This window comes from Coffea arabica, chromosome 7e (genome assembly GCF_036785885.1).
Source record: "Coffea arabica cultivar ET-39 chromosome 7e, Coffea Arabica ET-39 HiFi, whole genome shotgun sequence".
In the NCBI taxonomy this organism is placed as follows: Eukaryota; Viridiplantae; Streptophyta; class Magnoliopsida; order Gentianales; family Rubiaceae; genus Coffea; species Coffea arabica.
In genome coordinates, this window is record NC_092323.1 from 11,789,645 (window position 1) to 12,061,291 (window position 271,647).

General features: G+C 35.3%; 25 protein-coding genes, 2 long non-coding RNA genes and 3 pseudogenes across 41 annotated transcripts in view; 20 read left to right on the plus strand and 10 right to left on the minus strand.

The window, feature by feature from the left end:
* LOC113700511 (uncharacterized) overlaps window positions 1-5,496 on the plus strand; it is a 6,546-nt gene extending 1,050 nt beyond the window's left edge. Inside the window, exons 4-18 of the mRNA XM_072059883.1 lie at window positions 85-206; window positions 350-400; window positions 520-639; window positions 768-887; window positions 1,176-1,311; window positions 1,523-1,693; window positions 1,920-2,075; window positions 2,187-2,293; window positions 2,390-2,480; window positions 2,701-2,774; window positions 4,030-4,097; window positions 4,329-4,482; window positions 4,580-4,696; window positions 4,799-4,925; window positions 5,060-5,496. Coding sequence (XP_071915984.1) covers window positions 85-206; window positions 350-400; window positions 520-639; window positions 768-887; window positions 1,176-1,311; window positions 1,523-1,693; window positions 1,920-2,075; window positions 2,187-2,293; window positions 2,390-2,480; window positions 2,701-2,774; window positions 4,030-4,097; window positions 4,329-4,482; window positions 4,580-4,696; window positions 4,799-4,925; window positions 5,060-5,302 — 1,857 coding nt within the window. The 3' untranslated portion in view covers window positions 5,303-5,496. The remainder of the gene's footprint in view (window positions 1-84; window positions 207-349; window positions 401-519; window positions 640-767; window positions 888-1,175; window positions 1,312-1,522; window positions 1,694-1,919; window positions 2,076-2,186; window positions 2,294-2,389; window positions 2,481-2,700; window positions 2,775-4,029; window positions 4,098-4,328; window positions 4,483-4,579; window positions 4,697-4,798; window positions 4,926-5,059) is intronic.
* Window positions 5,497-9,217: 3,721 nt separating this feature from the next.
* Window positions 9,218-15,110, plus strand: LOC113698408 (uncharacterized). 3 transcript variants are annotated; one of them, XM_072058458.1, is made up of 17 exons: window positions 9,218-9,570; window positions 9,707-9,836; window positions 10,811-10,883; window positions 10,976-11,097; window positions 11,189-11,242; window positions 11,395-11,514; window positions 11,675-11,794; window positions 11,901-12,036; window positions 12,170-12,340; window positions 12,790-12,948; window positions 13,080-13,186; window positions 13,282-13,372; window positions 13,501-13,642; window positions 13,758-13,917; window positions 14,013-14,129; window positions 14,222-14,348; window positions 14,534-15,110. In XM_072058458.1, exons 2-17 carry the CDS (start codon window positions 9,733-9,735, stop codon window positions 14,774-14,776), a joined length of 2,046 nt encoding a protein of 681 aa, XP_071914559.1. In that variant the 5' UTR covers window positions 9,218-9,570; window positions 9,707-9,732; the 3' UTR covers window positions 14,777-15,110. The 3 variants fall into 3 exon arrangements, with proteins under 3 accessions (XP_071914559.1, XP_071914560.1, XP_071914561.1); XM_072058459.1 differs by having other exon boundaries at window positions 9,220-9,570; window positions 12,790-12,861; XM_072058460.1 differs by lacking the exon at window positions 12,790-12,948 and having other exon boundaries at window positions 9,221-9,570.
* Window positions 15,111-23,086: 7,976 nt separating this feature from the next.
* On the plus strand, window positions 23,087-28,724 carry LOC113702436 (uncharacterized). The gene is made up of 17 exons (XM_027223650.2): window positions 23,087-23,245; window positions 23,433-23,536; window positions 23,854-23,926; window positions 24,075-24,196; window positions 24,771-24,821; window positions 24,986-25,111; window positions 25,215-25,334; window positions 25,556-25,691; window positions 25,815-25,985; window positions 26,099-26,257; window positions 26,421-26,527; window positions 26,690-26,780; window positions 26,930-27,071; window positions 27,387-27,540; window positions 27,636-27,752; window positions 27,860-27,986; window positions 28,197-28,724. The coding sequence occupies exons 2-17, from the start codon at window positions 23,454-23,456 to the stop codon at window positions 28,431-28,433; spliced, it is 2,016 nt and encodes a 671-aa protein (XP_027079451.1). The 5' UTR covers window positions 23,087-23,245; window positions 23,433-23,453; the 3' UTR covers window positions 28,434-28,724.
* A 1,689-nt stretch (window positions 28,725-30,413) lies between these two features.
* On the plus strand, window positions 30,414-40,871 carry LOC113700502 (8-hydroxygeraniol dehydrogenase-like; annotated as a pseudogene).
* Window positions 40,872-44,426: 3,555 nt separating this feature from the next.
* On the plus strand, window positions 44,427-46,910 carry LOC113700500 (8-hydroxygeraniol dehydrogenase-like). The gene is made up of 5 exons (XM_027220985.2): window positions 44,427-44,657; window positions 44,763-44,876; window positions 45,470-45,983; window positions 46,116-46,269; window positions 46,371-46,910. Exons 1-5 carry the CDS (start codon window positions 44,569-44,571, stop codon window positions 46,571-46,573), a joined length of 1,074 nt encoding a protein of 357 aa, XP_027076786.1. The 5' UTR covers window positions 44,427-44,568; the 3' UTR covers window positions 46,574-46,910.
* A 2,100-nt stretch (window positions 46,911-49,010) lies between these two features.
* Window positions 49,011-51,620, plus strand: LOC113700499 (8-hydroxygeraniol dehydrogenase-like; annotated as a pseudogene).
* Window positions 51,621-55,635: 4,015 nt separating this feature from the next.
* LOC113700504 (uncharacterized) lies at window positions 55,636-60,978 on the minus strand. 5 transcript variants are annotated; one of them, XR_011818308.1, is made up of 8 exons: window positions 60,437-60,978; window positions 60,090-60,219; window positions 58,978-59,667; window positions 57,580-57,708; window positions 57,359-57,420; window positions 56,918-56,974; window positions 56,680-56,749; window positions 55,636-55,968 (listed from the first exon to the last, which is right to left on the minus strand). XR_011818308.1 is itself a non-coding variant. In XM_027220989.2 (8 exons), the coding sequence occupies exons 4-8, from the start codon at window positions 57,598-57,600 to the stop codon at window positions 55,873-55,875; spliced, it is 306 nt and encodes a 101-aa protein (XP_027076790.1). In that variant the 5' UTR covers window positions 57,601-57,708; window positions 58,978-59,058; window positions 60,090-60,149; window positions 60,437-60,974; the 3' UTR covers window positions 55,636-55,872. The 5 variants fall into 5 exon arrangements, 3 of the variants coding, with proteins under 3 accessions (XP_027076790.1, XP_027076789.1, XP_071915146.1); XR_011818307.1 differs by having other exon boundaries at window positions 57,298-57,420; window positions 60,090-60,149; window positions 60,437-60,977; XM_027220989.2 differs by having other exon boundaries at window positions 58,978-59,058; window positions 60,090-60,149; window positions 60,437-60,974.
* A 4,526-nt stretch (window positions 60,979-65,504) lies between these two features.
* Window positions 65,505-66,874, plus strand: LOC113700513 (8-hydroxygeraniol dehydrogenase-like). Its single transcript, XM_072058412.1, has 3 exons — window positions 65,505-66,131; window positions 66,346-66,471; window positions 66,635-66,874. The coding sequence occupies exons 1-3, from the start codon at window positions 65,819-65,821 to the stop codon at window positions 66,838-66,840; spliced, it is 645 nt and encodes a 214-aa protein (XP_071914513.1). The 5' UTR covers window positions 65,505-65,818; the 3' UTR covers window positions 66,841-66,874.
* A 5,923-nt stretch (window positions 66,875-72,797) lies between these two features.
* Window positions 72,798-75,097, plus strand: LOC113697909 (8-hydroxygeraniol dehydrogenase-like). The gene is made up of 5 exons (XM_072058411.1): window positions 72,798-73,043; window positions 73,151-73,264; window positions 73,673-74,186; window positions 74,323-74,476; window positions 74,563-75,097. Exons 1-5 carry the CDS (start codon window positions 72,955-72,957, stop codon window positions 74,763-74,765), a joined length of 1,074 nt encoding a protein of 357 aa, XP_071914512.1. The 5' UTR covers window positions 72,798-72,954; the 3' UTR covers window positions 74,766-75,097.
* Window positions 75,098-77,625: 2,528 nt separating this feature from the next.
* On the minus strand, window positions 77,626-81,678 carry LOC140011016 (uncharacterized). The gene is made up of 2 exons (XR_011818238.1): window positions 78,074-81,678; window positions 77,626-77,980 (listed from the first exon to the last, which is right to left on the minus strand). It is a non-coding gene; the product is annotated as an uncharacterized lncRNA (long non-coding RNA).
* A 5,186-nt stretch (window positions 81,679-86,864) lies between these two features.
* LOC140011447 (uncharacterized) lies at window positions 86,865-88,108 on the minus strand. The gene is made up of 2 exons (XR_011818618.1): window positions 87,972-88,108; window positions 86,865-87,015 (listed from the first exon to the last, which is right to left on the minus strand). It is a non-coding gene; the product is annotated as an uncharacterized lncRNA (long non-coding RNA).
* Window positions 88,109-88,959: 851 nt separating this feature from the next.
* LOC113700498 (8-hydroxygeraniol dehydrogenase-like) lies at window positions 88,960-91,186 on the plus strand. The gene is made up of 5 exons (XM_027220984.2): window positions 88,960-89,194; window positions 89,296-89,409; window positions 89,884-90,397; window positions 90,514-90,667; window positions 90,765-91,186. Exons 1-5 carry the CDS (start codon window positions 89,097-89,099, stop codon window positions 90,965-90,967), a joined length of 1,083 nt encoding a protein of 360 aa, XP_027076785.1. The 5' UTR covers window positions 88,960-89,096; the 3' UTR covers window positions 90,968-91,186.
* A 1,021-nt stretch (window positions 91,187-92,207) lies between these two features.
* LOC113702428 (8-hydroxygeraniol dehydrogenase-like) lies at window positions 92,208-94,427 on the plus strand. The gene is made up of 5 exons (XM_027223639.2): window positions 92,208-92,476; window positions 92,714-92,827; window positions 93,216-93,729; window positions 93,829-93,982; window positions 94,081-94,427. The coding sequence occupies exons 1-5, from the start codon at window positions 92,379-92,381 to the stop codon at window positions 94,281-94,283; spliced, it is 1,083 nt and encodes a 360-aa protein (XP_027079440.1). The 5' UTR covers window positions 92,208-92,378; the 3' UTR covers window positions 94,284-94,427.
* A 4,451-nt stretch (window positions 94,428-98,878) lies between these two features.
* On the plus strand, window positions 98,879-102,593 carry LOC113700118 (8-hydroxygeraniol dehydrogenase-like). Its single transcript, XM_072060273.1, has 5 exons — window positions 98,879-99,526; window positions 100,955-101,068; window positions 101,285-101,798; window positions 101,932-102,085; window positions 102,200-102,593. Exons 1-5 carry the CDS (start codon window positions 99,423-99,425, stop codon window positions 102,400-102,402), a joined length of 1,089 nt encoding a protein of 362 aa, XP_071916374.1. The 5' UTR covers window positions 98,879-99,422; the 3' UTR covers window positions 102,403-102,593.
* A 5,729-nt stretch (window positions 102,594-108,322) lies between these two features.
* On the plus strand, window positions 108,323-111,696 carry LOC113702429 (alcohol dehydrogenase 9-like). Of its 2 annotated transcripts, none has more exons than XM_027223640.2 (5): window positions 108,323-108,545; window positions 109,710-109,823; window positions 110,048-110,561; window positions 110,801-110,954; window positions 111,083-111,696. In XM_027223640.2, exons 1-5 carry the CDS (start codon window positions 108,445-108,447, stop codon window positions 111,283-111,285), a joined length of 1,086 nt encoding a protein of 361 aa, XP_027079441.1. In that variant the 5' UTR covers window positions 108,323-108,444; the 3' UTR covers window positions 111,286-111,696. The 2 variants fall into 2 exon arrangements, with proteins under 2 accessions (XP_027079441.1, XP_071915130.1); XM_072059029.1 differs by lacking the exon at window positions 108,323-108,545 and adding an exon at window positions 108,795-108,941.
* A 2,284-nt stretch (window positions 111,697-113,980) lies between these two features.
* Window positions 113,981-116,536, plus strand: LOC113702430 (protein REDOX 1-like). The gene is made up of 5 exons (XM_027223641.2): window positions 113,981-114,291; window positions 114,497-114,610; window positions 114,985-115,498; window positions 115,698-115,851; window positions 116,135-116,536. The coding sequence occupies exons 1-5, from the start codon at window positions 114,206-114,208 to the stop codon at window positions 116,344-116,346; spliced, it is 1,080 nt and encodes a 359-aa protein (XP_027079442.1). The 5' UTR covers window positions 113,981-114,205; the 3' UTR covers window positions 116,347-116,536.
* A 1,794-nt stretch (window positions 116,537-118,330) lies between these two features.
* On the plus strand, window positions 118,331-123,352 carry LOC113699508 (mannitol dehydrogenase-like; annotated as a pseudogene).
* Window positions 123,353-123,967: 615 nt separating this feature from the next.
* Window positions 123,968-126,237, plus strand: LOC113699509 (protein REDOX 1-like). The gene is made up of 5 exons (XM_027219876.2): window positions 123,968-124,168; window positions 124,439-124,552; window positions 124,875-125,388; window positions 125,659-125,812; window positions 125,900-126,237. The coding sequence occupies exons 1-5, from the start codon at window positions 124,083-124,085 to the stop codon at window positions 126,109-126,111; spliced, it is 1,080 nt and encodes a 359-aa protein (XP_027075677.2). The 5' UTR covers window positions 123,968-124,082; the 3' UTR covers window positions 126,112-126,237.
* Window positions 126,238-129,392: 3,155 nt separating this feature from the next.
* On the minus strand, window positions 129,393-132,309 carry LOC113699008 (8-hydroxygeraniol dehydrogenase-like). 2 transcript variants are annotated; one of them, XM_072060402.1, is made up of 4 exons: window positions 131,687-132,309; window positions 130,295-130,808; window positions 129,946-130,099; window positions 129,393-129,846 (listed from the first exon to the last, which is right to left on the minus strand). In XM_072060402.1, exons 2-4 carry the CDS (start codon window positions 130,733-130,735, stop codon window positions 129,644-129,646), a joined length of 798 nt encoding a protein of 265 aa, XP_071916503.1. In that variant the 5' UTR covers window positions 130,736-130,808; window positions 131,687-132,309; the 3' UTR covers window positions 129,393-129,643. The 2 variants fall into 2 exon arrangements, with proteins under 2 accessions (XP_071916503.1, XP_027074828.2); XM_027219027.2 differs by having other exon boundaries at window positions 129,682-129,846; window positions 129,942-130,099; window positions 131,687-132,305.
* Window positions 132,310-133,776: 1,467 nt separating this feature from the next.
* LOC113700515 (uncharacterized) lies at window positions 133,777-137,365 on the minus strand. Of its 2 annotated transcripts, XM_072058519.1 has the most exons (4): window positions 136,895-137,365; window positions 135,283-136,363; window positions 134,522-134,700; window positions 133,777-134,432 (listed from the first exon to the last, which is right to left on the minus strand). In XM_072058519.1, the coding sequence occupies exons 2-4, from the start codon at window positions 136,358-136,360 to the stop codon at window positions 133,845-133,847; spliced, it is 1,845 nt and encodes a 614-aa protein (XP_071914620.1). In that variant the 5' UTR covers window positions 136,361-136,363; window positions 136,895-137,365; the 3' UTR covers window positions 133,777-133,844. The 2 variants fall into 2 exon arrangements, with proteins under 2 accessions (XP_071914620.1, XP_027076799.2); XM_027220998.2 differs by having other exon boundaries at window positions 133,780-134,432; window positions 134,522-136,363.
* Window positions 137,366-139,332: 1,967 nt separating this feature from the next.
* Window positions 139,333-141,891, minus strand: LOC113699009 (8-hydroxygeraniol dehydrogenase-like). The gene is made up of 5 exons (XM_027219028.2): window positions 141,743-141,891; window positions 141,167-141,280; window positions 140,263-140,776; window positions 139,674-139,827; window positions 139,333-139,585 (listed from the first exon to the last, which is right to left on the minus strand). Exons 1-5 carry the CDS (start codon window positions 141,838-141,840, stop codon window positions 139,383-139,385), a joined length of 1,083 nt encoding a protein of 360 aa, XP_027074829.1. The 5' UTR covers window positions 141,841-141,891; the 3' UTR covers window positions 139,333-139,382.
* Window positions 141,892-144,747: 2,856 nt separating this feature from the next.
* On the minus strand, window positions 144,748-148,854 carry LOC113699007 (elongator complex protein 4). Of its 2 annotated transcripts, none has more exons than XM_027219023.2 (9): window positions 148,723-148,854; window positions 148,192-148,350; window positions 147,843-148,069; window positions 147,681-147,750; window positions 146,810-146,966; window positions 146,522-146,600; window positions 146,249-146,408; window positions 146,067-146,158; window positions 144,748-145,229 (listed from the first exon to the last, which is right to left on the minus strand). In XM_027219023.2, exons 2-9 carry the CDS (start codon window positions 148,322-148,324, stop codon window positions 145,062-145,064), a joined length of 1,086 nt encoding a protein of 361 aa, XP_027074824.1. In that variant the 5' UTR covers window positions 148,325-148,350; window positions 148,723-148,854; the 3' UTR covers window positions 144,748-145,061. The 2 variants fall into 2 exon arrangements, with proteins under 2 accessions (XP_027074824.1, XP_027074825.1); XM_027219024.2 differs by having other exon boundaries at window positions 144,858-145,229; window positions 148,599-148,736.
* Window positions 148,855-157,620: 8,766 nt separating this feature from the next.
* LOC113698611 (dof zinc finger protein DOF5.7) lies at window positions 157,621-159,531 on the plus strand. Its single transcript, XM_027218488.2, has one exon. The coding sequence runs from the start codon at window positions 158,032-158,034 to the stop codon at window positions 159,112-159,114; it is 1,083 nt and encodes a 360-aa protein (XP_027074289.1). The 5' UTR covers window positions 157,621-158,031; the 3' UTR covers window positions 159,115-159,531.
* Window positions 159,532-167,287: 7,756 nt separating this feature from the next.
* LOC113698134 (kinesin-like protein KIN-14R) lies at window positions 167,288-174,129 on the minus strand. Its single transcript, XM_027217843.2, has 19 exons — window positions 173,763-174,129; window positions 172,363-172,661; window positions 172,082-172,250; window positions 171,927-171,997; window positions 171,654-171,837; window positions 171,370-171,479; window positions 171,159-171,258; window positions 170,995-171,081; window positions 170,707-170,883; window positions 170,346-170,619; window positions 169,975-170,136; window positions 169,659-169,874; window positions 169,546-169,583; window positions 169,263-169,426; window positions 168,882-169,133; window positions 168,654-168,719; window positions 168,420-168,494; window positions 168,257-168,328; window positions 167,288-167,933 (listed from the first exon to the last, which is right to left on the minus strand). Exons 1-19 carry the CDS (start codon window positions 173,983-173,985, stop codon window positions 167,475-167,477), a joined length of 3,198 nt encoding a protein of 1,065 aa, XP_027073644.2. The 5' UTR covers window positions 173,986-174,129; the 3' UTR covers window positions 167,288-167,474.
* A 2,155-nt stretch (window positions 174,130-176,284) lies between these two features.
* Window positions 176,285-189,952, plus strand: LOC113702365 (methylmalonate-semialdehyde dehydrogenase [acylating], mitochondrial). 2 transcript variants are annotated; one of them, XM_072058530.1, is made up of 20 exons: window positions 176,285-176,711; window positions 177,743-178,301; window positions 178,493-178,575; window positions 178,682-178,756; window positions 178,862-179,023; window positions 179,131-179,209; window positions 179,348-179,502; window positions 179,588-179,651; window positions 182,225-182,304; window positions 183,020-183,085; window positions 183,556-183,606; window positions 183,707-183,858; window positions 184,519-184,609; window positions 185,004-185,084; window positions 187,099-187,176; window positions 187,314-187,349; window positions 187,455-187,501; window positions 187,877-187,955; window positions 188,415-188,505; window positions 188,620-189,952. In XM_072058530.1, exons 2-20 carry the CDS (start codon window positions 177,767-177,769, stop codon window positions 189,495-189,497), a joined length of 2,883 nt encoding a protein of 960 aa, XP_071914631.1. In that variant the 5' UTR covers window positions 176,285-176,711; window positions 177,743-177,766; the 3' UTR covers window positions 189,498-189,952. The 2 variants fall into 2 exon arrangements, with proteins under 2 accessions (XP_071914631.1, XP_027079342.2); XM_027223541.2 differs by having other exon boundaries at window positions 176,287-176,711; window positions 187,458-187,501.
* Window positions 189,953-204,055: 14,103 nt separating this feature from the next.
* On the plus strand, window positions 204,056-208,843 carry LOC113701188 (uncharacterized). Of its 2 annotated transcripts, XM_072058702.1 has the most exons (5): window positions 204,056-204,686; window positions 205,384-205,681; window positions 206,393-206,443; window positions 206,906-207,343; window positions 208,588-208,843. In XM_072058702.1, exons 1-4 carry the CDS (start codon window positions 204,370-204,372, stop codon window positions 207,296-207,298), a joined length of 1,059 nt encoding a protein of 352 aa, XP_071914803.1. In that variant the 5' UTR covers window positions 204,056-204,369; the 3' UTR covers window positions 207,299-207,343; window positions 208,588-208,843. The 2 variants fall into 2 exon arrangements, with proteins under 2 accessions (XP_071914803.1, XP_071914802.1); XM_072058701.1 differs by lacking the exon at window positions 208,588-208,843 and having other exon boundaries at window positions 206,906-207,810.
* A 4,310-nt stretch (window positions 208,844-213,153) lies between these two features.
* Window positions 213,154-217,571, plus strand: LOC113702195 (probable glycosyltransferase At5g03795). Of its 2 annotated transcripts, XM_027223260.2 has the most exons (6): window positions 213,157-213,590; window positions 213,686-214,000; window positions 214,937-215,223; window positions 215,745-215,977; window positions 216,756-216,913; window positions 217,156-217,571. In XM_027223260.2, the coding sequence occupies exons 1-6, from the start codon at window positions 213,411-213,413 to the stop codon at window positions 217,255-217,257; spliced, it is 1,275 nt and encodes a 424-aa protein (XP_027079061.2). In that variant the 5' UTR covers window positions 213,157-213,410; the 3' UTR covers window positions 217,258-217,571. The 2 variants fall into 2 exon arrangements, with proteins under 2 accessions (XP_071915425.1, XP_027079061.2); XM_072059324.1 differs by lacking the exon at window positions 217,156-217,571 and having other exon boundaries at window positions 213,154-213,590; window positions 216,109-216,835.
* LOC113702194 (metal transporter Nramp7.2) lies at window positions 217,553-221,935 on the minus strand. Of its 2 annotated transcripts, XM_027223258.2 has the most exons (12): window positions 221,788-221,935; window positions 221,641-221,681; window positions 221,456-221,534; window positions 219,786-219,890; window positions 219,558-219,667; window positions 219,264-219,445; window positions 219,112-219,181; window positions 218,805-218,978; window positions 218,588-218,692; window positions 218,378-218,509; window positions 218,191-218,286; window positions 217,553-218,083 (listed from the first exon to the last, which is right to left on the minus strand). In XM_027223258.2, the coding sequence occupies exons 1-12, from the start codon at window positions 221,894-221,896 to the stop codon at window positions 217,757-217,759; spliced, it is 1,530 nt and encodes a 509-aa protein (XP_027079059.2). In that variant the 5' UTR covers window positions 221,897-221,935; the 3' UTR covers window positions 217,553-217,756. The 2 variants fall into 2 exon arrangements, with proteins under 2 accessions (XP_027079059.2, XP_027079060.2); XM_027223259.2 differs by lacking the exon at window positions 221,456-221,534 and having other exon boundaries at window positions 221,788-221,884.
* A 31,846-nt stretch (window positions 221,936-253,781) lies between these two features.
* LOC113701812 (1-deoxy-D-xylulose-5-phosphate synthase 2, chloroplastic) lies at window positions 253,782-257,571 on the plus strand. The gene is made up of 10 exons (XM_027222632.2): window positions 253,782-253,942; window positions 254,047-254,220; window positions 254,338-254,502; window positions 254,612-254,762; window positions 254,888-255,159; window positions 255,247-255,520; window positions 255,615-255,922; window positions 256,024-256,305; window positions 256,405-256,689; window positions 256,850-257,571. Exons 1-10 carry the CDS (start codon window positions 253,853-253,855, stop codon window positions 256,994-256,996), a joined length of 2,148 nt encoding a protein of 715 aa, XP_027078433.1. The 5' UTR covers window positions 253,782-253,852; the 3' UTR covers window positions 256,997-257,571.
* A 1,343-nt stretch (window positions 257,572-258,914) lies between these two features.
* LOC113701997 (KH domain-containing protein HEN4-like) lies at window positions 258,915-265,502 on the minus strand. Its single transcript, XM_027222925.2, has 7 exons — window positions 264,746-265,502; window positions 263,222-263,635; window positions 262,808-263,083; window positions 261,800-262,000; window positions 261,596-261,672; window positions 259,996-260,104; window positions 258,915-259,385 (listed from the first exon to the last, which is right to left on the minus strand). The coding sequence occupies exons 1-7, from the start codon at window positions 265,355-265,357 to the stop codon at window positions 259,257-259,259; spliced, it is 1,818 nt and encodes a 605-aa protein (XP_027078726.1). The 5' UTR covers window positions 265,358-265,502; the 3' UTR covers window positions 258,915-259,256.
* Window positions 265,503-271,647: the final 6,145 nt, after the last annotated feature.

Sequence of the window (271,647 nt, forward strand, 5' to 3'; positions counted from 1 at the left end):
GAAGTACCTATTGACTATTTGTTCAATTCTATTTCAAAATTTTCCAATTCTTGAGAAATGTATGCCCTCTTCTTTTTTTGGTAGGTTGTGATGGATAATGGCCTGGTCAAGGTTACAGTGTCCGTTCCTGGGGGCACGGTTGCAGGGATAGAGTACAATGGCATTCCAAATTTACTCGAAACAAGAAATAAAGAAACTAATAGAGGGTATACAACAATTTCCTTCTCAACGATGTTATGTTGTTTATTCTCCCCTTTCTCTTCACCACCCCCCACTCAAAAAAAAAAAAAAACATTGGGAATTTCTTTTTTTTTTTTTGGCAAATTTGACTTAAATTGAGTGAATGCAGATATTGGGACGTTGTTTGGAAATTCCCAGGTCATTCTGCTTTCGTTGAGGAGTAAGCCTTAATTCTAGTTTTGATGGTTGATTCGAATTTTTACGGCCTCTCCAACCAATTCATCAACTATTTCTTGCCAACATTAAGATTAATCCTTGGATCTTGGGCAAATTTTGCAGGCTGGAAGGTACCAGCTTTGATGTGATTACGGACGAAGAGAGTGGAGTAGAGCTTTCTTTCACAATAACATATGATGATTCGATCAATAGCCCACAACTGCCACTAAATATTGATAAAAGGTGCAGCCTAGCGAAGTCAATAATAAGTATCAAAATAGTTTCAAGTGCATGGTGAAGCATGTTTAGAAGTTTTTATTCACTACAAAATTCATTCATGGAGCAGTGACAAAATTGAAACTCTTACACAGGTTCATATTGTTACGTGGCCACAATGGATTTTACACATATGCCATATTTGAACGTTTGGAAGGATGGCCTGCTCTTGATGTATCTCAGACCCGGGCAGTATTCAAACTTGAAGAGAAACTGTAAGAATCACAATTGACAAAACTAAAAGGGGAGATTTTTTTTTTTAACAAATAAAAGAAAAAATAAAGATGATGGAAACGAAAGAAAAGAATAACATATCAGCAGTTTTTTTCTTTTTACCCTCCCACTCCTCTTACGCCCTTTTTACTCTCAATTGTTAAATCCAAAATTTAAACTCTGAAGCTGCCAGCGGAAAGAACTCTAAACGCCCTCCCATGGAGATTTTTTTTAAAAAAATTTTTTTGGTGTCCCTAAGTTCAATTTGATAGTTTATGATGTCCTATCAGCTTTCAATATATGGCTATATCCGATAAAAGGCAAAGAATAATGCCAACATTAGAAGATAGGGAAAGAGGTGAGACTCTTGCTTACCCAGAAGCCGTTCTTCTCACAAATCCAGCCAATCATTCTCTCAAAGTAGAGGTTAGTTCTATCAATTAAGCACTAGTAATGTGATTCTATTAATTAAGCCGTAGTAATATGATGTACCCTTTTTTCACTTCCCAATGTGTCAATTGTCATAATTCATGATAATTATGATACGATAATTATCATGAATTATCATTATTCTTGATTTTTTTTTTTTAAAAAAACCATCATAACTGATGGAGTAATTTGATCCCTTAATGGGCAGGTGGATGACAAGTACCAATATTCTAGTGATGTTAAAGATACTCGGGTGCACGGGTGGATATGTACAAATCCACCCACTGGATTTTGGATGATAATCCCAAGTAATGAATTCAGAATTGGTGGTCCTATGAAACAAGAACTTACATCCCAGGCCGGCGCAACTACTATATCGGTGAGCATGGACTTCTATGAATTCCCATCTCTTGAAATATGTTTCATTGAATATAATTGTCTAGACGGTAGTAAGGGCTTAAAATCTCTAACAATCTTGGCATGTAAGATTGATATTTTACATATCATAACTTTGTTTTTTTCATTATGTCAGCTCCTCCTTTTTTAGATAAATTTTGAGATATGTAAACAAAAGCAAATTTTTAATGCTGTTTTTCACTCTTAAGTCGTTCCATACCAATCATTATGCTGGAGAAGACATGCGACAACAATTCAGAGATGGAGAGCCCTGGAAAAAGGTTTACGGCCCTGTTTTTGTCTACCTTAATTCTGTTCCAGAAAGTGGTGACCCCGACTCACTCTGGGAAGATGCCAAGCAACAGGTAATTTTAATTGGTAAAAATACAAAAAAAAAAACTCTAAATAAGATCGCACATAGGTTGAAAAATAACTGTGAGATTCTTTATCATATGGGCATTTTTCAATTATGGCAGATGTTACAAGAGACTGAGAACTGGCCATACGATTTCCCCCGTTCAGAAGACTATCTTTCTGCTGATCAACGTGGCAGTGTTAGTGGCCGGTTACTAGTTCGAGACACGTACATAAACCTAAGCTTTTATGTCCTCGTACTTTCTTGCAAGCAATATTGCAAATATTTGATTAGCACTAAACCTCAATAATTACCATCTTTCAGTGGCAAAAATCAGGATCTAAAGAATGGGAGCTTAGCTTATGTTGGCTTAGCTCTACCGGGTAATGCTGGATCTTGGCAAATGGAAAACAAGGTATGTACTTAAATCTAGTGGAGGTAGCCAAAATTGGATTTAGATGAAGATAATTTTTTTTAAACTTGCAATTAGTCTCCGTGATGACATGCATGATAATTGCTAGAGATAGTTGAATCTGTAAAATTACACCATTTTTGTGATGGGTTCAAGAGAAATTTAGTTTTGATAATCATATTATTTGTAACTTGTATAGTCTACTCACGCTTAATTTTAACAGGGCTATCAATTCTGGACACAAGCGGACAATAATGGTAACTTTTCAATTGAAAATGTCCTACCAGGGAACCAGGGGCGGAGCCAGAAAAAAATCTTAGTGGGGGCACAAATAATACTAAAATTTTTTATCTACTCTTTTTTTAATTTTTTGAGCAAAAAATAAATAAATTCACTAACAAGTATAAATGATATGTATATGCCATGAAAAACATAAAAAGACAAACTCAAAATTATTAATGTAATAATAATTTTATTTCAAAAACAAACTAAACTATTTACAATTGTTCACGATGAGTTTTCATATTTTGATAACGGTTTACAACTTTCTCATTTTCAACTTCACAAAGTATATTTTTCTCAATATAAGTAACTAAACAATCATTCATCCAAGTGTCTCCCATTCTATTTCGCAACCGATTCTTCACTATATTCATAGCTGAAAAAGCTCTTTCTACTGTAGCTGTAGCAACAGGCAAAATCAAAGCCAACTTTAAGAGCATATAAACCAATGGATACACAATATCTCTCTTAGTCTCCACCAACCTTTGAGCTAGATCAGAATATCTATTTAACTAAATTTACCCATATTTGTCCATGAATAGATGGGTATGAGTATCTTAAATTTTTGTATACGGGTATAAATGGGTTACCCAATTAATCCATTTATAATTGTTTCCCCCTAAACCTCCTCTCTTCCTCCACCCATTTTTTTTTCCCAAAATTTTCATTTTATCATAATGTTAACTACTTTGTTTCATTATTATTATTATGTGTTGGTTTTATCTTATCATTTTATTTTCTCTTAGTTTGTTAACTTGCTCTCCCAGCTACACATAATATACAAGTAGGTAGTAATATTTTATTTTCTGGATAAAAATAAAAGAAAAATAAAAAAACTACTTCCTCTCTTTTTTTTTTGTTTTAATAAATAAGAAAAGTAAAACTAATTATTATTGCTCAGGTCATTCTTACATACTATAGCTAGCTAGTGTTACTTGAAGGAAAATAAATGATCCTGTAGGTGAAATGCACAAAGCATCCGGCATGCTCCGGCCAGCCAGTCAGAGTTGTTATAACAGATTTTTGTCCCGGATATCCATGCACTTCCGGACCTGCTCATTTCGACCTCAGCGGAACTGCTTTTGGTGCCATGGCCGTTCCCGGGAAAGAACAAAAGCTTCGCGATGCCGGAGTTTTGGAAATCAGCTATGCACGGAGTTTTGGAAATCAGTTTTGGAATCCCCTATATATAGGGGGTTTTCCGGCGGCTTGGGGGGGGCTTAAGCCCCCACCAGCCCCCCCTTAAATCCGTGGCTGCAGGGAACTACAGTTTGTATGCTTGGGTGCCTGGATATATTGGTGACTACAGATATGATTCCTGCATCATCATCTCTCCAGGTAATTCGTTTTGTTTTGTTTTTTTTTTTTAAGTTTAAGAAATACCTTGCTTAGCTCATTTAAATTTGATGACATTAGAAAAACCAAGAATGGAGGGAAAGCGGTCCAAATTGGAGCAAATTTATCATTTTATCCAACTTTAACAATTTGTGAATTGTAAGATCAGCCAAAAAATTGTTTTTTTCTTATCAAAACTAAACGGGTCTTGATGCTCAATGCCCTGATACGCAGGAACAAGGATCACACTTGATAATGTTATATATGAGCCTCCAAGAAATGGCCCTACATTATGGGAAATTGGGATCCCTGACCGGACTGCAATTGAGTTTTTCGTGCCTGATCCGAGTCCACGGTTCACAAATCCATTATATCTGGCTTACGAGAAGTACGTTTCAGTGGTTATACAACTATTATTACTATTGTTTTTTCAATCGATAGCCACTAAAGCCATAATATTTTTTTTTGGGGGTATAACATGGCAGGTTTAGGCAATATGGATTATGGGATCGTTACTCGGAAATATATCCTGACCATGATTTAGTTTTCACTGTTGGCGATAGCAACTACGAAACAGATTGGTTTTATGCTCAAGTAAATAGGTGATTACACTTGTCACTCTTTTCTTCATTGTAATAATTCTTTATGAGGGAAAGGGAGAGAATTGTGTGGCGCTAATGCTGAATTAGTCACATTTTTTACAGGAATATTGGAAATCATACCTATGTTCCAACAACATGGCAAATAGTGTTTGATCTCCAAAATATTGATGTATCTGCAACCTATACGCTCCAAATTGCACTGGCATCGTCAACTGGAGCTGCATTGCAAGTATGGCTTTCATGTTCATCTATTGCCAATTCTTGAAAATTTTCAATTGTACTTCCTTAGTGTTGGCAATTTATTTAACTCCTATTTAGTTATATTATGTAATACTAATATTTCTCTTTTGACTTCTTGCCAAGGTTCGAATTAACGACCCAAATGCTAGGATCCCCATTTTTAATAAGGGTTTGATTGGCAAGGACAATGCAATTGCCAGACACGGTATTCATGGGCTGTATCGGCTATATAGCATAGAAGTTTGGGGCTCTCAACTTGTGCAGGGAAGAAATTCGATATTTCTCACGCAGTCAAGAAACTCATTCCCTTGGGAAGGGATAATGTATGATTACATTCGTCTTGAAGGTCCGCCTCAAGATAACTGATGTCTAAGTAGCTATAGGAGCGAAAAGTGACAGATGGAAATTATAGATAGGAGAAAATAATGTGTGTTAAAATTGCATGTTATAAACTATGAAATTTATATTTCTGCATGATACGAACTATATATGGCAATGTAGGATAAATTTTGCTTAATGATTGAAACTCGAAAAAAAAAAGACATAAGCATTCCTATCAACGACAAGGAATTGTTGACTCAGTTCCTGAAGCGTGCTTATTATGCCTTGTAGAGTCATAATTCGTGCCATCCTCGGCAGACAATTCCCAAATGCAAGCCCTTTTCGTTTTCTGACTTTTTATTATGTATTGTTCATCTTCATTAAGACCAAAAATGTAAAGCAGGAGGATGTTCTTAGTTTCAACAGACTGAGGGCATGCATCTTAATGTATATTGAACTCATAATTTAAAATTTGCTGAGTTCTCATCATAGTTAACGAGTATTTCATCCAATATAATCACTGTGCTCTTTAGGTTGAAACAGGCATAACTAGTCATACTGGTTGCAACTTGCAAGGGAGTCAATTCTTTGTCAATCCTAGAAAATTTTCTGTAGATATAAATATTCTCTAATATTGGCAACTCATTATTGTAACTTGAAGATTTCTTCCTGTCTTAGCCAGTTTTTTCTTCACCCATCCTACTTTTTCTTTTTAGATTAATTGGTGATAAATTCATCTCACTGTATAATTCAACATTGTGGGAAAGAAGGCATTGAACCTGTGATATTGCAATCATCTGGAAATCTTGCGAAGAGGAATGTGACTACATTCATGCACAATTTGATATAATCATTGAGATTTTACAAGTGTACTTTTTAATATGAGAAAAAAAATCATTTGTTGCTTCTTTTAAAACGTTTCCTATTCCTTTTCATTCTTTACCTTTTATTCTCAACTTTTTTTTTTTTTTTATTGTTTTTGCTCTTTTATTTTCATTTCCTCTCTTGCTCTTACTTATTGATAGAATTCTTGATTTCCCCCATGTCCATGGTTCAACTGCGTGATTTTCTTGTTGTATATATAAATGCAATCTTTCCCCTAAGAACACTAAGCCCAAACTGTACTCATTCAAAATCACTTCGATTTCGTTTTCCAACTTAGATGAGTGCCTTTCTTTTTCTCTTCCTCATTTACTGTCATTTCCTATCATTAATACTAATATTTTCGCTTGATTTTCCATAGTGATCATGGTTGTTATCCAAAAAATTTTGCATGATTTTTTTGTTCCGTAGCCCTGGAGAACTTGGAGCAAATAGAAATAGTTGGAGAGGGGCAAACTTGCGAGTTGCTGTGCATGCTTACCGGTGGGTATGTAGTGGCAGTATTGAAAGTTTAAGGCTTCATCCCGTGTTTTCCATAAACTGCTTTTTCTTTTTAGTATGACACCAGATGTTGGTGTTTGCTATTCAATTAAAATTGATTTCAGGAGAAAGAATAAATTTCTTTTCCCTTCTTTGTAAAAAATGTACATTTTTATTTGGAAGAACAAGAATACCAATAATTTGGTATTTTTAAAAGTACTTTGAACTGCTAAACCATTGTTTCTCCTTTCATTAATCTTCAAAAACATAACTACATAGCACTATTGAATAAAGGAACATTTTTCCCTCTCCCACCCCTCTTCACGCCCTTCCTAACTCCTACAGTTAGGTCTAGGATTCGAACCCTGTATATCAGAGAAGTAACATATTACTACTAGCTTTTAAAAATGTACAATCAAGTTTAATCTCAGACTTATTGCATTGCCGTCAATTATTGAAGACAATTAGGCCCAACTTAAAAACCCCTGAAAACTGCAGGTACAGAAGTTAGAATAGGGAAGGCAAACATCAGGGGCAGTGGTCCCTGTAGCCATTGGAGTCATTGGACACCCTTATAGGCTTATACAATATGGGTAATAATACTAGTGGTAGTCGTTATCACATGATACTAGAAAACAAAATGGCACGTCATAATGGGCTCTCGGCACTTTCACTACCAACGTCGAAAAGTGCATCACAAGTTGTTCCACAATGTTAGTTTGTTTTGCCTATTTTATTTTCTTGAATTAGTAATTTATGAACTTCAAGTTGTTAAATAATCCAAGGATGTAAAGAGGAGATTCAGACAAAGTACACCAATTTGGTTCTCATAGTACTTCTGCTAATTTTGAAAGGCTTGTTGTTTTATCTGAGTCCTCGATTGTTTTGTTGAGATCTTGATCATGTTGGTGTGTCTTTTCTATGCACAATGAAAATTAGATGACCCGGGTCTCTTCATTTGGCATTTTGCAATCCATATATATTGAAAGTGATGAGAGAATCATATGAATACCGAAAGAAATTGTATGCCTTTAAGTGGAAGTGAAGCAAATTCCAATTTCAGTATGCATCATAATTTGCTTTAGAACTAAATATCCCAGAACCGCAAAAAGGAATTGCTTTTCTTGTAAAAAGTTCTATAGGAACTGCAAAGAATCTCTCTAGAGCATTAGTACTATTCTGATAGATCTTTTTTGGCCCCGAAGAACCCAACCGAAGAGCCAAAAGAAATTATTCACTCCCTTGATAACTTTCACCTTATCTCTCTGAGTTAGGTTTTGCTCTCTTGATTAATCCCAGAATATGCTCTACTAGTCTTCACTTCATAGAAGAAAAGAAAAGTGAAATGTTAACATTGAAAAGGCAAAAGTTGTTCAGCGACGTCGTTGGCTATAAAGCCATGCTATGAAACATCATATTATCTGTTAGGTTATTTGGTCTTTGATTAAAACCGTACAGTGAAGGTTTCTTTATTGACCAAAACATTATCCATCTAATAGGTTGTTAGGCCTTTACTTAGATTATTCGATGCCGGGAGGCTGGATTACCTTTCAGGGCCGCTGCAAAATTAAAGTAAGAAGCACCATTTAGTGCTCTTTAAAGTGACTAAAGCTAAAGTGAATTTTACACCCTATTATATTTCCTCAGAGATCTATTACTTAGTACTTTATGCCGTCAGTAAATTAAAAAATGTGAACCCAAAGATGCCACAAATGTTTAATAGCCAAACTAAATGTTTGGTTAGGTGGTGATTGCCGAAATTCAGGATAAGAACCAAAGGCCTATTAAATTAGAGGAAATCTTATATACATTGACGATATATACACTCTCACGATTAGGTGCATGACATTTGAGTAAAATTTGGATGTCAAATTTAAATTTAAATGAGTTATTATGTATACAATAATGACGATGTATACACGGTTAATGTATAGAAAATTGATTCATTAAATTAACCTATATTTCTAATTTCTCTTTGATTGATTACTGTTGAATTCATCGCTTAAGCATAAGTCAGAAGAATGTTTCAATGAAGATTAACATAACGAAACTTCGTACTTCTACCTCCTTGTTCAGCGGTAGACATAAATGTGAGTGGAAAGGTTCTGCTAATTCGTGTAGATCAACTGGTTTTCGATGCATACGAGTTTTCGCAGTTTTGGGTACTTGTGCTTTTGAACAAATTACAACATTTGCCAAACTTGAGAATGAGAATCAAAACCCAAAAGAAAAGGACTTATATATGCTTGATTAGATATTTTTTTTGGGATTTTCTTCAATTCAGAATTTTCTTTTACTTAATTTCATTTCAATAACGCGTCCATGCATTGCATACATGGAAAATAATAAATGATGCGCCAGCACAATGTGTATTCGCTAGTGAACGCATTTAATGGAAAATATATTACATCCTACAAGTCAAGATTTAAAGCAGATGATGTCAACTAAGGTAACAAAAGATAACTGAAAATTTCTTCCAATTTTGAAAATTAAAAGAAAATTGTAATTGGTCCTCCATTATATAATTTCATGTCTCACACTCCTCAACTTTTTGGTCATTGACACGAGAAAACCTTCACAAGTCAGCCCATAAATACCTAACACTGGCTCCAAAAGGGGTACAGATAGATTCAGTCGCTGTAGGTCACCAAAAAATTCAAGGAGAAATGGAGAAGTCATTGAATTAGATTTCACATCCCAGTCATGAAATAATAGTACTACCTTCCTCAAATTGATCAAAGACACATTATATACATAAGACGTTTTCAAAGTATAAAGTGCCTTGGGAATCAATTTCTCCGTTTTACCAGTAACGCTTGGTCATACGGTCTTAGATTCACACCTGAACCACATATTCCTTTTGTTACTTGTAGTTTCTTCTCATCTCCCCATACTTCAACACTTATTACCACCCATTGAAAGCAGCCTCTGCTTCTCTACAGATTGGAGAGGTAAGTTTCATTCAACTTAATTAATGTACATTGTTTCTGTTACTTTATTTCTTCAAGAAAAAGAAAGGGTTGGCAGCCAAGTTTTTGAGAGTTTTCCTGCATGAATCCTTGTACATTGCATCTTCTTGAATTGCAGGCTCATTAAGAGTGCAAGAGACAGAGATGGGGAAGATGAGCCAGAGGAGACAATGGAGCTGTGTGGTGGGGTGGTTCGGAATTTGCCTTCTTCAGTTATTGCTGCTTGCTGAATGTACAGTGAGAAGACAGTTAGGTTCTTACTCCATCACGTTTCCTTCAGTTCCTCATCTTGTGCTTGTCTTCAACTGCCATGTTCTTGTGAACCCCAAATTTAGGATTTTGCAAATTATACTCATCTGCAGAGAAGATGGATGAACCTAGATTTTCTTATATAAACTACTAAAAACTGTTGTAGTGTTTGAAAAAAACATTCTTCTGTTCTTTTTTTTTGTGGGCTTTAATTATTGTTATTTTCATTTTTCTTTCACATTTGTTTATCTATAACTTGTTAAGAAGGTTACCTGGGTATGGTGGGGAGAGTCTTCTTTGTCAGATGAATCCAAGACTGCTGCTTTTTGGAAACAAGGGAATGATACACAGACATAGACATATTCTCTCACTCTCGTGTGCGTTAACTGTGATGAGGCACTTTTGTGCCCTGTGTTCTGTGCCACTTTTGTCTCTTTCACCCTTCCGTGACAAAGATGTGTGGTGTACTACCAATTTTTGTTTAAGAATGGACACTTGGGACTCTTTGGACCTCAAACCATACCTTACAATAAAAACATTAGACAATCTCGTGATCATGTCCTAGCAAAAGTGAAAAAGGCCTTCATACATTATTGTTATTCCTCCTCCTCGAGCCAATTTCATCCATCTGTACTCAATTGTCTATGAGCTTTTTAGCCCTCATCCATCCCAACTCTAGTCCCTCCTTTTGTTTTAGGCTCTGTAATCCACAATTGAGTTGACAAAATAAGAACCCTACAATTTCCAGTCCCCTTGAGGAGGAGAATTTGGTCCACTGCTATGAGTTTTAAGTATCAGAAACCATATGAAAAAACGATGTCATTTACTATGAATGCAGAAACGTGTGGGCAAATGAATGAACTGTTACTACTATGACATTCATTGACAATTTACTAATTTGAAATTTAAATGCAGAGAATTAATCTAATTTTTGTTTGCCCTTTTTTTCTTTTACATTTTGTATCTTATGCAGAAGAATAACAAAGAAAGGCTTCCAAGACCTGGAGTCGTATCCTCCAGTTCGGTTGCATCTGCTAGAAAATCACGTAAAAAAGCATTATCAGTAAAATACTTCGGTTCTACTTCATGAATGATTTTCGAATTCTTCAGACAAATAATTTCTAATATCTTTGGTTAGGTTGTGATGGATAATGGCCTGGTGAATGTTACACTGTCTGTTCCTGAGGGTATGGTGACAGGGATAGAGTACAATGGCATTGCAAATTTATTGGAAGAAAGAAATAAAGAAAATGACAGAGGGTATGTGCTCTGCCAATATTTCATTTTATCAAAATGTAAGTAAAACCTTCCGTCTCTTTTGCTCATTTTGGCTTAAATTAACTGCATGCAGGTATTGGGATATTGTTTGGAATTTACCAGAAGCTCATGGGAATATCTTTGACAAGTAAGCCTTAATTAATACACTTCTGAAGGTATAACTGATGTTTAAAGGGCAAATCAACAATCCAAAATCATATAGTAGTAACTGAAAAAATGTTTCGAGGTATATTGGGTTCTTGAAGATTAATTCTTTGGATCTTGAATACAATTATGCAGGTTGGCAGCTACTAGCTTGAATGTGGTTTTGGAAGATGAGAATGGAATAGAGCTTTCTTTCACCAGAACGTATGATGATTCCATTAATGAGGCACAACTTTCGCTGAATATTGACAAAAGGTGCAGTGTAAGTCGTGAAAATGAACCATTACCAATTTACCATACCATACCTAGGGCAGCAAGAATGCATGATACTTAAATTCAATAGCCCCTAGAAATTAAATTCATTTTTGCTCCTTACAACTAACTAAAAATGTCAAAACTGAAACTCTTGGTGCAGGTTCATTTTGTTGCGTGGCTATCCTGGATTTTACACATATGGGATTTTTGAGCGTTTGGAAGGATGGCCTGATATCAATGTCTATCAGGGCCGTACAGTATTCAAACTTCAGGAGAAGTTGTAAGAATCAATCAGCTCTAAATTTTCTTTATTAAAAACAGATTTTTTTTGGCTTAACAAAAAAAAAAAAAAGAAGGTAATTTGGATATTTATGTACAATAATCAGGTTTGAATACATGGCTGTATCTGATGAAAGGCAAAGAATAATGCCAACAGCAGATGATAGGGCAAGAGGTCAGATTCTTGACTACCCTGAAGCTGTTCTTCTCACAAATCCAGCCAATACATTTCTCAGAGGAGAGGTTGGTTCCATCAATTAGCAGTTCTTGATTAGTTTTTTTTTTTTTTGGAAAAGAGGGGGGGGGGGGGGGGGGGGGGGGGGGGGTGGGGAAATCAGAAATGTAAATGACTTGGGTTGATGCCTTAAATGGGCAGGTGGACGACAAGTATCAATATTCCAGTGATAACAAAGACAATCGGATCCACGGGTGGATTTGTCCAGACTCACCCACTGGATTTTGGATGATTACGCCCAGTAACGAATTCAAAACGGGTGGGCCTGTCAAACAAGACCTGACCTCCCATGTTGGCCCAACAACTTTATCCGTGAGTATATCCACACTAGATATTTTTAACTTATGAAGCCCAAATCTAATTACATGGCATACCAGATCATTGGTTATCAATTACTAATTTAATTCTAAACTCCATTTCCTATTCTAAGTGTATTTGTGATTTTTATGGATCCGAGGTCTCACAAGTTGTGTCTTGCATAATTTTGAACAAGTTTTTCCCTCTGATGTGATGTAAATAAGTAGGATTTCGGCCGAAGTCATTTTAGGTATCCAAAAAATGGAGTTTTGAGTAAATAAATTGAATTTAGGTGTAAACAAGTTAGATTCGGGTGCAAATCAGCTAGAATTGGTTTGTTATTGTAAATCGGGTACAATTTGGTGTAATTCGAGAATGAATTACTACTCATTTATCCACAAATTGCACGAAATAGAACTTGTGAGGCCCTATTCCCGATTTTTGTGTTGGCTTTTGCTGGTCAGATGTACTTCAGCACCCACTACGCTGGAGAGCCCTTGGCGATGACATTTCGTGATGGAGAGCCCTGGAGAAAGGTTTTTGGTCCTGTTTTTGTTTACCTAAATACTCTTCAAGAAAATGATACTGAGCCTCTTTCCCTCTGGGCCGATGCCAAGGAACACGTATTCCATTCATCTGCTAATTTTCTTCTACACAATAAAATCAACTTTTTTTAATATATATATATAAAAGATTATCATGCAATGACTTGAAAAGTTGTCACATTGGTACTAATTAGTGAGTATTTTGGCAGATGTTAATAGAAACTGAAAGCTGGCCATACAGTTTCCCACTCTCGGAAGACTACTCTTTTGATTATCAACGTGGTAGTGCTAGTGGTCGATTACTAATCCAGGACAGGTAAATGTTTTTGGCTCCGTTTTACTACAATTTGTTGCCAACAACGTTGTAAACATTGGAACTGATTCTTGACCAGAATGAATTTTCTTAATTAGTTACATAAGTGAAAGGCTAATCACTGGGAACTCTGCATTTGTGGGATTGGCTGCACCTGGAGATGCTGGATCTTGGCAAACAGAAAACAAGGTTTCCACTACCTTGCTTATGAATGAATTAGACATAATTCAGTTTCTAATGATTACCTTATTTATGATAAAAGTACGAGATTTTTCATGTACACATAATTTTCTAACTTTGTACTATATTTTTTGAAGGCCTACCAATTTTGGGCGGTAGCGGATTCGGAGGGTTACTTTCTGATTAAAAATGTCCGACCGGGGAACTATAGTTTATATGCTTGGGTACCTGGATACATTGGTGATTACAAATATGATTTCTATGTCAATATCCGTCCAGGTAAGTAATTCCTATTTGCTCTGTTTTAATCTCCTTTGCCTCATAAATTTCCTTCTTAAGAATGGCCTTAATTATACTACTGAATTTTCGTTTATTAATGCATGGTAATAATCAGGAAGCAGAATCACACTCGGGGCTTTGACATATAATCCCCCAAGAAATGGTCCAACATTGTGGGAAATCGGCATTCCTGATCGGACTGCTATTGAGTTCTTCATACCTGAACCAAGTCCAAGGCTGATGAATCAACTATATTCAGTTAACCAGGCAGAAAAGTGTGTTATATATCTAATCAACTGTCTCTAATTTGCTCTATTATTTTTTATTAATAGGCAATAAGCATTTTCCATTTTTTTTTTGGGAATTACAGGTTTAGGCAGTATGGATTGTGGGATCGGTATTCAGAATTATATCCTTCCGAGGATTTGGTTTTCACAGTTGGTGTTAATAACTATCAAACAGATTGGTTCTTTGCTCATGTAAATAGGTACTTGTCACTTTGGGGCTCTTTTTTTCTTTTTGGTGGGGGTTTTTTTTAATTTTTGTTTGCTTGATACTGATACTGTCACCTCATTACAGGAATGTTGGAAATAAGACTTATGTTCCAACAACTTGGCAAATAGCTTTTGATTTGGATAATATTGATTTCTTTGGCACCTATATGCTTCAAATAGCTCTGGCATCAGCAAATGAGGCTGAATTACAGGTACGAACTTCATATTTATCTATTGCCACCGCATTTCTTAATTTCTTTCTATTCCAACTACTTTTTCCTATTTTAGCTTGGAAATTCTTTTCAAGGGACCAAAATATTTCGATTGGTCTTTAATTAATGTACTCCAAAATAGCTTTTTGTAAATTTTGACAATGTATTTTATCTTCATGTCTAAGGTTCGAATCAACAATCCAGATGAAGAGACTCCATATTTTACAACGGGCACGATTGGCAAGGACAACGCAATTGCTAGACATGGTATTCATGGATTATATATGCTGTATAGCTTAGAAATCCCGGGCTCTCAGCTACTGTTTGGTAGAAATATAATATATCTCACACAGTCAAGAGGCTCAAGTCCTTGGAGAGGGATCATGTATGATTACCTTCGTCTTGAAGGTCCACCTGAATATACATGATGTACGAGTAGCAGGAGAAAGGGAAATTGGTCATCGTACTTGTTCATTTTTTTTCTTTAAATAGAAAGGCATAAAGCATAATTGGATATTCTAGTTCTCAGGAGCTTTAGATTATTCCTAGAAGATGATGAGAGAAGCTTACAGCCATTGAGACTGGCTGTTGATTTTGTAAGAGCTCTGTTCTTATCTCTAGTTAGCATCTCCTGGCCTTGTATCTTTTTTCTTTTCACGTTATTCTCGAAACTGAAACAAATGTCAAGTCAATACTAAAGAACAGTGGAAGAGAGGTCGGAATTCATACTTAAGCTAATAAATCCAATTGCATTTTGTGTTACCTCTCAATTTTGAAAAATTGAACATCTGCTCCTGCAAAAATATGTGGTTTTTTTTTTTGGCTTAAAAAAATGTGATTCTCTGTAAAGAGAAGTTAGATGCTGTTAAAGTCAAGCCACAGCAGCAACTCTTGACTTCTTGCTGCAGCCGCAATTCTTGATTCTTGACTGTGGCAGAATTTTGTAATCCCACATCGCCAGAAGCTGAGGGAATAGCCTCCATTGTTTCCTATAAATAGAGAAGGCCTTTGAGAAGTTTAAGTGCACCACTTAAGAGAGTTATATGGGCTATTAGCTTCTTAAGTCATTTAGCCCATTCAGTCAAATATTTTAGGCTCTCTTATTTTGAGTTTAGGAATATTTTCTAAACTCTTTTGTAAGTGCCTATTGGCCTAGGAACCACTTTCCTACGGCTTTTGTATTTCTTCTTCATAGTAGAAATATTGCTCCTCCCTCGCCCGTGGACGTAGGTCAATTTACCGAACCACGTAAATCTTCTGTGTCTTTTATTTGCTTTGCTATCTGTCTTTATATGGTCGGTTTTACCGCCTAATTATTATATGGCTGGTATCTACCGCCTATCTATTATATGGTCGGTCATACCGCCTACTTTGTGCTAACTTGAGTTTGTCTATTTTCTGGCCCGGTCCTAACAAACTGGTATCAGAGCTGGTTGTTATATTTTGCAAGACAGGTTCATCTGGTGGGGCCCGTTCATCTGGTGGGGTCCGTCCATCCTGTGGGGCCCACTCATCCTGTGGGGTCCGTTCATCCGTGGGGTCCGCTCACCTTGTGGGGTCCGTTCATCCCGTGGGGCCCGCTTATCTCGTGGGGTCCGCTCACCCTGTGGGGGCCGCTCACGAGACTTGCATATTTGTTTGGCCAGTTTTTTGAGACAAATTTCACGTTACAGATTTTGTGGCAACAATGACGATAACAAAGACGGTTGTCGAGAAATTCGACAGGAATGTCAACTTCGGAATGTGGCAGCTCAAGATGGAGGCCATTCTTGTTCAAGACGGAGTTGATCTAGCGATTCACGGAATCGAGAACAAACCAGAAGATGTAAAGGATGCGGATTTCGCCGATATGGATAAGAAGGCCAGATCCAGCATAATCTTAAATCTCTCCGATGAGGTATTGCGTGAGGTAGCAACGGAGACTTCGGCCAAGGCTATGTGGGATAAATTGAAAGCCTTGTATATGAAGAAGACAGTCGAGAATCGGCTATATTTGAAGCAGAGTTTGTACATGCTTCGGATGTCTGAAGGTACATCTATACTCTCCCATCTTGATAAATTTGATTCCATTATTATGGATTTGGGGAATATAGATTCGAAAATTGATGATGAAGATCAAGCCCTATTACTTTTGTGTTCCCTTCCCCAGTCTTTTAAGCATTTCTGCGATACTATGATTTATGGAAAGGAAACAATTTTGTATCGGGAAATTAAATCTGTATTAAAATCTAAAGAGCAGATAGATAGGGACATTACTGGGGAAACTAGTGGGAGTCAAGCCGATGGCTTGTTTGTTCGGGGTAGATCTGAAAAGAGAAACACAGAAAATAGAAGTAGATCCAAGTCCAGACATAAAAATGTGGTGTGCAATTATTGTAAAAAGAAGGGCCATGTTATTTCTGATTGCTTTAAATTGAAAAATAAAGAAAAGCAAAAAGGGAAATTTGTTGAGAAAAATACTGAATCCGCTGAAGCTAGTATAGCAGCTGATGAGAATGATGGAACTATTTTCTGTGCAACGGAAAATAATTTTAGGTCTAACAATGAGTGGATTTTAGATTCGGGTTGTTCGTATCATATGTGTCCCAACAGGGACTGGTTTTCAACATATGAATCAACTGAAGGTGGAGTTGTCTTAATGGGCAACAACGCTGTTTGTAAAGTTGTTGGCAAAGGCACAATCCGGATTAAAATGTACGATGGTATTGTGAGGACGCTCACAGATGTTAGACATGTTCCAGATTTGAAGAAAAATCTCATCTCTTTGGGCACTCTTGAGTCTATAGGGTGCAGGTATTCAGGTGGAGACGGAGTTCTCAAAATCACTCGAGGTGCTCTTGTTGTTATGAAGGCATACAGATCTGGTACTTTATATATTTTGCAGGGATCTACTGTTACAGGTGCTGCTGCTGTTTCTACATCAACTTTGTCTGATTCTGATTTTACCAAATTATGGCACATGAGATTGGGGCACATGAGCGAGAAGGGCTTATCTATCTTATGCAAACGAGGTCTTCTTGGTAGTCAAAGTATTGGAAAGATGGGACTCTGTGAACATTGCATTTTTGGAAAGCAGAAGAGAGTTAGCTTCCAGTTGCCGGCAGTTCACAGGACCAAAGGAACTTTAGACTACATTCATTCAGACCTCTGGGGGCCTTCTCGTGCTCCTTCTAAAGGTGGTGCCAGGTACATGTTGACTTTCATTGATGATTATTCAAGGAAAGTTTGGGTATATTTTCTTAAGCATAAAAATGATGTTTTCCTAACTTTCAAGCAATGGAAAGTTTTGATTGAGAAGCAAACAGGAAAACACATTAAGCGGTTGAGAACAGATAATGGCATGGAATTTTGTGGAGGTGAATTTAATGAATTCTGCAAGAATGAAGGAATTGTTCGGCATCACACCGTCAGGATGACGCCTCAACAAAATGGTGTGGCTGAACGTATGAACAGAACGCTTTTGGAGAGAGCAAGATGTATGATCTCCAATGCAGGGTTGACAAACGACTTTTGGGCAGAGGCGATCAATATGGCCTGTTATATTGTCAACCGTTCTCCTTCTGCATCTCTTGATTTCAAAACTCCTGAGGAAGTTTGGTCAGGTACTCCTGCTGATTACTCCAATTTAAAAGTTTTTGGTTGTCCAGCATACATGCACGTGAATGATGGAAAATTGGAGCCTAGGGCTAAAAAGTGCATTTTTCTTGGGTATGCTTCTGGGGTGAAAGGATACAGATTATGGTGTCCTGATCCCAAATCTCCAAAATTTGTGATCAGTAGAGATGTTACTTTTGATGAATTGTCTATGTTATCTTCCAAGAAAGAGTCTTCTAGTCTTTGTACTACTGATAGTACACAGAAGCAGGTGGAGCTTGATATTGGCAGTTCTGGTCCTTCTCAGACCAAATCTTCTATTCAACAAATGCCAGTAGATGCACCTGAGTCTACTGTGGAAGATAGTTCAGAAGAAGAGGAATATTCCATAGCCAGAGATAGACAAAGGAGAGACATTCGACCACCACAAAGATATGCAAATTTAGTTGCATATGCTTTGTCTATTGCAGAAGAAACTGATGCAGTTGGTGAGCCTTCCACCTATTCAGAAGCAGTTTCTTGTGATGATTCTGCAAAGTGGTTGATTGCGATGAATGAAGAAATTGAATCTCTTCATCGTAATGAAACTTGGGTTCTTATAAAGCCGCCGTCAGCTAAGAAAATTGTTGGATGCAAATGGGTCTTCAAGAAGAAGGAAGGTATTCCAGGGGTTGAAGATGCAAGATATAAAGCACGATTGGTTGCAAAGGGCTATAGTCAGGTACAAGGTGTTGATTTTAATGATATATTCTCACCTGTTGTTAAACATAGCTCTATTCGTGTTTTGCTTGCTTTAGTAGCCATGTATAATTTGGAGTTAGAACAGCTCGACGTTAAGACAGCTTTCTTACATGGCGAACTTGAAGAACAAATTTATATGAGACAACCCCAGGATTTTGAAATTGAAGGTAAGGAAGACCATGTTTGCTTATTGAAGAAATCCTTATATGGATTGAAGCAGTCTCCAAGACAATGGTATAAAAGGTTTGATTCCTTTATGTTGGGTCATGGTTATTTGAGGAGCATGTATGATAGTTGTGTTTACTTCCGGAAGTTAAATGATGGTTCTTTCATTTATTTGCTGCTTTATGTTGATGACATGCTCATTGCTGCCAAGAATTTGTCAGAAATTCACACTTTGAAACTGCAGTTAAATAGTGAATTTGAAATGAAAGATTTGGGAGCAGCTAAGAAAATTCTTGGCATGGATATCAAAAGAGATCGAGGAGTAGGGAAGTTGTTCTTGACCCAGAAAAATTATCTTGAGAAAGTTTTGGAGCGTTTTGGCATGAAAGGTGCTAAACCAGTATCTACTCCTCTTGCTAGCCATTTTCGGCTATCTGCTGCTCAATCACCAAAATCAGATGAAGAGGAAGATTATATGGCACGGGTTCCTTATTCCAGTGCAGTCGGCAGTATTATGTATGCAATGGTTTGTACTCGTCCAGATATTGCACAAGCAGTCAGTGTTGTTAGCAGATATATGTCTTGCCCTGGTAAAACACATTGGCAGGCTGTGAAGTGGATTCTCAGATACTTGCGAGGTACTTCAAATGCATGTTTGGAGTTTGGAAGAAATAATAACACTTTGGTTGGTTTTGTAGACTCAGACTACGCTGGAGATCTTGACAGGAGAAGATCACTTTCAGGCTATGTATTTTGCATTGGCGGTTGTGCTGTTAGTTGGAAAGCTACTCTACAACCTGTCGTAGCTTTGTCTACTACAGAAGCATAATATATGGCTGTGACCGAGGCAATCAAAGAAGCCTTGTGGTTGAAGAGTTTATTTAGCGAGCTAAGTCTATATCAAGGTGTTACTGATATTCACTGTGATAGTCAAAGTGCCATACACTTGACTAAAGATCAGATGTATCATGAGAGGACGAAACACATTGATGTGAAGTATCACTTCATTCGGGATATCATTGTTGAGGGAAAAGTCCTTATTCAGAAAATCAATACTAAGGACAATCCAGCCGATATGTTTACGAAACCTCTTCCAATTTACAAGTTCAAACAGTGCTTGAACTTGATTGGTATTCATTGTTGGTGATTTATGCCCATTGGGGCTTATGTGGAGAAGGTGGAGCAATTTTACTATTGTCGATAGTGGTACTCAAAATTATGCCAAGGTGGAGATTTGTTAAAGTCAAGCCACAGCAGCAACTCTTGACTTCTTGCTGCAGCCGCAATTCTTGATTCTTGACTGTGGCAGAATTTTGTAATCCCACATCGCCAGAAGCTGAGGGAATAGCCTTCATTGTTTCCTATAAATAGAGAAGGCCTTTGAGAAGTTTAAGTGCACCACTTAAGAGAGTTATATGGGCTATTAGCTTCTTAAGTCATTTAGCCCATTCAGTCAAATATTTTAGGCTCTCTTATTTTGAGTTTAGGAATATTTTCTAAACTCTTTTGTAAGTGTCTATTGGCCTAGGAACCACTTTCCTACGGCTTTTGTATTTCTTCTTCATAGTAGAAATATTGCTCCTCCCTCGCCCGTGGATGTAGGTCAATTTGACCGAACCACGTAAATCTTCTGTGTCTTTTATTTGCTTTGCTATCTGTCTTTATATGGTCGGTTTTATCGCCTAATTATTATATGGCTGGTATCTACCGCCTATCTATTATATGGTCGGTCATACCGCCTACTTTGTGCTAACTTGAGTTTGTCTATTTCCTGGCCCGGTCCTAACAGATGCCACGTTAAAAATTTGTACAAAATCGCAGACACCATTTGTCTATTTTAATCTGAACGAACCCCAAGAAAGAATAAATCCTTGGTGGGCCATTTAAGCTGAATAGGTAACCCCGAAGAAAACAACTATTGAAAAGGCTTAATTTCATTACTTCCGTAGCTTCTTGGAAACATTTTGCGGCATATGGTCATTAGTGCGGTCTGCAGTGACAAGATTGAGAGATTACTTGATGATACAGGGAGTGTAATTCAAAGGAAAAGTCACTTGAACAATTTCTTGAAACCGAATCAAAGATTCGAAAAAGGAGAGAAAACTCTCAATTTTATTGGAAAAATCCAACAAAGTTGATAAAAGTGATAAAAGCTCTTAAAGAAACCTTAAAGTATGTCTATTTATAGGGTTTTTCAAAATAAAAAAGAAAAAATAGAGTAAAAATTTAAAAAAAAAACGTTGATTTTCATTTTAAGCAGAAGACTATTCGATGTAAGGCGTGGGCACAATATATCAAAGGAAATCTTCTGATCAACTGAATGGACTTCTTGATATGAGATTTGGGCACACTTTAACGAAAAAATGTCTTTTGATTAGCTTGTTCCGCATCACTTGTTCTCCTAAGTAAGCAAAAATTTGGTCTATGACCTGAAAATAGATGCTCATAATGAGTAAGTTCGTAGTTTTTGCAAGGAAGAAGAAAAAACAAAAAACACGTCTTATGAACCTAATCAAAATTTCTTCTCCGGGCTTTGAGGCGTAACTGATGCACGTTATACTCATTACTTCGAAAATTCCGTATTCAAAAGGAAACTAAGAATTCCAAGAATTTGGCACGTAATGTTGAATGTTGGAATTGTTAGAAATACAAATGGTAGATGTCTAAGCCGCGGTGCTGTTTCAACTTTCAAGTTTTCAACCAAGTGCCACAAAGGAAATAATTGGTCGCTGCTAGAATTCCAAAGAAAAGAAACAGCAATTTAAGATCATCAGACTTCAAGTACGTCTTGTTGTATTCAATGTCAATTTTTCTGGTTTGGTCAAGAAGAAAAATACGCAAGCACGAGGTGAAGTTGGATTAAGAAACCATCCAATTATGGAAGTTCAGAACTAAATTTGACCAAAAAAAAAAACTTAAATTTCTACATAGAATACACAATCCTGAGCTGTAATCTTGATCTCTACTCTATAGCAGAAGAATCTAACTTCCTAGTTTTCACTTTTCTCACATGCTTACGATGATATGGTGAACAGATTTCTTATTGACTCTATCTTTGTTCTTCCACTCTGAATTGGTATACTTATCTATCATATCTAAATTTAGCATGAGAATCATGCCTCTTACTCGGTAACCTAAGTCTTAAAACTGTTAAATCAACCTCCAAATTTGACTGATGATAATATATATAGTTGAAACCATTTTATCTATTCTTGTTTTAGGAATAATCTATTCTCAAATCTCATAAATGAATTTAATTTTCTAAAAGGCTTAACACTTGATCGCGTGCATAGTCTTATTATCTAAAAAAACCATACCAATTTTGAAGCTTGATGGACTCAAAAAAACATAAAAATGAACAAAAATAAATTTGAGATCCATTTTAGAAGGGCCGGCCCTCAAAAATTGGTGCTTCAAGTTATTTCCTTTGGCCTTCAATTTCTTTCCCAAAGAAAGAAAGAAAGAGGAGTTTCATTTTTGCAGAAAACACGAAGTGGTTTTTCTTTTGCATACTTTCTCTTCGTCTTGCTAACCGTTATAGTAGAGCATTATATTAAATCAGATTCTCCATCACATGTTCAACTGAGTTTGGTACGTGAGCTACCCTCTTCCATTACTTTGTGATATTGTCTTCTCTTTACTTCTGTGAATGTCAACTACATACTACTAAGAAAGAGAACATGACAGAATTTTCACCCCTGATATATCAAGTTTTAGGCTTCATCCTAATTGCCTATCTTGTCTAAACTTGAATCAAACCAAACTAAACGGTCTGGAAGAACTTGAGAAATCTATTAATTAACTCCAAATGTGAGTGTGAACTAGACTACAAAACTTGCAAAACCCTGTGTTACCCCTCATGCTAAGTAAGTAGATTTCGGCTTTCCAGAGGGATCATCTTGTAAATCTGGCTATGTATTTTTGTCTTAATTAGTTTAGAAAATAATAGCCGTATGATTATAGCATGTAGAAAGTCCTAAATACTGTTTGGTAATTAGACCACATCTGTATTAGAATTCTTGCCAAAGTTTGGCCCAACCACCAAAACAGCTTTGAACAATCCACTAACGACTTCCAGAATTTCTTTTGACAAAGTATAGGAATTGGTAACTGACTAAAGTGTTCCCAATTCTTAAAAAATTGCGGTTGCATGACCAATTACCACCCCAATTCTAGCGCAAAGCCATAAAGATCAACCAGTCTTTTTCCATATATGCCATTGTACTCCAACAATAATGTATATGCATTCCAAAAGTCAAATGTAGAAACCTACGATACCTAATTCTTATCCCTCGTACTTATGGGGTCTTTGCACTATATATATATGGGACCTCAGAACATCAAATTTTTGAAGAATCCAAACGTAAGAAGAGCTCATGCATTAAGGCGAAACCAAGGTATATCAACTGAAACACATTCTTATTGTCTTCTCTTACAGGTTAACCAAGATCATTTACACATTTCGTGTTGGTTCTTTTTTTTTTTCCCCCTTTTCTTTGGGTCAAAATTTGCCTTACGAATATAAGGTAGTTATTATTATTATTATTTGCATAATTGTTTTTTCCATTGTTATCTGGCTGGCAGGCTCTGTTATTGTGGTAGGACATGGAGAAGGCAAACTGGAAGAGACACTCCCATTTAGCGTTATTCTTGTGGTTTTTAGTTAGTTCGCGGTCCGTCTATGCTAGGTATATTTACCAAAGAAAATACAGAAATTAAACAACAAAAAGCACACATGCCTATAATACTATGGCCTAGATCAACATTTTGAGTTCTTCTTGATGATCAGTTCATCATACAAAATAAATACTCCGAATATACTTTGTCATCATTGACAAGCGAATTTAAGTTTTGCCCACTTTGTTTTTTTCAACATGGCGTGCATGGACTTTTATCAACCTATTCTTTTCTCTTCTTTCTATCTTTTTTGACTTCGTCTATATGTCTGTCCAATTTCAAAAATCTGACTGAAAATGTCTCTTTCATTACCTTGTTCAAATTGCAGAGCGAGTCGATTGAGAAATGTTAAAGAGCTGAAATCCTCTCCTCCACTCAACCTGGATGTACAGCAGGGCTATGTGAGTCTGGCTAATTCATTACTATTATTTAGTTAATTCAATTAATTTACTTCTGCAAATAAAGAAATATGTTGGGCTCTTTTTATTTAAAGAAATAAGTATACGTGTTTGTTTCTTTATAATAATCCTATACATACTTCTTTTCCAGGTGGTGATGGACAATGGCCTCGTTAGAGTCACTTTATCCAATCCTGCTGGTATTGTCACAGAAATAAAATATGAAGGAGTCGATAATGCTCTGGACTATAGTCAACGAGAGTCACGAAGAGGGTATATATTCACTTTTATTCCACTTTTTTTCTTGGTGTAGAAGGGCATTTGCATTGAGCAATTATGCAAAAAGAATATCTTTTTCTTTGTGTCTATATTGTTATTGAACTTATCCTTTGAAATTCATACTGCATTGTTGTTTACACAGATTGATTTTTTTTTTCAAAAATTTACTGAATTTAAGCATAGTTTCTTTCCCATCTTGATGATTAATCGATAGTTAAATATGGGGGTGCCGAAATTTAAAAATGTAATTCACTAACCAAAACAAGGGTGCTTAGTTAAATATTCACATTAATTACTTAGCCACCTAAGAAATGGCACATCAGTTTTATGATATTGAAGGTAATTTTCCTTCAAAAAAAAAACAAAATATTTGATAAAATCATTCACTCCTTTAAACACTGTCACGGTGTTATTGCTGGCATTTTATTGTTGTTTAAGAAAACTATTACCAGAGGTCGTATTAACTCATCATTACAATACCTAAACATGACTCCTTTATATTTCATGCATATTTTTAGAAACTCGGAATTTATATCTCGTCTTGACTTGAATGGAACAACTATGATAGGTACTGGGATATCGTGTGGCAAAGGCCAGGCCAAGCTGATATTTTCACTATGTAAGTTCTTTGTTAGTTTTAAGATTTGTAATCCATGAATAGACAGCAAAGGCAAACGTACATATAATGCCCACATCTCCTCCATGATCAAAATGAACTAATAAATAACTAAATTATTGATCATAGCAAAAAAATGAGAAATGAAATGTAGAATTTTTTTGCAGTATCGAAGGAACAAGCTTCAAAGTTATGGCCCAAAATGAGAATCAAATTGAGGTTTCCTTCAAGATGATTTATGATGCTGCCCATGATCAAAGTGGTTCAGCTCTACCCCTAAACATTGACAAAAGGTACTCTATCCATTGAAAACATTATGTATAGAGTTCCTAGTTGTACCATTTGTTAATGTTTCTACACGTAAATTCTTGTTTTCATTTTAAACACTATATTTAGGTTTGTAATGCTGCGTGGCCAACCTGGATTCTACTCTTATGCCATATTTGAACGCTCGAATGGATGGCCGGGAGTTGATATCAGTGAATTAAGGATTGCACTCAAGCTTGACCACAGACGGTAAAAACCACAATCCACATACATCTTAGAAGTTCTGATTTGTAAAACGATGTTAAACACATCAAAAAAGAATTATTCAAGTTCTTTGTCGAATGAATATGTTTACCTTTTAGAAATTTAAACTAAAAGGAGACAAGGGTTAGTGCAACTAGTAAAGAGTCAGTTGATCTCATGATTGTGCGTGGTAATAATTAGTTTAATAAGTTTGTATGATGAATTAGGTTCAACTACATGGCCGTAGCGGACAATATACAAAGGGTCATGCCAACGGCCAGTGATAGAACAAATGGTCAACCTCTTGCCTATCCTGAAGCTGTTTTTTTGACAAATCCGACCAATTTAACTTTCAAGGGACAGGTAGGTGTTCACACAATATTTCTCCAGTATGGCACGAAAATTACCTAATTAAGTTTAGCATCAATTTTGTAATTTTTTTATATGGTAAAGAGTTAGTAAAATTCTGATTAATTACTAATGCAGGTAGATGATAAGTATGAATACTCAAAAGACAACAAGGACAATCATGTACATGGCTGGATAACCTCTGATTCCCAAGTGGGATTTTGGATGATAATCCCCAGTTATGAGTTCAAAACTGGTGGCCCTATAAAACGAGAACTAACATCCCATGTTGGACCGACCACCTTAGCGGTACAAATAATTTTCTTCTATATTTTTGTTGGTGCCAAACCCAAAACAAAAAAAAAAATCGTGAGGGCAATATATATAAATTCCAATTAATCTTTGCTTGATTTATGGTGTAGGCATTTCACTCCCGGCATTATGCTGGTGCCACCTTGAAAGGACTAAAGTTTGTCGATGGAGAGCCGTGGAAAAAGGTTTTTGGACCTGTTTTTGTATATCTGAATTCCAATTCAGACAGCCCTACATCATTCTCTCTTTGGGAAGACGCAAAACATCAGGTTAATTTATATTTTTGGCAAATCAGGTTTTTGGAAAAAAAGAAAAAGAAAAAGAAAAGAAAAAAATTGACAAATCATTCGCATATGACTTTTTTTTTATTTTCTACTATAAGGATAACATATAACTCTCATTTGACTTGACCTGTTTATTATATGATTTTAGTCAGTAAAAGAAGCACGGAAATGGCCATACGATTTCCCAGCATCAGACGATTATCCTCATGCCACTCAAAGGGCCACGGTTAGGGGTCATCTAAAGGTCCACGATAGGTACCTTTGATGCTCTTTTTTTTTTTTTTTCCCCAAGTGAAAGAGTTTGATATTATATTTATCATTTTTCAGTTGCTTTCTAGAAATGGAACAAGTTTTTTTTTTTTTTCTCGCAAACATGTGTGAGTAAGAAACTTAGGACAAATTTTGTATATTGATTAGATACTTGGAACGATCGCCTTTTCCTGCCAAATCTGCATATGTGGGATTAGCTCCGCCAGGAGCTCCGGGGTCATGGCAACTAAATGCCAAGGTACATTTTGATATGTAGTACTTTTTTCCGGTTTCATAGTCTTTTTTAAAGAAACTCCTATAATGTTTTTTTTCTTTGGGTATTTAGCAGTACCAAGTATTTTTTAAATAAACTCATATTTGTCTTAACCTTTATGTTCCTCATCTTAGGGTTATCAATTTTGGACTCAAACTGATGATTGTGGTCATTTCACCATAAGAGGCATTCGGCCGGGCAAATACAACTTGTATGCTTGGGTACCCGGAATTATGGGCGATTATAAGTCTGATTTAGATATTAACCTCAGGCCAGGTAAATAAACTAATTAACTTCCATTGTTTTCTTTTCTTCTTTTTGTAACTTTTTTCCTTCTTTCTTGTATTTTTCGTTTTAAACTGACATTTTAGGCCGAAAAACTAGATTTAATTTTCTCAGGAATACAAAATTGAACAAACAAATCAACACTAACCAAATCTCAAGAATTTAATTACCAAATTGCCTAGTATATAGTATCCTAATTCCATTTTAAGTGTACATGAACTTCCACAATATTTATGATTTAAGTATACAAAGAAATGGTTTTTGTAAATAGTAAAATTGTTGAAAATTGAATAATTTGCTTTGCAGGAGAGTACAAACTAGGAGAATTCGTGTTTACGCCTCCTAGAAATGATCCAACAATTTGGGAAATTGGCATTCCTGACCGTACAGCTGCTGAGTTCTATGTGCCTGATGGAAATCCACAACTCGAAAATCCTTTATTCATCAACCATCCTGAAAAGTCAGCTCTCACCCCAAAACTATATCTTTTCCTGTTTCTTTTTTTTTTTCTTTCCTTTATTCATGCTGTTTTTTTTATATATATAAAAAATTCAGGTATCGGCAATATGGTTTGTGGGAACGTTATACAGACTTATACCCTGATCATGACCTAGTTTTCAGAGTTGGAGTTAGCGATTATCGAAAGGACTGGTTCTTTGCTCATGTAACAAGGTGCTTATAGTCTTTCTTCTACTTAATCCCATGACATTTTCATGTTTTTTTGGGGCTTCAAATCACTTTTGGGAGTCCTGAGGTGTAATTTTTGCTTTATGTTGCAGGAGAAGCGAAGATAATTCACGTCTACCTACAACTTGGCAAATTTCATTCGACCTCAGACAGGTCCTTCCAAAGGCAATCTACACCCTCCAATTGGCTCTGGCATCTTCCGCGGGTGCTGAAGTGCAGGTAACAATTGAAATTCTATATGTAGTGAACATACTTCCAAACAATGGATAAAAATTTATGAACCCCACTATTTTATATTTTCTGAACTTTATAAGGTAAAATGCCAAAAAAAAGAAGAAAGCCACCCTTTATATTTTTTTGTGCTATTAAGAACATTTTTTACGATTCATTTGAAGAGATTTGTATATCTAATCGACATTAATCTGATAGGTTAGGGTCAACGATCCAAATGCAAGTTCTCCTCAATTTTCTACAGGGCTAATTGGGAAGGATAATGCAATTGCAAGACATGGAATTCATGGGTTGTATCAGCTCTTTAGTGTTAATATACCAGGCAACAGGCTTGTATCAGGAACGAACACAATCTTCCTGAGGCAGTCAAGGGGTGGATATATATTCAGCGGGGTCATGTATGATTACCTTCGTCTGGAAGGACCAGCAGTGTAAACAATTATGGGTTGAAGTCCTTAAGTTACTTTAGTAGGAAATCAGGATTCATTAGTTTGATAGTTTAGGATTCTTTTATTTCTTGGTTTTTGAGTATAGCTATTTAGGAAATTGTAGCTCAAAATCTCAAGGCTCCCAAAGAGGGAAGGTATGACGCATTCATTTATTTCTTGGCACGACAACAATTCGTGCACTTATACACACAGTGATCAGCAATGTAGTGTGCTCTGCAATCTCAATTGTACGATAGATATTTAGCAATAAAAATTTCGAGCGGATGCATTTTCATCGTGTTCTGGGTTTTACCCAAGAATTTGTCCTTGATGTCGGTTGATTTTCAGATCTATATATCTGTATTATGTTTTAATATACTTGCTGCCATTGGTGCAGATATTGGAATGAAATTATCATTTTTATGTACATTAAAAAAAATTATCATTATCGTATTTACGCCTCCTAGAAATGGTCCAACAATTTGGGAAATTGGCATTCCTGACCGTACTGCTGCTGAGTTCTATGTACCTGATGGAAATCCACGACTCCAAAATCCTTTATTCATGAACCATCCTGAAAAGTCACCTCTCAATCCAAACTAATATTTTTCCTATATATATAGTTAATATTATTCGGGCACACACACATATAGAGTTAATATTATGTACATTAACAATATGTACATTGTAAGGCTAGAAGTTTTTTTTTTTTTTTTTTTGTGTTGAACTCTACAAAGTAACATGCAAAAAATTCCCCACCCTTTATATTGTTTGTCAATGTGCTACCAATTAAGACATCAAGCTAACACGAATTGATGATCTTCTGATTTTTTTTTTTTTCTGATTGCATCATATGTTCCACTAACACAGTTGCTGCATCTATCATTTTCGCACTTCTCTTTTTTGCGCTCTCAAAAGGACTTTCTACGATTCATTTGAAGAAATCTGTCACCTTTGAAGTTGTACCATCATAGCGCATAGTGCATTTTTCTAACCTAATTTACATTGATCTGATTGTAGGTTATGGTGAATGATCAAAGTGCAAGTTCTCCTCAGTTTTCTACGGGGCTAATTGGGAAGGATAATGCAATTGCAAGACATGGAATTCATGGGCTGTATCAGCTCTTCAGTATTAGTTTACCAGGCCACAGGCTTATATCCGGAAGCAATACAATCTACCTAAGGCTGTCAAGGGGTGGATACATATTCAATGGGGTCATGTATGATTACCTTCGTCTTGAAGGACCGCCAGTACAAACAATTAGAGGTTGAAGTCCTGATGTTACTTTAGCAAGGATGGATCATTAGTTTGACAGTTTAGGAATTTTTTTTTTTAATTTTAAGGATAACTATTTAGGAAATTGTAGTTCAAAATCTCTAGGCTCTCAAAGGGGAGCTGCGATGCATTCATTTATTTCTTGGCACGACAACAATTAGTGATCAGCAATGCAGAGTGCTCTGCATTCTCAATTGTAAGATACATATTCAGCTATACAAATTTCGATTGATGCATTTTTATCACGTTCTGTGTTTTACTGAGACTTTGTCCTTCATGCAAATTTTTAAAACAAAAATATTGTTATTTGACATTACAATCATTATTTCTAATCAATTTAACTGTTTCTTTACTTGACAAAAATGCGTTTCTGGTCCTAATTTTTTTCCCCTTGGACAAGCTGTAGGGACTGGTTCTCTTGTATATATGTTCCCCCTTGGGCTTATAGTTAAACTTTGTCCTACATTAAAGTTCTATTCCACTTAATCCCAGCAATTCTGTCATACAACAATGTGTATCATTGTGAGAGGAAAAGGTGTCGCGTTTGAATCTGTCTTCCTCCACAAACGGATTATTGTTACCTTCCCACCGCATGATGATATACTTGTAGTACTAGTACCTACCTCAGTCTTTGCCAATACATTTGTGCAGAAAACCTCTATCTTGGCGTAGTAAAGAATCTAAACAATAAGGAAGTAGATACCAAAGAAAATGGCCAAATCGCCAGAGACCGAGCACCCAATCAAAGCCTTCGGATGGGCCGCAAGGGACCATTCCGGTTCTCTTTCCCCTTTCAAGTTTTCACGAAGGTAATATTACTATTAATGCAGTGCTTGCTGGGATTTCACATGACCTACTAGAACATGTTCATTTGTTGACGTGTATTTGGTGGTAATAGAACTTTAATAGACTGGGATTGTTCGGTGCAGGGCTACTGGAGATAATGATGTACAGTTCAAAGTTATGTACTGCGGATTATGTCATTCGGATGTTCACATAATCAAGAATCAATGGGGCATGAGTAGCTACCCCATGATACCCGGGGGCCGGGTGAAACACCAATTACCATACGTCAAAGTTAACAATGAACTAAGAAGCACATAAAAACTGCATTAATCTCTTCATTTGTGGTTCTTTATCAAACAAATTGATGCAGGCACGAAATTGTGGTCGTTGTAACAGAGGTTGGTAAAAACGTGAAGAATTTCAAGGTCGGGGATAAAGTAGGCGTGGGATGCTTGGTTCAATCATGTCGGAAATGCGATAGCTGCAATAACAATTTGGAGAACTATTGCTCTGGACTAGTACTAACGTAGGTGCCAAAAACACTGATGGAACCATCACCTATGGTGGCTACTCCAATATGATGGTTTGTGACGAGCATTTTGTAGTTCGCTGGCCGGAGAATCTTCCTATGGATGCCGGTGCCCCTCTTCTATGTGCTGGAATCACAACTTACAGCCCCTTGAGATATTACGGACTTGACAAACCTGGAATGCACATCGGTATTGTTGGTTTAGGTGGGCTAGGACATGTTGCTGTGAAAATGGCCAAGGCATTTGGGACTAAAGTCACTGTTATCAGCACCAATATTAACAAAAAGAAGGAAGCTATCGAGAAACTTGGAGCTGATAATTTTTTGGTTAGCAGCGACCAGGACCAGATGCAGGAAGGCAGAATTAAATTAAGAAAATAATACTCTATACGACACACAATCCTATGCGACATATATATATATATATATATATATATAAAGTAAAAGATAGTTCACCTCTTATGTTTTAATCATGCTAATGTCTACCTAACGCCTGGGTGCGGTTGGGGTGGCGCTGTACTCCAGGCGCAGGGGATTAGTCGGGCCGCCTTCGGGTCTTGACCCGGACACCCCTGTGTTGACAAAAAAAAAAAAAAAAAAAAAAATGTCTACGTCTGTTATGTCAGCGTCTCGTGATTTTTCAATTGCCTTTTGTAGCTAAACTGGTAGATTAACAGTTTCGATTCTCGTGTCCTTTGTATAATTAATATGGCTTAGCATCTGGGTTTCATCTGTGGTGAAAAGCTGACTTGCCTATGCTCGGTGGGAAGAGCAAAGGAAATTAGGACTATTAAAAGTAGTGACCGGAACCTGGTAGAAGAAGTTTCACAAGGTCCATTGTACTTTTAAGAGAAATAACATGTGTGCCCCTCCGCAACTTATGGACATTTGTATGCATCCAAAAATTATCATTAATTCCGGAGTAGCTCCCTATGCCTGATTGGCGGGAAACAAGTTGCGGGCATTTGTATGTATTAAAAAATTATCATTAATTCGGGAGTAGCTCCCCATGCCTAATTAGCAGGAAACAAGCTGCAAAGAGCGGGAAGATTTGGAAAAATTGGTCAGATGCAATAATCCTTGGGATACATGAAAATGAAGCCATGTGTATTTCAATCTAAATTTGTAAATGCTTACTTGACAAAAGTGTTATGACGGTTTAAATTTAATTGGTAGTTGACATAGATGAGTAATTATATACATAAATAATTGAAATTTTATATAAAATTTATTTTTATGTAAATACATTTATTATAAATTTATTAAAGAATTTTGGTTTATAAGGTTATTGTAATTTAGTAGCTACGAGTAGTTATATTGGCAAAATTTGATTAAACATTAGCAAAAATTAGTTTTTCTTTAAGGATAAAATTGAAAGTTTAAAAAATGACATAAAAAGTTTACACTAACTACAATCCCTGCAACTCTATATATTCCACAGATAATGGCTTTTAAACTGGAATCAAAATTATAGATGAATTATTAGAAACATAATTAACATAGTGCTTCAAGAAACCAGAATCGTGACATAATTAATCTGGTAGATTTTAATTTAAATTTAGAAACTAGATAAATAATCTTATACGTAACATGGCGACTTTCAAATTGATATCGAATTTGTAGATAAGTAATCATAAATATAATTAACATAGTGCTCCAATAAACTAGAATTGAGATTGTAGATAAAATACTCATAAAGATAAATCACATAATACAAATGTTTCAAGGATTGAACGTTTCAATTATTGAAATAACTATATGTTATCAACTTAAGTTTTAACTTTCCAACTAGTTGTACTGGACATAACAAACTATAAATCACAAATTTGACTAGTAATATAGTGTCAAAATTTGAGACTTTTTAATATATTAACATTATATAATGATAAGGATAACCAAACTATAGTAAAAATCAAAGTTTACTCTTAAAAGTAAGTGCTAAATTTAAAGATTTTGTTGTGATATGGATATTGATATGGATTATCTAATGATAGCAAATACATTGAAATAAGCAAGCAATGATATCTAGATAAATGTTAATTACAATCCCGTGTTCAACTTATCATGCACTAACATTTGTAGCATTTACAATCCCGTGTTCAAATGCACATCTAATGTGCGTGCAATAAAAAAAGTGATAATATTTATGATCATATATTTTAAATAAAATTTTTATTATTGAAACAAACTTTAATCTTTTAAATAATTTTTATAAAACAATTTATATTAGTAGTTATAATATTTAGGGGTAGTTATGTTGAAAACATATACTTAAATAGTTAGAAGTAAAAGTAGTGATGAGTAGTTATAGATAGTTAAAGTAAAAGTAGTTTTTATAAGGATAAAAAAAAGTTAATAAAATGTTAACCCCAAATCCCTTCCTCAAACTTTATATATAGTATGGATAACAATGCACCTACATTCACTAAGTATTCTATTATACTAAAATGTATCTACAATCTTCACATTTGTTGTCCCTTCTTCTTTTTTTTTTCCATTTTGTTTAAAGTAATTTATCCAATTTTTTTTAATCTGTTCATTAGTTCAAAAGCGATTTTTCTTTATTGCATTTACCCTTTTTAATTATTTTTAATATAATTTAACCAACATTTTTCTTTTTCTTTAAGAAAAAATAGTATTCTTATAATTTGTAAATGTGATGGCTATCCCAACTATCTAGGATTACGCAAAAAAGAAAAAGAATAGTTGGTGCATATACACAATCTTCACATTTGATACATGAAGTTTTTCAATTGAGTAATTACATTAATGAATTATTCTGCTACATAAATAATCACAAATAACCAAAAGATAATCCAAAATGCAGAGATGAAATTCACAGTATGGAAGCGTATAATTTTATAACCTTTTAACCTTTGTATGATTTTTAAAGAAAGTAATTGACTTTTGAGATACCATGCATGCATATTGAAATTAATATCGTATATTCAATAGTAACTTGTACAGTGCTTGTAATTAGAATGTAAAAGGGAATTAAGACTATTAATTATCCACAATATATATATAAAAATATGAAAAAATTGTTCAAAATGTTATTCACATTTTGTTAAATGAATTTTTTCGCCATTTGAAACGACTACTTTTTATTTTGAATCAATCATGTGACCACTTACACATGGTCATTTTATTATAGGCAAAAAAGTTAGATCTCATTTATAATTAAATAAATGATCAAATTCATATTTATTTTTGCCATTAAAAAAGTAAAATCTGGCATTTTTGTCCTAAAAATTAATCTGACATTCATATATGAAAATATGAAAAAAATCGTTCAAAATGTTATCACATTTTGTTAAATGAATTTTTTCGTCATTCACTTTTAAAATAGTAACTTTACGTCCCTTACAAAATTAAGTTTTTAAAATTTCTTCTCAACCTAGGTTTTCGACTACATTTTATCCTGAATCAATCATGTGATTTACATATGGCCATTTTTTTATAGGCAAAAAATTTAGATTCCATTTATAATTAAATAAATGATCAAATTCATATTTATTTTTGCCATTAAAAAGTAAAATATGGCATGTTTTTCCTACAAAGTAAAATCTGACATTCATATTTATTTTTACTATTTGCACTAAAAACATTTATTATTCAGTACGCAAGAATTAAATCTTTTCTAATGGTAAGTATTTCTTGTAATAATAATTAACAAGAAACCAATTTCATAACCATAACCCATTTGGTACCAACATGGCATGTTAAGTATTGGAGATAATGTATATCGTTGTAACTGAGTTCGTTATCAGTTTGAATTGGTATATAGATATCCTTAGATATCCTTATCAGTTAGGCTTTATCCTTAGCTGTATTTGTATTCAAATAAGATCAGTAGCTATCAGTAGTGAGATGGGAGGTTTGTGCTATATGTATATATCCCCTGACGGATGCCTAATGAAAAATATCTTCTTCCTCTGAAATCTTTTTCATGGTATCAGAGCAAGAAACCTCTGTCAACTGAAAAAAACATGGAAGGAGATGGAAAGAAAATAGCGTCGCCATACACCTTGTATGCCAATGATAATCCTGAAAATATAATCACCCAGGTACAATTAAAAGAGGATAATTATGATGAATGGGCTAGAGCAATCCGAACTGCTCTCAGAGCCAAGAAGAAATTCAGATTCATTGATGGAACCATAGCACAGCCAGATGAAGATTCTGATGAATTAGAAGACTGGTGGACAGTGAATTCCATGCTCATATCGTGGATGATGAACACGATTGAGCCAATGGTGCGATCTACTTTGACACACAGGGAGATTGCAAAGAATTTGTGGGAAGACATTAAAGAATGTTTCTCAGTGACTGATGGTGCACGAGTGCAGCAACTGAAGACAGAGTTAGCAAATTGTAAACAGCAAGGACTCACCCTTATGAGTTACTATGCTAAATTGAAGCGATTGTGGGAAGAACTGGCGAATTATGATGTCTGCGTGCAAGTGTGGGGGTTGTACGTGTAATGTAGCAACTGAAATAACAAAGAAACGAGAAGAAGAAAAACTTCATCAATTTTTGATGGGGTTAGACGATGCATATAGAACAGTGAGATCAAACATTTTCAGCACCACTCCATTGCCTAGTGTGAGCAAGGCGTATTCCTTGATGTGCCAAGAAGAATGGGTTCGAAATATTTCCAAGGAAAAAGAGATCAACAACGAAGCGGCTAGCTTTGTGGTTCAGGCCAAAATAGGAATCAAGGATAGAAGTGCCGTTTGTAAACACTGCAATCGCGAAGGGCATGATGCTGAGGGATGTTTTCAGCTGATTGGATATCCCGATTGGTGGGGTGATCGACCTAAAATGTCTGGTTCGGGTCGAGGAAGACAGACTAGAGACAGAGGACGTGGCAAGATGTCAGGAAGAGGACGAAATGGGGCACGAGTTAATGCAGCTCTAGTAATTGAAGAATCCACTGCTATAACAAAGGATTTTGCTACTCCTAAAGGACTAACAAATGAATAATGGGCAGCAGTTATGAGTCTGTTGAACGCTTGCAACTCAGAATCAGGGAATAATGAGAAGATGACTGGTAAGGAAAACTTTATCTGGATAATTGATTCCGGCGCTACACAGCATATGACAGGAAATTCGAGCTGTCTATCTAGTTTGAACCAGATATTAGGCTGTCCAATTGGCTTGCCTAATGGAGAACAGATGCTGGCATTGCAAAAAGGATCGATTCGGATGGGACAAAATATTCAATTAGACAATGTTCTTCATGCTTCAGGATTACATTGCAATTTAATCTCAGTATCACAATTGGTTGATGACTCAAAATGTAATGTGTTGTTTACTGATAAGCTTTGTTTGATATAGGACCGCACTTCGAGGATGGTGATTGGAGCGGGTGAACGATGCAAGGGGCTTTATTACTTCAAGAAGGAGACGCCAGTCCAAGCACTTCAAACTCGGATGTTGGATTCATGTGATCTTTGGCATCGGAGAATGGAGCACCCGTCTTCAAAGGTCATAGGTTTAATTTCTGGAATTAAGATTCAATTAGGTTCAAATAAAACTTGTGATGCTTGTTTTAAAGCTAAGCAAACGAGAGAAGTATTTTGTTCCAGTGATATTAGAGCTAGTGAAACATTTGAATTGATTCATTGTGACTTGTGGGGACCATATCGAGTCTCTAGTTCTTGTAATGCATCTTATTTTCTTACGATTGTTGATGATTTTTCGAGATGTGTGTGGATATATTTGAAGATAGATAAAACTGAAGTTGGAAATATTTTGCCAAATTTTGTTGCTATGGTTCAACGACAATTTGATAAGAATGTTAAGATAGTTAGAAGTGATAATGGCAGTGAGTTCATTAGTTTGAAGGAATATTTTTTTGACAAAGGGATAATACATCAAACTTCATGTGTGGGAACGCTCCAACAGAATGGACGAGTGGAAAGAAAGCATCGACATATACTGAATGTGGCTAGAACTTTGCGATTTCAGGCCAACTTACCAATCAGATTTTGGGGAGAATGTGTGTTAACTGTTGGATATCTAATTAATCGTACCCCTTCTCAATTACTGGGAGGAAAAACACCTTATGAAATGCTATATGGTCACTTGCCTGATTATCGGTCAATTCGTACATTTGGTTGCTTGTGTTATGCAAAGAACTTGAATCGTGAGAAGGATAAATTTTCTCCTCGAAGCCGTAAATGTATCTTTGTGGGTTATCCGTTTGGACAGAAAGGTTGGCGGTTGTATGATTTAGAAACAAGAAAGTATTTTGTGTCTCGGGATGTTGTATTTTGTGAAGATGAGTTTCCATTTGCAGCTGACCACGCACCTGATCATGTTCAAACCTGTAAGCATAATTCAATATCATCTCAAATAGATGATTACCTTGAAGAAGAGGTAAGTGGTCAGACAAGAGACAAGGAAAAGGAGCAGCTTGATCATGTTCGTGAAACTCATGAGCATTTAGATTGTGTGCAGAATGACAATGCCGACGTAAGGGAGGGAGGTACAACAATTGAACCTCGAATGGAGAACGTAGAGACAGTAGAAGGTGTGACAGCACTTGGACGTGGACTTCGCTCCAAGAAAGTTTCTACAAGGCTGAAGGATTGTGTGACTTATGCAGTTCAAAGTGAAAGCCCCTCTGCAAGTTCAGCCAAACCATCATCATTCTCAGGTATGTCCTATGACTTAACTCAATATGTTGATTACACGAAATTCTCACCATGTCATCAAGCTTTCTTGGCAGCCATCACAACCAATATTAAGCCAAGATTTTATCATCAAGTAGTTAAAGTTGTCCGATGGAGAGAAGCTATGCAAAAAGAGATTGATGCACTCAAACAAAATGGCACATAGACTCTCGTTGACTTACCACCAGGGAAGAAAGCAATAGGAAGCAAATGGGTGTACAAAATTAAGTATAATTCTGATGGGACCATTGAACGATACAAGGCACGATTGGTAATTCTTGGCAACAACCAAGTTGAAGGGATCGACTACAACGAAACCTTTGCACCAGTAGCAAAAATGGTTACGGTCTGCACATTTCTCTCTGTGGCAGCAGCTAAAGGATGGGGACTTCATCAAATGGATGTTCATAATACTTTTCTCCATGGAGACTTAGCCGAAGAGGTTTACATGAAGCTACCTCCTGGATTTCACACTGACCAGCCGGGGAAGGTGTGTCGCTTGAGAAAGTCACTTTACGGTTTACGACAAGCACCATGTTGTTGGTTTGCAAAATTGGCTGAAGCTCTAAAACGGTATGGTTTTCTTCAGTCACAGTCTGATTATTCCTTGTTTACTTTGATGCGAGATGGGATACAGTTGGCTGTGTTAGTGTATGTGGATGACCTTATTGTAACTGGAAACAAAACGCATTTGATCAATGAATTCAAATCATACTTGCGCCAGTGTTTTCACATGAAAGATTTAGGTGTTTTGAAGTATTTTTTGGGTGTTGAAGTAGCTCGAAATGCTGAAGGGATTTTCTTGTGTCAGCGAAAATATGCTTTAGATATCGTTCATGAAGCAGGATTGTTGGGTGCTAAACCTTCGAAGTTTCCTATGGAGCAAAATCATCATCTCGCTAAGGGTGATTTGCTGTAGGACCCTGAACAATACCGAAGGCTGGTGAGACGATTGATTTACTTGAGCTTAACTCGGCCTGAATTGTCCTATGGTGTGCATATTTTGGCACAATTTATGCAACAGCCACGGAAAGAGCATTGGGAGGCAGCCTTGCGCATAGTCCGATACTTGAAAGGTAGTCTAGGACAAGGCATTTTACTCAAAATTGATTGCAATCTTGAACTGAAAGCTTATTACGATTCGGATTGGGGAGGTTGTCCATTAACTCGGAGATCACTTACAGGTTATTCCATCTTTCTTGGGAACTCTCCGATTTCATGGAAGACCAAGAAACAACATACGGTTTCTCGCTCCTCTGCTGAAGCAGAATATCGCTCTTTGGCTGCAACGGTTTGTGAATTGAAATGGCTAAAAGGTTTGTTATTGTCTTTGGGCGTGCATCATGATCAATCTGCTGGAGTATTTTGTGATAGCCAAGCCGCAATGCATATAGCTGCGAATCCTGTCTTTCATGAACGCACCAAACATATCGAAGTTGATTGCCATTTTGTTCGTGATAAACTACAGAAAGGTATGATCAAAACAGTTTATGTTCGAAACCATGACCAATTAGCAGACATTCTAATCAAAGCTTTGGGTCGAGCTCAGTTTGAGTTTCTTCTTCGCAAATTGGGCGTTCGTGATCCTGACGCTCCAACTTGAGGGAGGGTATTATAGATAATGTATATCGTTGTAACTGAGTTCGTTATCAGTTTGAATTGGTAAATAGATATCCTTAGATATCCTTATCAGTTAGGTTTTATCCTTAGCTGTATTTGTATTCAAATAAGATCAGTAGCTATCAGTAGCGAGATGGGAGGTTTGTGCTGTAAGTATATATCCCTTGATGGATGCCTAATGAAAAATATCTTCTTCCTCTGAAATCTTTTTCATTAAGCTTGGGATCGTAATTCTGAAAACACGACTAGTATGTTAAGCAGCTTGTTAGTAATAACAAAACTCAGGTTTTGACGCAAAAAAAAGTCGTTAATTCACTCAGGATTTTCGGGTTCCATCCATTATCAAGGCAGGTTTATTAAGCCAACCCTACAGCCAGTTGCCTTATTTCAATTGGGCCCCAATTGACACGTGAAAGATGTCCACGCTTAGGCCTGTCAACGGGTCGGGTCTAGACCCGGATCCGGACCGGATCCGTGAAATTATTGCGGGTATGGATAGGGATTTAATTCCGTTTCCCGGATCCGGATCCGGATCCGTTTTGTCAAACAAAAAACGGGTCGGATACGGAATATAGTATTCCGACCCGTATTAGACCCGGATCCGGATATAAATGAATTAATAATTTAAAAAATATATATTTATCAATATAATTTGATTAGGGTGATGTATTTTAATAAAGTTAATTTGATTTCTTTTCTTATTTGATTTTTTCTTTGCATTAGTTAGAAATTAGTTTACAAATATATTTTTTTCTCATTTTTATTAGAAATTATAAATTTTGGTAAATTTGTTCGGGTAGACCCGGATCCGGATCCGGACCCGCCGGATCCGGATTCGGAACATAGAATAAAAGACCCGTCGGGTAAACGGGTCGGATCCGGATCCGGCATAGTAATCCGGATCCGGGTCCGGAATATGAATTCCGGCCCGGACCCGGCCCGTTGACAGCCCTATCCACGCTGAGTTGCCTTGTCAATACTTCTTCGGCCTACGGTGGAGAGGTCGTTCTACTTTCCACAGTAGAAGCAACCGGATGGCATTCTTGATACGGTCTCTGCAGTTCACCCTCTTGTGCCATTGCTCGATATAATCAAGCCTCACGAGAAACTTATCATGGTTGGTGTGCCAGAAAAGCCACTCGGAGTGCGGGCATCTCCCCTGCTTCAAGGCAATTGTCTAATATTACTTCCTTTCGATACCTTTTGTTTTTTTTTTTTCCACATAATTAAGTAGACATCAACCATGAAATCAAAACTGATATAGACACGAGAGTTGAATTACAGTGCATTGTCAGAATTTCTTATGTAAATGTACAACAAAATAATAATTGGGTATTTCTTTTATAAAAATAGGAAGGAAGCTGATAGGAGGCAGTAGCATTGGCGGGCTAAAGGAGACACAAGAGATGATAGATTTTGCAGCAAAGCACGGAGTAATACCAGAGATAGAGATCATCCCGATTGATTATGTGAACACTGCGATTGAGCGTTGAAAAAGCTGATGTTAAGTACAGATTCGTGATTGACGTTGAGAAAACCATGAAAGCTGCTTGAGGACTTCCAGAAACTGGTTTTTAACAGGATTATATTCTTAGTTTCGCTAATAAATGAGACTCCGTATGTATAGCGAGTTTTGGACATTTTGAACGCCTAAAATCCTATAACATTTCCATTTTTTAGATTTCATTTTCTTTAAATTTTAGTATAACAGAATACTGTGCAAACTCCTGCCTAGTTGTGCCTGCATTTGCAATTCAATTGCTACACATCTTAGTCTAAGAATTTATTTATTTATTTATTACAGATAACTAGTTGTGCTTCCAATAGCAAAATGGAATGTGTAAGTTGGAAAAGCCGTGTTTCCATAGTTCATGTAAACCAAGCAAATAATCTTCCTCTACAATTAGAAGAACAGTAGAAGAACTAGTTTTATCATTTATGGTTATCCTAGTATATTTAGCAGTACATCATTTATTCTAACCAACTAACAAGATATCAAGATTGAAGATTAGATATAGAATAGAATAGAAATTATCGTGTCAACAAAAAATAAAAAAAAAGTTCGGTGAGTAGGCTGGCAACCTCCGCCACTTGTTCTTGAATCAGCAGTCCAAATTAAATTTGTGGCCAACTGAAAGTTTGTAACTAGGTCTGTTAATTGAGCCATATGAGTCGGACCTTCATAAATTCATATTCAACTCATTTAATATGGAACACTTTCGGATTTCGGGTCATGAATTTCAGGTTAATAAATGAGAAGATTATACTCAACTCACAAAATATTCGGATTTTGTGCCTTATTTGGACTTAACCCAAACTCACTTATTACTCCTCAATTTTCTCAATATAATTACTATATATTAAGTTATAAAACTAATTTAATATTCTCAGGATTACAATATTAAAACTAAACATGAACAAGTAATAACTCTTAAAAAGTACATAAACCAAAATTTTTTCAACAATATTTATATCTAATTCGTTCAAAACATTTGAAAAATAGTAATAAAACATGCAGTCATAAACCAATACATTTTCAAAGGTTGAAACTTCTTCATAGTTTTGTGACTTGAATTTAAGCATGCTTTGATGATTTGTGTTTCTAGACAAAAAAAAAAAAAAAAGTCAACCAATGTAAGGTCAATACAAAAATTTACTCAACTAATAAGAAAAGTTAGTTTCAGTTATGCATTATTAATATTGACTCTCAAAAAAGATAATAAAAGAGTCTTCATATGTAATTTTATATTTTGTAATTTGTTTATATTTAGTATTTAGTAATATAATATCAAAATCTAAATATTGTATATATAGGTAATTAAATGGTCGGGCTTATATCGAGTTTGAATCTAATGAGACCCAAACTCAATTCATATTTAATTTAAGTCTATTTTTTAGATCTAAATTCAGACAGGCTCAATGAAAGATCGCGTTCATCTGACTTTTTTTTTTGAATCGATCGAACCGAACTCGAGCTAGCAGTGTCGCGTTCACAGTCCTATTTGTAACCAGAACAGAGCATGGCGATGTGTTGTCCTCATCCCCGTTGTTCTTCCTTCTATAGACAGACGACACGACTTTGCACCACATATTCATCGTCAAAAGGTTCTTCAACACACTTCAATCACAAATCGTTGTCACCTGTCACACTCCCAAACCGGACAATTCCTTGTGATCATTTGCCCAATGTTAGTTTGTTTACAAGTTGAAGAATTTTTGCTCGGCATCGAGGAGCCACTTTTGGGATCTTAACAACTCTTCCAATTCCCACCCCAACGCTTTGCCCTTGACAAAGTAGAGCCGTCCGAGAACAGCTGACTCTTTTTCTTGTGGAGGAGAGCCATGTATTAGTTTATCGGTACTTGTTTAATTAACGTTAACACGTAAGAAGAGGGTCATTTACGTTTCGAAGCAATAAACGATTAAGTATTGGTGCGATTTCGCTAGTCTCCCGAAATTTGGTAGAGAGAAATCATCCGTTCTACTACTAATCATAAGTTGATGACCATGATGAAGACAGCAAAAGCAAGAGAAAACAAAAATATCAAGTGCTAATCCATTTTGACGATATATTTTATCTTGCGTGTCCACGTGGTAGGAGATAGGCATGTTTTGCCTAGGATTTCGATATCCTTTATGTTTTCCATACGAGTAGTAGTTTATTCCTAAGGGATTCGATATCGTTTATGTTTTCCAACAATTGTTGCCTAAGAATGAACAACAATAGTAGTTTATTTTTTTTTTGTTATTGATACTACTAATAATTGATTAATCAATTTCTCTATTTTGTTATTATATATTTGAAAAGTTAAATTTCTTAAATGACATTGAATTCAACATTTGGGAAAAAAATCTTTTACTCACATACATTTTTTTTGTATAAAATATTGACCTACGAAATTAAGAAATAAACAAATTTTGACTAATCTAGTCTACTTATTTAAACAATTGTTTAAAGAAAAAAAGGAAGAATTTAAAAAGAAAATTAACAAATAGGATACATTAAAAGGGGTAAATTTTTTCAAGCATATCATTCAAGAGGGCAAAATGCCTATTATTATAGTTTAGGGGATAAACTGTAACTGGGTAAATAGTTTATAGGGATTTTTTGCATTTAACCCTTTATCAAACGATTATTACGAATCGGTTAGGAAATCACTGCTCCTAACATCACAGTGAAAGCAATCCCTTAGGAATCGGTTAAAGAAATATTTTTTTCTTTTTGTATTAAAAAAAGATTAATCTTTGCTATATTGATAATATATACTACATTAATGGGTATCATGTATACACCAGCAGATTTGAATTCATAATAATTCATCTTACATGCGACATGTATATAGTCTTGTAAGTACAAACATTGTGTGATACATTTCTAGTGTAAAAAGCATTAATTCAACTAAAAAATAGATATATAATGTGTCCATTTGGATAGGAGATTATTTGGAAAAGATTATCTAAAATAATATTATAGCACTTTTTGTGATATAATGTATGTGAGATAACAATGTATTCAAAAATTGTGTTTGTAATGCAATCAAAATAAATTTCGAAAAAAAAAAAAAATTTCGGCTGAACTTGACAACCAAACATACCCAACTTCGTTCTTAAAATTAGGCTTGGGAGTAGACGGTGTTATGTTCGATTCATTTGGTTGTCTGTTCGCTTTAATATTTGGTTTATAATTTTATTATATTATTGTATTAACTGAATGTGGAATATTTTAATTATATATATACTAACTTTTTTCATAAAACAACAATATAACGTGATTGTGCATCATATAAGGTAGCAAATGTAATAACGGAACAGAATTTACCGAATTGCTATGGCAAATTAAGCTGTCATTTGAGAATCGGGAAGAAGTTAGAAAACTGGAGATGTGATTCATGTGAAGCCGCCAGTCGCATCTGTGGTTCCGTGTACGCTTTTTGCATCAGCTGATTATCGTTTATATGCCATTTTATACAACAAAATTGGAACAATCACGACTCAAGAGTCAAATCATGAAACCTAAGCTCTGACGTTAGATTCTCTCTCTCCTACCTCACCAGCTACGTCACCCTCTGCCGCAAACTTCCGCCTATATGTATACATGCGGCCATTACCACGTTAAGCGAAGAACCTCGTCACTCCTTTCTCTAGTATTAGTGTATTACTGGCTGCGAGCCTACCGTCTATTGCTGCTTTCCTCGCTTCCTTTTTCGAACCAGTAAAAAAGGCTCAGCCCCGTTAATTCTGAAGTGAAGAAATGGCAAAAACAGAGCATCCAGTGAAGGCTGTTGGATGGGCTACTAGAGACCCATCTGGAGTGCTCTCTCCATTTAAGTTTTCAAGAAGGTATAGTCACGCATTTACATTTTTAACTGGTTTGATGGTTGTTTTTCCTTTTTTTGGGTGGGTTGGTGGGATTATGAAATTGTTGTTGTTTTTGTGATTTTGCAGGGCTACTGGTGAGCATGATATTCAATTCAAAGTGTTGTATTGTGGGATCTGTCATTCGGATCTTCATTTCTGCAAGAATGAATGGGGCTTCTCTCAGTACCCCATGGTACCAGGGTAAGTAAGAATTTATGAATCCCAAGCTTGATCAGCTCGTCGTACTTTTTAATTTTTTTGAAAACTTGGCTAGCAAAATTATGCTAATTTTGTTCAAATGCAAAAGATTACTTTGAAATCGACGCACTTCAGGGTAATTTTACGCCTGGTGTGTAAAGAAGGATGGAAAACTGGAAATGTTAGCAGTAACTGTTTCGTTGGATTGATAGTACTTTTGTATTTTATATGACCAAGTTTGAAGTTCTAGTATGACAAATTAATTATGATTTCTTGATTTAATGGTGTTGTATGGATAGATTTGGATTAAGCGGACATTAAGACAAATAAGATTTCCCTCCTTGTTAAAGACAATAACAATGTTAATCATACTGACAAAATAATGAAAAAAAAGGAGGAGGAATATTTCGCTTGTTCTTATACGACGTAGATTGATGATTCAAAACACCAACTTTTTGGGAGATAAAACAAATATTGAAGAAGTTGGATTGTTATCGCTTTTCTTTCAGCCATGATTCGTGAAGAATAAGTAAGGATCCTTTTAGTTTTGTTTTAACAATTGGCAAGGTGCTGACAACTACAATTCATCAATACAGGCATGAAATTGTGGGTGTAGCAACTGAAGTTGGTAGTAAGGTCGAGAAAGTCAAGGTTGGGGACAAGGTTGGTGTCGGTTGCCTAGTAGGATCATGTCGCGGCTGTGATATGTGTTCCCAAGATCTTGAGAACTACTGCCCGAAACAGATACTAACATACAGCGCCATTGACACGGATGGAACACTCACCCAAGGAGGCTATTCTAATATCATGGTAGCTGATGAGCACTTTGTTGTTCGCTGGCCGGAGAATCTGCCGATGGATATCGGTGCACCCCTCCTATGTGCTGGGATCACTACTTATAGCCCCTTGAGATATTTTGGACTTGACAAACCTGGCGTACATGTCGGTATTGTTGGCTTGGGCGGGCTTGGGCATGTTGGCGTGAAATTCGCGAAGGCTTTTGGTGCAAAGGTGACTGTGATCAGTACCTCCGAGGGTAAAAGGCAGGAAGCCATAGGAAAACTTGGTGCAGATGGTTTCTTAAACAGCCGTGATCCTGAGCAGCTGCAGGTAATTAATGTTTTATTGGAGTTGTCTTGGTTCCGAGATTAGTCACCGATTGATATTGTAGGTTTTGCTAGTTGCAACAAAACAATGTTTACTGATTCAAATTGTAATTGGTCTGTTTAATTGAATGAGCAGGCTGCGGCAGGTACCATGGATGGTATTATAGATACTGTTTCTGCTGTTCACCCCATTGTCCCATTGATCAATTTGTTGAAGCCTCATGGGAAGATTGTCATGGTTGGGGTACCCGAAAAACCACTTGAATTTGGCACATTTCCCCTTATAGCGGGTAAGCATTGCATTTCTCCCTTTGTTTTTCCCCTTTTTGTTGGCCTAGCATTTTCTGGTCGTACTACCTGTGCCTAACTTGCAAACTTGATGAATTTACAGGCAGGAAGACCATGTCTGGGAGTGCCATCGGTGGCTTAAAGGAAACTCAAGAAATGATCGATTTTGCCGCAAAGCACAATGTCTTACCAGATGTGGAGATCGTCCCGGTGGACTATGTCAACACCGCAATGGAGCGCCTGTTGAAAGCTGATGTCAAGTACCGATTCGTGATTGACATTGGAAACACATTGAAATCTGATTAAATCGTGCAGCCCATGCTCTCGAAAATGTAGCTTATACAAGAAAAGACCTAAAAATATCCTTTCCCTATTAGAATTTTTGTCCAGCTGTTATGGGATTGGATTTTTACTATTAATGAAATATATTACCATCTGTAGTGAGTAGTAGTTTTAGTTTGATACTTGATACGAGTCTCAATTGTAACAGCCTTGGAACTTGTTGCCGTCTTTCAATGTAACGGCCGTCCCTGTCACGGAGATGCTATTACTTTGAAGTTAGTCGATTATCATTACTTGTATCGCCCATTAACATTCCTATCCTCCAAATAAATATCGGGAGAGGGCCAGTTAAAATTTGATACGATTTGGTCTGGTTGTACTTTTTATATTATTTAGTATATAATTAAATTATATTATTGTATTTGAAATAAAAGTAAAAATCGTGTACATGAATAAAATATTTGACTTATGTTCAATACAATATTTTGATGTATTTATACATAAAAGAATTTAAACATGTACATCAATAAGAAATAATCGCACAGAACGCAATTATATTCGATCCTAATCCATGTATCCGCTTGTACTTACCCTCATCTCTACTGTCCTTATTTTCCAAATAAATGTTCGCTCGTACTTCCCCTTGTCAATAGAGTCTGTTCTTAAGCCCATAAAATGATTGTGACTTGTCTAAAGATAATTCTTGCTAGTAGATATTATTGATATGATGTACAACCATTTCGTTTTTAATTTTCAAGGAAAACTCTCTTGTCATATATGGTTGTAACTTCTTAAGTGAGTAATTTCGTACGAGAAGAAAAGGTAATAAATTTGTAATTAATGTTGACGAATGCATAACTCTAAAGACCTGTTTGGCGTTGCGGTGATTTTAATAAAATAGCACTTTTAGATGCTAAAAGTACTTTTAAGGTGAACATTATTCTATAAAATTAGGAGTGAAACTTTTTGTATTAAAAGTATTTTTAGCAAAAGTTCAAATTTAGTGTTTTTAGAATAGCTTTTGTGTTTGGAAAAAATAAAATATTAATTTAATCACTTTATGCTATATTATGAACTAAATAAAGAGATAAATATATTTAAAAAATTTTCAAATTATATATTATCTAATACCATAAGTACTTATTGAAATATGTATTTAAATAATATACTTAAGGAATTAAAAGCACTTAAGTACTTAATAAGTGTTTTTATTAAAAACTCTATTACATAAAGTATTTTTTTTTCAATAAGTTAAAACAGGGCTTTCTCTAAACATTGAGACCGTGTTTAAGGGATAATTTCAAAAACCTCTCCTGAGGTTTCTGACAATTTCACTCATCTCCCCTGAAGTTTGTAAAATTATACAAACCTGCTTGAGGTTAAGATTTTCATAACAAAGTTAGTCCAATTATAAAAAGTAACATTAAAAAAGTATTTTAATGAAAGAGATGAAACTTTTATTTCGTAAATACCCTTTATGCATCTATATAAATAGTATTAGTAAATAAAAATAAAAATCATTAATACACATATTTAACCATTCAAAACGTTCATATTTAATAAATTAGACAACATAAATAAATAACAAAACTACACTAATGATTATAAGATTCAGCAAAATAGACTAGTCATCTCTTTTAATATGATGTTTATTATAATTCTTGTGATTTTGAATAGAAAAATTTTCAAAATTTGCCCTTTTTCCCTTATTTCCATGAAATTACTCTACAATTGTCTCTTTTATTTCCATTAAATTACTTTACAATTATCACAGTTTTAAGAGTTTCAAAGAAAATTAAAAGGAAGGAAATAAATAAAAATTCTGAAAATTTTTTTGTTCAAAATCATGAGAGTTATAACAAACATTATGTTAAAAGAGCTGACTAATCTATTTTGCTGAATCTCATAATCATTGGTGTAGTTTTGTTGTTTATTTATATTGTCTAATTTATTAAATGTGAACTTTTTGAGTGATTAAATATATGTATTAATTGTTTCTAACTTTTATTATTTTTATTCTTTTACTAATACGACTTATATAAATGCGTAAGGGATATTTATGAAATAAAAGTTTCATCTTTCTCTTTAAAGTACTTTTTTAATGTTACTTTTTTCTAATTGGACTAACTTTGTTATCAAAACCTTAACCTCAAGGGAGATTTGTGTAATTTTACAAATTTCATGGGAGGCTAGTGAAATTGTCAGAAACCTCAGGAGAGGTTTCCGAAATTATCCCTGGTTTCAATTAAAAAGAGGTTTCTGTTCAGTTGACTGCACAGTACACGCAGCCCCAAGAAAATTTTGAATATCCACGTGGCAAAACATGAAAGGTAAGCTATGACGTGGATTTGCTCTCTTACTTCACCTATCACGTCACCCATATTCACTTGCTCAAAGCATATTTTATATTTTAAGCACAAAATTCAACCATAAATATTCGCCATGCAAGCCACCCTCGCCATCTTCTTGTCCTAAAACCCGAAACCCTCCTCAAATCTGCTGCCGCTCTACCGCTGCTTTCTTAGACCGAAAAGAAATAACAGTCCCCTTAATCTTTTCAGGGTGAAGAAATGGCAAAAACACCAGAAACGGAGCATCCAGTGAAGGCCTTTGGATGGGCTGCTAGGGACACATCTGGAGTGTTCTCTCCATTCAAATTTTCAAGAAGGTATTGTTATATATCTCCTTTTTCCATCATTTTGATGGTCGGTTTTTTGTTTATTATTCTCTTTTCTTGGTGGGATTTTGAAAGCGGTATTTTTGATGTTATCATGTCATTTTGCAGGGCTACTAGTGAGCGGGATGTTCAATTCAAAGTTTTGTATTGTGGGGTCTGTCATTCGGATCTTCATATGTCAAAGAATGAATGGGGCATGACACAGTACCCCGTAGTTCCAGGGTAAGTAAGAATCATTAGACCCTGTAATTTTAAGATCTTGCTTCTAATTTGCAAACATTGGCTGGCAAAAGTGAGTTTTTTTTCCTTGTTTGGAAGAGATTTATTCAGATTGAGGAATTTTAGGTTAATTTTAACTGTCGGGTATGCAAGGGTGGAAATGATAGTAGTAAGTGATTTGTTAGATGAATACTAGTAGTCTTTAATTTGACTAAATTGGAGTTGTACGGATTTGATTAATGCTGAAAACAAATATTTATGAATGTAACTGGCAGTCCTGAAAAGTGAAAACATGAGGATACGATGTTTCGAATAACTGGATTCTTTTTAAGTTTGAGGAAATTGACATTTAGTCAAACGATATGTCTCATGTTCTAAAACAACTTAGATTTTTTTTTTTTTTGTCGCAACGATAGGATTCTTATAACCTAATCTAGCCTAATTTAGGGGAAAATGAGGGGGATTCAATGTGAGTAAACACTCCATCTAACAAGGCCAATTAAGACCGTCACACATAGTGACTTTAGTCTTTGGTGATGACCACCAGGCCAAAGGCCTAGTGGCCTGAAACGACTTAGATTGATGATTGATGAAATTAACTTATAGCAGGATGAACAAAAACAGAACTTGCTGGAATTTTCTCTCTATCTCTCTCTCTCTCTTCTATGAATAACAGTAACTTATTAAATGGTCTATTGTTATATTGATTATTGGAAGGGTGTCGAATTCTGAATGGAATCCATTAATGCAGGCATGAAATTGTGGGTGTGGTAACTGAGGTTGGTAGTAAGGTAGAGAAAGTCAAGGTTGGGGATAAGGTAGGAGTCGGCTGCCTAGTCGGTTCATGTCGCAGCTGTGACATGTGTTCCCAAGATCTCGAAAACTACTGCTCGAAGCAGACACTAACATACAGCGCCACTTACACGGATGGAACAATAACCTATGGAGGCTATTCTGATGTCATGGTTACTGATGAGCACTTCATTGTTCGCTGGCCCGAAAATTTGCCTCTTGATGCCGGTGCTCCACTTTTGTGTGCCGGGATCACTACATTCCGCTGAGGTACTTTGGACTTGATAAACCTGGCGTGCATGTTGGCATTGTTGGCCTTGGTGGCCTTGGCCATGTTGCGGTGAAATTTGCCAAGGCTTTTGGGGCAAAGGTGACTGTGATTAGTACCTCTCATAATAAAAAGAAGGAAGCCATGGAAAAACTCGGTGCAGACGCATTTTTAAACAGTCGTGATCCTCAGCAGATGCAGGTAATTAATGATTGGAATTGTGTTGTTCTGAGGATTTTGTTACCAAATGATGTATAGGTCTTGCAAGTTGCAACATAACCAATTTATTAAGACGAATTGTGTTTCATCTATGACTGATTGTATGAGCAGGCTGCAGCTGGTACCATGGATGGAATTATTGATACCGTTTCTGCTGTCCACCCCGTTGTTCCATTGATCAATTTGGTGAAGCCTCACGGGAAGGTTGTCATGGTTGGTGCGCCTGAAAAACCTCTTGAATTTTCCACATTTCCTCTCATAGTGGGTAAGGATTTGTCTTTTTCTTTTCTTCCTCTCTGCTGGCCTCCCCCAATCACCGATAATTGGACCTGTGTCTAACTTGCAAAAATATGAATGAACAGGCAGGAAGACTCTTTCTGGTAGTTGCATTGGTGGTCTAAAGGAAACCCAAGAAATGATAGATTTTGCAGCAAAGCACAACATCTTAGCAGATGTTGAGGTCATCCCAATAGACTATGTCAACACTGCAATGGCGCGCCTGCTGAAAGCTGATGTCAAGTACCGATTTGTAATCGACATTGGGAGTTCATTGAAATCAGCTTAAAATTGCTGGTCTCGCTCTTTTTAAAATAAAATAAATAAAATTGTGGGAGTGTACTTCCCTGTTACCTCTATTTTTTGCCGGGTTGATAGGAGATTTATGTTTCTGTTAGCCGAAGGCAGTGTATTATTTGTTCTGAGGGGAAGCTTTTGTTTTGATGTACTTGAAAACTGGTATCTTCCGAGTCTCAGTGGTAACAACCTTAGTTGTTCTGGTCTTTTATTGTAATAGGCATCTTACTTCTCTGTTTTGGTGGAACATGTGCATCTTCCCTTCATAATGTTTTTAATGAAGATCACTATGTATTAGCACCAAAAAAATTTTAAAAAAACACGCACAACGGAAGCAATTTTGACATATACGAAAATATATGGGAAGAGAAGAAGAATAAATACACAATAATAACTCAATAATTTTGCTAACTCAAAATCCAATAATAACAATATCAAGTCATAGTTTTTTTTATCATGATAACTCATAAATCTCAATTTAGAAACTTTTTCTTAAACTTACTCATGAAGACTCAATTCAACCCTCCAAAACCCAACTCAATTCTTTGAGGAACAATATATTAGACTAGTAATTATTGAGTACAAAACTTCGTAAACAGGCACAATTGTAAACCAAAACTTATTTGGACTTAAATTTGACTGTCCTTTAAACAACTTAAACATAAGAAAAGGAAACTCCACGGAATTTCACAAAACCTCCACTGAGGTTTCTGACTATTTTACTTAGTTCTCTTAAAATTTTGAAAATTATACTTATCTCTTTTGATTTGACATTTTGGTAACCAAACCTTAAAATAGGGTCAAAAATTTAATAAATACCCTTAAATGCCCTTATCTTATAAAGTTTAATTTGTTCTTCTAAATAATTGTAAAGTAATTTGGCACAATTATATATATATAAAAAAAAGAGTTTCAAATTTTTCATGCCAATATTTGTTATTTGATAATCAACTATAAAAACAAATCTTTTGTAATAATAGGCTATTTTTTATAGTGCTTTGTTGTCTTATTCAGATTCTTTTTAAGATAGACAAAAAAGTAGTGTTATCTTTTTTCTTTAAGTTTATGGACTGTTTTTTTGATAAAAGTTCATGGACTGGTTCGGTAATGGAACTACCACAGTTTGGTAGTGATTTTGGGCCATTTGTTTTTAATTATTCTTGATTGTAAATACCCTTAAATGCCCTTACCCTTAAATGCCCTTATCTTATAAAGTTTAATTTGTTCTTCTAAATAATTGTAAAGTAATTTGGCACAATTATATATATATAAAAAAAAGAGTTTCAAGTTTTTCATGCCAATATTTGTTATTTGATAATCAACTATAAAAACAAATCTTTTGTAATAATAGGCTATTTTTTATAGTGCTTTGTTGGGGATGCAGATTCTTTTTAAGATAGACAAAAAAGTAGTGTTATCTTTTTTCTTTAAGTTTATGGACTATTTTTTTTTTTTTATAAAAGTTCATGGACTGGTTTAGTAATGGAACTACCACAGTTTGGTAGTGATTTTGGGCCATTTGTTTTTAATTATTCTTGATTGTGACACAAAAAATGTCACTAAAAAAATTAGATGATATTAAAAACTATCAAAAAATATTACTAGTTTAACGTTTGATGTAGAAAGATATTGCAGATAACATTGATAGTTCTTCTATACTTCTAATGAAATATTAGAGAAATGAATAAGAAGGAAAAGGGGAAAAATTATAAAATCCATCCTTTGTACAAAACATGACAACAAGGGAGTTTTATTAAAATATTAAGGTTCGTATTACCATTTTAAACGGACAAGAGAGGTAGATATAATTTCTGAAACCTTAAGGGAGTCAAATGAAATTATTAAAAATCTCAAGGAAGGTTTCTGAAATTGTCCCAATCAAATTTGTACTAGGACACATAACCAAATAAACTAATAATGCTTGGTTTAAAATATTCTAACACTATGGATTACCCGTTGTTTTCTAGTTTACTGCTTTTGTCATGAATTCTTCTGTTTTATGGTTAAGTAGAAGTGTTACAAACTATGTTTTGCCTATGTGACCAGCATATTGCTATGATATGGTAGTGGCGTCCCGGGATCTAGTCACAAGCAGTAATTGGTAACTCGTCTGAGATGAATGGAGATTGTCTTCCGATGCTTTGACGCACCTCAAACTATTATATTAGGAAAAATATATAACATCGTCCCAGCAGATTCAGCGAACTCATCTTCATATTGATTCGCGAATGCCACTGGACGAAATTATTAGCACAAAAGCCATCTACGCTCTGTTGTCTGCCAATGAAACAAGATATTAGTAACTTGTCTAACCTTGATGCTCGGCATACGTACACTAGATATTAGTATATTATATACTTCAAATCTTTTAATTTTTTCTGAAATGTACAAGTTTTTACATTCCTTTTGTTGTTGTATATAACTGTTGTTTCAACATGTATTAATTTTTTTTTTTTGGTTTTCTGGGCATTGTATCTCTTAGGTATTGCATTTTTATTGGGAATCTTAATGTTATGTATTATTTACGTATAAAGCAAATAGATAATGGGAGAAGAGGAATAAAATGAATAATAAAAATATTATTAACAAGACTCAACTCTTCGCCTTCATAAACTCAACAAAATAAATAGATATCCTATGCATAGTAAACATGGCTTAATAAATAAGAAACAATTACTACAGCAAATTACATAATATTAGATCCAAATTAGTAAATAAGAAAACTTCAGAAAACTTAACTTGATCCAAAAAACTGCTAAACAATAATATAAAAAACTTCTCAATTATTACTTTTGATTTAATATGTCAACATTTTCAAAACGTGCTTATACTTTCTTTTTTTTTTTCCGAAACATTAGATAATTTCATTGATATGTTGTAAACTATATAATTGTTGAGCAAAGGCCCAAATTGACTTTACAAGTGCATCTTGGCACTGGGAGTGTAGCCACCCTTCATCAAAAGAAATGCTTAATACATGCATGCTAACTAAATCAACCCTTTCGCCCGTTAAGTTAGTGGACAAAATGAATGAGCATTCCATAAACATTGAGCACAAATTTCTGATGTCCTCCAAGTGAGAGTGCATTGCCATGTCTTTGGAATTAATGGTTTGGATCATTTTCAGCAACTGTTTCTGTTTAATCTTGATCCGAATCTTCTTCCATTCCTTCTCTCTTGCCTTACATAATGCTAACTTAACAGCCACTCCTTGGTTCCTGAGTTTGTTACCATCAGTAGCTCCTTTGAATGCCCACTGAGCAAGAATTCATGTCTTTGAATGCCCCTTGAGCAAGAATTTGTTCGTTATACAAGGATTTTGAATTTGTCTGGAGCAAAATGTAACAACCTGAGTAGTTCCCCTCTTTCAATGTGACAGGCGACCTTCACGTACAAGCACTTTTAAAGATTGGGGGCTTAGGATCGTGAACTCAGAGTTCTAAATAAAAATTGTTCATCTGATCAATTAGTGAATATTTCCTATAACCTTTTTAACATTCCCTTTTCGATCGTATGTACTTGGATTGAAAATTTTCCTCGTTTTTCAATTCTTTATATTTCACTGACATTGCGTTTCTTTGGTGTTGCATGGATTCTGGATTTGTCAAGAAACAAAACTTAAGTTTGTTCTGAAAGCTTGCAGGGTTTTGGATTTTCTTTTCAAAACTTATTTATGTTTGAAGGTTTGAAAATAAAGTAACTGATATAATTACCTATGTAAATTTGTAGTATATAAGAAGGACAATGGTAAAACTTGGTACTAGCACTTTCCGAGAGTGCTGTCCTTTATCCATAATTTAATATTCAACATTATTTCTTAAACGTCATCAGATAAGTCATTAATGGCATATTTCGACCAAAAAACAAGTTTATTTTACAAAAGAAAATGAAAAAAAAAGAAGAAAAATAATAAGAGGCGGCTAAATTCATTTTCAGACAAGTCACCAGTCCGCCGTCTGGATCACCCGGAAGACCACAGGCAACAACATCAATCGACATGAAGAGATGTGTCATCATCCATGCAGATGTAAACATCAAACATTATAAAAAGTTGAATCTTAGAAACAAACTAGTCACAATTCAGAAGTCACCATACATTATCAAGCACTTAAATTACAAATGCATAAATTCAAGTAGACACAAACTTCAAAGGTTAATTATTTAAATAAACACACTTAACTAGTATCAAAAAAAAAAAATACCAAAGTAGCTACCAAATTGCTTATAATATACTAGGTGGCGACACCGCGCTGTGCGCGGTGGAATACATGCCCAGTTAATGTTTAGCTAGTAATGTTGGTGAGAATGAAAATTAGTGAAATACTAAACAGAGTAAAATTATTTGAGTAATATAGTTTTGTTATAAATATTGAATAGTCATCCGAAAGAGGTTCTAGTTCTACAGGCATTCTAAATACGAAAATCAAACAAGTTCAATTTTAGTCTTGAATGTTTAGGTTGTTGAAGCTGAGCTGATCAACGCCTAGAAAAGCATCCAAAAAGTATGAATTTATAATGCTGAACATAGTAGCTCGAGATAGCCTGAATGCAGCAGAGCCTAGAATCTAACAGATATCAACGCAAAGTTCCACCAAAATTCATCCGAAATTGAACAAGGCCATCGGGCAGATCAATAGCTTCTCCATCATCAATAAACATAGAATCGTTCACCTGTCCAAAAGACTCCAAATTAATCATAATCCAGACAAAAAATGAGGAAAAGGAAAGAATCTTGCAATACATGTATCTGAAAACAAAATTATTCCCACAAACTATTTTCTCAAAATGGCAATATGACCAAAAACGAACTGACATATGGACTCTTTCTCCACCGCTGGCCTATTTTCTAATCTGTAGGGAAGTGCACAAAGGATGAAAAGGTCACACATGCATTGCAACATAGCAAAGATTCTGTAACAATTACAGCAAAAGCACTAATATTTCAAGTTTTCCCTGTCCTCACTAATACGATAAACCTTCCATCATCTAACAACTTAGCCAAGGATGAACAGGCCTCTAGACTTGCTTTTAAAAGCATACACAGTGACCATGAATCTTGTAAGCAACTACCACCCTTGGAAAAAGATAAACTACTTTTACCCACTAAGATTATTCTCTAGCTCAGGTGTAACAGGTACTAATATATTATTCCAACTTATTCTTCAACTTTGAATGATCTAAGCATGTTTATTCAATGTTCTCTTCAATATATTCCTTCACTGCACATACTTTAAGCATGTTTGCATAAACCAATAGAACTAAGACTTGCACAAAAATGGACAAACCAAATATCTGCATCCAACGAAAGTGGAAACAAATGAAGCAAACTTGTGCCCGCAAGAGAAGAGCATCAAGTAAAGCTAAGTGAGCAGGGAGACATACTTCTTGTATATTCTTTCTATCTCCTCCACCACTCAAATCATGCCCAAGAATACAACCTGCAAGACTTGACCTGACATGTAAAGAGAACAAAAGGCTGAATTTGCATGAGATATAATTAATTCATAAAGTAAACTGTGAACCCAGCTTTAGCAACATCGGAGCCATCAGGAATCAGGGAACTAACACTATGGGAAAAGGCAATGATAAGAAAGATAGGAAAACAAAGAACTATTTCTACCAGAACTGCAAGATTGAGTTAGCAATTTCCCAATCTTCACGTGGAAAAGTAGAACAACTGCACGCATAGATAAGAAATCAGAAAATTACAAGTTAACATCAAACAAGGGACATTTTGCAGTGGAATTACGTAAGTATGCACTTTGCATGCCACAAGGGAGATGTACAGTACCCTAAATCTACTGAAATAGGTTCATATGGTCAAACATCTTCAACATTCATACTCCAATGATGTAATTGTTTGCCAATCTGGTTGTTTCATCCTTAATTACTAAGACAGTTCTGATTTTCAAAAAAAGTTACAATGTTGATGAGCAGGAGAAATGCAGAGAGCTTAAGTTAGCATTTTAAGGCTAATGCATCAAATTATGACCCACACACCTCTGGCTATGATACACATTATCTCCTTAAGCACATCATTGTCAAATGTTCAAGATCTAACCTCAACAGAGCATCCATGAGTATTACTGCCTCAGGACTTGCTTTCAAAATCAAAGATGGTGCCTAGGTACATCATATCAGAAAAAACCAGTTTAGGCCACATCAGACGAGCACTAGTACCACTCTATGATTTTATGAAATCTAAATTGGAATCAAGATTCTATAAGAAGCAAGCCATGAAGAAGGAAAACTCCTATTGAATAGAGAACTTCGAACACTTACTGTCTGACCAATTTCTGACATCAAGCAAGCAATATCAGCAATCACTTTCTCGTCTCCCGTATTAAGAGTTGGAAGAAAAAGCACTCCCTTTAGAAATCCAATTCTGCTTAACAAAGCTTGTGGCAAACCCTATGCAATAAAGGACGAGGAATTAGGATATAATACAGAAGTTCTTATTCAGGAAACTTGATTGTTTATACTCCCTAAATAAGCACGAAGAATAACTGCAGTGGAATCAAAACAGTATAGCTAAAGAATTGCAAGAACAACTCTCCCTTGTTTTGTCAGTAAGGTTGCTATGTTCCCCAATATAATAATCTCCCATGGTAAAATAAACTGATAATATTTCGTACACATGATCTTAGTTTAAACGCTGCATTTTCTAGAATCATGTAACAGCTATTATATTAGTATATATTTTTTACTCTTTTCTTTCAGCTTCACTAAAAAAGGCCTTAACCATCTTCTGACGTCTCCCATAGTGGTGTTGGCAAGAAGGTAGCAAGAAGAAATATGTTAGTCTTCTCGTGAATTTAGACATGATGGATGGATTTGTTTTGCGTACAACATTCATATAGTGCACAATGGCACTTGAAGAATTAAAAAGGAGATTCCGCACAGGAATAAGATTGTTCAACAGTTTTGCTCTCCAATTCTGCATCTTACACTACTTCTGCAATGGAGTTGTTTGATGCATCTGATGCTCAAGGTTAAGCTATTCGAATAGCCCAATGAACTTTATGAAATTAAGAATCTCAAACCTGATAGTACCTTTAAATGGAAGCAATACTATCTACTCAACATCTATGATCTTTTACTGGAAACAATTATCTTGATTTAGTAAAGATTTCTTTATGACGATAGACACTTGGAGCTGTATAACCACGGTTAATTGTTAAGATTGTTCAACAGTTTTGCTCTCCAATTCTACATCTTACACTACTTCTGAAATGGAGTTGTTTGATGCATCTGATGCTCAAGGCTAAGCTATTCGAATAGCCCAATGAACTTTATGAAATTAAGAATCTCAAACCTGATAGTACCTTTAAATGGAAGCAATACTATCTACTCAACATCTATGATCTTTTACTGGAAACAATTATTTTGATTAGTAAAGATTTCTTTATGACAATAGACATTTGGAGCTGTATAACCACAGTTAATTGTTGAAATAATATGCCATCTAGTTCATACAAAAATCTGTTTTTTGCATTACCAGAACTTATTTATCACAAAATAGAAATAATAAGTCAAGACTGCAAAGAACTAATATTTTCAACCAATATAAGAGGAAAGAAAAAATTCATAAAATATACTGAAAAATCATATTGAGAAAATCAAACAGGTAATAGAAGATCAAGAAACAGCAATAAAGAAATGACAAACATAAAAACTTACGTTTTGGACAGAGCATAAAAAATGCTCTGAGCTTCAGCTGTAACAGCAATCCTAAATCTTTCAGCCTCTAACTCAGCTTGCCTGAAAAATGCTACTTATAAAATCAACCACAATAATCACAAAATAGTCCAAATCCACAACTTGGTCAGAAATTAAAATAAAAAATTCGAAATACGTAATAGCAGAGTCTTCTCTGGCTTGAAGATTATTAAGATCAATAAAAACATTTCTTGAGATCAAGAGGGTCTTCACTTTGACCCAAAAAGGTAAACTCCTTGATGTAATTGGCTTTCAATAGCCTAATATTCCTGTTTGGCCTTGACCCAAAATGTATTCCTTCTTGTATTTCTCAAATCCAAAGTTAAAGAATTTCAAAACCCACAAGAAAAATTACCAATTCATAATAAATACTGTAAATGCATGCGAAAATACTGAGAAGAAAAAATGAAACTTTTTAAGGGAAAATCTTGATAAAACAGGAGTAGAAGGATATTAAGAGCAAGTATGTTGGATGAGCGGTCAAAGGTCAAGACTTGGCCTTGAAATTCTTCTCCAATAGGGGTCTTGATGGAGGGTATGCATCCTATTGTGAAATCTTTGTTACTGTTATGAGCTTCCATGGATTTAGGCTTATCTTCTTTTCGGCTTGTATTTCAGCTGATTTGAGGTTTTGTAATGGAGCACCAGTTTCTGAAGAGGAGAGACAGAAGAGAAGGAAAAAAATGAGGGAACTCAAAAGATAAGACTAAACCTATCGCCCAAAAGAAAATTCATGTGGTGTGGAAACTGGAAAGGAAGGGAAAAAAAAAAGGAAAAGAAAATGAATGACAAAGAAGATAGACCACAATGGGTGCTCTACAAAGGTACAACCAATCCCTCTTAGCATCCGAAAGATATAAAAATAGAAATCGCGCAGGCATTTCTCTGCGAGTAGGCAGAACCGCAGAAGGCAATATAAAGTCGCACACAAAGGATCACAAGAATACACATTGCAAAGCATCTAACCCAACAGAACAAAGGAAGAAGGAAATGGAGAAGTAACCGACAACAATAACAACAAGAACAGAAAAAGCACAACAGGCCGATGCGAAAGGAAGCAGAAAGGAAATTACCTGAAGTAATAGGCAAAGGAAAGCAGAAAGGACAAGCCAGAGGATCCAGCTGAAACGGCGCTGCATAAGTAATATGAGACGAAAATAAAAAAGATGTGGAAAAGAAACCGCATGAAAGACTAAGAAGCAGCTGCACAGAGGCACAAGCAACAGTAAGTATATTATGGTAAACTAAAGCAAAAAATAGTGTAAAAGCAACATATAAAAGGCATTTGGGGAAAATTATAGAAAATAAAAGATCAATTAAGAAAGGGAAATGCAAGGCAAAAGCCGGAGATCAGAGGGCGGGTCAAAGGAGGAAAGGGAGGGAAATGAAAAAAGGAGATAAAAGCAGCAGGAGAGGTTACCTGGCGCAGTGAAACGGGCAAGGAGGAGCAGCAGCAGCAATAGCAAAACAGGAACGAAAGAGCAAATGGCCGATTGTGGGGAGAGGCAAGGAGAAGAAACAACATGGTTCATGATGGCAGCCACCTAAACAGTCAACAGGCAAGAGGAGACAGTAGGTAGAGAAGACGCGAAAGGGGGCGAAAGGCACAGTAAGTTCCGAAGGGGAGTAGCTACAGAGTGGGGGGAGAGAGGGGAAAAGATGCGTGGACAAAGCAATATAGTACCAAAAAGAAGGTGAAGAGAAGACAGAGGAAGAAAGGGAAAGAAGAGCAATTTGTGGTGGAGAAAAACACTGACGGGCTCAACCTAACAGATGTAGAAAAGTACAGTGCAGTCAAACAGGACTAACGAAAGACGGGGAGAGTGTAGAAGGAGGCAAAATTTCGAGTGGGTGGAGCCGGTAGAGAGGAGACTGACGAAGTGGCAGAGAGGTGCCTGACGAGCTCAACCAAACGGGCTGCAGAGCAGGGGAAAACAGTGCCAACGAAAGAGACAGAAGCAGGACCACACCGAGATGAAGGATCAGGTGCAACGACTACAGCTGCCAACCAATCAACCAGCGCCACATCACCAGGGAGCCAATCCCCTCTCGCCACGTGGAGGACGACCACGTCCGACGTGGACACCGGGCTTCCGCCCTTAGTCTATATGGTTAATAACAAGGAATAGCATCAATAATTAGAAACAAAATAAAAAATAAAATGATATTATTCATCAAAGTTAATATCATCCATGTCATCATCTTCATCCAGTGTATATACACTAGGTAATTTTCTTCCAAAAGTTGATAATGGTTCCAGAATTTCCATCACATCACAGGCTCCAATCTACTGGTAACAATCTTTTTTTCTTTACCTTTCTTACTTAACCATTTATTTATATTTCAAATAAATTAATATCAAATTCACCCAATATCTCAATATAATAGATAGTAAATTAGTAATAAAGTTGAATATTAAAAAATTAAAAACTTAATTGATTAAGTTAAATCTTTTTTTTTCTTTTTTAAAGACAATTTGTGGGGCGTACGCTTTTAACACTCCACTTCAGAGGCGCGTCCAAACCCCTAGGCGTACGCCCTGGTCTCTTAGACGCATGCTCTAGAATACTATCGTCTTATGCGATCGCCCAAGGGCGGTATTGGAACCCTTCGCTCTGGGACTCGCCCCACGAATGTCTTTTAAAACATTGGGTTGGAGTCAGCAACTGCACTAAAGATTGGTTGTACTTGTAGGCTCTAGTTATGAGGTCTGCTGTACTCATTATGCTAATTACTTAATAGTTTCATTTTCATACCACTAATACCCACATGAGACACTTACGTGGCTCATATGGTAAAGATGGATCTTTTTTTTTTTTTATAAAAGATTGTGTGTTCGAATCCCACAATCGATGTGAAAGATGTGTTAATAAGTGATTGTAATAATGTAAGCGATCTATGATCCCATAAGAATGTAAGTAACTTATGATTTCGAAAACATGTTCTGACCGGTGATAATAATCAAAATCGAATCCACTCAAGACTAAAAAAAGAGACGCTCACAACTTCTGCAATGACAATTTTATTACTTAATCAAAACCTAAGAGAGGACCTAGTGCAGTTGGAGTTTGGTACTGTTCGGTCCAATTATTGTACTTCTTATATTATTTGATGTACAATTACATTACATTATTGTATTGAAAAAATTGCCAAATTGGTTCCTCACATTTTTAAAAAAAATATTTTTGATCTCTCACATTTAAAATTAGCCAAATTAGTCCCTAAAATATAAAAATGTCTGCCCTATTGGTCCTAGAGCTCATTTTCACTCACTTTTCCAGCGAAAAATCACACGCCCCTATCACGTGCCCATATTTTTAAGAGCAAAAACAAAAGCACACTTCGTTCTCTTTGTTAAACAAAAAAGGCAACCAAACCTAAACCACTTTTTCTCCCCCTTTCCTAATATAGGATTCAAAAGTATATGGGATTCCAATACCTCTAGTTTCAAGTGCAATTGTAGCTCCTATCCTCTTCTCAAGTTCTAGAGATGAAAATGAGGAAGGGGGAGAAAGGGTGGTTTGGATTTGGTGGCCATTTTTCATTTTAACAAATGGAACGAAATGTGTTTTCAGTTTTGCCCTAAAAAATATGGGCATATGACAGGGGTGTATAGTTTTTGACCAGAGAAGTGAGTGGAAATGAGTTTTAGGACCAATTGGGCAAACATTTTTATATGTTAGGGACTAATGTAGCTGATTTTAAATATGAGGGATCAATTTAGCAATTTTTCTATTATATTCGAAGTAAAAGTGGCGTACGTGAATAAAATATTTAACATATATTCAGTACAATATTATGATATATTCATACACCAAAACTTTGAACATGTACAATAACCGGACAAAATTGCACAAAATACAATTGTACTGAGTCCATGTTCATCAAAGCCCCTACAATTCCCAGATCGATCCCAACTCTTCATCCCCCATCGAATCTCTCTCTTTCTGTCGGGTAATAAAATTCTTACGGGGGATCATTGGCGGCTTATCTTTATGCTCCTGCAATGCCAGCTCTTTTTTCTTTTTTTTTTTTTTGGAGGGAAGGTACATTAATTTCAGATCCCATGCTGGACCGATCACCTTAGCCGTACAAATGAATTACATACTGCTCTTCTTTTTTTCTTTTTAAATTTGGGCTCTCCAAAAGAAAAAATCAAGAGGGCATTATATAATAAATTCAAATTAATCTTTGCTTGATTTATGGTGTAGACATTTCACACCCGGCATTATGCTGGAGCCACCTTGAAAGGACTCCAGTTTGCAGATGGAGAGCCATGGAAAAAGATCTTTGGACCTGTTTTGTGTATTTGAATTTTAATTCAGACAGCCGTAGGTCAATCACTCACTGGAAAGATGCAAAACAGAAGGTTAGTACATATTCTTGGCAAATCAAGTTTTTGACCCCCAAAACAATTTTGACAAGTCATTCTTAACATTTTTGTTCTGCAAATTAAGGATAACATATAGCCTATTTAATATGATTTTAGTCGGTAAAAGAAACACGGAAATGGCCATACGACTTCCCAGTATCAGATGATTATCCTCATGCTAATTAAAGGGCCACGTTTAGGGGTCATCTTGAAATCAACGACAGGTGCTTAATTTTCATGCCCCATTTTTTTTCTCTCTCTCTAAAAGCGTTTGATATATTTATCATTTTTCAGTTGCTTTCCAGAAGTGGATCAACTTTTTTCCCTTTTCCTCACAGACATAGGTATCAAAATAGAGTATGAAACTCAGGATAACTTTTTCATGTTGATTAGATACTTGGAACAATCACCTTTTCCTGCCGAAGCTGCATATGTGGGATTAGCTCCGCGAGGAGCTCCTCGGTCATGGCAACTGGATGCCAAGGTACATTATACATTTGCTTAAATACTTATAATTTGTTACTCTTTTGGTTTCTTTTTTACTAACTGTCACACTTTCCTTATACAGGCAAATTATTTGTTTGTCATGCATATTTCTCTTAACTTTTCTGTTGCTGATCTTAGGGTTATCAATTTTGGACTTGAACTGATGATGGTGGTCATTTCACCATAAGAGGCATTCGCCCAGGCCATTGCAACTTGTATGCTTGGGTACCTGGGATTATGGGTGATTATAAGTCTGAGTTAGATATTAACCTCAGACCAGGTAAACCACTAAATAAGCTTCCATTGTTTTCTTTTCTTCTTTTAAACTATAAGCGCTTAGTATGATAGTTTTACCAAGAACCAATTACTGACTTTTCAGGCCCACTAAATTAGATTTCATGTTCTTGGGAACTGAAAAATGAAACAAACTACGACTTCTAAAATCTCAAGAAATTAATTACCAAATTGCCTAGTATAGTATGCTAATTCCGTTTAAGTGTACATTTACTTTCATAAAAAGAATTATGTTTTGTGTACGCAAAGAAATGGGTTCTATTAATAATAAAAATGGTGCAGATTGAATTCGTATTTACGCCTCCTAGAAATGGTCCAAAATTTTGGGAAATTGGCATTCCTGACTGAGTTTTATGTACCTGATGGAAATCCACGACTCGAAAATCCTTTATTCATCAACCATCCTGAAAAGTCACCTCTCAATCCAAACTAATATTTGTAGTTGTAGACTTAGTGATCAGCAATGCAGAGTGCTCTGCATTCTCAATTGTAAGACAGATATTCAGCTATACAAATTTCGATTGATGCGTTTTTATCACGTTCTGTGTTTTACTGAGACTTTGTCCTTGATGCAAATTTTTAAAACAAAAATATTGTTACTTATTGTTATGAACAATTATTGTTGCATGACATTACAATCATTATTTCTAATCAATTTAACCGTTTCTTTCCTTGACAAAAATGCGTTTTCTGGTCCTAATTTTTTTTCCCTTGGACAAGCCGTAGGGACTGGTTCTCTTGTATATATGTTCCCCCTTGGGCTTAGAGTTAAACATTCCTACATTAAAGTTCTATCCCAGCAATGTGTGTCATTGTGAGAGGAAAAGGTGTCACGTTTGAATCTGTCTTCCTCCACAAACGGATTCTTGCTACCTTCCACCGCATGATGATACTCGCAGTACTACCTCAGTCTGTGCCAATACATTTGTGCCGAAAACCTCTATCTTGGCGTAGTAAAGAATCTAAACAATAAGGAAGTAGACACCAAAGAAAATGGCCAAATCGCCAGAGACAGAGCACCCAATCAAAGCCTTCGGATGGGCTGCAAGGGACCATTCCGGTTCTCTTCCCCCTTTCAAGTTTTCAAGAAGGTAATACTACTATTAATGCAGTACTTGCTGGGATTTCACATTACCTACTGGAACATGATCATTTGTTGTCGTGTATTTGGTGGTAATAGAACTTTAATAGACTGGGATTGTTTGTGCAGGGCTACTGGAGATAATGATGTACAGTTCAAAGTTATGTACTGCGGAATATCTCATTCGGATATTCACATGATCAAGAATCAATGGGGCATGAGCAGCTACCCCATGATACCCGGGTGAAACACCAATTACACATTTTATAATGCAATTACGTTGTTAACAATGAACTAAGAAGCACAGAAAAACTGCATTAATCTCTTCATTTGTGGTTCTTTATCAAACAAGTTGATGCAGGCACGAAATTCTGGGCGTTATAACAGAGGTTGGTAAAAATGTGAAGAATTTCAAGGTCGGGGATAAAGTGGGCGTGGGATGCTAGGTTCAATCATGTCGGAAATGCGATAGCTGCAACAACAATTTGGAGATCTATTGCTCTGGACTAGTACTAACATACGGTGCCGAAAACACTGATGGAACCATCACCTATGGTGGCTACTCCAATATGATGGTGGTTTGTGACGAGCATTTTGTAGTTCGCTGGCCGGAGAATCTTCCGATGGATGCCGGTGCCCCTCTTCTATGTGCTGGAATCACAACTTACAGCCCCTTGAGATATTATGGACTTGACAAACCTGGAATGCACATTGGTATTGTTGGTTTAGGTGGGGTAGGACATGTTGCTGTGAAAATGGCCAAGGCATTTGGGACTAAAGTCACTGTTATCAGCGCCAATATTAACAAAAAGAAGGAAGCTATCGAGAAACTTGGAGCTGATAATTTTTTGGTATGCAGCGACCAGGACCAGATGCAGGAAGGCAGAATTAAATTAAGAAAATAATACTCTATACTACACACAATCCTATGCCATATATATATAAAGTAAAAGATAGTTCACCTCTTATGTTTTAATTATGCTAATGTCTACGTCTATTATGTTAGCATCTCGTGATTTTTCAATTGCCTTTTGTAGCTAAACTGGTAGATTAATAATGTTTCTCTTTCTGAATATGCACGAGAAAACATAGTCAGCGCGTGCTACTTTGGATGGCATTGTTGATACGGTCTCTGCAGTTCAGCCGCTTGTGCCATTGCTCGATATCATGGTTGGTGCGCCAGAAAAGTCGCTCGTAGTGCCAGCATCTCCCCTGCTTCAAGGCAATTGTCTAATATTACTTCCTTTCGATACCTTTTTTTTTTTTTTTTTTCCCATGAAATCAAAATTGATACAGACACGAGAGTTGAATTACAGTGCATTGTCAGAATTTCTTATATAAATGTACGACAAAATAATAACTGGGTATTTCTTTTATAAAAATAGGGAGGAAGCTCATAGGAGGCAGTAGCATTGGCGGGCTAAAGGAGACACAAGAGATGATAGATTTTGCAGCAAAGCACGGAGTAATACCAGAGGTAGAGATCATCCCAATTGATTATGTGAACACCGCGATTGAGCGCCTTGAAAAAGCTGATGTTAAGTACAGATTCGTGATTGACGTTGAGAAAACCATGAAAGCTAGTTTTTAACAGGATTATATTCATAGTTTCGCGAATAAATGACTCTGTATGTATAGCGAGTTTTGGACATTTTGAACGCCTAAAATCCTATACATTGCCCTTTTTAGATTTCATTTTCTTTAAATTTTAGTATCACGGAATACCGTGCAAACTGTAAAAAGATAGTAAAAAGTGGGTAATTTCATTTTTTACTTTCACGTATTTAATTTATGTTAAATACAAAACCTACTAGTTTCCCTTTCTTAATAATATTAGTGTAACACTTTTTGAATTTCACTTATAAACATTTATGTATTTAATATAAATTAATTGATTTAAAGTAAAATGCTCATAAATAGCTAGTAGTTTATTGATATAATGGAAGAAACTCGTAAAGAATTGATATGTTATGGACAATTTTTTTTTTTACTTTCAAATACTTCATTTATATTAAATGCAAAACATGCTAGTTTTCCTTTCGTAAAAATATTTGTCTAACGGCTTTTGAATTTTATTTACAAATATTTATGTATTTAACATAAATTAAATGATTCAGAATAAAATGTATATAAAAACCTAGTACTTGACTCATGTAATAGAGAAAAGCCATAAAGAGTTGGTACTTTATGAGATATTTCTTTTTTAAAAAATATTTAATTTATGTTGAATAGTTAATATACTAGTTTTTTTTGTAAGAAAATACTATAACACTTTTTTGAATTTTACTTAAAAACAGTCATATATTTATTATTCACAAAAAGCTAGTATTTTGAATAGGTAATGCCCATTTGCCCATATGAAGTTTATTAATCACTAATTGTTCTGTAGTGCTTTGTCATTCCTTTGCTAATACTGCTTTGTTAATACAAAGGGCAAATCTGGTACAAATCTTTCTCCATGCACGTTACCACTGCCACATATTATAAGCAATTCTTTTTATTGCAGAGAATTAATCCATAATTTTATCCCCATTTAACAACTTACTGGACAGACACAATGATTATACGAAATGGAAATCGCACATGGTTCATCAAACTCGATACAAGCTTTCAACTATCTGGATGGAACAAATTCATACAAGACCACAATCTACAATACCACTCTATTCTTCGATTTTTACACATAGGATGTATGGTCTTCAAAGTTGCCATCTATAATCAAAATAACTGCTTAGCTTTTCATGAATGGAACATCCTTCTCAATCATTCAGAATCATCCACTAGATGCAGTAAGCAATACCTTTTCCATAAAACAATCCCACCTCTCTGTTGCAAAATACACTAACACTTCCATTTCTTATAACTACAACACTATTCACAGAACAAGAGAGACTGATGACCCATTTCTCATTTTATATAATGCTAACAGCAAACGATCTCGAATCTTTGGTGGGTTTGATACAAATTACATTCTAATCAATATAATACATACACCGCATTACTCCTCTCATTTCATATTACTTCTCCATTTTTTCCCTATTTTCTATCTCAGGTATTTATTGGTGATATACCATCGTATATACAAACAAATGACATGGGAATAATCAACTACTATCATGCTAAAACCCGATGGATCTTCCAGCATGAAGGAAAAGAAATAACAGAAGGCTGGCCAACGTTCGCGCAAAAACACTTCTTGCATGAAGGAAGTGTCATCCTCTTCACCTTGCTCAATGAAAACAACTATGATATCCAACTCTTCAGCAGAGACTTTATCCAAGAATCATGATTAAACATCTCGCCTGTAGCCTCTTACGCATAGCAATTATATGTCCCCTAAACTATCTCTGTTTTACACCCGCTTATATATAACAATATAAAAATAAAGATATACAAATTATTCCAAATTATTAATTTATCTTAGCTTTTACAAAATAATTTTCATTCCATTAATTCCAATAACATATCCATTCTATTAATTTTGAAAAGTAAAATACAAATCCCATCACTACTACCATATCTATTTATAAATATATCAATCCAATGTACCACTTCTCTATCTATTATTCTCACTATATTATCATACAAACCACTCTAAACATTAAATATTAAATAAATCTTACATTACACATACATATGTACACATACATAAATAAATATATAAAAAATATAACAAACAAACAAAACCACAAAAAGTATACACACTAAAAAAATTAAACCATTCTATCACCTAAAATAAAATACTAAATAAGTAAATATACACACGCATATATACAAATATACATACATACTGCAAAATATACATATTCATTATTTGTCCTTTTATATATATTCATTTTCTGCAAAATATATATATCGATAAAAATACTAATTTTTTGAAAAATATATATCAATGAAAATTTTCTATATATCTAATAAATATAAATCAATTTTGCCGCTTTCTATTAGCTTGCATTAATATGACTAATTGTTTAAAAAAAAAAGATAATTTCCCTCTATTACAAAAATGTTACTTCGATAATATTCCAAAAATTAAAAAATTGAAAAATATACCATTGAAGACCAAAATTAAAAAAAAAAAAAAAGAAACCTTTCTCTAAAACTGTAACAAACCCTTATATATACAAACAAAATTATACATGATGCAACTCAAAAAAAATATATTATATTGACACAAAAATCACAGGACGAATAGCAACACCACAAATTGACAGGTTGTCGAAGCCTGTGCAATAATAAAACCTGCTCAAACTAAAAGTAATTTCTGTAGATAGTGGTAAGCAGGGTCGAATCCACAGGGACTGGGAGTAACTGTTCCTTTTCAAATTCACAGTGACAAGGGGGTGTTTTTATGCAGAAGGTGACAATAAAAGAAGTTCAAATAAAATCTAAGAAACTACTAAAAATTAAATAACAAATTACTAAAATCAAATGAATGATAATTAAGGATCTAGCCAAGGAATAACTTCAGCAATGGTTCACCTAATTGATCATCGATAAGCAAAGGCAATTCCAATTATTTACTAATAAATAGGTTATAACTGCCAAACAAGCGATGGCAGTCAACCCCTCCTTACTGTGTCGGTGATCAAGGTACGCCCGTTAATCACTGCTCTAATTGAGAAATAATCCTAGGTACGCCCGTAGAATTTAATTCCCCAATTGCCTTACGTATTAGAGGAACCCTATTCTAACCAAATAACGCACTACCAGGGTTATTTTAGATTAGCCCGCGTATCCCCCCTGACACGAATCTAATCGTGTCAGTTGTCACTATTTTGAGGTAATTAAACAATTACGGATTCAATACCCCAATTGACAATAGATTACCAAATCAATTAATTATCTGGATCCAAGACAATCAACTAATTAAATAACCATAAGCATAGTAATCAGGGAATACACGAATACCAATAAATAAAAGGGAAAGATTAAATTAAATCGATCTCACAGTTTTCAGGTGACCCAAAGCATCCGTCGTCTCTTGACTAGAACGAGGGGATTAGCTCATATTGGATGAACTAAGCCCGCGGGAAATTTCAGCAGAAGTCACGGCCATTGTATGCATTTCAAGAGCCGCAATTCGTCAAACACTTAGTAAGCAAATGTAAGGCACAGGTAACAAATTGAAGCCCTTTATTGTTCCTAGCATCCGCAGAGCAAAATCATTCACAAGGTGTAAGAAGGAAAAGTCAAAGAAAGCTGACAAAAAGCTTCCTCCTCACATTCGTACATGTCTTAGGCCAAAAAGTAAAGTACAAGGGAAAAGTCAACAATTTTCTTTGCTAAGCTAAAGACGAAAAGCTAAGAATTAAAGCCAGCCCCCTTTTTGATCCTTTATCTTCCTTCTTATTGCGGCGGCTCACCAGGAGGGAGAAGCCCTCCGTCAGTCATTCCTTTGCGAAAATTACCAAAATGGGCGTGACATCTCGTGTTCCAAAAGTGCCCCTGGGACAGCTTTATCATCTGAATTCTTTTCCTGTCAATTTGGTACCTGTTATCATATTTTCGTTTTACTCCCTGAAATATACGTAAACTAAGGAAAATAAGTAGAATCCAGCAATTAATCCACATCAAGTCAGGTAATAGGGGAAAATAATAATAAAATAAATAGATAAATTTTAGCCTATCACAAATATAACGACAAACAAAACTACAAAAGATAATCATGCCAAAAGAATACTAAACAATCATACAAACTCAAATAAATTATTAAATATACATATACATATATATATACACATATATATAAATAAATAATAAAATATAACAAACAAACATTTAATTCTACTGCAAATTACAATGATTAAACTCTATAATTTTCGTGTGCAATTATTTTTATTTCTTATAAAAAAAATTATACACATCGCCTTACATTCAATAATATCCATTTATCAATAAACCATTAATACATAAAATCTGTCAACTCTCAAAATTAATATTATCCTTTACTTATTCAAATTCTACTAATTAAAAAAAATACACCTTCTATCTATCTCAATCACATTCATTCATAAATAAATCAATATTATCTTTACTTATCAACAAAAAAGTACTTAATTAATAAACACATTTTTTACCAAGCTATAACATCAAATTATTCCAAATTATTAATCTATCTCATCACGCATATTATCCATCAAATCTTTAGATCATATTAATTTAAAAAAATACAATACAAATCACGTCAATTTTGTTGGGTGTGGGCCAGCCCATTTGTGGGCCAATCCACTTATGCAAAAAGCTTGAGGCTTCTCAAGCTTAAATACAAGGAGCAGCGGCACGTTGTATTGAAGCTTCGGTCCTTGCTTGCCAGAAAAAAAAATATATATATAAGCCGCCACTTTTGAGTGAGACGAAGAGAGAGAAAGGGCCAGGGAGAGAGACACTTCAAAGTCTTGATCGAAGGGCGATTCGAAACCCGATTGAGATGAAATTTTACCCACCTAATCCTCTCATCAAACTCTACTCATCTACCCGTTCAAATTTCAGATTTCCTTTTCCTTTGGTAACACCTTTCCAAACCCACTTCTTTGACAGTTGTAATTTTTAGAGAGTGATTTTATAGCAATTTGCTTGGTTGATATTTGTGCTATAATTGTCATCCGAATATTTCGGATAGACCTGTGTATTCCCATTATTGTGATAGTGGAGATTTTTTGACTGGATTAGGTTCCGTGATTTTTTCCAATTTGGGTTTTCCACGTAAAAATCTTGGTGTCCTGTGCCTTTATTTTTTTTGCATTTTATTATCACTATTGGTATTATTACTTGGTGATTTGGTTTATTCCTATTTTAACTGGTACTTGAGCAAAGATTAAATTTGTCCTGAGTTAACTCTGATATTGTGTGACTGTACTAGTACCTCTTTCCCAACAAATTTCACTATATTTATTTACAAATAAATAAATCTAATATATCACTCATCTATCCACTATTCCAACTCTATTATTATACAAAATACTCTAAATCTATATTATTAAATAAATCTTTTATTATTCTAAAACAATCAATAATGGATAACCCGCGGAACCTGCGGGCACCAAGCCTAGTTAGTTTGTTTACGAGCTGAAGAATTTTTGCTCGGCATCGAGGAGCCACCTTTGGCATCTTAACCACTCTTCCATTTGCCAACCCAAGGCTTTGCCTTTGACAAAGTAAAGCCGTCCGACAACAGCTGAATCTTTTTCTCGTGGAGGGGAGCCATGTATTAGTTTATAGGTACTTGTTTAATTAACGTTAACACGTTTATTACTGTACTAACTGAATGTGGAATATTCTAACACGTTTATTACTGTATTAACTGAATGTGGAATATTCTAATTATATATACCTTTTTTCAAAAAACAACAACATAACTGGCTGTCATTTGAGAATCGAGAAGAAGACAGAAAACTCGTGATTCATGTGAAGCCGCCAGTCCCATTTATGGTATTATACCACAAAATTGGAAGCCTAAAATCTGACGTTAGATTCTCTCTCTCTCTCCTACCTCACCAGCTACGTCACCGTTAGCTGCAAACTTCCACCTATATGTATAGACTCGGCCATTACCACGTTAAGCGAAGAACCTCGCCATTTCTAGACTCCTTTCTCTAGTATTAGTGCATTACTGGCTGCGAGCCTACTGTCTATTGCTGCTTTCCTCGCTTCCTTTTTTGAACCAGTGAAAAACGCTCAGCCCCGTTAATTTTGAAGTGAAGAAATGGCAAAAACACAGCATCCAGTGAAGGCTGTAGGATGGGCTGCCAGAGACCCATCTGGAGTGCTCTCTCCATTTAAGTTTTCAAGAAGGTATAGTCAGGCATGTACATTTTTAACTGGTTTGATGGTTTTTTTTTTCTTTTTTTTGGTTGGGTTGGTGGGATTATGAAATTGCTGTTGTTTTTGTGATTTTGCAGGGCTACTGGTGAGCATGATATTCAATTCAAAGTGTTGTATTGTGGAATCTGTCATGCGGATCTTCATTTCTGCAAGAATGAATGGGGCTTCTCCCAGTACCCCATGGTGCCAGGGTAAGTAAGAATTTATGAATCCCAAGCATGATCAGCTCGTCGTACTTTTAAAATTTGCAAACTTGGCTAGCAAAATTATGCTAATTTTGTTCGAGTGCAAAAGATTACTTTGAAATCGACGCACTTCAAGGTAATTTTACGCCTGGTGTGTAAAAAAGGATGGAAAACTGGAAATGCTAGCAGAAACTGTTTCGTTGGATCGATAGTACTTTGGAATTTTATATGACCAAGTTTGAAGTTCTAGTATGACAAACTAATTATGATTTCTTGATTTAATGGTGTTGTATGGATAGATTTGGATTAAGCGGACATTAAGACAAATAAGATTTCGTGAAGAATGACTAAGGATCCTGTTAATTTTGTTTTAACAATTGGCAAGGTGCTGACAACTACAATTCATCAATACAGGCATGAAATTGTGGGTGTAGCAATTGAAGTTGGTAGTAAGGTTGAGAAAGTCAAGGTTGGGGACAAGGTTGGTGTCGGTTGCCTAGTAGGATCATGTCGCGGCTGTGATATGTGTTCCCAAGATCTTGAGAACTACTGCCCGAAACACATACTAACATACAGCGCCATTGACACGGATGGAACACTCACGCAAGGAGGCTATTCTAATATCATGGTTGCTGATGAGCACTTTGTTGTTCGCTGGCCGGAGAATCTGCCGATGGATATCGGTGCACCCCTCCTATGTGCTGGGATCACTACTTATAGCCCATTGAGATATTTTGGACTCGATAAACCTGGCGTACATGTCGGCATTGTTGGCTTGGGCGGGCTTGGGCATGTTGGCGTGAAATTCGCGAAGGCTTTTGGGGCAAAGGTGACTGTGATCAGTACCTCCGAGGGTAAAAGGCAGGAAGCCATAGGAAAACTTGGTGCAGATGGTTTCTTAAACAGCCGTGATCCTGAGCAGCTGCAGGTAATTAATTAATGTTTTATTGGAATTGTCTGGGTTCCGAGATTAGTCACCGATTGATATTGTAGGTTTTGCTAGTTGCAACAAAACAATGTTTACTGATTCAAATTGTACTTGGTCTGTTTAATTGAATGAGCAGGCTGCGGCAGGTACCATGGATGGTATTATAGATACTGTTTCTGCTGTTCACCCCATTGTCCCACTGATCAATTTGTTGAAGCCTCATGGGAAGATTGTCATGGTTGGGGTACCCGAAAAACCACTTGAATTTGGCACAATTCCCCTTATAGCGGGTAAGCATTGCATTTCTCCCTTTGTTTGCCTGGCATTTTCTGGTCGTAGTACCTGTGCCTAACTTGTAAACTTGATGAATTTACAGGCAGGAAGACCATTTCTGGGAGTGCCGTCGGTGGCTTAAAGGAAACTCAAGAAATGATCGATTTTGCGGCAAAGCACAATATCTTACCAGATGTGGAGATCGTCCCGGTGGACTATGTCAACACCGCAATGGAGCGCCTGCTGAAAGCTGATGTCAAGTACCGATTCGTGATTGACATTGGAAACACATTGAAATCTGATTAAATTGTGCAGTCCATGCTCTTGAAAATCTAGCTTATACAAGAAAAGACCTAAAAATATTCTTTTTTCCGAAACGATATTAGTAATATATTGATCATCAACTAAACTTTACATTATTCTTTCCTAAAAATATTTTTTCCCTATTAGAATTTTTGCCCAACTGTTATGGGATTGGATATTTACTAGTAATGAAATATACTACCATCTGTAGTGAGTAGTTTCATACTTGTAGTCTCAATTGTAACAACCTTTGTTGTTGCCGTCTTTCACTGTAACGGGCGTCCCTGTCGTGGAGATTACTATATGACTGTGTTTGGATAGAATATTACTTAAAATATTTTTTGTGATGTAATGTATGTAAAATAAAAAAATAAATTAAAAAATATGTTAATGATGCAAGCTAATTATTATGTAAAAAAATTTAGTTATCTAAACACTCTCGTATTTTGCATTTTTGGCTCTAGGTGGGGATTTGCCTGGCCTGGGGGGAACGTAGGTAAACAACAATGGATCTCATTACTTTTGTAGAGAGCACCTTGTAAGACTTGAACGGCTTGGAAAAGAACTCTTTTTGGCTCAATTGATTCACTAATGCAGCTTGATGACATTAATTCGCACAAAAGAAATAAGATTCTAATAATAGCATCAGATGCTGTTACTTTGAAGTTAGTCGATTATCATTACTTGTATCGCCCTTTAACTTTCCTATCTTCCAAATAAATATCGGGAGAGGGCGAGTTGAAATTTGATACAATGTGGCCTGGTTGGACTTTTTATATTATTTAGTATATAATTAAATTACATTATTGTATTTAAAATAAAAGTAAAAGTCGTGTATATGAATAAAAAATTTGACTTATGTTCAATATAATATTTTGATATATTTATATATAAAAGAATTTAAACATGTACAACAATAAGAAAGAATCGCACAAAACGCCATTATATTCGATCCTAATCCATGTATCCGCTCATACTTGCCCTCGTCTCTACCGTCCTTATCTTCCAAATAAATATTCGCTCGTACTTCCCCTTGTCAATAGAGTCTGTTCTTGAGCCCATAAAACATTGATTGTGACTTGTCTAAAGATAATTCTTGCTGGAATACTTATGGTAGATATTGATATGATGTACAACCATTTCGTTTTTAATTTTCAAGAAAAACTCTCTTGTCACATATGGTTGTAACTTCTTAAGTGAGTATTTTCGTACGAGAAGAGAAGGTAATAAATTTGTAATTAATGTTGACGAATACATAACTCTAAGGACCTATTTGGCGTTGTGGCACTTTTAATAAAATAACACTTTTAGATGATAAAAGTACTTTTGAGATGAACATTGTTCTATAAAATTAGGAGTGAAACTTTTTTTGTATTAAAAGTATTTTTAGCAAAAATTCAAATTTAGTGTTTTTAGAATAGCTTTTGTGTTTTGAAAAAATAAAATATTAATTTAATCACTTTATGCTACATTATGAACTAAATAAAGAGATAAATATATTTAAAAAGTTTTTCAAATTATATATTATCTAATACCATAAGTACTTATTGAACTATGTATTTAAATAATATACTTAAGGACTTAAATATTAAAAACTGTATTAAATAAAGTATTTTTTTTTTCAATAAGTTAAAACAGGGCTTTCTCTAAACATTGAGACCGTGATGTAATTCTTAAATTTTTCACTTCATTAAAGTCCTCAACATAAATGTCATTTTTTTCTGTTGGATTTATATATGGTTCTGAAATTTGAAAATGCACATATCTAGTATTTCAATTGTCTTTGTGTAATGCATTAGGAAATCCTTTCCTTGTCGTCTTAGGAAAACGAAAATGTGAGTGGCGTGTGTATAGTGCAAGGTAAATAACAAGTATTATTTAGTTCCGATTAAACTAATTAAAACAGAATACAATTATTTCCGGTGGGTGGTTGTATTTTATTCAGTTGCTTGGAGGAAGCTTGCCACTTTGTCTTTGAGCAGCTGTTTCAAAGGACTCATCTTCTTGGAACTTCTCTCTGCAAAGCCCTCTTCGGTGAACTTTCCTCTTTGTCACGTGATTTTCTGCCGATAACCTTTTCTACATTCATTTTTCCACTGTACATGCCTGGTATGTATTGAAAATTTTATTCGAGATCTCCAGAGGCTCCATAATCCAAGGCAGAAAATAGTGCCCCGAGGGATTTTATTGAAGGAAGATAAGGAAGGGTTGTTGTTAGCACGAACAAAAGTATGCGTACTATGGAAGCAATTTTAACACATATAAAAATATATGGAAAGGGGTGGAGAAACAAATACTTAATAATTTAATTAACTCAAATCTTAACAAAACCCAATAATGATAATACCAAGTCATAACCTTTCGCTCATGATACCTTACAAATCTCAATTCAACTCTTCAAGTAATAATCTATTAGACTGGTAGTATTTATAGACTCCAAAACATTTTAAAATAAATACAATTGTAAGTCAAAATTTACTTGGAAATAGAGCTGTTAAACGAGGCGAGTCGAACTCGAGCACACGGCAATCGAGCTCGACTCGAACATCTAATCGAGCTAGTTCGAGCTCGCTCGACTAGTAATTTGAGCTTCACAAACTGTTCGAGATCGACTCGATATACTCGGTAGAAAACTCGAGTTCGAGCTCGAACTTGAGTTCACAAAAGCGAGCCAAGCTTATCGAGCTCGAAATCGATTTTGAACTCAAGCCGAGCTTCGAGCTCGAGCTCGTTTATGGAAGATAACATATCAACTTCTTGTACACTCATACTCAGTTTGACAAAAAAAGAACAACACATTCCCTGATATATCATCCACTCAATTCGACAATGCAAAACAGAAGCATCATAAGCACGAGTAGCGAAAAAGAAGTTCAAACTGCAGCTCAAACTATCAAATGGAGGAACAAAATGTCCAAACTCGGCATCAGACCAGATCAGATTACAAAATGAAAAATTACATAAAAGAGTCCAAACAATTAAACATCAGCCATCAATACGTTTTAAGCAGTTTCTAAAATGTCCAAACTCTAGACCAAGAGTTAAAAACAACTTTCTTGGGTGAAAACAACTTGTGAATGATGCAGCTTTTGAACGAAATCAGCAGGTGAATGAATCAGCTTGCACCAAGCAACATCAACGGCCACCAAATCAAGTTGTGAATGATTCAGGAAGTTCAACTTCCTCAAATGTGATTGATTCGGCTGCATCAAGTGATTCTTACAAAACAAAAGCATGAAAGTTATAAAATTCTTCAAAATCAGATATAAAGAAACTGTAACAACAACAAAAACATCCAATCAATTACTTACTCGAGACTTATTCTTTAGGCCATGAAGACTGTGGATCCAATCGTTGCCGCAAAGTAACATTGCACCGTCTCAACTGACATAGAAGCTCGTCGATCATCAATTACTCTACCTCCGGCGTTGAAGGTAGATTCTGAAGCCACAGTTGTAACAGGAACGGAGAGTATATCGGCAGCCATCCTCGACAAGATAGGAAATCTCAATCTTTCCCCTTTCCACCAACCCAAAACATCTAGATTTGCATTTGCATCACAATCATACCTACTTTCCTCTAAATAAACATCTAAATCTGATTTTCTCTGGTAGACCCCTGTCAATTTCACTCACATGCATGTGAAACTTTTCTTTACCCGTTAAAACGGTAGGTCCAGTCATTTTCTGTTTCTTATTAGAAGAGCTAGAACCTTCATTTTCTTTCCTTTTTACAACCTGCCTCTGTTATTGTTCAAAATGGAAAACAATATGACAATCAACATATTCATTGTAAAGCTCATAAAAAATGTCTCCAATCTCAGCCACGAATCTAGGAGCTGCATCCTCGCCATAAATCACCAAAAAAACATGATTAATAAGAAATATTTTGTATCTCGGATCCAAAATTGCACCCAAAGATAGCAATACATTACCTTTCCCCCAATACTTATCAAATTTAATAGACATATTTCCAGCCATAACCCGAATATGCTCGAAAGGGTCAAGAGCTTTTTCATTTAAAAGCTCTTTAATCCTATAGAGCTCCACAAGAAAAATGTTAGCTATTGGATACTCGGACTGGAAAATCATATCAGTGATTTCATGAAATATTCCTAGAAATTTGCACACTACTTCCACTTTCATCAACTCAAAATCAGTAGGAATATAATGAAATTTGGGGTCAATGTCTGCATATCTTGGAAAGACATCCTTGAACTCTAAACCCGAAACTAACATCAAATAGGTGCTATTCCACCTTGTTGGACTGTCCAAAATTAGGTTTCTAGAGGGCAACTGTAACTGTTTTTTAATTTTGGCAAATTCAAGAAGCCTAAATTCAGAATTGTTCAAGTACTTTATCCCTTCTCTAACAACATCAATCACACCATCAAGTTGACTAAGACCAAAAATTTCAAGGGAGGTCTCTGAAATTATCCCAATCAAATTTGTACTAGTTGTTTACTAGTTTACTGCTTTTGAAATTAATTCTTCTGTTATATGGTTAAGTAGAAGTGTTACAGACCATGTTTTGCCTACGTGACCAGCATATTGCTATAGTATAGTAGTGGTGTCCTGGATCTAGGCATAAGCAGTAATTGGTGACTCGTCTTCCGATGCTTTGACGGACCTCAAACTATTATATTAGGAAAAATATATTTTGACCAAAAGAAAATGAAAAGAAGTCACCCGTCCGCCGTCTGGATCATTTTTAAGAGGTGGCTAAATCCATTTTTAAGACAAGTCACCTGTCCGCCGTGTGGATGACTCGGAAGGCCACGGGCAACAACATCAATCGACATCAAGATAGGCGTCATCATCCATGCAGATCCATGCGGATGTAAACATCAAAATAATAAATCGGCCAGATACTAACGAGTTTAGACTCACATGTATAAAATTTAATACTTAACCACTAGGCCAATGGCTCAGTGGCCATCAGGGAGGGACTCAGGCTGTAAGTGAGCGTTCATACCTTATTTATGGTAAAAAAAATTTAAGGATTGTGCCATAGCATTAAGCTCCCCCTCCTCCTTAGATTAGGATAGATTAAGTTATATAAATGTATTGTTACCGATAAAAAAAATATATAATTTAATACTTAAATTCAAATTGAGTTGATATGATAAGTATTTACACCCATAAATATACACACTGATGGTGTGAAAAGAATCATTCAAAAAGAATGTACACAAAAAATTTTGTCACTTGTTAGAGCTTTATTGCGTTCCACAATGACTTTCATTCATTAAATCTCAGATATGTTTACCCAAACTTGCCAAGAAAAGTACTTTAGGACCTTCAAATATACTACTTATAATTAACATGAGGAGCGCAACTAGCAACTTTTATGTGTTTTACGTACTTAGACAAATGTTTTGCTGATCATGAGTTTTGACGTTTGACTGTAATTTTGTCAAATATCTGAATAAATTGATAATTTGACCACATTTCAACTTTCAAGTCGTGATTAATTCTTTTTTTTTTGGGATCGTTCTATGCTAGGCACGCTTTGACCGTGCCTACCGTAGGAACGTGCTCAGAAATGTACTCTAATGATTAGTACAGTGGATCTTAAGGGAAAATGAACATTGGAAGCCACGCGCATGAATTAAGTGTAGGAAGGAAATGATTTAGGGAATAGTTAATGTGTTATAATTCTTTGACAATTGAAATTTTTGTAGAATTCTAATTTGGAAAGACAACTTATATGGTCTATACAAAATTTTGAAGAACTAAAAAAATAATTGTAAACTCTATAATATTACTTAGGAAAGCTTCTAGAAGTTTTGAACCAGTGAATGGTAGGTAGCATAGATATGTAAATATTAATGCTTAAAATGTGTAAGTAGTGTTCACACTAATTACTTGGAAGTAATCAATTTGAAAATATACAAATTTTGCATGAAAAGATAAGATATACACAATATATTTGTAAATAATGAAGGTGATTGTTTTTGTACAATTTAAAAGCAGTATATCCTTGCTCAAACCCTTTATAACTAGTATTTTGACTCATGCTATGCACGAGTTTATATTTTAACCCATAATAATAACAAAATTTATTTTTTACATGAAAATTAAAATCAAAAGATTTTTTAAGAAGTACTATTTTTGTCTCCAAATTTATGGAAACGAATTAGATGTAAAAAAAGATATAAAATAAGGTTCAATAAAATGTGTTAATTATTTTCAACATCAAGGTAATTTTTAACTATAGTTGCATGTTCCCATTTCTCAAAATAGAAAAAGTACTATGGATTATAAGAAAATTTATGTAGGTTTACTTATATGGATAATTTCAAGTCAATGTTTATTTATCTAATACAGGTCAATATTTGATTATATTGTGCACAAAACAATTCGATCCGTAAAAAATACATGCAAAAGCAATCCTAGACCAGTGTATTAATAACTTGTAAAAGAAATTTAAGTCAAAACCTAAAATATAAAATTTAGAATATTTAAAATAAATCAAATTTAATTGAATTGCAACAAATAGCGGCTGATTTTGCATAGTTGTACTGCTCGTGTTCCATTATTAAAATTTACATTTTATACAAATGAAAGTTTCATTCAATATGATGGTTAATTAACCTAAGGTCATTTTTGAATGATCAAAACATACATATAGTGACCCTCTATAAAACATTTTTTAAAAAAATCCACCCATTATCCATAAAAAAAGACACACCAAAATACCCGCACATCAATACCCTTTTCTTCATCAACCACACAACACATCCTTTTCAAAATCTCAACTAATATAAGTACTTTTTGACAAATCACTGTAACCCCAAATGAACCTTAAGAAAGACTCAAGTCAACAAAAATAACAAAGTAACACTATGTACTTGTATATAATAATAACGAGATAAATAAGGACAAAATATAAATACAAATGAAAGTAGCTACTTAAAACCGATTTGAATTATTTACTATAAACAAAACCTTATCATTAGCATTGAATTTCAAAACTTTTGAATTTTGAAATTCAACTATACAAAGTTTGAAATTAAAATTCAACTTTTGTACACATGTTATAAATCAAATAATGATAGTGTATATACTATCAGTGTATATAAGATTTACTCTATTTAAAATAGTACATGAAAAGCATAGAAAAAGGGTTTCTTTAATGGGTGCCCAATGGGCACCTATTAATATATCTAGCATTCACCTATTCTACTATATATATACATAAATTAATAATTATTTTTTTCTTATATTTATTTACTTTCCTTATTTAATCTTACCTACTATTCTTTGTATTTATTTACTTTTTCTAATTAATCATACATTTCTAAAAAATATGACGCCTGAAATATATGTTAACGAGTGCCCAAACCCACCAAAATTATATATCCAGCCTTGTGTAGTTGTATTTTTATTTTATTTCAGTACATACTTTTTTCAAAATAGATCACAACAAAATCCAAAGGAAGATTTTAAACGCCAGTATTAACTTTTTTTAGCATTATTGATAGACACTATCCCTAAGGGTGGACACGGGTCAGGTACCTGTCCTATACACCATTTGACTGACCCGATCTGCATCTTATGGATTAACCATTTTTTGACCCTTACCCACCCCACATGTCAACGGGTATTCTACTGAGATAAGATCGAATCAACGAGTACTCATTCTGTCCAACTTATCATTTAATTTTTTTTTAAAAAATAATTTATACTAATTTAATTTTATATTTTACATATTCATATAAGATTTAATAAAGATTTTTTCTCAAAAAAAAGTCCCCCGCCAAAAAAAAAATATGTGAAGAGAACACAAGGAAAAGGAAAAAAATTAAAAGAATTCAAAATCAATAAAAATTTGAAATAAGCAGCACATTTTATAAAATATATATTCCATATTAATTAAACTTTTTTCTAAAAAATATAAGATCATGACATCTACAAATGAATCTTATAGACAAACTATAGTCTTTGATATTTGTAATGCAATTTGTTGAATGAAATTACTCACTTAACTCCAAAAATATTATTTTATAGTATAGTATATAAATAAATAATTAAATTAATATATGCGAGCGGGTCTAGTATCCGTGAGTTTTTAATTATGCGATACTAGCCTGTCCGTATTTAAATTGGTATTCGACCCTCTTTTGATCCGATCAAATAATATGAATCGAGTACTTTCGGATTGAATAAAATTAGAGATGGCAGATTTTTAGGTTAGTGGGTGCTTTTGCAAACCCTTAACTGTCCCAAATAAAGAACATCTAATGTAAAAGCTACTGTCATTTGTTTATTTCCTTTTTGAAATTGATATTATTTTTTAATTTTGATATTTCCTAAGTTATTTTTTATTTTGCTCTTGCCAAATTAATAGTATGATTTTGGGTAGTGCCCTACCAAAAAATTAAAGTGTTATCTTTTCAAGCATAAATTTGTTCTTTTAATTTTTTAACTTTAGACAATATAAATATTGTATGTTTATAAATTGAACATTTTAATTTAATGTTTAAACAGTAGTTACATATTTAAGTTAGAATTACCAAAGGTAATACTACATATTTATGTTGGAATTACCTAAAAGAATGACTAGAGTGAATGTTAGTTCTTTTTTGAATTTGATAGTATGTTTTATCTTTTATATTTGATAAGTTGTTTTCATTTTGTTATTACCAATTTGAAGGGTTTGAAATATTATTTCCTTATTAGCAACAATCATTTATAAGTGTGGTATTGTGTTAGTATGTTAAGCTTTGTTAATGTTTTTAGAAATGTTACTCATTCGTAAATGCCTATATGATAAGTATGTAATTTCAAATTTTGCTAGTATTTTGAATGTTGTTAATATTTCAAAATTGTAACTAACTTATAATCGCATACATGGTATGTATGCAATTCAAAGATTGAAAATTATTTATTTAACTAAAAATAAATAAACAATATAACAAAAAAGATGGGGAGTTGGGAGTTCTCTAATGTGGTCTACACTAAAATTGTAAATAATTTGTGTTATTAGCCAATTATTATAGAGTCATGGGAATTGTAATTAAATTTTGTGTTATCAATCTACAATTTTCCAAATGTGATTTGGATAAGTTTTACATAAATTTGAAACTGTGAGTAAGGGTCAACTAGACATGGAGAGGAATTGGAATCATGGAAATCTGTTTGCATATCGGTAGCAAACAAAAGAATTTGAAATGGTTTGATTGTACCAAATTGTGGAGCCAATGTGTGTGAATTAAAATAAATATAAAATTCTAGGAAAAAGGGATTGGGATTTAGGTGATGCGTGAAGGTTTCTGATAAAAAAAAACCCTCAATCTATTACATATATATAAAGATAAGACAACAAGTAAAATTCTCAATTTGTACAATACGATTAAGGGAAAAATGTATCATTTTTACATTTTTACGATAGTCATGCATTGATATTTATCAATTTGTCAAACCATTTCTTTAAATCTATAATATCTTATATACAAAAAAATGTTACAAATGACAAAACATGCTATTTGTCATTTGAAGCTAAGGAAAACATTAAACTAAAAAATTTTACTTGGAGAGAATTATTAATAAGTTGGTTAAACCAAGCCTTTTTTGCCTAAAAGAAATGTTAAAATAAAGACAGGATTTTTTATAAGGTAATTTAACAAAAATATTTCCGACATAAAATATAGGGATTTAAACATGTAAATTAAACAAACTATAATCATTAGATGATATTAATTGAAATTAATAAAAAATTCAAAATCCTTGAGAAATGACACATGTTAACGTATATGTATACTATTTGTCATTTGCAACTAAGGGAAACGTTAAAAGTAGTAAATATACTAAATTTTACTTAGAAAAGGTTATTGATAAGTTAGTTTAACTAGGATTTTTATGTCTAAAGGAAATGGTAAAATAAAATATTTACTTAGAGAGGCTTTTTGATAAGTTAGTTTAACAAAATATTTTTCTAACTAAAATATAGTAATTTAAACATTTGAACTAAACAAACTAATAACTATTAAATTACATTAATTGAATTGATTAAAGAGTAAAATAATTCCAGAATACATGTCATATTATTAGATCTTTTAGAAAACATGGACTAATAAATTTCTAGTATAATAGATTTCCTCGTATTCGTCCCATTACAATCTACACCCTACTTTCAACTTTTTATTCTTCTTATGCTTGGTCGGATATAGGCCTGTCAACGGATCGGGTCCGAGCCGAAATTAATAAATCCGGACCTGAATCTGTTATACTGCATTAGTTCCGGATTTGGCTCGAATATCCGACAGGTCTTTTAATCTTTCTACCGGACCCGCACCCGATGAGTCCCGAATTCGGGTCAGGCCTACTCAACAAAAGACCCGTCAATAACCCAATAGGAGAAGGGGCCGAAATTGCCAGAATCTCTGCCCCCTTTTTTCCCTTTTCTTTTGTTATGGGCAACGTACAGCGCTGAACACACTATCGTCAACTAGTGAGTGCATCAGAGACTCTAATTTGTTGCCTCCCAAGAGACCCAGACCAACCTATAGTCATTTTTCCTTCACTAATACACTTGTACTAGTGGGAATACCCGTGCTATGCACGGTGCTGACATTATTGAAAAAAAAATAAAATGGTGAACAAATAAAGGTGAAAAAATTTTACCAATCAAATTAAAATATAATATCTATTTAACAATAGTTTGAAATATAATAGAATGTATATATCATTCAAGAACCGTCTTTTTTTCGGTTGTATAAGAATTCTTTTTATCATTGTATGAGAATTGTTAACAAAAAAATACAATAATTAATATAGAATAGCATCAATAGAATTTAATACAATTGTGTTGTAATCAAATGAAAAATACGCACCAATTGAATTGTTATTATCACCCATAGTTAATGAAGTAATCCCTATATAAAAATATTTTGGTACATGTAGTAATTGGTATTCTATAAAATAAAATAAATTGCTAATCTATAAAATTGCTAAGGTGTCTATAAATAGCATCAATAGAATGTAATACAACTGTATTGTAATCGAACAATTGTAATACAATTGTATTGTATTGTATCTATAGTTGATTTAGCAAGATAGTGTAGCCAAAAAATGTGTATGTAATATGAGTATGACGATATAAGAAACTGTATATTTATCATGATCACGCAAAATCATTGGTGATGTGGATGTCTGGCGATCTTGAGGACAGTTAGATTTTTCATTTCTTTGATCTAGAAATAAAATATATATTAAATTAAAAATCAATAGTTTATGTATTTATTTTATGTGTAAATAGTGATACATTGTATGAGAACTGTTAACCAAAAAAATACAATAATTAATATAGAAATAGCATCAATAGAATTTAATATAATTGCATTGTAATCAAATGAAAACAATTACAGAGAAGTGGTTACCTGAACTAAGGAATGCAGTTTTAAATACTCAAAAGTGCTTTGACGATTGCACATATGTCAGGGGCTTGGTGAGTTTTTTGCTCCTCTTGAATCATTTTCTTTTTTCTAATTGTAATATATTACTTGCAGGTGTTAAGTAGGACTTGACTCTAACCTTTCGTTTAAGTACTTTAAGTAATGAACTATTTATTCCATGAGTTGAATTGTGCTGTTGCTAGATAGGTGAATCACGTAGTTGTAATTGTCATTGTTGATAAAGAAAAGAAAGGCTAGAATGCAATTTTGCCAAAAGGATTTCTAACGAAATTAAAAATTAATCCAATTTTAATAATGGGTGTATAGTGCCTTAGTTATTAGTAGTATCTGAATTGTTTTTCTCCAATTATAAACCATTTTTAATTATTTTTTTAATTATCAAAAAATCTATTTTTTTATTTCATGCACGATCATTTTTGGAATAAAATTATGAAAATAACTATCGTAACACCTATTTTATGTGATAAATGTGCAATAAAAAATAATTAAAAAATTTCTGTAATACAAACAAATAAATTTTTATAATATACAATTTATGTTAGAAATAGTAGAACCCTCAATCATGAACCTATACCATCCGCAATTATATAAGCAAACAATACCTTTTTATCTTTGTTTTACAGTGTAACAATAAGCAAACAACCGTTCATAAGATTTTGTAAAAAATTTTCAGAAATAATGGATGATCAGAAAATCAATGCAATATCATTCATGACAAAAAACAAAGCAAAAGCAAAACATACTTAAAAGGCAGAGGGGACTGACCTGTAAAATTAAGCCGGCCGCAAGAAGGTTGATTTCTGTTGGAGTCTCTGCACATAATATCTTTCACTACTGCTCACAAAAGAAACAAAATCAATTTACAAAATCAATAGAGAATCCAAAACAAATAAGAAACTGAGAGAGAAGGTGAGGGAATTAACTCGATAAGTTAATTAAGTCGATCAGTAAAAGAAGAATTTGTAGGAGTAATTGTAGGATGAGTTAAGATAGTGGGATAGTGGGAATATTGATTAGTGATAAGGTGATAGTGGGATAGTGGGAATATTGATTGGTGATAAGGTGGGTTATAACCCACTACTTTTTTATGTATTAAAATAAATAGAAAAATATGAGTTAAGATAGTGGGATAGTGGGAGTGAGATAGTGAGAATATTGATTGGTGATAAGGTGATAGTGGGATAGTGAAAATATTGATTGGTGATAAGGTGGGTTATAACCCACTACTTTTTTATGTATTAAAATAAATACAAAAATCTAGAAAAAAGTATGACAAGTTTAGAAGGCATTGAGAGGGTTTCTGCTAAAAATCCCTTCCTGAATACATATAGATATAGATTAGAATTCAAACGAGGCAACTTCCGTTTCTGTTTGGTGAGGTCGAAGAATGGCACTCTAATCTAATCGACCCCCATTAGTCCAAAGAGAGCAACAATAATGATAAAAAGAAGAAAGAAAAAAAGTAAAATCTACTGCTGCTTAAGAATTGCATAATTGCATCAAAAAAAAAAAGAATTGCATAATAGTAGTGGTAGTATTTCCTAATTTTGCTTAGGATCGATCAGAAGGTGTGGGGATGTGAGGGAGGAGGCTCAGAACATTTGATTGGTAACATCATCAACAAAGCCTTCTGAAGAAGCTTTTCAGAGTTTGATGGTATTTTCGGCATCACTACCCCTCTTCTTCAAAAACCCCCCGTACGCCTATCCCCCTCAACAAAAAAAAAAAGAAAAAAAGAAAATCTCTCCCAAGAGAGCGCAATTTTGGGAGACTCACTGGAGACAAAATACCTGACTATAAGAAAGAAAGCTGGGCTGCTAGAACTAGAAGCCTGGAAGAGCTGGAGCCTGGAAGAGTTGGGCTTGCTACAACCGTCAGGCGTCACGGCGAACTGGCAGAGCCGCGGAGGTGGAGCAAAAGAGAAGAGAAGTCTCACGGAAGAGCTGGGCTTGCTTCTTTAGAGTTGGCCAGACCCGGCGATTTCTTTGGAGCTGGGGATGGAGAGCAAAATAAAAGCGTCGCTGGTCCAAGTGTCTGGTGACTAGCGGAGGCGGGACTCGGGAGTCAGAGCAAAAGAGAAGAGCGTGCGGCGGCGGTGGGTATTAGGGTTGAACAAAATTGGGAATGGAAGTAAGTATTTGTATGAATAATTATGACAAATATATATATATATTTTTAATTATTAATTAATTAAAACGGTCCGGATTGAAATGGTATATTCCATATTCGATCTGTAATTTTATTAGATAATATGGGTCCGGTTCCGAGTTCTGATCACGGATCTATATACCTACTTGTACCCGGTAAATATTGATCGGATTCGGGTCCGTTGAGAGCCCTACTCGGATATCCAAACCGTTTCCTCCTGCCCAATGCCCATTCATTCATGCGCGTCCAACTTCCACAGCCAGTATTCTATGCGGGTGGCCATAACTATTGTTTCTCACACGTGTCTTGCCCACATTGTGCTCCTACAGTAGACAAGGTCAAAGTGTGCCTGCCGGACAAGGGGCAGGAACAGTTGCACCGTGCCTACATAGACGGATCCCCTTTTCTCTCTTCATTTGACTTAATACTTCACCGCGCTTGATTTGAAATTTGATTGGAGACTTTTGTTCAGTTGTGTGAACAGTACATATAGCATGCACTAGGGAGATCCACGTGGCGAATCATGATTATGATGTTGGATTCTCTCTGTTACCTCACCCAATACGTCACCCTCATTACTCCCGAAAATAAATGTAAATTCACCGGATTTTTTTTTTTTAAGCACAAAACTCAGCCATAAATATTTGCCTGTTAGCTCCCCAATCCATCTCCGTCTCCTCCTGGAGTCTAGAACTGCTGCTCGTTTGCTAGGCGACCAAAAACAAAGACAAAAACAAGGCAGCCCCTTCAATTTTTTGGGTGAAGAAATGGCAAAAACACCAGAAACAGAGCATCCCGTGAAGGCCTTTGGATGGGCAGCTAGGGACGCATCTGGAGTATTCTCTCCATTCAATTTTTCAAGAAGGTATTGTTATACATTTACTTTTTCCATCATTTTGATGCTGGGTATTTTGTTTTTTTTTTCCTGGTGGGTTTTATGGACTTCTTGATGTTCTCATTTTGCAGGGCTACTGGTGAGAAGGATGTTCAATTCAAAGTTTTGTATTGTGGGGTGTGTCATTCGGATCTACACATGTCAAAGAATGAATGGGGCGTGACACAGTATCCCATTGTTCCAGGGTAAGCTAGAATGATTAAGATCTTGCTCCTAATTTGCAAGAATGATTAAGATCTTGCTTCGAATTTGCACACTTTGTCTGACCAAAATGAGATTTTTCCTCCTTAATTGTGTTCTGAAGTAAGTGTATAACTGAACTCGCTTTGATGGCGTTGAAAGAATTTAATTAATGCTGAAAACAAATGTTTAAGAATGTAAGTAGTAGTCCTAAAAACATGGGGCTGTGATTTTTTTTTTTTTTAACAAGTGTTTTTTTTTTTTTGAAGTTGAGGAAATTTAATTTTGGTCAAACAATACGTCCCATGTTCATAAATGACATAGATTGATGATTGATCAAGTTATCTTTTAAGATGAACAAAACTGAGCTTGCTGGAATTTTGTCCTCCTCTCTCCTGTGAATAAAAGCTGATCAAATGGTCAATGTTATTTTGATTATTGGAAGGGTGTTGACGTCTGAATGGAATCCATTGATACAGGCATGAAATTGTGGGTGTGGTAACTGAGGTTGGTAGCAAGGTAGAGAAAGTCAAGGTCGGGGATAAGGTGGGCGTGGGCTGCCTAGTCGGATCTTGTCGCAGCTGCGACATGTGTTCCCAAGATCTTGAAAACTACTGCTCGAAGCAGATACTAACATACAGCACCACTTACACGGATGGAACAATAACCTATGGAGGCTATTCTGATGTCATGGTTGCTGATGAGCACTTCATTGTTCGCTGGCCCGAAAATTTGCCTCTTGATGCTGGCGCTCCACTTTTATGTGCAGGGATCACTACATATAGTCCATTGAGATATTTTGGACTCGATAAACCTGGTATACATGTTGGCATTGTTGGCCTTGGTGGCCTTGGCCATGTTGGTGTGAAATTTGCCAAGGCTTTTGGGGCAAAGGTGACTGTGATCAGTACCTCAGAGAATAAAAGGAAGGAAGCCATAGAAAAACTCGGTGCAGATGCATTCATAAATAGTCGTGATCCTGAGCAGATGCAGGTAATTAATGATTGGAATTGTGTTGTTCTGAGGATTTTGTTACCAAGTGATATTGAGCCGTCTTGCAATTTGCAACATTAAAAGTGTATTCAATCTATGAGTGATTGTATGAGCAGGCTGCAGCTGGTACCATGGATGGCATTATTGACACTGTTTCTGCCGTCCACCCCGTTGTTCCGTTGATGAATTTGGTGAAGCCTCATGGGAAGGTGGTCATGGTTGGCGTACCCGAAAAACCTCTTGAATTTTCCACATTTTCCCTTATAATGGGTAAGGATTTGTCTTTTTCTTTTCTTCGTCTCTGCTGGCCTCCTAATCACCCCGATAACTGGACCTATTTCTAACTTGCAAAAGTATGGATTAACAGGCAGGAAGACTCTCTCTGGGAGTGGCATTGGCGGGCTAAAGGAAACCCAAGAAATGGTAGATTTTGCAGCAAAGCACAACATCTTAGCAGATGTTGAGGTCATCCCAATGGACTATATCAACACTGCAATGGAGCGCCTGCTGAAAACTGATGTCAAGTACCGATTTGTGATCGACATTGGGAGTTCATCGAGATCAGCTTAAAATTTTCTGTTCACTTCTTTAAATTCCATTTTTTCTAAAGTTGTAGAATGTCCTTCCCTGTTACTATTTTTCCCCCATTGTTAGGGGATTTGATATCTCAACTAGTTGAAGGAATAGACTTCCATGCTCTGAAGGGCTATTTTGGCTTGATGTTGAAATCTGGCGTCTCCGGAGACTATTAGGTTTTAACAAGCTCAGTTGGTGTTGTTTTCATTATAATGGCATCTTTCTTTTCTTTTTCGGTAGAAAATGGCATCATTCGTACATAACGTTGTTGATGCAGACCCCCATGGATTATCCGTTGTTTTTACCTTTTCAAGATTCCTGCTTGTCTCATTGTTCTTGTTTATCATGGTTCACCATCCGAGCACAGTACAATAGTGGCATTACGTGTTTCTGGCATTATGTTTTTCTTGGCTCACCGCATTTGCCTTCGTATGGTCTTTTAAGTGAGAAAATAGGAGACCGTTTTAAGGCCCAATGCAAAGTTTCCCAAATGACCTGGGGGAAGCTAATTGAATTTTATGGTGCAATAACCTTGGACTGGAGGATGCTTGTAATCTACTTTACCGTCCATTTAACTCCAATTGCTGTCTGATGTCATCGAGTCATTGACAATTCAGAAAAACATTAAGATGGTTGATGCATAAAGAAAAGGTAAAAGATATATAGAGTGATGTCTTTCCAGCATTAATGCTACTTTCTTTTTCTTTTTCTTTTTCTTTTGTTTTGGAAAAATATATCATTATGACAGATTTTTTATTTTTATTTTTTCTTTGGTAGAAAAGTGAAAGACATTAAAACAAATAAAGCAAGCTATAGTCAATTACAATGCTTCTGGGAAAGCTAACTCCCTTTAAATCCTAATTCATAAAAGACAACAATCCGGGAGGGCAATGAACAACAGTACAAGATGAAGATGTGAGCTCCCTTTGTACCGGAAGTAGTTGCCTGCAATCAAGGGTGATAGGAGCAATGTCATGACAACAGATATATCTCATGTTATGGATAATAATAATAATGTACCCTAGTACCAGAAGGGTCCAAAACAAGAATTTAGTGCCGAAATAATGGTCGCAATATTCCATAATTGAGAGTTACAGCCCGACAAATCATGGTTGAAATCCACCATTTACACAGCCGAAAGCAATATTCAGCATCCAACACTGTCAAGACGGTGAAGTGGGTTTACAAGTGGCTCCTGCCTAACAAAGTTCCAGAAGTCCACTCACCTCCTTAGGCCCCGCCAAAACTCAGAATAGTTTCACTATCATCTAACGGAGTATCTGTTCAGGATTTCGTTCTTTAAAACTATATATGCATCATCTCCATGATATTCTTTGATCTCCTCAGCTCTGTTTCTTCCTCTTAATCCATCCCATTTTGGTTTTCTTGATATACTGAAATAATCATGGAGAAATCTCCTGAAGAACAGCATCCAATCAAGGCTTTTGGTTGGGCTGCCAGAGACGTTTCTGGTTTTCTCTCTCCTTTCAATTTCTCTAGAAGGTATCCTCTGCAGTTCTTACTTGGAATTCACTCCTTTCTTCGTCCCATGTTGAATGGCTTGTGATGATTTTCTAGAGCTAATGTTGGTCGGCAAATTTAGTTATTTCAAGCACGCAAACTCTGGCAAAGTATTTGTGAGTGTTACGCACAATTTTGCAAGTGCAATAATAGTATCAAAATTTGCTTCCTTGATTCAACATCCTCTTGAAACGTACCTTGCTTGATGAATGTCTGCAGGGAAACTGGCGAAAAAGATGTTCAAATCAATATATTGTATTGTGGAATATGTCACACTGATCTTCACTGTGCCAAGAATGAATGGGGCTCCTCCAAGTATCCTATTGTTCCAGGGTATGTATATTTCTTGTATGCAGATAGAGAATTAAAGTTTCGTGCCGCAGTACTTATGCTCTTGGATTCTATTACTAATAATGAAATCTAGATCTAGAAATGGGTAAAATACAAAGTAAATGTTGTCTCAATGAACCCAATGTATGATTGCAACAGAAGTAACTGAAATTCAATCATTCATCTTTCCAGAACACTGTAAGTGGCTGATTTTCTTGGTTCGTTCAAATTAAGCTTCCATAGATATTTTCTTAATATTATCAGGGTTTAGTAGTATAAGTCCACCAGACTGAATAAACAAAAATTATAAAAGAAATGGACAGAGAAAGAGTTAAGAAAAAACAGCTTGATATCAGTGCCATATATTTGATAGCTCTATTGGTTGATGCAGGCATGAAATTATGGGAGTGGTGACAGAAACAGGTGGCAAGGTAACCAAGTTCAAAGTTGGGGATAAGGTTGGTGTGGGATGCATGGTTGGATCATGCCTCTCCTGTGAGAACTGTTCCAACAATCTTGAAAACTACTGCAAAAAAATCATTCTAACTTACAATTCAGTCTATCACGACGGAACACCAACATATGGAGGATATTCTGACATATTGGTTGCCAATGAGCATTTTGTAGTCCGAATTCCTGATAATTTGCCACTTGATGCTGGTGCACCTCTACTATGTGCTGGGATCACAACCTATAGCCCCCTCAAGTATTTTGGACTGGACAAACCTGGTATGCACATTGGTATTGTGGGTCTTGGAGGATTAGGGCATATTGCTGTGAAGTTTGCAAAGGCATTCGGCGTTAAAATCACAGTCATCAGCACATCTTTGCATAAGAAGAAGAAAGCCCTTGAACATCTTGGCGCTGATTCATTTTTAGTCAGCACTGATAAAGATCAGATGAAGGTAGCTAGATCACTTACTACACATGGTTCCTGTTTTTAACTGATTTCAACTTTTTTTCATCATCTTTGATTTGCAAAATCTGTTGTTTGATATTATTAGGCAGCTATGGACAGCATGGATGGTATCCTTGACACAGCCTCTGCTGTTCATCCACTCCTTCCATTGATTAGTCTCTTGAAGTCTCATGGAAAGCTTGTTATGGTTGGCGCACCCGATCGGCCACTTGAGCTGCCCGTCTTTCCCATGCTTGCAGGTAAAGAGTTCAAGAACACTATTTTTGCGCAGGTTTTATTATCAAAGTTGAAGCAAACAAAAACCTCCAGAATGCTAACTTGAGGGCTTAATTTGCAGGAAGAAAGATACTAGCTGGAAGTGGCATTGGGGGAATGAAGGAGACACAAGAAATGCTTGATTTTGCAGCAGAACATAACATAGTTGCTGATATTGAGATCATTCCAATGGATTATGTCAATACTGCCATGGAGAGATTATCCAGAGCTGATGTCAAGTATAGATTTGTAATTGATGTTGCTAACAGTCTTAAGGCTGCTTAAGCTGGTTCAATTTGTGCGTCTGCTTGATTCCTAGAAGTCATCATTCTAGGTAGAAATTTACTTGGAATTTCCACTTGTGTTTTTGTGACTACTAAGACTTTCAGAGGAGAATTTGAAATTTTCGTCCTTGTCATCCTAAGTAAATTTTTGGGGAGAATTCAAGGGAAATTTTTTTTTTGGATAAAATATCATAATTTCTAAAATTTGCACTGATGGTACAAATTACATCATCAAACATCCACAGATATCAAAAAATGGAGCTAGAGAAAGGATACTCAGATTTGAAGAATAATAAAATTACATTATAAAGCTCCAAATTTAAAAAATGAAATAAAATAATTGTAACTCCACGGACATTCGTGCATGCTTCTAATCGTCAAATCTGCTAATTAACTGCTTCAAATTCAGATATTATGGTGAGATCTGCTGAATAGATCTAAGAAATTCCAGATTTAATAATAAAAATTTGAAAAAATTTAGATCTAAAAAAAGAAAAATGAAAAAATTATCAAACAAACAAACAAGAGAAGAGCATCCAAAGGCCAAACCATTTTGTTCTTTTCATTGCTTTCTTGTTTACTTCTTACGCATACAGAGCGGAGAGTTTTGAGATTTTATACACGATACATATTAAGAGTAAATATAGATGGCTTTACATGAAATAGATCAACTGATGAATAAACAGATAATTTACTAAAAAACATGGCTAATTAAAAGGAACAATGAAGGAAGAAGTAATCAATTTTTTCAATTGCTTATTTTGGCGCAGAACATGTTAAATATGTATAGTTTAGTATCTCCTCCTTCCATTTTTCTTTTCCCTCATTTTGAGAATATGATGCTTGCAGGTGACTTGATCGGCTTCTATTTAAGCTGCTGTATATCATATTGGTTGAAAAATATCCAGTTCACCAGATTCGGATTAAGCCCAGACTAACAAATGATTTTAAATCATCACTGTGATAAAGCTGTCCATTGACAGCCCAACCAAAAATAACTCCCACTTGAGACCAATAGACCTTGCTAACCCAATCTGCAGACAATCCAATCACATTTAGCCGAAAACCAAAATGAACTTTGCTTCCTGTGAAACCTGCTTGAGAAGCTTTGCTTAAGGTAATAAGCAGGAGATATCTTACTAAGAAGGAAATTAAGAAAAACTAAAAATCTAGATTACTGGTGACTACAACAACAGAAAAATCTTTAGATTATTAAGTTGATCTCTAATCAATCAAAGCAATTTTTGATGAAGAAATATTAATGGCATTTGATCTTGTGAAAACAAAAGTTCCCTTATCCTTCATTGGATTTACAACCATTCCTTTTTATACCGTTGTAATTAAATTGAAAGAAAGGGCATTCTTATCGTTTCACATAAGTATAAAAGTGGTGAAGTGAAGTACCATTAGAAATAAAACAGTGCGATTATCATTTTTCCTTTTGAGATAAACTGCTGTCTACTTCTCCTAAAATGGAATCGAAGGGTCATAAAACTTTACAAATGTTACATGCATGCTACAATACTAAGTAATATTCAGGTCCTGTCAGTGCTGGTAAATTCAACTCCAAATAATTTGGGATCAGGTGCCTCGCCAGCTCCAGTTCAAATCAGGGTGTAAATAGGTAGAGACATAGTGTAAAAAAAATTTAAACACCCATATAAACTAATAGTATTGTGGCATAGAAAATTAAACAATAATTATTTTATCCTCGACTGGTCTGAAATGAAACTTGTGAGTCATCTGACCCAAATTATAAGGAGACGGAGTGAAATTCTACATGTAATCAACACTTTTTACCCAACCCTCCCCTTATCAATCAAAAGCGATGGACATTTTGCAATTGCTTTACAGTTGATGGTCCAAACGAGGTCACTATCAAATTTAATCAAGGAAACTCATCGTTAAACACAATAAGCTTTTAAGACGTGACAAATATTTTTGTGAATTTTGCATTTTTTTTATCTGCATTTGTTATTAAGATGTCTAGATCTGTATTGTGATATAAATGAGACGATTGCAAACGACCCACTATTTCAAGTGATGTTATTGCCTTTGGTCATTCATGTCGTCCAGACAGCGACTATTAACCTCTCTTGAAAATAAATTTAGCCGCCCTGGGGATGACTAGGGCCAAAAGGAACATGTCACTTATGTGATGATTGATGATTCATCCCGATTCAAGTAGATATTTTAAGGACAATTAGTGGTGCTCATTATCATGATATGATTAAGATAGATTTGGGATCTTCATACTTTAAACTCCACCTTCTTTGTCTTAAGTTACCATTTGCTGTTGATTTTTGTAAAGGGATAATTTCAAAAACCTCTCCTATGGTTTCTAACTATTTCATCGGCCTTCTTCTAAGTTTTAAAAATTATATTAACCTTTCTTGAGATTTATTATCTCATAAAATCTAGATCTAATCAAACAATTAAAAAGCGATCTTAGGAGATGATTCCACCATTGTTCCTCATCTACTAAATTATTTAATTAATTTAATACCCATCCAAATATTAAAGACACCAGGTATCTATCTTCTACTGGTGTTGAAAATGTTTATGAACATAAATCAATCTCCATTCCTCGTATCCATGTACCAGGTGATCAAAAGCCATGTTAGAACTTGCTCTTATTAATAATTTGGGTGGCTTTAGTTTCGATCATCACTACTACGAATTAAGACATATTCCCTAGACATGCTTTTCAGGTCATCGATTGCTTAGAGATATACAAATAAATCACCCTCCAATATGGCAATATATCAACGGTAAAATTCAAACACATTACCTTTAATAAAAAACAATAGTTCAACGCAGTCATTTTGTGAGGGAGTAGTCCAACACCGTCTTTATTGATTATTACTCACAAATCAGCATGTTAATACATTACTTGTACCCTAAACAAACATACAGTTGAAAATAACACACATGCCTTTTTTCTTTTTGTTCTAACTATATATTTATTACATATATGTATTTGAAAAAAAGGCTAGGAAACAAAGACAAACTACAATAAAAGTTCTCTAAATACATAGACGGTAAATATTAATTAATTCAATGAAAGTATTGCATCTTTGTTTTTCAAGCTTGTAATTTACTTTATCTCCTACGTCCAATTTTATGAACATAACCACTATGCATCGAATAAGAACATTTACTATTAAAATTTTCCGACCCTTACATTAGTTACTGTATTTTTTTTTTTTTTTGTGTGTGTACATAAGTCGTGTTCTTTTTGGACTGTGATACCTCATGTAAAAGTACTTCAATTAGTAGAATATTCTGTAAAAGTACTTATAAGTATTTAATTATATTGTTCCAGTACATAGATGCATAAATGCTTTTTGTGTTTGTGAACGTGTTATCCTAAAATTTCAAGTATAATTATCTTTTTTTTTTCAATTCTTAATTTACGATAAATGGTTAAAGTTTAATTTTTAGTATGGAAGCATGAATTTTATTATAAAAATTCTGAATTTGAGAGTATGCTAAAAATGTTTTGGAAACCAAAAGCTCTATTGCTAGGTTCTAATTATACAAAATGATGTCTACCAAACACCATAAAATGCTTTTATCACTCAAAAATATATTTTTTTAGCAAAAGTATTATACTCCCAAATAGTTTTAAGACTCTCGAGATCTATAGATGAAAGTTACAATAACATGATAGGATACACAAAGTATATAACATTCCGGAAAAAGAACCCTTCAAGTGGCTAAATTAATGTCAAATTTGCGATGGCAGTTATGTTAATAATAATACTGAAACTAATTTTTATTTTTCACATATTGCTGTAAACTTAGGATAAGGGCATACTTATATTTGGCGGCCATATTATCATAATACTAGTTGCTTAATTTGGCACTAAAGTTGTAATGGCCTTGTAGAGGCCCATTGTGGATTTGTCCACCTCGGCAACCCCTCACCTCGGCAACCGTCTTGGGGAGCAGGACGCCTGGACTCCCTGGTGGTCAAGAGGGTGTTGGGATGTACCGGGAGGGGCCTCCCCAGGATTCGAACCCTGGTCCTTTTGGTATAAGGGTCTTGGGGTTGAATGCCTGGTACCCATTGGGCTAGTAGCCCAATGGGTACCAGGCATTCAACCCTAGCCCAATGGGTACCAGGCATTCAACCCCAAGACCCTTATACCAAAAGGACCAGGGTTCGAATCCTGGGGAGGCCCTTCCCGGTACATCCCAACACCCTCTTGACCACCCTGGAGTCCAGGCGTCCTGCTCCCCAAGACGGTTGCCGAGGTGAGGGGTTGCCGAGGTGGACAAATGCACAATGGGCCTCTACAGGCCTATTTTTGCTAAAAATGATGCATTGTTCTTTTTTAATTTTTAGATTGGAATATAAGGGTAAAAAAAAAAAATCTTCTTCTCAAATTATTACGATAATAATCACAAGGAGGGCTTCTCAAATTAGTTATGTTTTAGAAGCGATGTAAAAAATGCCTGGATTTCTAATTTTCATCGACTTGCTACAGTTCTAACCTTCTACTACTACTTTATATCTTCCGTTTTTCCGTTTCAATATCGGTGCAGCCGACCCCGATTCGCTCCTTGTGGTTTGGTTGAGTCATGGGCGATTTGGCATTCCCTTTTTCAATTCTTTTTTGCTTCCGGTTCTCCGGTTTCCTCCCGCTCTTTTCCCGCAACGTTCTTGAGCTCTGCGCTACGCGTTGTCGAGCTCGCGGTTCAATCTCCCCCTCGAAGGCAAATTCTATTTTCTCCATCATATCAAAATGCACACTCTACTTAGGTTAAAAACTGTGTTTCACATGTGATAAATATATTAGTAATAAAATTAGTTCCCATGCTCATGCCATTTTATATGACGAGGAATGAATTAATTCTCTGCGCTGCAGTACATTTTTTGTATAGAAATGAAGGGCTTTCTCCAAAGTGCAAAGGTTAATACAATACAACTGTACAAGATAGTTATCATTCCGAAAATTTTTTTAAAAAGAAACTACTCTTTAACCCCTCTGAACCATTCTGCTGCCTTGCTTTCTGTACACCATTTGCTGTCAACTTTTCCTTTGGTACCATATCCAGCCAAGAGGACTCTGTTCTTCTTGAATCCTTGGTAGTTATTATTCCTCGTTGAAGTGACAAAGACTAAAGAAGTATCATGGCATCGACCAAATCCCCAGAAGAAGAGCATCCAGTCAAGACCTTTGGATGGGCTGCTAGAGACTCATCTGGGGTCCTTTCCCCCTTCAAATTTTCCAGAAGGTATACCTATACGTTCATAAATCCCTCGCTATATCAGGGATCGATTCAAAATTTGCTTCAGCTCAGTTTCTTGATCGTGTTCTTGTGAAAATCCTGCTCTCTTAATTGGTGTATAGGCTTTTCAGTGTCATGTTAGCTTGAAAGAGTGATCCGTACTAACCAAACTCTACCAACAAGTTTTTTTATTTCTTCATTTATTTTTTTTAAAGGAGAGCTTGCTCAGCTATAGGATAGCAAATCAATGATCATCCCCTTATCAAGATTTCTTGAGAATTTGTATTAAGGGTAAATACTATGACAATGGTAAAAGTGCTATGCATCTTTCCTTGACGAAATTGGATTTAGTGGTTGATCAATCTTCTTTTTCTAAGTGGCAGATCAATAAACTAATATCATGTCTAAAATAAACTGTTAAGAGTAGGTGACGATTAGATTTTCTTTCTTTTTTTATTTTTTGGCTTAGAGCTTCCGGAACATTAGCTGGTTAAGAGGTGATGAATGTCTTTTCTTTGAGAGAAATATAACAAAAAGCAGAGTGTTAGATAGCACTCGGGAACTGGTGATTATTAATTACTTTTGGGGTCTAACTAATTAATTCTTGGCCCCTCCTATAATTATCAGGACATGATGGGGTTAATTACATGCTGTTTTCACTCAACATTAGAAAAAAAAAAAAAGAAATTGATAGTTTGCTAATATTTCACTAAATGCTGAGGTTATCCAGACTTGGTTATTCTTGGCCTATCACATAATTATCACGACCAACTGGAGTTAGTTACTGTTTTTTATTGAAAATTAAGAAATACATTGACTGTCTTACTTGGTTTCCATAAGTGGACATATGGAGTCGATTGTTAAATAGTTATAAATTTACTTCACAAATTCTATATTTATTGCAAGTCTACAGACATATTTAGTTCCATAACTTCATCGAGAGCTATACATGATAGAAATTTTCTTCTATTTCATATGGAAAGAATCTAATTACTAATAATTAAGTTTACTTTGATTAGATGAAACTTGTTTAAGGTCTTCCAAGTGAACATGCCTTTCTAAATCCTCTGATTAGTAAGATTTTAATCCACAAATTGGTTATTTACTACGACATATCCTGAGGGGAAAATGCACTTGAAAGATTACAGAAATTATAGGCTGCATAGAGGCCTCCAGTCATTGACTTGACTAATTGATCTTGCGCCAGCATTGTCTGATGCTGCTTCTGTTAGGATACAAGCCCTGAAATGTTATAAACCTGGGTAGTCATTATATTGCAAAGTAATTAATCTGCTTGCTGCTTTTGTTCCGCCATCTCCTTTGGAAATTCTGCATTGAAATTCATCAATGTATCTGATTTTGGTTAAGGGACTCTGAAAATGAGCATAAATTTCAAGAATATGATGTGCTTAATTAGGTATTGTCGGTTTACAGGGCTACCGGTGAAAAGGATGTAAGGTTTAAGATACTCTATTGCGGCATCTGCCATTCAGACCTTCATATAGCCAGGAATGAGTTAGGCTGGACTACTTATCCTCTTGTTCCAGGGTAAGTCCCACTGAAACTGAGAAAGTTGAATATTTTGTGTTTTCTTGATATAACTTATTGTAGGCTGTAGCAAGAGTAGTAGACAGCTGGATTGATCTGAATCACTGCTAAATCCACAATACTTGATTGAAAGCATAGAGGGCACTATTAGAATTTGTTTTAGTTGGTAAGCTTCTCCCCTGCCATAAAACTAATCAGATGAGATGATTCTTGCAGGCATGAGATGGTAGGTACTGTGACAGAAGTTGGATGCAAGGTAACGAAATTTGCAGTTGGAGATACAGTTGGAGTTGGTTGCCTGGTTGGATCCTGTGGATCATGTGACAACTGTTGCAGTGACCTCGAGAATTACTGTCCAAAATTCATAATGACATATCAATCTGTAGACAACGATGGGACGGTTACACGAGGAGGATATGCCAATGAGATGGTTGCTGATGAGCACTTTGTTATTCGTATTCCAGAAAATTTGCCACTGGCTGCTGCTGCCCCTTTGCTCTGTGCAGGGATTACTGTTTACAGCCCGATGAGATACTTTGGATTTGACAAACCTGGATCACATATAGGGATTGTTGGCCTTGGAGGTCTTGGTCATGTGGCTGTAAAATTTGCCAAAGCTTTTGGAGTAAAAGTGACGGTGATCAGTACCTCCCCTAGTAAGAAGGACGAAGCGATCAATCTTCTTGGTGCTGACGAATTTCTGGTTAGCCGTGATCCAGATCAAATGAAGGTAAATGTTCTTCTGCATCCAAGAATGCTAATCATTCACAGTGCACGAACTTGGATTTTCGCGGTTCAACTAAGTACGTGTGATTTGGACATTGACGAGGCAGTGGTCTCTAATTTCTGCTGTTTGTCTGTAGGCTGCATCAGGCACAATGGACCGTATCCTCGATACAGTCTCTGCTAATCATCCCATCATGCCACTAATTGACCTCCTCAAGACCAATGGACAACTTGTTTTGGTTGGGTTACCAGACAAGCCCTTTGAGCTAGCCGTCTTTCCTTTAATTCTTGGTATGCAACTTTTTAGATAATGCATAGTAATGTACCACAAGAATATCTGTTGCACCTTGGTGGTGTTGTTGATGGATAAAACTGTAAATGATCTAACAATAATGTGGTTAACAGGAAGAAAAGGTGTAAATGCAAGCAGCATTGGAGGGCTTAAGGAGACTCAAGAAATGATTGATTTTGCAGCAAAACACAACATTTCAGCAGAGATTGAGCTTGTGCCTATGGACTATGTGAACACTGCTTTTGACCGTCTCGCAAAGAATGATGTGAAATACAGATTTGTGCTTGACATTGCAAACACAATGGTTGTGCCCTAGGCCTTTTAGTCCCTACGTAGCAGCATTACTCTTTCGAATGTTTTCTATGTATTGCTACCTGTTTTGTGCGTCTTCTAGTGCTTTACCGAATTTGTATGGAGTTGGAATGATGCGAGTGTAGTCTCAACTCTCATATGTGAACGAAAGAGAGATTTTATTAAGAATAGAATGGTGTCCCCAATGATTTCTCATTTTGATTTGTTATAGCCATTCATCCAATTAAATTGATTGACAATTCAAAAAGAAATTTAAAAAAAAAATAGGTCTCCCTGTATAAGCAGTAGCATATGCGAGTAGAATTGCTGACGATGAGCATAGTCCAAAATTATCACTTGGTTCTTGGGTTTATAAAGCTTTTAGAACCAAATGATTTAAGTTACTATTGGAGCAAACAGCTACTTTTGGATTGATATTTAGGAGTTTTTGAGAGCTTTTATTGAAAAAAAAAACTCTATAACACTATTTTTAAGATGTAATGTAAAAGATGATTGACAAATGTGTTCAGACAACATTCTCCAAAAACTCCAAAAGAAAAAAAAAATCCACAAAAATTGTTCTTGTGAAAATGGGAAAGGTCTGCCAAGAAATCCACAACGAGAATGCACCTTGGACGCAACATGCGATGCAACGGCAAGCATTTTCAGTACTGTTATGTTCCTATAATCCAATCATTTTCTTTTCATTTTATAAACTAAAATGAAAGAGGAAAATGCAATTAACAGTCGGTGGAACGAGGAAACAAAATAGTGAACACCGAGGTTAATTGAATACTCTTCTTTTCATTATATTTTCATTATAGTTATTCCAATTTAGTGGCTTTGAAATAAAAGGAAAAAAAATCATTCCCTTCAGAAAATCAATATACAATGTACCAGTTAAGAGTCAACGAAGGAAATTCAATTTATCCCGTTTAATAAAGTTGCTTTGAACAAAGCAAAAGAACAAGGTGGAGGAGGATTCAAATCCAAGCTGATTGCAAAGCGATTGTACTGAAGGCTCTCAATCGCGTCCTAGTATTGTTTTAGATGATATTCACACTTTAAGTCATTGGTCCCACGAAATTTCTTTTATGTACATCAAGAGAACAAGGCAGGGTGTATTCAAACCGAGTCAAGTTTGAGTAATGCACTGTTTGAACTTCACTCGAGTTAAATAACTGAGTTTGAATTCAAACTTGTCGAATTTTTAGAAGTTGAGATTGAGCTCAAGTTTAACTTCAATCACCTTACTTAAGCTCAAATCTAATCGAGTTTAATCGAGTCTAATTAAACTCAACTAATAAAAAGTAATATTTTATATATAATTTAAACAAAGGATATAATTGACATCTCACTCTAATAAATATAAAAATTATATATATATATATATATTAAAAGTTCGATTAGGCTTGTCGAGCCAACCAGATTAGGAATATAATACCCAAACTCGTATATATTATTGAACCGCTCGAATTCGACTCGAGTTCGAATCGAATAGTTGATCGAACTACTCGCGGGTTCGAGTCAAATAGTTTGGTTAACTTGCAAGAGGGACCACCGAACACGCAACAAGAATACGACAATGGGACATTACTAATAAAAAAGTACTTTGATTAATTGATGCCTTCGTTCCCCGTTTTTTCTTTTCTTTTTTTATTTCTTTGCTGGGCAATTACTGGATTGCCTGCAAAAAGCTTGCACTTCCTTTGCGTTTTGGTTTTCCCTTTACGTTATTATATAATTTTGCGTGTGTATATATATATATTGTTCAAGTCTTGGCCTTAATGTCAAAACCTCCAAGTTTAAGATTACCATATAACTATATTGTAATGTTGTTTCTCTATCAAGCTGCTCCAGTTTCAGACATTTGATACCCGCTGCATCTGTCGTTTGTTCAGCCTGAAATTTAACTTGTTGGACCTACATTGTTACTAAATAATAAAAGCAGAGGAAATATATATAATTTTTAAAATTTGAAGGAAGCTCTCTGTAATTGTTATAAACCTCAGGGGAGGTTTGTGAAATTATCCCTTCATTTTTACAGGTTTGTTACATTAACTTTTTTTTTTTTTTGAAACGGCAAAATAAATTATGTATCTCATAATAGAATAGTGTAATATTTACACAAGGTTGGCAATTGCCCTCAAATCCTTTTGGGCTGCATTTTGCGATCACACCTGAAAAATATCTTTCCACCTAAATGCCACTGGATACCCGCTGCATCTGTCGTTTGTTCAGCCTGAAATTTAACTTGTTGGACCTACATTGTTACTAAATAATAAAAGTTTGCACTTCCATTGCGTTTTGGTTTTCCCTTTACGTTATTATATAATTTTGCGTGTATATATATATATATATATATATATATATATATATTGTTCAAGTCTTGGCCTTAATGTCAAAACCTCCAAGTTTAAGATTACCATATAACTATATTGTAATGTTGTTTCTCTATCAAGCTGCTCCAGTTTCAGACATTTGATACCCGCTGCATCTGTCGTTTGTTCAGCCTGAAATTTAACTTGTCGGACCTACATTGTTACTAAATAATAAAAGCAGAGGAAATATATATAATTTTTAAAATTTGAAGGAAGCTCTCTGTAATTGTTATAAACCTCAGGGGAGGTTTGTGAAATTATCCCTTCATTTTTACAGGTTTGTTACATTAACTTTTTTTTTTTTGAAACGGCAAAATAAATTATGTATCTCATAATAGAATAGTGTAATATTTACACAAGGTTGGCAATTGCCCTCAAATCCTTTTGGGCTGCATTTTGCGATCACACCTGAAAAATATCTTTCCACCTAAATGCCACTGGATACCCGCTGCATCTGTCGTTTGTTCAGCTTGAAATTTAACTTGTTGGACCTACATTGTTACTAAATAATAAAAGTTTGCACTTCCATTGCGTTTTGGTTTTCCCTTTACGTTATTATATAATTTTGCGTGTATATATATATATATATATATATATTGTTCAAGTCTTGGCCTTAATGTCAAAACCTCCAAGTTTAAGATTACCATATAACTATATTGTAATGTTGTTTCTCTATCAAGCTGCTCCAGTTTCAGACATTTGATACCCGCTGCATCTGTCGTTTGTTCAGCCTGAAATTTAACTTGTCGGACCTACATTGTTACTAAATAATAAAAGCAGAGGAAATATATATAATTTTTAAAATTTGAAGGAAGCTCTCTGTAATTGTTATAAACCTCAGGGGAGGTTTGTGAAATTATCCCTTCATTTTTACAGGTTTGTTACATTAACTTCTTTTTTTTTGAAACGGCAAAATAAATTATGTATCTCATAATAGAATAGTGTAATATTTACACAAGGTTGGCAATTGCCCTCAAATCCTTTTGGGCTGCATTTTGCGATCACACCTGAAAAATATCTTTCCACCTAAATGCCACTGGATACCCGCTGCATCTGTCGTTTGTTCAGCCTGAAATTTAACTTGTTGGACCTACATTGTTACTAAATAATAAAAGTTTGCACTTCCTTTGCGTTTTGGTTTTCCCTTTACGTTATTATATAATTTTGCGTGTATATATATATATATATATTGTTCAAGTCTTGGCCTTAATGTCAAAACCTCCAAGTTTAAGATTACCATATAACTATATTGTAATGTTGTTTCTCTATCAAGCTGCTCCAGTTTCAGACATTTGATACCCGCTGCATTTGTCGTTTGTTCAGCCTAAAATTTAACTTGTTGGACCTACATTGTTACTAAATAATAAAAGCAGAGGAAATATATATAATTTTTAAAGTTTGAAGGAAGCTCTCTGTAATTGTTATAAACCTCAGGGAGGTTTTGTGCGTCTTCCAAGGCTTTAATAAACCTGTATGGAGTTGGGATAATATGACCCTACTCTCACGTGTCAGCGCAAGAGATAATTTTGTTATCTCCAATGTTTTGTTCATTTTGATTTATTATCTCCATTCATATATCCAATTAAACTGGTCAATGCCCTTAAAAATTGTTCTTTACTTGTAACAATGCAAACAATAAGAAATCTACGCACTAGGTCTGCTAAGAGATCTAGAATAAGAAATTACATGGAAGCTCGTGTACAATAAATTAGGTTGATTTTGGTACGTGCATTCTCTCTATTGGAAAAGTAGTACGACTTGAATTCAATTCTTATTTGTTTTCTACTTTTCTAAATAAATAAGGTTGTAAAGCTGAAGTTCAATAGTTCATAGAGTACAACTTGATCTTTTGGGAGACAAATACTTGAATTCTTGTCTTTTTTTTTTTTTTTTTTTTTTTTTATAAAATTGTCGCACGTTCTCCTTTGGGTAGTCGCACAAATAAGTAACGTGATCATTTCCAATTGGTAATTTACCATCGTGTCACTATAATATTCTAATTCTACAATTTCAGGCACCTAAGCCGCCAAGTTTCTGCCATCTTTTTAATTTTTATGAATAGTCAAAAATGCAAACTATAAAATCAGATTATGGAAGCGAGTGCTTCAAATTGGGCAGAATACAGGGACCAATAATATTTTTTTTAAAAAAAAAAAGAAGAAAAGAAACATGCGACTTTCTAGTGATTGGTAAATTCAGATTTGATAGAGAAAATAAATAGCATGAGATTGTCAATTTAAAAGGAAAAAGAAAATGTAACAGATAAATCACTTACCAACAGTACATTTGCAAAAAGCCAGGAGGAGGGCCGGGACCGAAAACACTAAAAAACCCATAAACCTTACGAAATTTCATTGAGCATTTTGGCAAGAATTTGTCAAACGACCTTAAACGTTGCTGTCTCATTACCACTATTGGAAAAGTCTTCCTTGCCTTTCAGCAATGTTTTAAAAACCGGACCGTTAATTGAACCGGTGAAGTGAAAGGGTCGAGGTTCAATCGATCGGACCGGTTCAACCCCGGTTCAATGAATTTTTTAAAAAATAATTTATATAAATATATATATGCACAAAATAAGACATGTAATGGATAATTTAATACTTTATATGATGAAAAGTTTACTATTTTCGAATAACCTGGATTTTTAAAAATAAATTTTTTAAATTATAAGTTAAAACAAATAAATTTCATCTCAATTTCAATTATATCTATCAAAAAAAATCTTAAATCCAATCCAAAAATATCACAATATTTGAAATTATACAAAATTCACGTCTATACGAATTTAGACATTGTGAACTTAAATTTTAATTTACATTTTGGAATTTAAATTTACAATTTCAAAAAGGAAGTTTGGAGTTCGAAGAAAATCAAGAGAATTGAAAATAGAAATACAAATTTGATAAGAAACAAAAAATGAGATAAAAGTGAGTGGTTGTGGTATTAAATAAATTGGATTAAAGAAAAATAATTCTTTTTTAACTTTTTTAAATTTAATGGACAAAAACAAAATTAAAATATGGAAGAAAACATCAATAAATTAAAAATAAAGAGGTTTGATTAAAAAATGAGTGGCAAAAGAAAAGATGATAGAGAGAGAGAGAAAGAGTTGAAAATTAAAAAGAAAGAGCCATGAAAGGATGATATTTTGTAAGAAAAATGGAACAAAAGAAATATGAGTATTTGTTTTATATAAATAAGTTATCAAAAAAAACTAATAAGATGTGATGGTGCAATGATTACTACATTGGTCTTCTATTACAAAGGTCTTGAGTTCGAATCTTAATAACTACATTTTGCAAAACAAAAAAACAAAAAAACAAAAAAAGTGGAAAACTCAAAAACCGGAAATAACCGGTTCAAATCCGGTTCGGCGGTTTTCGCGGTCCGACCGGTTTTTGACCGATTTCTTGACAAAGTCAAACTTAGCATTGAACCGGACCGGAGCCATGGCCGGTTCGCGGTTCAACCGGTCGAACCGGCCGGTCCGGTCCGGTTTTCAAAACACTGCCTTTCAGTCCCCACTTCGCACTTTTGTGGATAACAGGATAAGTACTAGCGAGCCAGAGCAAAAAAAGGCAAGCACAACTTTCTCAACTGCAGAAAAGCTGGTTCTTTTTTCTACAGCTCTCTTACTAGAAAAAACGTTTTGGCCTGTTGATTTCTTGCTTTCGCAGCTGATAGCAATGGCTAGAAAATCCCCAGAAGAGGAGCATCCAGTGAAGGCACATGGATGGGCTGCAAGAGACTCATCTGGGGTGCTTTCCCCCTTCAAATTCTCCAGAAGGTATACCTATACATCCATGAATCCATTGCTAAATCTGGGATTGTTTCAAACTTTGTCTAAGCCCATTTGTTTAGTTTTCCTCTTGTGAAAAGTGCCACTTTCTTGATTGGTTGAGAGGCTTGTCATTGTCATGCCAGCTGGGAAGAGTGATCACTAATTAACTCAACCAGCAAAGTTTTACCTTTTTATTGGATAAAAAAAAAAGAGTTTGAGACGGCTCTATTAAGTAAGCCAATGATGATCCAATTATCAACGTTTCCTGATATCTGTATTAAAGATGATGATCGTGCTTTGTGAAATATGATTATGGTAAAAAAGTTGTGCATCTTTCATTGCCAAGATTGAACTTGTGCTGGATCAATCTAATATCATGTCTAAAGCAGACTGCTATAGTTGGTGAGAGCAGTTTTTTTCTTTTTTTTTTTTTTTTTAAATAAAGCTTAAAGCTTCTGAGTCTTTAGCTGGTCACTATTTAGGAGGTGATGAAATGTCTTTGCTTCGACATGGTTATAACAGAGAACTAGACATCGCTCTGCAGCTGGTGATTGTTTCATTGTTTTGAGGTCTAATTGATAGCAGTAAGAATGAAATAAGAAAACTTATCTGTTGTGTATGGCTGTTGTTTAACGAAATATAAGGTTATTCAGATTTAAACATTATTGGGCCCCGTTTTACCAATGATTGGACCCTCCTATAGTTATCAGGATATATATTGTTGCTATCTCAGCTAATGCGAAGCAGTGTCCCCAGCTTGATATTATGCTATGATTTTTGTGCAGTAAGTCTACAAATTTTGGTTTGTCTCCTGCTACATAGAGTTATTTTGAGCAAATCAAATGATCTTCCTTTGAGCATTTGACAAACTTGAAATACAACACTTTGCTTACTTTGTCATGCAAACATTTGTGTAGCAACCAACATAACTAGATTTCTTATACATAATAACCCTGATCTTTCACTTTAGCTATGTAGCACCGTGATTTCTAGGCCTAGAGGTCCTTGAGTGAGTTTGTTTGGACTTGCATATCTCTAACATTACAATCATGCTCGTTTTAAATTGGACACGATTAATGTTAACCAAAGTTAGAAATAAGTAACGGATGCTAGATTATCCGGGTCTCGAGAAATTTAGTCAAGGATTGACACTAATTCATGTTTTTGTAGGGCAACACTGGAGGACGATGTCAGATTCAAGGTGCTATATTGCGGGATCTGTCATACCGACCTTCACTTCATTAAGAATGATTGGGGAATTTCTACCTACCCTTTTGTACCAGGGTAAAACTCAGATGCCAAACCTGAAAACACTAAGTATTGCATGGAAAATTTTGATAATGTAATAATTTTCCTAGCCATATTCGCTTTATTTATTCTAGTCACACTGGTATATTAATCAGAAGCTAATTTTTCTGCATGACAATCTTACCTATCAGTTCATGATCATCGTTACTCGCTGAAGAATATGGAACAGTTTTCGTTCTTTTACCTTTGGACTTCTGCAGGCACGAGATTGTGGGTGAAGTTACAGAGGTTGGCAGCAAGGTGACAAAAGTCAAAGTGGGAGACAAAGTGGGCGTTGGGTACTTCCTTGGGTCATGCCGCTCTTGTGAGAATTGTTCTGAAGGCCTGGAAAACTATTGTCCGAAAGTGGTGTTGACCTCTGGTGCTCCTTACCATGATGGAACCATAACGTATGGTGGCTATTCGAATGAGATGGTCTGCAATGAGCACTTTATCATTCGCTTCCCAGAGAACTTGCCACTTGATGGGGGTGCACCATTACTTTGTGCAGGAGCTACTGTGTACAGTCCAATGAAATACTATGGCATCGCCAAACCAGGGAGCCACATTGGAATCAATGGCCTTGGTGGGCTTGGTCATGTGGCTGTTAAGTTTGCGAAGGCCTTGGGGGCCAAAGTGACAGTTATCAGTACGTCTGATCGCAAGAAGGACGAAGCTCTAAACCATCTTGGAGCAGACGCATTTTTGATTAGCCGAAATGTTGAAGATATGAAGGTAACTTTTCAGAATTGGCTCCATGATATAGCTATCATTAACTGTATGATATCATCAACTAACTATCCTTTGCTCATGGTTGAATTTTCAAATATCTACGTCTAAGCGTCTTATAGAATGACTGATCTAAGCCTCTACGTTTCTTTTGATTTGCCAGTACGCGATATTACTATTGCCTGTCCAGTTGGTTAATGTTTCACTACTATTTAGAATTTGTAACTTAAGATACTTGGTAGCAGGCTGCTGCTGGCACAATGGATGGTATACTTGACTGTGTCTCAGCTAAGCATCCCTTAGTACCCTTGCTTGGTCTTCTCAAGTCTCATGGAAAGCTTGTCACTCTGGGGGTACCAGCACAGCCACTTGAGCTTCCTCTCGCCCCTCTAGTTGTAGGTATGTGAGACTGAAATATGTGCTCTTCTTTCCAAGGCATAGATTATATATCTCTTAAAAATTTTATGCTTCAGTTTTTGGGTTATTTGGCATTGAACCCAATGGCAACTAAACCACTAAATTAACAGGAAGGAAGTTGGTTGGTGGAAGTAATGTTGCAGGAGTAGCAGAGACACAAGAGATGATTGATGTGGCTGGAAAGCACAACATCACCGCAGATATCGAACTTGTTTCCATGGAAGATTTGAACACAGCTATGGAACGTCTTGCAAAAGGTGATGTGAGATATCGCTTTGTCATTGATGTTGCCAACACCTTGAAAGCTCCTTAATCTCGTGTTTGGGAAGATGTTACCAAGATCTGATTCCCATACAGATTCTTGAGTGATATGCTTTAGCAGCGTCTCATATCCCTCTGGCATGGTGAAATTTGGTTTTGTCTTCTTAATTTCGAGTGACAAATTTGGGAAGCTACTTTTTGTAACAATTTCACTCTGACTTGGATGCAAATGAGATATGATGCTGAATAATGTATTGTTTCTGTATCAAGCTATTCCAGGGCTCAGCAGACCACAGGGCCTGTGTGAACTAGGTGTTACCTTTATGTTATGTATGCCAGCAGGCTTTGTAAACTCGTATGGAATTGGGATAATATGTCATTATGATGCAGTCTCGTGTGTAAATGGAAGAGACAATTAATAATAATAATAATAAAATGTTGCTCTGTGCCTTTTTTATTCTAATTTATTGCCATTCATCCAATTAAATTGTTTTTGACAATTCAGAAAGAAAATTAAAATGGATGTCACTGTTTCACCAATACTACATGTGATTGCAGTTGTTTACTGTGAGCATTTTTAATACACTAATTAGCCAAAATCATTCTTAGCCTTGGTGAGAAACCTCAAGAATCAAAAGTTTCCCCGCAATTTCTCAACATCTATCCATGGAATAACAGAGCGAGAGAAGTGGTAGTTGGGGTAAACATTTTGTATCATTTTTTGAATTTTCAAATTTACTCTTGAAAAGATTAACTTTTATCCTAATCACCTAATCACATTTGCTAATTCAGTCTCCCATAACTCCCTTAAATATTGTTATGGATCCAACGGTGATAATGTATATACTGTAAGCGTGTATAAGATTTACTCTAACTATATTAAAAAAAAGATTACTAATAAATTGTATTTTTTTTCATGAAGAATTTATATAAAATTTAATTTTGTAAAAATAATATTAATATATTCATAAAAATTAATTATCATTTCTAAACTACACAAGCATTGGGTGTACCAAAAGCACCAGTCTAAAGAGCGCTCATGTTGTGTAATACATTCACTAACATTGTTACAATTTCTTCTGATAAACCAAATGGAGTATGAACTAAACAGTTGGCTTAAAAACCAAATGACAGTAAAAGATCATATCCTCGCCATTTTGATCCCATGCAATTAAATGTGCTCCCTCCATCCTATTACTGTTGTCACACTTCTAGTTAAGTTAGACAACTTTTTGGAAATTTCTTTTGAGATTTTGGAGCTTTTTAAATATTCCAAGTTCGATGCCGTAAATCTTACTGAAATTTGTCGTAGTATGATATGATTCTTTTTTTAAAACTAAATACATTAATATTAACTACTTTGTGGAATTCCATCCTGTGGTTGCAACAAATCAAAGGCTATAATAATAATATTAGCAAGGTTCTGCAATAGAACTCAAATTACTTTAATATATGATATTTTGATTTACAAAGGGTATATTACTTATAATCCCCCTATGGTTTTGTCCATTGCCACATGACTCCCTCTAATGTTTCAAAATATCCATTGCACCCTTATAGTTTTGTGTGAAGTGGAACTTGACGGAAAATAACCTATGTAATATTGTTAGTTGAAATATCAATAGTGCTCTTACTTAAATACTAAATCAATCGACGGCTTAACCACCTTGCATAATGCATAAGGAGATTGCGCGGATAAATGCAAAAGCCACGAGAGTAAAGTGGATATTTATACAAATCATAAGAGAGTTACGTGAATATTAAAATTTTATCTCATGCGCTTTTAAAGCATGTTTGATATAAATGCAGTAACTGATTGTGCATTCCGTCTATTTTCGATTATGTGGTTATTTTAAAATCTTAGAGAGGGTCATCTGGCATTAGATAAAACCATAGGGGGTAATAAGTAATTTATCCATTTACAAATAAATATGGTATAGGGCTCTTTGAGCCACTCTCCTGCCCTCGCGACAAAAAAAGAGTTGCTATAGCATTGGAGGTTTATAGCTCACGAATGAAGTCATTCATCAGCTATTACAACCAAGAGAAAGAGAGAGAGAGAGAGAGAGAGTCGTTCATGAGCTCATTGCTTATCGCAGCAAGTAAAAGTGAGAGGAATACATTTTTATGCCACCATTTACAAGAAGATTAAGTGAAGCTCGCAACAACAAAAAACTCGAACAAGAAAAAATACTCTGCTAATTATATATGTTTGGTCGCTTTCGGACGGATTTTGCCAAAACTTAATAAACCTATAATTGCTCTATAATTTACAGGGTCTTCTAGAAGTAAAACAGAAATAACTTGTAGGCTGAAATACAATAAATTTCAAGAGAAAAAAGTATGATAAAATTTGCAAACATCCTTCTCTAGTACCTATCCTAATATTAGTGTACATAATTTTGTGAGTCACACTTTCTTTTTCTTTTCTTTTGAAAAGTGATGCACTTGATTACTAGGCAAAACTAACTACAGTCCATCGCACCAGGCGAGTTAAAGTTCGCTGCTATCTCGTTTTAAAATTACTGGTTTGAATATTCTTTGATAGACTGAGTAAACAAACTACAGTGCAAGAGAATAAAATACGTCCAAGAAGAAGTATATGAAAGCTTTCTATTAAGGCTGAATCTCAAACTTAAACCTCACCACGTTCGTCACAGCCTTAGTCATTAATTAGTAATGATATCTCCTACAAATTTCTCTCAACTATTAACAATCTTTATACCCCAGAATAAATCCAAGAAGAAAATGCATCTGTACTTGATTAGGTTGATTTGGTATTTTTCATGTTTCTTCTTTTACAACCCCAAGATTAATCGTTGGATACTTTTCCAACTCTAGAAATATTTTTCAGTCTTTAACTCCTTATTCCTCACAGTATTTAAACCAGGCCTAGGCAATCCATTTCAGTGAAGCAATTGTACGCATTACCAACCCAAAACACACATCTTAGCTGCAAAACACTAACGAAGATGGCCGGAAAAAATGAGGTCAAGACCTACGGATTGGCAGCTAGAGACACCTCCGGCGTCTTCTCTCCCGTCGAATTCGCCCGAAGGTACGTATATAGTACACTAGTTCGTGGTTACATTGAAGGAGCTAATTACCTTTAAGAAGTTACATTTCAATTAAATTTTGGTTATATATATCGTGAATATTAGGAATGTGTGTAAAACATTATATTCTTACCAAAAAAAATGTAAAACATTATAGATTTTATTCATTTGTGATGTTTTACTGATACTAGTCCCGAATATTGGTAGGGCAACAGGAGAGGAGGATGTTAGATTTAAGGTGCTCTATTGCGGAATTTGCCACGCCGACCTTCACTCAGCCAAGGATGACTTTGGCCATACTTCATATCCAGTTGTACCAGGGTAGGACATTCTTGTCAAATAAATGGTTTCTTATCCTAAATGAGCATTCTTGTTAAAAGAAAAAAAAAATTGTTGTCTTTTGTTGTCTTAAGGATTCTTCTATTTTGTGCCATAACCGCACAAATAAGAGGTGCATTGAATATAAATTCGTCTGTAAAAGTTGAAATTTTTAATGCTAAAGTATTCTCAATTTAGGGGTGGATGATAATATTAGAAATTTATTATGACTCCACCATTTTTCTTTTTCGTATACACTTCACAAATGCATAAAGTTATAAAATAAAAACAAAAAGATAAATGGAAATTCGTCTTAAATTATGTAAATCAAGAACATAGGCACTAATTTAATCTTCTTTTTTTTTTTTTTTGGATAGGCATGAAATCGTTGGTGAAGTAACTGAGGTAGGGAGCAAGGTAACAAATTTCAAGATTGGAGACAAAGTTGGAGTGGGCTGCTTTGTTGGATCATGCCGCTCGTGCGAGCAATGTTCAAATGATTTAGAGCCTTACTGCCCCAAGCGGGTCATGACCTATGGTTCCATTGATGAAGATGGAACTCGAACTCGCGGAGGATACTCTAACGAGATGGTGGTGAAAGAGCATTTTGCCATTCGGTGGCCGGAGAACCTCCCTCTTGACGGGGGTGCTCCGCTGCTTTGTGCTGGCTGTACTTTGTATAGTCCATTGATGTACTATGGATTGTCCAAACCAGGAACCCATTTGGGAATTGTTGGCCTGGGTGGATTGGGACATGTTGGTGTTAAATTTGCCAAGGCAATGGGGCTAAAAGTAACAGTGATCAGCAGCTCAAATAGGAAGAAGGCGGAAGCCGTCGATCGTCTTGGAGCTGACTCGTTTTTGGTCAGCACTGATCCAGAACAAATGCAGGTTTAAATTCAGTTACGACTTTTTCTTATTAGCAAATTCTTATGTAAAATTTTGGATCCCTAAAAGGTCAAAAAAAAAAATTCTTAGAATTAATATTTCTTACATTAACACCTTACATTAATCCTATGAGTGCAATTAATTTAATTCTTCTTAAGAAGCGTATGTAATTTACTTGGACGTCTATTAATTTGAATTGCAGACTGCAATGGGCACATTGGATGGTATCATTGACACGGTGTCTGCCTTCCATCCGGTCATGCCATTAATTAGTCTCCTAAAACCTCATGGGAAGCTTATTGTGGTCGGTGCACCAAATAAGCCGCTCGAAGTAGAAATCATTCCCCTACTTACGGGTAAGTCCAACAAATAGTAAGGTTCATCTAATAACTTAGTCACTATAGATATCTTATGATTATTCTTTTTCATATTCATGGTGTAAGAGTTTAATTATACATGCAAGCCATATATATATATTCTAAAATATATGAAGCATATACTATGACATAGGATGGCATATACTTGTTCATGAAGTTAGATCGAGTTCTGGTGCAAAAACCACCTCAAGATTTCATGGAAAAGAATTTGGAGCCTGGTTTATGCATGTCTATTATATTGATTTGAAAGGATACTTGACAGGGAGAAAAATGATTGGATCATCTGCTGCTGCGGGGATAAAAGAGACTCAAGAGATGATTGATTTTGCAGCAAAGCACAATATCACTGCAGATGTTGAGGTCATTCCTGCGAATTATGTTAACAAAGCAATGGAAGGTCTTGAGAAGGGAGATGTTAGATACCGATTTGTCATTGATATTGGAAATACTCTCGTGGCTGCTCCAAGCACCTGATCTTTCGTAGCAGCATTTTGAAGAGACTCAGAGCCTTTTCTCCAACATTTCCAAGGCATAAGCACACTTTGTTAGCTTTTGGAGAGCTGTTTGCTAGAATAAATTTGTATACGCTAATTTTCTTTCTTTGATCGAGGGAAATACACTATGTACTGAAATTGTGCTAGCTTGAGGAGTAAATCTATTTGTATTGGTGCTGAAAATTTTTAAAGTTGTGATTGGCTCTTTTAAGATTGAAAAGTAACTGGATTTCTTTTTTTTTTTTTTTTAAATGCGCGGCAGGAAAGTTTCCTGTGATTGCTTAGTATGAAATGTGAATTCCCCAAGTTCAGTTACAAAAGAGAGTCAAATGTTTTTCCTTTTTAAGGTAAAAATGTGTCATTGAACCTCAAATTCACATTAATCTTCTCAAGGATCTCCCATAAGTTTTGTAGAAGGACAATAGACGCAATGATTTTCAGGGGTGGGCATATCGCTAAAGCTTAAAAATAATGTTAGAATTAAATTGAGAGATTGATTCATGATAGAACACCATTAATGGTTTACAAAAGTTTGTAACTCTCAAAATTAAATCCGTAATCTTGATATTTTCCATAGAAACATGCTTCCGTTCCCCACGTATAAATTCTTTACGTGGAAAATTGCGTTTCAAGCCAATTTTATTTCCAGAATCAGATTTCGTGATTAAGGAGTTTGAAGTAATGATCATCACGTTTACAATCTAAAAGACATGAAATTGTTAGAAAAGTTATGTAGGATACTCCAATGAGATGGTGGTGAATGAGCATTTCGCGATTTGCTGGCCGGAGAGCCTCCATCCCGACGGTGGTGCTCCGCTACTCCATGCAGGTTTTACTGTTTACAGTCCAGTGCTGCATTATGGGCTGACAAATCAGGAAACCATCTGGGCTTTGTGGGCCTTGGTGGGCTGGGTCATGTGCCCGTACCTAAAATATGCCAAGGCTTAGGGCCTCAAGGTGATTATTATCCAGAACCTAACCTAGCAAAGAGGAGGCCGGCAACAATCGTCTTGGAGCTGACAAGTTTTTGGTCAGCACTGATCCACAACAAACGCAGGTGTCTAGACATCTCAAGGGGTAGGTAGGGTTTATGTTTGATTTCCTTAATTCAAATTCAAACTCATTAAATTTAATTAGATTTAAATTTATACCAGACCCTTATAGGTATAAAAAATTAAACTCAGATCCGGGCCTTCATAGGTTTGGGTATCTAGTGAGTATTCATGGATATTTTTCTAGACATACAATGAAGTATTTTGAAATTAAGGAAACAAATACACAAATTTTAGCAGTAGTAAGCATAAATTAATGTTTTGCAATTTTTTTTAATAACAATTTCAATACTTTAATAGAGATAGTATTCATATTGATTTATTTTGCAGGAGGGCATGGGCACATTGGATGCGATTGTTGATAGTGCATCTGCATTTCATCTAGTCATGCCATAATTTGGTCTACTCAACCCTGATGGAATTGAAAGGGTTAACGGAATGAATAGCCAAGGATATCAGACTGGCTACCTTGACTGATGATATTAACAATTTAAGAGCTTTATTCCTGAAATGCTCCTTTTGTTTAGATAGGAGATTAGACTCCAGATGTGATTTGATTAGTGATTATGCTTTAGGCATATTTCAAGATGAGGAATGGATCAATCCTCAGTGTGTCTAACACTTGGGTATAGTACTACTTGAGCCTTTGCTCATATAAGTGTATATCCTTTTGTCTATCAATACAAAAATTACCGTTGCTGAAAAAAAAAAAAAAAAAAAAAACCCTGATGGAAAGCTTATTTAAGCCGCTTGAAGTGGATATCGTTCCCCTCATTATGGGTGGGTAAAATCAACAAAATTTTTTCAATTATCTTCAAATTTAATGAAAATTATGTCCAATTCTCTGATTCGAAGAATAATTGATGGCACGAAGGAAAATGCTTGGATCATCTGCTGTTGGGGACTCAAGAAATGATTGATTTTGCGGCAAAGCACAATATAACTGCAGAAGTTGAAGTTATTCCTAACAAAGAAATGGAACGTCTGGAGAAGGAAGATGTTAGGCTTCGGTTTGTAATACACTTGAGGCAGCCCCCGGAACTTGATTGCTTGAAATTGTAACCGAGACTTTTCTACTTTGTTTTCATTTTTCAAGGCATGAACAACTATTTAGTTTTCGAGACATGCAAGTTTATTCACGAAGTTAGTACCATGGTTTTGCTTGACTAATAATGTATTGGTTTGCACTTTGCAGCTCACTAAGCTGAAAATGAAATACTAACTATTATGTGTTTAATTTTGAATCAGCGTTCTTCAATTTCTGAAGCTATAACTGATTTGTGCTTTCCTTGATCCAAGTTATTAATAGTCCAAGGGGCCAAGCATATATTTCATTCTTTTTTCTCGCCCATAGGGACCTATCATTCATCAGCTCTTAAAGCCTTCACAAGATGTTAGAGATGGCCTCGTCAAACCTGAATTATTAATAATTCAATGGATTCAAGCATATATTGCATTCATTTTCCTCTCTCATTTTCTATGTGGTAAGAGGAAAAGGATGTGTTGGATAATTTGAGGAGTAGAAGGATAAGTAGGAGGGCTAGAATCTCATTCAAGCCCTCCGACTTACACTAAAAAAAATATTTTTAAAAAAAGAACCTTCAACGTGGAACTTGGGGGCCTCTCAATTATTTTGTTGTTCAAGAGTCAAGACAGTCAATAGTTTTGAACTAGTACCATCAGCACCCTATCATCATCTGGACCGCACCAAAATTTCATAGGTGTCAAACCATCAAAATTAAAACTCTAAAAATTTAAATTCGAGTATAGTGGTGAGTAGCGTCGTCTTCTCAGGGATTGGATGATATTTTTTTTTTCGAGTAGTAGTTAATTAGGGGGTTTGGAGTATTAAAACTAAACAATCAACATAAATAAAAATAATCAAATGTAAGCAAATTAAATTTAAATCAATAATAAACAAGCCCTAGTCAAAGAAATAATTTCAGAAGTGATTCATACAACTGTTCATTAATACAATAATTATTTCATCTATTTGTTAATAAACAGATTATAGTTGCCAAATACGTGATGACAACCAATTTTTCCTTATCGTCTCGATAATTAAAGTACGCCCATTAACTACTTCCCTAATCAAGAAACAACCCTAGGCTTCAATGTTAGGCACAAACACAAAAACAAAAAGGCTGAGCTTGAAGGTTGAGATAAGAAAAATTAAACCGAACTAATAATGCACCAGCCATCAATCTATTTTTTGGTAGAAAACAAATACACAATCACCTTCAGTTACGTAGAATGTTAGTTGTTTATTTCTAGTACTAGATAATCATTAATTCCATTTAAAAATTTCAGAAAATGGTTGACTGAGAGTTCTGTGAAATGAAAATTGTGAGATAACATTTACTATTTCAAGTTTCTGCTCTGTAAATTCTACTGAAACTTTTCATGTCATTATATTCTTTTGGGAAACTAATTAAATTAATATGCCCTGTCATTGTAAAATTGCATGCATCCTTTGATTACAAGAAGTCAAAGGTAATAATAATTAATGTTAGTGGGATGGATGAATAGAACTGCAATTGTTTCAGAAGATGAGATGTCGATTTACAAATGTGCATGCATCCGTGGTAGAAGTAGAACCTACAAGCCACTAGGCACCAGATGGTAGAACCCACTACCACAAAGTAAAAGCGAATTTCGCTCCAAAGTACTTGGGCAGCAAGAAGAGCTCTCTTACATATCTTTTCAGCCACTTAGATTACCAAAAATTTTGAATACAAAGTGTTTTATAATTTTCCTCCCTTGTAGAAATAAAAAAATTTATAGGGTTCAAGAAAATTAATCTTGATGGTAAAAATGTACGACAAATATTACAAGTATAGTTCATTTGGTTTAACTGTATTGACTATAATTACTCTATGGTTTTAAAGTCACTATTGTTCAAGTTACATTGATAGCTAAATTGAGATGTAGAGTTCAATATTCAACATCTTTAACAAGAAGACCAAGCCCCCGCGTGGATGGTCCAGCGGCAGCACCTCCCCTCCTCCCCTGGTGAACCTCTAGGTCCCAGGTTCGAGTCCCTGCGCTGCTGGATTCCTCCGCGCACTTACCGTGCTTGGGTCGGGTTGGGGCGCCAAGGCCTGGGCCGCAGGGGATTAGTCGGGCCCCGTAAGAATTGACCCAAACACCCCTGTGTCGACAAAAAAAAAAAAAAAAAAAAAAGACCAAAGTGCTCAAATAAAAAAGGACCAAAATAAGGGTCACTGGGCGACTTACCGGTACAACAGGGCAAAAACAGGAAACCAAATGAAAAAGGTGGAAATTTTCTAGAGGACAAAAAGGAAAACATATTTTTGAGATTAATATTACCAATCAGATATTCAACTCTTTTTTGCAAAGCAGACAATCGAGACTAATTTTCCTACAACTTGCGCTTCTTTTATCAAACAGCTTCCGGACCTTTTACCAATGGCAGAGCCAGGATTATCAGGGAGGATGGGCAGCTTTATTCTGTGATTCTACAAAATTAATAGTTAGCGTCTGCCAGATTCTATTAGAAGGTATTAAAATAGTTTGATGCACTGTCCAATGGCTGAGGTAGGTGTTTAGAACGTACACTCTTCTCTTTCAAACCGACGTGAAACAACTTCAAGTTATCCGGGAACTAACATGATTTTTGTAGCTGTTTACTGAAACTCTGTCCAAGTTTAAATTGTAATTTTCTTTCAAAAAGTAGAATTTCCATTTGACTTATTTTAGTTGTTATTCTTAACTAATGCAAGTTGATCTGTGTTATTTGCAGGGCAACTGGGGAGGAGGATGTGAGATTGAAAGTTCTGTACTGTGGAATCTGTCACACTGACCTTCACGCAGCCAAGGATGAGTTCGGCGTTGGAATGTACCCACTTGTACCAGGGTAAGACATCCTCCTCGTCGGCCAAAGTGCCAATGGCAACTGGACATGTTTCTATCAACTTAGTCAAAATCAGTAGATTCCTGAGTTAATTTTTCTTTTATTCTTGCCAAATATTTCTTGTGTTTTTTTGGATTGAGCAGGCACGAAATTGTTGGTATAGTGACCGAGGTGGGAAGCAAGGTAACCAAGTTCAAAGCTGGAGATAAAGTTGGGGTTGGAACCATGGTTGGATCATGCCGCTCATGCGAGACGTGTTCAAATGATTTAGAGCCTTACTGCCCCAAAGTCATCCCGACCTATAACTCAGTTGACAATGATGGATTTCATACCCGCGGAGGATACTCTAACGAGATGGTGGTGAACGAGCATTTTGCAATTCGATGGCCAGAAAATCTCCCCCTTGATGGTGGTGCTCCGCTGCTGTGTGCTGGTATCACTGTTTATAGTCCTATGATGCACTACGGATTCTTCCAAACCTGGAACCCATCTGGGAGTTGTAGGGCTTGGTGGATTGGGTCATGTAGCAGTAAAATTTGCTAAGGCTTTGGGCCTTAAAGTGACAGTTATCAGTACCTCACCTAGAAAGAAAGAAGAAGCCATCAGAAATCTTGGAGCACGCTTTTTTCTTGTTAGCACTGATGAAGAGCAAATGCAGGTAAGGCTTTCTAATTTTCAAGTCTCTATAAATTTCGATCTTAGTTAAATGATTTTGGCACTATAGTCTTTGTTTTTAGGCTGATGATATTGACACATACTTGTTTTACACACACACAAAAAGTGAAAATTGTAGTTTTAGTACCAAATATTTGGGTCATCAACGGTTTTAGTTCTCAAAGTTTGGATAAAAGCAAATCTAGTTCGAATTGTTTTAATTTCTAAGTACATTTAGTCCAATTGACTGGCTTTGATAAATTATTACTGGAATTCATTAACGCCAATAGCAACGGCTAAATTTTGAAAAAAAAAATTAGAAAAAAGAAAAAGATGTTGGTGGTCATAATCTATAATTAAAGGGTACGAATTAGACGCATGCACAATGGTTATGTCTTTACTCTTTAGCTACATGACTACTGTCCGTGCGACTAATTAGTGCCAATTAATTACAAATTATGGCTGCCAACATCTTTTCCTTTTTCTAAATCTTTTTCAAAATTTTAGTTGCCGACAAGTGCTACTGACATGACTGAATTCCGATAACAATTTGCTAAAACTAGTCAATAGACTAAATGTGCTTGAAAATTAAAACATTTGGGACTAGACTGGCTTTTGTCCGGTCTTTAAGGATTAAAACCGCCAATGCCCCAAACATTTGGTACTAAAAACGTAATTTTCTCCACACTCAAATTATGGATCAACTAATTCTCATCGGGACTTTCTTAACTTAAAAGAGAAACCTCATGTAAATACTATGGAATGAATATTTTATTCCAAAAATGAAAAACTTGACACAATTGGAATATTTTTTTTTAAAGAAATTGAATGCAGTTACTAATTGATGATGTAACAAAACGAAAACCTCATTTTCGATTCTACAAGAATTTTTAAGAGAATGTTGGAGAGGGACATAAGACTTGTTACAAACTTATCTTGCAGGCTGCGAGGGATACATTGGATGGCATTATTGACGCAGTATCTGCCCTTATTTAGCCTACTCAAAAATGATGGCAAGCTTGTTGTGGTTGGTATACCAAATAAACCACTAGAGTTAGACATCTATCCCCTAATAGCGGGTACGCACAATACAACTTGAAATAAATGTTTGGTATTTTTCTGCAATGTTATTCCCTACATATTTCACCTAAAATTTTGTTGATTGCAGGGAGGAAAATGCTTGGAAGTTCCGCAGTCGGGGGGATGAAGGAGACTCAAGAAATGATTGATTTCGCAGCAAAACACAGCATCACTGCAGATATTGAAGTCAGTCCCATGGACTATGTTAACAAAGCCATGGAGCGTCTCCAGAAGGGTGATGTTAGATACCGATTTGTCATTGACATTGGAAATACCCTCCTTGCCTCCCCAAGCACTTGACTGTATAGGTGCATTAAGGAATTTTGCAGCAATTGAGTCTTTTCTCCATATTGCGATTCTTTGAGGAAAAGAAGAATTTGTTTGGTTATCTTTTGGACACAATAGATCCTCTTTGGTAGATTAAGTATATCCAGAATGTACCAAGATTTTTTTTTTTTTTTCTCAATCGCGTGAGCACTATTGAATATAAAGAAGTAAACTTCCCTTCCCCCTCCCCCCCCCCCCCCCCACCCACCCCACAAACAAAAAAAAAATTTACATATATTTGACGCCTTATCATTTATCAATGATCGTATGCATGCAACTTAATGGAGCAGTATATTATTTATACAAAATCTTGCAAGAGCAGTACTTATACAAATGTGGAGTCACGGTGAAGTCAGGGCAACGGTCATGCTGAGCTATGGACCAGAAAAACAATGCAAAAAATCCACCCAATCGTGGGCAATTAGTTCGAACGGAAACCTTATATAAATCGAAGCCGCCACATATTGAAGCAAATCCCGTTACAAGATTGTATAAAATATGCTATCACTTGTCTCTATTGCAAAAATCTATGGAAAAGATTAAATTACACAATATTTATTGAATTCAACCCGATTGGTTTCTTTCCAAACTTCAATGTGTTTACTCACTCCTCAGTCCTCAGAGTATTTAAACAACGCCGGAAGATAATCTTTCTTAGAGAATTACTAAGCCAATATAGAGAGTCATATCGAAGATATCCCAAAAAAAAAAAAAAAAGAAGTGGCAGAGATGGCCGGTGAGGATGGGGTTAAGACATTCGGATGGGCAGCAAGAGACACCTCCGGCATCTTATCTCCCTTTGAATTCACAAGAAGGTTAAATCTTATATACCTGGCCTTTTCTGGCCTTGTGTCGATATCAAATGAACAAACTGGTTCAATTGGTATTTTATTAGTACAAGATCTAGTCAAATCTTTCATGCTGGTTTCTATTTATTGGAAAAAATACTAAATTGCATTACATTTCGAGAAAAATTTGTAAGGCACATGGTTGTGAAGTAACCATTTATTTTCTTGTTATCTAGCAATTATTTGTTTGTTGTAATTTTAACGTGGCAAGAAGAATTTAATGTGGATAAATTGTAGGGCAACCGGTGCCAAGGATGTTAGATTCAAAGTGCTGTTCTGTGGAATCTGTCACACAGACCTCGGTGCTGCAAGAGGTGACTTGGGCTTGCCTATATACCCGCTTGTACCTGGGTAGGACATTCATGTCAACTTGTCATCAAATGCTTTTGTTCATCCTTAACAAGTTAACTGTGCTGGGGGAGGGAGGATGGATTGAATAGTACGGAGGAAAGCACTCTCATTAAGATGTTTCGATTTCGAAATCTCCCACTCATAATAAAAAAAACAAAAAGTTAACCGTGCTGAATATATCTTGTTTAATTTTCTTAATGAACTAAAATTAACCTCTTTCCAAGATCGTTTTACTTATGAGTAGTTTTATAAACAATTTCAGTCACTTTCATTATTAGGCTGCTCTAGCCTTAATTTAATTCTTTTTTTTTTTTGGGAGCAGGCATGAAATTGTTGGATTTGTGACCGAAATCGGAAAACAGGTAACAAGATTCAAAGTTGGAGATAAAGTTGGGGTGGGCTGCTTTGTTGGGTCATGCCGCTCGTGCGAGCAATGCTCAAATGATTTAGAGCCTTATTGTCCCAAGAACATCATGACCTACCTCTCCATTGGCGAAGATGGAGCGCCTACTCATGGAGGATACTCCAATGAGATGGTGGTGGACGAGCATTTCGCAATTCGCTGGCCGGAGAACCTCCCTCTTGATGGTGGTGCTCCGCTTCTCTGTGCCGGCTCTAGTGTATACAGTCCAATGATGTATTATGGGTTGAACAAACCAGGAAGCCATCTGGGCGTTGTGGGACTTGGTGGTTTGGGCCATGTGGCAGTAAAATTTGCCAAGGCTTGGGGGCTCACTGTAACTGTCATCAGCACCTCAGCTAGGAAGGAGGAGGAAGCCATCAATCATCTTGGAGCTGACAAGTTTTTGGTCAGCACTGATCCACAACAAATGCAGGTGATGACATAAATTACCCTCCTATGCCAGCATGCTGAGACTTGGGAAGGAAATTTTGAAAATCATTTTCACCATAAAAAATTGCTTCATGTCTCCTTTTTATAGATATGGATTTTTTTAACTCTAATTTTACAACTTGTAAATAGAAACCATGCCTCTCAATGTTGTCGTCGTTGTTTTTCTTTTTTAATGTTACAACACTAAATTAGAAAAATTATAAATTTCTTCAAAATCATCAATTGACATAGGATATATTAATTTGTCTGACAGGAGGCCACTGGCACATTGGATGGTATAATTGACACAGTATCTGCTTTTCATCCGGTCATGCCATTATTTGGTCTGCTCAAAACTCATGGAAAGCTTGTTGTCGTTGGGGCACCGAATAAGCCCCTCGAAGTGGACATCCTTCCCCTCATTATTGGTTTGTGAATTAAAACAATGAAATTTAATTTATCTTCAAAAAAACTTTTATGCCCTTTGATTCGATTCTATATATAATTGATGACAGGGAGAAAAATGATGGGATCATCTGCTGCTGCGGGGATAAAGGAGACTCAAGAGATGATTGATTTTGCAGCAAAGCACAATATCACTGCAGATGTTGAGGTCATTCCTGCGAATTATGTTAACAAAGCAATGGAACGTCTTGAGAAGGGAGATGTTAGATATCGATTTGTTATTGATATTGGGAATACTCTTGTGGCTGCCCCAAGTACTTGATTGCTTGAAATTGCAATTGAGACTTTTCTTGAATCGTTGTTTTCACCTTTCAAGGCAGGAACAAAAAGTTTGTACCATGCTTTTGCTTGACTAATAATATTTGAATCTGAATCGGCTTTCCATCTGGATCGTGGACTTTGGATTATATTCTTTCTTTCTAAACTCTGGAGTAACAGTTGAATTTGAAAGGTTTCGTACCATCAGAAGAAATGGCTGCAGGGTTCGGCATTAGGCAATACGTAGGATCGAAATCATCAACACCCGACCAAATTCATTCTTTCTTTCTTTGGGATTTTTCACGATCCCCTCTTCTCATCGTTTTTCTTCAAGCGGAACCATAATAAAGAAAAGACCCTTTTAGTGTTTAACAATTGACTTTTCTAGCACCTACCAATTGATTTAATTAACTAGCGCAGGAACCTGGATTCTACAATGTCAATGGCTTTTTAGCTCTGCATTCCATGCAAAATAATGATAATTGTGTTTGGATTCTAAATTATTTGAAATAATTTTATGAACGATCAAATAATTTTATGAACGAATACTGTAGCACTTTTTTGATATGATGTATGCAGAATAAAAAAGTAATTAAAAAATGTATTCAACTCTGCCTTGGTTTGTATTTTCAAACAAGGCAAAATCCTTCTCTCAGCAATGTTTTCCCCTTGCCAAAGTGCCATGTTAGGAACGCACGAGCAAAAGATAAATTAAAAGAGAGAGATCTTGAGAGTTAATAGTAAATCAGAGATTGGACAATTTTATTGAGAATGTCTCTAATCTCTAAAATCTAGATTATGATCGTACTGTACTAATCAGAGCCAGCTACCTTACATAATTTCATATTCTTGGCTATGTACATAGGACTTAGGCCGAGAAAACCTTCTGCTACCTGAAAAGGTTGTCAGAATAAGAAAAGGGGAAGGCACCACACCCATAATCACGATCCATCATCGTTGTCGTCGCGCCCTTCAGCTCTATCTTCTCTGATGGTCTCCAGCTTAGGAGAATGAGAAGGTTTCAATGGAAGAACTGAAGGAGATGGTGCAACCTCCATCCATGACTTCATGTGCATCATTTTCTTTGCCATTTTTCGTCTTCAAATTGCAAATCCAAGAAACCCGCACTTGGGGAACAGATTGAAGGAACTTGCAGTGGTTTTTGCTTATGTGTAGACACTAGGTAGGTAGATATTGGACTTCTCTCTTTCTCTTCAAGACTAGATGAGAAAGAGAGCAGAAAAGAAGGAAGCTGATCAGAGCCTATCAATTTAGAGCTTGAAGAAAATGTTGGTGATGAAAGAGCAAATAGTTGGGTGGCTTTATATAGGGAAGGGGAATACAAGAGCAGAGAAGAACAAGGAAGCAACTTCGAGGAAAATATCAAACATGTGGAATTAGTCGACGGTTCTAAGCTTTACCACGTGGGAGTAGTGCCATCAATTTAGCAGACGACAGAACAGACCAGACAATTAATAAAGATTGCAATGATTGGCCTAAGTTTTTTGGATTTGGAAGTGTTGATGGATGGCTTGAATATTACACCCAAACACAAAAAAGACTGAGCCCGAAATAAGAGCCCGACTAATGCGCCAGCCTTCAAGTTTCTTTTGAACCAAATAGCAAAAATAGTCACTAAATTCTTTTGATCACTGGATCTTTTGTTTAGTTAAAATAGTCATTTAACTAAGGGCAAATTATCCATTTGGCCCTTGAACTTTTAGTTTAAGTAAAATTAAGCCCTCTAACTATTTGTAGTCAACTTTCAGCCCTCAAACTTATAAAATTGGGAATTCGTGGCCCTTTTACCTAGTTTATCCAGTTTTGCAACTGAAAAATTAAATCACACGAATGACAATATGCTTTAAAGGAGGGCATTTTTGTCCGTATATTCTAAGCAAAAAGTGAACAGCTCTATCTTCTTCCCTTTCCCTAACCCAACCTGCCATCGACGGAAGATCAGCCTCCAAGAACCCCAAGACTTACAAATACTACAGTAATGCCATCATTCAGAGATTCAGGGACAACCCTTCCTTCCCCCCCCCCCCCCCCCAACAAAAAAAATCACTTTTTCTGAAGTCCGCAAGACCATCGTTGGAGACGTCGGCTCCATTCGCGGGGGTTTTTTATTTCTTGCAGGTCTGGGGTTTGATTAATTACTCTCCCTTTTCTTCTTCTTCCTCTTCTAATAAAGCTGCCGCTGCCCCCCAACAACTCTCCCACAATGACAGCAAGGACTCCTCCTCCTCCGCCACCAAATTTGCTAAATTCAAGGAGGAAGCATACTCCTCAATTCCAGCTGTGAACACCACAATCTCAAATTTATTACTCAGGAACTCCAAAAATTCTTCCATAAATGGCCTCTTTAACACGAAGAAATCCACTCTTTCTCCATCTATCACCGGCCTAACTATGAAATCATATTTTTCTAGAGCAAGGCCCGGTTGGTTGCAAAACCGGATAAACCAGGTAAAAGGGCCACGGGTTTCCAATTTTACAAGTTTAAGGATTAAAAGTTGACTATAAATAGTTAGAGGGCTTAATTTTACTTAAACTAAAAGTTCAAGGGCCAAATGGATAATTTGCCCTATAACTAATAATAAAGTATATATTTGATCACTCAACTAATAAAAACTTTCATGTTTAACCACTTAACGAATGAAACCATACACTTTGGTCACAAAATATATGTTCTAATTAATTGAATGTCACAAACTCCTGCACAGCAAAATTTGCAATTGCCACCGTACAACTCTGGAAATGACTCGATCAGTTTCATATCAGCCGGTGATTACCACTAAGTCAGTGGCTTTCCTGCCCAATGCAAGGCCGGCCATAGACTACACATCAAAGTTGGTTCAATTTCTGCACTATTGCCCAATACTAGTCGAGTGCTTGGCAAAGTCCCCAAGCCACCAATTCCCTTTCTCCCCGGGTATATCCTTACCCTTATCGTAGTGCTTCAACAAGTCTCTCATCCAAGTCCTCAATAATCCTCATGCATGGGATTTTGCATTGCTTGCTGAATTATATGTTTTCGAAGAGAGTGTAGAAAGGGGATCAGTAGATACCTGTTCTGCTTTTCGAGCTGATTCTTTGCAGTTGAGGTGAATTGAGAATTTGAATTCAAGAAGTAGTTTTTTATGCCATGGTGTTAATTTGGATTATATTCATATTGTCAACCTAGCTAATAGGTATTCAGTGAAGAAAAAAAAAATGATCCTGATAAATATAGACAAAACAAACATCTTCCGTCACAAATCACTGAAAAATAAGGCTAAACACTTCACAAATCCCACGATTCCTTGAGATATCAATACTCTAAATTACACGAAAACAGGCCTATAATATAGGCGCAGAAGCATCCACATAATTCATATTAACATTAAAACATCATATACGAAGATGAAATCTAGGAGACAAGATGGTCAACTGTGAGCCATTATTAAGACAGAACAGATTTTTTCCTAATATATTCTCAAACTCGGCCAAAAAAATCATTAAAAAATTTTTTTTTTTAAGAAAAAGTGAACATCTTAAGCTGATTTCAATGAATTCCCAATGTCGATGACAAATCGATATTTGATATCACCTTTTTTAAGTCGCTCCATTGCTGTGTTGACATAGTCTATCGGGATAACCTCGACTTCTGCAAATATATTGTGCTCTGCTGCAAAATTGATCATCTGTTGAATTTCTTCTAGGCCTCCATTGGCACTACCAGCAATTGTCTTTCTCCCTGTTGATCACATGTTTTGCAAGTTAGACACAATCTTATCACTCGGAGGAGATGGGCAAATTCAACTGAAAAGGGAAAACAAAACCATGATATACTTGCCCATTATAATGGGAAATATCGGCAGCTCAGGTGGCTTTTCAGGTAAACCAAGCAGTATAAACTTCCCTAGAGGCTTCACTAAATTGATTAAATGGACAATTGGGTGATTTGCAGAAACTGTATCAAGAATACCATCCATAGTACTAGCTGCAGCCTGATCAAAGGTGCATTGATCAGAATTCAAAGTCAATTAAAAAATTACTTGTGTCTCACTCCTACAATATATATCAATGCCAGAAAGAATTGGAAAGGAGCAATCTGGACAGTGACAATAAAATTATCTCATTCAAACACGAAACCACAATACCATTTATATAACTGATTCTACTTTAGCAGTAGGATCAATTACCTGCATCTGCTCAGGGTTACTGCTGACCAGGAATGCATCTGCACCAAGTTTTGTTATAGCTTCCTGTCGTTTACTAGCAGATGTGCTGATAACAGTCACCTTTGCACCAAAAGCCTTGGCAAATTTCACAGCTAAGTGGCCGAGCCCACCGAGGCCAACTATGCCAACATGGATACCAGGTTTATCAAGTCCAAAATACCTCATGGAGCTATAAGTAGTAATCCCAGCACATAGGAGGGGTGCGCCAGCATCCATAGGCAAATTCTCAGGCCAACAAAAAAGGAAGTGCTCATCAGCTACCATGAGATCACAGAAGCCACCTTGTGTGGGTTCTCCATGCTTGTCAATTGAGCCATGTGTGAATACTTTCTCTGAGCAGTAAGCTTCAAGATCTTGGCAACACATTTCACAGTTGCGACATGATGCGCCTAGGGCACCCATGCCTACTTTATCACCAACCTTAACTTTCTCCACCTTGCTGCCAACCTTGGTTACCACACCCACAATTTCATGACTGCATCAATCAAATCCAGACGGTCAGCATCTCTTTAAACTTGGTTTCATGAAAAATCACAATTCATTGTATTCTCACAGCTCACTTATGACCATTTGTACATAATCACTTGATTGTAATTTTTTCAAGTAAAAAATCGTTTGCAGGGATTCTCATCTACTTCTGATAGTCAAAACTTTTAAAATGGAGACCATATTTTCAGTTTCAACAGCTTTTCCATCACCATCTTTAGAGAAGCTTAAGTAAAGTGAAATGATTGAAAAAGGCAGGAAAATCCAATTTACTTCTTATTTTTGTTGGTACTTTGAAAGAATCGGTATATATTTAAGCAAAAACACGAGTGAAAAAAAAATGGCGAATTCAATAGACCAGTGAGGACGCATGACACGTAATCTCTATTACATTTAAAATATTCTCTTCATATATGTGTTATGCATTTCCACCTACTCATGTAAAGAAATCTTTTAACTCTTAGGCCATGGTAGATTATATTTACAACAATTATTATTTTTAGGGCTTCTTCTTCTGATGCCCACAAAGGCAAGGCAAAGATAAGCACACATATGCCCATACACTTTTGGCAGAAATATATTAATTCATTCTGAGGGTAAAAAAACTATCAAATTCACCTTTTGTATGCATATTTATCCATCCGCCTACATTTCATTTCAGAAGGACAGGATAAGTCTTTAAAAAAAAAAAAAAAAAAGCCACTGTGCAAATTCTAAAATTCCAAGTAATATCTTTTGGCACTAAAGGGCAAATCTAGCTCGATACAATAGTCTCTACCCGCAGATCCCATGCCTATCTCTATTTTGTTACTGAACAGAGAAAACTGTACTATTATACGGAAGATTATCTTTGGAATTCAGTCTTACCCCGGTACAGTAGGATACAAAGTAAAGCCCCAATCATTCTTGATGAAATGAAGATCCGAGTGACAGATTCCACAGTACAACACCTTGAACCAGCCACGGATTTAAGGGGGGGCTGGTGGGGGCTTAAGCCCCCCCCCCCCAAGCCGCCGGAAAACCCCCTATATATAGGGGATTCCGGCGGCCAGCCCAGCTAGTTGGGCGGTGACGGCAACGTGAATAATCAACAAGATGAAGAAGACCTTGTGGATTATTCTCACTTTCTGTTTGAGCCTGATCCTCCAGGTCTTTTTTGAGACAAATAAATAGAGGCAAATGGCAATAGCAGTAGCGAGTGATACACACACACATCCATTTTCTTTTCATGACAAAATTGTGTAGTGTTTTATACTGGCAAGTACTTCAGCGGAACCTATGGAGGATGATGACAATCTAAGTTTTGTTTTCCCCTTCCTAAAAATCTTTCTTATTCAAGGACAATTAAGAGTATTTGGTGTGGATGAGGCCAATAAGGCGGACGCGGGAGTCGTCCAACTTACCCAATTCGGAACTGAAAGACATTGTAGGCATTAATGCAGGGAAATAACATGAGAAGTACTTGCAATCTTCTCAAGTAAAACTCAAAAAACTGATGAGGCTGTAGACGACATTAATTTATTTTATTTTCTTTATTTGTTTGGTTTAGCAAATTTGTGTGAAGAGATCATGTCCCCCGTGATGACTTGCGAGTTCATAAACCCATGATGACCTGCGGGGGCTTTTCTACCAATTCAAGCATTTTAAATTTGGGAACCTTTACTCAATTCTTCAATAATGCCTTGCTAGGTTAAGAGGAATAATCACACACATCGCTTTTTTAATAATGATAACGGGCCGGATAAATACGTATGCGGCCTGCAAATCCTTCAATTCAATGCTTTCTATTTCGAACCATTTGGTACTTATTGGAGAAGTCTATGTATAGAAAATAGATGTAGATTTATTTTGCAATTAATCATTTAATTGCCCGACCAAGACCAATGGTCTTCTTCCTTCGCTTTTTCTTTTTCAGGATGCATAAAACTCCGAAACTGAAGAAGACAGAAGAATTGTTGGGAACCTTATCCCATACTTGGCATTAGTTCTACCAGTTGCGACTGCTTCTGTTGAAAGAGTATTTTCTGCAATGAATATTGTCAAGACTGATTTGCGCAACAAAATGGGAGACGAGTGGATGAATGACTGTCTGGTTGTATACATCGAGAAGGATATTTTTGCAACAATTGAAAATGAGCAAATATTGCAGCGTTTTCAACGGATGAAGACTCGCAGAATGCAATTGCCTCCTCTTCGTTATTCGAGTGCAACAACTACCAATACTTCAAGTGTTAATCAATAACAAATTTTTGGGTATGTATAATTATATGTTTTTATTATTTTTATAATTATTGATTCTAAATTTTACTTATTAAATATATTTATTTCGTCACAAAAAAAATTTTTTAATACACTTCAGCCCCCCAAAAATAAATTTCTGGCTCCGTCCCTGCCTTGAACTGCACATCACGCTCACCATTCGCCCTGCAATATCACAAACAATCACAAGTCCACTACTTTAAAGTCCAAAAAAACCCAAAAGAAAGGACAATAATCATGATAATAACTTCTTTTTTCATTTTTAATCTTTCACATTTGGTGTCTGGAATCATATCTGATCTGCTACATAATCAGGATTCTAGTCTACTAAAATTCGCATGGAGTCAAAGTGTTATTTACCTCAAGGAGATGTATTTTTGTTTACAAAATGACAAACTTTGGAAGGCAACAAAGGAAAAAAAAAATGCTTTGAAAATGACAAACTTTTAAAGTGTGATTTTGGCGTAATTTTCCCAAGAAAGTGAAAAGCAAACCCAAAAAAAAAAAAAACCAGGGAAATATGCTTTGAAAATCCAAATATGTATACAGTTAGGTACCTTCTGGAAAACTTGAATGGAGAGAGATGCCCAGATGAGTCTCTTGCGGCCCACCCAAACAGGGACGGAGCCAGAAATTTATTTTTGGGGGGCTGAAGTGTATTAAAAATTTTTTTTTGTGATGAAATAAATATATTTAATAAGTAAAATTTAGAATCAATAATTATAAAAATAATAAAAACATATAATTATACATACCCAAAAATTTGTTATTGATTAACACTTGAAGTATTGGTAGTTGTTGCACTCGAATAACGAAGAGGAGGCAATTGCATTCTGCGAGTCTTCATCCGTTGAAAACGTTGCAATATTTGCTCATTTTCAATTGTTGCAAAAATATCCTTCTCGATGTATACAACCAGACAGTCATTCATCCACTCGTCTCCCATTTTGTTGCGCAAATCAGTCTTGACAATATTCATTGCAGAAAATACTCTTTCAACAGAAGCAGTCGCAACTGGTAGAACTAATGCCAACTGGATCAGACGATAAACAAATGGAAAAACTGTATTTTTACCAGTTTTAACCATTTGTTGAGCAAGACTTCCCAAATCTCCAACTTCTGAAAATTGAGGATCGCGTTGCACATTATAAATATAATTTCGAAGTTGAGACTCAAGATATAAATAATCGTTACTTGAGAAGTGTTCAGGATATAAATCAGCAAGACGGAGTAGTTTCTGCACATTGAATTGAGAGAAAGAACTTTTTGGATCAAGACATGCTATGCAACTAAGCAATTCCGTGCTAACTTCCGAGAAACGATTATTCATCTCTTGTATAATTAAATCAACAACCTGACATCACAACAATAATAAAATTAATAACTAAGAAAATCTGCTAACAAGTAACAAATGTAATGAAATAATAATTTCAAAAATAATACCTCACAAAAAATTTCCACGCGATAATGATGAAAATTAGTGATGGTTTGACCTCTGCGACTGCGCCTGGCATTGCCACGGATTGCTATACTGTCTTCCATATCAATCACGGGAATCATATTCAACTCACAAAAATTGTTGACTTCATCTAAAATTATTTGCCATCCCTCTTCCCTAAAGTCTTGCAATTGAGATTTCATAGTATCAATCAAACTCATGGCTTGGACAATATTTTGATCCCTTTGTTGCAAAACAAGTGACAAGTCATTTGTGATTCCCAATAAATACTTCATCAGGTGCAATGCAAAAACAAACTCATAATCATTCATTCTATCAATCAAACCCCTGGCCATACCTCTATTGTCAGAAGTGGAGGCATCATCTTGTATATTTCCCAATATTCCAATCACCGAAGCCCACATAGAGGATAGACGAAGTAATGTTAGATAGTGTGATCCCCAACGAGTATCCCCTGGTCTTGCTAAACTAGTTTCTTGATTTTTGCCTTTTCCACTAATAATATCTCCACTGTCTAAAAGTGCAACAATCTTATCATGTTCTATTTGTCTTAATTGATCTCTCCTTTTACATGATACTCCAGTTAAATTGACAATCATAGAGACATAGACAAAGAATTCACTGATAATGATATTTCCCTTAGCAACAGCAACAATAACTAACTGGAGTTGGTGAGCAAAACAGTGAATATACATCGCATAGGGATTTTCTTGTAATATAAGGGCCTTCAAACCATTGAACTCACCTCGCATATTTGAAGCTCCATCATATCCTTGACCTCTCAATTTGGATAATGATAATCCGTGTTGCGCGAATAAAGAATCAATTGCATCTTTCAAACAAAGAGATGTGGTGTCAGACACATGTACAATTGCAAGGAAACGTTCAATCACACGCCCTTCTTTGTTCACATATCTCAAAACAACTCCCATTTGCTCTTTCACTGAACTGTCTCGAGACTCATCAACTATTAGGGAAAAATAATTGTCTCCAATATCATTGATTATAACACTTGTGATCTCTGAGGCACAAGCATGTGCCAGATCTTTTTGAATCATTGGAGAAGTTAGTTGATTATTTGCAGGAGCATTTTGATTTACAACCTCAAAAATCTCAGTATTTCGCTGGCTATACCAATCAAACAATTCAAGAAAATTGCCTCTATTTGAAGAACTAGTTGACTCATCATTTCCACGAAAAGCCAATCCTTGCTTCAAAAGAAAGCGGGTCACATCCAGAGCAGCAGTTAAACGGGTGCGATATGCAATATCTATTTCGCGCCCACAAGATCGTAGCACATTTGACACACTATGCCTTTGATCTTGAAAACTTTCAAACTGTATTCTAGCATCATTATGGCAACTATTCACAGCTCCAATATGTTCATTAAATCTTTCCATTGCCTTTTTCCAATTATTGAATCCCGTTTTTGTAAAGGCATCCTCTGCATATCGACCTCCCTTATTTTGTGTTTTGAAAAGAAAGCACCAAAAGCAAAACGCCGCATCTTTCGATATGCTATACTCTAACCATACAAACTTTTGATACCAAATATCTTGGAAACTTCTATGTTGTTGACCAAATGATGTTTTTGGATACATATGGCCAATCGGTTGGCAAGGTCCCCTAGTCAAATACTCTCTTCGGACATGGTCTCGAAGAGAAATATCAAATTTCTCAACTGATTTTCGTAATCCCGGATCACTAACAATATCATTTAAATTCAATTCCACACAAGATTGATTTTGAACTGGTTCACTAATATTAGGCTCATTTGAAGATTCACCACTACGGACTCGTTTAGGTTTAAAGAATCTCTCCATTTTCTGTCACAATTAAATAATTGTGGTTAAATTCAATAAAATTATGCAATTCAATAATCAATTAATTTAAAATTCATATAAATAATTCTTTAATTTAATAATAAATTCATATTACTTATATTTCTCAATTTATAAAATTCATTATATAAAATTATCAAAAAGTTAAAATAAGGTACAACTAAATACCCATATAATTTCTAATTCAATCTCATAAAATTTTGAATTTATATTTACATTCAAAATTTCTAATTCACATAATTAATTCTTAAAATTTCAAATATAAAACTAACAAAATTTTAAAAACTAAATACAACCTAAAATCTATACAATTTCTAAACTAATTTCTAATTTAAATTTAATATCATTAAATTTTTTAATGTAATCTTTCAAATTCTTAAATTACATTAACATAAACTAAATAAAAATTAATCTTAATCAAATTAATATCAAGATACTCAAAATTCAAAAATAATTTAAACATATAATTAACAAAAATATAAAGATGAATATTGTAATTTAAACCAAAAAACTAACCTAAAAGATTTATGTGAATGGAATGGTGGAGAGTTGGAGTCTTGGAGCCTTGAATTGAAGGCTTGAAGCAGGATGGTAGAATCTCAAGTTCTCAACTGAAGCTTCTTGGAGTTCTTGGAGCCTGGCGTGAGTGGCGTCTTCTTCTTGGAGTTGGAGACTTGGAGTCTTGTTTCAGTTGTTTGCCCTTTGGCCTTTGGCATTGGCGGCGACGCGGCGTGCTTTTGCATCAGATGAAGCCTTAGGGCTTCATCTGATGTATTTTTTTTTCCCTCATTATACAAAACGACGTCGTTCCACTAAAAGTGAAACGACGTCGTTTTGTATTTAGAGGGCAAAAAAAAAATTCAACATAAATTGGGTCATCTTCTTCCTCGGACCTCAGCAGTCAGCAGACTCAGCAGTGCTGGCAGCGGCTTTCCAGGCCCAGCTATTCTTGAGGTCCTCTGCAGCATTCATGGAGGCATCAGGCATGGAGCCATGGACATGGATAGGCACGGATTTAAGGGGGGGCTGGTGGGGGCTGGTGGGGGCTGGCCGCCGGAATCCCCTATATATAGGGGATTTTCCGGCGGCTTGGGGGGGGCTTAAGCCCCTACCAGCCCCCCCTTAAATCCGTGCCTGCACCCAAAGACCTCCACTGGATGCTCTGTCTCTGGTGACTTTGCCATTACTTCACCAAAGGTGAAAAAACTCTGCCCCCTTTTTTCGCTTCCTTTCGTTTGGGCTATGAGATTTTGCATTTGGGATAATATCAGAAACCTCCCCTGAGGTTTCTCTTAATATCAGTTAGTATCCCTGAAATTTTAAAAATAATCACTTACCTCCCTTACTTTTGCTATTGACAAAATTTTTAAAAATCCTAAGCTACCCTTGTACTAGACAAAAATATTCATAGACCACTTTGTTTGCTTCATTAAAAATTACCACTTAAAAAATAATCTTAAGTACTACCACCGCATCATAAAGCCATAACTCTTTACAAACGATTGATTCATATTCATTTTGCCACTAAAAAATGTAGGATTTAAGTCAATCTATATTTATTTTTCCCTAAAAAGGTGAAACTTGATCCAATCTACATTTGTTTTTGTTACTAAAAGAGTGGGATCTAATAACTGTATGTTGATCACATAGTGATTTCAGCTTAAAAATTAGTCCAAAACTTAGACTAAATTAAATTTGTAAGAAATGTAAAGTTAATGTTTAAAAAGTGAAGGAAAAAATTTATTTAATAAAATGTGATTCACATTTTAAATGATTTTTCCTACATTGGCCAAGGTTACATTTCTTTCCCCAGGGGCATGGTGGTCCAATTTTTGGCTGTAGATATAATGCACCGGGCCTCCACTACTATTTTGAGCTTTGAATTTAGATTCTTAATTAGTCTATGGGATATATTCCATAACGTATTGGATTGAAGATTATTTAAAAAATGTTTTAGAATAATCGCTGTAGTCAATATAATTTATTTGAGAGAAAGTGTGATTAAAAAATAAAAATATTATTTAAAAAATGTGTTTGTCTTAGGAAAATTTTTCCAAATACACTAATTATGTTTCGTTTCCCGTAGAATTGTTTGGATTGCATTTCGGAATCCATATCATTAACTTCATGATGGATATAGGTTTTCATCATTACACCACCTTGTTCCGATTGGAATTAGAATAAATTTCTGTCTGCTAATGAGCTAATCAATGTGAAAACTTAAGTCATAAATGAGAAATAATAGTGGACACAATCTAATACTTCACTACTAGAAGATAATAATGTGGTTAGTTGACGTTACTGCTAGTTGTTCCATTCATGTTGATCAAGTATATATACCGTAATGTACATCAAACATGATCATATTACCTTTGAGCCTCTGCAAGCGTTATAAATAGAATAATTAGGGAAAAAAACTACCAACAACAAGATTAAGAATTAGGAAAAGAAAAAGGAAATTAAAATCATTGTTGGGCTGTAAATACAATCCGTAATCTATTTAGAGGTGATTTTGAAGACATTTGACAAATTTTGCTCTTACCGCACCAATAGTGTCAATTATTCCCAGTAATTATCCATACATTTTTCTCTTTTTTTTTTCTCGTGGTTCATCGTGTCACACGTGGCTTCTGTGCCACCACTCAACCACGATTACAAAAAAGTTCCGGTGATCTGAAACTCAACTTCAACTTTTCACTTTTAGGCGGAGGTTTCAAGATGGTTGAATTATAATCAATCGGACATTTTTGGCCCACATAAATTTCAACAAAAAGAAGTTGAAACTTTGATTTGGTAAGGCTTGTTTGACTTTTAACTATTTTTAGCGTCATTAAACAACTAGCAAGTGTATTTTAATACATAGCTAGTGAGTTAGCTATTCTAGCTTTGGTGAAGCTTTAAGTTACTTTCAGTGTGTGTGTTGTTGAGTTGAATGGAATGGTTGAACTGAACTCTCAAACAAATCACATACTAGCTTGATTAAGAAAATGGAACAATAATCATTTTAGGCAGATTTCAGTGAATTGCCAATGTCGATCACAAATCGATACTTGACATCGGCTTTCTTGAGGCGTTCCATTGCAGTGTTGGCATAGTCGATTGGGATGATCTCTATATCTGCTAATATGTTGTGCTTCGCTGCAAAATCGACCATTTCTTGGGTTTCCTTCATGCCTCCAATGGCACTCCCGGCAATAGTCTTTCTCCCTGTTGATCACTCATTTTGCAAGTTAGATAAACACCATCTTATTACTGGGCCAACTGAAAAGGGAACGCCAAATTGTTAAAAACTTACCCATTATGACAGGAATTGTAGGCAGCTCGGGTGGCTTTTCAGATATACCAAGCATTATAAACTTCCCTTGAGGCTTCAATAAATTGAGTAAATGGACAATCGGGTGATTTGCTGAAACAGTATCAAGAATTCCATCCATAGTGCTAACTGCAGCCTGCTCAACGATTTATGAATCAATGACAATCAGAAAACTGCTTGTTTCTCACCTGATATATCATTACCAAAAGGACGCAGTGGGAAGGGAAAATGCAAACAGTTGCAGCTGAATCCTCTCATTCAAGGATGAGGAATATAAGACCCTTGACAACTGTGGATAGGAGATTATTTGAAAAGATGATTTGGTATAATGTTGTAACACACTCTGATATATTCAATTCTCCTATAGCAATGGTACTAATTACCTCCCACCAATCTGCCACAATTAAATGTGGTCTTGCTTAAAAAATCTAGGCGAGTGTGTAGTACACCCGTCTGGTCCGGTGGTAGTTCAGTCCCCTCCGAGTTATCTCAGGACTTTTTCAAGTCCTCCCCCTCCCTATAGTGTAGGAAGCTATCGTATCGACAAATAAAAAAAAATAGTACTAATTACCTGCATCTGCTCAGGGTCACTGCTGACCAAGAATGCATCTGCACCAAGTTTTTGTATAGCTTCCTGCTTTTTGCTAGCGGATGTGCTGATGACAGTCACCTTTGCACCAAAAGCCTTGGCAATTTTCACAGCTAAATGGCCAAGCCCACCAAGGCCAACAATGCCAACATGGATTCCAGGTTTATCAAGTCCAAAGTATCTCAAGGGGCTATAGGTAGTGATCCCAGCACACAGGAGTGGTGCACCAGCATCCATAGGCAAATTCTCAGGCCACCGGATAACATAGTGCTCGTCAGCTACCATGAGATCGCAGAAGCCACCGTGTGTGGGGTTTCCATCCGTGTCAATTGCGCCGGTAGAGAATATCTTTTGTGCGCAGTAAACTTCAAGATCTTGGGCACACATGTCGCAGTTGCGACATGATGCTAGTAGGGCGCCCACGCCTACTTTGTCACCAACCTTAAATTTCTCCACCTTGTTGCCAACCTCAGTTACCACACCCACAATTTCATGGCTGCATCAATCCATTCACAATATCGCCATCTTTATGAATTCAGTCATATGACAAATCATACTCATTTTCTTTATGCCACTTTGCTCATAATAGATTAATTATAACTTGTTCCTTTCCAAGTTGGAAGATGTATGAAGGGGTTATCCTTTACTTTCAATAGTCCAAAATTTCCACACGAGGAGAAAAGAAAATACAGGACAATCCAACAATTACTTCTTATATTTGCAGATAATATTATCAAATATGGGGTGGACCAAATTTTTCATCAAAGCTTCAAAATGGAAGATTAGCAAAAACTCATTAGCAAAAACTCCATATGATGTCCACACGCTAATCACTCATGAATTGACCACGTAAAAATGGAAGATTAGCATTGTAATTCAGTCTTACCCTGGTACATTAGGGTACACGGTCCAGCCCCATTCATTCTTGGCCATAGAAAGATCCGAGTGACAGATCCCACAGTACAACACTCTAAACTGCACATCATGCTCGCCCGTGGCCCTGCGCAACATCCCAGCCATGCATGCTCATTTTAGATCGATATCTCATATCCCTTCTAAGTTATTCACTATGTGTGTGCGTGTGTGTGTTTTTTTTCCTCTTTTTCCATGGAACATGGACACTTACTAACTAGAATTTCTTTTAATTCATAAATCAAATAGCCTTTTCGGTGTAATATTTGTCTACTAATGCAAGAAATAAAGTACAATTGACAACTAACAATTGTCTACTCGAAATGTTTGCCTTAAAATACTAGGATATATATCTCCCTGACAATGCTAGAAAATAGGAGTCAGCAGTCCTAAAAACTTTAAATAGGATTAAACGGTCCAATAAAGTGTCAAATGTGACTTCCATATCATTTTCATTTTCAGGAAAAGAGAGAACGAATAAAAAAAGGTCCCAAATGAAGAGAGAGCGTTTAAAATCCCACACAGACAAGAAGTTTTCCAAATTTAATACCTTCTCGAAAACTTGAATGGAGAGAGATGCCCAGAGGAGTCATGTGCAGCCCATCCAATGACCTGCACTGGGTACTGCGTTTCTGGTGACTTTGCCATTATTTCTTCAGAAAAATATGACTGGCTCCTTTTTAGCTTTCGCAAAGGAAGTTAATTTGTGCGATGAGATTTTACATTATTGCCTCCATCGTGTATATATATATATATATAGATTAATGGATCACTTTTTTATTTCCCAAAACATGTATAGTAGTCCATTTTGGTAGAATAAAAAATTGACCAAAAGCGCTTGGAAGCTCTGCATTCTTTATTATTAGTTCGTTTTCTTATGTTGGCTGCACTTTATGCGGTTTGTCTACATTCGTGGACTATATAACGCCAGGTTTGGTTTCGAATGAGAGTCGAAATTTTGGCGTAGTCATTTTGAGTTACATCTCGATAGAAACAAAACGTAGTAGTAACCATTCACTTTTCCTCATTATTCATGGTCCTCGTGCTGCACGGGGCTCCTGCGTCTTGGAAACGTGCAAGCTTATTTTTGTCGCCTAACTTCGCTGTGGTACCAAAGTTTTATAAATTGAAATCAGTCCTCCCAATCACTGGTATCTCATCTCTCCATGCACAGCACGAGAGACGATTTAGTATCCACACTAAAGAAATGAAAGGGGAAATTTGTTTCCCTTCGAATTAAATGTGAAATGCTAATTGTCATTAACATTTAACAGGTTCTTAATTATATATCCCAGATTAGTAAAAGCGGAGAAAAGTATTGTGTAAAAGATCTTGAACCACATACTGCAAAGGTTTTAAAAAATGAAAAGAAATTATAAAATAGGAAAAATGAAGAGAGATTGAAAGGCAGGAATATGAGAGGAAGTGAGAGAAGCATACAAAATCTCGCTGTGTTAATGGGAAAGAGGAAGAAAAAGAGTAATTAGTGGATAATAGGATCCAACATAATGAATGGAAATATATGAGATTAATTAAGGGAAATATTATTGGTATTCAGATTAAAATTGCTTTGCTCTAGCAGCATCAAACTCTCTTTTTTCACATTCTTTCTAAAGGATACCCAGTAAAAGATTTTGCATACCTCGCTGCGTTAATGGGAAAGAGTAATTAGTGGATAATAGAATCCAACATAATTAATAAAAATATATGAGATTAACTAAGGAAAATATTTTGGTATTCAGATTAAAATTGCTTTGCTCTTGCAGTATCGCCAATCCTTGTGACCACCATCAAATTCTCTTTTTTCACATTCCTTCCAAAGGATAGCCAGTAAACGATTTTGCATTCCTAGGAAAATAGGCACTAAAATTCTTATCGGAGGTTTGGAACAACACATAGTACAGATACTTTACTGACTAATGATCTTTCCAATTTTTTTCCTTCAATCACAGTGTATGATTGAGTTTTTCTATCTTTACTCCACTTGTACCTCGATTAATTATGTGTTAAAAGCCCTTATTTATAGGATAATTATTAGGTAATCCCTTGAATAATTAAAAAGATGGAGCTGGAATTAATAGGTAATTCCTTGAATAATTTGTAGGGTGCCCTTGTCTCTTGCTTTCTTTCTCCTTCAATCGCGCGCATTGATTCCTTATTAGTCCTGTTTTATTGTTTCGCTATTACAATAAAAAGATTTTGTAGCTAAAGAATAGGGATCCTTTTTGTTACACTGTCTGCGCCTATAAAATAATGCACAGCACAAGATCTTCTTCTTAGTAAAGGTCCAATCATGGAGTTGTCAAAAATTATAGTAGTAATATTCTTCTGCGTTGTGACCACTTTGGGTAGTTCCATGGCTGCAAATTACGAGGATGAATGGAGAACCAAGAAATCTCAAGTTGGTGAAACTCGCGGTAAGTATCACTTACATATACTCTCAAGATTTCCCTATTCATTCAAGGGATCAAAGTTGACATCCCAAAAATTAGAGGTTCTGATGAATTTTTTTTTTCTACCATATATAAGAACTTTTTTCCTAGTATTATTAAGCTTGTTAATTGTGAATTTTTTTTGTAATATTATTAAGTTTGTTAATTGTATTACTCTTTATAATTATAATCTTTTTTTAAAAAAAAAAAAAAAAACTTTAAGCATTGACAATTCTGGTTGTCTAAAATTTGCAGTTTTCAAGTATGACCCAAGAAGTTCTGATCACAGTTGGTCGTTTCATGGGAACAAAGATGCTAACAAGTACAACGAAGCATCTTCACCAATTGCTCCCTACAATGGCAGAAAGGATTCAGTAGATTATTCTTCTGAAGGAGACCACTACTTTACCAGTCGCAAGGATCACAAAGATCACAAACATGATAAATGCCATAATGGTGCTTCAACAAACCTCGCCTCTAAATCTTTGATAAGCACCATTTTTGGGCTGGCATTCTTTTTACATTTACCTTAATTTTTAGAGGACGTCTTGATAGAAATGAACCACAAAATCTATGAAGTTCTACTTGGCATTAACTTTTGATGTTTAGGAGTTGTTCTTGATGTTATTTGGAGTCCGTTACAGCACTATTGCATACTTATGTTTTATGGAGACTATTTATTAAGGCAGTTTTAAGTTATTAAAATTGTTTGAATGGCTGTTTTATTTATTTTTCATTTTTTTTTGTCTTTGAATACTTGAGCCTTGCAATTTTGGAGCCCAATTCAATACGAGATCAGTTAAGGATATGATTTATTTATTACAACGAATTTGTAAGAGATCGATTACGAGATGGTGATTGTGATTGATCTACTAATATAACTTCTCTGAAAAGGTGTTCAACGAGCACTTAGTTCAGTCTAAGTTATATCCAAATTGCTAATTGAATCCATCTCAAATTTACCAACCCTTTACATCTAAACATTTTTCCAATCTAATTAACTTCTCCAACAAACAAACACCTTAGGCACCTCTTGATTAGTGTCAGTATTATTCCACACATATTTAAGACTGGATATTGTGCACAATCCGGAATTGCAGAAAGAGAATGGTTAACAAGTCAATTTACAGGAGTAACTAATTGCATTACATTTATTATTTTTTCCAAGGCGACTAATTGCATCCCAAGTTAAACTTTACTTTCTTTGTGCATCTCACCATGTACAAGAACCCGTAAAAGAAATAAAAGCAGACTGCAGGATTCCATTTTTTGCTATAAGATTGTATGCTGATTCTCGATTATCACAAAGCAAGACAAAAAGGAGTTCCAACCAAACATGGCGCTGTGGTCCACAATCATACCAATCAAATGGATTGACCCATCAATCGCCAACCTTAAACTGCTTCAACCGCAAATTGTAGCTGTTGTACAAGTCACCTAAAAGTCGAGAGCACCTGTCTTAGACGACACAGAACAACTACCAGAAGTAGCATAAGAAGTGCCACTTGAGCCATCTACTGGAGCTTGATTCAGACATTCTAAAACTAAGGATCTCCGCTTGTGTAGTTTCATTGAATATGTGGTTGCCTCCAGAATCACTGGAACCTGGTGAAAAACTTAAAAGTGATATAACAAAAAATGGCATGAACAAGAAATAGCTAGGAACAATTACTGGTAAGCTACATTTTGCAACTTAAAAGACCATAATGTTTCTCCAAAACTGTGTCTTCTCATATAAAAACGTATCTCAATCATTTAGCATATATGCGAATTCTATCAATTGTCCGAAAAAAAGTTCAAAATTCATGTGTCATGATAGCTTAATCTTCAAAACTACGTACAGCAAGAATCCTACATGGCAAGCAACTACATATTAGAATGCAATAACTTTGATTCTTTATAGGAAGTGACACTAGGAGTACTAGAATACTTTCTGGTTCTGTAAGTTTCAAAGTATGACTTGATGGTAATTTGTCCCTAAAAGTACAAGTAACCATTCAGGCAACTAGAGGCAGACAAATATTAATGCCTACGTTACTGCCTCAGATATGATTTGTCTGCTGGAGACCGGTGCCAGAAACATGAAACACAAGATAATTTCACTATTTCTACAAGCAAAATTATATCTATGCATGGATATCAGACAGAGACAGGGAGACTGAACCATGACAAAGAGCAACTTCAAGAACAAAATGGTCAATTAGGATATAATTTGGAAATATAGCCGCCACCCCCCCCCCCACACACACACACACACACACACCCGCAAACCAACACCTCCCCACCATCCTCAGTGCTGTGCTGCCAGCAACACCCGCAGAAAAGGAGACAAAAGGGAAAGAACTTGGGTGAATACCAGCACTAAGAAAATATGTTTTATAAGTACTTGAAAAGGTATAGCAGCAAGTTATGCACATAAAATGAAAGAGACTGAAGCAACACCTGCGTGTTAATACGTGCCACTTTGTGTACATTGAGAAGGCCAAGCATGTCCTGGTAACCAGTTAGAAGCTTTGCTAGATCCTTGTCCTCATCTGATCCAAGCTCAAGTTAGAAATATACTTGACAATCCATGGCAACAATAAAATAGTAATGCTAGTTGATGACCAAGGGTAACAACATGCCTGGAACTGCTCTTACTGAAAGCAATGTGTCAGCCAAATGCTGCCATCTCTTCAGAACAGTTGGTGAAACAAGGGTAGGTGGAAATGTCATAACTGCAACAGCATTTGAAGACCTTACCAAACTTTTCAAAGATCTGATGAAACTAAGCATGTCCCATTCCTACACAAGTAGTCAAGTCTAAAAACTCACAAACTTCTTTTTTTTAGATGAAAACACATTTTGCAAATCCAGTGACTAATTACCAGACAAATTAAAAAGTCATAGACACCAACCTTTTCAGAAAAGTGACACTGTGGGGCAGAAAACGATTGAATGGAAATTCGTCCAGCCGATGTGATATTGCCATCAAATCTGATAAAAAACTAACAAGTTAAACAATTTTCTGATCATGAATCAAACATTCCAGAGAATGTCCCATACTCTTGTCATGCTTCTTACTCTCTTGAACAACGAACTTCACCAAAGAGCAAAAAGAGGTCCTAGCAAATACTAAATTGATTTCTCGAAGTTCTAAAGAACAATTTTAAATTTAAAGCTTAAGAATTTATAATTGACAATACCGTGGAATCTGAGCTAAAAATGTGGAACAACGATCATAAAGAGTAGCAAGGTTGGGAGAATCTTGAAGGCTCACACAATCAATGCACTGACCACTAAGTGCATGCCTGTCTAAAGGTCTCCGCAAGTCAAAGTCATTGCAGTATTCTACTTTTCCATCTGCAAAACAAAAAAGTAAAATATTTTCATAGGCCAGGCTTCTGAGTTTATCTTAGTCAACAGCAAACGAGAACTGCACAACATTTGATCATCTAGAAACTGTTTTCTTTGTGGACAAAAACTTTCCACGCAATAAATCATAGACACTACTATGCATTCCTGTACAGGGTCCAGTTCCTATTCACTTCACAAGTATACATATAGGCTGTAGCAGCTCGTTCTAAACACCAAATCAACTAACACCCTGTATATACAGAACTAGGTGGCAAACAAGGATGAAAGCAATCTGGAAGGTAAAAGATGAGATATTTATTTCACCTAAGGGCCTTCATTTATTTATTTTACTTTCCCAACTATCTTTGTCATTGAAAATGTCAGTCTATATGAATCTGATCATTTCCACAGATAACTTACCTCTTATTCTTTATTCCAGAAACCATATAACTTTAGAAATTTCACTCTTTTGTATTCATATCATGGCATAGTGAATTGATGTAATATCTCCCTTCACTCCATTGAAAGGTTCCTTTAGTTGAAACCACTTTACAGACTAATTACAAATTCTCAGAGGCAAATAACAACAAAATGAAGTCTTGAACTCATTTAAACTTTATGTGGTTGGCAAACAAACAGAAATGATAACCTCAGAAAGCAGCCTAGTTACCCAAAATACTAAGCTTAACGAAAGGGAAACAAGGCTTCAAGTTAGTTTACCTTTCTGGCTATCCAAATTTTGATCCTCAAAATACTTCTTATATTGCCAGGCAATTCTCAAGTTCTTTTCCTGTAATTTACTAGACACGTCAATGTCTAGCATTCACAAATAGTAAAATATATAAGCACGTTTCCAGATGGTCTGGATCAAAGAAGGGGCACCTGTTCTGTGTCACGCTCACGAGATTTATCATCTTTCGAAGACACTGGATTGGGCAGAGTACCAAGGAACCCTCTTGGCTCCTTAGCAGGACTAGCATAAAAAAGAGGTTGCTTGTGAACCAGTCCTTGAGACATAAAATTCCTCAACAAAAGCATATGGTGAGGTGCCTCTGGATCTTCCATTATTATCACTAGACTTCCCAAGCAAAACCCACCTCCTAAAATCTCTAGAAACCATAAAAATATTAAAGGTTAGAAACTAACTAAAAACTTTAATTGACACATGCAGCAAAACATTCACACAGATCATATGATCCAGCTAAAACTATGGAAGTTCTTGGGAAATTACTGTCAAGGTCCGCAATGCCAGACGAAAGAAAGACTGTTCCATTGGGTCCATGCTTAAGTCCAGGAACCTGAGACGTTGGCGCAACAGCAACATTGCGAGAGAAACTACTCGTTCGAGGCTTATTTGCAGCCATCAGAAAACTTCTGATTTCGACTCTTCCTACAAGAGGAAAAACAAATTTCTGGAATTAGATACATGACAAAAATGAAGCTACCATATAAGACAGATAGATACAAAAAGGAACCCTCGTATATTAGCAAATTAGTAATCTTTAAACTACAATTCCTAGGTTCTGGCAAAGAACTAGAGGAATTTTTATTGCAAAAAAAAAAAAAAAAGAGCATTTCGTCATTTCAGCATGCAGGTTTTCAAAGACTAGTTGTGGATAACTGATTGAGACGTATAACCTGCATTCAGAAACTACAGGTTCAGCTTCTCGGAGGCATTTTGTCGAGCTGCTGGTGTACAAAATGATCAAGCTAGCTATAACTTCACTAGGATTACATGTACAGCAAGTTCAAGCCTGAGTACCTTTCTGCCGGCGAAGCCTGATGATAATAACTTCTTTCTGGCTTTCAAATCGTGGTTCTTGAATACTTGAAACCCCCAAAGTCGGCAAAACAGAGAAAAGGTGGCAAAGATGGTTTTCAAATGTACATTGTTCAGAATATGGGGGGCATAATGCAATTAAATTGGCATTTTGGTGGCTCCTTTTTTGTCTATTTATGAGCGGGTCCTTGAATTGTTAAGATTTCTACCGGGGCCTCTGTATTTTTTTTTTCACTTTGGATTACCATTTGTAAATGTGGACGTGGATATTTTACTCAAATGTGTTAATCTTATTTTACGATTTTTTTTTAATTTCTGGGATACAAGAAAGAACAAAAATTTATCGGTGATACAAGCTTTTAGATGCACTTGATGCAATGGAAATTTCACATGTATTAGCAACTAGTGCAATCCGATCGTTTTCTTAAAGGATTGAGAATTATTTAAAAGATTAAGATGGAGAACTAACCAAAATGTTTTAGAATCACAATTTCATTACTTATCATTTTTCTTTTGATAATTCTATTTTCTTTTTCCCTTTTTATGGTGTATGTGCAAGTAGCCAGTTGTGGAACGTCGTTTATCCAAATCACCTGTATAGTCAGAATCAGAATATCCAACTACACATTGACCAGGTGATTCATTCTGTTCAAATACTAATCCAACATCTACAGTATTTTGGATAAACCATAGAATTCATTTCACAGCTTGCCAATGACCCTTATCCGGATCATGCATAAACTTGCTTACCACACTAACTACCTGTGAAATGTCGGGTTCATTGCATGCATCAAGTTACCAACTGCATTAACATACAGGACTTTCGTCATATATGCTCGCTCTTCATCCATTTTTGAAGATAATAAGCTGCTAAGTTTCAACTGAGGAGCAAACGGAGTACTTACAGGTTTTGAATCTCCATTCATACCAAAACGTTGTGGTATCTTATTCAAATACTGCTTCTATGTTAGATAAAGTTTACCTCTCGTTCTATCCCTACTTATCTCCATGTCGAGAATCTTCTTAGTTTCTCCCAAATTCTTCATTCCGAACTCTTTACTCAACTGAGCCTTCATTTTGTCAATTTCAACTTGGTTCTTTGACGCTATCAGCATATCATCAACGTACAAGTAAGTAAATGTAGGACTCATCTCGTAGCTTGCGCAAATATACACATTAGTCGTATTTACTTCTTGTGTATTTCTGACCCATCATGAACTGGTCAAATCGTTTGTAAAATTGTCTTGGTGATTGTTTCAATCCATACAACGATTTGCTCAGCTTACAAATCCAATTCTCTTTACCAGTAACTTTGAATCCATCTGGTTGAGACAAATAGATTTCTACCTTCAAGCCACCGTGAAGGAACGCGGTCTTCACATCAAGTTGAGTTAGTTCCAAATTCAATTGTGCTACCAAGGCCAACAAAATTCTAATAGAGGAATGTTTAACAATTGGATAAAATATCTCATTATAATCAACTCTCTCCTTCTAAGCGTAGCTTTTAACTACCAATCTTGCCTTGTAGCGAACATCAATCTTGTCAGAAAATTCTTCTTTCTTTACAAATATCCATTTGCATCCAATTGCCTTCTTGCCCTTAGTTAGTTGTGTCAACTTTCACGTCTTGTTTTTTTAAAGATATTGCATCTCTTCTTCCATAGCATCTTTCCATCTACCATTTCCTGTACTTCGAACTGCTTCAGAAAATGTGGATGGAATATCATCAACAACTGGAAGTGCATAACCACCATGTCAACAAAATGAGTAGGTTTTTGAATTTCTCATTTTGGCCTATTGACGACAATTGACTCTTGCTGTTATTGAGGTTGTTGGGTAGAAACCTCTTTCTCTTTTTCATCTGACTCCTCTTCTGTCATGTGAGAGTCACTGATGGTGCTATTTGTTGGGCTCACCATTATTTGCTTAAACTTCACTTGTTTCGGCGTACACTCCACCTGTTGCGGAGTACCATTGGTCCCATCTTGTGTTACCTTTGATGAAATTTGTTGATTTTTTAAAACCCACAATTTTTTTCTTTTGTGGCATAATCTTCATCCCAAATTGGTGAATTTAGAAGTTGAGGGATTGCTTGAGAGTTATAAAATAACTCTCAAATCTTCCCAATTAGACACACCAAAAAGAATTATTTTGTAATTCTTTCTTCTTCCAAAAGTATTAAGAGCGAGTCGCTTAGGCGATGTCCCAAAATTAGGTAAAATTGACCGAACTCTGTTATCAATTTTTTGGTGCGTTCTTTCCTTATCTCTTTTATTTATTCCGCATTTATTTAGTAGTTTCTTTTCAATTATAGTATAGTATTCAATATATTTGTCGGATTTTATTTGTAGTGTTTTATACTGTTCATTTGGGTGTATTTTCTTATTCGTGTGTACGTATTATTTATGTATACACGTGTCTATTTGTGATAATACACCGTGCACGTAAATTCTGCCATTGAAAACTGGGTTTTAAGTGGGACCGCTTGTGACCCTTCCGGTCTTTCTTGGGAATTTACTTGAAATAGTAATTCTGTTTTAAAAGATTATTTTAATGATCTTTCTTGGGAATTATTGAATGGGTTTAAATCACTAGTTGAATTATTGAGTGAGAAATTACTCGATTTTCCCAACAAACACTGCAATCAAGCGTCTTGAAAAAGCTGCACAAATTCAGCTTCCTGGTTGTGTAGATCTCTTGTTCTTTAAGAGAATTCACTCTGTTCAGAGAGACCATGAAGATGATTTGCCAACTGATATCCCGGTCTTGAGCTGTGTTCTTGAGAATTTTGAGTGGTGGGAATGTCAGCGTTACGTGTGTCTTCTCGTTATGATATTCAAAGAGTCTTGTCAAGTTGCAGATATACGAGTGTTATAAATGTCATCACCAATGACGGTTCTTAATAATTTTGGGTATGTGATGATGGCTATGAAAATCAACAAAGTTTCATTTGCATCTTACCTCCAGATTCTAAGCATTTTCTCTTCGTATTTGATAGATTTCAAACTATTTGAATAGTAATTTGGGAAGTTCTAATATCTTTTGCAGTGCCATAGATGCTAAGTTAACCTCTATTTTAACAGGTTTTGTGTCTCTAAAGAAAGTAACGTCCCTGCCATACTTCATTTTTAACATTTTTTTTTTCTTCAATAGGGGAGGAGAAGGACGAGGGATTTGAAGTAATGTCCCTATTATAAAGAAGTTCCATCTTGAGGGGTGCTAAGAAAAATTCTAAAATTTTTCCATTCCAAAATTTCCTTAATACATGTGTCTAAACGCTATAAATTAGTTCCATCCAATATGCTTGGATGCTCTGCAACCCTTCAAGATCCAACTTAAGTGGTAAGGACATTAATCAAAGATGACATAAGGTCTCTAATTTGATTATCAAAATCCTTCTTCTTCTTTATTATCCCATATAAGGTTTGGAGTTTTTCTTTCAAAAAAAAAAAAAAAGAGTACAGGATAGCTGCAGCAACACCAGACTGCAGGTGCAGCACAAAAGTAGCTGATCACACCGTTGTTAGTGCAGGAGGATCTGATGTCTTTGTTGATTCCTTAGGTCGTATAATTATTTGAGTGGCTCAGATTCTTCAGAGAGAGTTGACCTGACTCGATACAAGTTTGATGCGTCTCACTTTTGTTAGTAGTACTTAGTTGTATTGGTATTTTTTTTTTTTGAAGAAAAAACTGAAATGAATAATAGAGATTGGCAATTGAAAAGCCTTTGAAATTGGAAAAGAAAAAGTGTAAGTGGAATACTTGAGATGGCAATTTATCATTGGACGAAATTATAACTGGTTTACATTCACAAATTTAGTCACAAGAACCACTAAGATGAAAACTCACCAATAAAAGGTAGGTGTTCAACTGTAAATGAAGTGCAAACCAAAGTACAAGGTAGAAGAGGGATTAGAATCCTGTTTATTGAATTTCTTTTCATTGTTCCCCTCCAGCTATTTATATCTAAAATTTTATGATTACATGAAATCATCTAATTGTGTATTTTTTTTTTCTTTTAATCTCTAGATCAACATAGTAAAAAAGTAATATTCTATTGAGAATACTTTGACATTCAATTTTCACAAAACATTTAAACGGTGAAAAATGAGTCAAAATTGTAACAAAATTTGTAATGATTAATCAAAAGGTAAAACTTAATTAATTTTATATGAAATTTTTTATGTATAGCTAACACAAGTGATAAAATATATTATGAATGGTGTTGATTTTTTAAAAATAATTTTTAAATTTATTTTATTGGAATGTAAATTTCTCTCTCCAATGCAATGGAGATGAGTCTAATCTGGTAGAAGATTACCATGTTATTGCTTCGCCGGTAAAGATTGCCTAAAAGGTAATAAATCAATTTCCAGTCATCAACAATATTGGATCGCCTGCAAAATTGCAGCCATATGACCATTTCATTAAATTGATCCTCAAGAATAAGGCTTCAAGCAATTAAATGGGGTGGTTTCTTAAGCTACCATGTCGTACAATTTGCAATCATTCCTTGAGTAAAAAAGAGACACCGTTTTCTTTTCTTTTCCTTTCCATCAAATGTAATGGCTGCCATGTTGAGTACAAAAGAACTACCTCGTGTGTTAGGGCTTTTGAAGTTGAATAGGGTCACTGGATCCTGTCCATTCTATTGGTACATTTAGATTTTGAGACACCGACAAAAGTTGGGTAACTTAAGTGTGTGACAACCCTAGAATTTGCATTTGAGCCTCATGGATATACTTTTGTAATATACACCTGGAGCAAGGAGAAGACAGAATTCAATCCAAGCCCAAGAAAATCCTAGACCCAAAGCTGCTGCTGCCAGATTTTATGACCCATGGAACCCAATTAATTCCACCTACCTCTGGTCCCTCAAGAATGGTTGAATTTTTCAAAAATTAGTTTTTCAAATACTATTAAAATTTTTAAAAAGTACTCTAAAAGGTAATCTAAATTTTTTTATTTTAAAAATATCTCAAAATATATTCTAAAAACCCTTCTACTCTTAAATATTCAAAAATATTTTCTAAAAATATTCCAAAATATACTATAAAAACTCTGCTATAATAAAATTTTTCAAAAAGACCCCAAAAAACAGCTAATCCAAACGAACTTGCAGATTTTCCATTTTTTAAGTAGCAAGAAAACAATCGTAGAGAAGCACAAAGAAAATAATCTGCAATCGTATAGCCTATTAATTGGTTTTATTCTTCACAAACACTTTGAAGAAAAACTAAGGCTTAGGAATTTACAAAAGAAAATCCAAATCTCTGCACATTCTTTTATTTGAACAAAAGTTTTTATTCTGCCCTCATCTTTATATTAGCCTAAAAACTAAATTAAATTAGAAAATGACATATTATGATAAACTGCGTACACTACTTCTGTTTCTTTACTCAAGTCTTAATGTACGTATTCACTCTATAAATGGATACACACAAACAGATGCAATCATGGCATGGCAAAGCATGAAATTAATTAGAAGTGCATAAGTACTTGTGCATGCCTAAAACTAAGTACTTTTCGGATCAATTAATATTTCGGACCATACAAATTAAATACGTTTACTAGGTCATTTTTTTCCCCAGATTTCCAACAGGTAGGATAATAATTGCGTTGCGAGGACTTGGTCATCTTGCATGGCCGTTAGTTTTATGGTTTTGTCCGAGGGCCGATCGAGTTTCTTGTGTTTCATGACCTCATGCAGATAATCGATCAGTCGTACGCAAGCAAGAAACAATCGACAGAAAATTGAGAGGACCATCCTCGCCTAGCAGTTTAGATACCTTTCTTGCACCGAAATATAAGGACCCTGTAGAAATTGTAACGGATGCACCAAACCTGGGCTATTTGTCTCAACTCAAAGATAAGATCATATGTGGAGAAGAGAAGAAGAAGAAGAAGAGAATTTTTTTTAAAAAAAAAAAAAAGAAAAGAAAAGAAAAGAAAATGCCCGTGAGAAATTTGATCAGATGTAACGTTCGATGGCTGGCAAATAGTTTCTTGATCAGTGATCATTAGTGTGTTTGCATGTGGGAATGGGTTTTTGGTTCTGCCCTCACGGGAATCCACACACCCTCTGATCATGAGATCCCCCCCCCCCCTATTTCCCTCCCTCAAACACATGCACAACACACACTACACAAGCACTGCAACACCATTCACAGTTGTGCGAGACTGCCACTATGGAACAAGTATGTACACAAATTTTTTACGGCGCTTACACGTTTATTCTGGGCTATTGCTTGTGTAGTTTGTTGTGTTGCAAGTGAAAAGTGATAGTGCTTTTCTTGATGGGCGGTAGTGCCATGTCATGTAGGGGGTTTCCAGCTAAGCTGAGCTAAGGCTTTTCTTGTGTTTGTTGGGGTTAAATGATTGTAATATGGACACATTCGTTTTTAAGTTACAATTGTGATTGTCCATGGCCTTTTCCTCATGCATGCCATAGAAGACAAAAAACAAAAAAAGATGAGGCTTTAAGTTTGAGCTTCTTCATTTGATTAATTAACAGAGAAAATGGATGTTCTTGATCGCATGATATGGATGTATATATATATATATATATATATATATATATATATATATATATATATACGTACTCCATATAGGTCATCAGAAGTGTATACATGCAATATATTCTTTTGTCCTTAATTAATTTTACCTTGTTGGTACGTATATTACTCCTAGCTAAATGCAAGACAACTAAATGATCCTAATTCAAGCTGGCTATTTTCCGGAACCAATAAGCACAACATTCACAAACCGGAACCAATTTCAATGATCTTAAATTAGTGCTTTCCAAAATTTTCTATCATCTAAAACCCGCATTACAAGAAGCTAATAGCAAGCAAAATCTGATTTTTGAAATTAATAACAGCAAAAACTGGACAATTGGTTTTTTCTATTCATCACAGGGCAACGTAGTTGCTGAAGAAATGGAAAAAAAAAAAAAAAACAGTTGCTGTAGATGAACTATATGCGCCAGCTAGAACTGTGATTAAATAATCGATGTCCTTAAGCTGAAGGTACACTCATAAAAGCTAAAACTTGATCACATGTTGAGCAGCGAATTCAAAATGGAAATTATGGGAGAAAACAGTTACTAGTATTCATTCTTCTTCTACCTCTGAATATTTCAGTACCGTACGAGTTGGCGACACACGAAAAGGTGTAATAATCTTACTGAATTTCTTGCTATCATTTTGGGCTAAAAGTGTTCTTAAAAATCTAGAACAGGTTTACCAGATTCTGTTTAGTTTCTTTTTCTTTTTTTTTTTAAAAAAAAGGGGGTTTGTAAAGGTATCTTTAAATAGATAAATTGGATGTAAGTTAGAGTCTCTCCAAAATTGTACTTTCTTCTGCTTTTCTGACTGCTTAGTAAGTCTAAAGGTTCTGTGTGAGGTCCAAGGTCTGGTACTTTTAAGTTTCAATATGCAGCCCCATCTTTAGATGATGAACCTAGTGCTGACACAGCTATCTAGGCTACAATACTAATACCATTAATTTGTCAAGGGAGACAAATGTAATTAACCCTTTAGACTAACGTAATTAACCCTTTAGACAATCTAATCCCATATTCTGAACATATAACTAACATAATTTTACTAGGGAAATTAGTGCCAGAGATGTTTTAATTCTTGAAATGATGAAAAAACAAACAATGGGGTTTTCACTTTTGATACGTGTGTGAGTTTATGCATGGAAGATGGGAGCAGGGAGGAGGAGAGATGGGGTTATGTGAGTTAAAAGGGACATTTCATGAGAAGGAAGAGACAGGGTTCTGTGCCTGGCAGCTGTTTCCCTGACTGAATTTCCAATCTAGCTGCTGCTGCTGCTGCTGCCTGCTACTACTTGCCTACATTACTATGCTGTACTACTCTGCCTTCACCTGCCACCCATATTCTACGATCATATACCATATCCAAAGCTCCCATGCATGATCATCGCTTTCAATTACATGGCATCATTATGTTGAATGATATTAATGTTACCTTTCTAATCAGATTATCATCTAACTTTAAAAGTGGGGATTGAAAACACAAAAGAAGTTAATAACGGGGAAACTATAAACCAATAATTAGGCTGTATGATCCTTAATCTGAATTTGCTTTCTCTCTCAACTAAATTTTGTTTAATCGTAGTGGGATAGTTTGATTAATATGATAGCTATAGAAAGGCCATTGATTTTAGGGAAGGAGAGCCAAGAACATTTTTTTTTTCAGTTACACCGAGGATTTTCGTAACTCGTGGGAAAATCTAAATGGTCATTGGCCTTAAACTTAACCTTTTTACTTAACATTTTAGCTAATTTAAGCACTGTGAAAAAACCATTTTAACTTTGAGAATGTAGAACTAGAATCAAAATGTATATTAGATTGGTTGCACAAAAAAAAAGGAAAAGAAAATAAAAGAACATCAAACATATACATGTACATGCGAATGGGTAATATAACAAACAAAACAATGGTCTGGTCAAGAAAATAATAATGATTCAGTTTAGAGAATCATTAATTAGGTTTTTGGCCTTATTATGGAGTTGATTTTCTCTGTGTGCCAAATTGTGACATGACTTTGAACATGCTTCTCAAACTTAAAGAAGAAGAAGATAATTGTGTGATTAAATCGAACGGTCCCTATATGCCCCATCATGCATCATCTAAGACTTGATGCAGTTGTTTTACTGCACTCATCGATTTAGTCTCTCTGTGCTGTATTGAATCCTAGTTCCCTTTCTTCTGTATCTCTCCTTCTTGAATTCAATTGCATTGTTTGTCCTTCGGGTACATGTGGACTCTCCACCCTGCCTGATTTTGCATCAAAAATAATCATCTACTTTCGTCCCTTATATCCTTCCCCCTTTATCTCTCTCTTCCTCTCACTCTCACTTCAGTCATCACTAGCCCACTCTCCCTATATATATATATTCCTAGTCCCTTTTCCCATTACCATCCATCACTCTCTTGAACTCTTTCAATCCTCTCTTCCTTCTCTTTTCCCCAACACAAAATCTCCCCTAGCTTTATTTATTCTTCTACCAGATCTAACCTCCAAAGCTAGCTTGATGAAGATCACAGGACCCCATCAACAACTTTTTGATCTCCTTAACCGTCATGCATGAAACCATTCAATTTTCAGTATCTTTGCCTCTGCAAAAGGAAACTCAATCCAACAACTATTTACTCTATTCCCTCCACCTCTCATTTTTCCTTTTATTGATAACTATTTTCTTTTTCACATTTTTTCTTTGTTGAGGGTAATTTGGCTCCAGGAGAAATTGACACCATTAAGATGGCACCAGTCAGCATGGCAGCAAAGTCATCAGCAGCAAACAAAGATGAAAACAACCATGGCTCAGGCACCCGAAAATCAACATCAGCTAGGCCTCAAGAACAGGCTCTCCAGTGCCCCAGATGCGATTCGCAAAACACGAAGTTTTGCTACTACAACAATTACAGCCTCACTCAGCCGAGGCACTTTTGCAAGACATGCAGGAGGTATTGGACCAAAGGAGGGGCCTTGCGCAACGTTCCGATTGGCGGCGGTTCCAGGAAGAATAAGAAGTCCAAGCCTCCCTCAAGGCTTACCGTTGATCCAAAGGATGCAAATATGACATCTGATATTGGTGGATTGAAGTTCTTTCATGGTCTGACTCCAGCCATGGATTTTCAGCTTGGAGGGATAACTAGTTTCTCTAGAGTCCTTACAAATCACTCTTCTCCAACAAGTATGTATAATCAGTTGTCTTCTTCTTTTGGAGACATTTCGATTTCCGGCACTACTTCTGGTGCAATTACCTCTAGCCCTTGTTTCAATCTTGATCCATCGGCAAGTTCTGGTGGTTCTCTAATGGGATTCAATTTCCCTTTCTCTTCTGTTCCCAAACCGGCTGGAGATCATGGCACTGCTTTAGGATTCAGTACTACTACTGGAGACGTTCATAGTTCTCTAGCTTACTCTATTGAGTCCTTGAGTTCTATCAACCAGGACCTCCACTATAAGTTGCAGCAGCAAAGGTTGGCCATGCTATATGGTACTACTGGGGAGGATCAGAAAGTGATGATGAGCACTTCTGTTAATCCATCTGTCCCTTTCGAGAAACCACAGCCCATTTTGTTTCACAACTTGGAGAATTCTACTACTCCGAAAACAAATGCTTCTGGTGTTGATATCAATTCAAGAAAGGAAGGAATCAATGGAGCAAGCTTATCAACTGAGTGGTTCTTTGACAATACTACTTATGCCCCAGTTACCCCAACTCCAACCAACAGCGGCGGCAATGGTGGAAGTGATCAGAATCATTTGGTGAACCACAACTGGAATGGAATGATCAATCCAGTATGGAACAATCTGAGTCAATACAGTGCACTGTAGGCCGGCTGACAACAATTTCAAAAATTATTGCCAGCGATTATCCTTGTTAGAGTTCATCAAAGAAACAGAAAAACAGTGTTGACAGTATACTAGGATACCTAGACTGGTCTTGTCTGTCTTTTCCTTTCAGTAATTGTCGAGCTAGAGTCTTATGTCCATCTATCATAAGATGCTTCTTTTCAGCTTTGTCTCTTGTATCAGGTTGGGAAAAAAAACAGTCGGTAAAGAGGGGGAGTAGTTGTTTAGTTTGTCTAGCGAGTTAATATTCAGCTTCACCCCAGTAAAGGAGCAAATGTCTCGTTCTCTATGTATAGTTTATGTTTCAGAATGGTATTGTAGTTTTTCTTTTTTCCTTCGAAGATGTAGGAGTCCAAATGTTCATGTAAAAAGTTATGGAAAAAAATACTGGAAATCTCATTCTCTCTCTCTTTACCTTATCATGTTTACCTTTATGATTGATCTTGTTCAATTTGTATATACAATTAATCCATCCTTTCATTTGCCCATTGTATCTAAACTGTCAATTTTCTCTAGAAGGTACCTTTTATCCTTTACTCTTTTTCTTTTTCATGTTTTAATGTTTCATCAGGAGTGATGAAACGAGAAGTCTGACGACAAAAATGGCTTCCTAATGGAAAACTGAAAACCCTTAATCCCTCGGGTTAATCTTGTGTTGCTAATCCCATTATCTGTTCAATCTCTTTGGGACTAGTGAGGGATTTTGGACTGTCATTTAATGGACCTAATGGCATATCTTAGATTTGTTTTATGTTGGAGAGTCAATATTCAGATTTCAGAATACTCACTGTCCCAATGTCTCTCTTCATCATGCAAGTGGTAACTGAGTCTCAGACTTCTGATCAGTTTACTGACAACATATGATATATGAAACACAACAGATCACAGTCGATGATGCCCTCTTCTCTTGGCCTGCCTATGCCTGTGGTTTAATTGCCTGCTCTTGGCCATTAAGCCTAGCCTGCACTTTGTTTCTTGCTCTCTCTCTTTCTGTTTCTATTTTTTTTTTTTTTTGGGTTCTTTCTCTTTCTCACATACTACACACATTGCCTTGGGCTTTTCGTAATAATTAGTTGCAGTGGTGGAGTGATTTGGTGGTGTCTGAAAAAGTGGTGGCTTGAAAGTGAATTCAATGAGAGACTGTCAATTTTTGAATGAATGTGAGAGGGAGATGCAGCTACTAGTGCATCTAAGCCTCGTAGGGTTACTTCTTCATACATGTATCTACCACTGCAAAATTGTCCAGTCCACTTCAATTTAGAAGTCTTGGATAGTGAGCCCCCTTGCCAATTGCCACTTAATCTCATCCATAATTAGTCCCTCTCTAGTTTTTTTTACACCTTTTGAATGTTGGCTAGGCAAAACTTCCTGTATGTTTGATGAACGAAATACGTAATAGGGGTGTGCAACAAGCTAGAAAGGACGTATTTACTGCTGTGTTACACACCTTATAAATGTGTCGGCATGGTGCTTTCTCTGGAGCTACGTTGCAGGTACAGTTTAAGATTCAAGTAGAAACATATTCAGTAATTTATGTGATCATCAAAGAGAGGGAATATCCTTTGCTTTTTCTTCGCTGCTTTTACCAAACAAGTTCATTTTTGCACTTTATTGTTTTAATTCAAAAAGCTAAAAGGCCCACAAACTCAAAATTGCTCATCATTGATTTAATAACCTAGCTGCCTTTTTTCACATGATGATGCAATATTTATACAAATTGTTGTACACTTACTTCGCTTCATTTAAAAAAAAAAAAAAAAAAAAATTGTACTGTAAGAGGACGATGTTACAAGTAAGTAGATCCTTCTCATTGGAGAGTTGCAGACGAGCAGGATAAGTAGACAGAGAATGGGTTCTTCTCATTCTGATTTTGCTATACCTACGTACTTGAATGGACCATATTCGAGTGGTCTTGATCAAGTGGTGCAAGAATCGATGTTTGTTCATTTGTAATCTATGGTCCCCAAGACTTATAATGTTAAACAAGGTTTTTTTTAAAATTTTTTATAATATAAATAGAAGGTATTGAATTAAAGATCTTTTATCTATAATTTCTTCCATTTTATCGTACATCCAATCCAATCCTCCCCATTGTTGTTTGACATCGTCAAAATTTATTACATAAATAAATCCGAAACCTAAGCCTTAAACACTATACATCACATCTGCGTACTTATTTGCTTCTGAAAATGGTGGATTGTGACTTTCGTTTTCAACCTTTGGTTATTACTTCTAACTAGCCGGCTTTCACAACCCTGAATAAACATGTAGAAAGCAAGTCAATGGCATTTGCTGCATTAGCACAATTTGAGTCACGTGATAAGGAAAAAAAATAACTATTTTACCACTTTAAAACATAAGGTATGTACAAAGCTATTTTTTTTTATTAATTTTGTTTCATGATTTGTAAAACAACCCTAAACCACCTTTCAAAGAAATCTAACATGATTAGATTAAGGTTCGATTTTTTTTTTGAACCTTTATTTGGCAGTATGAATTCCATATGCACACACACTCTCTCTCTCTCTCTCTTTCTCACATCAAGCAGCATTCACCTGCACAAAAAAGGATTGAGAATCATACAGGTGTGTTTTGCACCTTTTAGAATAGTGTATTGCTGTTCTCTTTTCTGCTGCTTTGTTCTTTTTGTCTTATGAGCTTTTGCTAAGCACATCATTACAAGGTTGAATAAAGTTAGACTCCAGCAAGTCGAATTTTGCCATGCTTTCTTCTTCTTCTTCATTTTTTCCCCTTCTTTGTTTTGATGGCCTTAAATGAAAGAGATACATAGTTGGCTCAAGAAATTCGAAGCTATTGCCGTTTTTCTTTGATGGGCAGGCCGAAGAAGAGGTTGAATGGGAAAATAGCGGCTCAAGAAATAGGAAGCCATTGGAGAAAGTTGCGTGATTAACGTGATAGAACTTTCTCCCTAACACTGCATTTGGATGGTACACTTCAACTGTCAATTAGCCCCTGCAGGAAATCCGTGAGCTTTGAGCCATGATATGATGGGAAACTAGATTGATCTAATGGTAATTATCAACCATCAATTGACCACAAGAGAACGAAAATTGGAAGAAGACTTTGTAAAGTTTTTACTGGAATGTCCGGTTCATCTTAATCATCCACTTCCAATAGGTATACATGCAAGGAACCAAATTTAGGATTGCAGCCTCAAAATCTATTTGAGGCCCTATGGGCACACACACAATAAGAAGTTAACCAAGTTTTCTTTCTTTTTTTTTTTTGGAAATGGGAGAATTTTTTCAGCTTAAGTGTTAAAATATATATATATATATAGGGGGATATGTGGTAATTCTAAAGTTTTAATAGTGTGCAAAACCTGTTTTTTTTTTAAAAAAAAAATAAAAATTTAGAGTGCAAATTAAAATTAGGTGCCCAAATTCAATTTGTTTTCTAAGTTCTTGTCTTACCAGTGCATTTGGGGTTCAATTTAGTCTTTTGAAGAAGTGAAATTAATTAAATTCACAAAGGTAGTAAATTTAACTGTGCGCAGCATGGGTGGACTAGTGCATGTATCAACTAATGCCCTAAAAGCGTTCATTAGGTAAACCCATTTTTTAATATAGATTATTGAGATTACATTAATTAGGTAAACCCTTTTTTTAATATAGATTATTGAGATTACATTTCGCGAGAAACAAGATAGACAGATAGGATATACTCGGCAAAAGACATGCAACTTCTCTCTTGCTTCTCTTAGTCAAAGTACAAATTACCTTTGTATATGGAATAGTATTCTTGTGAAGGGTACATAAAATAAGTAAGTCCTTTAATTGTTCATTTACCGAAAACCCTACTAATAAAGTGCTTAAATGTTGAATTGACCTATTAATCATTTCGTTCTTGGGATTAATATCGACTGATTGCTAGGGTTTTTATAATACAGAGAGGAGTCAACTTCTTTAACCTACTGTTATAATCTCGAAAAAAATTACAAATGCAAAATACGCACTATTTCTCTTGATATAACTCAAGTCACATATGTTGCAAAAACCATCTGTTCTTACATTCCTTTTTTTTTTTTTTTGCTAGTTCGAAAATGGAATTTAGTTCCACATTTGGGTACTCATACTTTTTAGCTACTTAATTAATGTCATAGCTAAACTTATCCTGGCTTTAGCAGTCAACAATTACCGTCAAACTCTATATTTTGCAACTGTGAAGTTTCAAATGCAATCCCTGCCTGCCAATCAACGTGGAGATGTCGAAATAATTTCTTGGTGCGATTTATAACTATTAGCCTTCTTTCTTTCTTCTTTTTTTTTATCAAACGAATTATATATTAGCCTTCTCGGGCGTAATTAAATTAAACCGGTCATAATTTAGGAAGAGAGTTCATCCAATTATTAACTGAAAACCAACTCCAAACTTTGCAAAGGGGAAATGGGAAATGGGGGAAGAGAATAGTTTAAGAATCCAGTTAGAGAGATCATACAATTTTCTGATCAATGTCCATGCCAGCTAAGTTAGCTTTTAGGAACACAAATTTTGCATTTGAATAGCACTTAAGTCACATATATTATGGTTCTACATATTTTCCCTTGAAAACAGAAATCTTGCCCTAAATAATTTCACTAAGTTTGAGAAGTTGACGATCAACTGCAACATTGTTGCCTAAGAGCACCATATCTTCATTAGCTGGAAATCTTTGAAACATGCAGTGACAGCAATAAAATTTATAATATTCGATTGCTCTTGATCAAAAGCTAAGTTGATCGATTCAACTGGTTAAAAACATAGGGGTTTATCTAATCAATTGTCACTTTTTGACTTTAAAGTGTCACATTAACCTGGATTTTTCGAACATGCAAGGTAGATATAGTTCTCAGCTTGCTTAACCAATCTTTATTCCTCTCTTTCACGTTCAGTCAGAACCAAAATCCTGTAAAATCTTCTTCTGTTTATTTTTTTTTCAACTTTTTTAAATTCTAAAATAAGAACCTAAAAGTCTTAAAGGGGTTCGTTGTGATATTGACATCCATTTAATTAAGGAAGTCATATACACCATAAGCTATGACTAATCTGTCATATTAGACATGTCTAAACTAACTTGATGCCCTTTTAAACTCTTCTCTACCCTCTACTCTTTAGCATTCAAATAAACTTCATCGAGACCTCATTAGCATTAAGAACTAATAAGCTACGATTTTATGCCACACTGCATTCTTTTGGTTTCTATCTCTTGCATGTTTGATATATTTCGTATCATCAGTGTAGATTTATGTCATGAAATTATGTTGTCTATATAAAAAGAAAAAAAGGATTGTACATGCAAGTCTTTTGTGCTAGCATATATAACTACATCAATTATACTTCTTTTTTGTAGTATTTCATATGTTATTCACCCTAATTTGCTAAATTTTATTTGTTATCCGTCCTACCGTACCGTATTCTAAATTGTAGCAAATATTGTTAGATCCAAAAATTAATTTTGAACAATTCAATGTAAATCAATTTTGATTCGCAAAAAAATTAACATCTCATATCAAATTTTGTTGTTGAAAGAAATTACAATTTTAGCATCATGTCATGAAGCAGCTGCACGTAACAGTTTCAAGTAGAGATCGATGAACAAGAAAACAATCGATACCTCTTCACTGTTGGAAGGTTGTGCCCTGAACAAGCGAAGCAAGGAAGGAATCTTCCCAATTTTTTGTCCATTTCCTAATCAAACATATAACTATCATCACCATCGTCATCTGTGTCTCCGACGTTACCAGAAATATTGCTGGTGCATGCTTTTGGCTTTTAGTATTAATTTTGTTGGCTTTGTGTGATGATGATGAGTCCTAAGTTCACTGCCAGTCCAGTCACTATGTGTCTATGTGAAAGAGAAAGCTGCCCAAAAACGAGAAAATTGCATTCAAGATCGTCATTGTTTGGGCCCCTTTTGTGGTTCTGAACAACACAGCAATTTTCAGACCCACCTCTCCATTCACCAAAGCTTCTTCCGCTCATCGCTGTTCATCATGATTGTAATTTTAGCCCCTAGCATGTAAAACCGTATACATGCAATGCTGTTCATCACTATCCCTCAAGAACAAACAAAATTTGTCAGCAATAAGTGGGCTAATATGTCCCAGGTAACCGTCCATTTCTTGGACTTTTTTCTGGTTCTCTTAACAGAACTTGGAGTTTTTCTCCACCCTGGATTTCTTGGTGGATATGGTTATTATTAGGATTTGCTTCTTGTTGACTCCGTCTCATTTGACCAGCCTTAAATGTGGATTTCTGATCACTTTGGTTTACATCACGTTTTTAATCCCGGATTTGAGCTTACTTGAGGAGGTAAATAATAATGATTATGTTTTGTGACTTGCTAAGCCATGATTATCACTTCTAGTGCTGTGGAGGCTCGCAATCAATCAAAAAGTGGTTTGGTTAATGCCTAAAGGTGGACTAAACCTGTTGATTTCACTGTGATATAATTTATAAGTTCATGTTTCTTGTGCATTTGATTTTAGTTATGCTTCAAAATTGTACAGATTATGTCATCAAATTTTAATAATTACGTTTGTATTCTGGTAAATTTTAAGGGGACTAGGTATTATTTATATAGGAACTAAACATGTTTATTTTCAATGAAAAAAGAATGCAGTTTCTAAAGTTTTGGGCCTGCCGACTTAGTCCGCCCATTCACTGGTCCAACCAATAGTTGAAGGCTTGAAGCCGTGTGGCAGTAATTGTGCTCTCTCTCCTTTTTTTTTTTTACCTCTCAGTGTAGGAATGAGATTTAATAGACACGGAAAGAATAAGGGGATTAAAATTCAGAACCTTTACGTTTTAGGGTTTTAATCTTGACAACTAAATCAAGACCCCTCGAATCTTGCCTCCCATCAATTATCACATTATATAGCTCTTTTAAAAAATTCAGACGGGTGCATAGTGCATCCGTCTGGTCCAGTGTTGGTTTTGTTCCTATCGACCCCCATAGGTTCAGTTGAGCATCTCCCATATTTAGATTAGAATAGAGTAGGATATAGATAAAAAGTAACTATTGACAAAAAAAAAAAAAAAAGAGAGAGTAGAATGTGTTTCCCATTTCATTCTATGAGACCCTACATGCCAAAGGTAACATTTTTCAGCCATTTATGGAAAGACAACGAATGATAGCGTAGGCTTTATGGTTTGAGACATTTTCAACTTTATAGATGGCTACATTGACAATTAGGTTATCTTGTCTACTTGTCTTTGCATCACCTTTTTTTTAGTTCGGATGGTCATGTTGAAGACCATATTGTTAAATTGTTGACTAAAAACCTAGTTATCCACGGAAAAGAAAAGTAAGGAAGAATCTTACATCTAATGGTTGGATCCAAAAGAAGATGAGAAAAAAAATTATTTTACAAATAAAAAAATAGAAAAAAAAATTATGAATCAAAATTTTTTAATATTTTTTGCATCAATTTTTAGAATGCAAAAAAAAAAATTTATTTTATTTTACTCAATACTCTACAACAACATATTCTTACCTTTTCTTTATGGACAGACCATCACATCGACCCAATATCTTTTGATCCTCCACTTTCACGCATTAATGCAAGCCTTGATCAAAGGTCCAATTCCAATAAGATAAAAAACATTGATCATGGGCACCTACGGTCATAAATGACTGGACTCCAGGGAAAAAAAGACTTGGAATCAAATCCAACGAGGAATTCAATCCTTTTATTTGACCATCTAGCCGGGATCTAGTTTTAGGTTGCCAATCCAATAGCACAACTTCTGACATTACATTAGGTGTTTCAGAACTCGAGACTTTAACTCCGTTTGAATTAGCTGTTTTTGGGGATGTTTTTGAAAAATTTTGCTGTAACAGAGTTTTTAGATTATATTTTGGGATATTTTCATAAAATATTTTGGGATATTTAAGAATAAAAGAGTTTTTAGAATATATTTTGAAATATTTTTTAAAATTTTAAAAAAATTTAAACTAATTTTTAGATTACTTTTTAAAGTACTTTTTAAAAATTTTATTTGAAAAACTAATTTTTGAAAAATAGTCCCATCCAAACAGAGTTTTTGTGTTTCATGTGCTTCTTTTTTCTTTCTTTTTTTTTTTTCCTTTTCCAAATAAGCAGTAGATTTGTTCATCTAATTTCTGTATATGTGAACAGTACTAGGTACCGGGTAGTTTAATTAGAATTTGTCAATAATTCTAACGAAAATATGATCTTTATCATAGCGGGTTTGGACTCAATTTTGTCAAAGATACAACAGATGGTATTCAGATCAGAATACGAGTTAAGTGTAAAATATACACTATCTGTAATGGTTGCCGTTCCTAAAATTGAGTGGCTTCTTTTGATTAACCTGCATTATCTTGACCAAATCCTTTTCTTGTTTTCCCGCTCTTTTATTCCCTGAACTGGATCCCTGCTTGTTTTGCCATGAAGGGTTGGCCTCTGGGCAGTGATCACCGGCTTGGCTGTTGCTCTTGAAATTCTAGGAAATGGTTTAGGGGGGTCAGATTGCCTGCCTTTGTTATCACTTGATATGGCAGCATTGTTCTCTGTCTCTCCATTTCTTGATAAGCGCTTCCTTCTAGCAGTGTGGAGCGAGGTATCCTTCTGGGAAGTAGGACCTTGACTCGAATGGCGGCTTAATGAATTCGAACTCCTTAAAATACGACGTTCACAATCATTCATTAGCTCATCTCTGACTGAATGCTTTCCTTCAAGAGGGGTGGATCGTGTTGAATCAATAGCCGAGTCAGAAACTGTGGCGCATGCCAACTGTTGTTCTTGCTCTCTGATCTTGTCTTCGAGTTCTTTAATCTGCATTTTAAATGGGAAAATGATATCAGCACTTACACACAATTTTCATATGAAAACAATATGGGCCAGTTTTCCAAAAAAAGAGAAGGGTCCAAGTAACTGAAGCCACAATGAGAAGAATAACTTGGAAAAGTGCTTGCCTCTGAATGTTAAATGTCTAAGCAGTTAACGAGTTGTGTATTATCTAAAATATTGGAAAGTTAACTGCAAAATTGCACTTTGTTCGTACTATCTATAGATATGCTCTGAGAGGAGCAAGGGACTCAACATGTACTTTCTAATATTCTTTGTGGAAGAAAGGTATGAAAGAGAGTAAGCATCACCTTCTGACGAAGTGAAGTAGCCTCAGAGTTATGTTCCTGCTCTTCAATTAATCTTCTCTCAAGCTCCTTAACCTGAAAATGGAGAAGAGAACTGATTATTTAAGCTTCTCTGACCACCAGTTTAAACATGAAATGGTGCTTCCTTGCTAGTTGGATGAACAACCTTTTGTTGAAGGATGATAGAGTGCGACTCCGACTCCTTAAATTGTTCCTTCAGCTTGATTTCAAGATCCTTTACCTGCTTAAGAAGTACAATAAATTCATTCCATAAACTTTGTTCTTTGTTTCACCAGAAAGTGCAACGATTTTGGAAAAGAACTGAAGGAAAGCATTCAAAGGATTAGTGAATAAAACACTAGTTTAATTTCCCAGACAAGTTTAAAGCGAGTCACAGAACCTTCTTCTCATACGATGCAGATTCAAGCTGCCCTTCCTTTCTTAGATTTTTCTCTAGCTCTATGACCTTCAGCAGACAGGAAAGGTTATCAGCAAAACTTTCCAATAACAATTACAAAAAATTAGAAAAAAAAAAAAAAAGAAGTAACAGAATTGGACACGTATGAGAAAACATCTTACAGAAAAAGAATCATCAGTCCTTCCAAAGGAACTTCAGAATGTAAACTACCTTCTCTTGAAGACTAGCACATGTTTCGTCTCTCCCCTTCAATCTCTCTGAAAGATTCGAAACTTGTTTTTCTGACTGTAGGCGTGATGATGTTATTGACTCTAGCAGATTTTCCAATTCTTTGATCTTGTCCTGCAGGCTTTTCAAAATAGCATCCTTCCCTCTGGCCTTATTTTCTATGCTCTGTAAGCTCTCATCTAGCTTCCTGATCGATTCATCTTTAGATCTAGATTCTTGTTTTGCTTTCTCAAGCTGCAGAGAAGTAAAAAGCAAAACAATGGACAAGAAAATGCAATGAGAAAGAAACAAGTCCGGACATAGACTAACAGTGGGAGACAGGGAGTAATACAAGGATGACCATTGCTTTAACACAAGGCATACCATCAATTTCATTTTCTGGAGCTCACTAGTATCAATTTGCTTTCTTGCAGGACCCAGCTCAATTCCTCTAACTCGGGTTGCAAAGTTTAATGAACTTAGAGTTTCGCTCAAGTCCTTCTCTGAAGGACTTATTTGTACAAACATCAGTGTCTTGGAATCACCACCTGCAAAAGATAATTAGCCAGAAATAAAAAGAGAGAACTGGTCCAACAGAGAAAAATAATCCAAGAGAGAGATCTTGATAGCCAAGAAAACAAAAGCTGTCACAAAGAATTATATTTACCTAATGAATCTTGGAGTAAATGTGTTAGCTTCGAGTTCCTACAGGTAAGACAAGAATATGGATCAGAGATAGGGGTGAAACTTAACTCCTTACGAAGAAAGATAGAAAAGAACCTGTAAGGAATGTGGGTGCTTTTATTTGCTAAAGCAGATATAACATCTCCAAGAGCTGAAAGAGATCTATTGATGTTTTGAGCTTCCTTGAGCCTATCACCATGCACATCAGTCTTTGCCAGCCTCTCACTGCCAGCCAAATCCACAAGCCAGAGCTTGCTCTTGGTACACTCTCCATTAATCATGTTCTTAGCTCTTACCATTACACAAAGCATGCTATATTGAAATGCCAAGAAAACCATAAGAAAACAGTTGACAAGAAATGATCTTAATCAACATGACTAAGAGTGCAAATTAAAAAAATAATGATGATTACCAGTGAGAACGACTACTATGCTCATTCACGTTGTTGGATCCAACTGCTCTTGCACTGCTTCCAGCCTGCAGCACATCCCAAACTTCCTTTATATTTTCAACTTCTGCTTCCACTATCCCAGGTATATGATGGAAGCCTTCAGATGCTTGTTTAATCTCCAATCTATTTAGTATTAGCCCCAAATTAAAAATAAAAAAAAGAGCTTATCAATCCAAAAAGGAAAAACACTTCGCTACACCACAAAACACCTATCATACCGAGCCAAATTCATAATTTCACCTATGCAATAACACAAAAAATTATTCTAGTACTGTTTCGGAACATGGTACAAAAAGTTTATCTGTGAATAAGCATGAGGAAAGAAAGTTTACTTTTTTGATGCAGATGATGCATCCAAAAGGTCTCTAATTTGCTCATTGTAGACTTCAAGCACACTAACTGATATCTTATAAGTAAAATTCTCACTCCTCTCCTTGGCAATTTTGAACAATTCTTCTAAGGTCCTATAGTTGACACCCCTTTTTTCTACAGTGCCCTCCATTGTAAATGTCTTGCCCGTTCCTGTTTGCCCATAAGCAAAGATACAAACATTGTATCCATCTAATACTGAAGTAACCATAGGCGAAGCATCAGCAAAGACATCAACTGTTAACAGAACATAAACTAAATTAGCATATTTCAAATTATAAACCACTGAAATGTTATCCAGTAATCTTGAATAAAAATAAACACCTTGATCATCTTTTGGAGTGTAGACACGGTCAAATTTGAAGGTTTTCTTCATTGAGCCAGCATTCAGAATTCCAAGTTCACCATCTTTGGCTGCATCAAAGTCTACAACGATTGAACAGCCAGCTAAAGCCTCAGACTTGCTTAATGGACGACATCGACAGAATACCCTGATATTTCCTGTTGCAAATTTGCAAATTGACTGACTGATAAGAAAAAGGAAAGCATTTTGATATGAAATTTTTATGGTAATGCCATATAACAGGCGCATAAAATAAAGTTTAAGTGCACCTTTTGCCTCCTGCACTTGATTAAATAGCTTCCTTCTCTTCACTTGCTCTTCATTGTACTTCACTTTAAGATCCTCACACTGCTCAACTGTAAATTAATTCACTCAGATTATGAATCTTCCACTCATTTCCCAGATGACCGGTTTATTCGCAATCATATCTTACCAAGAGTCTGAACTGCAAAGACCATCTTATTCAACTCAGGGATTGAATCGACACACTCATGTGCTTCCCGAGAAAGTTGAATATGCTCTTGTTTCATCCTCTGCATGATGAGTCATTGCCAACAGACAACCACACTGAGCTGATTTCTTATAAATTTTTTACTCATGAGCAGAAGTGCTTCTACCCAATTAAAAAAAGTTGCTTTATTTACCTGAACTTTTTTGTCCAAATCACTTATTGCTGCAACCCAGAACTTTTTCTTGTTCTCATATGTGCTTGAAATACCATTCAGCTTCTCAGCTTGCTTCTGTAAAGTTTGATCTATAAACCAGAAGAACCACAATTAGACAGATTTAACATGTATGAAAAATGACATCATCATAATATGTCATATAACCACGAAAACAGAAAAGAAACAATAAATTACTGTGACTAATATACGAAAATGCCTGCTTCTGAGACAATCAATGTCACTCAACTATTTTCTTATCTTACCAAGGGAATAAGTCTGGTAAGATTTATTGTCAAGTTCCATCCTAATGTTCTCCAGCAGCTCATTAGCGGATGTCCAGGACATCCATGATTGATAACATTCATCTGTCTTGCGCTGCAATGACTCAGTCAGCTCTTGTATCTTCTTCTCATATTTTGCGGTTGATTGGAAGCGCAGCTCTTTTTTCTGCATGCTCCCCCAAAAAAACAAAAACAGAAGTAAGCATCATCCAATTAAAGGGTAGCATCACCTCTTCCAAAAATTGCATGTCATACCTGAGCTGATGTGACTTCTATCTCAGAAGAACAGTTATTACATATAAGATGCTCCCTTCTCAGTCTGGGACCTGAAATTAAGTGAAGAGTAGAGAAAAAAAAAATTTCTCAGCACCACTATATAAAACAATGCTGAAAGAAAAAGCATAGCAGACCTGAATTAGATGCTTTCCGTATGCAAATCCCGCTAACCACTGGGCTTCCACTGATCCCTTCAAACCTAATTATCAGGGGCCCCTCTTCCTTAATAGAAACTCTAGCATCAACTAATTGCAAGGGCTTATTGGCGCCAACAATTGAAAAGACATCAAAATCAGATAGAACCTGCATTTTAAGTGAATAAATAAGAAAAGAAGGTAAACACAGAACCATTATCTCATGCAAAAAGAGAGCAAGAGAAAACATCACTCCAGATTCTCATACTCAATGAACTTGCCTTCTCCTCTTGCATGAACACATTAAATGTTCTCATTCCTTTAGGACCAAAGACGTTTATAATCTCCACAAAGTGAAGATCAATACAGTAATCTCCAGGAGGAAGATTATCAATCACATAACTACAGTTTCCTAGTCGTGCTGATCGATAGATGAATGGGCAGTCACCACCCTCAGTGATGTATTCCTCTGTCTGAAATATGTTTCCCCCTTGGAAATAGTCATCAGCCAGAAACTTCATACTGGAATCTATTTCAACTGACGCCTGGGCACCAGAATTAATGAAAAGCACGATTTCCTCTAATCCAAGAAACCAGATTCTGAAGTCAGAATTGATTCACTAAAAATTATGCAGCAAAACAGATAGTATAGATCTTTATCAATGACCCTAAAGCAGTTTAAAAAAATAAATAATAAAAAAACCCTAAAAAGCGCCTTAAAATATGTCTTTCAGGCTAAGCTAGCCAAAAGTATCTATCCTGTTCAATAAAGTAGATTGGAATCAGAGCGTTGCCAAGAAAAATTCTTTTTCGTTCCATCATGCACTGCCACTGTCCAACCAAGCCAAGATACCAAACTATTTAGATATGGAAGCAAATCTACCTACCTCAAGTTTAGCAATTGTGCAGAAAATCTATTCCATTTGCTCAGTTTTCAAACTATTACTTATAAAGATATGCTAGAATGAAATTTGCATTGTTGATAATACCACACTTAATCATTCTCATTCTGTAGAAGTTTATTCAACCCCAGTAAAGATGCAAATCCAAAATTTCTTCAAAGAGTCTGACTTGGATAGCTGATAATTTGGTGATATGAGAGTTGCTAACAGCCATTTTTTAGCGTATGGAGGTACACTTTTGCAATAAAATACAGCCAAACCATACATATATAAGTGGCTGGAAAACTCACAAACTTACCAAAAAACAGCTGCTTGCCAATAGGTTCAGTAACTGAAAAGTAAATATAATACTGTTGCAATGAACATGCTGGAACTTGACGCACAATGACAATACTATTTCAGGCATCAACTGTTACATTAACATTCTCAATGGTTCCCGTCTAGGTTCTAAGGTTGCATCATTTCACTGGCCTAAGCCTAACTATTGAAACCAGTAAATTATTTGATGTTACTGCTGAGTAAGTTTAAGGCAAGATTAATAAGCCAAGAATATAAGCAACATGTGACTCGACTGATCCCTTTGAACTTTCTTGTAATCATTACAAAAACAACATTTTAATTAACTTAATCAACATTACAACCAGATAATTCTTATCATCCAGAAATTCACACTATTAGTCACGCAAAATTGACTCCCATAATTCTACCGAAGTCATAATAACATAATAATTAGTATTTCAAGGAAAAATCAGGGATAATTAAAGGATGAAAAAACCAACCTGTACAGTTGGGTTTTGTGAACCCTTTTGGGACTAGTCTAGAACCCATATCGCAAACCATCGAATCAGCTAAAGGTTCTCGGGTTTGGTCCTCATCCATGGCTGAAACTCTTTCAGATTCTTGATTTATAGGTTTTTCGAAGAACACCCCAGAAAGGTGGGGGTCTGGAATTAATATTTCTTCAGGGATTTGTTCAGATGAATTTAACCCAACGTTCTCCATGAAATTTAGGATTCAGTTCTAAGGAAATTTGAAAATTTTCTACTTCTTTTCTCTGATTTGGGCGTGTAAATGGAGTAAAAGATACAATCTTGAACTTTAGGGAAAGCTGGTCGAAGTAAGAAACTGGTCGGTCTGATTCAGTTTGAAAGCGCATTCAAGTTCAAATTTCGTTAAAAAGCTGACCGTTACGTTACGCTGCACTAGAATGGGCTAAGAAAATACCTTGGGCTCAGCCTGTTGGACTTGGGTGGTCGTTGTCTGGGCCATGGTTGGTCCTTGAAGAAACCCAAAATCCCACCTAGCCGAATGCTTACTGTATTAGTTTGGATTAGCTTCTTTAATGCAAGAATTTTGACTCTTAAACTCGGCTCGTTAAGTTATTAAGTCGAGCTCGAACTCGACTTATATAACACAAATGTGAGTTCAAATGAGCTCGAGTTCAAAAAAATTCAAATGTTCCTGAATATCTTATACAATTTCACAATTCAAAAAATTTAACCAATTTAATTAGTCAATTGAATGAGAAAATTTTCACTAAATATCAAAAGGTTCCCAATTTTTTAAACAAAAATTCTTAAACAATAAAAGCAAAGTATATCTACATAATTGCTAAGAAAAATTAGGAATACTGGCGAATTTAAATGAACTATTTGCAAGCTATGTTGAGCTCAAATTGTTTAGAAAATAAGCCTAAGCCGAACTCGAGCTGATACGAGTCTAGCCAAACTAGGTTGAGTTCATGAGCAACTCAATTCATCTAACAACTCTATAGTTTTTTGTACCATAAATAAGAGAGATAAAAGTTTAGCTCTTGAATGTTGTTTTCTTGACTCTCAAGCCTTTTTTCATCCACTTTGTATGATAAGCCCCACAATATAACCAATTATTGTTATAAAAGATAACGAAAATCTTCCATGTTTCATATACGCACATACGATAGCATACCTACGCACGTATAAAAATATAGGGTTAAATTGAATATCAGAATTTGGTTGATCATTTAAAATTTTCAAATTAAAATCAAGTAACATAATCATTTTTTTAATCAATTTTAACACAAAAGTCAAGTTCAAAATTGAAATGGTAAAACTTTTTGTCCAACATTAACGTAGGGAAAAATTATTGTTGGACAAACATTTGGTTCAACTTGAATTCTACACTTTTTACTAACTAAACACAATATAAGCTTAAATTTATTAAAAAAAAAAACATTGCAACAAATTACATGACGCGTTAGTAGCTTGGGATTAATAAATGACCAAGCTATCATTTTATTTTATTTTGGTATAAATGGATTCGAATATGAAATCTGTCACTAACACTCTCTTCTTCTGAATCATTCAATCCGTCCCCACTCCAAGTTTTCATTTTTAGTCGCTACATCGCAAGTATGTATCTTTTAAAAGCTATACCAAAACTGAGGGTTACTTATTCACATAAATTGAGTTTTAGCTTGGCCTTCAAGAAATACAAATGAATCACACTGTCCAAACAATATTAATAATTGCCTAATTATCAACATATCGTCCAATTCTTTAGAATTATTTTAAATAGCAACTTCACCACGCGTTGTCTTGCTCATTCCCCTCTCTATCACTGTCTCCATCCCTACAACAATTATATAGCTCTTCTTCTTATACCCTCATCCCCCGCTAACCATTAATCTGCCATTTTTTGATTTGATCAGGATGCACAAATAGAAAACAACATTCTTCCTCCTTAAAAAAAAATAATAATCAATTACACGCAAGGTATGTCTTAGTATGAGTTAATTCAAAAAACAGACCAGTATTTTTTATACCTCTATTCAAATATTCGAGAAAATATTTGTACTTAAATTAAATATTCAAATTACCAGTGAAATTTTGGAAAACTTTTCTACATAAATAGGTGATAAAGCCATAGAATTCACAGAAATACTCAATTGCATAAAAAAAAACTAAGTACTGTTTGAGATAATTTTTATAACGATCATACATCTAGAACAAAATATAAGTACATAATTATTGTCAGTAAAACATAGGTATGCAAGAACCCAATCTCATGAAAGAATATCAACATGTATGAAAGTTTAAAAATTTTCCAATGTACTACTAACAAAGACCATATTAAGTTACCAAGTGAAAATTGCGAGTTTATTTAAAACAAAATGTTGTAAGTAGATAAGAAAGAATCTAAAGGGACTCATAAATTTCTTAAATCTCTTATAATTTCCCCTTATTTTCTTAAATCTAAATATTCGGATGCACAAAATTATTGATTGAAACAAGGGCTTTCATCCAAATAGATTTGTAGGACGCAAAAAAAAAAAGGAAAGATTTGTAGGATTGTAGGCACACGCGCTAGTAAAAGATCGTTGAAGGGCCCTGATTATATTTGTCTCCGAAAGTGTACGGTATTCCCCTGCAATCGTTTTCAATGCCATCCATGGCTTAATTCCAAAACCTCACCCTTAAAAAATTTCCCTCACTTTCCTCACTCTCCTTTTTTCTGGGCTCCTCTCCCCTTCCTCCCCAGCCCCCCAAACTGAAAAAAGAACCCTTGTTGGGTTCTTTTTCCAGCTCCTCCATTTTTGTAGTCTTTAAAGCAGCAGTAGTGCTGCTGCTGCAAGATTGAAAGTCCGTCTTGGTCATCACAAAATCTTTGGCTTTATCTAGTCAACTAAAGAAACCCCTTTTCAATAATTTTATTGATTTCAGTGCCGTCCTGCAGAAAAAAGGGGAAAGGTCAGTCTTTTTTCTTTTGGTTTTTGATTGTTGCTACTTCTTTGCTGTACTACATTTTCAGTTTAAGTTAGAGGATTATTTGATTTCACAACTGGGATTTTTTTGGGAATCAGCCTTCTGCCATTGGCGGACATTGCTTAAGTAATTAGTACAGATGAGTACTTGTTTGGTTTTGATTTTTGAGTGTGTTTTTTGGCCTAATTGTGGTTTTATCAAGATCTTGGAAGGAAAAATGGATGGTTTTTAATCGAAATTTTACTCCTGAAGTTGATTTTGCTCGTTCTTGTGGGTTCACTTTCAGTTAATCCATGAAACATTAGCTGTTAACAGGGGTGTTGATAATTAGCAATAGAGTAGAAGAATCCTGGGAAAGTTTGAGCAAAACACCATTTTTCAACACTTAAACCTTCTAAAATGGAAAGTAACTGCCAGACTTGCTGCTGAAGTAATCCTTATAGCTGAGCTAAAGGTTACATTAAAGGAAAATGATTGAGGATTGACAGCTTTCATGATCAGCTAAATAAACCATTTTAACTTCAACCATCTAAACAAACCCATATGAGCCAAAGGCTGCATCTTGATTGGATGTATTATCCAGATTAACTATTCGTTAACGCCTTGCCAGTGTGAAGTTCCGAATGAGATTCTGAGATATTAAATTTGTTACAAGTTTGATCCTTGTTGAGTTAATTCCTTGCATCAGCTGGTTAGCCTTTATTTGACAAAGAGAATGAAAGAGAAAAGAGAAAAAACTATCATGCTGTTTTATTAACATAAGTTGTGTTGACAGTGGAGCTACTATATCTATTTGTTTTTTTTTCCATTTGCAGTCTAAAGGTAGAAATTGAAGTGTTATTCCTGGGAAGTATTTTGCACTTATATGTGTATGGGCTCTTCATCCACCATAATTTGTCTCCTATCATCTTATCCTTGGTTTGAATCAGTGTTTTTTAATGTCATTTAGTTATTTCTGGTGTTTTGTGGATAAAAATGTTGCTCCCTCGCTTACATTTTATGCTTTTATTGGTTAGCCATATACTTTTATATTGCTGGAGATGGAACTTCAGATTCAATCAGATGTCACTACGGAGAGGTTGATGCTTCCACCGCCACCTGGTACATTTCAGGATCGTGAAGAGCTAATCAAACATGTCCGTGAGTTTGGCGCAAGCCAGGGATATGTGGTGACTATTAAGAAGTCCAGGAGGGATAGAAGAGTTATACTTGGTTGTGACAGAGGAGGTGTATATCGCAACAGAAGGAAGATGGATGAAAGCAAGCGCAAAAGGAAAGCATGTTCACGCCTTATCAATTGTCCTTTTGAAGCCATAGGTAAGAAAGATGATGATGTTTGGGTGCTTACAATCCGAAATGGAGAGCACAACCATGAACCTTTAAGGGACATGTCTGAGCATCCTTATAGTCGTCGTTTTACTGAGGATGAGGTCAGACAAATCAAGCAAATGACGGAAGCTGGTGTAAAACCGCGTCAAGTGCTTAAAACTCTAAAGCAAAGCAATCCTGAGTTTCAGTCAACACCAAGACATCTTTACAATCTCAAAGCTAAAATTCGTCAAGGGAAATTTTCAGGTCATCCATTTCTATGCTTTTTAATTTCTTAGCTTGCTCAATTCATTACATCGTGGTAAGTTATTCATAGAAATCTGCTATTTCTTGATGAGATAAACTCTTGGCATTCCAATAACAGAAAAATTGATGCTCATTGGATTGACTTTTGCAAGAAAATTAGAACTTTACAGAAAAATATTTTTCTGCTGCAGAGAACAATTTTAAGTCATGGAGACCCAACATGTTCATGCCTTTAAGTACATCTGCTGATGAATTGGAAAAACATACCTACCCTGTAAGTCTTGATGCATGTAGAAGATATATGTCATCAGTTTCTTAATCTGTTAATTTTGTGATATTGGCAACATGTCTATTTATTTATTTATTTTTTTGTGTTATAGCTGAGGGTTCCTAATTATATTGGAGGTAAATTTGAAGAGTCACAAGCCAGTGAAAGTATTGATGTCATAAATCCTGTAAGCAAATATACATTGAGTTTGCAATTTGTTTCTCTAATACTATTAATTTCTCACCAAGAGCCGTTTGTAGATATATACCTTTTGAATAAATGAAACTATCAGGCAACTCAAGAAGTTGTTTCCCGAGTTCCTTTGACTACCCATGAAGAGTTCAAAGCTGCAGTGACTGCTGCCAAACATGCATTTCCTATGTGGAGAAACACGCCCGTCACAATGCGTCAGCGGATCATGTTCAAATTCCAAGAGCTCATTCGCAGGGATATAGTATGTGGAATATGATGCTTTTGTTTCTGTACTTAATAAGTTGCTTACTGTTTTCACAGAAAATTGATGAACCTGAAAGACACTACCATTTTCGCAAAAATATGTAGGACAAGATTGTGGAGAATATTGCAACAGAGCAGGGAAAGACACTAAATGGAGCCAAAGGCGACGTGCTTCGTGGTTTAGGTTAATATCATTTTTATATCTAATACTTCTCTTATATCAGATTTTTTGTTCTGTATGGTTTCAGTTCAAGCAGTTGAATTAGGGTTTGAACTCAAGTTGTCTTGATTCCACCTTTTCTTTCCCTGGCTTTGCTTGTAGAGGTTGTTGAACAATCATGTGGTATGGCAACTCTGCAGATGGGGGAGTTTATTCCTAATGCCACAAGTGGAGTTGATACATATTGTATTAGAGAACCTCTTGGTGTTTGTGCTGGTATATGCCCCTTGAACTTGCCAGAAATGATTTCTTTATGGGTATGCAATGGTGGACTTCTGCTTATTTTATTTATCTCTATTCCTGAAATTTTTAATCCTAAATAAGTGTTTATTGGGTCCACAGATGTTTCCTATTGCAGTTACATGTGGCAATACATTTATTCTGAAGCCATCTGTGAAGAATCCTGGTAATTCTTTATCCTTCTTCTTCTTCTTCTTCTTCTTCTTCTTGTACGTCAACTTTAAAACTTGCCTGTTATATTTCTGATTGAACTTTATGGGTTCGCTATATAGTCAGTATTATAATATTTGCTTCCACAGAATATCTATTAATTTGTTGCTGAAGCCTGTAATACGGTATGCACTATCATTTGTATTATGTGAAGGAAATAGTAGATTCATCTTTATGTTACCTCATCTTACCTACTTTTTGTCATCATGTGTCTTTTTTACTGCTGTTGTCTCTCTTTTCTGCTAGGATCTACAGAACAACTAGCTTTTAGTTGAAACCGAGAAGCATTCTCTGTGGTCATCTGGTAACACTTAGAATATGTGTTTTTGAAGACACCAATTGAACTCTTGGGCTGACTTCTATCTTTATTAGTCCTATATCTCAATACCCTGTTGATATTAACTGAGCTCGTCTTCAGTGGTTCAGCCAGGAGCCTGAGTGTAGGGAGCTCACTGTTTTTTTGGTAGGTGTAGGACAACTGCCAATAGAAACTTTTATAACAACAGACTGTGTTATAGACAACCATAGAAATGGGTATTGCGTTTGGCCCCAACTTTTATGAATTGTTGAAATTATAGTCCATAGACACCTAGTACAAAAGGCAGCTGAATTATATACATTTTGTTACACAATAGACACCTACAGTACTTGAAAATGGGACATTCAATGAAAAACAGATCCCAGTTTATTTGGCTTCAAAAGTCTGTGATAATATATTTTGAAGTGGCTCTTATATTTATTTTACAAAATTTGGAGCTTATAATTTAGGACAAGATTAGGTTTGTCCTAGAGATTTCCTAGCCTATTTTAGAAATTTTTCAAAGTTGAGGGTGGGCAATGTGCATCCTCACTTATATGTGTCTCTGCCGCAGCTTGTCCTTGTGTGTTCATAACTGTAGCTTCTGAGCTTTTGCTGAGAAATACTGCTGATGTGTTCTGAGTAGAATGATAGTCCTATCTTCTTTGGTCCTCCTGAACTAATTAAGTGACTTAGAACTATTGATTCTGTTTGTTCTATATAAGGATCTAGATTTTTCAGTGGTCTGGTGATGGCTAGGTACTATATTCCTGGAAGCATTTGAAGTGTATATTATTTGGTCTGAAGCTTTTCATGAGCAAGTGGTTTTAGCAAAAACCACAAGACAACAGAGGGAGCTGTTAAGAAATAGGCAGAAGAAATAGGCAGAGTGGTGAATAGTATGGAGGGAGAATTGATAAATTGAAATGGGTTTAGTAGCAGTTTATAGGTCTGCAGTGGGACAGCCATGAAATGCATATTATAAGTTTCACTTAGTGAGTTTTGTGTATTGGTATGTGTGATTTTGTGATATTGGAAAAGCTATGTCCAGGTATCTATATTGGATTTGTGTCCATTTAAGCTCGCTTTTGTAGAAAATTCGGTCTCATTTGCGAAATCATTTTTATGTGTAGGATTATACTGGATATCAGCATTATGTATGTAATTGCCAAAGTAGACTTCATATTGAATGGTTGAATTTTAAAAATATGTTGTTTTTTTCTCAATTTGTCTAAATAATTCTGCTAGCCAGATGCAAATGAGAAAGAAGGCCCGAAAATCTAAACTTAGACCTACCCACGCCCCACAGTCTAGAGGCATATAATTTTTGAGTTTGAAAAGATGAGCTCATCAAATATTTTTTAGAAGTTGTGATCTCCAAGGGAGTTCCAAAAGATGGATGTTTCTCAGCTTTAAAGATGGGAAATTGCTAAGCCTTGCATACTTACCTGGATACAGTCAGAATGGTGGGCGCCTTTTTGCGTGGGCGCACTAGATAATTGAATGAAACACCTTGTAACACTTGGCATCTTTGCATGAGAATTATGGAAATCACAATACAAGATGTTCTGCTTTTGAATCAAAGCCTTAAGCAAGAAATAGAGTAACTGAACTGAAAGGGCACAAAATATCCATTGATTGTTTGCATAAGTAAAGTTGTCTCAGTAACCTATCTGCTGGTGGAAAGGATGTCAAATGCAATGCAAATGAAGAGTTTTAAAAAATTTAATAAAGCCTCTTAAGTTCCCTTTTTCTTCCATTCCTTATGCTTTGCTCCTATCCTCCCTCTTAAGTTCCCTTTTTGTTCCATCCCTTATGCTTTGCTCCTGTCCTTCCATTTGTCTGATTCCCCAATAGATGATACCACTCTTAGGAATTAGGATTATAAAATAAAGTGGAAAACTGCTTCAGGTGCACTTTGTTAAATTAGTTCAAAGTGGACAATCTCTGGATTGAATAAAGGTTCAAGAAATCAATTTGTGAAGTGCGGATGATTACTTGTAGTTCAGCAGACAGGACTGAACAGAAATAGGAGCCAACATAAAGTTTGACAATGGTTTTGAGAAGAGACGGTGGGCTAAACTAGCTATGTTGTTACATTTTTCCTGTAGCCGTTTTCTCTACCACTGATATGTTCTACTATTATTAAAACCATCAAGTTTCCTTTTTTTTTTCGGTTGTGAATCTCTTAGATTAGCAAATTTTTGTTAAGTAACTGCCTGTTGTTCTAGGAGCTTCAATGATGCTTGCAGCATTGGCTGCAGAAGCTGGTTTACCAGATGGTGTTTTAAATGTTGTTCATGGTGGCCAGGTAAGTTTTTTGATTCCAAGAGTCATTGTCACTTTTAGATGTTGCGGACACTTCCTCTGAAATTCCATTTTTTTCTTAATTGGACTCCTATGGCTTTTTTTATTATTATTTTTATAATTTACTGATATTATTCTTTTCTTCTACCTCTTCTTCTGGTGAAACGAATAATGGATTGCAAGTAGATGATTTTGGGTCTTTGATTGGTGAGCATTGCTCATGTAAAAAGGGTACAGGCTGAACTTTTAAAATATCTGCTAGAGTTTGACTACCAGTTTTGTAACTGACATCAGAATCTGTGAACAACTGGTATTAACCTGACCAGTTCCATGACTTACAGGATCAGTTATGTTGAGCAAAATGGTGAATCTGTAGCTGATTTCTTGGTTCTAATTTTGTCTTTAGGCCCTCAAAATGGGATTATGATGCTGTTCTCATAGAAAATTTACTATCATAATGCTAAAAAAATAGTTTTATGAAGGCACTTCAACCCACAAGGAGATGGGACCATTGTATTGACTCCAGAGTCTAACTTAATAAAGATGGAATCATTGCAACCTAGTCAGATGGCTGACTCTGAATGCCCCTTTGCTTGCGGACCCCAGCCTCCCTGAACTTTTTATTCTGGAAACTGATCTAAGCTAATAACTTGTTTTGGTGGGAAAGCATTTTATTGCAGTTTTGATGTATCTGTAGTTAATTTTTTGGTTTTGTTCAGGAGATTATCAACTACATGTGTGATGATGATGATGTAAAAGCTATATCCTTGGTTGGTTCAAATACTGTAAGTTGCTGAAGGGAGCTTGTATAAGCTATTCTTGATATTAATAACCCGACACTGACATGTGCACAGATAAATATGCATGTTTTTGAAGTTGCCAAGAGTCCTTGGTTGATGCTGTAAAAAATGAGTTTGTCCTGTGAAAGTTCATACAACTCCACTGGAATATTGCTATTTGAAAAATTGTTCAAATAAATACACACTGAAGATGGCATATCTTTGCCCCTCCTATTTTCAAGAGAAAAGCTTTCATAACTTGTGTGACATTCCAAACCTCATGATTCCAGGGGTAAAATTCTATTTTTATCTGTGATTCCTGTCATTCAGCTCTGTATCGGATTAGCAGTTCACTGGTTATGCTTTAAAAAATTCAGCATAACTATTTTTTCAAAGAAGAATTTTGAAAAAAAAAAACTAAGACTTTGTTTAGTTGAATCTTGACTTTAAATATTTTCTATACCTTGTGTATTAAGGCGGGTATGCACACATATGCTAGGGCAGCAACTAGAGGCAAACGTGTTCAGGTATGTATATCTTCATTTCTTATGCAGAATGCCTCTATTGAGGTTTGTTATGCTTTCCTTTCTTTTTTTTTGGGTGATTATAGCTATGGATACTTCTCAGTCTAATATGGAAGCCAAAAATCATGCTGTTGTCATGCCTGATGCAAATCCCGATGCTACTTTGGATGCTATAATCGGTGCTGGTTTTGGTGCTGCTGGGCAGAGGTGCATGACTTTAAGCACAATTATATTTGTGGGAGGCTTGGCTCCATGGTATATTGTCTTTTTAATTTTTTTCATTTGTTAACTAAGTTGACCAAAATTGCTCTTGTTTTGTGTGCGTTTTTGTTCTAACTGAAGCATTTGTTCCAGATTGAGGCTTGACAAATGATTCCTCTAAATGATGGACTACTTGTTTTCTCTTGTCGAGTATAGGTTATTTGTTAATTATAGTATTTATCTTCTTTTGTACTGTTTAAACATCCATCTTGCCTTTATATGGGGAGTTTTTGTTGGAATGTGTTGGTGTTGCAATTGGTAAAGGATTTCCAACATATTGGTTTCAGCTACTGTTTGTGTTCAACTAGATTTTGCATTTCAGGCTTATAGTTTACTAAATTGCTTTCAAAAACTCTCTTAGATTTTTGTTCCATATATCAAAGAGTGGAAGTAAATCTGTGTGTGTTCTATCTAAAAAATAAAAGCGTCCGTGTCCCCACTAGACTTAAGGGTGGGGATGCAGTTTGTTTCTGATTTGTTTTAATAGTATCTGCTCTTTTTTGAGCTATTTGAAGATCTTCAACCCTCATTGGCTGATGGTAAAGTTTTTCCTTCCACGAGTATATTAAGAGTTTTAAAGATATGCTTCTGCACTGCAAATTCCTAGTCTGTACTTTGTCCCTTAACGGCAGATACTTATGTTGTTTATCTTAGGGAGCAGGAGCTTGTAAATCGTGCAAATGCACTGAAAGTCAATGCAGGAACTGAGGTTGGAGCTGACCTTGGACCAGTTATTAGCAAAGAGGTATTGGCATATCTTGGATCTTGTTTTTAACCATAATCAGTCAGAGGAAGAATATAGCTGAGTTTTTTTTCTTCTTACAAACTCATATATCATTCCTATTTTGCCTATGATGGTTGTTTTTATATTTTGATATGGTAAACTATATCTATCTACATGTGCAACTGTCTAAACTAAGTATCACAACTTTGAGTTTGCTATATATCATTTTTTTTTGGTTTTATTTCTTTTTTATTATTGTTATTATCATCACTATTCCTATTGTTTGTGTTTTTGTTTTTTGTTCTACTCTATATTTTGAAAGAGGTCTTAACCTGCTCTATATGACATCAGATCCTCAGACATAGCTCTTTATCTTTGTTATTTTTCTTATTTGGCATGTTTTCTGATGTTTCAGGCAAAGGATCACATTTGTAGTTTAGTGCAAGGTGGTGTTGAAAGTGGTGCTAGACTTCTTCTTGATGGGAGGAATATAGTGGTACAGTTTTTTATTTTATTTTATTTTACTTTGTAAATCATTTTAGAATATGTTATTGTAATTGTAGTTTCAACACGGTTGACTTTCCAATGAAAAGCTGCTATTTGCTTGTGTTCTGTGTCTGCTGATCATTTATAACATGGGCAAGTTTTTTGTGTCCATGCAGTCCTATTGACTTGAGGATATATCCTATAAGCCATTCGGTGAAAGTTCAGTGCCAACGTATATGATAAACTAATTTGCATCATGTGATGTAGAGGACATTAGTACATCTCTTTAGATACGCCATGCCATGCTTTCTATATGGTTGGTCTTTGATTTATAGAATGCATTCCAGAGTTCCATGTGGAAACTCTTTTGAAGCTTTTAATCATTGAAGTAATCGTGCATTGATACAAGAAGTTGCTTTTTGGCATCAATACAAGAAGTTTATCCAAATGAACTTCTAGGGGCAGGCCGTGGGAGAGGGAGGGAGGGAGAGAGAGAGATGGAGAATTTGAATTACATTCTCAAATAATTAATTGGGTTACTGACATGATAGAAAATAATGGTGTCTTTCTAACTAGGCTTGTATAATAGAAAGGAAGTCTTTTTGTCTTGAAAAAGAAACAGAGGGGTTTGCTACTTAATCTATGGATGTGAAATGAAGAATTGTGTTTTGGAGATTCAAATTCTCTGAGCTAGTGCAAAGACCATCACAATGGGAGTGGCTTATTGTGGGAGATGAAATGCATTTTTCAAAGACTTCTGATCAAGATTGTTGGAATTGGATGTTCTTCAGTTTATGGTTTTGTAATTAGTTTATGATTCCATGTGTATCTCTTTCTTATGTCAGCAGGTTCCTCTAGGATCTTGTATCAGTAACTTTTGCACTTTCACGAGGATCCTTTACACTCTCAAAGGTTCTATTAGAATTATATAACCTAAAAGACACAAATTTGTATCCCTTGTCTAAATTAAAGAAGGATATGGTCATCTGTGAAGAAAAGAAATAGCCAGGCGTCCATATGTCCTGAAGTTAGAAACAGATTGCCTTGTCTGCAATAGGTAGAGAGTAGAGTGAGGGAGAATAGAACTGTCAGTTCCTATAACTTCAATCTAATTTGAATAAAAAGTGCCAACAGGATCATTTATCCCATAGGTTAGTTTTGCATAATAATAGGGGGATAGATAATTAATAATGGAAGTTGCTATTAGTGGTCAATAAGCACTATTAAGTTACGCGGCCAGGAAGGACGTCAACATCTGTTCAGTTCATCCAGTAGTAGTAGCTAGGAGTCAGCTAATAGATTGGTTGTCATGTATCAGAAATGGATATTTTTCGCTCATAGTTGTGGTAAAGGTTTATACGGAAAGAATGATAAGAAGATGCTGACTACTACAGCACGAGAGGATTAGTGGCCGGTGATGGCTGAGGTATGGTAAAACAATAGAAATTGTTCTTTAGACAGCTTAATGTGCATTTTTGACCTACAAAATTGAAAAGTCAAAATTGCAATTGCAACATAAATAATTGTTGATTCATATATTATGGCTTAGCTACTTAAGCAAACCGTGATACATAATTTAAGACACATCAGATTTTGCAGCTGAACGACTTGGAAAGGGGTTGGGGATGTCAGGTAATCTGCTATTCTTTTCAATTTTCTGGGGAATTCTGTGCTTCTTGGAGCTTTAAAAAGATCGAAAATCATGGCCAGATGACTTCCATGTTAGGAAGTGAAGTTTGTATTGAGTTGTATTCAAAATTGTGGTTAATATCTGTCATGAGTTTGTTTTCTGCACCTTACTCTATGAATTCTACCAGTTCATCCAGTTGGCATTATTAGCATTCTTCTCATGATATGTACACATAAGCTCTTTTGTCTCATTTACACGGTAAGAAACTTCTTTTTGGATGCTGTTAATCCTGATTAAGGAATTTTTTGTATGCACTTTAAATTCTTGTATTCTATTTTCCATGAAAAGTTTAGGTGGTTGTGGAAACCTGCAAGAATTTACCTTGCTTTTGTAGGTTCCTAGATATGAGCAAGGTAACTTTTTGGGCCCTACTATATTGTGTGATGCTGCAACCGACATGGAGTGCTACAAGGTACACTTCTCTTTTCTCGTACTTGTCTGGTCGATGCAATTAATAGTTGGTGATATTCTCTGATCGTGATGGTCATATCCTCTGGAACAAGAATCAAAGAACTTGCAAATTACTGATGTATGTAATTTTTTGAACAGGAGGAAATGTTTGGGCCAGTTCTTCTTTGTATGCAGGTAATTCTAGTTATAGTTGAGTTTATATTATTGCATGTTGGTAGTCTATTTTTCCATCATAATTTCCTGAGCAAGATTTACTAATCATATTATCTGTTTCGCTAGCAGGCTGACAGATTAGAAGAAGCCATTGCCATTGTGAATAGAAACAGGTTATTCTTCTTAATTCTGATATACTTGATCTTCAAACAGTTATTTAAATACACTTGTGTATTTTACCATTATGTTGACACTATTTTAAATACACTTCTTAATTATGTTGACACTATTTTTTACCATTATTTATTTCTAAAAATACAGGACTGAGCATACTTGCCCCAAGAAGTAATATATAAATTTCTTAGAACATTGAAATGAGCATGTACTTGTGCCTCCTCTCTATCTATCTCTCATCTCTTGCTGTCTGTCTGGTTTAAAATGGAGCTACCTCACTTCATTGCCAAAATTTGCCCTCATCAAAAAATTTCTGTTCACAAAGCCAAGTTACTTATGTCTTATTTCTACTCTTTTATTGTCCTTTCTTATAGGCATGTGAATGGAGCTTCCATCTTTACTACATCTGGGGTCGCAGCTAGGAAGTTCCAGAATGATGTTGAGTCTGGGCTGGTGAGCTGATCCTTTTTGTTTTATGTAACCAAGAGCTGCTTTAGCTTTTCTAAGGCCAAAATCTTTATGTGGAGCTGTCTTGACTGTGCTATCTACTTGAATTGGCTTGAATGGAAAAGTTATTCTGCGTTAAAGTGGGGAAGTAGGAAACTACTTATTGTATCATCAACCAAGACCTGGAAGTTAGACATTTAGTATAAGACGACATCTTGTATATTTTCTTCACTGACATATAAGTTTGTTCAGGTTAGCTACCATCAGATACTTTGACTAAGTTGGGTAGCAATTACGAAATGTGCATTTTAATGTTAAATATTCGTTTTAAGTAGGATTGGGGAAATTTTCATGTCAACTTGGTTTTCATTGATTTGTCACCAAGTCATCTATTTTGTTTTAGTTAAGCGAATAGCCAAGTATTGACTCAAACCGAGATTTTAATAAGAGTGTGGAATCCATCAGGTTGGAATAAACGTGGCTGTCCCAATTCCTTTGCCATTTTCGTCGGTCAATGGTTCAAAAGCATCTTTTTCCGGTGATCTCAATTTCTGTGGTATGTCACAGTTTTCTCTTATCTTGGACAAACCCAGACATATCTGCTGCACCCTTTCCCATCCCAACACCACATCAGAGTACAAAGTTAAATTAAATTTATTGACAATCTCAGGAAAGGCCGGAGTGCAGTTTTACACACAGATAAAAACAGTAGCACAGCAATGGAAGGACTTGCCAACCAGAAGGGTATCATTACCTCATCCTCCAACATCTGAGACAGAAATCAGTTCTCGAGGGACATTCTTATCACAGCCACTTTCATCTGAGAGTGATTTACCTAGCAGAGAAGTGTCACCAGCTATGCCTCTAGCTTTGGAGAATGATCTGCCGACTGAAAACTTATACCTGCCATTGCCCCCAAGTGAAGGGGATGTATCAAACGTGGAAGTATTGCCTTCTACTCCACCAACGAGAGAGCCGGAATTACCCAAGCAAGAAGGGGCATTGGTCATGTCTTCGATATCTGAAAGGGATTCAGTTAACCTGAAAGTATCATTGCTGATGCCTCTAGCGGCTGAGATTGATGCTGCTGGGCAAAGTGAATCATCGTCCTTGTGTTCGGTATCTGAGCGGACATATCCATGTCAAACCTCTCAATGGGGTGATCCACTTCCCCTGATATCACAAAGCACTGAAACTGCTCCATCAACTGCTAAGAAGGTTTATATGGCTCCAAATTCTCAGAGGATTGACACATTAGCTCCTGGAATCCAAAGGACAGATACTGTGGACGCTTCAGATTCTGAGAGATTGTACTTTCCTGTGACTTGTAGTAGTGAGATAAACCCAATATTTCTTAGGAATGACAGTGTTAGTCCAATGTCTCTCAGGCATGATATTCAGATGACAGACATAAATGTGCGTCCTGCTTCTGAGATGGTTTATATGCCAGTAATGTCTGAGCACAAAGAAAGTGTTGGTCCAACCTCACAAAGGACTGGTGTACTCCATTTGAAACCAGACAAGATGTACATGGCGTCTCATAGGTGAGATGGTATGGGTATGATGCCTCTAATGGCCAAGGCATCAGTTCCTCCAGCTTCTGGGAGTTTGTACATGTCTACATCTTGCTCAAATGTGATGGCTTCAACGTCTGACAAGATGAGTGTACCTACAGAGATTCAGCATGACGGTATATCATCAAAATCTGAGAGGTTATTCATGCCTGCAAGTTCTCAGGGCATATATGCCGAAAACCAAATAATGTCAGCACATAATTATCGTGGCCAAATAACACCACAAACTCATCCTTCCTCTCAGTCATTATAGGATGCAACTTTTCCTTATAATTCTAATGCATATGGATACAACTTTTCTCTAGAATGGTTATAGATTTAGCTTTTTCTCGCTTACATTTTGATTTCAAGACATTGACCCTCAAGAGTAATAACTTTGTACTCCTGCTCGTCAGATCAATAAATGCCAGAAATCTATACTGCTGTGCATACTCTATTCTTCTGCTCAGGCATCTGCTCCAACTCCACCATTATCTCCGCAACATCTGGTTGTATGTTCATTTGTCATTGCCGGATCAAGTATTTCAGTATGGAATTAAAGTTGTTTATGCTTAAAAGTTGGTCTTCTAGGAAATTGCTGAGCATTTCTCCCCTGGAAAAAAGCAGCAGAAAAGATTTTGTCATCCATCTCGGAATCAAATCATTTACTAGTTCTTGGCCCTGCGCTTGACCCGTTGTTAAAAAGGGATAGTTTTAGAATCCGTGTGTTTTTTTTCTCTATCAATTTTAAGCTCGTCGTTAAAGAGGGATAGTATCTGTGTGTTTTTTTCATTATTAATTTTGTGATGTTGGTTGGTAGATGATTGGACTTAAAATTTTTGTGAAACTGTATTGTTTCGTTCCGCAAGTCAAAGGTAAATTAACACAGTGCAATATTTTATGCTCTTTGACAAAATTGGAGGAGTTTTGTCTTGAACTTTAATCACCTCATATGGTCGGTAGATAGCGTCATAGCAACTAAATTAAAATAGCTTTTAACTTATCGTTGTGTCTTGTCATTTTGGTAGTAGAGATGTAAATGAGCGCACACACTTAAAAAGGTGATTTTGGCATGCATGCATCGTTTCCAACATGTTCATTTGTCCCTCAAAGCATCTTTCATTAATTCCAGCATAATTGGATTCATAAGCTAACAACCACGAATGTCTAAGATTAAAGTAAGTTCACTGAACAGATTTCCTGATCCCATATCAAATCGTAAAATCGCCATCAGCTCTTGGGCTGTTGGTAACCCCAAGACTCTAAAGTTTTGGGAAGTTGAATCCTTGATCTTTCACCAAACTTATCACTTAATTCTGACTGCTACCTTCGAGTGGTTTCTTTTGACAGAATTTTCCGTCGACTCTCATTCCCCTTAAACTAGATTAGAGTAAGTTATACAATTATTATCGCTGAAACAAAAAAAAAAATCAAATCGTAAAATCTAATAGAAACTTGAACCTTGTACCAATGACTAACACCAACGACCTTGTACCAAATTTTCCGACAATAGCAGCATGGAAAGAACAGCCAGAGTACGAATCAGACTAGAGAATCTCTATAAACTCCTAAGATTCTGACATAATTACTACAATCTCCAAAAAAAAAGAAGAAGAAGCAAAATTCACTAATAGAAAACCTACAAGTGAACAAAATTACCCATGAAGTCTCGTCCAATTACTTTCGGTCTCAATAAGTGAAGTCCACAACGAACTCCTGAAATCTTCCATCCCTAAAATAGGTGACCAACGAAAACTAGAAAAATATTTGTTAATCACACTCCTACCATAATTTTAATCATATAATTTTCATTATTAAACTATATGCAATTGTTTTTAAATGGATATAAATAAATAATGCTAGTAAATCAATTACCTACCAATTAAATGGGTTTAAATGAGTCACTTATCTAAACCCATTCAAAATTTATTACATGTCCAAATCTGCTTATTAACGTGCGAGTTTGGGTCGATCAATATAATTTTGAATTGTGATCGACACTTCTAAGTTAGAGTTGAGAGGATCATGTAAAAGGTACAATTAAATTTTATGATTAGATCAAAATGGTGTTTGGGGATTTCTTTTGAATTTTTTTCGTTATAGGTAGAGTTTGAATCCTCTACTTCTGACACTTCTTTTAAATTTTTTTCAGTGGAGATAAAGTTTAAACCTCCAACCTATAGTAAAAAAAAGGATTTAATCCCTTTTTAGTGGTAAGTGAGCTTTGGCCCTCAGTGGTTTAGATAGATATATACATGAAAACAAAAAGTCACGCTGTACAAAGCCGTTAAAAGATTTTTACACGCAGTAATTGGCAAAAGTAGAGTTGAGTGGTGTTCAGAAAACAAACATGACACGTGTAATTAACTCATGTGTGAAGTGACTTGGATCTACCACCAAGTTGAGGTACAGTCAGCCGTACTGGTTCAGTTATTAAATTAGAATTCTTAGGCTAAATGGCTTTCGTGCAGATGATTCGGATGGCTCTTGGAACCGTTGAAGGTCCCGCCTGCCTCTCATGTTTATCGTGAGGCCAGCATTCCAGCTTATGGAGGTCCAGCTTCATTGCGTTTGGACCACGCAGCGGTTTTCTTTCCCTTCATCTAATCACCTCGCCAGCTAGAATCCGCGGGGACAGTCAAAATTTGTCGCATTTTTTCTTGGGACGATTCCTGATTTTGGGTGCGTCACAGGACAACTTTATTCTCCTTTTTTAGTAGCACCAAGAATGGTCCATGTTTAACCATCCAAATTGGATTAGTTGTAACAATAATTACTTTCAATGCCGAAGAAAATCCTGTCGTGCATTAATGATACGCATTAATAAGTAAAGAGTCGTGTTTGAAACTTGGAATGTCCCGTGGAAGTTAGTGGCGTTCGTGCCATTTCCTTTTGTTTGGATGATTGAGCTTCCATGCGTAAAGTAAACATTTTGTCTACTTTGGGTTATCTGGCCCACCATGAGGGTAGATGCCCAGAGCGAGGTCGAGGTCAACTCGCCGCTCTTCTTCAGGTTACATTACATGAAATGCTGTTATCGTTAGTTCGAGAGGACAGGAAAAAAAATGAAAAAAGAAAAACGAAAAAAGATGGCGCTAATAAAAAGCAAAGGAACATGATGGTTAAGAGGAGAGAGAGGCTGAAAATGCAAAATGAAAGACTCAGTACACAAACTTCAGCATGGATGCAATGCAATAAAGATGGCCTGATAGCCACGAAGACATCATCATTAGCCTATCAAAAAGCATTGGGATGTGCTATTATTACGTAATTAATGAGGATAGGAATATAATCACTAATAGTACACCTAGATATGCAACCAAACCGGAAGCTGATGTGGCTTGGCATAGGTATGCAACAAAACTGAAAGCTGATGCGGCTTGGCAGACAGATATGATATGACAGGATGCCTCTGTGGGGACGGTGGGTGGGATTTGGGGTCTTTACCTGCGATATACAGAGTACTAAAAAAAAAAAATAATAATAATAATAAGCAGTAATAGGAGGGATCGAGAAGGTTTTGATTTAAAGATTAAAATTAATATATTCTAAAACTTAAAGATTTTGAGTTCCAATCTTCCTTTTCCTTTCCTCTACTTAAATCCTATCATTTCTTTGCTTAAAAGTAATTTGAAAAAAAGAAGGGGCCAATTGCCAAACTGAAGTATTACAAGAAAAGAAAGTACAATTGCAGATTGCCAAAGTAAGAAATGGCCTTAATTTGAGCAGATCACATTGAACATACAACTGTTGAACTGCCCACCATGCCACATCTACTTGCCACGTTCTGTAACGTTTTTAAGCCTTTCCCTTTCCTCTTTGTAGCAAGTAATTTTCCGGCAAACAAATATATATTTGATCCCTTTCCTTTGAACCAACCAAAAAAATAAATAAATAAATGGAGTCAATGATGTAATGATGAGGTAAAGAACGCGTATGCATGCATGGCGATTAATTTTCATCCAAGTGTGAATGAGAAGAGGACACATATCAAAATTTTAGTGTGAAAGAAGAAATCCATGAACTCGTCGTATCCTATTCCTATCTTTTATTGGATTGGTGGAGGGTCAAAGTACCCCAATTACATAGTATACTTATACTAACAAACAAGGGTGTGGTCTTATCAGCAAAATATCACAAAGACAACGAATTGCATGGAAACCTGCGTGGACCAGAAAGATAAAAGGGATGTTTAGTTGCTGGATACGAGGCAGGGACGGTCATCAGGTGGATCGTTCCTGAACTGTTCATGGCCAAGATTTGATTCCAAAAATTTGTATGGTCCAAATCATTTCTTATACCTCGTTTTTAATAACGTGTGTGGGGCTCACAAAAATTTGTTCTAAAGTTACACGTTGTGTAAATAAAGTTACGCCGTGTGAAAATAAAGTTACGCGCTGTACAAAATGTATATAATTATCAGGAACGCTTGCACCTGCAACCGTTGCTGCCCCTGGTCCCTGGCTGCTGGACTGGACTGGACTGGACTGGGAAGAGAATCCAACCGACGTCTTCTTGTATCCTTTCAACGCTTAGCAATAAGATCACAAAGACAATGAATTTGGTCGGTTTCATTTTAAAGAAAGATTCTTTTGGTAATTGCAATTATAATCATCGTAAGTGCCTTGTCCCTTAGCAGAAAGAACTACTATTAAGAAAAAACAAAAATTAAGACAGTATCGCATTAAAAATTAAGAAAAGTTTTTTTTTTCGTTTTAAAGTTATGTGCTGGAAAAACCGTCAAGTCATCAGAAGTGCAGTATTATCACATAAGCTTGTTCAAAACACTAATCGTAGAGAAAAGATTCAGTACATGAGCTATAGTACTAAAAAGAAAAAGGAAAAATGCAGATGAAGAAGGCCAATCTAATTGTGCCCAGAAGAGAAGAAGATGGCCTAAAGAATAATAATTTGTTCGAAAACCATTGAAGAAATTCTGCCAAAATAAATGATCTTACGATATTATATATGAAAAGAGTACTGATAAAGGTGTACAAAAAAAAAAAAAGAAGATGGGGTTTTAAGTTTTGACCAGAAATTACGTGTGGCGCAGACGAAGTCGATGGTACAATCTTCTATCGCTCTATCTTTTTATGTTTTTTTTTTTTTTGACCAGAAATTACGTGTGGTGCAGACGAAGTCGATGGTACAATCTTCTATCTCTCTATCTTTTTATGTTTTTTTTCCCATCTCATTTCAATTAGCAAACTTTAACCTTTGCAATGAGATATGGACATTAGCAAATGTGAAGTGGCGCCCATGCATCCTCACCTGTAGCAAATGTAGAAAAAATTTTCCACAATCAACTGGTGGGACATTAATATTGGGCAGAAAGGAAAAACCAAGAAAATCGTTTAAAATAATACTCTAAAAATATTGCAAAAGCAAGGAGTCAAATTTAGTTTTTTTTTTCCCTAAAAAAAAAAGAAAAGAAAAGAAGAAGTTGTCCAACTTCACTAATGGTGCTTGAATCGATATCGTTTTGTCATGTTTATATGCATCCAAAATTTTGTTTCTCCTCAATGGTACTGGTGTTAATTGCGAGTGATTTTGATGCTCTTAACAAAATTGGTGGAGTTTTGACTTGAACTTTAATCACCTCATATGGTCAGTAGAGATGGCAACTAATTAAAATAGCTTTTTAACTTATCGTTGTGTATTGTACAGATGTAACACGTCATTTTGGCAGTAGAGATGTAAAAATGAGCACTTACACTTAAAAAAGTGATTTTGGCATGCATGCATGCATCGTTTCCAACATGTTCATTGGTTCCCCGAAAGTATATCTTTCTTTAATTCCAGCATGATTGGATTCACAAGCTAACAACCAAACGGATTTCCTGATCCCATATCAAATCATAAAATCTAAAAGAAACTTAAGCCTTTCTGCCGTCAAATCATGACTGCCACTAACTCCCTGGTACCAAATTTCCCGAATCTCAAAGCCACATATACAAAGAAACTTTTACCTTCTTAACTGACATTAGCAGCATGGAAAGAACAGCCAGAGAACGAATCAGACTAGAGAATCTCTATAAACTCCTAAGACTCTGACGTAATTACTACAATCTCCAACAAAAAAAAATTGCAAAATTCACTAATAGAAAACCTACAAGTGAACAAAATTACTCGTGAAGTCTCGTCCAATTACTTTCGGTCTTAATAAGTGAAGTCTCTAGGAAGTACTAAATTCTTCCATCCCTAAAAATTGAGTGACCCAAAAACACTAGAAAAAATATTATTTGCACTCTCATTTTTTTGCTGATCACACTCTTACCATAATTTTAATTGTATAGTTTCATTATTAAACTGTATGTAATTATTTTTAATAAATGGATATAAATGAATAATGCTAGTCAATCAATTATGTACCAATTAAATGGGTTTAGATGAGTCACCTATCTAAACCCAGTCAAAATTTATTATCTGCGCAAATCAGCTTATTAATGTGTGAGTTAGGGTGGATTAGTATAATTTTGGATTGTGATTAACATATCTAGCTTACTATTATGGGAATCCCATAAAAGGTACAATTTAACTCTATATTCCGTACTTTCATATTCTAGATAGATAGATCTATACATGAAGAAAAAAAAAGAAAAAAAAAGAAGTCACGCTACACAACCAATTTAGGATTTTTACGTGCAGTAATTGGTAAAAGTAGGGTTGAGTTCAGAAAACAAACATCACACGTGTAATAACGCATGCGTGAACTCACTTAGATCTAACCACCAACTTGAGGTAGATTCAGCTGTTCTGGTTCAGTTATTAAATAAATTATAGATTAATAATTCTTTGGCTGTTCAGCGGTTGTGGTTCAGTTATTAAATTATACTACTTAATTCTTTGGCTAAGTGGCCCTTGTGCAGATATTTAAGACAGATTCGGATGGCTTTGGAACCGTTCAAGGTTACCCACGCAGCTGTTTTCCTATGACCTGCCAGCAAGAATCCACGCAGCTGTTTTCTTGCTTTTGGGTGCATCACGAGACAGCTTTTTTCTTATTCTTCTTCTTCTTCTTCTTTCTTTGCTTTTTAATGGCACCAAGAATGGTCCATTAACCATCCAAATTGGATTAGGTGAAACAATAATTAATTTCAATGCAGAAGAAAATCTTGTCGTGGATTTATGGATGGTGCGCATTAATAAGTGAGGAGTCGTGTTAGAATCTTGGAATGTCCTGTGCGCCTTTTCATTTTTTGTTTGGATGATTGAGCCTCCATGCATCCATGCATAAAGTGAACAGTTTGTCTACTTTGGGTTATATGAAATGCTGTTATCGTTAGTTCGAGAGGACCAAAAAAAAAAATGAAAATTAAAAGATGGCACTAATAAAAAGCAAAGGAACATGATGGTTAGAGGAGAGTAAGTTTGAAATGCAAAATGAAAGGCTCGTACAGAAACTTGGGCATGGAATGGCTGCAGTAAAGATGGACTGAAAGCTACCCAAGACATCATTATCTTATCGGAAAGCTTTGAGATGTACTATTATTATGTAATTAATCAGGATAGCAATATAATAATCACTAATAGTGCACCATAAACGCACTAATAGGACTCGGGCATTCACGAATTCGTGGTACCAACTCTTGGACGTTGTCTTATCGGCAAAAGATTGAATCAATTTCCTTTCTTCTTTCTTATTTCGTTTTTCCCTTTTTTTTTTTTTGGAAAATAAAATGGAAGTCCTTTTTTTTTTTGGGAATAAAATACAAGGCCTGAAGTACGTTGGTTGCGTCTATTTGGAGCTTGCACGTGTTCTCAATCTATGTACCATGATGAATGCTGCCTTGTTTTTCCTTTTCTGGTTTCTGGGTACGAGGTCCAACAAAAAATGTTTCATGCTTCATTGCTTTAAAATATGCTAATGGAGTCTTGCTTCCAGGAGAAGCAGGACCCAAAGAATATGCGCTGAATCTTGCCATAAGGGGTCCTATTCGGAGCTGTAATGATGAGTTTTTAAGTTTTGAGTGCGGTGCAGATGCAGTCAATGCCTCAATGGTACAATCTTTGCTCTCTCTCTCTCTCTCTCTGAGAGTATCTTTTCTCTCTCTGAGGCAGTCAATGGCGAAAGGTTACTAGTGCTAAATTAAGGTTCATATCAATCCTCTTCCTCATGTTTGACCGCTTGAGTTCTGAATGAATTAATTTTCGTTGAGCACTGGAACCCTCCTGTTTGCTCACCCACGTCAAAATAGAACGTCGGCGAGCAATCTTTCAAACACAGAATCATGCAAAGTACATAGCTTTTCCTTTTTCTTTTTGGCTTTTTGGTGGTGATAGCAACATTTACATTTTACAAATGCCATCCACTGCAATGAAGCAAGCACAACATAAGACAATTACCAAAGAAGGAGGAAAAAGAAACAAAGGCATGATGCTTTTCCAGATAAACAATCATCAGCTTGTCAAATCAGAAGTCTTAGATCGCAAAAGAGAGAGCGTTTCACAGTTCGGAGTAACAGATGCTTGGCTGCTGAAAAAGCGTGCTCCATATATACCCATCGCCCTTCTTTAGTCTCTCTGCCTCCCACTTCAGCCCAGTTGTTTTCCCCATTATCATTCATCGCAAGTACCCTTCTTCTCAAAAACTCTTCCTGAACACCCTGCTATGCATCCGTGACTGACTTCATTCTTCTTGTGCATTGCAGGTCCCTTGAAGATTGATCACAACAAGGATTCTACTACTATCCAAGCCTTGCCACACTCGAAAGTAAATTTCCATTGCTTCTTCGTGTTTTCTGATTTGAATTCTTTGGTCCAATTAATCATCTTCCTCAAGTTTCTATTTCAAAAGCCTCAATCTTCAGGTTTTCTTGGATGTTGTTTAATTATCAAAAAGCAAAAAGCCTCTAATGTTGATCTGTGTACATAGCTTATTATTGTTGACATGGGTAAAGAGGTGTAATCAAGATGAGCAGCAATATAATATTAGTCCTCCTCATTAAACATTCATGCAGATTTTTTAGAGTTCTCTCTTTCCTTTTCAGAGTTTTTAGTTTTTTGTTAACGTTTTCATTTTGGGTAGCTCTGTTTCCCATTGGGTCTAGGTCAAGCAAGAAGTTTTAGGGCTTTTCTTTGTTGATGTTCTTTATAGATTTGCACCAACAACAAGAACAACTTCTGTAGCCTGCAACTCTCCTTCATTTGGATAGCTCTATCTCTTCCGCTTGTAAGACAACTGGATCTAGCATCAATGGCGAGTTACTCCATCCATGGAGATTATGAGGGTTTTCTTTTTTCTCTGTGTTTTTTTTTTTTTTAATAAAGATATCTTCGCTTGTAAGAAAATTGTAGAACCATTAGGTCCCTTGACTATAACCATGTTAATTGCACTTTTAAAAAGGGCTAGTTCCACTTCGGTCCCTTGACTTATAACCCATTCCACTTTGCTCTAATTTTGGACACATTACAGCTAACAATACCTACATTTTTAGGTATGTCCCATTTTGGTCCAGCTATTAATAGTGTTAAAACAGTTAAGGGAGTTATTAGTAGTGCTGAAAAAAATTAGGCTCTATCATGTACACTCACACGCATGTAAATCAGTAGGTCAGAGTTCACTTCTCACCTCCTATTTGTCGTTAGTTCACTATTTGTACCCTTAATGTTTGGACATATTCCACACTTAACTAATTAAACAGGGTGAACAGCTCTACTGCTATGGTGTATCTTATCAAGAACAATAAATAAATTACATAGGTGTTTATTGGATTTTGTTTTTTAAATAAACTACACATGTTTAATCATTCATAAATGAATCATTTGTGAACAAGTTTAATTATCTTTTACTTTAATTTACAGAATGCGCTATTCCTCACTTAGACATTTCTATCCTTGCTTTTTCTAGTTTATTTTAATATTTTCTATAATTGTAGGGATATAAAAATTACAAAAATAAGCGTTTGAATTTTACACTAGCGAGGTCATGCATGAAATGGCAGGTAAAAAGTTATGTATCCTACCCATTCAAATTTGTATAACAGATAAAAACCAAGTAAGGGGATGGAATGTGTCCAAAAATTAGAATTTGAGTGCAAAAAGTAAAAGCAAGTACTAATTTAGTGTGAAAACAGGAATTTGGCCTGCGAACCAATATTATGTGGCACTCAGATGCGTAACACTTGTTAGGACTCCCACAGCGCAATTAACAAATTAAAGAGTCCAATTAGTTGGACTATAGTGAAGACTTAGGGTGCAATTTATCTGAAACTAAAATTTAATAGGTAAAGTGATAATTGGTCATTAATTAGAAGGTCAAAAAAGTGAAATTAGTCCTTTTAAGTAATTATGCTTTCATTTGATTGAATTTTCATTAATTTTTCTACATTTTTCTTTCTTAAAAGAAGTGGATTTTCATTCCGTACGTACTGGGACTTCTAGCATTTACCGTGTACAAGCATTATCAATTTTCCCTAGTACATGAAGCAACTAATAATAAGGGTTTTGTGCACAAATGATAATACCATGTCACGTTCTCCTATCCCTCTTACAGAATTTCCCAAGGACAATTTAGGGGTTTTCTTTGGGTACTTATTTGAAGCTTTGTTTAACCGCCAGGTCGATCTTTAGCAAACTAGCGCAGGGACTATCTTGAAGTAAATGCATATTTCTCCAAATTTTTGTGGTGCTTTATTGATCCTACTTGGCTAAGAAAACAATATAATTAATGAATCAGTGATTAAACATTTCCATAAGTCAGTATAATGAAGATGAATTTTCTGTTGCTAATGTTTACATGCAAAAAAAAAAAAAAAAAAACTAAATGTTGATTTTATATTAGAATGGCTGATCAAGGAAGGCCTGAGCAACGTCCTGGGGATGAGGTCGTCATTCAATACCAGATACGCGGCAGAGGTGGTCTTGTGCAGAGGATAAAATACATTAGGATGAGCAGGTTCAACAGTTATGGATACCTTGAGTGGTATCTGTTAGAAATATGTGATAATCGAGATGGCGCAGACTTCCTAGACATAACCTACACCAGGTATGGTGATCCGTACAATGATGTGAATAACATTGAGCGTAGGCTGGGGAGCGAGCCATGGGAGGATTTTGCTGCAACTGTTTATCAAATTCTCATCAGGAGGGTTTGAGGCTTAAAAGTTCCAGTAGCACGTCAATCAACGCTTTCAGCGTTTATGATCATCAGCCGATGATTTTTGAGTGCTTTCTTCATCATTTCCCAGATGCGTTTTCTAGATAACTAATTAAGTAGTTCTTGTAATACAAAATATATATTTCAGTTCTTGCGCTTGTTTTTTATGGAATCATTTTTGTCTTATGATATGCTTGAGTGGTATTGAAAGTGCATAAAAACTTGTCATGATGATGCTCACTGCCCGCTAATTACTGCTTAAATGTTCTTGGCATTTAACGAGGTGGGGCTTCGAAAACGTGGGGATCTGATTGCGTGAATGGTGACAAGAATAGCAAGTCTATTGTGTATGTGTGATTTTTATATATAGGTAGGAAGAAATTAGCTAGTCTTTTGTCATTAAGTTCAAGGGATCTCAGGAATAATGTAACTTTGAACTCTTTATTTTCCTAAACCATTCCTTCTTTACACCCAATCAATAAATAAGTAAGCTTAATTATCCGTTATAAGTAGTATTAAACTATTTTAGCAAACCAACTACGGGGAACATAAAAAAGAAAAAAAAAAAGCAGAGAGCATGTGCAAGAAAAGTAGGAATGGTGACAAGAATAGCTAGTACGTACTAAGATTAGGATGCAATAGAAAGAGATACATGATAATGTCGGCATATTAAGATTAGGAGGATGCAATAGAGAGAGAAACGTGATAACAAAGATGATCAGAAGAATAATACTATTATATACTTGTACAAACATTATTTTAGTTCTAGAGATGTTTGTTTCCTTTATTAACTCACGTTCATAAGATAATTAACTGGATCTTCAGAGAAGTACAGACTCATTAATTAACTGGATCTTAATTAAAGATAGATCCTCTTCCTGGTGGAACAAACTTAAATTCATTAATTTGTCTCTTAGCTTCATTATTAAATTTCATAAGCCTTGTTGAAGAACATCATGGCATATAAGGTCAAGGCTTTGTATTAATAATTGGACCGTGTTCAGCTCATGAATGCCAACATTCTTTAATTTACGCATAGATATTGTGACCCGAATTTTCTTAAATGCTACATTATCTATCAATTTTGATTCTTTTAACACTTTTTTTTTTTTTTTTTAAGAAACGAGAACCAGAAGATGCATTCGATTCATCAAAAGTATTTACAAGTCACCATTTATAAATATCCTTTTGTAGCCAAGGCAAAAGATAGTCAGGGGGCTATCAAAAACCATACATCCTACTATATATATCAAAAGGCAGTTCCAATGCATGCATGGATAATGCGTCTGCTGCAAAGTTACATTATTCTCTTGGCCGAAACTCCAGATGGCAACTGGGTAGTAAACCAACCGCTTTGGGCTGTTGGCCAACACCAAGTTCTTAAGATTTTGTGGGGTGGAAGTTTAAGCATTCAAATCTTATTTCCTATTAATTGTCACAGTATATGATTTCTCTAAAAATTCATATGAGTGGTCCGATGGTAGTTTAGTCCCTACCGATTCTCCGTAGGTTCAGTTAGGTCTCTTCCTTATATTAGGATAAAATAGGATAATATAGATAAAATGACAATAGAAAAAAAAAAAAAAAAAGGGATAAATTTCCTGGCAGTCCTTCACAAGGTTGCTTTTGCTCGAGTTTTCCTGCATGTAGCATTAGCAATAATCTGGCCTGCAGAATGCATGATGAGCTCATCGATTTTGAATGTCAGAGCCAAAAGCAGTCCTGCTGTAATCGCACGTAACACGGCCACGAAGTCACAATCTGCATATTGGGTAAAAAAAAAAAAATGATAAATTGCAACAGTCAGTACCAACCCTTTAAAAGTGAAGAAACGTAACCTAAAATATATATCAGACTCATTCTTCAGCATTATGTTGACTGGTTCATCTGAATAAATGCATTTATCGTGGCCTATGGCCAGTAAATAACTGTTATATTATTTATTAGTAGTTTATTTCTTCCTATGCATAAATGTTGAATATTGGAGAGCATCCATTTATCTAGCTAGCGACATGATGTGCCATTGAGACATACACGACAAAGGTCTAAATATTCCATGGCGCATCTGGATTTCTCTTCCAATTAACAATACTTCAATTTTAAAATGCTCAAGAGAAACGTAACCACTAAGAACCAAATGCCCATTAGACATGCATATATTAATATCCGCTAGCTAGCTTACCCTAGGTGTTGAATGAGTTTCAAGATTTGAGTTGAAGTACAACAATGATACATCTTAAGCCAACAAAAAAAAAAATCCCAATTTGAACTTAGCGACAACTTGAATCTATTACCTAAAATTGATTGCAGAAATAAAATAGAAGAGACCTTGGTAGAAGTAGGATCTGAAGTGATTGGGCAGAATTCTTATACTTTTACCTGCAGTAACAACTGACAAGAAAATAATGAAATACTCAGCAATTATTGCAAGAAAAGCATGGTTTAAAGATCAATGAAGGGGAGGAGAATAAGAATAATATTAAGTAGTAGAACATAAGTAACAATTTTGAATAACTTAAAGCAGTGCTAATTAAAGATCACCTAATTTCAAAGATTCAGAAAAGAAGGTTGAAGCAAGAAAAGGACAAAGCAAAAATAACAAAACATAAAAAGGGCCAAGCGTGCAAGTAGAGAATCTATTGAGTTATCCCAACTTTATTGTCTTCAGAAAACGATCAGCCACTGCCCCCTGGAGATGGAATTGGATCTCAAGTTTGTAGTCTCTTGAGATATTGACAAAACTTCAATCCTATTTAATATCTCAACAGCTTTTCTTTTAAAAATCCAAAGCCAAAAAGAAAAACAAAAAAAAAAACAACTATAATGATTGGTTCCATTACATGTGCTAAAACCACTTGAGGTGAGGGATGCAATCATCTGGATCTGTAAAAAGAAAACAGAAATCCCTCTGAATGCAAGTCCATCTGCATGAACAAGGAGTTGAATGAGCCAATACAAGTTGGCTCAGTTAGCAAAGACAGGTCACTTCCTCATAAAAAGGTCGTGTGTTTGAATCTTGTTGCCGATATGAGGACTGTGTTGATGGGTGATCTGTAAATATCTCTGTAAGTGACCTATGGTCCCGGAAGCTTGTCCTAATCCATGATAGTGATCGGAACCGAACTCACTCTTTTTTACCAAAAAAAAAAAGGTTGAATGAACATATTAGAAATAAAATTACTCTTGATTGACTACATAATTCAAAGGGTGAACGCAGGGCTGATTGTAAGATAGACAACAGCACTTCAATTTTAGAGCTTCAAAAGAAACGCAATACCAAGAACCAAATGTTTAATGTTGAAAAATCCAGGGTAGTCCAGCCCAACCATCTTTCAATACCAATACATCTACGTTATTAACAAACCCAAAAACATTGGGCCACCATTTCACCCAAAATTATTAATAATATCAATGATAAGGCCATATCTACAAAACAAAGAACAAAAAATAAACAAACCAAGCTCCAACCTTCCAACAAAAACATTTTGCTTATGCAACTGCTGTTGCGTCTTGGTTTTTTTTTTTCGAAGGAAATGTTGCATCTTCGTTTAAAACACAGCAATAACAGTGAGACGGGGAGTTGTAAAGCATGAATAATAGCTTAATTAGCCTTTCTCATATGGGAAAAAGATGGAGTACTTATTAGTTGCATCTTGCTGCTAGAAACTTTTGCCAGGCTTCGGGATTGAGAACAACAACAGAAGATTGCTAGTTTAAAATTCTATTCCAACCGAAGAGAAAAGGCCACAGAGCGAGAAAAAGAACAAGTATGCAATGCATGAAGCTTCTCTGGTTCTCATCTATTCCTTCACAGCTGTATAAACCACTAGATTCTAAGCCCGATAACCCATTGAAATTTAACCCCAGAGTTCAACTTCTGCGTAGCTCAAAACCTTATTATGCTGCAAAAACTGATGAACATGAAAATGGCCAGAATTCAGTAAAGACTCTACCTTTACCTTCCCATGTGAAAACCATCACCAGCACATCAAACCCATTTGTGAAGCATTGTTTAAAGCTTCGCCAGAGCTCTTCTTATCGCCACTCTCATGGCTCAGTCATTCTCGTGGGCTCTACTCCTATAAGGTCTCTTGGCTTTCTATCTCTGCATCGCTAAATTCCTGTTTTCTTGAACATTTGTTAATCTTGGTTCATTATGAAGTAAGATGTATGTACTGGAATGGGGTTTTGCTAATTGTGTTTCTACGGGATTTTGTTTCTTGTTTTTGATATGTCTTGTGAGTGTTTGTGCAAATGCTTGTGTTAGTGTGTGACAGTTTGTGGTTTGCATTGGGATGGTCAGCAAAGGAGTGAAATTTTAGTGATTGCAGTTAACAATTTAAGATTAATGATTTTACTGACTATTGCAGATGTCTCTCTAAGTGAGGAAAATCCTGGCAGAGATATCATTCTGCAATTCTACTGCTGTGTAATGCCGTGAGGAATCAATTAGTTCATAGATGTTTATTTTCTATGATCAAAGCTATGACTTGGGAATCTAGAGAAAGTAAAGGAATCAATGTTATTGCAACTTGAGTGGAAAACAACTCCAATTTTAGGGAAAAGATGAGGGAACCAGTTTTGTGCAGGGCTTGAGAAATAAATAGGAGGCTTTAGGTGGAGGTGTGAATAATAGTTCAAGAAGAACTCTGGTTAAACATGATAATGAATGCTTACTGCATGCTCATAAGATCATCATTGATGCCTCGTGCTTAGCTCTTTTTCCTCTGATTTTGTTATTTCTACTGCAGAGTATTTACATGATTGTTATAAACTTTTTCAGGGAGCTATACAGATTTCAAAACAAAATTGAAGATGGACTTACTGCAATAGAATGCTTACTTGTGCTTGATAACACTAATGTTCCTGAATACTTGAATAATCAGTCAATTCGACATGTCAAAGTTAGTTCACTGGTGATGAAGAAACTTTCTGGGCTGCAATCAACTGATTCCATTGACATGGCTGCGCTAATAAGAATTCCCTCAACATTTCATAGCATTGGTAGTTATCTGAAAGAAGAAGATTGTCATAAATGGTTCCCATCTCCTTATCGGATATTAGTCCTAGATGGAGTTCAGGTTATTTTCCTAACAATTACTATTCTTACCATTTCTATTTGTTCATTTTTTTCCTGGAGAAAGAAATCCTTCCAGATCACCCTTTTCATGGTGGATTGAGGTCATCAATTGTCTCCTAGTTTTGAAGTTATATTACACCCCAAATTCTTTCTAATCAGAGAATTCAAAGCACCAGTGTCAACAGCCTAAACGAAGGGGATGCAGATGATGTGCCCATCTTGCTCCCTTAATTTTTTTAAAAGGTTTACCAAAACATCGATTCTTTGTCTGATACTATCTTGCACCAGTAAAGTAAATCTGCTAATTGATCTTAGTAAGAAAACCAAATTGCATAACCTAGATAGCCATGTAAAAGAAAACCCTGGACCATCTTGATCCAGTAAGCCTTTAGCATTTTGGTTTATAAATGCTACAATAATAGTCGCTTACTAATTCAGAAGAAAGACAAGCCAAACTATCTTGGATCTAGACTATTTCAGTTTGGAACAGAGCTTATTTCTATGACATAGTGTCATTTAAGCTCGTGGGGTCCTTACCAATAGACAGTACTTATGGTACGAAATGGAAATAACTTAATTGGAAGTTTCAGATCTTGAATGAATTTTTGGGGAACCCATTATAATTCAGGCTATCAATAGTTCTTGCTGCTTGTGTACTAGCTCCTTTTGGATGGTCTGCAAATCACAAGCTCATGATGACTGTTCATTGCAGGACCCTGGTAATCTTGGCACGCTTCTTAGGTCAGCTATGGCCTTTAGATGGGTAAGGAAGATTGTACCGGTTTAGATAGTAAATGTTTCTGGCCTTCCTTTCTTGTAATACAATCAAGAAAATGCAATCTGCATCTAGTGCTTGTCATGATGTCTTGTAGAATGTTTGTCTCTGGTTAAAAGTAGCTTTTGAGGGCATGATGCTCATTAACCTAATGATCTTTTGTTTGTCAAGGTTTCATCTTTGTTGACAAGCCCACGCTGTTTATGAACAAAAATACTCCCTTTGCTTGAGAAGTTGTTGCCTTGATGAGTTGTATTGTGCATTGATCCAGAACTGAACTTCCTTTCAGTATTTTTATCTCTCTTTGGTTATACGAAGATGTAACTAGCAACAAGTCTGTCACATTTTACACATGTTCTCATCATTCTCTTCCTCTCTCTCTCTCTCGTTCACACAGACATTATTCTGGAGAGAATTAAAAGAAACTGATGTAATTGCTCATATCAATAGGATGGTGTGTTCTTACTTTCTGACTGTTGTGACCCATTCAATGATAAAGCCCTACGAGCAAGTCGAGGAGCCTCCTTTCAGCTTCCTATAGTGTCTGGTGGTTGGACGCATTTAGATGCTCTAAGAAGAGTTTTTCACATGAAGATTGTGGCTGGCCATCCTGCAAAAGGTGCGGAAGCAAAACCAGTTTCTTGCCTTTCTCAAGACTACGCAAACTCTTTAGTTGAAACTCCGTTATGCCTTGTTTTGGGCCGTGAAGGAAATGGTCTTTCTGAAACAAGTAAACAAGAATGCGAGCTTGTAAGCATTCCAATGGCGGGGGAGTTTGAGTCTCTCAATGTTTCAGTAGCTGGTGGGATATTCCTCTACATGTTACAGCCCAGGAAGATTTAATCTTGTTTCCTTGTGTAGAACGGGCGTTACTGAAGCGATTCAGAGGTACTATCCAGTGGTTTTTGTAGGCATTGTCACACACAAAAACAACCAACAAAAACTTATCCATTCTGAAGTAGAAGCTGATTGAGAAAGGCACTCGCTGATGGTTTAACATGACTAACTTTAACTAACTTCATTTCCCCTTTCATTGTGTAGCAGTGAAGTACATTCCATCATCATCTGATTTTCTCAGTTGTTTCCAGACCTATGGCATCACAACTAGGAAAAAAACAACCGTTTCATATCTTTCTTTGAAGAAATACATACAGTTTGCATACTTGTAGTTTGTCAGATTTGTTCGAGGATTCCAACTTAGAAATAGAAAAGAGGAAGAGTCAGGATAGCGTTTGTTTAAATTTGAGGAGCTTCATTATTAGTTTTTACATTATCAAGTATAGCACAGTGATCAGAGTAAAATGATAATTTTTGAGTTCTACTGGCAGGTTGATCCATTGTGTCCTTGCAGTCACTGATTATTCTTTGGTTTAAATCATAAATGTTGATGGTTTTTAGAAAGGGATAATTTCAAAAACCTCCCATGATGTTTCTCATAATATCACTTAACTTTCTTAGATTTTCAAAATCTCACCTATGTCCATTGATTTGACATTTTTTTGTAGCCCCTTCGGAGGAAAGGATAATTTCAGAAACTTCCCTCGAGATTTCTGACAATTTTATCTAGTTTTTCTTGAGATTTCAATATTACACTTGCTTTTCATGGCCATACAAAATGACCATAATAACCTTACCATACTAATTTGTTCATGCAATTAAACAATTCACTCCTAATCTTGTGCATATGAATGTATCATATAATCAGTTATTTAATGGAAACAAAAATAAGATTCACTCGTGGAATAACCAGTTATGTTTTAAATACAACTTTAATAAATTAATTTTTAACTTTGCTTGGAGAATCTAGAGATGAACAGAAGAAGATGTAAGCTGAAAGTTTAGTTTAAAAAGGACGGGATTGGTATTGATATTCTAACATTTGAGAGATACGATGTTATATTAATACGGTTATTAAAATTTTTTGAGTTTAACAGTGTTGATTTTTTTTTTTTAAACTTAGATTGGGATTCTAGAATTTAGGATTGATCGTAACGGTCCTCCAACCTTCGATCTCTGCAATTTTAATTACTTCATAGATCGGACATGAAAATTCGTATTACCAGTTTGATTGCTTTTGTCTGAATATGTGAAACTTAATTTCATAATTCATTTTACTTTTGTTTGTTTAGCAGTGTGACATTCGTCTTTAACTTGGGATTCAAAGCTGAAAGATGCATGCGGAGTTTAGCACTTGATTGGATTGAAGCGCTTGTTTATCGAACTTCCTGACCCGATCGATTATCTTAATTTTGATGCAATTTGTGTGCTAGTTAGATGCAGAGAGCGTAAAATTCAGATGTTGTTTATGAACATCCACAAATTTCTCTTTTTTATTATTATCAATTTGTATATGAAAAATGAATGCGTATTACTTTTATGTCTAAGTGTATTTAATGGGTTTAGAGTAATCAAGCATTTTTTTATTTTTTTTTTTTAACCTCCCACCTCTCCCAATATCCTTCCCACCTCTAATTATCAGATTCGGAATTTGTGCCTAGACTCAGAATTTGTACTTTGAATAAAAGAATATGACGGGCAGTAAGAACCCTCCCCTGTCTACTAAACTAACCCTAGTGAATAGTGTAATTATGAAGCTTAAAACACATGCAAAAGATTATGCGTGTAAAACTAACAACAAACAAACAGTTGTAAGACCAAAAAGAAAAGAAGAAACAAAAAATTACAGGATAGATTACCGTGTCCTATTAAAGTTTGTCGCAATTGCAAGGACCTCTCTCAGGTTTTGGAAATTACAATTGCCCACCCCATCTATTAATTTTTTGGAAGTTACTCTTATCATTAGAATTTAGAAGTCTAATTTATGTCCATCCTTTCCTAATCGTGAGTTTTGATTCCCGTTTGTACCGTGCAGTAAGTAATAACCGTTAAGAATATATAAAATTTTGTTGATATTATTTCTAAGGAATGTTAATGTAACACAATCTAACACTCGAAAGAATGTCATAGCAAGAAATTCTAACATTTTGAAGTAGGTTTCTGCCACTATGACAAGTGTAAAGGGTAAAATATCAAATATTTGCACCAAACCCCAAAGAAGAAATGAGTCTCTCTTTTTTCCTTTAAAAAAAAAAAAAAGGAAACAAGAAGAAGAAGAAGGAAGGAAGGAAGGAATTTAATAGAGTTATGTAAAGAAAAGGAAAAGATGGAATTAATTAAGTTTCCAACTATCAAAAACTAAGATAGATAGTGTCCCAATTTATAATGTAAAGGTACCTTTAATTATGAAGAACACAACAACTCAACTAGAGATGGGTACAATTTATAATGTAAAGTCATAAAGGTACCATGTTTTGCAAATCTCATGTATCTATACTCTTTACACGTGATGTTGCAGTGTAGTGAGACATATACTTGTAAGAAGTACTTTTCTCCTATTGAGAAGTATTGTACTGCATTAGGTAAGCAATTTCTCTCTGATTTTCCTCTTGTCTAATAATACAGTTAATGCTTGATTTCGATTAATACTTTCACACTTGACTACAGACGAGAAAGGGTTGTCCAGTGCTGGCTAGAAAGCATATCTATTATTCCCTGTCAAATTAAAAAGCACTCCATCTCTTAGTTAAATTAACTCCCGAAACTTCAACATTTGCCTCCAGAAAGGCTCCTACAATTTGCAAGCATGTTTTCGACCTCCAAGAAGACGTACGTAATTTCCTTCTCTAAGTCTCTCTTATGATTGCCAATGTTAAATGTACACAAGATAAAGGTTGTGGAATGAGGTCATGAAAATATACCGTCCAAAAAGACAAAAAAAAAAAAATAGAAACAAAATTTGTACACATGGTATGAATCAAACGGTAATAATGTATACACTGTCAGTGTATATGAGATTTACTTAAAAAATATATATATAAACTTTAAAAATGATTTTTTTTTAAAAAAAAAAACTTTTCTTTACTTGTCTTGGAACGGCCTACAGCTCATGTACAAAGCACGTCTTTTTGTAGAATAACCCCAAAATAATACAAGTCAGACACAGTTAAGTGTACCTGCAAAACATCTAAAAATTTATATGGTGTCTTGGTAGCTTAATTACTGTCATTTGTGTGCTAATTTCTGCTTGTGTTTAGATAGAATCCTAGTCTATCGAGATTGAGAGCCAAATGGAACCCAATTCTTTTTTCTTTTTTCTATCCAATTGGAACCCAGTTCAACAAAAATTATATACATGGAGGAGTATTGCCCATAGCTCTAATTACACGTCTTGCTTGCAACATTGCAGTGCATTGCTGAAAGAAAAAACAATTGTAAGCCGTATGCTAGTCTTGTGAAGCATTGCATTCAACTAGGTAACAACTTTCGATATGAACATCTATTCTCCTTTCAACTAACACATACACATACACACCCACATATGTGTGTGTGTGTGTGTTTTTGTTTATTTAAGAAAATAATTTTGTTATTTGAGGCTAGCTGGAAAAATGCAAGCTGTTTAAGTTATTGAAATTATGCTTTTATTACAAATTTTCAAGTCATATTTTCTGGAATACATGGGTGCAGTTTGATTTCAGAAGTTTCTTTTTTGTCTCTAGAATCAAGTGAAAGTTCCGAAGCAACTGATGAGACCACTCAAGATCCAGAAGAGGATTCAAATATGCCAGTGCCATTTGATCTCATCTTAATGGCATATCATGGAGTAAGCAGTTGCTTCTCGTTGATTCTTTCCCATTCTCTCACCAGTGCCATTTGATCATCTCATTTTTTGCTTCCTTACTCCCAGATTATATGCAATTATCTTAGTGCGGAAAAATTCACTTGCATTTCGCTTTGAAAACGATTAGATTGATGGACTGTTCAAAAGCTGTTATTTCTAGCTATCTTTCACAAACAACCATGCGAGAAATACTAAAGAAGAGTAAAACTTCATATTCTGGCAAAACCATCTAAGTTCTGAAAACGTTTTTGCTTTTCCATGCAGCTTCCATTTTAGGTAAATCAAAGCCAATAGTATCTCCTTCATCCTAAAAATTTCAAAACCATGGAAAAAAAAGAACTAAAGTAGGGACATTCCATCTACGTAATCGCTCCTTTGTTTCCTGATCACTAAAAATTATAAACAGGGTTAATGATACAATCAATAACTTGTTTTCTTTTTCTTTTGCAAAATCAAGAATGTACAGATTCTGTTTTTTTTCCCGTTCCAATTGCTTTGTTGCTTAATGCTAATTTCAATCTCGTTCTGTTTGAACTATAGTGCGCAGAAAAGCGTTCCTGGGACAATGATACAAGATCTGCCTGCCGCAAAAAGTACACTGAACTATTACAGTTCTTGACGCAGACTAATTACACAGCCACCAACAACAACTGATATGGTTGCAAATGAGCTTGGAATATTCAGTTCTGATCGATTTAATTGCCTCATTCTCCAGCTCCTGCCTTGTGATTAATTTTAGTTGCTTTCTGAATTGGATATATTGAACAACATGAATATGGAAACTTATTTCATAAGGTTTGAGGTTGCTTCCATTTTTTTTTAAATTTTAATGGCATGATATAAGTGTAGGGGATGGAATATACAATTTTCAGTCTATTCTTTTAGGGAGATGCATCTTGGAAGGCGTTTTAGTTATAAAATCAATCAGGCCAATGCCTGAAGGCCCTGAACCATCTGTGAAACGGTACTAATTCCGAAGGAGATCTCCTCGGTCAATATGGATAACGCCTTCTTGCTGATTCTCCCTCTCCTTTCCCCCTTCCTAATGAAGGCGTGGTCTTGACAGTCCCCTATACGTTTGATGCCAACGAGCAATTTCCAACAATCATCCATTATTATAATTGCTAAGGTTGTTATGCCTCTTGCTATCCATTATTCTGAAATTATTGTGCTTTTCAAAATAAACCACCGATTAAAGGCGTCAATAATTTTTATCACCAAAAAAAAGGAGTTAATAATAATTCTTTCAAATGTAATATACATTCAATAATTAGACCTCATGTTATTGGGCTGCAAATCAGCAATGCCGATATAATTGATAGGATTGCGACTCAATGGTGGTGTGTTGGTGCACCAAACAAAAATATCACATTGGTAGAAATTCTATTTTATCAAAATTGATCTGACATTTTTGTAATAAATATACAGACAATCTAATGAAATACCTTTTTTGTGGCTGGTTGGTTATTTAGAATTAATTTTTTGGCATTTAATGGACAAAGAAATTGTACAAGAATGGTAAAGGATGGTAGAGAAGTTTAGATTAAAATGAAAAAAAATTTAGAGAAGTTTGAGTGATAATTGAGCTCAATCAATTCAAACTTTATTTATACCCAATAAAGAAGTTTGGATAAATTTATGGCAGTGGGATTAGTGTATTCAAATATCAAATTAGCATGAGATTTTTTTTTCCAACAAATTGGAACCCCTTTACTTTTCCAATTACAGGTACAATTGAAAATTTAAAAAATGATTATTATGGTGCTTTTCCTTTATATGTATATTGTATGGATATATTTGGAGTCAAATTCGAGTTATTTGATGTAGATAATCAAATTCAAGCACGAGTAAGTTGTATGCATTTTAGTTTTGTACAAAGAAAAAAACCCTCTATCTATATTCAAGCCAAGGAAATTTAAAAAAAAAAAAAAAAAATCCTCAAAGTCCAGCATTTTGGGGTGTAAATTGAAATTGATGAAAGCTTTTAAAATAGTCATAAAAAGTAAAATACATTACTAGCTGTCTTTGGCCTTATTTATACGTCTGCCCAAATCCACCAGCCGCGGCAACCATCCCGCCACCACCTTTACCACCGCAAACACCAGCGCCACCGCCACCGCCACCGCCGTAAAAGCTCAAGGCTTCATAGAACATACACATTCACACACTTCACACGCATATACACATTCTTCCAATTTCCTGCGAAAGCAGTGCTTTAGTAATAAAATATCACCACCCCAGGGAAAAAACCACTGACAAACACCTCCAGCTCCGCCGATGTCGGCGGCAAAACCCACACAAACCCCGCCAACAGCTGCCATCTGCACTCTTCAGGGGTCCCTCCTAACTCTAGCCATTGTCACTCTTCTCTCATTCACTTGTCTCTCTATCAAATCCCTCAATTCCCCTTCTATCTCATCATCTACACCACCTTCCACCACTCTTTTCGCCCCTCAGGTACATATTTCTACTCACTCTTCCCATCCCGTTGATAAAAATCCTCTGAATCGAATACCCTTTTCACAAATTCTAATCTTTTGATGATTCCGCAGGTGCGTGTTGTAGATAAAGATGGAATCAATCAAGCAGAGAGGGTAGAGGGGGAAGATGAAGTGTCGTCCGATGTATTTCATTCGCCAGAGGTATTTCGGTTGAATTATGCGGAAATGGAAAGGAAGTTTAAGGTGTACATTTACCGGGATGGTGATCCCAAAACTTATTATCAGACGCCGAGGAAGCTGACCGGGAAGTATGCAAGTGAGGGCTACTTTTTTCAGAATATTAGGGAGAGTAGATTCATTACCGATGATCCGGATAAGGCTGACTTGTTTTTCATCCCAATCTCTTGTCATAAGATGAGAGGACTGGTATAGTGTGCTTAAGTTTGATTAGTTGAAGTGCATTGATATGGATGCTGATGTTTTTTGCTTTCTTGGTTCAGTTTTTTTTAACTTTTTCGGTGAATGAAGAGAAGATGATGTAGTTGAGTGATAATATCCAAGGACTGGTTTTGATTTGCAAGAGTGTGTTGCCATGTAAGGTTTTCTACTGACAGGGGGCACTTGGCAGGAAAATGGCCCTGGAAAGAATGAAATATAAATGACTTATTTGATAGTATTATTTTGGGTACATTTACTTGATTTCTTAAGGCGAAAGGGTCTTTGCATACACAGACACCCTGAGTTGGAATTGAAAAAGTCTTGTTGATATAGACTATTTAGCAGTTGGATTTAGTAGTAGCATTTGTTTGTACCTGAACTAGTCTTCAAGTTCATGATCTTACATGATACTCTATCTTGCCCCGTAGTGCGTAACGTATTGGGGACATTTAAGCTTGCATAATCTGAATCTTAAAAGGTTTACCCGTTTACAATACAAAGCAATTACTTTGACATTCAGCTATCTGTCTGGTCCTTCTGTATATCTTAAACCTAAAGTAAGGAGATTAAAAGTTGGATTGCATAAGCAAGTCCATGTAGCTTGTGGCTTCCTTTGCCTACTGGTTCATATTAAACTCAACCGGAAGTTTCTTTTTTGTTTTTTATTGGACAGTATTGTATTAATGCTGCAATTTTGTTGCCAGCCACTTCTAAGGTGATTAGAATTATCATGTAAGCCTTGATATATGAGATGCTTGTACATAATATATCTACTTTCTGCAAATGCTGTTATGCTTTCCAACTCCTTCCAGTATGATAGGGTAGATGTCTAAATGATTGTTCCAGTAAATCAAATCAATATTCTTTCCCAAGATGTCCTTGGATTTTGTGACATAGCTTGATGATTTCATGATGACATTTCAGGCTACATCATATGAAAACATGACCGTGATTGTGAAGGAGTATGTTGAGAGTTTAATAGCCAAGTACCCTTATTGGAATAGGACCCTGGGTGCAGATCACTTCTTTGTAGTTTGTCAAGATGTTGGAGTCAGGGCAACAGAAGGACTTCCTTTTCTTGTGAAGAACTCAATACGGGTTGCATGCTCCCCAAGCTATGATGTTGGGTTTATTCCACACAAAGATGTTGCTCTTCCCCAAGTGCTGCAGCCTTTTGCCCTTCCACGGGGAGGAAATGATGTTGAAAACAGGTAGCAGTGTCTTGGTTTCAACTTGGTTGTGTAATTTATGTATTGATTTTATGCTTCCTGGTTAGATGAGATTTATTGTTTGAAAGTATACTGGGTTTTTCGTATACCTCACATATTATTATTATTTCGGGAAAAAGCTTCTGCTTTCGTCTCAGAAGTGCAAATTTTAGTGGTCAGGCATATTTTCTTGTTTGTCATTTACCTGGACTTGACTGGGTTGCTTGCTTATTTATTTTTTTGGGTTATACTCACACTGCGATCCCACAGTAAGTACATTAACTCAGAATGCAACTTGAAAAGTACCTTGGGCTAGTTTTAATCTAATACAGGAAAGCTACCCTTATTCTGCTATTAGATTTTATGTATGCTTACTTGGTTTATCACATCATTGTCTGATCAAGTTCAACAACAGTACAGCTTCTGTATGGTTCAGGGAACTATATGAAGTAGACACCTTTTAAAGGTATTACCTTATAATTAAATGATTAATTATGCGTAGCTAACAATATAGGTGTTTGCAGGACCATACTTGGTTACTGGGCTGGTAGTAGGAACTCTAAAATCAGGGTTATTTTGGCACGTGAATGGATGAATGACACAGAACTTTATGTCAAAGACAGCAGAATAAGCAGGGCTACTGGAGAACTGGTGTATCAAAAGAAATTTTACAGGTCTAAATTCTGCATCTGCCCTGGTGGCTCCCAGGTCAATAGTGCTCGCATAGCAGATTCCATACATTATGGGTGTATTCCTGGTAACAACATAATTCTTTAATATGTAGTATCCTTTAACAACTTTCTCTAATTGCTTGTGATGCATGATAAATTTGGAAATACGTTATGGAATAATATGCATGGCTAGCTTTGACTTCAGAGCTAAAAGCAGGCAGCAACCTGGCATTTCAGTATTCTTGTGACAGTAGAGTAACACTTTTTGAAAGCAATGGGGGTTGCACCTTGTCTTTTACCTACTCCTAGTAGGAGAATTGGTGGGTTCTTAACTTTATCTACTTTAGCAATTAAGCAATCAGAAAAATTGCACGGGTCTCTTGTTTCTTTGATACAGAATCTTTCCTAATCCAATTCCATGCTAGATTGAAGAACAGAGAGAACAACCTTAGCACAAGATGGGTTCCAGAGTTACTGAGTAATCAAGTGAAAATACAGTCTGCAGTTTTATTCTGTTGGCTGGTCACCTGATTTGGGGAGTCAAGGGTTAAATTTGTCTTCAGTTGGAGTCTGTGTTACTGACTGGTGCTCCACCTTGAACATGATACCCCAGATGGAGCTTCGTAGTTATGGCGACATGTGGCCTGTGTTCTTACACGTTACCCAGCTACGGGAGAAGTGATATCCGAAAATTGATTATTTTCCTGTTTACTATCATATTGTGGGACATTAGGACTTTGTTTACTATTGTATGTCCTATTTGTGAATTATGTGCCTTTTTTGTATGACTTGGCTCATTTGTTTCTGGATTCTTTGTTGAAGTATCTGATTATTTCTCTAATTGGATGGGCGTATTTTGTGCAGTGATACTTTCTGACTATTATGACTTGCCATTCAATGACATCCTTGACTGGAAGAAATTTTCAGTCATTCTCAAGCAGAAAGATGTTTATCAGCTGAAGCAAATCCTCAAAAGCATAACTCAAACAGAATTTGTTTCTTTGCACAATAATCTAGTCAAGGTAAGGCTGGCCACTCTCTGCTGGAATGGGATTTCTTTGGGGTGGAAAGGGGGAGGGGAATTTTCAGGTGTTTCTGTTCTACTGAAGTCTTTTTGGCTACAGCAACTTCCTTTATAGATATTCTAAACTAAGGGGTTAGATGCATTGTACATACAAAGAGGCTGGTTTATACATATTAAACAAAAGAATGTTTTCTTGGTTAATTGCATGGTGGCACTGATGATCGCTTTGTTTTCATGCAGATTCAGAAGCATTTTCAGTGGAATACACCTCCTGTCAAATACGATGCTTTTCATATGGTCATGTATGAACTCTGGTTGCGCCACTATTTGATCAAGTACTAAATTTACAAGTTCGTCGCCATATGTTGCCTCTGAACCTGTTTGGAGATGGCTACGGAGCAACTCTTGTATTTTAAATTGCTTGTCAACAGTTTGTTGTGTTGTATCCTAGTTATCAACAAAAACATTAACAAAGAAGAGGAAAGGAAGTTGTATTCTAGTTTTTAACTCGTAGACGGTACAGATTATGGAGGCATGACTGGGCGTTTATTACTGTTTTTTGCTTCTTTTATTCAGTTAAGGATCTTAATCTGTTCTTTTTTGTATATATCAATGAACTCTGATAACCTCATTGAAATAGGACAAAGTTTACAACTTTCGATTGCTTTATTTAGATATTTCATTTGTAGGGTCAATCCCAAAGAAATGCAGTTTGATGATGTTTCTTTACGTGAATCAAAGAGTAATGTATTCTGATGCCGACACATTTCAACACTGAAGGACCGAACAGTGATTCTTCAATATTCTCCACCACACAATCGAGCTAAAGATGCAACTGCTTCTAACTGCAAGTAATGCTATCGATTTCAATCTCGCCAGTTCTCTGGGTATGGTTGAATTCTGCTCTTGGCTCGACTTCTGCTTCATCGTGGTGGTTTGAATCTGTATCAAAATCCGTGGAACCTTGGGAAGCGGTTTCTGGCTTCAATATCAAGTATGCCAACAGTGCAATGTATAGTGTAATTAGCGGAAAGATTAGAAGTCCTGAAAGAATGCTTGCAGCCTTGGGCATCTTCTTGTTTGTAATCCATCCCAGCAGACTTGTACTCAAGAAATATATGTTGATCGCAATTGAGCAAAGTCCCAAGAGCCAAGTGCACAGAGATACCTGTAGAAATTAACTAGCTGCTTGATTTGCAGGAGAGTGACCAAAGTATCCTCCCCACCACCCATAATTCAGCCTTGCAGGTATGGAACACAAGGTTACAACTTTACCACAATAGAATTCTTATGGAGCCCCATTTTTGCCGCACTGCCTGTGAACTTGAGCAGGGGAATTAGTGCAAATGGGAGCTCAAAGGACAAGATCATCTGTGCTCCTCCCAAGCATAGATCCTTTGTTAGACATTGTTTCGCTCACATGGTTAATTACCAATATTAAGTTAAAAAGTTTTGACGTTACAGAAGCAATGATGATTAGCCTGCCAGCTCCTGCAGATCCGCCTACACTGCAGACCACCAAGCTTGGAGCTATGGCAATGCATCTTGTTAGCAAATTTCGCAGCCACAGCTTCATTCTCAAATCTAAAAAACCCTGCAAAATAACGTTTCACTAGTTTTATGGTTAGTGTTGTTCTGCGCCCTGATATATGTTTCTTTCTGCAAATTTTACCTGCATAATATACTGGCCTGCATAGGTTCCTGTAACAGTTGAACTCTGACCCGAAGCAAGCAAAGAGATAGCATAGAGCTTTGAGCTCCACTTGCCTAAAGCGTCCTGTTTCGACATCATAGGTTAAGAATGAACAAACATTCTTCGATGATTCCATTGATCAATACTGTTGTCAAGAATGAATTCAATGTAGGATTAGTCTAGCTAGCAGGTAGACCTTAAGCAGAAAAGCAGCGGAGTCAAGAGTGATATTTTTGCATTGTTTCTTGCTCTCTGAGGAGATGTTTGGATACGAGCAAACGCTACCACTAACAGCTATAACTGCAACGTTTATCAGGAATGCAAATAAGAGAGCTAAACTGCTTTCGAGCAAGAAGCATCTGCTTGCGCTCTGTCAAAGACTCACAATAGAGGAAATGCAAGTCAGAAATAGCCTTAAAATCTGTTTATGATAGATATAGGCAGCATTGAAATATTCCTTTAAAGAATTGAGTAATTGATGGATGGCTGGTAACTTCACTCACCCTGATACCATCTGGGGAACGGGTTATCTTTCTGGAGATGACTAAAGCCGAATGAAGAAAAAGATTGTGCCTGCATCAGAAGTGGTGATTCACGAATAAGTCTAAATCAACAATTCAACTTAAATCAAGGCTGGAGAATCTTGCGAAATTACGGCATGATCAAGGCTCCTAAAAGAGCAACGGCATCTCTTGTGGCACTTCCACCGCTCAATCTGGGAATAACCAACCCCATAGCAATCTCCTTAACACTAGGCCTAGCATGCACCATCATAGAGAAGAAGCAACCACCCAAGACCAACAATAGTATGCCGATTACGCCTTCAAGCAACCTTATCTGCAAGAGCAATGGAAAATTATTGGAAAAGAAGCCTAAACGTTATCTCTAAAATGGACCTAGTGCATAAATGAAAGTTCAAAAACTGATTTCTTGCTCTATAATTACTCACGCCATAGCGCTGCAAACCAAGCAAAACAAGAGTGTTTAGACCTGCTAGCAACACCCCTGACCATATTGGTATCCGGAAGAGAATGTTGAGTGCAAAAGCTGTGCCAATTACTGCATGAAAGACCATAAAAATTTATGATGCAAATTTTCTCAATCTATACAAGCCCTGAGAATATCTGTTCTGATAATTTTCCACGTTCTTACTGAGTAGAGAATATAGTATCCGAACCTTCTGGGATATCAGCAGCTATCACAGCAATCTCAGCAAGCATCCAGAGACAAATGTTCACTGATTTTGGATATTCTTTCTTGCAGTGTTCAGATAAATGTTTTCCTGTTTATTATTCCATATTATGAGTACCGGTAATTCAATAAAACGCTTCCACCAGCTAGTCCAACTTGAACAAATCATATTTTGCAGGTTTTCTTATCGTGCTTTATGGCCAAAAAAAAAAAAAATCCACAAGAAAAAAAATTTCAAAAAAAAAAAAATTTTAACTTTAACTTCAACATTAAATTCCGGATTGAAACTGGGCCTAGCTCTTAAAAGAACACGTCCATCCGATTTCCAATCAAAACTGGGCCCGGCTGTTGAGAGAAGACATCTGATTGACATTTAGTTGCTAGGTCCATACCTCACTAAATGAAACTAGCCCGACAGTCCGGCGCTTAAATAAAACGACCCAGATGGCCTTTATTTCAGCAGGACCCAGATGAGCTGGCTAACGGTGTCGGTTGATTAGTAACAAAGCAATTTAACTAGTTAGGACAATAGTGTATTAAACTTCTAAGGAAATCTGTTTGGTTAATGGGTGGATATTAGATTCCCCTCATCAAAGTCATAGTTGCTTAATCCTAAATTAAATATATAGACATGGCAAAACTTCCACTGATTCAATATGTTTCAGTCAGTCATGGCAAAATTTCACCTAAGCTCTTGGAAACTAAAGTGTACCATAGACATGAAGATTTCATCTTGAATTCTTCTTGAAGTCTAAGACATCCATTTGATACCTATTGGTCATGCAAGTCTGAGCAAATGCAGCTTTGGACTGTGGAATACATACATATATATATATATGACTGAGTGTGTAGAGGGTGGAGATTATGCCACAGCCCTACCTTTTGAATTCAATAGTGAGATTAGTTCTACTGAGAATTTAAAAAAAAAAAAAAAAAAACTCTAATGAGTATCGTTAATATACTTAAATTATATCTAACTGATTATGTGAATAAACACATTCACAATTTATTATACCTCTGTTTTTGGGCACTTTCCTAAATAAGTTCGCTTTTCGAAGAAATTAACACCTAAAACCTCCTCTCTTAATGGGTGCCCCTTGGAAACAAAACAATTATATAATCACTAAAAGGAATTTTTTTAAAGGGTATCCATTAGGACTTGAGTTATAGCTTATTTATCATGTGAGTACACACAAATTATATTTATGATCTTCCTTAAGTTTAGACGCAATTTCAAATTAAGTTTGCTTTTATGAAAAATTAACTTTATATTAATGAGTGCCCACTAACTAAGATAACTATAAATTTTTTTAAAAAAATTTCTTTTAGGCAAAAAAAAAAAAAAAAAAGGTTTAAGGAACGGAGAGAAAGAATGGGATCGAAACTTAGAACTGTATTAAGTCTCAACTTTAATCACTAAACTAAGGCCATCGGTGTTACTAGATCAAGAACAGTTGCGTTGAATCCTTGAGGCCCCTCTTTCCTTCATATTGGACGTGGGGAGGTGTAGCTCCTTTCATAATGCGCTTAGCATGCATGTTATGCACATAAATAAAAGTAGCACAAACATTACTACATGTATTACTATTTGTGACCAATATGCCTCATGCATTATTGAGAGAAATTCATGGCCAAATAGATTGTAGAAAAATTGACCTGTGGCCACCCCTAGATTTGCTGATCGAGATTGAATCAAAAGCGCGAATAAAAGCCCAGCAAAGACAATCCATAGCAACTGTACAGATTTTCAAATTAAGTATGCTCGAGATCTTGAAGGCATGGAGACACTAGTGAAGGGGGGGAAAAAGTTAGATATGAGCTAGAAAGCAGCATAGAATTACCTCGTATTTGTGGTCAGCACCAGCTTGCAAATCTGTCTCCACTGCATATACATGCAACTCATCATTTAGCCAAGTTTTTTTTATTAAAAAAAAAAAAAGACTAGAAAAAGAGTGTCACACAATAAGATTAGTTAGCGGGTTACTCACAATTCCCAGGATCAAGATATGCCACAGAAACTAAAATCCCAGGACCTATATAGCCTAGGAGCTTCTTCCATGGAGATGATGTCTCCTTGATTTGAACTAATGCTGCCATTTTGGTCTATGGCTGAATGTAAAGCACAGTGGTAGAGCTCTTGAGTGTGTCTGCCTACTATCAATTTATAGACCCGAACAAGGTACAAGTTCTAAGAAATTTAGGCCACTTGACCAATCAGAAGCTCAACCATTGGGGCCAGAGTGTTGTTGCATCAAAATCATGGGATAATTTCAGAAATCTCAGAAACCTTCCCCAAGGTTTCTGATAATTTTACCTAGCTCCCTTTAATTTCGAAAATTAGGTATACACCCCTCATTTTCATGTACTTGGAACCCAATGTGCTTATGTTAGCAAAAGATATCAAGTGGATATATCCCAGTATACCCTTATGAAGCATTTCGTTAACAAGGGAAAAAAAAAAAAGAAAATTGGGGATTAACAGCAGGTAAATTTTTCACTTACTTTACAATTAAAGCGTCCAAAATAAAAGATTTGAATGCAAATTGGGGATTAACAGCAAGCTTAAAAAATGCGAAGTGAAATTTGTCCAAAGTGAGAACTTTCCCTCCAAGTTTAAGCTAGTTCATTTTCTTATTTCGTATAGCATCAAAATAGTCAATTTTTATTTGTTTTTTAAGGTATTGTATGTAATTGATATCACATGTTTTACTTGCATAGTTGAATTGGCTAGTTTATATTCATAACCATAAAAAGTACCTAACTTATCTTTTCAATATGTTAATTGAATGGATTCAATTTGAAGAAGTTTCAAAGGAATGTCCTTCGATACCCAACATAACAAAAGAGACTGAAGGATTCTCCCATGCCCAAATTTCTACTCAATCCTGCAATTTCTATTTTGGACTAGAGAACCATCTTCATATTCTTTGTTACGTCTTCGACACTACATTCTTTCGCCGCCCTTCCCTCTAGCTAAAATCCTTCCATTATTTCTGGCAGATGATTAAAAGTTAATCTTGAACGGACAAGGGACAGGAACGGTTGCAGGTGACGATTTTGTACATTTTGTACACCGCGTGACTTTGTTTGCACATTTTGTGAATTCCACACATGTTGTGAAAATCGATATACAAAAAGTGATTTGGACCGCATATTTTTTTTGGCCAAAATCTGACCGTGAACAGCTCAGGAACGGTCCTTCTGACGACCCTTCCTGCCCCTCATCTATCTTGAACTATACAAGAAAATGGTACAAGAAAATCTTAATAATTTTGTACATCATAATACAGTAGAGTTTTCATCATAATACAGTAGTGTTCAACCACCGTATTCACTTTGACGTCGATGTTGAGAAGACATAACATGACTTTTGCACATGGATCAATGCTAACTTGACAAGTATACAGGACCACAGCCGCCATGACTATATGAAGTATCAAGTATCAGAAACAGTAAAACAAAGAGAAATAATTTTTCCAACGAATTGGTCACCACTGAAATTTATTTTCTCTGGTCCTCCCCCAGCAAAATGATAACAACAACAACAGTAACAATAACAATAATGATGACAGTAATGATAATAGAAAAAAAAATTTGCTTGGTTCTTTAGGTTTAGAAGGAAATCCATCTATGTTTGAATAGCAAATTTTTTAAAAAAAAAAAATTTCATTTGCATCATAAATATATTTTTTAATTCATTTTTTTATATTTTCAATCATATTTTTATCTCACATATATCACATAACAAAAAATGTTACAATAATTATTCTAAATAATTATATGGAATAATACTCTATTCAAACAAATTTATGTATCTTTCTTTTTTTGAGAGAACAGGAATCTGTCTTTCTCAAGAAAGCTCATTTATGTCCGTTTCCATCGATTTCAATCCAAATCTATTACAGCTTCTCATAGGTCTTAGCTAATGCCATTACTCTCCAAAATTTGATAGTTCGCGTTTATGAATTTATTTGTCTGGCTTACAACTACTATACCTTTTGGAAAAGTTCGAAGAAACTAGATCTTGTACAATTTGGTGATTGACATTAATATGTTTTTTCAATAGGAAAAATCATTTAAAACGTCTTTCATATTTCATCAAATGAATTTTCTGATTCTGTACTTTTAAAATAGTAATTTTACATTCCTTACAAAATCAAGTTAATAAAATTTAGTCCATCCTAGGTTTTCGATAATTTTTACCCTAAATCCATCACGTAACTCAGACATGATCAATTTTTTATAGACAAAATAGTTAGATCCTATTTATAATTAAACAAATGACTCGATCTATAGTCATTTTTTACACTAAAAGTAAGATTTGACCTAAACTATATTCATCTTTTTCGCTAAAAAATTGAGATCTAACCTTATTTATATTCATTTTTGCCACTAAAAAAGTGGAACCTGACCTTTTTGTATATATAAAAACAATGATTTCATGTAAGTCACATAGTAATTCAGGCTAAAAGTAATCGAAATCTTAGGTTGGGACCAAATTTTACTAACTTGAATTTGTAAGGGACGTAAAATTAATACTTTAAAAATGAATGACAAAAAATTCATTAATTAAAATGTAAGTAACATTTTTTGTCACATTTTAAAAATGTGACAAAAAATGTAAGTCACATAGTATAAAATGTTACTTACATTTTAATTAATGAATTTTCCTTCTCAATATTTAAGGAACATGCTACTTGTTACTGTGTATATAGCCTTGCTTGTCTTTCTTATGTTTATCTCCTTTTGCATTGCCTAGAATTCCTCATTCAAATTTTGCACATGCGAAGAAAATGTTACTGAATTGCTTGCAGTATTTTATTTATTTAATATCTGAATCTAAGGTGCACTGCAAAGGCAACAATACTTATCATATAAACATTAAAAATGATAAATAATTATTAAGAAAAAAATAGGGAACAACTACTACGAGGATCATATCAAAAAGCAATAGGGAAATGCCGACATTTTTTAAAAATCAGCTTGTTGTTTCTTTTAATTCATTTAAACCCGAAAAAAAAATCTAAGTTCGATTATATTTTTCCGGGTATCCAAGTACCCAAGTTCAAGAGCAGTCAATATCAAACCTTGCTTGTCCTATAATTCATTAAACCCCCCACCCACCCCGCAACACCCCACACAAAAAATACAAAACCCACAAAACCAACAACAACAAAAAATCTAAATGAATCTATAACATTCAAAAACCACATTAAAGTAGGGGTGAGCAAACGGTACAAATTCGGTAATTCGGTTATTTGACTTATAGAAATTTAAACCGCTTTCAATTTCGAATTGACTATAATCGAATTCAATTCATAACCGATTTCAAATTTGGAAATGGTAATGAATTCAGGTTAACCGAATTCATTTATAAAAAAAAAAAAAAAAATTGGGGCTCCTAAATGATAAGTGATAACCTCGTAACCCGAATTTTCCCAAATTCACCTCAACTGAAGGAAATTGTGTAATTTTTAATTTACAAATTAGGGCTCCTAAATTATAATACATTCATTATGCTCCTTAATGATTTAAAAATTATTACTGATTTGATCCCCAAATTTATTTATAATTTAACACATTACTTATGTTGTAATCATTTTGTGATTTAATTGGCATTTATTTGATCACTTATACCTAGAATCCTTAGTCTATGATTTAAGGAACACATAAAAAGTGATTAATTTAAACTAGAATAAACCTTAGACTGTACATGATTAGTGATAATTTATGAATTTATAATTTACAATAATTAATAATAAGTAATACTAGTTACAAACTTACAAATTACAATGATTAGTGATAAGTTATATTAGTTATAAACTTATAATTTATTTCAAATCAAAATAAAACTTATTTACTTACATATGTTATTGTGAAAGTCAATACACTAATACATTGATTTGCAATTCATATGCATTCACTTACATTGCTTAGTTGTTTTATCTATACTTAAAACCTTAAGATTAGTGAATAGAGAATATGAATTTTTATGTTAAATATGTAATGTAAATTTAGAGCACACTAATACTTGTAAGTTACAGGTTACGCATTCAAATATTCAATAATTCAAATATGAATGATGTATCAAATTACCAATATCTAAATTCTAATTACTAATTATGTTTATTATTTAATATTTAGTATTAGACACATATGTATTAATTATTATCTAATTCTAGTCATGCTACTCATGTATAAAATAATAAGTATTATACTTATGTCATATTGTTATGTATTACTATATATTTGTATTATTATAGTCATATAACAATTAACAAATATTAAAATAATATATTGTACATTATTATTATATTATTATTATTATAAGTACATGATAATACCATATACTAACTATTATTAATAGCATTTATCTATCTAATATAATAATATATTAGTAGTATATACTAATACTAAATAGCATTTATCTATATATTATATAATTTTATAAATTATTTTGGTATTCAAATGTGGTAATATGGTACCCTAATTCATTTTACCGAATTTGAATGCGAAATCGGTTATTACCAAATTCATAATCTCATTACCTATTTCATACCATATTAGAATTCGGTGAATACGATACGTACTGAATTTGTACCAAATTACCAAATACCCGATTTCAAATTACTAAATTGAATTTGAATTCGGTTATGAATTCGGTACGTACCAAATTTGCTCACCCCTACATTAAAGTCCTCTTGCAAACTGGAAACACGAAACCACATTAAAGTTCTCTATCACTACTGTGCCAACCAAATATGGGACATCCTGTTCCTTTGGGATTCTTTTTTTTTTTTTTTTTTTTTGCAACGGTAGAATTGGAAGATGATCAATTAAGGCCGTCACATATTATGGTAATTTTTTGGTGGGAGGCAAAAGTCGAACCCTTGACCTAAAAGTCTTGGTGGTGACCACGGGACGGCCTTTGGGATTGATTTCTTGTCCCATTCTGAAGAAGGCTCTTAGTCCAAGGCTCCAAGCACTTGCCTTCGTGGCAATGCATAATCGTCTGTTGTTTGGATAAACAAGATGCAAAATAATTTACATGTTTGATCAACATTAGTAAGTTATCATTAATTCCTCTTATGGATAGATTAGAGTTTAGACTTACAAGTATAGGACAGCCAGCATATCAAATAATTTCTCCACATCGCTGCAGTCACGGCTATTTTAAAACCCAAACGAACCCACTTTCGCATGGCACAATTTCTGATTTGTGTTTTAAACAAGATTTTTCCAATTTCCAGTTCTATTTCCTTTTATGTATTACATGAACATTCTTTAGCTGGCATACTGTCAATGGATACAAAATGCTTAGCCCTAGTATTTGATAGCCCCCCGTCCAATATATTATCCATCAATCAATACTTTGAGAAAAAAATTTTTTTTTTTTATGTAGGACACAGGATGTCACACTTTCTCTATAATTAATTTGGTTTGTTTAATTTCTTGTTTATGAAAATGATTGTTAGCAGAATTAGATCCACAATTTCCATAATTAGACCTGACATCCCCCCTCCCTTCGCTATATGGAGTATTAGTCTTACATCAAAATTTATTACTTCGTCCTTCTCAATACTTTAATTTTGAGTTTTTTTAATCCCTTTTAATTTCTCTTTATAGAAGTGTCCTGTAATAATCCAACTCTATGTTTCTTTATATTAGTAGACGAAAGATCCCATTCTAAATGTCATGACTTATATGATATACATAAACTAAATGATGACACGCCATTTTGATTTTAGGAATTTGTCATATTTGTATTTATTGTTTAGACATATCATAATTTTGAATAACTTTTTGTTAGTGTGCTTGTTATTATACTATTAGCAAATGTTAAATCTACTATTTAGTATGACTTTTTCCCTTTGATTTTTCTTTATAAAGTTGTCTTGTAGCAAATTCAATTCTTTTCTTGATGAAGTTGTCTTGTACGTGAAATTCAATTCTTAGTTTGCTTATATTAGTATTAGTATAAAATATAACTTTCAAATAGCAACTACGAAAACACTAAAATTTCTTCTTTTTTTTTTTTTTTTTTTGTCTATTGTCACCGTCTATATCTTCTCCTACTCCTATTTTAACGCTAGAATTTCTTTATTCAATGTACTAACTATAGAGTCTTCCTGTTCACTGAGCCAATTCTAGTAGTTTATTGGATACAATTCCTGTAAATTACAAGTTCTAGAATTTTTTTTTCCTTTCTCGGATTTTATAGATTACTGGGACATACACTTTGTTATTTGACGTGACGAATCATAGAGTTGAATCCCTTACGAATTAGATAACGTAAAATCAAGATGGTGTAAGTTTGTGATCCTATCAGATACGGTGCAAAATAAATTATTAGGGTTCAGATAGCTATCATAAAATTGATGTTGCATAGTAAATTCCAACAGTATTTGTTCGAATCCCAAAAGCCATATCTCATGCCACATTTTTTACCAATTGTTTGCTGACAATAAAAATTTGTTACCACAGGCGACCAAAGAAAAATATCAAGGAAAAGAGATAAAAGATTGAAAAAGTTTATGTTATCTGTCTTCATGGCAAAACATCCCTAAGATAAAATCAATTATCTTTAGATATTTTCACCTGTCAATTATGAATGCTATCTTGATCATCTTCAATAAATGCTGAATTCCTCAAAAAAAAAAAGGAAAAAGAAAAAAGAGAACCTTGTTCATTTTCAAGAAGAAGACAATTATTAACCCAGTTCCTGATCTGCCTATTCATTCTGAAAAAGGCCCAGTATAAATTGGCATATTCTCTCCGTAGTCCACCCTGTAGGCCTGTATCAGGAAATCACGCCATCGATGGTAATTGGGCTTGGACTAAAGAAGCGTCTCTTTTACTGAAATGTGTCCATCCACAAATCTATGGACTGTATATAAAGGTGGGAGTAAAGACTAAGATGTAATACCATTTTTTATTTCTTCCGAATTCATCTTGTCCAATATGTAGATACATGGAGGTTACACAACAAACTTTTATAATTGATTAACTACAATAAATTTGCTGGAAGATCTGAATTGTTATTATCTATACAATCTATACAATATATAAAAAGGAGGGAGCCAGTGTAAACTTTTTGTGTCATTTTTTATAATTTATATTTACTTTTTAAATAAGGATTAATCTTCTATATACTGACAGTGTATATATTTTTATCATTGGATGCATAACACATAATTTGAATTTAAATTTAAAACTCAAATATTACATATGTGTCACGTATCCAACCGTGATAGTGTATACACCGTCAGTGTACGCCTTCTCTTAAAAAGAAATACACACTATTGCATACACACACACGTTCTATTTTTTAAGTCTAATAAAACTTCCAATAAGATAATAATAATTGCCAACAATTTCTTATTCCAAAAATTAAACAAAAAAAAACACACACACACACACACACACAATATTTCCATTCGTATGTCTATAAAAAAAACCCCCAACTTAATAACTTTTTCTTTAAAGATATTCTTATTTTAGATTTGCACACAACTCTTCCCACTAGTTATATATAAAAGAGCTATTAGATTTTTCTTGGTGTAAAACAAATGTGTCACTTGATATTTTACAATATGACACTAGAACATTGAAATTGAATACTAACAAACTTAAAGGGGCAGCTATGGAAAACCATCAGTTTTCCATGTTTAATCGGAATTCTAGCACTTAATCTACCACTATTCACAAACAATTGCTATGCACTCCACATTTAATGATAGTGAGTTTTGTTAGTTATTTTTTTTCTTGGGAATTCGTATCTTCACCTTTAGAAGTTGGCAAATCTCAAATAATTGGAAGGTACTATGCTTATACTTTTTTATTAGTTTTTTTTTTAATCCTTCCCCAGTTCCCCCCTCGCTAAACCCCTACCCCAAACCTGCCATACCAGAAGTTGAACTCCTAACCTGACAAAGGTGGAGCATAGCTCCCTCGCTAACAGCCCGACAGGCTACTGGTTAGGTAATGTGCTTATACAATCCCCACCTAAACTATTTCTTTATTAGTTGTCATTATTTTATAAAATCACTAGTTTTGTTAACTCCATTTTGCTTTTTACTTGTTTAATCTTCACTAATAATCTTCCATTATTGCACACACATCGGATGCGCTTTGAAAAGTCTTTATCACGTACCGCTCCATTTGGATTAACTGTTTTTTTGAGTTTTTTTTTAATATTTTACTGTAGTAGTGTATATTAAAAACTTTTACTATAAATATTTTTTGAAATATTTGATATATTGTATGAATGAGATTTTTTTGAATTATTTTTATTTATGTATTACTGTAACATTGTATTTGAAAACTTGTTTGTGTATCACTTACCTTACTAGAGTACTCAGCTTGTCTTCTGAAAAAAAAAAAAAAAAAAGAGAGAGAGAGAGAAAAAAAAAATAAAAATAATTGAGAAAGGTCTCGTCACAGCGAAACGCAAATTGGAGGAGCAAGCTCTAGCACCGGATTGCATGTAGTGCTGACTGCCAACGAAATTTGGGCCATCTCTTGTCTCGTATTGCAAACCATCCTTTACATTTACGTAAAAACCATATTCCAGAGTCTATAGATCTGCCCTTTTTTTTTTATCTTCTAATTGATGGTTTGAGGAACATCTTTTTGATGTTTGGAATCCTATGTACTTGTTTTGTCGTTCTCTTTCCCCCCCACAAAACCACTAAGCCTATATTAAGACAGATATTCTGCTTCAAATTTGTCGAAGTTGAAATTTAGTTGTCTTCTATAGACTATAATTCTTTGAAGATACAGAAATGCAATGAACTCGAAACTACATTATGGTGTTCTTGTCCTTGATACAACCCATGTTGCGTGCGGGTTTTTCCCTGATGCCATCATAGACTTGACCACAAGCCTGTTGGAATTTAGAATTTGCAGCAAAGGAAAGAGAGAATGAGGCACGAGCCAAAGAAGATGAAAAGAACCAAAAAAAAGAAGAAGAAGATTGATTTGACTAGAATTTGTTGAAGCTGATGGAATTTGAGAAGGAGCAGTCAAGATTGATGACAGTACTATAGAAAAATCCTAATCAAAGACGAAATTTAAATCTTGTGATCGATCTAATGTATGTAGGAAATTCAGACACGCCGGCCCAGTCAAAACAGAAGAAAGAAAGGTCTTCCATTTTCTGATTTAAATTTTCTAAAGTCAATAAGAAACAAATCAAGCCTTGAAATCGAATTCACGTCAAAAAAAGGGTACCAGTAACGGGATCTAGCGGTAGCTCATCCTTTGAACTTCGGGGGCATTGATTGATTGCAGCTTAAAAACTACCAGTTGGTTCAAAGAACAATGCTAAAAATAGCTCACGGCAACCTAAAAGGGACTTGATAAAACGGTCAAGCGCATTTGGTAAAGAAAATAAAATAGTCAGTTACTTGCATTGACCCAGGCATTGAAATAATGCATTTGGTATATTGACAAAATATGTCGCCGTGGTCTCAAATGAGATCTCAATTTCGACCACATTTTTCACGAGAAGAAAAGATATGCTCAAGCTTGGTACTGCGTGCCAACTTGGACGGACGGACGGACGATTTTTGTTTTGAATGTGCAAAGAATGCATGCATCTCTAATTGTTTTGGAATGTGGTACATATAATTTTTTCAAAACATTTGTGCGGCAAAAAGTGTTATCGGGTGTCATTTCTTCAAGGGAGAAAAGCATATCTATTCCTTTTTCTTTTTAAAAAATAAAATAGAAACAAAATTATTTGCAAATCGCATCATAGATTAAAACATAAAATAGATGCACCCAAATCAACTAGTATAAAATTTTCGCACATTGATAATGTATACAATAACGGCACTGCAGATCCTGGGCCCCTTTAACAAGGACCCTACCCAGCAGCCTCGCCAATATTTCTGCCACGTTACCTTCTCATGTTCATTTATTTCACAACATTTTTTGGCTGCAGCTTCCGAAGACTCTGGAATTAGTCTCCAATTTCACAGCCATCCTGTGTCAACACAGTTTTTGGCTGTAGCTTCTGAAGACGGGGTAATTACTCTTCGATTTCACTGCTTTGAATTTTCTGTTTTCAAATTAGTCTTTTATCTCCTTTGTCCCTTCTTTGTATAGTTGTTATGTCACTTTTAATTTTTTAATAACTCAAACTCAAACAAATCGATAATAATCGATTGATAAATTTATTTAAAACCAATTCATCCAATAATTCAAAACTATTTTTTTTTTTTGGATAAATCAAGCGGTGGTTTCCTAATTGGAATTCCTTCAACTCTAATTTACATGAAGAAAGAAGACTGCAAGTCTGCAACATTATGTCAATCAATTGATTCTCGAACTACTTATTCTTTTAATTCAATTGCTCACCAAATCCCTATGATATCGTTGTCTTTAACTTTATCTATCATGTTGGATTATATCGTTTACACCCACAATTGCTCACGAGAACCGTGAGGGCCCGTTATTTTTGTTACAAGATTAAGGATATAATAAGTGAATCAAAATCCTTGTTAGGGTTTAAGAAAAAGATGAATTAGGGTAAAAAATAACAAAGAGTTTTAGTTGATTTTTATGTTTACGACCAACAAATTTTTTTTGTTGTTAAAAAAAAAAGTTCAAAGTTATCTGTTTTAATTTGTTTTGAGTAAACTTGTCAATCGATTATTATCAATTTGTTTGAGTTTGGGATATCAAAAAATTAGAGGCAACGTGACAGCTATACAAATAGGGGACAAAGGAGACAGAAATTAACTTGGAGATAGAAAATTGGAAGCGCAATTTCACAGCCATCTGGTGGTAACACAATGAAAAGGGGCCGAAGATTTCCTCTCTATCCCCTCTAGGGATGGCAATGGGGCGGGTGGCCGCCCATGGGGGGCTAATGGGGTAGGGGATAGGGGGCGGGGCCCTCGCCCCAGCCCCGCCACCCGCTAAAAAAATAAATATATAAATATATATGTATGTATATAATTATATATATAATATTTAAGTTAATTAGTTACAAACTTATGATAATGATATTATTAGTTATATGTATTATATGATGTATATTAGTATATGTAATATAATTGATATTATCAATTATACTAATAATTATGTGTGTCTACTAATAGAAATTATTAATTAGTTATACTAAATTTCTAATTACACTTAATATAATAACACTTTTTTCTAAAAAACAAAGTACAAGTACAATAATAAATTAGTGATTGTATTTATGTCAAAATTGAAAACTTGACTACTTTAGTTGTATTTATTTTATTATGTTGAATTGTATTTAAATAACTTTTGTTTGATTATTTTTATGAGTTTCAATTGTGAAATTACAATGATAACTTGGTAATGTATTGAAATTTTAGTATTTGATTATTTACTAAAATTTAACTATAATAAAATTTTGTTAACTTCACTAATGTCCCTACGAGGAGAAGGGCGTTGGGAGCGGGGCGGGGCACGAGTCGGGGACGGCGGCGGGTGGCGTTGCCATCCTCAGTCCCCGCTGTCCCCTTTATCAAAAATTGTCACCTGTCCATAATTAAAAGGAAAAATTGTACCAATCATCCCTCACATCACATGTCGTGTTTGTGAAACTTTAGTCTGTAACAGATAAAATGCGCTGGTTGTTTGTCCTCCGATCATCATTAATCATCTCATCCTCTGCAAGTGCAGGTATTGCTCCCTTTCCATGACACTGCACCTTTTGACTCCCTACATATTCTTCATCTCCAAAGTCTAACTACCCATCACCGCGTGGGTCCATCAACTCCTAACCTGAAACCCACAATTTACCTCCTCGTAATTCCTAATTGGAATATATATAGAAGTTGACCTTTGAAAAAAATAAAAAATAAAAAAAATTCCTAATTGGAAATTTTGACCAAAAAAAAAGTCCTAATTGGAAAGATTGACAAAAAAAAAAAAAAAAGTCCTAATTGAAAAGAAAGGACCATAAATTACTATCTTCTTGTACCGAAATTACTCCAGTACATGGAATTGGAGAAACGCATTCATTTGAGGTAAATGACAGAAGTGTTGAGAAAGTACAGTGATAGAAGCAATAAATTCAAATAGCCAAAATATGCAGGGCTTCTCAGAACTAATCCTACATTAATAACTAACATAAAAGTCTACCAGCCTTGTATGTACATGTCTTCAATTCAACATATATCCAAAATACTAGTAATTATTTGCGAAGTACGCATCCTTGCAGCAATAATACGAGAGATCCAAAACCCACAAAATAAAAATTGTGAAATCAAAATGTTTTAAATCTCCTCTACAAGATTGATAGAGAGAAACACCTCGAGAGAGGGTCTACCAAGAAACTAATATGTAAGTTAGGAACCCAATTCTGACTCAAACGCTTAAACTATTAGGTTTCGGATCCTTACTTACATATTAACCGCTCTTTCTCTATCTCTCAAACCAATATGGGATATAATTCTTTACTCATGAATCTAATAAATCTCTCCCTTTATGAGTAATCCCTCATATTAAACCCAAATTTACAAACCTTTTTTTCGAACACTTTTTTAATACTTAACGCAAATCCACCTTATCACGTAAGGTCACATTTTCTCCCAAACATAGACCCACTATTTTTTAACATCCAAACTGCATTCTGGATCCCAACCAACCTTTGACTCCTTGGTCCAACACCAACCGAACCCCCCTGCCAAACCCATGGCGCATCTGACCCAATACTAACCAAACTTCTTAGCATTTTGGCACTTCGGTCCATCATCAAGAAGAGAATTTTCACTGGTCCAACTCCTAAAAGAATTCACTTGCACATGAGTAGTTCAATTTCGCAACTTGAAACTTGATACCAATTTGATAGGGAGGAACATCTCAAGAGAGAGTCTACCAAAGAGACCAATTATATAAGTCAGGAACTCAACTGTGACCCAAAAGTTTAAACTATTAGATCTCGAGTCTTTACTTACATATTAACTACTCTTTCTCCATCTCTCAAATTAATGTGGGACATAATTCTTTACTCATGAATTTAACAAAGACATCTAAACAAAGCATCTACAAGTACAGTAAATCTTACTCTTACGCAGAGGATATAGTAGTAGATAACAAAATATTTGAAACTTGTGTGCTAAAGACACAAAAAAAAAAAAAAAAAAACCAAAGGCACTTAGATCATTAGTAGGGCTGTCAACGGTCCGGGTCTGGACCCGGACCCGGACCGGACCCGTCAACATTTTCCGGGTATGGATAAGTATATAGAACCGCGACCCGGACCCGGACCCGAACCTATTTTATCTAACAGAAAAGCGGGTCGAATACGGGATATATCATTCCGACCCGTATTAGACCCGACCCGTTTTAATTAATTAATAATTAGAAAAATATACCAATCTATCTATCAAAAATCACCAAAAGCCATACAAGTTCTTTCATTTCCCCAATTTTTCGAACCCTAATGCCCCAGCCGCACATCTCCCTCTCACTCTCTTTTCTCTTTTGCTGTGCCTCCGCCCTCCGCCAGTCCGCCGTGGAACAGGCGAAGCCAAATCCATTTCTGACGCCTACGCTGATGGTTGCAGCTCCAAAGAAGGCCAGCTCTTCTAGGCTTCTAGCAGTTTCTGTTTTGCTGCCGCCGCCAGTCCGCCGTGAAACCCGCGACGCTCTCTCCATCTCTGACGCCTGACGGTTGTAGCTCCAAAGAAGCCCAGCTCTTCCAGGCTTCAAGTAGCCCAGCTCTCTTTCTCACAGTCACATGTAAGCTCCGTAGATGCTCCTCGTCCAGTAAGCCTTACGGCTTATTGTTTAAGCTATAAAAGTTGAGCACGGAATTCTGGATTGTTTGGTCCTCGTGTCACTGATTCAATCAGAGGCACTTATAGCAATTCTAGACTGGTCATCTTGTTTGTCCGCAGTAATTAATTTACCCAAATGTGGCAGATTTCTATTTCGGCAATAAAAAAAAAAGGATTTTTATTTGGAGTAAATTTTTGGATTAATTGCATTTTGCACTCCTCCACTATGCGTAGATTGCATTTTGCATCTTCAACTATGTGAACTCATTATTATTTTGCATTTTGCAGTGAGCTATGTGAAACTCGAAATTTTCATTTTTTTTTAAATCTCTAAAAATTTTATTTCAATACGACAAGATTAGTTTAATTGGTCTAATTATGTGAGATCCTGTTGGGCCACGTTTTCTTTGTAGTTCACTTCTGAAACCTCTCTGAGTAAATTTACTTCCTTCACAAAAATTGGCATTGGCCGTATGCCTCAGTTTGCAAACATTAAACGAACTTGTATCCTACTTTTGAATGCTTGAGGAAGCAAAATGCTGTTTCTTTCTCCCAAGCCTTAGCTAAGATTTAATGATGATTGAAGTTAAATAATCTGACCAGCTGCCTAACATTTTTAGTGAAATATTCTGCTGGAATTGGAATCTTACCGGACCCGGACCCGGGACCCGGCGGGTGCGGTTCCGGGAGACAGATTAAGAGACCCGTCGGGTATTTGGGTCGGGTCCGGAATTAATACAGTGTGACGGGTCCGGGTTCGGATTTATCAATTCCGGCCCGGACCCGGCCCGTTGACAGGCCTAATCATTGGTAGCACCATAGCACCAACTAGAATAACATCTTCATCATCTTTTTTTTTTCCAAAATCTTAATCCTATATAAAGGGAGTAGTAGTAATAATACTTACTGATAAGCATTGAGGAACCACAAAGATCACAAAAGCACATCCTAAAATAAAAAAATATAAAAATTATAAAAACCTACTTGATTTTCACCAACAAATGATAAAAATTTCAACAAAGATTTTCCAAAATATGTATAAAATAGACCGGGCAAAGTCGAAGCATAAATGTTTTTCACTTCTTTTGTGTTGCATTCACTGGATTACTAGGGTTTCATTTTGGACTTGGGAGGAGAATAATTTTTCATGTGCTTTGACTTAATAAATTGATCTGGTTCATGTAATAAGTGATTTGTCAAATTTACTCTTTAAATATGGAACATGTGATGAATTGTGGCTTGTTCCGCCAAAATTGACTTGAAAAATTGCCAGACACCCAAAAAACGAGCACATTTTATATGTTAAGAGCTAAAATTGCTCGTTTTCATTCTAGAGGACTAAAATTTTACTTACATAATTCTCTCTAATTAAAATTTCTCTCCACAATGCGCAATTAACATAGTAACAAGTAAAAAAAAAATCCTATGATAAGTCCTTCGGCAATATTGGAGTCGTTATCTTTTAAAACTACTAAATTACTTTTTCAGATTAATCTTTGAAGGAAATTTAACCTAACTATATTAATATTTAGTTTCTTATTTTGGTGTCCTATTTGTTTAGTTTCCATATTGGTTTACGAAATCCCAAATCTATTTCAAATAAGTTTTGATTTATAATTGTATTTGTTTAAAAAACTATGCAATTTATAAATATTACTAGTCTAGTAAGTTGATATTTGAAAAGTTGAGTCAAGTCTCGAAAAGAGAATTGAGCTGAGTCTTGATATTGAATTTGATAAAAAAAACTTCATAATTGAGAGTTATGGGTTGTCATGAGCTAAAGGTTACGACTTGATATTGTTATTATTGAGTTTTGAATTAAATAAAATTATTGAGTATTTGTTGTGTGTTTGTTTTCCTCCTCTTCCCACATATTTTTATATGCATTAAAATTACTTTCACTGTTTGTGCAATTTTTTGTATGCTAACAAGTGGTTTCAAAACTCTAGATTTTGATCCTAGGGTTTAAGACTTGTTTGCAAAATTGGGGCACAAGATTAGAAGATTTGTTTTTGACAATTTGGATGCATAATCGGTCCTAATTGAGTAGAGATTAAATAATTGAAATATAGATCCACATTATTTACAACATTTTCCTATTTTTATCTTTGATGGTAAAAATAAATTTGAGACTTGACATATAATGATGAAGAATTTTTTTTAAAGATATTGGAGTTTGGAATATTGTTTAAAAAGGATTCACAGAACCCGTAATAGGCACAAAATTATCAAGCGATGGAGTTAAAGAATCAAAGAGAAATAGATGTTACATTGCAAGGCATTTTACTATCTCAGCATCCACGTCCAGTTACATGTAACGAATAAATTCATACATGCAAAGATGGCAAAGGAGATTTGAATTTTAATGAATTCTTATGGTCTTGGTGGAGAAAAAATTTGTGATGAAAAAGAAGAAACAAAAATTTTTAATGAGGCAAAGAAAGAAGAAATTGCAGGTACACTTGAAGAAAAAGAATTTGTGACTCAAAAATAAATTCCATATGTGGTTGAGAAAGAAAGTGAAATCATTGGTCAAAGTAAAGATGTGATTGAAGATCGTGATGATGCAGAAATTGTTGAATTTATCAAAGTTGGTGAATTTTTTGAAGAGAAAAATCAAGTAATGGAATTAGTTGAAATCAATTATGGAGTGGACAAATTAATCGAAAGTTGTGATACTGCTAAAGTTGGTGCAGTTGTTATTGTGAAAAAATTAAACGAAAAACACGGCGATGTTAAAAATCTTAGTGGTGGAAATTATGATTTTATAATTTTGGAAGAATTTATTATTGACATTGATGAATTGAATTATGAAGCATTGGATGAAGAATGGGTGGATATGTTTGAATTTTTTTACAAGAGTGATCAATCGAAAAAATTGTTCAAGAAATACAAGTTTTGTCCTCTATTGCGCGTGAAGATAAAATTAAAGATCCATTGTAAGTTGGTGTTTTACATCGTTTATATTGCGACCAAGTTTTTCATGGACATTCAAACTTGTAATGACATTGAAAATGACAATAGCAAGAGTTTGATTTAAGGGAGGCAATGAAGGAAATTAAACCAAACTATGGGCCTGTTTGGTAAAGGAGTTTTTGGTCAAGTTTTTCTCCTATAAGTTTTTTTTAACAACTTTAACTACAATAACCTAAAAAATTTTTTCGAACTTTTTAAAGTACACAATTTAAAATACCCAATACATAGAAAAAAAATTTCTCTTCCTTCTTTCTTCTTCTTCCTCTCCTACCTTAAACCCACCACCACTTCCACCGCCGAACAAGATCGGCAGGCGCCGATGCCGGCCACCTCTTTTTTTTTCCCTTTATTTTCTCCCTTTCCCTCTCCTTCTCCTCCTTTCCTCCCCTCTCCCTCACCACCTTTGGTAGAAGATTTTGGTGTTGAGATATATCTTGACCAAGTCATAAACTTGGTTCCGAGTCATACCGTTTTCTCATCTATAATGATGGTGATTTGGGTGAATGGAGAGGTGAAAAGATAAGGTAAAAATGACTAGGTATAGAATCGGAGGGAAGTTGGAATAATGTCATCGATCGGTGATCAAAAGAGCATAATGGTCCCTGCCAAGGATGCGTAGGGCGAGAAAAGGCTCGTTGCCGTATATTGCATCTCGGAGAATGTCTGCATTTTTGGGACAGGGGATGAATTTTTGGAATCTGCTGAAGGCCGAACTTGGTTGTTGGATTCAATGAGTAAGGTTTGAGCGCAGAAGTAGAGATCGTGAAACGTGTGTTATGTTTAGTCTCTGTGAGTTATGGACGTTGGTTTCGTATTTTATAGGGTAGAAGATTGGGATATTTGAAGTCGATTGAGGGGGAGGTTGAGGGTGGCAAGGGAGGGAGAGAGGGAGATGGAGAGGGGGAAAGGGAAAAAGGCAAAAAAAAAAAGAAGAAATGTTGTTACTGCTTGAGGTCCGGCAAGGGAGAGAGAGGGGAGAAGAAGAAGAAAGGAAAAAAGAAGGAAAGAAAGAAAAGGAAAAAAAAAAAGAAAAAAAAATTTTCATTTAATTTTTTTTTTTTTTTTTTTTACAATTTCTACAGTAAGTTACAGTAAAATTTTAGACAAATACTCAAAAAATTCATTTGCCAAATGGAGCCTAATATCCTAATCCTTTTAGTTTCTTAGTTTGATGTTTTGTTTGTTTAGTTTCCATATTGATTTAAGAAATCTCAAATCTACTCCAAATAAGTTTTGGTGCTTGTTTAGAAAACTTTGTGGTCTATAATTATATTTGTTTAATTAAATCCCTTTTTCAATGTAAAATTTGAGCCTTCTGGTGTAGGTGATGAAGATTGCTGGGAAAGACGGAGGAGTTAATGTCAGAACAATTGAACTCATAACAATTGAACTGACAATTGAATAAAGGAAGATGCCCTTGTGGGGTTGCCATCCCACATCGGTTCTGGGGGGTTGGGTTTGGGTTTATAAGTTTCTGGGAGGACCTCAAGAGTTGCCGGCTTTTGAGATTTCTTCTGAGAGTTAGATTTATAAAAGCCGAATTTTTAATTTTTGTTAGAAAAGGTCAAGAGAGAGAATAAAGGAAGATGATGAGTAGAGGGAGGGAGTGAAAAAGATCTGAGTCGGTCGGGTACGGAACCCACAACTCCATTATTGCCTTGCGAGTAGTTAACTACAATTTTCAAGCAGTATATACCGATGAAAATGATGGTGACTTCTCGTACTGTTAACAATGCTGAGTGGAGAGATGTATTACTAATTGTCGATACATCATACACGTGATAGATTGATATAAATGGGACGGTCGGGACAGAGGAGAAATTTGGGACACACAATTGAAGCGTATATCCACCGACCCTGCAAAAGATTAATTCATTAAAGTTTTATAATAAAAAAAATAGAAAATTGGGTTTCAAAGTTATTCAGATTGATCACATCGGAGCACCAATCATCATTTTGAACGGTAACAGTACCATGCAAGAATTTGAGTCACCATTTACGAAAATTTTGCAGATAAAGACATAAGCACCCCAATGTTTCAGTTACGGTCTTTTATTTCTTCGGCAGTAACTCCGTTTCACTCACTCTTTAATCAGTGGGTGCCGCGATCTCGTGGGGGTCAGAACTGTAAAAGAGTCTGAGTCAAATTAAATTTTAGTCTAATTAAGTTGAGTTTCGCTTTAATTTTATTAAATTTAAATTCGAATTCGAATTCGACGAACTCTTAATGTAAAATTCAAACTCAAACTCGAGTTTGGTTTCAAATTCGAGTCAAGTCGAGCTTAAATTCGAGATTTACTAATAAAAATTAATTATTTTATTTTTTAAAATATGAATAAAATAATAATTTTTCTTAACAAATAATAAATATTTTGAATATATATTTAATTTTATTATTAAAATAATATATACACAAATATACATATATATATATATATATAATCGAACCGACTCACGAATTAACGAATTGAGTATCATTAAAATCAAGTTCAAACTCGACTAGGCCAACTCAAGATCGATGTTCACCAAAATCGAATAGAGTTTTAATTCAAATTACTCGCGAGTTGCTCATCTCATATGCAGCCTTAGGGGGGTGGCATGCAATATAAAATCATATATCCACGCATGCAACTATGCAGCTGTACCTTAGAAATTGGGTGGCCTAAGTTTTGCATATGCGGAAAATTTTCGACCAGAAACAAGAATGGCTTTCATTTTGCTTCGCATTCTTGATCGCACGTGAAGCACGCTTACTGTATAAAAATGGCAAAAAGGTACAATGAAACAAATCCACTGTTTAGGACAAATCCCAATAAACAGGAAGGAAAAAGAAGAAGGAAGAAAAAAAAGTTGTAGGTGCTGTCAATATAACATATGATAGCATAATTGTTGAGAGTCTAAATTGAATTTTTTTTTTCTATTATTATGTTAACAGAAGGTCTACATACATATAAAACTACTGGAGTGCTAGCAAACTTTTCACTTGGCCCAGGTCAACAGTGCAATCCTCGCTCTTCATAGTATATGTAATATGTTCGTTTTCAAATTTGTAGGTTTTGGAAAGGGTGCGAGGATGATAATAATTTTAAGGGGCAAATGGCCAAATACAAATTTGTGTCTAAACATTTTTTATGAAATTCGATTTAGTCTCTAAACTTTAATTTTGGCCAATGTGGTCCTTAAACTTGACTTTTTGGGTCTGTTTAAGTCCTGACAGCGCTGCCACCTAAAATTGACTGCACTCAAAATTCGGAAATCTTTGAGTGGGTCCATATGAATTGGATATTTCTTAAAAATGTTGGCATACTGTTGAAACTTTTTAAATTGGTTTTGGCTCTTCCCATAATTGAAGCCTCCCTACCAACCCTCCTCCCGTGTCCCATCTCCAGCACCTGCTGTCCTCTTCTAAATTCTTCGGTCCCAAGTACCATATTGCTGTTCCCATCCGCGCACAAAACCTACCACCCTCCTTAGTCCCTTTCACACCACTGGGCCACTGTCCTCTCCCCTCTCCCTTCTTCTTCCCCACCAACCACCACCACCACCTCTCCTTGGCATAGATTTTGTGACGTTCAAAAAAATTTGGCATTCTCTTGCATTAGTTTGCCAAAGAGTGCAGTCAAATTTAAACAAACTGGGGGTTTATGTTTTTGTTTGAAACTCTCGTATAACCCTCTGAACATGCCATTCCGTTATCAAAATTTTCGATTTTTGAAAAATTTAGGATAATGGGATCAGCATCAATCTCTCTTTATTGAAGGAATTATAAATTATTGTTCTTGGAGTGGAATTGTTGTTGTCTGTGGGTTCGTCTTTGAAGGATAAGGGAAAGGTTGACATCTTTAGGAAAATTTCACATGAAAAAGTGGAAGTTATGTGCTGTCACGGCTTATTGAAGTTAATCAGTTGAAATTTTAGCTGGTGATATGCAAAATTCGCTAGTTTGACTTGGGGTTTCCATTTTTAACGTATGAGCAAACAATCTTCAAGGTGAACAGATTTTATTAGTCTCCGACATCATTTCCAATGAGTTCAAATTTGTGAGTTTTAGCTCTAGGACCATGCTTGGACTCGATCATTCTTGTTGGTCTAGAGAATTCTTGAATACGCTTGAATTTTTAATGGATCCAACGTAATAGTACTAATTTTTTAATTTCACTCTGCCATTTGGTATCATAGGATAAACAGGAATACATTTTTGGTACAAAAGTTGGTCGATCTTTCACTCCGAGTGCTCATGTTTTCTTGGTGTTCATCAATACGGGAAGAGAGGGGAAGGAGTGGCTGATGGGGAGAAGAAGTGGGGAGTAAGAGGATGGCGGGTGTCATGTGGGGGAGGGGATAAATTTTAAAATAATACCCCGATTCGTACGGATTCACTCGATGTTTCTAAAATGCTCAGTCGATTTCAGGTGGTGATGCTCTCGTGAAGGGATTTAATTAGATCTGAAAATGAAGTCTAAGGACCACATTGTTCAAAATTAAAATTTAGGGACTAAATCGGGTTTAGAAAAAATGTTCAGGGTTGAATTTGACCATTTCTCCTAATTTTAACCCCTAAAACTTTCAATTACACGAATTTTTGTTTCTTTTTTCTAATTATTTTTGTTTTCCTTATGGAAAGGAGTCTTAATTCCTAATCTTTTCCTAAGCAACTAAAAGTGGTGAATTTTGTTGATTTGACGAACTCGAGTACGGCCAAAAAGACAGCTGAAAGACAGTGCTCATTGCTTGTCCGATTCCATATGAGAAAAAAAATTACGAAAGGTGGAATTAGAACACTAAACATTGAAGAGTCCCACTTAGATTACAGACACCGTGAATTTGAAAACTCATGCCCGCCTGTACTACTGCTGCTTAAATATTGGAAAAAGTATATCGCAGTTTCATATAAAATGATCCAAATCTCAGGCGCAACTATTACCCCCTACGTCTTCCTAAACCCTCTTTCCTCTTTTTCTCCAACCCAACAATCTCTATTTCTCCTTTCAATCATGCATGAACAACAGAAATTCGTAATTGAGTTGTTTAAAAAGATTTTTTTTTTTTTTAAAAAGAGTTCATAAGAAAACTCAGTCGGTCTTGTGAATCTACCAACAATGAAACCCCAACTTCAAAAAATAATCAGATCACTCCTACCCACTCAAAATTAATGCATGTCAACAAAAATTCATTCTTCTTCTTCTTTCGTCGTCCTTTCTTTATGTTGTCCAGATATAGTCAAAAAAATTATTAATTTCGTAAAGAAAAATTGTAGAAAATTATACCAAGCAACTATTAATTGGTTTGTTTAGTTAGCCACGTGTGGTTAGTTTATTTGTTAGTAATGTTGGTTTCATTGTTAGGACGTAGATGTGATCACCTGGGATAAAATCTCATATTGGTAGTACCAATAAGTTGGGACAAGTCCGTAGGGTTAAAAAAAATGTGGATTGGTAGTCTATGCCGCGTCATTGGGGTTTTTTTTTTTTGGTTTTGCAAGTCATGTGTATGAAAACAAAGCCGGCTGTCTCTTTAATCAATAGTAGGAGAAAATTTCTTTTGCCTCATGTATCAAATTCTTAACATTGTTCCTGTGGGTTCATATGTGATTATCAATTTGGGTACTTCAAAGTGGTATCAGAGTTACGATAAATTGAAGCATGACAAACCCTAATCCCAATATTATTTATTCTGTCCAAAAATTCAAAACAAATGCAAAATTTAATTTTTGACAGAAACAGATGATAACTCATGTAAATTACATAGATATATTGAATCTGCACTTACTCAAAATGTTAGTGATGATGATAAGGCAAAATACAACTTAGTTTTGTCACAGATTCATTAGGTAATTAACAATTTCAATTTTTGGAAAAATTGTTACGGCTGATATGGCAAAGGAGGTTTGGGATATATTGGAGAAAACATACAAAGGAATTGACATGGTGCAACAAAATAATTTGATGATTTTGAAGAGAAATTTTGAACTTGTGACGATGGAGAAGCCGGAATTTATTGAGTCATATTTTTTTCGTTTGTCAGATATTAAAAATAAAATGAAACTCAATCAGTATAACTTTCCTGATAGAACATTTGTTAAGAAAGTTCTCAATACCTTACTCGTGAAATTTGATCATGTGGTAGCTGTAATCTAGGAAACGAAAGGTTTGGAGGATTTGAGTATTAAAGATTTACGTGGATCATTAATTCTGCATGAACAAAGAATTAATGGGAAGTTAGAGGATATCCCAAAAAAGGATACAATAGAAAAGACAGGATACAGTAGAAAAGACACTGCAGACGCAGTTAAATTTGAGAGACAATAATGATGTCAGGAAATAAGGTGAATTCAGTCAGAGGAACAGATGTGGTTACAATAACAGAAGTAATCGTGACAACAATAATAGAGGCAGAGAAGGTACATCAAATTTTGGATGTGGTAGAGATAATAATTTTAATTTTAGATGTGGTCCTGGTAGAGGCAGAGATGGTAATTTTGGCAGAAAAAATAATTTTAATCAAAATAATTTTCAGAATGATTTTGGACAATGAGTTCAATGTTATAATTGTGAAAAATTGGGTCATAGACAATTTGAATATATATTTGGAGAAAATATAGACAGAAATTTTCAGACTAATATTGCTGACAATCAGGTGCAGGATAATAATAAAAAAATTGAAACTTTATTATTAGCTTGTAATGCTTTTGATATGGTTGATAAAAATAAATGGTACTTGGATATGGGTTATAGTAACCATATGTCTGGCAAGAAAGAATTATTTGTTGAGTTTGATGAATCTGTCTGAGGTGAAGTTAAATTAGAGAATAAGATTGTTTTACCAATGATTGATACATAAAAAATTTCTATTAGTTTGAAAAATGGGTCTACTGATTTTATTCCTGATGTTTTCTATGTTTCTGGGTTGCATCAAAATTTGTTGAATATGGGCCAGTTGTTTGAGAAAAAATATGATATTCGTATCAGAAATGGTACTTGTACTATTTTTGATAAAAATATTAGAATGATTGCTAGTGTATCAATGATTTCAAATCGCTTATTTTCACTGAATTTGAGTTCTGCCAATTTTTCATATTTGAGTACGGTGATAAATGACAATAATTGGTTATGACATATGTGATTTGGTCATTTAAATTTTGATAGTTTGGCATTTTTGACTAGTAAAAGAATAGTTGGTGGACTGCTTAATATTAAAAATTCTGGTAGATTTTGTGATATGTGTGTTTTGAAAAAGCAACACAGGGATGCTTTTCAGACTGGCAAATCATGGAGAGCCAGAAGACCATTAGAAATTATTCATTCAGATTTATGCACTGTGGAAGTTCCTTCTAATGATGGTTGTAGGTATTTTATTACCTTTATTGATGATTTTAGTAGAAAATTTAGGGTGTATTGTTTGAAAACAAAATTTGATGCTTGTGACACTTTTAAAATTTTTAAGACTTTTATTGAGAGATAAAGTAGGTGTTAGATTAAAATTTTGAGAACAAATAGAGGTCAGAAATATTTAGCGTGTGATGATTTTTTTGAGAAAAATGAGATACAATATCAGTTGAAAATCAAATACACTCCCCAATGAAATGGAGTGATAGAGAGAAGAATATGACAGTTATGGATATGGTGAAATGTATATTGAAGGTGAAAAATATGTCAAAATCATTGGGCAGAAGCAGTTTCTTGTGCAATTTATCTATTAAACACGTATTCTACCAAAAGTGTTTTAAAAAAAAATCCTAAAGAAATTTGGAGTGGTAGAAGACTATTTGTTGGTCATCTCAGAGTTTTTGGCTATATTATCTATTCCCATGTTTCTAATCAATTAAGAAAGAAACTTGATGATAAGGAGAAGAAGTGTGTATTTATTGATTACAGTGAAATCTCTCGAGCTTACAGGTTGTATAATTTTATGACAAAAATGGTGATAGTGAGTAGAGATGTGATTTTTGACGAAAGATGTGTTTGAGATTGGTTTATTGGAGATCTTGAAACAGCAGAGGTGACTCTTAATTATCATTATCAGCAAGAGGAGGATAATTATGATATTCAATTATCACCAATTGCTCAGGGTCTACAAATTGAGTTAACTAGATGTCCCCACTGTCAACGACAGATGCCAGTTCATCTGTAGGATTATGTTATTATATTAGATGATGTTCCTTCTGACGAAGATATTATTAATTTTGTTTTGTTTGCAAATTGTGATCCAGTTGTGTATGAGGAAGCAGCCAGTGATGATCGTTGGATGAAAGTAATGGAGAAAGAAATTCATACAATAGAGATGGTTCGAGAAAAAGAGATTGAAGTTGATTATTGCAAAACTAAAGAGAAAGTGACTGACATTTTTTTATCAAGGTATTAAAAACTGAGACTCTTGTCAAGTTCAAAAAGATGTTGGGCATGTTCAGATTAGAGGAGTTTGGTTTAAGAGAGGCAACGTAGAAAATTAAACCAAGCAAATATTAATTGGTAAGTTTTATTTAGCCACGTGTGGTCAGTTTATTTGTTAGTAATGTTGATTTCATTGTTAGGTCGTAGATGTGATCACATCGGATAAAATCCCATATTCGTAGTGCTAATAAGTTGGGGCAAGTCCGTTGGATAAAAAAGAAGAAGTGTGAATTGGTAGCCTCTGCGTCATTGGGGTTTTTTTGTTTTGCAAGTCATTTGTACCAAAACAAAGGCGGCAGCCTCTTTAATCAATAGTAGAAGAAAATTTCCTTTACCTCATATATCAAATTCTTGACATTGTCCTTGTGGGTTCATGTGTGATTATCAATTTGGTTCCTTCAAAAATAAAGATGAAAAAAAAAATCAACCTAAGGCCACCAAATTACAATCATGATCCTGGACTACGGAGTTAATGGAACATCCAGCTGGGTTGTGGACTTGTGGTGGCATTGGTGAAAAGGCATACCGAGAATTGTAAAAGAAAGTATTGGTGTAGAAGTACCAAGGACCGGTGTAAAAGAAAGTTGAGTTACTTTGGATCGAAAATGAAAATGAAAATTTAACTAGTTCGTCAGGTACTCATTTTGCTCAAAATACTTTGGACGGTAATGATTAATCCGTGATTCCTCTCAGAATTACGAACCATCATGTATGTATTTTCCAAACATTGAAACAAATATTTTTTGGGCTGAGCTTACAATTTGGTGTTGACGACTTGCCATAATTTCACAATTGCAGGATGACAGTAGTGTATACTTCGAAGGTGCATATATAGCAAAGAGCCCTCAAATCTCCTTTAAGATAAGAGCTGGAAAAAAATTGAAGTTGACCCCCAATTGTCTTCTAGTCAAAGGAACTGATATTGAGCAAGAATTAATACAAACTAGATGAAATACAAAAATGGCGGCTAGCCTACTCGAGCAGTTGCCTACTGGTCCTCTCATTCAACTCAATCTTAATGGAGTAAAAAGCTAGCACTCCATAAACTGACCAAAGTTTTTTTTTTTTTTTTTTTAAACAAAACTAATACAAAAAAGTTGACTACCTGTGCATCAACTTGAAGAAAAGTCTCTGCGTAAATTCTCCAAAAAGGGGGTGGAAAAAAAAATAGAAACCCAAAACATCTCACGTTGAAAATGTAGGACAATGTCTTTGACGGCACTACTTTCTACACGTAGAAAATTATTCCTCAAGCTACTTTGGATGAGGATGCTGCATTTTCTTCAATAAAACAAAATTAAATCCTCATATTCTTCGATGGCACGATTTTCTACATGGACAAAAGTATTCCCACGGCTACTTTGGGTGAAAATATTGCATTTTCTTTCATAAAAAAAAAAAATCAAATATTAAATCCTCATATCCTTGGATGGGAAAATTTTCTACAGGTGCGGAAGTATTCCTGTAGCTACATCTGGTGAAAATCCTGGCACGATTTTCATCTATTTTTATCACTTTTTTTTCCTCGTGGGACTCAACATAAGATTCCAATCTCTCCACAATAATTAAATGTGGCAGGACACTGAAGCGGTTAAGAGCTGCTATTGAAATATATCGATGAATAATTAACTACAAATTAAGACTGAAAATTCAACCAATTACTTGTCCAACGAGACCTGCCTTTTTTTCTTTTTTATGGTTGGTAGATATACTTGGTGTTTGCTGGCCAAGTTTGACTGCACGTGAAAAGATGAGTGGACTTACGGGGCCATGCAGAAGAAGACAATTCTTGGAACTTTGGAGATCCTACTCGTTTGCTTCGGTCTCGCGCGAAGCGCGAGGGTGCCCAGAATCAATATTTCGAGTCCGTTCTTGTATAATATTTACATTCATTCATCAAGGATATTTACATGTGGCCTTCGTTAAGTCGCATTGGAAGGCTATCAAAAGTTACGAGTCTCATTTGGCCTCAAAAAACAAAAGGGATGTCGTTAGGTAGTATAACATGGCTCATTGAGCATGAATGTATTTTCCGCTCATTGACCTGACTGTTTCATGATCTGCTCCAATTCGTCACCACACGCATGGGGAAAGAACAAGACTCCACCGCAGTGACCGCACCGCTAAGTGCTTGAATCGGAACCGGAGCCATGTGATACTACAGTAGGTGTCTGAAAATCTTGGATGGATGGAACCAAAAGACGCCCTATCAAGCCAAGCCTACTTCTGCTGACCTGACCAATTACTTCTTCAAGGGTAAAAGTGAGATCCAAGGGCACAATAGTCACAAAAAATTGACCAAGAAATTGCAGCCAGAAATGTGAGCAACGGTGAAATACGGGCGAAACGATGAAAGAATCCACACAGTAAAGGTGTCAATGAGGGACCAAATTCACACACTTGTATTGTCAGGAAGTAATCGGTATCGAATAGGCGGATGCCGGCACTTTGATGCTGCTCTGCTCGGCGACACGTTCATCTGATCAACTAATAATACTATATATAATACTCTACTAGTTTCGTGTAACAGTAGTGTCTATTTTAATGTCTCTCGTTGTCAGGTTCCATTTCGTCTTCCAACACATCAATTAGCATTTGGCAGGGGGGATGTTGTTTTCAACTTCTCGGTGCCATGAAGTAAGAGAAATGTATGAATTTCATGATACGCAATAATGTATAAAAATATGTAGCCACCGTTATCCTGACGGAAACTATATGGTAAGATTTTCTAGCTTAGGAAGAAGAGTTTTAACTTTTAAGACGTAGTTAGGATGACATGATTGAATTCGAATGTTTGATAATCATCTGACAAACGAAAACCATCCTCTTCCATCGAGCAGCGGAAACTCTTTCTTTTCATCAAAATTGAATTCACTTGAACCGTGTATTGTTAATGTCACACTTTGTAATTAATATGTGGTAAGATTCTTAATTTGAGGGGAAAAAAATAGCAAAAAAGAAGTAGGGAGAGGAGTTTTGGGTTTGAAATTGGGAAAGGTTATTAAAAAAAAAATGCGAAAAGAAAAGATTTAAGGTCGGTAGACATCATGGTTGGTTAGGACAACTAAATTGAATATGGGCGTTTGGTAATGGAATAATTAGTACTTTTATACGAGTCAAACATATAGGTTCACGGGAGAATCAAGGGAGGCTATGTAGAGAGCATCCAAGTACTCTAATTAGCCGAGCTAAATTAATAATCTATCACAAAGTAATGGATTCAAAAAACATGCACTAGCACTTTTTTTTTTTTGAAGTAGAATCTAGCATTATAAAACCCCCGTGTGATAAATATTATACTTCAATTTCTTAGGCACAATAAATTTGACTGTCCAACCAGAGAAAAATCCATGCATTAATTTTTCCAAAGTATTAAGACAGCGCCAGCATCAGCTTTCTAAAGAGAGGGAGAAGATTGGATGTTATACTACTACTATTTTCTAAAACAGAGCCAAGCCATGAAGACACCACCCCGCCATTGGTTTTACGTACCATATCAATTCACCATATTGAGCCTGTTGACGTGCGAATTCCTATGGCTTCACCTTTTTTCTTGCCTTTCACAGATGTCCGTCCATAAATGAGTTCTTATCCAGTGTTCGGACAGATAATTGAAATTTTTGTCCCATACAATGCATCGATGTTGGGGATTCAAAGTTAGTGAGTTGGCCACAATGGGAGATTCAGAATTCTTTATTCTTTAAATGTAAACAGTATTTCAACGTGTAAATATAATTAAAAGAATTTGTGTAATCTGCATGAATTATCTTCCTTTATGCCGTTATATAGTCCAATTAATTGAGTTCTTTCTTCACATTAGAGTGAGATTCATAAAGATGTTGCTCTGTGTGTGTGTGTGTGCTCAAGTCCTCGGAAAGTTTGTCACATGCTCAGAATAGTCTCATCCATTGGTGCTAATTTCCAATTGATGAGTGGAACTTCGGGATGTTTAATACTATATTTCAGTATTTCAGGATGACGGCTTTTGTTTCTCATTTGGCGTGGAACTTCAATTCTCATCATCCTCCTTCTCTTTATTTAAAAGGTTTATACACTTCTATATTTGTCCTCTCTTATAAAGACCATGCAAATGTAAACAATACACACACACGCACACACACAAAAAAGGGCTCGCAGTTTACACAATAAGTGACAAAAGCAAAAAAGGAAAAAAAAAAAATCAACAACCGTACACCATATTATACTTTAACATGCATGATACTTTAATCCCTTGTGATTTTATTTTTTACTATATAAACCACTTATAATTTAGTACTTTATCACATAACCCCTTATGATTTTTAAAATATATACATAACTCCCCTATGATTAATTAATAATTTTCAACTTTATAAATGAGTACTTTTGACATTTTAGTTGACTCTGTCATGGAATATTGCAAATCCAGTGACTTTGACACTTTAGTTCAAATTATAAAAAAAATATGTATAATTTTTAAAACTACAGGGAGGGGTTCTATGAAAAATTACTAAATCATAGAGGGGTAAAGTATATTTTACCTAAATGGTCACCATAAGAGTTCTGCTCTATTGTTTGGAAAAGAGAAATTAAAACCAGCTCCAAAGTTTTAAACGATGAGTGTTACTTTGTTAACATTAGTTTTACTCGACTGAAAGTATTTTTTTCCCCATCTTAATAAGTCCATGATTCGAACTGCATGGAATATATTCTTGGACTATCAGAACAATAATTCATAAATGTCTCTGTCCAGATCCAAAGCTTGAGAATTTTCAAAACATGTGTATATGTACACATCACGACAATGAACATAAAACATTAATATCTAACCACTAGTTTCTGACTTTTAGACTGCAATTTTTTTTTTTTTTTTCTGAATTCATGTGCTTCTGTCATTAAGAAAAAAAGAAAAAGAGTGTCACCAACAGAAATAGAAAATACTTCCGACTCTTTCCTCTACCTCAACTTCTTTGGATGCTTTGCACTATGAGAATGTGATGGAAATTAGTAATATTTTCAGTTTTAATGTATTCCATAACATCAGCCTATGTAACAAAGAGATGCTTAGTTGCGTGATTAGAATCGTATGTGTCTTATATTAATCTGTCTTATTATCTCATCTTCTCTTTTTTCTTTTTGATCTCTAATCTCACAAGAGAACAATTTTTTTTTTTCTGCAAGCAAGGAATTTGATCTACAGTAGAAGGCTCAGCACTGATTTTGTCAGCTATCTTAAAAAAAAAAAAATTATTTTCTCATTCTCATTTTTTTAATTTATGAATTCATTCTTCCTTTTGTTTTAATTATTTTTTACTTCAGATATAGCTTTTCATACGGTGGGAAATCATTAAATAGAACGATAGATGATAATGTGATGGCTATGCTGTCGAATCAGTTAATTTCAAAGAATTTGTTCTTGCTTGCATCTTATATGCGTGTTATTTATTTACGAACCAATCATGCATTATTTTGGGGCCTATGAAATTTGAACAAAAGGGAATCAAAATTCTCCAACTTCTTCTGCCAGATAAAATGATTCCTTTCCAGGCGGTTTTGTTACATTTGAAAAATATCTTCCTGCTTGGAAAATTCCATCTCAACTATGATTAGTCTTGCTTTATTCTCTCAGTCAAATTGGAAGATTAATGCTGCTGCCCACGTACACTAATTAGACTTGTCAAACTGGATTTGGTTGCCATATTTACCAATTCTCCTGAGAGATATTTTTAATAAATAGAAACCTAGCAATAAAAATATCTTTGATTGGTACAGCCAACTTATTATGACTTGGGCCAACTGACTATTGGACCCGGACCCTCGCAATTTGTGTTTCGTACAATTTCGTATAAGTTGACATCGGGTGTAAACCAGTAAGATTTCGATGTAAATTAAATCTAGTTTAATGTAAATCAGGTGCAGTTTAGTGCAAGTTAATTTGTTATTGTATGGTGTAAATCAAATACACTTTGTTATAAATTGATTATTATCATTTAGTATAAGCTAAGAGCAATTTGACGTTGATTGAGAATAAATTGTTAATTTACATCAACTTGTGCGAAATGTAACTTGTGAGGCCCCATTTCACTATTTTGACATGCAAGAACTACAGTTAACAAAATGTCTCTGTAACATTTTGGCAAAAGTTTGATGTCAAAAAATCCTATGGAATTCTTTTGAGGACTTGAAAAATAGGGATGATTAGCAGTACAAACGGTTGCCCTTTTCTGTAAATTTTCCTTGGGTCATAAAGGTTATCAGGTTGGATACAGAGAATCTACGAGAAATGTAACTATTGGTCTGATTCCTGCACCAAAGTGACAAAAGTGCATTAATTAATATAATTAATATGAGCAATCTTGTGGTCGGATGGTAAAAGGTCTATGCCTTCCAAACGGGACCTATATATATTTTCCAACAGGAGACCATAATGATTAGCCATAGATGGAGTGTCACGTGCTTATTTATTTTTGACTTGCCATACGAATAATAATTTTTGGATCGTGGTAGTGGAAATGAATAATATCCAACATATAAATTTACAAAAATGTTATTTGAACTTAATTTTTAGTTATTTATATTTTCATTATTTGTTTTATTATAGAGTCTAACACATGAAAATTATATATAATTAAAGTGATAATAGAAGTGTTGTTAATAAAAATGAGAGCGACCCTAAAAAAAAAAAAGAGTGTGCAAATAACATATCCCATAAATTGTTAATAACAGATATGAAGTGGCAAGAAAATTTTGTCGTGTGCTGAGTGTATGACTCAGATGGTCCAATTGGAAATTGCTTTTTATATAATAATTTGATGAGGCGAGCGGAGCCAAACCAAGGCGTTATATAAATCTTTGTCCTCGTTGCCACTTTCTACAGCCTCCTCCTTTGTAACCAAACTTCTTAGCCTTCTCTCTTGACTGAACAAATTTGATCATCAGAAATGGCGATTTCAGGTGCTGCCATTGGACTGAACAAACATATGTCGCCATGTTTGGCTGCTCCAAGACTTCATCCCTGTGGAAGAAAACAGGTAACTGCAAGCCAAATTTCAATCCTCTACTGAATTTGTTGTAGTAACCAACATTAGCCCATTTTTTTCTGATGCCTGTTCTTTTGATGTTGTTTGTCCTCCAGTTCTTCTTGAAAGCATCTGCAAGTAGTGGTACATCAGATGGTACTGAGGATGGGAAGATGACGATAAAGAAGGGCAAAGATGGTTGGAAGATTGATTTCTCTGGAGAAAAGCCCGCTACTCCAGTGCTGGACACAATCAACTATCCAGCCCACATGAAAAACCTCTCGATACATGTATATCATCCTGAATTTCTATGCAATGACATTCAAAGAGCTGTTGTGTTTCTCTTTTGACATATTTCTCTTGCACTGAAGATGATTGATAGAGTTTGATCGCGCTTTTCTCTTCAGGATCTTGAACAATTAGCTGCAGAACTTAGAGCAGAGATTGTGCATACTGTAGCCAAGATAGGAGGACATCTGAGTGCAAGCTTAGGAGTTGTAGAGTTAACTGTGGCCCTGCATCATGTTTTCAATACTCCTGAGGACAGAATCATATGGGATGTAGGCCATCAGGTGAGAAATTACAATGGCTCTATCAATTGATGTCAGGAGAACATTTACTTACGATTGTTTTAGAATCTGTTTAGGACCATGTTTTCTGATTAGAGCATCTAAATTTCAGGCGTACCCCCATAAGATTCTGACAGGAAGAAGGTCTAAAATGCATACCATTCGGCAAACTTCTGGACTTGCAGGCTTTCCGAAAAGAGATGAGAGTGTCTATGATGCTTTTGGGGCAGGGCATAGTTCAACAAGCATTTCTGCTGGTCTAGGTATGCTTGGATTTACGTGATAACTTTATGTACCTCTTCTCATTGTTGGAACGTCCATTTCATGTTGGAAGAGACAATGATACTTTTCAAAGCCTATAAATTTATTGTATCGAAAACATTGACAGGTATGGCGGTAGGAAGAGATCTTCTAGGAAAGAACAACAATGTCATATCCGTCATTGGAGATGGTGCTATGACGGCAGGACAAGCATATGAGGCGTTGAATAATGCAGGATTTCTTGATTCTAACCTGATTGTGATATTGAACGATAATAAGCAAGTTTCTCTACCCACTGCTACACTTGATGGTCCTGCAACACCTGTTGGAGCACTTAGCAGTTGTTTAAGCAAGCTCCAAGCCAGCCCCAAATTCAGACAACTACGAGAAGCAGCAAAAGTAAATGGCTAGTCCTTGCTTGAATGACTTTTCATTCTGTCTTTTCAATTTATAAGAGAACTAAAGAAAAGTTCATCTGTTTAATAGAGTATAACAAAACAAATTGGACCACAAGCACATGAAGTTGCTGCTAAAATGGATGAATATGCTAGAGGTATGGTAAATGCTCCTGGATCAACCCTCTTCGAGGAGCTTGGATTGTACTATATTGGACCAGTGGATGGGCATAACGTTGAAGATTTAGTCACCATTTTCCAAAAAGTGAAACGTATGCCAGCACCTGGGCCAGTTTTAATCCATCTTGTGACGGAAAAAGGAAAAGGCTATCCCCCAGCAGAGGCAGCAGCAGATAAAATGCATGGTGAGTCAGAAACTCATAAACGCAATAATGAAATTATTCATCGAAGTTTCTGCTAAAAGTTAAATTTGCATATTTATGATTCCATTTCTTTCAGGCGTAGTGAAGTTTGATCCAGAAACAGGGAAGCAGTTTAAGTCAAAATCCCCTACTCTTACATATACACAGTACTTCGCTGAATCCCTGATAAAGGAAGCTGAATTCGACAAGAAGATTGTAGCTATCCATGCGGCAATGGGTGGTGGAACTGGTCTTAACTATTTCCAGAAGATATTTCCGGATCGCTGTTTTGATGTTGGCATTGCTGAGCAGCATGCTGTTACATTTGCAGCTGGTTTAGCCACTGAAGGCCTCAAGCCATTCTGTGCTATTTATTCGTCATTCCTGCAAAGAGGATATGACCAGGTTGGCTACATTAAATCAGATTTACTGGCATCTGAATTATTAAACCATTGAAAGTCATGATCTTGATTTCTGATTCTGGTTGATTTGCAATGGATGTATAGGTTGTGCATGATGTAGATCTTCAGAAGTTGCCGGTGAGATTTGCAATGGATCGAGCAGGCCTTGTTGGTGCAGATGGACCTACACACTGTGGTGCATTTGATGTTGCATACATGGCTTGCTTGCCTAACATGGTGGTCATGGCTCCTTCTGATGAAGCAGAGCTAATGCATATGGTTGCAACAGCAGCAGCAATAGATGATAGACCATCCTGCTTGAGGTTTCCAAGGGGCAACGGAGTTGGTGCAATTCTTCCTCCCAACAATAAAGGAACTCCCATTGAGGTTAGCCTTAAATCTTTGTAAATCGTTATACACTGAAAGTGTCCCATCAAATAACAAAAACAAGGGAGCTCATTCCTTTTATTCTGTGATTATATGCAGCTTGGGAAGGGAAGGATTCTAAAAGAAGGCGACAGAGTGGCAATTTTAGGATACGGTTCTATAGTCCAAGAATGTCTGGGAGCAGCAGAAATTCTGAAATCCCATAACATATTACCAACAGTGGCTGATGCTAGATTCTGTAAACCATTGGATGGTGATCTTATAAAAAGGTTGGCAAAAGAGCATGAAATCTTGGTCACTGTAGAGGAGGGTTCAATCGGAGGTTTTGGATCCCATGTAGCTCATTTCCTAAGCTTAACTGGTATATTGGATGGACCCATCAAGGTAGTTAACTTCGTTCATCACCAACTAAAATCTTTTACAGTTTTATTACTATGATTTTTGCCTTTTTTTAAACATCTTTATTTGTTAAATGCTTTTTTAGCTTCCTTTTGCAAGTAATTGTTAACTGATTCTGACGATTTTGGGAACCGATTAATTGCAGTTGAGGTCGATGGTGCTTCCTGACAGATACATTGACCATGGATCACCAAAGGATCAACTTGAAGAAGCTGGTCTTTCTGCAAAGCATATTTGTGGCACAGTTTTATCACTACTAGGGAGGCCTCAAGAAGCTCTACAACTCCAATGAAGCATCACAGTAACCAAATACCTAAATTTGTTTGGGTTGGGAGGACTTTATGCCTACCAATGGTAAAAGTCAAATTCTGGACGGTCGCTCGGTCAAGGAGAGGTGGTGGCTTCTTGGGTAGTTGGGATCCTCCGCGCCATTATTCGATGTCAAATTCAGTGTCAAGTGAGGATAGAAAAAATTTAAATAAATAGCACATCACAAGTTAAATAAATAGAACACGTGGCATAAATATAGAAGTGACACTGAGTTGTTCATGAAAAAGTGACACTCAGGATCCCATATGGATCAAATTCAGTGTCAATTCCATTTATCACGTGAGGGTAGAAAAAAATTAAATAAACAGCATATGACAGATTAAATAAATAAAATATTTGACATAAATATAAAAGTTACATTGAGTTCTCATCGAAGAAGTGACACTGAGGATCTTACGTGAGCTTTTGGATATTGATAAAAATATGAGAGGGATGACAATTTCTTTGTTGTTTAGTGCATGTATTCATTACCTTGTTTGAAAGTCTATTCTGACCTCAACTTTTGTGAATATAAAAATAATGCAATTGTTTTTTTCACTTCTTTTCCTATTTGCTTCCTGTAAAGGCAAAAGGGTGTTTTCCACAGGTTTTTCTACACTAGGGAAAAGAATGCAAATAATTAACAGTTATACTGCCCCTACAAATCCCCACGTTCCCAAAAACACAAACTCCCCAAACAGGGAAAGAAAAATACAAAAAGAACCTCCAAAAATAAAAATTTGTGGCATTCCTGGTTCGGTTAAAGAATAATTCTATACCTAGCAAACCACCATAAATGACCACTTTGTTTTTTTTTTTTTTTTTTTTTGAAAAAAATAGCCATAACTAAGCTTGTCATTCCTCATTTTTAAGACACCTGTTCCTACCCTAAGATGAGGCCTTTTTAATCAATCATGGTTCCATCTTCTCCATTTTGGTTGATGCGTTTTGTCCTTTATGTTGATAGAGAATGCTTGCCGCCTCATGAACCACAAAACTAACTAACTTGCAAAAGAAATCATACCATTCATTACATTATCATCATGCAACATTATTATATATATTCTTAGTGCCGAATTCCAAAAGAGTTGGACAGAGATGAATCTTACCTTTTCTTTGTTGGGAAGTGCGGCAATATTCTCAGTTGTTTCTTTCTCGTTTGAAGAAAGTAAACAGCTAAGGTGAGTGATTTAAATGTTCTTTTACCTCATTGTCAGTACTTGAAAGGAATCCAAAGCTCAAACGGGGTTTTGATTGTTCCTTCAGGACGACTGACTGCCATCTGGATACCAATAGACAATCACAGATTTAATCTCCTTTCGTCTCTATGTTTGCACCTACATATTTTTTTTTTAGTGTTAAAGTTTGGGTAAATCTTATATATACTGGCAGTGCATACACTATTATGATTAGATATTTATCACATTTACAAAATTTAAATTTCAAATTCAAATTCGAATTATGTATTATGCATGCAATGATGAAAGTGTATATACTTTCAGTGTGTATAGAAGATTATTCAGACAAACAAATCTACAAGTCTGTCAATTTTTATGGTTTCCTATCAAAATCTTGTTACACTAATCACCTCCATAATATGAATCTCATTTCATTCGGACCCTAATGTCTTCCTCATTTCTGAGGCAATTGGGTCCATAATGTCAACACAATTTCTTTAGGACAAAATGTTTTCCAACGAACACCACTTTCCAAATGCTAATGCTGATGCGTATTAAGGATAAACTTAAAAGAGTCATATTCAGTTGAGAACATAGTAGAGAGCTCTGCTGTATCCTCCAAATCATAATTTGGGAAAAATAGATGACTTGAGAAAGCAGTTTGTAACATTTTACTCTCTAAAACTGAAAATGCCAAAGTGATAAATGATTACACGCCAAATGTACAGTAGAAAGTTGTACATGTTTTTATTCATTCATCATCCTACATTGTCAGTGTAAATAAAATAAAAGAGAAAGAAGAACAGGTATTAGTTACAAAATTGGTAATTTCTGCAGGCCTTATGAAAATGCATGTTGATGTGTACCGGCTCATCTTCAACAAATTGGGAGTTATCAATGAAAGATGTTTGACTAATTGGAGGCTGCTCAGTTGAATAAGACTACAAGGAGCATATACAGTGGCATATAGGGCTGAAGAACTGGATTGACTGATACCCGGGAGGAGCTACCATCTCAATAGTTTGACACTTTTGACAGCTGGAAATGCTGATCAAAAGAACATGCTCAAGCTAGCATAAATGCTTGAAGTAAACTTTGTGCTATCTGAATTCGCTCAGGTGTGCCAGATATAATCACCTTTCCATCACATTGTCCAGGAGAAGGACCTTCCAGTAAAATGGTTGCACCTGATATCTGATCCACACCATGGAGCAATGAATGATGTCAACAGAAACCATGCATAGAAAATACTATTGGGAGATTCGGAGAGAACAAAATACTATTGGGAGCTTTAATATTTTTGGGTAGTCATGGGAGAACAGAATTCGTTCCATGAATTAGATGATTGATTAGACAAAAAAGTTCTCATTCCCAAATGTGGAGGCATATGAAATTCTTCTCCATAAACAGTTTAAAAATAAAACAGATCAATTCTTCGCTCATTTCTTGCTAAACTGCCAGACAAATGAGAACTATAATCAAGTTCTCTCTTCCATTATCTTTTACTCTTTTCTTCCCGAAACTCTCAAATTAGGGCATTTGAATTCATCAAATTAGTACAATTAAGTTATAAAAGTTCATTAACATTGTGGTATATGATTAAGCTATTTAAATAACTAAGATCGTGCATTTCTCCATTTTTATCTTATTGACATCAGTTGCAAAAGAAGTGAATGATTTTGTGATTCTCTTACTGTCCTTTTAACTCTTTCCTTAAACAATTTTTGGATCTTCAGTTCTTTATGTTTGCTAGGGGAGGATAAACTGGGGAACAAAGTGAGCTGCATCAGAGCAGGGCTTTTACCTCTTTGAGGCGAGCCAGATTGCTGCCATTCTCACCATAGACCGATCCAAAATCTTTTTCTGGAACTAAAACTTCAATAGTCTTATAAGTAACAGCTTCCGCATCCAAACTGCATGAAAATTGTCTAAAAGCTCAAGGCAAGTAAACTGATTCTCAACATACATGACAATAATACACCTTTGAAGGACTCGAGGTTTACCCACAGAATGGAGCAAAAGATTGGGAAAAATAATTTCTAGCTTATTAGACATTCAACACCATAATTTCAATTACTTGTAAATTCTGGCAGTTCTTAGTTTTGTTTCAATGTGAACGATAAAAACCATTCAAGAGTTTTTCCATAGCTATAAATAAGATCCTTGAAATTACATTAATCTCACACAATTATATTTTCTTTTAAGATAAAATTCTAACAAAATCATCACCTTCTTTTGATCACAATAGTCTGTCCTCTCTATGGTCCTCGCAAGGTTAATTTTAGAATTGTATAGCAGTATGAAGTTAAAACCACATCAGATACAACCAAATCTCTGAACATCATAGTCTTGGAAAACTGAGAGAAGGTCCTTGGCGATGACAAAAACCAAGATCAGGTCTGTGTCATTTACCCTTCTGCTCACAGGGACAGTAGAATCTGGAGCTAGAGGGAGAGAAAGAGAGCAACTTGGGACTTCCAAGATAGTTTGTTCCCTATTTTTTATCTCTACTGCTTTCCATTTATCTCCACCAAAGGAAGGAACTAGGGGTGAGGTTGGGAGGAGACACCAGAAATTGAAAGTTTTCAAAAACCCTCTCTATAAGCTCAAAACTTTTACCCCTACAAGAACTTCGAGAAAATTTTACATTTAGCTCCAAACTTTAAGTGTATGAAATTCTCCCCCTCAATGTAATATATTATGTCAGTTTATGTCTCCACAAGCATATCTATACAACTGAATTGCTTAACACTCATAGCATGCTCACACCCAGAATACCAGTATCACCACAAGATACCAAGAGATCAATTATCATTTTGAAGAACCAATGGCACAAAATTTGGAATCAGCAAGTTATTGCATTCTGTTTAACCTAGGAGGAACAAACTTCTTAAGTACAATTAACTAGAGTTAACAATCACAAGAAATATAACCCTTATCCACAAAAAAAAAGGAATAGATACTGTAAACAGATTTGAAGTACAAAGAAGAAGGAAGGAATCAATAATCTCATACTCTCAAAATCCAACACAAATAGAAGAAATTGAAAAATCACATACTTTTCCACACGCGAGAATTAAAAAAAACATTCCATGCAAAAAAATCCATATGCTTCATTTCACATCATGTGAAAGCCTGATTATCATCTACGGAAGAGGTTTCTGTCTACTAGTGAAATCGCTTTTTGCAAAGTTTGGACCCTTTGTCAACCACATATCTAAGAGAATGTGCATAAGGAAACCAACAGCCAACAGCCTAATGCAAGGACTTAAGAAAAACTTGGATCAAGAACTAACGAGTAAACCATAAATAGTTCTGCTTTCCTACTGAACAATCTTAGCTTATTAACATGTTCAGACCCTTCAAAAACAAAGACAAAAATCAGTTCATGGGTCAAAACTAACCTTTGCTGTCCAGGTGCCCCTCCAGACAAACCCCATTCACTATCCCCCAGAGTTCTTGTTTTTCTCATGTCCTTAAACTGCATTCAACATTTAAACTTATATCACAAGTCTATGGTGTCAAAATTACACATTTAAAAAAAAGTTACTACAAATGAAAGGAAAGAACAAAACAGAGGGCAGAAACAAAGATGGAACAAGCATTACCTGCTTGCCTTGCAAGCTAGGTTTATGAGGACCACCAACTTTACGCCTAAACCCAGGGCGATTAAATTCATCAGCAGAATAAGGGTTTGAAGAATTTCTTGGGCCTGCTTCTTCAGGTGTAGTACTAAAAAAGAAGTGGTCCCTCAGTCTACCAGTAATTTGAAAGAGGGCTCTCTCCACATTTTCATACTCACCAGCAATCTGTGAACAGCAACTTCTTGTTTTCAGTATATAACAGCTAATAGACTGACAAGTTAATGCAATTCTTATTCTTATGTCACCACCATTGCTGTCATTCTTTTGCTGCAGTGACAACAGTAGCTGAAAGTTGCAAGATTTTAGTTTCTTCACACATAAAGAAGTCTAAGGCTTGATAGTTAGCGCTGCAGACCAAAAGTGACGCAATTATGCCTACTCTGGTTCCAAATTGAATTAAAGTGAAAAACATATTCTTTAAACATTTCTAGCAAATAAAGTTCCGCAAATTCTGCACCTTGACAAACAGGAGCTTCAATCAAGTCTAAAATATAGACAAGTGCAAAAGTAAAATTTGCTCATATGGAGAAAGTCTATCAAACATTTTCAACAGAATAGCTAATATGCATAAGCCCGCTTTCTGTCATCCAATTTTCTACACCTTTTATAAATGGGACTCATCATCTACTATGGAATTTTGGTTAAATGGTTACTAGAAGCTTCAGAAGCAAAAACTAAATGATAGCTTGTCAGATGACGTAAAAAGCATATCAGCACACCAAGCAAAGACAATATTGATCTTAAGAACAGCAGCACCACTAATGATTGCAGTGATTTGGTGAGTTTTTGTTACTAAAAGCTTCAGAAGCAAAAACTAAATGATAGCTTGTCAGATGATGTAAAAAGCATATCGGCACACCAAGCAAAGACAATATTGATCTTAAGAACAGCAGCACCACTAATGATTGCAATGATTTGATGAGTTTTTGTTCAACACACTCAGTCATAAATGAGTACCGGTGATGGTCACACCTGGACTACTTCATCGTTTTCTGCACCGCTATTTGGAACACAGTTTGTACCCAATAGCTGTATTTCAACACCGGATGCGGCACTTATATCTGAAGCAATTCTTCCTTCACTGTCAATCAGGCAATTCATTTGATCTGGAGCAACTAGAATTTTGGCAGTTACAGTTTCGCCCTCACCCCAACCAGCTATGAAACCCTGGTCAACACCAACCTCCACTGATCTAGCAAAAACCCGAGCGATGGCAAGTTGGGCAGATGAGTACAAAGGATTTTGGCTCTGTGAAAATTCATAACATCAACCACGAAGAAAATGAGAGAATGGATCGGCAAGCACATCTTTGTCAAAAAGAGGAGCAAGACAGGTATTGAAGCAGCAATAAGAAAGTGGAAGAATTTCAAGTATAGCATAACAAACCTCAAACGAAGAAATGGTGACAACTCGCTCCCTTGATCCAGCTACTGGAGATGAAAATTTGATGGAAGCACCAGTTTCTTTCTCCAATGCTTTCACAATAATTGCACCTTTCCCAATGATACCCCCAGCAGAACCATGAGAGCAAAGCAATCTAAACACCACTCGTCTTTCAGCATTTTCTTCATGAAGGTTCATAATTTTGTCAATGTCCTCAGACAAGGAAAGGCCAACTGAATTATTATCACTTCCAGGAAAAGATGGAGGAGTATGATTATCTTTTGGAGGAATATCTGAATGTGCATCTTGTAATGCCCCTTGAGGAGATGAATTTGATCTTTCCCCAGTTATGCAAGCTTGAAGACAATGGGAAACAGCAACTAGTGCTTTCTTTACTGCCATAACATCACCCATTATCTGCCATGATATTATTACATCCTTAAATATAAAGTAACTAATAAAGATAGTTTAACTAGAGACAATCATTTTATACGATGCATAACAAATGGATTTTTTGCCTTAAGGAATCTAAGACATATGAAGACTAATTCATTCTAAAAGAATTTCTTGGTTTTTTTATCTCCAACTTATCCACAAAAACTAAAAAGAAAAAGCAAAAGAGAAAAACATAAATAAGAGTTTAACTTCATCTCTTGTTTATATGACATTGTTAGGTTTCCGTTCACGCACAAACGAATCAAATGCCTCATTTGAGTTTCAGTATGATATGTAGGACATGTACAGTATTGTTGGCAGCGCCTGCAAGCAAATCAGTCCACTTACAACCCAGCTATGGGACTATGGCACACCAGTGGAACAACCGCTTCTGTTTTGATTCCACTCCATGCTCAATTCTCATTTCAGTTGCATTGGGGCTGTGGTTCCTAATGTGTATAGCAGTTTTTGGGATCTTTTGCTGAACGAAGAAACAGTGCACAGGCTCAGTTCTCTACCTTACATTAATTAGCAAACAATTTTTTTTTTTTTTTAGCTCCAACCTTACTCACCATTAACTATCCACAATTCTTAAAGTTCAACTTAAATTAATGAAGCAACGACACCTTCTATTACAAAGCAAAAGTAAATAATACTCATTACAGATAAAAATTAATTCCAAACCACTAGCATCCCATATTCCTGAGGCAGGGAAGGGGAAGAAGGTAGGACAAAATGGGTCATAGACAACCAAAAGAAACCTGGAACAAATTTATTATATTGTTCATGTAAAATCAGGTCTAACTTGCACCTCCATTTTTCTCCTATTTAAGTATATACAGAAGTTTGTCAACAAAATCACATGAATTAACTGCCGACATTAGCCTTCCAGCAGAAATATCATCATCATCATCATACAATAAAGTAATTAGCTACTTAAATGTATCGCCTAATAGTTAAGGGTCTCTGATCCTCACTTTAGAATAAAGCTTCAACTTTTTAACAGACTATTAATCTAGAATTAGACGAACAAGAAAATTACTTCATTTCAAGGAAAAAAAAACCCAGAACAAATATATTCCAAAAAGTGACCTGAATCAACTCCTCCTCAGGTGTGGCACAAGCTGGAATCTGCTCCCTCTTCAAGACCCGAATCCTGGCCCCGGAATTCCTCCGAATCCCATCAACAATACTGCCTCCTCTGCCCATAACCCCTCCAATTTGGCCATTAGCAGCCAGCAATCTGCACCCAACCACCCCATTTCCATTCCCTTCAACTTCCAAAACCCTCTCGAAAACCCTCATTAAACCTTCCTGCGCTGCAGAAACCTCAACCTCATAATCCAACTCCTCTTCGGACCCCAATTCTTCAAATTTCAGCGTGATTTTCTTATCAATAGCTGCCTCCCCAGTAATGTTAATCACGCGCTCGTGGCACTTGGGCAGCGACTCCTCGAACCGGATTTTGCAACCCGTCTGGTTTTCGAGCTGTTTGACGAGGCTGCCGGAGTTTCCTATAACCCCTCCAGCTGTATTCACGTGGCAGAGCATGCGGAATACTACTGAGCCCGGCTCCAGCGTAACCTTTCCATCTCCGCCGCGAATGGTGCCGCTGCGATTGTAGTTCTGGTGGCGCTGCCGCTGGTGCTGGTGGTGGTTGTTGGTTTCTGGAGCTGTGGGTCTGCTAGGTTGAGGTTCCGCCATGTGAAATCTGACCGTTGGATAAGTTATCTGTCACATCATTTGAGCAGTGGGCAAGGCGGAGGCGGCCGGCGGATAGTGGAGGCTCTAACTTCTATCTAAACCACAAGGGACGGACAGAGATAGATAAGTAAATAGTAATGGTAACGCGGTGGAAAGGCTGCTTCGGACAATAACGAGGTATAGGGATTTGACTGCCGAGTGTTAGGGATCTTTGTCTTTTCTTGTTAGAACTTAGGATAGGACTTGACTTTAGTGACATAGTGAATATGTTTCTAATCCATACATATATATATATATAATTAACTATTTTAATTTATTTTAATTAGAGTGTTTCTCATTCATATGTAGCATGTTTAATTGAAAAGAATTAACAGATTATAAATTATTTGAATTTTATCCATATTAAATATTATATTATATATTTAAAAATTATTTCTACTTTTAAAATAAATTTAAAAAATAACTAAACTGATCTTAATTATATCTAAAATAACTTTTAAAAAATAACTAATATTATTTTAATGATATCTACTTTCTACCAAATTAGTACATAGAACTATATCAAAGCTTGTTTCAAATTACAATTATTAAAATCTTACATATTCTATAAATTACTTTATTTTATCACCATATCGCTAGTTAGTATTCAAATTGTTCATCATCTCTTTCCTTAATTTTGAAATAACTTAGTGTAACAAAGAGAATTAATTGTTACACCGACAGAATTACCAATATTGTTGAAAACTAAATATTTATTGATGAAAAAAATGGATTGCTGAATCTTTTCTACTTAGTTAAATGTGAATATATAGTTTTAGATTTATGGTCATTATAAAAATTTAAATTATCTAAAAGAATATTATAAAAAAGAATATCTACCAATTTTTTGATATGGGATACAATTATTTGATGTATACTATCATATTATAGTGAAAGTATGTAAACAAATTTTTAAAAATTAGTAAATAATTGAACAATTAGGATACATTAATTTTTTAAAATTAATATGAATGGACATGTAGAATTGTTGTTAATTTTCATATTTAAATTATTCATATTTGTATATATTCACAATAAATAAAAAAAGACTGTGTTAAGGCAAGGGCAAAATTCTAGTTTTTCATGAATATGTTTTTAAAGATTAAAATGGTACAAACGCATAAAATATTAATATTGATGTCATTATTGATTTATTAGAAAATACAATAGTACAAAACAAGCATTCGAAGTGTATCTGGTCAAAAAAAAAAAAATTACTGGTCAAATAGTTTAGCTATCAAAAGAACAAATATTTGAGAAAGCACGAGATGGTTATGTGATGGAAAAATTACGAGTTTAGCGACCAAAAGTCTACATTTTTTTTTATGGCATAGAGTTGTGTAGTCTTTTACTTTGTTTTTGTTGAGTTATGTATGGTATAGAATATCTCATCTCCTATTTGTCATATATATATATATATATATTGTGTAATTGATTCTAAGTACGATGAATTGAGCACTTTTTCTGGGTCAATGTATGATCTATAGACGTCGGCAGCAGGTTCCATGGGTAACAACCAGAATTATTTGGTAGATTTTGACAATGTTGGGGGTTTCTTGTGCGTTATCCGAAATTACATTCACCAAATGTCCAATTTTAGGCTGAAATATGAAAAATATGCAGATCTTTCACTCCTACCATATGATAAAGGAAGTTATGTTCACTCCAACCACATGCACCAAATATTGAAGTTATGTTCTTCTGATATTGAACTTGAGATATAAAAGGATAAAGCAAAATGATATATTGGGGAAACTAAAAAAGAAAATAAGCATTGCAGATTAATCCCTTGTTTGGATTGCGGTTTTCCGTCGGAAAATTACGTCGTTTTCCGTGATCACATTTCCCTATTACCTTTTTCCCTCACATACATCAAATTGTTACAGTAATTTTTCCGTGAAAAATCATGAAAAATGCAATCCAAACACAAACATTTTTAAAGGATAAAAATGTGATAACTCTATGGTGAATCCATTTGTATGAGTTCTTGATACTAGCCTAGCACGGAGGCTTAAAGCATGCCAATGCCTAGAAAAGAAGCATGTGATTGTGAGCTCCGGCCGATTGCCAAGGAATAATGAATTCATTTGCCATTGTCCACCAATACCAAGTAAGAGAAGCTGATAAAAGTAGTAGAGTAATAAGAATAAGCGTTAATGAGGCTTTGCCCCCCTAAAAGTGGGGGTAATAACACTTCCGCCCGTGCCTCCCCCTCAATGAAAACAATAGGCACTTTACCCATTTGAAAACATTTTATTTGGTATCTGAGGCAAGTATTTCATTGGAAAATGTAGAAAAATGGATTGTTTAAATATGTTGACAATTCTACCATTATCTTGTAATTTTATCTTTAGTCAAATTTATTCTATGGAATCATAGGTTATAACTTATAACACCGTTTATACAATAGTTTAATCCATGATATATAAATGTATTAGTAGGTAATACACATATTATCTATATCAACATATAAAATTTGATAATTTGACTTGTAATTAGGAATTCGATAATCGAATTTTAATATCCATTCTCAAACTATTTTATCAAATTTTAATCTTGGATTTAGTAGTCGAATTTGAATGTCTATTTCCAAACTATTTTGCCAAACTTTAAAGTTTGGATGTCAGTCGATTTCATTAATTTCCTTTTGACCGATATCCAATACTTGATTTATACTTTAGATTAGTTCTTTCCCTTTTTCAAATTTTTTTCAAATTTGAACACCCCTAAATGTGTGTTGCTTCCAAATAAAACCTCTAGTGCTAAATACGGCTTCTATTCTACAATAAATGTCCGTTATAAATTACCATTATTTATAAATAGTTTAAGAGTACATTATTTATCAATAACATAAGGGTAGAATTGTTAACATATTTAAGCAGCCATTTTTCTACATTTTAAAATGAAATACTTGTCACAAATACCAAATAAAATATTCTTGAATGGGTAACTACCTATTGTTTTCATTGACGGGAGCAAAGTGTTATTACCCCCACTTTCAGGGGGGCAAAATGTTATTATACAAGTGATTCTTTTCTTCGCTCAGTCAAAAGAGCAAAGACGGCAGCTCATTACTTGCAAATTGCGCCATACACCTCTGATTTTCAAATTATTCTTTGATTTAGAGGACAAATATTCTGTCTAAAGATGATCAAATACATTTTTAATTACAGGAAAATAACATAATAACATTAACTGTGGAAAGCTGATTTTCCTTGTAAATTACTGTATGGGAGAGGCACAAAAGATTTAAAGAAAAAAAAAAGGGATTCGAGAGGCATGTTGTCTTACTAACGTTTAAGTGGTACCAAATGCTCTTGTATAAGGTCGAGGATTTAAAGTTTGTCATAACGATGCCCATATATATTATCATACTCATTCTAGTAGAAACTATTAGGAACAAACACTTTGTTTAATCACTCTCTTTATTGAGTAACTCCTCACATTGAATCAAAGTTTACGGGTTCTATTTCGAATAAATTTTTTAATACTAAATACAAGTCTATCTTAACATCCAAAATCATCTTTTCTCAACTCATGAATGCACTATTCTTCAACATCTAAATTGGATCTTGAACCCCTATCAACCCTTGACTATTTGGTTTAACACCAATTGGACCTCCTGTCAAATTTTTGGCACACTTGTCCAATACCAACCAAATTCCTTAGCACTTTAGTCTATCACCAAAAAGAGAAATTTCATTGGCTTTACTTTGAGAAGAATTCACTTGCCCATGAATAACTCAGACATGTGATCAAAAGCTCTAATACCATTTGTTAGGGAGAAACACCTTTGAAAGAATTTACCAAAGACTCCTAATATGTAAGTTAGGAATCTTACTTGATCCAATTATGGAACAAACAATTATTGAAACATCAAGAATACAATAATTTAATGAAAAATATGTCACAAGAATGAAAAATAAACAACACACAACATTTAGTGTGATTCGATTTCATTATTGTGCCTACATCTATGGAGAGAAACTCATTTTTTATTATGAGAGGAAAACTCTATATAAAATTTCAATTTGAATCCAATTTCAACCCTTATATACTATTTCTCTCATCTGTCAAGAAGTCTCTCTCACCTCATATAAAGATTATATGGCTCCTCTTGTCTATCACTTTGTAGTTTGTAAATCCCCACCTATTTATAAATATTACTTAATCACACCGAAATAATAACAAGAATTAATTCCTAATTTCTAATCTTATACAGAATAGGAATAATTTCTAATTTCTAAACTCATACAAATAAGAAATTTCTTGGCTACTATTTTAAGTAACTAAAATAAAAGGAAAACTAGTTATTTCCATACAAAATAAGAACCTGACTAAAAGAAAGTAAGCGAATTTTCTAACAGAAACTCTTATATTGATTGAGAATTTTCTTATAACAATGTCATAGAATGCAATATGCTGATTTTTTCTGTAAAATGTAGAACAACCTACTTGCCTTCTCATTTTCTAGCCAAAATAAAATTAAAAAGAAATTGAACAGATAGAATAGTATACTAATTTCATGCGGAATACAGCCCATTCATTAAAGACTAAAAGTTGTGTCTAGTTATTCCCACCCAAAGAAAAAGAAACAAAAGATAACAGAAACATGAGCCTTTAAGTTTCTGATGTTCTGCCTGATACATCATTTGGATAGGATTTCCAAAAAAAAAAAAAAAAAAATCACTTGGTAGGAGATTATATAGAAATTTTTTTTTGGAAATAAATGTATTATTTTCCCTTACGGTTCAAGAATATGCTGGTTTGCAAGTTAGACTTGATTCATTTCCCTTTGTTAAAGAGTTTCGCATTGCTCCACTGATATTCCAATTATAATTCAACTCACGCCTTTGGCAATTTTAATTTCATTTAAAATTAGGCCAATTACTCCTTCAAATTATTAGTTCTCCATTCAAGAAGCTTTATTCTTATGTCTAGTTTTAAGTTTAACAATCCATCTTAAATTATTTATGTATGTGATCAACAGTGGAATATCAGTGGAATTATAATTGATTCATCTTAATATAGTATTAAGTTGATCAACAGTGGAATTATTTATGTATGTGAGAAGCGGCCAATCCATCTTAAATATCATACGTAACTGTCTTTTGCTTGACAGGTATACTCTCATATAAGTAATTTTATTTAAATTCACTGCGGGGCTATAACATTTCTAGGGGCTGTTTGATAACCTCATTAAATACTGAAAATTAATACATTAAGTACTTTTTCTATTAGGTTTATTTGATAACTAAACTTATTGTTTTACCATAACATTGTTGTCCTGATGTCTTTATCGCCTTCTGTTCTTAGTTATTATTAGTTATCTTAGTTTTGCTTGCTAATACTATTTTGCATGTGCTGTGTTGTTCCCTCAGTTTTGCTGCAGTAATTTTCTATCCACCTGTGTTGTCTGAAATCTTGTCAAATTCAGACGCCTCTTTTTTAGGATGAGAAACAAGCTTCTTCCCTTGGTAGATTCCGTAAAACATGACTTATATAGAAATGCTAGCTTACAAGCTTATGCGTCTGGTTTGAGAAGGTAACTTCTTGATGTTGGAGAAACCATAATGACGTTACAAAATTTCCTTTCTGCTTGTCCTTCCTTTTGATTTGCTTTCTCACTTGGAAATTGCAATATTATCCACTCCTACGGAAATCTGACAATACAACATGCTCTTCACAATTTCCAGAGCGTTTCTATCTTTCTTCCTGCAGCTAATTTTTGTATTAGTTATGACGTTTATATTGCACGGCATAGTATTTTGAAAATTCAGTTGTTTGGTCTGTCGTCAGCTATACATCCTCCTGAGATAATGAAGGAAATAAGAAAAATGTAGTAGTTCTTCCTCTTTGATAAGACTAGGAAGAATCTAATTTTTAAGACTAGGATAGGGGATTGTTTGGAAAAAAATTATTTGGAAGAACACCGTGGCACTTTTTGTAATATGATGTATACGAGATAAAAAATTAATTGAAAATTGTGTTTATGATACAAACAGAATAAAATTTGAAAATTTTATTTGCAAATTTTGGTAACCAAACAAACGTGTTCTGAATTCCTACATTGTGTAATTATGGATTAAGTTATAGTCGCTTTGGTATTTGAGTTCTGGCGATGGTTCGCCAAATGTGAGTTTACTATTTATTGATCTGTGTTAGAGCCATTTAATCTCACAACCATCTAAATTTGTATTATCTTGGCTACTTAATACTTATCATAGAAAAAGAGCAAACAAAGATTCTCA

Excerpts from the sequence above, each read along its gene's own strand:
- LOC113698408 (XM_072058458.1), top strand. The coding sequence starts at position 9,733 with ATGGGGAAGATGAGCCAGAGGAGACAATGGAGCTGTGTGGTGGGGTGG. Across the intron at positions 12,341-12,789 it reads TTGGCCCAACAACTTTATCC|ATGTACTTCAGCACCCACTA; the intron begins GTGAGTATATCC and ends TTTGCTGGTCAG. Across the intron at positions 13,187-13,281 it reads CGATTACTAATCCAGGACAG|TTACATAAGTGAAAGGCTAA; the intron begins GTAAATGTTTTT and ends TTTCTTAATTAG.
- LOC113702436 (XM_027223650.2), top strand. The coding sequence starts at position 23,454 with ATGGAGAAGGCAAACTGGAAGAGACACTCCCATTTAGCGTTATTCTTG. Across the intron at positions 24,822-24,985 it reads CAAGCTGATATTTTCACTAT|TATCGAAGGAACAAGCTTCA; the intron begins GTAAGTTCTTTG and ends ATTTTTTTGCAG. Across the intron at positions 27,072-27,386 it reads AGATATTAACCTCAGGCCAG|GAGAGTACAAACTAGGAGAA; the intron begins GTAAATAAACTA and ends TTTGCTTTGCAG.
- LOC113700500 (XM_027220985.2), top strand. The coding sequence starts at position 44,569 with ATGGCAAAAACAGAGCATCCAGTGAAGGCTGTTGGATGGGCTACTAGA. Across the intron at positions 44,877-45,469 it reads CAGTACCCCATGGTACCAGG|GCATGAAATTGTGGGTGTAG; the intron begins GTAAGTAAGAAT and ends TCATCAATACAG. Across the intron at positions 45,984-46,115 it reads GTGATCCTGAGCAGCTGCAG|GCTGCGGCAGGTACCATGGA; the intron begins GTAATTAATGTT and ends TTGAATGAGCAG.
- LOC113700504 (XM_027220989.2), bottom strand. The coding sequence starts at position 57,600 with ATGTCAGAAATTGGTCAGACA. Across the intron at positions 57,421-57,579 it reads TGTCAGAAATTGGTCAGACA|GCACCATCTTTGATTTTGAA; the intron begins GTAAGTGTTCGA and ends TGATGTACCTAG. Across the intron at positions 56,750-56,917 it reads AACTCAATCTTGCAGTTCTG|GTCAAGTCTTGCAGGTTGTA; the intron begins GTAGAAATAGTT and ends TTTACATGTCAG.
- LOC113700513 (XM_072058412.1), top strand. The coding sequence starts at position 65,819 with ATGATGGTGGTTTGTGACGAGCATTTTGTAGTTCGCTGGCCGGAGAAT. Across the intron at positions 66,132-66,345 it reads CCAGGACCAGATGCAGGAAG|CGCGTGCTACTTTGGATGGC; the intron begins GCAGAATTAAAT and ends AAACATAGTCAG. Across the intron at positions 66,472-66,634 it reads AGCATCTCCCCTGCTTCAAG|GGAGGAAGCTCATAGGAGGC; the intron begins GCAATTGTCTAA and ends TTATAAAAATAG.
- LOC113697909 (XM_072058411.1), top strand. The coding sequence starts at position 72,955 with ATGGCAAAAACACAGCATCCAGTGAAGGCTGTAGGATGGGCTGCCAGA. Across the intron at positions 73,044-73,150 it reads CCATTTAAGTTTTCAAGAAG|GGCTACTGGTGAGCATGATA; the intron begins GTATAGTCAGGC and ends GTGATTTTGCAG. Across the intron at positions 74,187-74,322 it reads GTGATCCTGAGCAGCTGCAG|GCTGCGGCAGGTACCATGGA; the intron begins GTAATTAATTAA and ends TTGAATGAGCAG.
- LOC113700498 (XM_027220984.2), top strand. The coding sequence starts at position 89,097 with ATGGCAAAAACACCAGAAACAGAGCATCCCGTGAAGGCCTTTGGATGG. Across the intron at positions 89,195-89,295 it reads CCATTCAATTTTTCAAGAAG|GGCTACTGGTGAGAAGGATG; the intron begins GTATTGTTATAC and ends CTCATTTTGCAG. Across the intron at positions 90,398-90,513 it reads GTGATCCTGAGCAGATGCAG|GCTGCAGCTGGTACCATGGA; the intron begins GTAATTAATGAT and ends TTGTATGAGCAG.
- LOC113702428 (XM_027223639.2), top strand. The coding sequence starts at position 92,379 with ATGGAGAAATCTCCTGAAGAACAGCATCCAATCAAGGCTTTTGGTTGG. Across the intron at positions 92,828-93,215 it reads AAGTATCCTATTGTTCCAGG|GCATGAAATTATGGGAGTGG; the intron begins GTATGTATATTT and ends TGGTTGATGCAG. Across the intron at positions 93,730-93,828 it reads CTGATAAAGATCAGATGAAG|GCAGCTATGGACAGCATGGA; the intron begins GTAGCTAGATCA and ends TGATATTATTAG.
- LOC113700118 (XM_072060273.1), top strand. The coding sequence starts at position 99,423 with ATGGCATCGACCAAATCCCCAGAAGAAGAGCATCCAGTCAAGACCTTT. Across the intron at positions 101,799-101,931 it reads GTGATCCAGATCAAATGAAG|GCTGCATCAGGCACAATGGA; the intron begins GTAAATGTTCTT and ends GTTTGTCTGTAG. Across the intron at positions 102,086-102,199 it reads CGTCTTTCCTTTAATTCTTG|GAAGAAAAGGTGTAAATGCA; the intron begins GTATGCAACTTT and ends TGTGGTTAACAG.
- LOC113702429 (XM_027223640.2), top strand. The coding sequence starts at position 108,445 with ATGGCTAGAAAATCCCCAGAAGAGGAGCATCCAGTGAAGGCACATGGA. Across the intron at positions 108,546-109,709 it reads CCCTTCAAATTCTCCAGAAG|GGCAACACTGGAGGACGATG; the intron begins GTATACCTATAC and ends ATGTTTTTGTAG. Across the intron at positions 110,955-111,082 it reads TCTCGCCCCTCTAGTTGTAG|GAAGGAAGTTGGTTGGTGGA; the intron begins GTATGTGAGACT and ends CTAAATTAACAG.
- LOC113702430 (XM_027223641.2), top strand. The coding sequence starts at position 114,206 with ATGGCCGGAAAAAATGAGGTCAAGACCTACGGATTGGCAGCTAGAGAC. Across the intron at positions 114,611-114,984 it reads TCATATCCAGTTGTACCAGG|GCATGAAATCGTTGGTGAAG; the intron begins GTAGGACATTCT and ends TTTTTTGGATAG. Across the intron at positions 115,499-115,697 it reads CTGATCCAGAACAAATGCAG|ACTGCAATGGGCACATTGGA; the intron begins GTTTAAATTCAG and ends TTTGAATTGCAG.
- LOC113699509 (XM_027219876.2), top strand. The coding sequence starts at position 124,083 with ATGGCCGGTGAGGATGGGGTTAAGACATTCGGATGGGCAGCAAGAGAC. Across the intron at positions 124,169-124,438 it reads CCCTTTGAATTCACAAGAAG|GGCAACCGGTGCCAAGGATG; the intron begins GTTAAATCTTAT and ends GATAAATTGTAG. Across the intron at positions 125,813-125,899 it reads CATCCTTCCCCTCATTATTG|GGAGAAAAATGATGGGATCA; the intron begins GTTTGTGAATTA and ends AATTGATGACAG.
- LOC113699008 (XM_072060402.1), bottom strand. The coding sequence starts at position 130,735 with ATGGGTGCCCTAGGCGCATCATGTCGCAACTGTGAAATGTGTTGCCAA. Across the intron at positions 130,100-130,294 it reads GTAACCCTGAGCAGATGCAG|GCTGCAGCTAGTACTATGGA; the intron begins GTAATTGATCCT and ends ACCTTTGATCAG. Across the intron at positions 129,847-129,945 it reads GATATTTCCCATTATAATGG|GGAGAAAGACAATTGCTGGT; the intron begins GCAAGTATATCA and ends TGTGATCAACAG.
- LOC113700515 (XM_027220998.2), bottom strand. The coding sequence starts at position 136,360 with ATGGAGAGATTCTTTAAACCTAAACGAGTCCGTAGTGGTGAATCTTCA. Across the intron at positions 134,433-134,521 it reads GCGTGGAAATTTTTTGTGAG|GTTGTTGATTTAATTATACA; the intron begins GTATTATTTTTG and ends TTGTGATGTCAG.
- LOC113699009 (XM_027219028.2), bottom strand. The coding sequence starts at position 141,840 with ATGGCAAAGTCACCAGAAACGCAGTACCCAGTGCAGGTCATTGGATGG. Across the intron at positions 141,281-141,742 it reads CCATTCAAGTTTTCGAGAAG|GGCCACGGGCGAGCATGATG; the intron begins GTATTAAATTTG and ends GATGTTGCGCAG. Across the intron at positions 139,586-139,673 it reads TACAATTCCTGTCATAATGG|GGAGAAAGACTATTGCCGGG; the intron begins GTAAGTTTTTAA and ends AGTGATCAACAG.
- LOC113699007 (XM_027219023.2), bottom strand. The coding sequence starts at position 148,324 with ATGGCTGCAAATAAGCCTCGAACGAGTAGTTTCTCTCGCAATGTTGCT. Across the intron at positions 148,070-148,191 it reads TGGCATTGCGGACCTTGACA|AGATTTTAGGAGGTGGGTTT; the intron begins GTAATTTCCCAA and ends TATGGTTTCTAG. Across the intron at positions 146,409-146,521 it reads AGTGTCACTTTTCTGAAAAG|GAATGGGACATGCTTAGTTT; the intron begins GTTGGTGTCTAT and ends CTACTTGTGTAG.
- LOC113698611 (XM_027218488.2), top strand. The coding sequence starts at position 158,032 with ATGGCACCAGTCAGCATGGCAGCAAAGTCATCAGCAGCAAACAAAGAT.
- LOC113698134 (XM_027217843.2), bottom strand. The coding sequence starts at position 173,985 with ATGGAGAACGTTGGGTTAAATTCATCTGAACAAATCCCTGAAGAAATA. Across the intron at positions 171,838-171,926 it reads TAGAAGTCACATCAGCTCAG|AAAAAAGAGCTGCGCTTCCA; the intron begins GTATGACATGCA and ends GGGAGCATGCAG. Across the intron at positions 171,082-171,158 it reads CTTTGCAGTTCAGACTCTTG|TTGAGCAGTGTGAGGATCTT; the intron begins GTAAGATATGAT and ends ATTAATTTACAG.
- LOC113702365 (XM_072058530.1), top strand. The coding sequence starts at position 177,767 with ATGGAACTTCAGATTCAATCAGATGTCACTACGGAGAGGTTGATGCTT. Across the intron at positions 179,503-179,587 it reads CAGAAATGATTTCTTTATGG|ATGTTTCCTATTGCAGTTAC; the intron begins GTATGCAATGGT and ends TTGGGTCCACAG. Across the intron at positions 187,956-188,414 it reads ATGATGTTGAGTCTGGGCTG|GTTGGAATAAACGTGGCTGT; the intron begins GTGAGCTGATCC and ends GGAATCCATCAG.
- LOC113701188 (XM_072058702.1), top strand. The coding sequence starts at position 204,370 with ATGCAATGCATGAAGCTTCTCTGGTTCTCATCTATTCCTTCACAGCTG. Across the intron at positions 204,687-205,383 it reads GTGGGCTCTACTCCTATAAG|GGAGCTATACAGATTTCAAA; the intron begins GTCTCTTGGCTT and ends AAACTTTTTCAG. Across the intron at positions 206,444-206,905 it reads CAGCTATGGCCTTTAGATGG|GATGGTGTGTTCTTACTTTC; the intron begins GTAAGGAAGATT and ends TCATATCAATAG.
- LOC113702195 (XM_027223260.2), top strand. The coding sequence starts at position 213,411 with ATGTCGGCGGCAAAACCCACACAAACCCCGCCAACAGCTGCCATCTGC. Across the intron at positions 213,591-213,685 it reads CCACTCTTTTCGCCCCTCAG|GTGCGTGTTGTAGATAAAGA; the intron begins GTACATATTTCT and ends ATGATTCCGCAG. Across the intron at positions 214,001-214,936 it reads GTCATAAGATGAGAGGACTG|GCTACATCATATGAAAACAT; the intron begins GTATAGTGTGCT and ends ATGACATTTCAG.
- LOC113702194 (XM_027223258.2), bottom strand. The coding sequence starts at position 221,896 with ATGGCAGCATTAGTTCAAATCAAGGAGACATCATCTCCATGGAAGAAG. Across the intron at positions 221,682-221,787 it reads ATATCTTGATCCTGGGAATT|TGGAGACAGATTTGCAAGCT; the intron begins GTGAGTAACCCG and ends ATGTATATGCAG. Across the intron at positions 218,979-219,111 it reads GTTCCCCAGATGGTATCAGG|AGCGCAAGCAGATGCTTCTT; the intron begins GTGAGTGAAGTT and ends AGTCTTTGACAG.
- LOC113701812 (XM_027222632.2), top strand. The coding sequence starts at position 253,853 with ATGGCGATTTCAGGTGCTGCCATTGGACTGAACAAACATATGTCGCCA. Across the intron at positions 254,221-254,337 it reads TGAAAAACCTCTCGATACAT|GATCTTGAACAATTAGCTGC; the intron begins GTATATCATCCT and ends TTTTCTCTTCAG. Across the intron at positions 255,521-255,614 it reads AGCAGCAGATAAAATGCATG|GCGTAGTGAAGTTTGATCCA; the intron begins GTGAGTCAGAAA and ends CATTTCTTTCAG.
- LOC113701997 (XM_027222925.2), bottom strand. The coding sequence starts at position 265,357 with ATGGCGGAACCTCAACCTAGCAGACCCACAGCTCCAGAAACCAACAAC. Across the intron at positions 261,673-261,799 it reads CTAGCTTGCAAGGCAAGCAG|TTTAAGGACATGAGAAAAAC; the intron begins GTAATGCTTGTT and ends TGTTGAATGCAG. Across the intron at positions 260,105-261,595 it reads GGGGCACCTGGACAGCAAAG|TTTGGATGCGGAAGCTGTTA; the intron begins GTTAGTTTTGAC and ends ATTTTCATGCAG.